At 40.9% G+C, this 283,195-nt stretch overlaps 4 protein-coding genes and 1 pseudogene across 5 annotated transcripts; 1 reads left to right on the top strand and 4 right to left on the bottom strand.

Annotated features, from left to right (window-relative positions):
- Nucleotides 1-40,188: 40,188 nt before the first annotated feature.
- Nucleotides 40,189-158,818, bottom strand: LOC127625846 (WD repeat-containing protein 18-like; annotated as a pseudogene).
- A 3,361-nt stretch (nucleotides 158,819-162,179) lies between these two features.
- si:ch211-1a19.3 (uncharacterized) lies at nucleotides 162,180-166,238 on the bottom strand. Its single transcript, XM_052101263.1, has 5 exons — nucleotides 165,612-166,238; nucleotides 164,452-164,548; nucleotides 163,108-163,261; nucleotides 162,758-162,900; nucleotides 162,180-162,622 (listed from the first exon to the last, which is right to left on the bottom strand). Coding segments are annotated over exons 1-5 (720 nt in total). The 5' UTR covers nucleotides 165,936-166,238; the 3' UTR covers nucleotides 162,180-162,620.
- An 8,913-nt stretch (nucleotides 166,239-175,151) lies between these two features.
- si:ch211-1a19.2 (uncharacterized protein LOC100142650 homolog) lies at nucleotides 175,152-177,980 on the top strand. Its single transcript, XM_052101268.1, has 3 exons — nucleotides 175,152-175,341; nucleotides 175,429-175,496; nucleotides 177,347-177,980. Exons 1-3 carry the CDS (start codon nucleotides 175,301-175,303, stop codon nucleotides 177,700-177,702), a joined length of 465 nt encoding a protein of 154 aa, XP_051957228.1. The 5' UTR covers nucleotides 175,152-175,300; the 3' UTR covers nucleotides 177,703-177,980.
- Nucleotides 177,981-221,715: 43,735 nt separating this feature from the next.
- Nucleotides 221,716-229,771, bottom strand: arrdc2 (arrestin domain containing 2). Of its 2 annotated transcripts, XM_052101250.1 has the most exons (9): nucleotides 229,750-229,771; nucleotides 229,231-229,491; nucleotides 224,460-224,529; nucleotides 224,209-224,356; nucleotides 224,013-224,115; nucleotides 223,671-223,927; nucleotides 223,387-223,549; nucleotides 223,126-223,280; nucleotides 221,716-223,011 (listed from the first exon to the last, which is right to left on the bottom strand). In XM_052101250.1, the coding sequence occupies exons 1-9, from the start codon at nucleotides 229,754-229,756 to the stop codon at nucleotides 222,958-222,960; spliced, it is 1,218 nt and encodes a 405-aa protein (XP_051957210.1). In that variant the 5' UTR covers nucleotides 229,757-229,771; the 3' UTR covers nucleotides 221,716-222,957. The 2 variants fall into 2 exon arrangements, with proteins under 2 accessions (XP_051957210.1, XP_051957209.1); XM_052101249.1 differs by lacking the exons at nucleotides 229,231-229,491; nucleotides 229,750-229,771 and adding an exon at nucleotides 225,077-225,591.
- Nucleotides 229,772-232,942: 3,171 nt separating this feature from the next.
- LOC127625845 (homer protein homolog 3-like) lies at nucleotides 232,943-279,725 on the bottom strand. The gene is made up of 9 exons (XM_052101258.1): nucleotides 279,329-279,725; nucleotides 253,168-253,324; nucleotides 249,514-249,645; nucleotides 247,027-247,134; nucleotides 241,182-241,318; nucleotides 237,937-238,093; nucleotides 236,846-236,956; nucleotides 235,289-235,369; nucleotides 232,943-234,940 (listed from the first exon to the last, which is right to left on the bottom strand). The coding sequence occupies exons 1-9, from the start codon at nucleotides 279,331-279,333 to the stop codon at nucleotides 234,755-234,757; spliced, it is 1,074 nt and encodes a 357-aa protein (XP_051957218.1). The 5' UTR covers nucleotides 279,334-279,725; the 3' UTR covers nucleotides 232,943-234,754.
- Nucleotides 279,726-283,195: the final 3,470 nt, after the last annotated feature.

The following is a 283,195-nucleotide window of genomic DNA, read 5'->3' as shown; positions in this document are numbered from 1 at the left end:
CTCAGTCCTACCACTTCCCCAAGCAAAATATTCAGTAAATCAAGGGCGAAGGAAAGAAGAGCTGAAGAGTTGATAGTTTGGGACGAGACGATGAAAAGGATTTGTTCCGGATGAATCCACTCAAATGATCCGGGTCCCAAGTGTATCACCAACAACCAGTCCAAGGGAAAAACCAGTCAGAATGTCTCAGAAACGGTCACAGAAAGCAATATGTATTCATCGACTTCTCTTCCACAGTGATTCAATTCAACTTCCTGGACGCTATGCGTTTTTCTCCGTGCTCCGTGCACATTCACTCTGCGCGCTATTGCTGTGCACTCACTCCTTGCATGAACTAACCTATCTCTTAAAGGGGCAGTAACAAGTTTTAAAGAAATGCAGCTAGTTATTGAAACAGGATATAAATGTCAAGGGTTACACACACACTAGTAGACTACTCTTGCCTGTTGTCTATTGGACTGCCTGTTGGATTTGTTTTGGAATACAATCCATTAAATTATATAATTTCACTCAAACATTACAGGATTCAGTGCCACATATAAAATAATCACGTTTGTGGGGGAAAAAATGGAGGGATGTAAATACTGCAATAAAAAGGAGGGAAAGAGATGTGGGAGAGAAATGTTGCAATTGCATTGATAATAGAAGGCAGTGACTTCAGGTGGGCTACTGTTTTGGACAAGAGTATCAGGGAATCGATATCAGCCAGTCATGCAGGAAAAGGGAATCTGATGAAGGTGGGCTGAAGCTTTAGCCAATCATTTACTTTTTTGAATGAAAATATAGAATTAGAGTAGTCTGGAATGGGAGGATAACATAGAAATAACATTATCAACTCTTAAATGCTTAGGAATTTCACCAAACACTCTTACATATTTGCACATATGTCTGTCACAAATGGATCTGCAAAATGCTCACAATAGTGTAACATTTTCAAAATATTTTCAAAACAATTAGAAATATTTCAAAAAGATCAGGACAAATCTAGAATAGGGTTAATTCATTTCACACTGAAATTTCATGAAACGCAACTGGCTGTCAAACACATATTGAGCTACAAATAATGCATAAGATACACATAAGCTACACATTTTCTTGTAAGCTGCACTTATTGAGTCTATATTGATGCACAACTAACATAGTTTTAGTAGTAAACCCAAATGACATTAGTCATATCAGATTGTTCATGTGTTGCACTTGCTATAGTTTACTTCCATGTTTCTTCTTCATTAAATAGCAATGTCAAATGTAAATCAAGTCACTCACTGCAACAACTGTGCCACCTTGAGTAACAAATGGCCTGCCAAATATGTATGTGTACACATACACACCTGCCACTTTATTAGGTACATCTGTACATCTACATATTCATGTGATTATCTAATCAGCCAATTGTGTGGCAGCAGTGTAATGTATAAAATAATGCAGATAGGGGTCAGGAGCTTCAGTTAATGTTCATCATCAGAATGGGGAAAAAATGTGATCTCAGTGATTTAGATTGTGGATTACACATACATATACATACACACAACAGTTAGTTCCGGTCATCAAATCTGATTGGATGAGATGTTCCATGAGCACTGATGGTCTGACAGGATCAGCTCTCTGACGCTTCACTGTGTGTGTATCACTCCGCTTGTGTTCGTGCCATTCTAAACTAAGGTGTAAGAGCAGTATATATATATATATATCTGTTAGGAGTGAAAATACATATGTTAGCCAGCAGGTGGTGGCAAAAGATAATTTTTTTGTGTAATATGAGCCAGTTGGTGACGTAAAGGGAATCCGTAAGTCATTGTTTACATAGAACAACGCTCCATGATCGCTCGTTTACCACTACATTACTTAAGCTAGGACATTGTTTTAAATGGCTTTAAATGAACATTCCCCGTCTGTCGCTCACTTCGATGTTGTGTCCAAGAAGCGACACTAGGTGTCTCTCTTGTGTGCCGAATATACCTCTGATCTATGAAAAAAGGCCAATGAGAAGTTGGCGGACAGAATTTACATGTCCCGCCCCCGGACATACAGGTATAAAGGTATATCTGTTTCATTCAGAAATTTTCTTCAGAGCTAATGTTCATGCATGCAGCGAGCTGTGAGTCACACACACCTGTTCCTCTTACCTCTGGTCGATCTGATGTTGGATCTATGGTGCACATCAGTGGCTTTTTCCTTCTCTGCACGGCAGTGCAATTTGCCCCTGGGCACTTCTACAGCGTAAACTTAAAGTTAAAAGAGTGATTTTCTCTAAAAGAGTATTTTCCTCTAAAAGAGCAATACACAGCGGCGTTGAACGTCCTTTTCAGGACGCGTCTTTATAAAGATGCCCTTCCGCCCCTGTGTAGTTCCTGGATGCGGTAGAGTGCTCTCCGCTTCAGACGACTACAGGCACTGTCTCGTGTGTCTGGGCTGCGATCACACCGAGGCAGCGTTTGATGATGGTTCATGTTCTCACTGCGAGAACATGACCATGGCAACGTTGCGGTCACGGCTTTCCTTCAACCGAAGGAACGCCGCCCCCCGCATCGCTCCTTCTTCCCACTGGATTGAGGACGATGTGGCTGGCTATGGAGGCGATCCGGGGATGGCAGCAGGCGCGGTTTCGCCAGGTATGTCTCCGTGAACCTCCCGCCACGCTTGTTGACTTCTGTCCGGGCTCGAGGCAACAGCGGCTCGCCTCACAGCCAGCCTGCCTATCCTCTTGAGCCCCCCGAGCTGAATGAGCTCACCGCTGCATCGGAGAGGGGTCCAGAATCTGACGTGGATGACTCGTATGGGCTGCTGCCTTCGGGCCAGCATGCCCAGGCTGAGGCTGATGCCCAGATGTCCGACATGCTTGCCCGGGCCTCCGCCAGCGTCCTACCCACAGCCATCGCGGCTGGATGATTGGTTCCTGGTGTCTGCGCGCCGGTCACAGCCACGCCCCCGCCGCTCCCTTTGTTCCCGGTGGTGCATGATGAGCTGACGACTACATTTAGAACACCCCTCTCTGCTCGTCCCCTCGCTCATCCACTCTCACTACCATCGACGGCGGAGCGGCCCACAGGTGGATAGGGCGGTTGTGATCCACCTATTCCCCGAGAACGCTACCACCTGGTGGGTTCGACCTGTGCTCCCCTCCAAGGCCTGTAGGACGACGTCATCATTGACCGCCAAAGCCTACAGTGCCACCGGACAGGCCGCTTCCGCCCTGCATGCCATGGCCCTCCTGCATGTCCACCAGGCTAAGGCACAAGGTTAGTCCTGACAGATTGACCGGGTGAATTGTTTTCACCTAGCGCCCTATCCCTCGGCTGAGGTAATACCGTGCACTTTTTCTCCCAGGAGAGCCCACTCACTCGGCTCCCTAGACCTGTGGGTCCACAATTCGGCGGAGGAATTCCTGCTGTCCCCCGTTCGCTGTGTCTGTAGCAACTTCTCCCTCCGAAGAGGTGGGATTTACCACCGCGCCACTTCCCATATGTGACCTAAAAGCCCATGTGGTGTATTTCGCCAATTTACCTCCCCCTCTCTGGGCGGGTGTGGTCTCCACAGGGTCTTTTCTCCCTGAAAGAATAGGAAACTGGGTAAGACCTGGGTTCCCTGATGGAGGGAATGAGACGTTGTGTCCTCCCGGCCATGTTGCTGAGCCGAGCCACAGTTGTGGCCAGACCATTTCCGGCTCCTCAGAAAAATCCTGAATGAAATAGATGCATTTCCCCGCCTTTATACTCGTATGTCCGGGGGCGGGACATGAAAATTCTGTCCGCCAACTTCTCATTGGCCTTTTTTCATAGATCAGAGGTATATTCAGCACTCAAGAGAGACCCCTAGTGTCGCTTCTTGGACACAACGTCCATCAGGGAACGGAGGTTACAAACGTAACCTAGATGATTTCAGGATTAAGGCTCATTGCAGCTGGGAGACACAACGGACTGTTTGATTATAGAACTCTTACCAAGTTTACAAGTGCTGTAATTACCTATGGCACGAGACCTGCGGCCGAATCACAGCAGTGCTGATGTAGGGACATATAGCACCCTTGCTCGTGTGATATTACTTAAATATATATTGGTATGAGAATTGACTTAGTAAATCCACAGGTTTGTAATAATAAGCTGAAATTTAATTAGTATTAATGTTATATAAAAATCATAAACATTAAATAATTAAACACTAACCATAAGTTAATACTATAACCATTAGTAAGAATAATATAATAAGTAAAAATAAATCAAAACAAATGACCACGAAAAGCTGTTAAAGATTATTATTTTTGCTTGCTGAAATAAACGTGTAAGTCCAGGGGGTGTAAGTTGTGTATTGTGTAAGTCCCCCATAATAATCAAAACAAGCAAGTACAACCCCCTGTGCAAAAAGGGTTATTTGTTCTGTAAATCTTTGAAAAAATAGAACTTTTTTTGACATAAAGGGTTCTTTGAAGCTGAGTAAAGAAACCTAGGGTCCCCAAAGTACCTTATTTTCTAAGAGACAAAATAAACAAAACAGTACTGAATGCACCTTTAATATTAAGCAATAAAAATGTTGAATGAATGGATCAAAGAAACACTGAAAAATTTAGTTGCTGGTTATTTAAATTTCTTAGCTATTGTGAATGAAAGGTCAGCATAGAGTAAAGAGAGGGTTTAAAGGGACCAAAAATAGGAGAGTCAGCAAATATGCTCAATTGTTTGAAGTTAGCACAATAGTAGCTACCTGCATTTTTACATTTATCTCGCCTCTTGTCAAGAAGGTGTGATGGTGTTAATCAAACAACACAAGCAAACAGACAAAAAGGACAGCATGTCCTAACTTTCCACATCTTAAAAATGCAGTGCACTATTTGCACAATACCTGATACAGCCACTAACATGGAAAAAGTCTGGAAAGTAATAATGCACAAACTCATAGCCAGTAGAACTTGTTTTTTTGTTGTCAATGAGGCCTCCCTGGAGTATATAATTGGGTTGGTCTGCGACATCACCCAGCTTGTACGAACACTGAGCTTCATTAGAAGCCCCTCTGTCACTGCTGTCAGCCAAACCTTCTTCTGTGTAGCTCAACCTCAGCCAATTTACTACAAACAGTATTGATCAGAGTGTATTATCAAATGATCTGAGCTTCCCTTCAGTTCTTGGGGGAACTCTGCTCATGGTTAATACAGACCAGAGATCCATGTCTCTAAAGGTGTGCTAATTACAGGTGAGCACCAAGGTGAGATTAACAGGGAGGTCATGCTGTGATTTAAAGGCCACTAGGACAACACCAATTACACTAAGGACATCCAGGGGAAAAAAATAAAGATAGCCAGCGCAAATATGAAGATGTTTGTCGTAGTTTATTTCACGTCTGCAACTAACAGATAACCCCCTGGCTGTGGAACACTCTTTAGTTCAGTGTAAATTTCACAAACAAGTGATACCCAGCAGAGAACACAAGCAGTCTCAAGAGGCTTTGGAGGGTGCAGTACCTACAAGAAATGAGTCTCATGAATGACCTGTAAGAAATTAATTTGCAGACGGTGACACAAACGTGCCACTGAACCTGTAAATATAAAGCCTACATTGCTGTATTTTCTCGTGCGTTCAAGTCCTCCTAGAAAGTATGTCCGTACAAGGTCGGAAATTGTAAATACGATGTGATGAGCATTCAAGTAATTTTAGTTTGAAAGCTATTTCAAATTTCTTCCATCTCTTTTACTAGTAAAGGTAGGATGGTTTTGTAGCATCAATGCAACAAAATGAACATTAAAGCCATGCATTAGGTATGTAATGAATGCATTATGTGTCTATTTTATCATTCTAGTGTGGCCACATATAATGATAGGAAGTGTAGTTTTGTTGCAAATTTTAGTCGCTGTATAAACCAGCTAAAAGAGTCTTATTTTCTGGCAAGAGCAGTACAAAATGCATACAAACTAAACTGTACAGTCAAAATCCATATGTAAAACTGAATAATAAGCAATAACAATTTCACAATAGATTGTATTTTTAAGATGGAGCAGAATAATTCTTACACTGTAAAAAAAGATTCTGTTGTTTTTAAATTTTACAGTTCAAAACTGCTCAGTCTGATTCACACAAACGTCTCGGGTTACATGTGTAACCCTTGTTCCCTGAAAAAGGCGGAACGAGATGTTGCACTGCTAAGCGCTATGGGGAACAGCTTTCGCTGTGAGCCGAGCTGAAATAATGTGTGGAACACGTCAATGAACATTGACCGGAATTTATAGCATCGGTTGATGTAATCATTAGATGCACCTGAGGCCAGGCTATAAATGGATACGTCACCAGGTGTCGTCAGATACTTCTTTTTGAAGAGCAGTCCTGGGACGTCCCAGTGCGGCAAAGCAGCGCAACATCTCGTTCCGCCTTTTTCAGGGAACAAGGGTTACACGTGTAACCCGAGATGTTCCCTTTACAAAAGGCTTCACTTTGATGTTGCGCTGCTAAGCGCTACGGGGAACGCAATACCCACGCTGCCGCACTTGGGGCTGTCCGGACCCCTACGGTTGTGCAGTGTACTCACAAAAACGCGAGAGGTCTCAGACATGAGCTTGAGATGTCGACTCAAGGGCATAAGAGCCCGGAGTAGCATAAACATCTAAACCATTCAATTTTGATGAATGTGTGTGGAGAGGACCAACCTGCCGCATCACAAACTTGTTCAGGCATGAGCTGAGATGTCGACTCAAGGGCATGAGAGCCCGGAGTGCAGAACATCCAAACTAAAAAAAGTCCAATGAATGTGTGCGGCGAGGACAACCTGCCGCATCACAAACTTGTTTAGGCATGGGCTGAGATGTTGACTCAAGGACATAAGAGTCCGGAGTAGCAAAGCATCTAGCCCATAAAGTTCGATGAATGTGTGCGAAGAGAACCCTATCACAACACAAACTTGCCATAAAACTGATGAATGTGAGCGGAGAGGACCAGCCTGCCGCATCACAAACTTGCTCAGGCATGAGCTGAGATGTCGACTCAAGGGCATAAGAGCCCGGAGTAGCAAAGCATCTAACCCATAAAGTTCGATGAATGTGTGCGAAGAGAACCCTATCGCAACACAAACTTGTCATAAAACTGATGAATGTGAGCGGAGAGGACCAGCCTGCCGCATCCCAAACTTGCTCAGGCATGAGCTGAGATGTCGACTCAAGGGCATAAGAGCCCGGCGTGGCAAAACATCCAAACTAAAAAAGTCCAACGAATGTGTGCGGAGGGGACAACCTGCCGCATCACAAACTTGTTTAGGCATGGGCTGAGATGTCGACTCAAGGGCATAAGAGCCCGGAGTAGCAAAGCATCTAGCCCACAAAGTTCGATGAATGTGTGTGAAGAGAACCCTATCGCAACACAAACTTGTCATAAAGACTGATGAATGTGAGCGGAGAGGACCAGCCTGCCGCATCACAAACTTGTCCAGACATGAGCTTGAGATGTCGACTCAAGGGCATAAGAGCCCGGAGTGGCAGAACATCCAAACTATAAAAATCTAATGAACGTGTGTGGAGAGGACAACCTGCCACATCACAAACTTGCTGCAGAGGGAGACCTCTAGCCAAGGTTTTAGAGGAGGAGTGCCCTCTGGTAGAGTGCGCCCTGAAACCTACTGGCGAAGCTTGACCGCGCGCCTCGTAGGCCCGGGCAATAATGAGGATGCCTCTTTGAGGGCACCCCGCCCACCAAGCCGTGGCAAACCGCAGTGGCCAAATACAGCCTGGCAGTGGCGAGGCAAGTGCCCGCTGACAGTTCTTTCTACAGAAAATCCAGAACTGAAGCAAACTGGCAGTTAGCTGGTTCTGTAATAAGAACTTTAGCAGAAGGAAACGCATGCAGGCGCATTTGCGTTTCTACGTTCAGCCCCTCCCGAGGGGGGGGGGACTGGGCGACTCGGGGAGAAGTAGAGGAGACATTACGCTATCAACAGAGGCGAAGAGGTCCTCTTCTGCCCTGTAAAATCTACCCAGATCAGTTCCAAGTGGAGGGAGCCCTAGCACTTGAAATGCTCTCGATGACCTCAAGGATGAGAAGGTCCTCCCTGTTCGGAATCGCCCAAGGCGAGCCGTCGAGGAGAGGAATTAACTCGAGAAACATATCCTGTTCGGCCAGCGCAGCTCATTATTAGGAGGCAAGACCCTTGCTGGTGAACATTGCCAAGACTCCCGGGAGCAGAGAAACCGGGGAGAGAAACACATACAGACGCATTCTGGGTCATGTATGTGTCTTAACGTCCAGACCCAAGGGGGCTGGGTGATTTCAGGGAGAAGTAGAGGAGACATTGCGCTATTCATAGAGGTGAAGAGGTCCTCTTCTGCCCTAAGATCTCACCCAAACTTGTTCCAAATGGAAAAAGCCCGGCATTTAAAAAGGTCTCGATAACCTCAGGAGAGAGCCCTGTGTCCCTCAGTTGGTACCCTTAGGGGCCAAACATGAAAGATTCCACAATTTGGGGCAGGGATGAAATATTTCCCTGTGCCTGAGATAGAAGATCCTTTCTGTTCGGAATCGCCCAAGGCGAGCCGTCGAGGGAAGAGATTAGCTCCGAGAACCAAGCCCTGTTTGGCCAGCGCGGTGCTATCAGTAAGAGGCAAAAACCCTTGCTGGCGAACTCTGGGCAACTACTACCTTAGGGTGGAGTTCTTAACCCTCTGGGGTCGGCAAACGCGCCGGCGCGTTTTGCTGGATATTTTCGTCATTACAGCAGAAACAACTTAAAATACTCCGTCATTTTTGGGTATACAGATAAGTGTAAGACATCATTAGAGACTATTAAGGGTCTACTTTTATTTGTGTACACTCACAATAACAACAAAATCGTGTGCTTTTGTAAAATAAAGAAAATTAAAAGGTTGAGCTTTCAGCAGTCTCTTGTCTCCACGAGCATATTTCAGAAACACGTCACAAAAATGAACTGAAACTCTGCTAATTATTTTCACTCAAATATGAAACATATGTCTAAAGAAAGCGTAAAATGTCTACTTTTAAATAAAACTATTCCAATTCAAAACAAATATTCTCCTGCAATGCAATCTGTTTGAAACAAAGCAATGTACAGTTTTTACCGGTCCATCTCATTATCTGTAATGTGATCCCACCCACCAGCAGAGCGCGCCATTCATACGCTTAATGTGCCGAGACGATCAATGCAAATGTACACGCCCCCTACTCTGAGGTAAACACTTTTCATTCATTTTTCTGCGCGTTTGCAATGACACGGCCAGAAAGCTCCAGGATATTATGGAAGATTTAACATTTTCCTCAGAAGAAGAGCAGGACTCGTAGAGCAGCAACGTTTGTATTTTGAAGAGAGACTTGATCCAGCTGAGGTTACAATTTCAGACGAGTAAGTCATTTAGTTTTCATTAGTTGACATGCTATATTATATATACATGTACATGTAAATTGTATGCTGTATGATATAAATATGATGTGTAATATGATATAAAAATAATATGAATTTTAGATTATATTTTATCTAGTGTTTAAAATGCCTCATTATCATCAACAAAGCTGCTTGCAAATATGTGTTCAGGTTAAATTAGTAAAATACACTTATAAATATAAATATTCCCATATTAGAAAATCAGAATGATTATAAATCAGCTTTGATCACAAATTGCATTTTACAATATATTTAAATAGAAAATTGTTCTTTTAAATTGTAAAAAGAGTTCAGAATAGCAATATTGTTATATAATGTAATAAATCCAGTCTTTGTGAGCAGAAGAGACTTCTGTTAAAGGTAGTGTAGGTCTAAAATTAAGTTTAGTTTTATGTAAAGAAAATATATAGTCAGATTACTTCTTTTAACTTAAAACTTGATTTTGATCATTAAGTCTCCTCACATTAATTCTCTCTCTGTCACATTCCTCATTGATAGGCCCAGAGGAGTGGTCTTTGTGTCACATCAATGTGAATCTCATCAATATTCATGATAGTCCACGCATATTGCCATTCAACACTAAAATTGTCACACAAAGGTTAAATTACTATATTGTTTTGTATGAATGAGTGATCAGGATGATTTTCACATCATTTTGTAGCAAAAACTCTAGGCTACAAGATCCAGTTCTCTAAGTATTTAAGAAATGTTTAGTATGTGTTATATGGCCTTATTTCAGTGACTTAAAATTTTTGTTTTTTCAAAAACCACGCATAAATTTTCTCAAAAATACAAACATGTAGACACATGTTGCTCACATATTATTGTAGCCCAGTTTGTGCTGAATACAGTGTTATCAGACTTTAGCCATTAATATGTTTTTAAGCAACTGAAAAAAGCACAAATGTCAAGGCATGTCAAAACTTCTCCAGGGCCCAAAATACCCTCAGACCCCAGAGGGTTAACTCCCCCGTTGGTATTTCCTGTCTGGACCGTAAATCTGCTCCCGTATACGGGCATCCAGGGATATAACTGACCTGAGTGACAGGAGCTTACCCTGGGCCCTAAGGAGAATCCGACGTGTCAGAAATACAGCTGACAAGAACGTGGGTCTCCTTGAAGATTTATGTAAGAGGCTACCGCTGTATTGTCCACCCGCACCAAGGCATGGCAGCCTCAGGAGGAGGTATTTCAGTGCCAGAAATACAGCCATCAACCCGAGACAGAGACTGTGACAACCGAGCTGATGACCCTCCTATCCCCTTAAGCTGGACGACCACTTAAGGCCGCTACCCCGCCCATCAGGGAGGCGTCTGTCGATTAGCAGTCTGCGACAACAAGACGCACCTAGAGTGGGACCCAAGGCAGAAAACCGGGGTCTGAACCACATAGGAAGGGAACGAAGCCTGAGGCGCGTAACCCTATTTAGCCCAGGGGTTTTGGCCCTTGGAAGAAATCCCCTGGCTTTTGGCCACAACAAAAACGGTCTCATGAGCAGAAGGTCCAGAGGGATCACCGTGGACGCGTTCAGCCCTGAGACCTGGAAATCGTTGGTACTGATAACAGTGCAACCTTGACCTAGCCTGACTTTGCTCAGGGTGATCTGAATGGACTCAATCCTAGCGGGAGACAGTTGTGCCCGCATTGAGATTGAACTCCATACGATGCCCCGATAGACAGTGTTCTGTGTGGGAGAGAGGACGCTTTTCTTGGCGTTGAGCCTCAACCCCAGAGAAACAGATGAGCTAAGATGATGTCCCTGTGCTGAACTGCCAGTTCCTGGAACTGCGCTAGGATCAGCCAGTCGTCTACGTAATTCAGAATGCAGATGCCCCGAGTCGCAAGGAGCCAGCGCTACATCATGCATTGTGAATGTGCGGGTAAAAAGGGCTAGGCTGAGTGAAAGAACCTGACCCTGGAAGACTTCGCCCGGAAGTGAACCTCAGGAACTTTCCATGTTGTGGCAGAACTTCTAAATGAAGTATAGAAGTGCGTCATAAGATCGATGGTGACCAGCCAAACGAGTTGTAGGGCTTGAGACACGACCGTCTTGACAGGCATCATCTTGGACTTGAACACCCACGGGTAAGTTCAAGCTTTAAGATCTAAGCCAGATGCCACCCCTCACCCTCCATGGGAAACGGGAAGTATTTAGTGTAATAACCTAACTCTCTCTCTGGAAGGGGAACACATACCATGGCCCCTTTAACCAGGAGATTGAGTTTTTTTTTTTGTTTTTACAAAAAAGAAATCCGGTTTACGGTAGTGAGAACACGCCGTTGAAACATGGAAAAGCGGCGAGAGAATTAAATCCTGACGCCCTTATAAGACCCACAGAAAAGAATATATCCGGCAGAAGTTTCCACGCTGCCAGGATCTCTGAGATGAGATGATTATATTTTAACACTTCCTGTTGAGGGGTTGTCGGGTGTTTCGCGTCCTGAATAAAATGCAGGAACAGCGAAAACACCCGATTTTGACGGAAGCCTCTGCAACCCGAAACACCAAGAGGTGGCGGGAATGGAGGGGCTTCGAGGGGGTACCGGGAGGGTGAAGTGAAGCACGCGCCCGTCCCGAGGGGAGCTACCCCTAATCTAGGCACAAGACCGTCAGGGTTTTCTCTTACTAGAATTTATAGTCCTGAGGTCTTGCTTCGGGGCTGGCGAGGGCGGCGAGACTGTCCCCAATCCCTGGGAGGAGGAGCACGACTCGCCACGCTTTGCTTTTGAGCCTCCCTTCAGTCAGGACCGAGGTGGGTCTGAGGCTTGCTTGTCAAGCGCAGAACCCACACTCAGGTCGTCCAGGAGGTCAGCCTGGTACGCCTGAAAAACAGCATAGTGTGCAGAGCAGCACCAGCCTGACCTGCTGCTTGATAAGCCCTTCCCACTAAAGTGGAGGTTGTCCTACAAGGCTTTGAGGGAGAGAGGGCTTCTAAGTGACGATGCCGAGCCCGGCAGAGATAGCCCTCAAGCCGTCTCTTCGACCGGCGGCATCACTGAATACCCCGTGCCTCAGCACCCACGATAGTCAAATATAATGACGTCGAGGGTATGTGAACACGGAAGAAAATATATATATATTTTATATATATATATATATATATATATATATATATATATATATATATATATATATGTTTTTTTTTAGGGTTCTCCATGAGAGAAAAAGCTCTTCATGGAGGTTATCAAAGAAAGGAAGGGACCCATGAGGCGTTCCCTTTCTTAGACTGGAAGATAAAATCTATCCCCTAATTTGGAGCATTTGGGGGTCTCTTTTCGCGTGGCCAGTCCAATCTGGCAACCGCGACGAGTAACAACATCGAGCAATTCCTCCGTATATTTTTTTATCGCGGACGGAAAGCTCGGAGGCGGGAAGAGAATTGCGATCCACCTCATGATCCGAAGAAGCGTCGGAACATGCTTCGAGATCATGTGAAGGACCAGCTGGGTTTGGGGAGAGAGTGAGAGAAAGGGATCAACCCGTCTCTTGCTCCTCAGCCAAATCCATGCACGAGCCCCACGAACGATCTTTTCGTGAGTGCTGACTCCCGGAAGCAAGCGAGGCGAGCACGACGCACTCTGCCTGTTAAAGCAAATCGCAGTGCTCGCACCCGCCCTGCTGCAACGCGAGAGCAGCGTGCTCTTACCCCCAAACAAACAGCAAAAACGTATCGGTTACCTAACGTAACCTCGGTTCTCTCTAGATGAATGAACGAGTATTGCGTAAGCTAGTTACGCTACAGGAAAGATTAATCTTTTCTGAGATATTGAAGCCAAAAAATTATCCTTAATTTTTGTATCCATTGTCAACACAGTGCGGCAGCTGCAGACCTTGAGCGGGCTATCTAGCGAGCTCATAGGTTGCTCTGCGGCAACTGCTGCAGCCTATAGACGAGCTTGGGCGAACTTGCATCCAATGAGAGGCATCCGCGCGCTCACTGCATCAAAGCCCGCCAAAATGGGCGTGACTAGAGTGCATATAAGCGTAGTTCGTAGGCTGGAACCCTGGTTTTCATTGACTGAAGCGAAAAGTCGCTAGTGGCGCGAGTACGGCCGGCTACGCAATACTCGTTCCCTCATCTAGAGAGAACCGAGGTTACGTTAGGTAACCGATACGTTCTCTTACGAGGGTTCTCTCGTTTTGCGTAAGCTAGCTTACGCTACGGGAACCCATTGTCAACGCCGTGCGCCAAGCATCCACTGTATGAGCCCCAGGGAATTAAGGGGGACCCGGGGAGCCCTTATGAGTGGGGAAATAATATTTGGCCGGCAAGAATGCGGGTCATTGATTGTGTAATACATAAGCACATAGTGGGAAGGGAACGACAGAGGGCGGTGCCGGTCTGTGTGGAATGTGACCCATCAGTGCAGCTCACCAGGGAGCTGTAGCTTATTAAACCGCTAGTAGTTTTGCCTGCAGAGCGGGCACTTCCATATTGTAAAATCTGACAAAGGTGGAGGGGAAGTCCATCCCGCTGCCACACATATGTCGTGAATGGAAATCCCGCTGGACCATGCCCACGAGGATGCCATGCCTCTAGTGGAGCGAGCCCTAATGCCCAACGGGCATGGCAGGTCTTTGACGCCGTATGCAGCAGCAATAGCGTCCACTATCCATCTAGATAGTGTCTGTTTCGAGGCGGCGAGACCTTTGGTGCGCCCTCGAACGAAACAAAAAGCTGCTCAGAGCGTCTGAAAGCGGCGGAGCGCGCAGTATACAATCTCAGTGCTCTGACCGGGCAAAGGAGATTGGCGTCGCGTTCAGCTATCAGGTGCTGGCAGCGCCGATAGGGAAATGACCTGTGCTCTGAAAGGAGTACCGATCACCTTGGGAACATAGCCGTGTCTAGGCTTTAAAATGACCTTGGAGTCACTTGGTCCAAACTCAAGACACGCAGCGCTGACAGACAGCGCGTGAAGGTCTCCCACACGTTTGACTGATGACAGGGCAGTCAGAAAAACGGTTTTGAGTGAAAGGTATTTCAAATCCACGGATTGAAGTGGTTCGAAAGGGGGCTTTCATAGTTTCGAGAACTATAGAAAGATCCCAGATAGGAACCGATGGGGGCGCGGGGTTCATCCTTCTAGCTCCCTGAGGAAGCCGGATGACCAGCTCATTTTTACCCCATGACTGGCCATGCAGGGGTTCAGCGAACGCCGCAACGGCCGCCACATACACTTTGAGCGTGGATGGGGATCTGCCCTTATCCAGCAGCTCTTGTAGGAATACGAGCAGCGACGACACCCCACATGTCCGCGGGTCCAGGTCTCTGTCGGTGCACCATTTTGAGAACACAGACCATTTTGACGAATAGAGTCTTCTCGTGGAAGGGGCTCTAGCGTGTATGATGGTGTTTATTACTCCTTCTGGCAGAGCGACGGGTAGTCGTTGATCACCCACGCATGCAGCGCCCAGCGCTCTGGGTGGGGATGCCATATTATGCCGCGAGCTTGAGAGAGGAGATCTGCTCTCACTGGGATGGGCCACGGCGCTGTTGGTGACAGCTGCGTAAGCTCCGGGAACCATGTCTGATTCTCCCAACGCGGGGCTATGAGGAGCACCTAGTGACGCGTTTCCCTGATCCTCTGTATTACCTGTGGCAATAGCGAGACGGGAGGGAAGGCGTAAAGCGGGCGTCTGGGCCAGTCCTGGGCCAGCGCGTCCTCGCTTTTCGAGAAAATTATTGGGCAGTGAGAGTTCTCTTTGGACGCAAAGAGGTCTATCTCTGCTCTGCCGAATAGGTGCCATAACGCCTGGACTGTTTGAGCGTGCAGGGACCATTCCCCTGGGGAATATTGTCTCTGGACAGTCTGTCCGGGCCGTCGCTCAGGTGGCCTGGCACGCGCGTCGCCCTCAGCGAGCGCAGGTGGCACTGGGACCAACTCAGTATGCGTTTCGTCAGATGGAAGAGGTTCCTGGATCTGACACCGCCCTGACGGTTTAGGTAGGATACCACAGATCTGTTGTCCGAACGGACCAGGACGTGGTGACCCTGAATGACCGGGAGAAGCGACGCAGCGTGCATCGACCGCTATCATTTCCAGACAATTTATGTGAAGGAGCTTTTCCTGAACTGACCATAGGCCGAAAACCGGAGAGCCCTCGCAGACCGCTCCCAACCCCTGTTGGACGCGTCTGTCGAGATGACTTTTCGGCGAGATACAGCTCCCATTGTCACTCCCCGCTGATACCATTCGGCCACTGTCCAGGGCTGCAGAGCTGATATACAGGTCTGAGTCACCTTGATGGGCTGGCGGCCTGTGGCCCAAGCCTGGCGAGACGCGTGGGTGTTTAGCCAATGCTGAAGCGGGCGCATGTGCAGTAAACCCAGCTGAAGTACTGCTGCGGCTGAGGCCATGTAACCTAGCACTCTCTTGAATTTCTTCAGAGGCGTGAGGCTGTTCATCTGAAAAGATGCGGCTAGTCGCTGAACATGGCGCGTGCGCTGTGTAGATAAGCGAGCCGTCATTGCCACGGAGTCGAGTTCTATTCCAAGGAAGGAAATTGTCTGACTGGGCTGTAGTGAGCTCTTGGTCCAATTGACTGCAAGACCCAAACTGTTCAGATGGCTGAGGAGAACTGCTCTGTGAGACAGAAGCTCCATATGTGACTGTGCCATAATCAGCCAGTCGTCAAATAGTTCAAAATTCGTAAACCCTGACTCCACAGGGGTGCGAGCGCCGCATCCATGCACTTCGTGAAAGTACGGGTGCTAAGGACAGGCCGAACGGGAGGACGGTGTATTGATAAACCTGGCCGTCAAGGCTGAATCTCAAGAATGGCCTGTGACGGGGATTTATCTGAATCTGAAAGTATGCATCTTTCAGATCGAGAGAAATAAACCAGTCCCTCTGGCGCACATGCGTGAGGAGTTTCCTGATTGTAAGCATTTTGAACGGTCTTTTGCAAACACCTTGTTCAAAACCCTGAGATCTAATATGGGTCTGAGGCCGCCGTCTTTCTTGGGAACAAGAAAATAACGGCTGTAAAGCCCCGACTCAGCTCAGAGAGGGTGGCACTTTCTCTATGGCCCTTTTTCACAGAAGGCTTGCTATTTCTGAACGAAGCATGCACGCTGCTTCCGTGTTCACAGTGGTTTCGAGCCAGCTCTGAAGCGAGGAGGGCGGCGATCGAACTGTAGCAAATATCCCTGTTGTATTGTGCTTAACACCCACTTGGATATCCCTGAAATAGCTTCCCACGCTTTGAAGCATAACGCTAGAGGGTGAATGGCCAATTCGCTCTGATTGCCGCACACAGAGCTGAACAAAATGTGTGAGCGCGTTTAGTGTGTTCATGCATGATTGCTCGCAGACAGCATGAACAGGCTGTTTTGTGAGTGACTTCCTGATTGGAATGAATGGGGAAAGAGTCACATCTGTTATGTGATGCGCAAGCATAGTCATGGGCACGGGACTTACACACAGAGGAATGTTTGCTGGCCGTGTAACAGAGCCGGCAGAGAATGGGCGCCACGACGTATTCGTGGGCGCATTTATTGACTCTAGTGCTCAAGCGGTTCGTAACCGCTTTATGTGAGCGTGCTCTGGTGGGGACACGAGACATGCAGTGCTTGTGTGCAGAAGTGAACACTGGATTGTGGGCACATTTTCTACACATAGGGCTGGTCGTGTGACAGAGCGGCCAGAGAATGGGCGCTGCGACGCATTTGTGGGCCTTCATTGACTCTGACGCTCGAGCGGTTCGTAACCGCTTTATGAGAGCGTGCTCTGATAGGGGCACGGGATGTGTTATGCTTGTGTGTTGGGGCGAACACTGGGTTGTGGGCACATTTTCTACACATAAGACATGTTTGCTCTTTACAAGATTTATTTGGGTCGCCGTGAAAATGGCGTTGAGAGAAGGGGACTGACAGGGGGCAAAGCTTTGACGGTGGTCCAGCCGCGGCGGGACTGAGCCGTCGTTTGTTCAACAAAGTTAGGAAGACTTCGGTTGCTCTGGTTTCAGCGTTACCTTAAATCGAGGCCCGCGGGGGGGCGGCGGTCTGCGGCGGCTGTCTGAGCGCGATCGAGGGCAGCCGCCCTGTCGACGCTGAGAAGTCTGAGATTGTTGAGCTGGGCGCTGTGAAGAGGCTCGTGCAGGAGGCTGATCACGTGAGCGGCCTGCAGAGGAGCTAGCGGACGAGGCAGAAAGAGATTCGTGGCTTGTGTGACTTTTGGACCTCTGAAAACCGGTCAATGATACCACTCACCGCTGAGCCGAAGAGACCGGAGGGAGAGAGCGTGCGTTGAGGAACGTAGAGCTCTGCTTCTCCCATGTCGGCTAGCGTTAACCACAGATGTCTCTCGGTCACAGTCAGCGCGCCATGCACTTCCCTATAGCTTGGGCTGCAGCTTTGGTAGCGTGGAGGGCGAGGTCCGTAGCACTCCGTATGTCTGCAACCGCCTCTGGATGCCTACTTTCCTCTCCCGCAGAAGGTCCGCTTGGAGGATCTGTAGGACGGCCATAGAGTGCAGAGCAGATGGAGCTTGGCCGGTGGCGGAATAGGCGCGGCCAACACAGGCGGAAGTTGTTCTGCAGGCCTTAGACGGGAGCACTGGTTTAGACCGCCATCTCGCGGATGGCGGGCAAAAGGTGTGCTGCTACCGCATCCTCGATCGGAGGGATGGAAGCGTAGCCCTTCTCAGTGGCGCCGTCCACCGAAGCAAGAGAGGTGGAGACGTGGGATCGGACCCTGGCCGAGAAAGGCGCGTTCCATGATTTGGAAAGCTCGGCGTGGAGTTCCGGCAGGAAGGGAGCGGCCCGGTAGCGGGTGCCGTGCGGCGGCTCTGTAGAAAGCAGCCGTCAAGTCTGTTGGGTGCCTGCTCAAGGGCGGTGACCACTCGAGCCCGAGGCGGTCGACGGCCTGTGTGAGGAGGTGTGTTAGTTCCCCTTCGACTCCGGCACGGGTCCTGCTGGATTCCTGGGCCGAGGAGGAGGCGTGTGAGCCTGACCACTCCTCGCTGTCCGAAGCCATGATGGAACAGCTCTTATCCTCCGCTTCTTCGTCCGAGATGGCAGCAGAGCAGCCGCCGGGCGGCAACTGCGCTGGCCCCGGTGGGCGGGAGGGTGAAGGCGATGCTCGAGGGATGGGCTCCGGCGAGGCAATCGCTTCTACCATTGTTTCCGGCAGCCTTTGAGAGCGGCGCTTTTTTCTGCGCGGCTGAACGGAAGGCGCGCGGCGGCTTCGGTCCTGAGCGCCGAGTCGAGCCCGCAGGGTCGACATCGGCAGCTCCTCGCAGAGATCGCATCCGCCGCGGCGAGGGCGAGCTCTGCATGCCCCAGTCCCAGGCAGAGAGCGCAGATGATGTGGCGGTCTCCGGTGCTGAGAGGAGCGCGAATGAGGCGCAAGTGGAGCGAGGCATCTTAAAAAGACGCTCGTACTCTTTTGTGAAGTTCTTAAGAACTAGCTTGCTTTTAAAAGGATACGTCGCCGGATGGCGAGCTCGCAGGACGGCTGAAGGTGGCGAAGACGGCCGGCTTCTTCGAGCGCTGTCCACGCTTGCTTGATGCCCCTCGAACGGCGACGCGGCTTCCAGTTCAGTGATGCGAAGAGCTTCGCTGAAGAGATGAAAATCAGGGTTCCAGCCTACGAACTACGCTTATATGCACTCTAGTCACGGCCATTTTGGCGGGCTTTGATGCAGTGAGCGCGCGGACGCCTCTCATTGGATGCAAGTTCGCCCAAGCTCGTCTATAGGCTGCAGCAGTTGCCGCAGAGCAACCTATGAGCTCGCGAGATAGCCCGATCAAGGTGTGCAGCTGCCGCACTGTGTTGACAATGGATACAAAAATTAAGGATAATTTTTTGGCTTCAATATCTCAGAAATGATGAATCTTTCCCGTAGCGTAAGCTAGCTTACGCAATACGAGAGAACCTCTCGTAAGAGAACTGATGTGTGCCGTCTTCAGCTATAGAGCGAGAAGAGAGGAACACGCACCGTTTGCTTTCAGTCATTCTCTCTTTTTTTTAAATATATATATAATATTTTCTAAAAAGAAGAGAAAAATAGAACAACATTCACTGCACACTGCCTAACTGATTCTATCTCCAAACAGAGGAAAGAAAGTTTTGACAGGGTGTGTGAAACACACAGAAACAGAATCGCTCTGAAAAAAGAGTTTCTGACGACACCTGGTGACGTATCCATTTATAGCCTGGCCTCAGGTGCATCTAATGATTACATCAACCGAGGCTATAAATTCCGGTCAATGTTCACTGACGTGTTCCACACATTATTTCAGCTCGGCTCACAGCGAAAGCTGTTCCCCGTAGCGCTTTGCAGCGCAACATCAAAGTGAAGCCTTTTGTAAAGGGAACACTTAACACCATCAGGGTAACATATTTTAATTTACAATTATGCAATAAACATTAACTAAACTGCATCAAATATAACACAGAACACATAACTGATATTAAAAAATAAGATGAAACTTAACTATTCCCAAAAAATATAATGAAATGTAATGGGTCACGCAGGGAATTCTTGGCGATTACTGGTTTTTACCTAAATTTTTACAATAATTTACTGTAAAAAGTACATATACTCTCTTGTTAAACATAATATACATTTTAACCATTAATTATACTGGAAAATCTTATTTTTATTTTTTTTTTTACCATAAAACTACATGTACTACTACATTGTTTTTTTTAAATATATTACAATTTGTAATGTATATTTTACGGTAACTACTTGTTAACCAGTTAATTTTATTTTTATTGTAGCATTTTTACAGTCTTTAACTTTTAAAATAACAGACATTTTTAACAGTGTACCCCTCTGTTTTTGTTCAGAGAATCGTGCCAATGTAATAAGGTGGTCAGTTTTTCAATGTCATGGTGCCATTTCAACATTCCTGAAATGTCCACAATTCTATATGAGAGTGAAAAGAAACAGGGCATAAAGGGTTTGGGGTAGTTTGGACACTCTTCAAGCTGGGTATCTGAAGCAAGGAGAAACGTAAAGCTTCAAAGCTTATGGAAAGAAGGGGATTTTCCTGAAAATGTCACTGTGTTTAAATAACCTGATCAGGTTATTTAAACACAGTGACATTTTTTGAGCTGTTTCCGGGGGGCGGCAGATGTAGATGATAGTTTTTTAATTATTTGACTGAGAGATGTTCTTTTTTTATCACTTACATAGTGGTGAGTTACATCACTGTGAAATAGAAGAGTTGATTTATCATTTATAATGTCTGAATGATATCAAATACAGTAAGGGATGTCACCTTTGTCATAGAACTGTAAGAAATAAACATCACTGAATCACCTACAGTATGCCAGGCGAAAGATTGGAGACTATTTATTATCTTTTCAGATGACAGTGAATGATGTTTCTCTCTCTCGCTCTCTCTCTCTCTCTGTTTCAAAACTTTCATTCATTGTGCATCTGTCAGATTGTTCCATCCTTTATTAACAATCTGACAGATTAAACCACCTCAAATATTAAAGAGTGAGAATTTCGGCAAGAAAGTCATGAATATTCTAAAATGTGTGTGCTGAGATATTAGGTATCATCAACCTTGCCCCAATCCTAACCCAACCCTTACCCTAATCCCTGCCCCTAAACCTACTCAATCCTCAACCTTAGCAGCAAAAGTGAATCTTGAGAGAATTTTGCAGAACAAAATGTAGTTACACAATAAGCATATTGTATTATATATATATATATATATATATTATTGTTAGTACATAGTAGTTAAAGACACCTAATATAAAATGGAACCCTAGATTTGACATTTTCTGAAAAAGATTAGTACTGTTTGCCCATGTTAAACATTAGCAAAAACGATGCTAGGGTGTTTTGTGTGTTTTTAGCGCATTGTATGACATGACATAGAACTTCTAAAGTCTTAACGATATTTTTTATCTAGAAAGTGTTAGCTAGAAAACAAAAATAAAATAAAGGGATTTTAGGGTGAGTAAAAGGCATCTAATATAGTTTAGACAACAGATGGTTTTTGCTTTCACCACATTATGAACAAATTTCAAAATCTTCCAAATTCTTCTCTCTTGTAAATTTTACTGTTTAGGTAAATTCAGAAAAGTTATCTTTACTGTAGTGATGCAGTCCCACATTTATAAAGCACTGTGCTTGTTCCCACAGGCCTTACAGTACATTTAAAAGCCACAGTGAGGCTCTATATTTCTTCTTCTTTGAGCTTATACATTTTATTCAAGAACCGAAACCTTTTACCCCTAAAAAGTACAACTCTTCTCTCTCAGTCTGCTGTTTTCAGCCAATCTCTTCAAAATTGAAGTTCAGTTCTCAGAAAATCTGGATTAGTGCCAGTGGAGCTCTAGGCAAGTCTCTGTAATGTGGACTTGTTGCCAAGTATTTTCTTTCTAATTCTCTGCCTCATTACAAATGAGCCTAACAAGACCCGAACCAGTAGACCAAAAAGGTCTAGACACCTGAACAGCTGTGACTGCAGCTAAAGAGTAAAGGGCGAACCCAAAATAATGAGCCACACGGGAAACATAGTTACCACAAATGTATGACCAAACCTCTGAAATATCAATGCTGTTCTTGCTGTTTGAAAAACACGCTATAGAAAGTGCTTTGCACAATCCACATCACAGATAATCAAAAAAGAAATGCTCAGCACAAAACATAAGAAAACCCATAAAAACAAATCAATGCGCCAAATACAAATGGTTTTAACAAAACAAAAGCTAAGTAATTAAACATTTTAAATAAACCTTTAAGCTCTGAGGGAGTTTTTAAAGATTTCCTGTTTCAGTGCCATCCAACAAAAAACAAAACAAAAAGGAGGGTCAAGTGTTTGGTATCATTATAAAGAAAACTTGAAATGATATAGATTACGATTTGGATAGTCTCTCAGCCTTAAGATTTTAAAAAAAAAAATATCTAAAAAATAAAATAAAAAAAAGCCTTTACTTTTTTCTTATTTTTCTGATTTTACATTTTATATCTCACACTATAAAAAATGTTCTCATCACAAAACAGTAAAGAACTGGCAGCAATGTAGCCAGCATGTTACTGTAAAATGAACAGTGTCTTGTTGTTGCTGAAATTAACTGCTAGATACTGTTTTTACAGCTACAGTATACAACTGTAATTTAGCAGCATATAGCTGTCAAATTACATTCTATCTACTGTTGTTGAAGTTAACAGCTAAGTTCCCAGAATGCACTGCAGCATGAAGAAATTACTTACATTTTTTTACTATTTACTGGTTTATTTTTATGTTGTTTTTCTTGAAGTCTAAGTTACTTGTAATATAATGTTCAGCTTTACTTTTTTACGTAAAAGTATGTTTGTTAATTGTCACCATTGTTGCGTTTTTTTATACAGAGAGTTGATTTCTGTGTGTGTCTTGTCAATATGTGTCTGTAAGTTCAATCTGTAAGTTCAAAAACATCAAAACACTCAACTTGCTGATATCATTTTGATGAAATAGCCTTTAATGTTTTTGCTTTTATGTTTTTGTGTAATGCATCACTATTGACACATATAGTGCCATTTGTAAGGTAGGATCAGTCATTCAGGCTGACCTTAGATTCTGTCTTCCAAGTAGCACAGTGCAACAACCTTAGATTCCTTTTACTTTGTGTTTAACTTGTGTTATAAATTGACTGGCTGGAAGAACATAATACAGAAGGTCCAAGGTGCCAGCTCAAGAGAACACTAATCACCATAATGGTGACTTCAAACAAAACACAACTATTGATAACAAAACAACAACACTAATTAAACTAAGACTTCTATTAAGTCTCAATAAATAATTTTGTACATGTTTTTTGTTTTTACTAGTTCTGTTGACCCAATGCATTGCCAAAGCATACTTACTTATTCAAGCAGAAAGGCTTATGGGTATTTCTCTTAGGGGTGTTATTTTACTGTGTACAGGTTGTTGTTTTCATAAAAAATACACTGTTCAATCCTGGCAACATTGTTCATTTAACATGTACATTGCTTCAAAGGTAGATTTTTTTTAATTTGACTTCTCATTAGACAGACAAGTGAAGGCTGATGTGAGATAATAAAGAGCAGAGGTGTTGGTCAGAAACATCATGAACACTAACCATGTGTCACAATCTAATATTTTCATGGGGGGTTTTAAAATATACATTTAAAAATCTCACTACAACTTTCACCAAGATGATATCATGATTATAAATGTTAATCTTCCCCTAATGCCTTGCATCAGCTTTTTTACCGTAAAACTAGTTAGTTAACAATGAGCCTGCTCTTGATCTCCCAGAATATTATTTTTTTTAATAGCAACTGCATTTAAGAATCAAGTAGATTGCTGTAAGAATTGGCCGTAAATTTACAGCAATTTTTTACAGTGCAGGGTGTAAATAAGGTAGCTCCAAAAAGCTGTTTTTGTTTTGTTCCCAGTCATGTCACTGTATGAGCACAATTTTGTGTTGATTCAACAAAGCAATCAAAAGTTATAACATTACAAAAAAAAATATCCTAATGTACAAAAGCCTCTCTAAACAAATAAAACAATAATTGTACATACAAACTAATTAAACATGCAAACACATTAATGACTAAAGGTTTGCACAGCATGCAGACATCATTTTAGTAATTAGATTTCACAGAATGAGTGCCATTTGAGTCATCATTGAGTCTGTGTCATGTTATTGGCACCATCTCCTGGTGGCCATAGGTAACAGTCACCAATCACATGTCTCTCTGCCCAAACATGGAGGACTTTTTGCACTGATCTGAACCTAAACCAATTGGTTTAGTGTCCCACGATGCTACATCCTTTCTGATGATGTCATCTGATCCAGGAAAGCTAACGTGTTTTCAGCCAGATTGCAAGATGGCCAGATGCTGTGTGCACTGTGCACACTGTGCTTTTTGTCAAGTTATTTTTATTTATATAGCGGCTTTCATAACACACATCAATTCAAAGCAGCTTTACAGAAATTTGTGCATTAACAGAAATTGTAACTGTAATATCTATAATGTCTTAGAGTCATCATTGTGAAATTTGATAAAATACGATAGTGAATTGTGTTTAAAAATAAGTAATTAAATAGTAATTGTATTTATAAACCCAGTGAGTAAGCCGAAGGCATGGAATATGATGTTGGTTAATGGTGAAAAATAGCCTTGGGAGAAACCAGGCTCACTGAAGGTCGAGTTCCCCTCTGGCTAACATCATGAATATAATGCCAGTGTTACTTAATTATGTGCAGTGCAAGTCATGGTTTAAAATCCTTAAACTAAGTAAGTGTTACGGGTCAGTGTTTAAAGAAAAATTTTGTTAGAACTGTAAGATTAATGACTAATGTCTCTGAAGTTCATCCTGGATTAACTGCAGAAATTCACATAGAAGAACCTTTGTTAGTTGGCTGATGAAGGGTTTTGTTGGCAATTAATTGATAGTCTATGTATTCCATTGTAAGAGTGTAGTCCATCAATAGACTGAGATGATGTAGGCAGAGATAAGAGAGGTGTATCACAGTTCAAACGATGAGGTCTATCCTAAATCCAAGGTTCAGACAATGGCATATGATGTATCCCATGTCTTATGGTTGGAGTTGGCATCAGTTCATCCTCTGAAGTCCATCGTAATAGACTGAAGTGAGGTTTGGCTGGCACCAGCTGCATTTAGTCTTCATCACTCAGAGACACGTAGCAGTGGTGTCCAACATGGATGGAGCTAGATCCACCTGGTTCTGGTGACCTCAGGATAGGAGTCCCGAGGTTGGACAGAAAAACAAATACATTAATATTAGCATTCAATTTATTGCAGAGTTATAGATCATGAGCAATGTTTCTGGTTCCGGCAGACTAAACTAAAGCAGCCCAATTGTGGGTTGAAGGATAAATTAGGTATATACCTGGCTAAATAGATGAGTCTTTATTATAGACTTAAACTGAAGGAGTGTGTCTGCATCTCGAACAGTGTTAGGGAGACTATTCCATAGTTCAGGAGCCAAATATGAAAAGGATCTACCTGCTTTTGTGGATTTTGATATTCTAGGAACAATTAACAGGCCAGAATTTTGCAATTATAATGAATGTGATCCAATGTAGCGTGGTAGAAGGTCACTGAAGTACTGCAGAGCTAGACCATTCAAAGCTTTGCACGTAGTTAACAGAAACTTTTAATTAATCAGAAATTGAACAGGTAGCCAATATAACGATGATATAATGGGGCAAATATGATCATACAGTATTTCTTGGTTCGTGTCAATTAATGTTAGTATACAAAATAATGATATACTGTATGCATCCGATTACTTTGTCTCTGGGCTCTGGTTTGAAAGATAATCGCCTCCTCTATGCAATGGTTTGAAATGAAATTTTTTGTTTATTTTCCGTGAAGTTATAAGCAAAAACATGGCAAATGAGCCACACCTGTTCACATGAAACATAAATGTCAAAGACATATATTTAGATATTATTCGCTATATTTTTGTCTGTGAGTAAAACAAATAGGCTGGTTGTATTCTACTTTTTGAGTGCTTTCCAACAACACATGGCTATTTGATGAGTTTTATGTTTTTACTGATTACAATAATATGTGAAGTAAAATGTTTCATAAATTATCAACAAGGAACACTTATAATTTTTCTGCCATTTTCAAAGCACTTGTTCAGTTTTGGTCATAATGCCAACATGCAAAGTAGAGCTTCTAAGTTTCCAAAACGATACCTATTTTATGAGCAAGACTGTAGTTATTAATATATTGCTAATTATTATTTTTCTTTTGGTCCGGCCGGCGGTGTTCCAAAATCTAAACAAACAAAAACTGGCTGGGTTTCCCGATAACATTGCAACTTAAGTTTTTACTATCATCTTAACTAAAGTTGCTTGTTATTTTATGATAAAGTTGAACTTAAGTGCTTCGTTACGTGAGATGTACAGTGCAAATTGGTGCTGATCACTTTGGCCAGTATGTCCAGTAGATTGTCTTCTCTACTTGAAAATAATATGGAAATACTAACAAATATGGAAGTTGTTTGTAACCTTGTCGAGGCGACGAAACTGATTAACTATTACAGAATTTAATTAAAGAAATAATGATGGCTTTAGCAAGATGGAGTTTCAGATGTATTGATGCTCAATCATAGAGATTAATGAAAGTGACATGTAACCCTGATAAAAGACAATTAGATGGGTAATAGGAATAAAATGAGTGTATTTTATTATTTGAAAGAGGTTTTTACAGAACTGGTTTCATTTAGGTATATTGTGTACTGCTCCTTTAAATACATGTACACTTTGAGCCAATCAGTATCGATTGCATCGGTAGCTTGTTGAATACATAGACGCAGAGAAGTTTCTGGAAAAGATAAATGTAGAGATAGAAGCAATAGTTTAGTTAAAAGAGTTTTTAAAAGTGTTCATTCTAATATTCAAGTTGTTTATTTATCATATCATCGTTGGACGTCCTTCCATCTCTTAATTGGTGGCTGAATGCAGATGATTGATTTTGAGAATTTGGAAATACATTTGTATTTAAAGTGATTTAAATATTTTAAACACTTTATGAACTTAAGCGGATATGTTATACAATATAATAAGTAATGTAACAAGTATACATTCCATGTAAGTAAGGTAAAATTTGTCCCCCTCTGATGTAAATGTCATGGATTATGAACATTTTAATCTGATTGAACTTGTTTTTTATAAACAGGTCAGGTCTTTTATTTATCCCTTCGTTTTGATTGAGCTTTGTTCTGAGTTGAATTAATTTATGGCGAGTCAAACCAATGAAGCATGCTGAAGATTTAACTGTCCCGGACAACGAATCTGATTTTCCATAACCAACAGAGTGGATCTCAAATTACAGTTGAGCGTATTCGATGACTGATCTTTATTACGTTTCCAAAAAGGAAAATGGAACAAAGGCTTTACGAGTGATGCAGGACAAAGGACAACAAAGGACATGTCTTACATTGTTTATTTTACAAACTGGTGGACATAAATATGAAGTGTTGTGTTGACATTCAACTGTCGGTTGATAGTCAGTTGCCAGTCCAGTCTGAGGCTAATAAAGTGCAGTGCTGATATATGTATCGTGAGCGATCACGAGTTCAAATGTCTGATTTGCTTGAGGGAAGAAGCTATCATGAAGTCAGCTGGTGCTGGTCCTGATGCTGCGACACCACCTGCCTAATGGTAGCATTGAGAGCAGCCCATGGCTCGGGTGGCTGGAGTCTCTGATGATCCTCAGAGCTTTTTTCACACACTGCCTGTTATAGATGTCCTGGAGGGAGGAAGCTCACCTCCGATGATGTTCCTGGCAGTTCGCACCACCCTTTGCAGACCTTTGCGGTTGAGGGCGGTGCTCTTGCCATACCAGGCCACGATGCAGCCAGTCAGGATGCTCTCTACAGTGCTGGTGTAGAAACTTGTGAGGATGTGGTGGTTCATTCTGCTGGTGAGCCTTCTTCAAAACAGCCGCAGTGTGGAAGGTCCATGTGATGTGTACACCAAGGAACTTAAATCTGCTGACTTTCTCCCCCGGTGCTCCATTGATGGTGATGGGGTTGTGTGTTCTGTATTTTCTACTGAAATCCACAACAAGATCCTTGGTCTTACTGACGTTGAGGGAGAGGTTGTGCTCCTGACACCAGCGTGTTAGAGTGTGCACCTCCACTCTATAGGCTGTTTCATCATTGTCAGTGATCAGACCTACCACTGTCAGCAAACTTGATGGCACTGGAGCTCATGTGTGTACAGGGAATACAGGAGTGGGCTGAGAACACAGCCCTGCGGGGCTCCAGTGTTGAGGGTCAGTGATGAGATGTTGCTGCCCATTCTAACATATGGGCAGCAACATATTCCAAGTCCTAAAATTAAAATTGAACTCCTAGTGGCACAAATATGATTTCATAATTTTCTACCACCACTCTACAACTACTTGTTTGCATTTTTCAGAACTGCGGTGAACTGACCTGCATTTAGATGTGGGGTTTCATGACATTTCAAAGGCCATTTAAAGTTTTAACACATTATTTATTCATTCCTTTATCTGCACATTGGTGTACCGATATGGCTGCTATCAAAACAGTCTTACTTAGAATTATGTTTAGACTCCCTCTTTGTATCTCCAATTGTAAAGTAAATCTGTGATACTCAATCATAATTTTACAGTGGGTGTCTCATTTCCTTTATCGCCATCCACCCCCACTCTATTTCCACTCAGTGTTCCCCTTTATATAACACTACAGCACTCTTATTTTTCATTTCTCTAATCCATTCTGTTAATCTTCCATTTGAAGAAAAGGCTTCTGTTCAGAAACAATGTTCAAATATATGGATTTTATTGTTTGGAAAGACAGGTACCCAGAATTTCAGACAGGCTCATGCATGAGTGCACATTCCCTGTAACAAAAAATAAATAAAATTAAGGGAAAGACAAGAAAAGAAAGACATCACAGTCTGATGAATGAAGTTTCATTGTTTAGAAATGGTTTCTAATCAGGTTTCACATGATGCATAATCCATGGCAGTGGTTCTCAACTAGTCAAAAATGGGTTGCTGGTCTGTTCTGATAGGGTCAACAGTGTAAAACAATGCTAAATGCAAATATTAAAACGCAACTAACCATATAACTGTGCATATGCATAGCAAACTTCAAGGCTTATCAACAAGGTCTATGAAGTTTTATACATTTCAGTGTTTGATTTTATGGATTTTTGTGTGTTTGTTTTTGGATAAATAACCTGTCTTGTCGAAGTTTAAAAGCATACCATTTTAACAGCAGCTGTCTTAGAGGCATCATGAGACCATTTTTTAAGCCTCGTGGGTAGAAGTTTGCTCCTAACACCAGTTATAATCCACTTTATTTTTTATTCAATGTTAAAAGGCTGAAATAAAACATGGACATCTGAACTTGAGTGATAAAATATTCCCCTAAAATCCCCCTTATAAAAGCCAGACTAAATCCAGAAAAGAGCAAAGTCTGCAGCAAACAGAAGCAGTGTTGAATTGAGGGGTATTTTGATCCAACTTTCATGTGGTGCTGTCAATTTTTCAGATCTTTATGTATAAAAAATATATTTTATAAGAGTTTTATCTCTAAAGGGATATCCCCCATAACTGATAAACACTTTTCTTATACTTACTTCCACTATTGAGGAGAACTCTGCTGGAGAATTTTCCAATATCTACATAATTAGACATTATTTTGTACAGAACAATCTATTACATTTAGATACTCACTGAGGTGCATTTGCAATGTTGTAGAAGGCTATTCATAAATTCATCTAAAAGTCGAGGTGCACATTACACATTAGACTTTGATTTGTGTGGATGACAGGGGCCAGGCTATGTGCCCAAGGATCATACGACCCCATTCAGGGACAAGGTAATGAACCTGCAAGCCCTGCCCCGGGAGGAGGCAGTCCCAGCCTTATCGTTGCTGTGTCCGGTACGTGCTTCGCCATGTTTGTAGAACTTCTCCCTCATTAGGCAGGACCTACCACTGCACCACTTCCATGTATGGTGTAACAGGCCCATTTGACGTATTTGCCACATATTCACCTCCTCAGCCTGGTCAGGATGTGGTCTCCGCGGGGTGTTTTCCCCCTTAAAGAATAGGACTGGAAAAGAACACCTTCCCCGATGTGTGGTCCCAGCCGCATCTAACACTCTATGAGGAGAAACATAGAGAGAGAAGAGGCCGCAGCTAGCGTGGCCTGCTCTCATGCTTGTCATGTCCCTTGTTTCCACCCCTCAAGGGAAAACCTTGGTGGGATGACGGGAACCTAGTAAAAACAATATGGCATCTTAGTGGGCCATTGGGGGAGGTTACGAGCAGTCTGATGCCCATGATCCTTTGGCACGCAACAGCTTGCTAGCACCAGCATCAGCAGATCACGTAACACGGTTCAGTGTAAGTGCCGTTATTTAATGGGAACCCTTGTGTCACTACAATTGACACAACGTCGAGTGAGTAACAGAAAGGGAACGTCTAGGTTACTAGTGTAACCCCCCGTTCCCTGATGGAGGGAATGAGACGTTGTGTCCCCCTTGCCACAACACTGTACCAAGCCACTGTAATGGCCAAACCTTATTCTCGGCTCCTCAGTGCATAATCTGACTGAACAGATGTATGATTCCCACTTTTTATGTAAGCTATTGGTTACAAATTGTTCATTGTGACATGATTTGATGCCGACCTATATTTATTTACAACATGAGCACCAAAAGTAACAAAAGACCTGATAATATTAATTTATTATCCCTTGGGAATTTAAATTTGAAGGGTAAGAGTCCTTTTTTTCTAGCTTCAGTGATTAATTTTCATCATGTTGCTTCACTTATTTTCCAGAGAACAGGGATATGTGGATTTGTGGACTACATCACATTTAGTGTTTCAAAGAAAGAGCACAAGACCACCGTACATGTGGCAGCAAATCTGCTACAACTCTTGACATTAAATAGGCAAAGTTTGTAAATAAGGACACAATCTGGCACTGAAATGAGCACTGTGCATGATTGGGAAACAGCTCTCAGTGATAATCACATGAGCCGTCTGTTTTCTCCTCACATAGTCTTCAGCCTTCATATGCTACCATGACAAATAAAGACTTGCACATTTCCCAGCAGCACATATGGGTCATCTCACTACACCATTAGCAATTTAACAGATATGCTTTCAATTATTCACATCCTTTTTGAGTGTCTAAAATTTGAGGGCTATTTTTGCATAGGACTTTCAAAAAACATTTTGATGTGATGATCAGCAAGCAGAATCCATTCACCAAAGTGAATTTAAGTATTCAGCAGTGTTGACATCAAATATTTCAAATGACAGCTGGATGGGGTATGGCAATCAACACCAATTTCAGTTCTTTAAGGTTTGTGTGCTATTGTAATCAAGACATGAGTTGATCACATACTGCTCTTTTATTTTTAGGCATGCTCCAATAATCACTGGCTCATGTAAAAAAGCCACACACACACAAAAACTGCAGAACAAAAGGCATGCTAAAGATAACTAGAAAACAAATACAATTATGAGGTTTGATTTATAGATGCCTGCAGGCCATGTTTTATTGACTGACTCGATTTGAAAGTTTTCTGGAGAAAATGTGAGTGATGCTTGCTGCCATGATGCTAGGGTGTTGTGGTTTGTTGCCAAGGCATTGCTATGTGGTTGCTGAGGTTTTCTGCACATTGCTATGTGGTTGCTGGGGCATTCCTTTCTGGCCTAGGTCAAAAAGCACACCTCTTTGCCCGCCTGTAGGGCTATTTTTTGTCTGTTCATCCACCAGCAGTGTTGGGTTGTAACAAATTTCATGTAATCTGGTAATCAGATCACTTTTTAAAACATGCATAATCAGATTACAGTTTCTTTTTATAAATTGCATGATTCATTTACAGGCAATAACTGGTGCGTAATTTACTGATTATGGTCCTAAATTTAAAAAAGCATCCCAGCCAGACAAAATAACAAAGCAATACAATCTTTGCCTTTCAAAAATTAAATATGGAACATTAAATATGGAATCAGTTATATAAATTAAGGAAGGTGCCCCAGCCATCTTCCACTCCCTAAGAATGATTCACCTGGCAACCATCTGGCCATGTCCCAACCTTTCAAGTGGCTATCCCTAGTGATGTATGTCTCGAGACCGGTCTTGGTCTCGAGACCACTTTTATGTGGTCTCGGTGTTGTCACGGCCTTGACGGTCTTTGGTCTTGGTCAGTCAGTAGCATGTCAGCGAATTCCTTGGTCATAAAATTTGCTTTCGTAGAACACAATGAGTTCTTCTGCACATCGTCAAATAAAAAGAACCATTCGGCGAAATGTAGATTCTGCAAATTCTGCTTGACAGAGACAGCCGGGACCACCTTGACGTTCACCAGACACCTGGAGCGTAAACACAGGGAAAGCTATCTACGCACTTTCAAACTCTTTGAGGTAAAACCTTTCCAACCTCCCATGACCAAACAGATCATGTATCTGCTGAATTATTGTTGTTTATCATGTGTTCTTCTCACACGTACGGTATAAGTTATTTAAGGACATATTTTTTGCAAGCCTCTCTAAGGACGTAACTAACGTTAACCTGATGAAGAGTGTAACTAATGTTACATGCTAAGTAATGAGAGTTTGTAACTGCACAACTGACAGATGACTTTGAGCGCACCACCAACTGTGTGTGTGTGTGTGTGTGTGTGTGTGTAACCATAGCGACAAAACAACCAACTTTCGGATCCTGCACTTAAGCCTATAATAAATTATGAATTACTTTATATGTAATTGCTAAAAACAAATGAAGATTTCTAGAAGAATATTTCAGCTCTGTAGGTCTATACAATGCAAGTGAATAGAGAACAGTCCTTTCAAGCTCCAAAAATCAAATAAAGGCAGCATAAAAGTTTTTTTTCCCTTCAGTCTTGACTTGGTCTCGGTCTTGGTCTCGACTTGGTCTCGGTCTCGACTTGGTCTTGTCTTGGTCTCAATACCCTCTGGTCTTGGTAGTGTCTTGGTCTCGGTTTAGGCGGTCTCGAATACAAGTCTAGCTATCCCCAAAATGAATGACTGCCCCATCACCCAAAATGCAAAGTCTAATGAAAATTGTGTGTTCAAAACGTCACACATAAATCTCTGAATCTTCAACCAAAACTGTTGTATCTTAACACATCCCCAAAAAACATGGGTTGTGTCCCCGTCTTCTGATTGGCATCATCAGCAGGTGGGTGTGTCTTTAAGACCAATCTATATAATCTAGGTTCCTGGAGGGCCACATTCCAGCAGTGTTTAGCTCCAACCCTAATTAAACACACCCGAAGCAGCTAATCAAGGTCTTCGGGAGTGCTTGAAGATTACAAGGAGGCATTTTGGAGCAGTGCTGGAACTAAACTCTGCAGGGATGTGGCCCTCCAGGAACTGAGATTGACACCCCTGATCTAGAGGGTGTCCAATATAATCTGTGCAAAATATTAAATTGCATCATATACTTGAATCTCTAGATGTAGACTTGATGTTTTTTAGAATCCTAGCCCACACTCCCTCCTCTAATACCAAGTTTAAATCTCTCTCCCATAATCTCTTGAGAGAAGTTGAAGCTCTCTCCCCAGACTCTGAATTAGCAGGGAGTAATATACTGATGCATCATGACCTTTTCCAAAAGCAGTAATCACCACTTCTAGAGTATCTTCCCCTTTTGATGGGGAGGAATCCTGAAATATTGGACCAAATTTTCAAACAATCTCAACACTCCACTCTCATATAGGTCACTGAGCATATTAACCTCCCTCACAATCCACTCTGACCAGCAGAAAGGGGACTTGTTAATACGTAAAAATGTCCAAATTGAACACTCTGAAGATTTTTGTCCATACAAATGCAAATATAAGATAACGGGGAGCAACTTAACTTCTCTGGTTAGTTTAATAGAAAGACTTTGCAATGGCAAAATAGGGGCAAGAAATTCCTGTTCAATACCAAACCAGGGAGGGGCTCTCACTCATGTGAATGCGACCAATGAGCCAAATGTCTGAGACCGAATGCATAATAATAAAACAAAATCTCGGTTAGGCCTACCCCACCTGGAGCAGGTTCTGTAGCATAAGATCTAAAAAAACTATCTGGATCTAAAAGATCTAAAAAAAAACTCCCTGGAGCAAGGCATCAATTACCTCATCAAGCTCCTCCAAGGTTATCTCAGAATCAAGAGACTTTTTAAACTCCGTCATCAGTTTAGGGATTTCTAATGGTACCACAATGTTTCTTATATCTTCATCGGTGGACGAAGATTAGGAACTATAAAGATCAAGATAGACATTTTTAAAAGCATTACTATTAATGGCTGAGTTAAATATTTCACCACCTGCAGATTTCACTGAGTGAATGATAGAAAAACAATCTCTGCTTTATATATCTAGGCAAAAGTTCCCCTGCTTTGTCCCCCTATTCAAAGTATAACTTCAGCTCAGCCTCAGCATTTTTTTTATATTCCCTTCTGTAACGCTGTTCAATGGAAAGGAGGCGGCGAGAACCGGCTTGATAACATAAATAATAGTTTTAATGATAAACTTAAAAGACACACACACACACACGACGAACATGTCCGTAAACTATCTCTCTCTCGTCGCACCACCGTCTGCCATCGGCCTTTATCCCTCTCGGAGGCTTAATTAGCCTGATAAGGGACCTGGTGTGTATAATCACAACCCGGCCCCGCCCTCCGCCCTGCCACACCTTCCACCTCCATGAGGTCTCTCGCTATGGATTTTTTGATGAATGAGGCATACTGTATGAGCGAACCCTAAGAACCAGCATAAGTGCTTCCCAAGCCATGCTCACAGAGGATACTGAGAACCAGTTGGTCTCCATATACACATTGATTTCTGCCTTTATAATTTCTTGGAATTAAGGATTTTGCAAAAAGGATACATTAAAGTGCCGACTATATATTTATTTTTCTCTGTATGTGGCAAAACCTCTAAACACACCAGGGTGTGATCTGCAACTAAGATGTTTCCAATTGAGCAATGAAATGAGGGACTTGGGAATCAAGAAAAAATCTATTCTAGAATAAATCTTATGAACTGATGAAAAAATTGTATAGTCCCAGATGGGTTTAAATGTCTCCAAATATCCGTAATCATTACACATCACGTGAAGCATCATTGTTGCTCTAGGGGGCTTACACACTTTTGCTTCACTATGATCAAGGACTGAGTTTTATTAAACCATTTTATTATTTATTTGACATTAGTTATCTATTTGGGTGCACCCATTTAGTTAACTGTCAATTTGGCTAATTTCAGGTTCATTATTTTTGTTTAAGTTACATTCTGTGAAATGAAAGCTTTTCTTTTTCTTGAGTTACCAGTTCCTGGGTAATTGCTGCTGGGTGTCTCTGGCTTGCTCACAAAAAGAGTTCCAACTAAATCCAAGCTGTTTAAGTAGGGGATGGATAGTTGGACTGCACCATGTTCTCCAATATCATGGGGGTGGCAGCTGTCTATTTTGGGTAGTGTTCTTTTCTTTCCTAGTTATGTTTTTGTTGTTATAATTATTTGATTGATTATCCTTAGTTTATATTGTCTTAACAGGTTTTGTAGTTATGGTGGTTTGTTTATATATTATGTGTTTGTCTACCCCCCTTTTGTGTCAGAATGGCCTGATCAGCCACTATATAAGTTTCCCCCATGTCTCAGTCAAGAGGTTCTGTTTTGTTAGTGAAGTCTGTTTTGTTAGAAACTTCCTATTTGTTTTGTGTGTGTGTGTAAATAAGTAGTTTTTTTGTTTAGTAAATAAAAGCCTATATTTTTGGAAATATATTTTCTGACTCCTCATGCCTGCCAGCTTGGTCCCTCACAGTTTCCAAGGGCAGTCCAACGAATGTTCAGTGAGCCAGCCTAATCCTCCCATTGTCCTCCAAATAGTACTCCAGCCAATAGGAGGCATAAACACAAGGAACATGCAGATTCATCACAACTGTCCCAAAGGTGTGTTAATCCACATAACAAACTCAAGCCGCTAGGTGGAACCAGCACAAAATGAAACAAAACAGGCAGCCAGTTTCCTCGGACGGTCGAGTGTATTCAACGAGACAAGCTAAATGTGAGAAACAAACCATGACTTCCTCAGTCCATCGATTTTATGAAAAACATCGCTTGTTGAGGGCATGTAAATATTTCATGGCTAACTTTAGGATCTATTCTCAATTTGGCTGGAAACATCAGTGCAGATCATCTGTCAAGAGTTTCTTAAAGGAGTGTTTTTCCACAAAACAAACTCCAGCCGCTAGGCAGGACAAACACAATGAGAAAAAAATGGCACCCAACTTCCTCAGACAGTCAAGTGTATGTTCAGCAAGTCAATCTACTCTGGGGCCTCATGAGAAACACCAAATGGCTAACTCACCCCATTGACTCTATGTAAGATCATGCTTGATGTGGGCATGTAAATATTTTGCAGCCATCCTTAGTATCTGTTCTCAGTTTGGCCGGGAACATCAGTGCAAAAGTGATCCTACATTGATGTAAGAGTTTCTTGCATTCCTTGAATCTATCACGTTTCTCTTTTGTCAAATTCGCAAAGTCTGGGAACAAGAAAATGCTGTGATTCTTCCAAGAAAGCTTTCCTTTGGTCCGCGCCTTGCATAAAAAGAGATCTTTATCGGATGATCTCAGAAATTTGCCAAATCAAAATTGATTTGAATTGGGGCCTGTCTCCCTTCGTGGATCTCGAAGCCGGGACTCTGTGAGCTTGCTCGATTTCCATCTTATGGCCTGTTATGTCGAGCAGACTCGGGAAGAGCCCGTCTAGGAATTCCACCATATCTCTGCCTTCTTCATGCTCAGGAATTCCAACAATTCTGGCATTATTTTGCCCACTGTGGTTCTCCAAATCCTCCAATTTTTCCAAAACTCTTTTCTAAATCTATCTTGTTCGCTAGCGGATTAGTAGATAATTCCCTCTCCGATAATTCCAGATAATCGATCCGTCTCTCGACGTCCCCGATTCTTGTAACCAACTCATCCAAACTGAGTCCCTGGTCTAATTTTCCAGGCTACTATAGCTAATGTGCATGTGTATTCTAGAGTTGAATGAAAGGTAATGTCTGTATCTAAAAGATGATCTGCTCTTTTAACTGTAAGGCGGTAATTCCTTTCTACTTCTGTTGACCACAGGGCACTCAGCTCCTTGGTTGAGCATTACAATTTCTCCCATTCATTTTAATAGAAATTGCCCATCTCTGCTAAATAATCTCTGCCACTTCTCACAATTTGAGGTATCATACACTTTCACTTTCCATAGCACAAATGTGTAGGGTGAGTTATGCACAGAAGTTTAATACTAAGGCTAATGGATTTGTTCCCTAACCTTAAATATGAGCATTAGTAAAAATGACGCTTGCCTTAAATGTGCAATCCTTCGCACACTAAATGTTCACATTCTTTTCAGGTCAGTAAAACAAAATAAGCTCTTAAGAAAAGTCGTCCCTCTTGATTACCATGCTTACACTGGTCCACGCAGCTGAGAGGAGAGGAATGACTCTGTCAAGGTGAGGGAATGAGTTTCCAGAGAATAATTTGAGTAAGGAATCATTTCTCCCTCTTGTGAGGAGGAACAGCTGAAGTTGAACAATCTTTAAAGGGGAAGTGCTCAGATGTAGTTGTGGTGTGCTTCCCTTTCCCTCATCTCTCCATCTCTCTCTCTCTCCAAAAGATGATGACACTTGTCTCATCTACATCACATGGTAAATCTATGTTTTTTTTATCTAAAGTATTCCAACAGCCCCTTCAGTAAGGCTCAAGTAATCCTTCATCAACACCAAACCATGTGTTCCTATTAACTCAAACTAAATATAATTTAGTATATTAAATTTCGAAAATCACTAATCTTATTAGTAAATAAAATATTATGGGTGAAAAACTTGCATAAAATATTCTGCTATGAGGGACATCCACTAGGGATGGTCAATTCCACTTATTTTCTTTTCGATCTGGTACCAATCAATGCCAATACAGATATCTTGTTTATATATATATATATGAGAGAGAGAGAGAGAGAGAGAGAGAGAGAGAGAGAGAGAGAGAGAGAATTTGTAGGATAAATGGGCCATTTATATGCAATTTTAAAAGGTCACAACCTATTTGTTTTATTTATAGGCCTAAATGTAAAATTATTTAGACTTAAGATTTTTATCATTTATTAACAATTACAGAACATTATCAGTGTAATAACTTTTAATTTAAATAACCTTGTAACAAAGATCACACAAACCAGTTATAATAAATGTTCCATTTAGATTTGTTGTTATTTGGTGTGAATTAACTCCAGATCAGAAGCAACGTTACTTTAGGATCACAAGTTTATTAATAATACAATTTAAACACAGTGTTTTCTTTCCTTACATAGGAACTGATCAAATCAAAAAGTACCCCTAGAACCTACTTGGGAACCTAGAGTAGTTGGGAATCACTGGTCTAAATTAGTGAACTAGAAAAAAAATCAAGCATTCCCTAAATTCGTACCAGCTTGCCAATGGAATGCTGATGACTTTTTCTTCACTATTTTCTTAATTTATTGATATATATATATATATATATATACACTCACCTAAAGGATTATTAGGAACACCATACTAATACTGTGTTTGACCCCCTTTCGCCTTCAGAACTGCCTTAATTCTACGTGGCATTGATTCAACAAGGTGCTGAAAGCATTCTTTAGAAATGTTGGCCCATATTGATAGGATAGCATCTTGCAGTTGATGGAGATTTGTGGGATGCACATCCAGGGCACGAAGCTCCCGTTCCACCACATCCCAAAGATGCTCTACTGGGTTGAGATCTGGTGACTGTGGGGGCCATTTTAGTACAGTGAACTCATTGTCATGTTCAAGAAACCAATTTGAAATGATTCGAGCTTTGTGACATGGTGCATTATCCTGCTGGAAGTAGCCATCAGAGGATGGGTACATGGTGGCCATAAAGGGATGGACATGGTCAGAAACAATGCTCAGGTAGGCCGTGGCATTTAAACGATGCCCAATTGGCACTAAGGGGCCTAAAGCGTGCCAAGAAAACATCCCCCACACCATTACACCACCACCACCAGCCTGCACAGTGGTAACAAGGCATGATGGATCCATGTTCTCATTCTGTTTACACCAAATTCTGACTCTACCATCTGAATGTCTCAACAGAAATCGAGACTCATCAGACCAGGCAACATTTTTCCAGTCTTCAACTGTCCAATTTTGGTGAGCTCTTACAAATTGTAGCCTCTTTTTCCTATTTGTAGTGGAGATGAGTGGTACCCGGTGGGGTCTTCTGCTGTTGTAGCCCATCCGCCTCAAGGTTGTGCGTGTTGTGGCTTCACAAATGCTTTGCTGCATACCTCGGTTGTAACGAGTGGTTATTTCATGCAAAGTTGCTCTTCTATCAGCTTGAATCAGTTGGCCCATTCTCCTCTGACCTCTAGCATCAACAAGGCATTTTCACCCACAGGACTGCCGCATACTGGATATTTTTCCCTTTTCACACCATTCTTTGTAAACCCTAGAAATGGTTGTGCGTGAAAATCCCAGTAACTGAACAGATTGTGAAATACTCAGGCCGGCCCGTCTGGAACCAACAACCATGCCACGCTGAAAATTGCTTAAATCACCTTTCTTTCCCATTCTGACATTCATTTTGGAGTTCAGGAGATTGTCTTGACCAGGACCACACCCCTAAATGCATTGAAGCAACTGCCATGTGATTGGTTGATTAGATAATTGCATTAATGAGAAATTGAACAGGTGTTCCTAATAATCCTTTAGGTGAGTGTATATATATATATATATAGGTTTTAAAGGCTAAAATGTTTTTGCTTTGAGATTCTGTGGAGGTTCCCTGAATTTGAATCCTGGGAGATGACTATAAGGGTAACAGGGAGGGCAGCTTTACTCTCCTTTAACAATTCAATTGAACTGAATTGCGAGTGGAATGGGTAATGGGGCCCCTTAGCTCCGCCACTGCTATTAAAGAGCTTGGACTTTTGTTCAAAGGTCACACAGATGAAAGATTCCGTTTTTTTATTCATTTTTTTATTGAATGTACAGGTCAAAAACAGCAAGTACTTCAAGTTCAGACTCATTTTATAGGCCTACATTAATACAAAAAGTATACATCACAACATAGAAATACCACTAAATACACCTCTGGATTTATGTTGAGTTTGTGATGAGATTGAAAAAATTGCCTTTAGGTCACAAAAACAAACCAGGAATGAACTTTTGAGGTTTTGGTGCTCTTTCAGTCAAGTTCAAAGATTTTCATTGCTTTATGCATTATTCTCTTCTGTCATTCTCATACTGACAGCTCTTCTTAGAGAGCCCCTCGGAAGCCGAGAGTTCTTCTAGTTGGGTTTGGTCAGAAGCTGAGTGGAGAACTCATACAGTCTTTAATGATCTTCTTCAATGTCCTCTTGTCTTCCTCCAACTCAGACACTCGCACCTTAGTGTTATCCCCATCACCAAAAACACTCTGAATAGAACAGAGGGAAAGAGAGTAATCTTAACAGTTGTTTTTTTCTTAAACTTTTGTCACATTATTTGACAGATATAGTAGAGAATGACAGGAAATTATTAGGTAGGGAGTGGGGCAATGGGGTTGGGGTTGGGGTTGGGACACACTACAGGGAGGACTTGAACCTGTTTTGGCTGCATGAACAATAAACCTTAATGTCACTAGAACACGAGTGCTGAACCCTATACTATGGCTGCAACGTGAGCTTGTTATAATACCAGTTATCTTGGAAACTTTTGGATTTAAGTCATTTATAGTACCAAGAAATAGGTAGCTAAATAAGGTTTGAACTACACTTTAAAGGCATAAATTATTTTTGGGACTCTAAGATGGTGTCAGAGATGGCAGCCATGGTGTGGAGAGCTCCATTTCTTTTGTTGTTTTTGTGTGTTGGTCCTGTGTTTAGCTATTTTTTTTCAAATCAGTTTTACCAGGGACGAACTGCTGAACATTCAGCAGCACCCACCAGACAATCTTTTCCCAATTTTTGACTATTTGGATGCTTTGCTGGACATTTTAGTCTGAGGCGCAGCTGTGTTGATTAAGAGATGCAGGCGAGGGAAATACGCTGGCAGCACGGCTTACGAACAGCGCTGCCTAGTCTTCATCTAGTGAATCTCCACTCTCTTCCTAACAAATGGATGAACTACATCTCCTCACCGTGACAAACAAGGACTATTCAACCTCTGCTGCCTTGAGCTTCACAGAAACCTGGCTGAGTGAAGCTATTCCTGACAGCACGTTACAACTGCTGGGCTTTCAGCTGTTCAGAGCAGATAGCATCGCAGATATAACAGGGAAAACGAGAGGCAGTGGAACATGCTTTTATATCAACGAAAGTTGGTGTACAGATGTAACAACATTAAAGAAGATGTGCTGTCCTAATTTGGCGCTTTATTAACTGTAACTTTCTTTCTTTCTTTATTAACTTTCTACTCGTCGTGTTTACAGTGCATCCGGAAAGTATTCACAGCGCTTCACTTTTTCCACATTTTGTTATGTTACAGCCTTATTCCAAAATGGATTAAATTCATTATTTTCCTAAAAATTCTACAAACAATACCTCATAATAACAACATGAAAGACGTTTGTTTGAAATCTTTGCAAATTTATTTAAAAAAATCACATCTACATGAGTATTCACCCTTTGCTCAATACTTTGTTGAAGCACCTTTGGCACCAATTACAGCCTCAAGTCTTTTTGTGTATGATGCTACAAGCTTGGCACACCTATTTTGGGGTAGTTTCTCCCATTCTTCTTTGCAGGACCTCTCAAGCTCCATCAGGTTGGATGGGGAGCGTCGGTGCACAGCCATTTTCAGATCTCTCCAGAGATGTTCAATCGGGTTCAAGTCTGGTCTCTTTCTGGGCCACTCAAGGACATTCACAGAGTTGTCCCATAGCCACTCCTTTGTAATTCGGTGTGCTTAGGGTCGTTGTCCTGTTGGAAGATGAACCTTCACCACAGTCTGAGGTCCAGAGTGCTCTGGAGCAGGTTTTCATCAAGGATGTCTCTGTACATTGCTGCATTCATCTTTCCCTCGATCCTGACTAGTCTCCCAGTTCCAGCCACTGAAAAACATCCCCACAGCATGATGCTGCCACCACCATGCTTCACTGTAGGGATGGTATTGGCCAGGTGATGAGCGGTGCCTGGTTTCCTCCAGACATGACACTTGCCATTCAGGCCAAAGAGTTCAATCTTTGTTTCATCAGACCAGAGAATTTTGTTTCTCATGGTCTGAGAGTCCTTCAGGTGCCTTTTACTGAGTAATGGCTTCCGACTGGCCACTCTACCATACAGGCCTTATTGGTGGAGTGCTGCAGAGATGGTTGTTCTTTTGGAAGGTTATCCTCTCTCCACAGAGAAACTCTGGAGCTCTGTCAGAGTGACCATCGGGTTCTTGGTCACTTCCCTGACAAAGGCCCTTCTCCCCTGATCGCTCAGTTTGGCCAGCTCTAGAAAGAGTCCTAGTGGTTCCAAACTTCCATTTACGGATGATGGAGGCCACTGTGCTCATTGGGACCTTCAATGCTGCAGACATTTTTCTGTACGCTTCATCAGATCTGTGCCTCGATAAAATCCTGTATAGACAATTCCTTGGACTTCATGGCTTGGTTTGTGTTCTGACATGCACTGTTAACTGTGGGACCTTATATAGACAGGTGTGTGTACCTTTCCAAATCATGTCCAATCAACTGAATTTGCCACAGTTGGACTCCAATCAACTTGTAGAAACATCTCAAGGATGATCAGTAAAAACAGGATGCACCTGAGCTCAATATTGTGTGTCATGGCAAAGGCTGTAAATACTTGTGTACATGTTATTTTTGTAATAAATTTGCAAAGATTTCAAACAAACGTCTTTCACATTGTCATTATGGGGTATTGTTTGTATAATTGTAGAATTTAATCCATTTTGGAATAAGGCTGTAACATAACAAAATGTGGCAAAAGAGAAGCGCTGTGAATACTTTCCGAATGCACTGTATATTCCTCCTCATGCATTCGTGAACGCAGCACTGCAACAGCTGGCTGATCAAATCACAGACACGGAACGCAAATACCCGGACTCAGTTATTATTATTCTTCGGGATTTCAACAATGCAAGCCCCACACGTGAACTGCCCAAATACAAGCAGCACATTACATGCCCAACCAGAGACAGAAATATACTGGATCATTGTTACACAACAATAAAGGATGCATATTGCTCTGTCCCAAGAGCAGCTTGGGGACTCTCTGATCACAGTCTGGTTCATCTTCTTCCAACCTACAGGCAGAAACTAAAAACAAGTTTTCAGCTAATGACCCTGCTTCAGTGTGGAGTTGCCTGAAACAGCTTACTAACTACAGGACTCCTGCCCCAAAACTGTAGTGGACCAACAACTGGTTGTTAACCTTCTCTTCACTTCACAGGAACACCTCCTCCCCCCTCCTGATACTCAACCTGCACTTAAGATTTGTGAAGAAGAGGTGAGCTGTGTCTTCCGAAAACAAAAGACAAGGAAAACACAGGGTCCAGACAGTGTTTCACCCGCTAGTCTAAAATCCTGTGCTAACCAGCTGGCCCCCATCTTCACACTGATCTTCAATAGATCACTGGAGCAGTGTGAAGTCCCTTGCTGCTTCAAATAGTCAATCATCATTTCTGTCTCAAAGAAACCCAAAATCACGGACTTAATTACTACAGACCCGTCGCTCTGTCATCTGTGGTCATGAATTAATTTGAGAGACTGGTGTTGGCCAACCTGAAGGACATAACTAGGCCATTTATAAATCATCTTCAATTTGCTTATCGAGCAAACAGGTCTGTGGATGATGCAGTCGACATAAGATTGCATCATATCCTGCAACATCTGGACAGACCAGGGACATATGCAAAATAATTTTTGTGGACTTCAAATCGGCTTTCAACACCATCATCCCAGCTGCTCTCCAGACTAAATTACACCAACTCTCTGTTCCCACATCTATTGGTCAGTGGATCACCAGATGTCTGACAGACAAGCAGCTGCTAGTGAGACAGGGGAAATTCACTTCCAGCACATGTACAATCAGCACTGGTGCCCCCCAGGGATGTGTGCTCTTCCCACTAATCTTCTTCCTGAATACAAATGACTGCACCGCCAAGGACCCCTCTGTCAAGCTCTTGAAGTTTGCAGATGACACTACTGTCATGAGCCTCATCCAAGATCATGATGACTCTGCATAAAGAAGGGAGGTTGAATGGCTGGCTCACTGGTGTAGTCAAAACAACCTGGAGCTGAACACGCTCAAAATGATGGAGATGATTGTGGAATTTAGGAAGAACACGCCAACATTGACTCCCCCTCACCATTCTAAACAGCACTGTGGCAACAGTGGAGTCATTCAGGTTCCTGGGCACTGCCATGTCACAGGACCTGAAGTGGGAGACCCACATTGACTCCATTGTGAAAGAGGCCCAGCTGAGGTTGTACTTTGCCAGTTGAGGAAGTTCAACCTGCCACAGGTGCTGCTGATAAAGTTCTACTCAGCAGTCATTGAGTCTGTCCTCTCCACTTCAGTAACTGTCTGGTTTGGTTCGGATATCAGAAGACTACAAAGGACAGTTCGGAATGTTGGGAGGATTATTAGTTGCCCCCTGCCCTCCCTTCAAGAACTGTACACTTCCAGAATGAGGAAAAAGGCTGGAAAAAAAATCACACTGGACCCCACTCACCCAGCCCACTACTTATTTGAGTACCAGTACTGTCAGGCACAGGAACAGTAGTTAAAACTGTCCCATTAAACAATAATTAATGTGCAATACACAGCTTAGTCTATTTTTATTTATCCAACATACCACACCTCTTCTGCCATTACATTCCCTTGCTTCCTTAATTCTACATGGCATTGATTCAACAAGGTGCTGAAAGCATTCTTTAGAAATGTTGGCCCATATTGATAGGATAGCATCTTGCAGTTGATGGAGATTTGTGGGATGCACATCCAGGGCACGAAGCTCCCGTTCCACCACATCCCAAAGATGCTCTATTGGGTTGAGATCTGGTGACTGTGGGGGCCCATTTTAGTACAGTGAACTCATTGTCATGTTCAAGAAACCAATTTGAAATGATTCAAGCTTTGTGACATGGTGCATTATCCTGCTGGAAGTAGCCATCAGAGGATGGGTACATGGTGGCCATAAAGGGATGGACATGATGAACAATGCTCAGGTAGGCCGTGGCATTTAAACGATGCCCAATTGGCACTAAGGGGCCTAAAGTGTGCCAAGAAAACATCCCCCACACCATTATACCACCACCATTTCTCTCTTGGCTCTCAACGAAGGCGGTCGCATTTTCTCACCCTCTCCCTACCCTTATCTTCCCTGCTTTGCTCCTCTCGTCATATCTAGTCTACTGTCTTGTACTTGAGACTCTCTCAGCACTGCTCTTCAAACTAAGTCATCATGGATTTGATCAACTCGTCTCTCAACGCAATTGACACCATCTTCTCGAGAAGCTTGGGTTCGGGGGAACCTGTCTGCCCTGACGGAACGTTCGCAGCTGGCGACACGATGGACGCGTGGGAGAGGTGGCGGGTCGTGTGTCTGGCGGCTCTTTCCGTGGAGGACGTTGAAGATATCTACCTATTCGGTACCATGATAACAGGTCTTCTGCTGATTGGATTAGGCATTGCCCTGGTTTATCGAGGAGTTAAGAAGACGGTGACAGCTGTCCAAAGCCTCACAAGGCTGCCCGTCATGATTGAAACAGTGGGCAGAGCTGTCTGCACTCAGACTGGGTCTATGAACCAAAATACGGATAACATCATGGAGAAGCTCACAGCTTTGCAAAGGCAAATGGATCGTCAGAGACCAAAATGGACCAGGAGAATAGCCGTGTAAATTAGAATGCGGCTACTCTCCTTAAGACCAAACAATCCCAATCTTATCTGTTTCGGCCACCCTCAACCAGCACTGGCCTTGGCCAAGGCCGCTGTTGGAACAACAACTCCCCCGGAAGAGCACTGCAGTGAGCCACTCTCGCGTTCCTTCCCGACTCCCCAGACACCTGGTGATTGTTGACTATGTCTGGGACCTGATCAAGGTTGTCTCCATGGCAACTTGCTGTGTATCGCTATGACAACCCTCGCGGACTGAGGCACCTAGATTAGATGCTGGCATAGCGACTCTCCAGGCCTACACACACATGAACTCTTACACATATATACAGATATGCAATCATCCGCCCGATACCCTATCCCTCGCCTTGCGCTTTGTACCCCCAGTCTGACAGGCGGGTCTGTGACCAGCGCCGAACATGGCTGCAGGTCCGGATGGCTGCTTGCCTGTGCTGGGCCACCTCCACCCCCAATCCCTCCCCTGTTGCAAGTCTTGTTCATGTTGTAGAGTGTACTGATTATGTGCTAATGTTGCTGAGGTGTTTTTTTCCCTGTTCCCACACTGTACTTCTTAAGGAGCATAGTCTGGGGGCTGCCTTTTTTTTCTCCTCTCCTCTCCTCATGTCATGCTGTATTTCTTCTAATTCCCTGGCTTCCTGTCCTGTCTACCCCCTTGTCATATGTATGTTTGTATGGACAGGTCGATGGCCAATTTCACTGGTTTACTATGTGACAATAAAGGACTACTACTACCACCAGCCTGCACAGTGGTAACAAGGCATGATGGATCCATGTTCTCATTCTGTTTACGCCAAATTCTTACTCTACCATCTGAATGTCTCAACAGAAATCGAGACTCATCAGACCAGGCAACATTTTTCCAGTCTTCAACTGTCCAATTTTGGTGAGCTCTTGCAAATTGTAGCCTCTTTTTCCGATTTGTAGTGGAGATGAGTGGTACGCGGTGGGGTCTTCTGCTGTTGTAGCCCATTCGCCTCAAGGTTGTGCATGTTGTGGCTTCACAAATGCTTTGCTGCATACCTCGGTTGTAACGAGTGGTTATTTCAGGCAAAGTTGCTCTTCTATCAGCTTGAATCAGTCGGCCCATTCTCCTCTGACCTCTAGCATCAACAAGGCATTTTCGGCCCACAGGACTGCCGCATACTGGATGTTTTTCCTTTTCACACCATTCTTTGTAAACCCTAGTAATGGTTGTGCGTGAAAATCCCAGTAACTGAGCAGATTGTGAAATACTCAGACCGGCCCGTCTGGCACCAACAAACATGCCACGCTCAAAATTGCTTAAATCACCTTTCTTTCCCATTCTGACATTCAGTTTGGAGTTCAGGAGATTGTCTTGACCAGGACCACACCCCTAAATGCATTGAAGCAACTGCCATGTGATTGGTTGATTAGATAATTGCATTAATGAGAAATTGAACAGGTGTTCCTAATAATCCATATATATATATATATATATATATATATATATATATATATATATATATATATATATTAGTCTTATAGTGTATTTCTATATATACTTTATTTTCCATTGCCTTTTTATTTTTATTCTATAGTTTCTTTTCTATCTCTGTCTTGTTGCTGTATTGTTTGTGGACTGGAAGCTTCTCTCACCAAGACAAATTCCTTGTATGTGTAAGATTACTTGGCAATAAAGCTGTTATCCAAATTTTGATCCATAGTGATTTTTTTGGATTTCTTGGTTCAAGTCAGATTAACTTGCTGTGCAAATTAAAGAAAAAAACAGGCTGATAACATCTTTCTTTCAGTAGGTAGCACTGTATGTTTTGTGTTGTAGATTCATAAGAACTGATTCAAGAGTATTTTGTTTCAGTAATTGGGCTACTCTGGTCATACTGTTTTAGTGTGGTAGATTCAAATGAACCGTCTCATAAAAGTAATTTGTTTCAGGAAACAAACTACTCATCGTACTGCATGTTTTACGCTGCTGAATGAGTAGTGGTGCTGTAGTGCCACTGAGTGGTAACAGGACAAAGTATTTTACCACAGTGTTGCATTTGCATAAGCAGAAGAATGCACGTTTGAGAACCATTAAAGAAATGGAAAGTCATGAAAATCATTCGATTCTGGTATTTATTTTTGTTTCCCAACCCTAGTTAAAAGAAAAAAGTCATGGGGCAAGGCATTTATGAGGGTTTCAAAGCAGAAAGGTGAACCTTGTATTTTTGTTAAAGTGCTTATGTTTACTAATGGATTCATCTGTACAAAATGTTACTTATGCTATTAAATTGTCCTTTTAGCTGTGGAACTATTGGCGCATGAACTTCTTGTAATATGTTACTAATATATTTCCTGTGGCTGAATATTTGAACATATTATGTGAATGTTATTGGGTTTGCAGAACTTTAAATAGTCATAACAGTAGTTGGAAATGTTGTCTTAATTTTGTCTGGACAATGTAAGTAACTGGTTTAATCATATTAGCTTCATATTAACACACATAATGACTTTTGGCTACTTTTAAAACAGTGTGTACTTAATGTTTATTCTGGAGCAATGCCATGCCCCATAGACTTCCATTGTAAGTGCATTACTGTAAAAAATATTTGCTTGTTCTTACAAACTGAGGGACAAGTCAAAATTATTTTCTGTGGTAATCAACAGTGTGTTACAAACGCTGTTGATAGCGCTTAACTTGAACTGTAGCATTCCTTTAATCTTAAAGAGCTAAATCGTCTGCATAATCCTGCTCAAATTCATGGAGCCAGAAGATGGACCGTGAAAATGAGGAGTTCAATTTATTTGGGGGAAAAAGCACCTGGTTGCCTCACCAATTTTCGCTGAGGTCATCGAATCCCACTTTAGAACATCCCTAATCTAGCAGACAAAATATTGACATTCCCTTTGTGCTGAATTCCCCCAAGCAGGCAAACGGTGGGTGACAGCGATGCACATTTTCCCCAGATTAAGATATGGGAAGAAGGGGGTAAAAACTCTCTTGCTCTCCAGTTATATATTTATTTACACATCTTCTGAATACACAGTGGGCTCTGAGCTTGCCAGCAGGATCCAGCTCCCTTCTGAGTGAGTGAAACTAATACACTTATTGGTCCTGTTAGAGCCAGACTCAGTCTAAAAGCACCAGGAGCTCAAATGAGGAAGAGGGAACAATCTCTATGGTGACCTGAATGTATGCAGGGGCGAATAACTCTAACAAGCCCCAAAACACCACTCAGTTTGTCCAGATGGACGTGATTGTGGGGACCATCTGGCCACACTGTACTCAGACATTTAAAAGAGGGTAAAATAATGTTTTTGGAAATGTCATGAGGTACAAAGCCTCTGAATTAGTCAACTAGCTACACCAGTACTACCCATCATAAGCCTGGTTTGTGAAATTATGAAAATTATGCTGTTATTAGATGATCTTTGCAGCAGGGTATATATTTTTTTTCTCTAAACAAATAGTGGCGGAATTCACGATTAATGAATTGCACCCAGGTGGTGAACAGCTTGGCTATGCAGGTCCGGCTGGGTATTGTTACAGATTTCCAGATTAAATTCCGATCCACAAGCTCTCAATTCGATTGGATTGGATTAGATTCCAAATGGATTCAATATCGAATCATATAGAGTATATTTCAGTTTCTCCGCCAGGTCCTTTTAATGCTTTTAATTATACAGGGGACCTTCTAACAAGGTACATTACGAAAATATTAATTTGACTAATCATATTTTATTATTTTATCATACTTTGTCACATTTTTACTTTTTAAAAATGAACAAATCCATGTATTCAATCAAAAAATAAGATATTATATTTTATATATTATTTTTTGTTATACATTTGTTTATTGTTTAATTATATAATTTGCACTTTTACAAGTATTTAAAGTGATTTGTTGAACATGTGCTAAAATCGGTATGGTCTCTTTAAAAAAAAAATCTGGGCCATGCATGATTATAATTAATTTATTTATTTATTTTTTTTTTGTAGTTTTTGATCAACAACTAGAGAACAGAAAGGATATCAAAAATACATTATTCAAGGCAAAATGGTTGACGTGGATCTCATCTTTGGACACGAAACAACTTTTACACTCAAAACACAGTGAAAGGATCTCACTGCTGAATACTCCAACACTATACTACACAAGATTTAAGAATCAATATTGAGATCATGGCCGTAGCCTGCTATGAGGTCACAGAGGTCTGGACCTCTGTAATTTTGTCATATTCAAAAATAAATTTTTATGCTATGTACAACTGAATCCAAAAAAGTAGCGGTTGATAACTCCTTTGAGTGTCTGCATGCATGTATAATTTTGTTTAGACAGTTGGATAGATGTCTGCAAATACTACAAGAGTGTGATGAAATGGCGATATCTGAAGCTGCGTAGCGCATTTGCCGAGCAGAGCAGAGTAAAAGCGGGACCGGTCTCACTAATCTGACAAACCTGCTCTGCGCATGCGGCGTGCTGTTCCGATGTTAACACAGTGCGTGTCGCGTGTGACCCATTTGAATTTGACACAGAATTCTCTGTTAAAAACCCATCTGATATGAGACATTTAAAGGCTCTGTGCTGAAGCTGAAACAAAACTAAACAGCCCTTTATATTAAACTACAGGGACGAGGTAAACAGGAAAACATTGTTCCATTCACAATGGTAATTACAGGCTTTTCATTCCACAAATCAGCACCCTTATAGAAATATACCTGACAGTTACTGTAGTAACATTAACTGTGTAGTAACTATGGTATTTTGCTAGAAATAGTGTATATATTTGTAAAAAAATGTTGCAAACATTTTACAAAATGCCTACAAAAATATGAAATATTGTATATTAGAGAAATAAAAGTTACTTTTATGGAGGTTGTTTATTCATTATTTCTACATGTGTTTAGGATATTGTTTTTTATTACAAATTCCATTGATTATTATTATTTTTTCTACAAATTAATTACATACAATAATTACATCTAACCATGGTGATCTGTTTTGTTTTTTGTACCGGTGAGTAACATGATCTTACCATAGTTAAACACTGGAAACTATGCCCGGACAATGGTAAATTGTCATAGAGGTAAATACAAAGCAGAATTTAACAACAAAAAAAAAAGCTTTAAAGCCTGGACACACATCAAGTATGAAGTTATGACTTTTTCTCCTTTATAAATATGTTTAGTTCTAATTAACTTTAATTGAAAAGGGCGAATTAAAAGTACTAAATAACTCTTTGTTCAAGTCATCTTGGACTTACAGTGACACCTAGAGTTGTGGATGCAGCATCATTCAAAATCAGAAGTTTTCAGTTACAGATGCCATTGTAGATATTCACTATTCACAATCAACCATGATTAATTTAATCCAGGAGTGAAAGTGTCCAATAACAAGACAGTTACTGAGATTAAGCGAGTAGTATTCAGATGATCATGTGATTTTAAAATGGCAGCCCCCAAGAGGGCGCCCCTGCCCCATGTAGAATAAAACAGCTTTTGTAAGGTTACTGATATCACAAGAGTCCTCATCTCATGTGAGTGGTCACGATTTTATACATATTTTTCAAAATGATAATTAATTCCTTCAGGAGTAAAACTTTTTTATAGGGGAAAAAATTACTTGGTGTACCTTTAAATAATTAAGAGTCTGGCAAAAGGAAAACAATTGATTGTTTTAGAAAATATTAATATGAAATTTTAACATAGTCCTAGATAAATTAGTTGTTAATTAAATTTTGCTGTTTTTCTGTAGTTACTATGAGTAAATTTTACTGCCCAACTTTATTTTAAAATTTGCATTTCTATGTGACAAAAACAAATTATTACTCGTTTCTGTCTTTTCTATATTTAATTTTGATGTATAGAATATGTTGCATTTGTAGGTGTAATTGTGGTAAAAGTCTTGATGCCTCACCTTGGACCTCACTAATTTTCAAACACTGGCTACGGCCCTGATTGAGATCATTCAAATGAAGATTGCGATGCATCTAAAAATCAATATTTTTACCAACACCTATCCACTAGCTAGACCAGTATAAATAAACATACACCAGCATGGAAATCAATGCTTATCTAAGCTGGATTTTGCAATAGGGTATATTTCTGATTCCCTAAGCAATGAACATTGACATTCAATAGACATTAAGCTCAGAATGTGAAATCCCAAAACATGGATGGATTGGAAACTACACTGATATACTCAATCTTTGTTGTGGATATTGTTTGACTTATGTGTAACTTTTCTTTGTTGAACTGTGGTAGTGCAGTCATGACAGCTGGTCTGAGCTTCCTCTTCAACTTCCTCTACAGTTTGGAACATTACCCGAAGCTCTTAGATCCTGGTTTAATTTCTGTCTGTCCTGCTTTTTATTACTGTTGAGCTCCAATAAAATAAACTCTTTGACTTTGTGTTAATCAGTTCAGCTTCAAGCCCATTTTCCACATCTCAGGGTTTGCTTTGGAGAGTCATCATAGTCTTGTGAGCGCAAAGTCTGATTGAATAAGAACGGCCCAGTAGAGCTGCTCTATCAGCAATATAAATCAGCAGAGACACTGACATTGTGTGCCTGGCTGATTTCCAGTAAGATGAAGCGAGTGAGATGGTCTATATAAAAGGTTGTAGTATCATTTTGACAAAATCAGATCACCACCCACATTAAAAATAGCTATTGTCATCTCCTTGAGATTTTACTGACATAAAATCTTTATCACACAGTAACATTTTTCTAAACAATAGAAAGCTATTTATTTTTTATTATTATCAAAGAACATTGCTCATCAAGCGATTTGACAGAGATTGTTATGAAATGTGTTGTTGAAGGTGGGGAATTTGTTTCAAAAGCAGGATTTAAAGGTAATGAATTTAGAGACAGAAAATATTGGAGAGTGTTTATCCATGCTCAGATGCAGAGATTTAATTATGTTAATTGGAAAGGTGGGCACGATTATTGGCCAATGCGGATAATCTCAAAATTTCAATTACAGTATCACCCGAATATTTGCCTGTTTTATATATTGTCTTCCACCAGTCCACACTACGTGAGATGAGTGCTCAATCTCAGCTCTCTACTCACTGATTATCAGAGGAATCAAAGCCAACAGGATACAAACCACCCCCGCCTTGACAGCCTTGCTAAAATTCAGCTCACAGTAATGATCCCGACAGCAGTGGCATGATTCCCTGCTTACCTTGTCTGTGACAGCACACATCAGAGAGTGGAGCTCATCTGCTTTCTCCAAATACGTCCCCTGCAGATCCTGAGAGGTGCATATAAAAAAAGACTAATCACGACACTTTAAACATCTGTATAATAATAATGTATTAAACTGCGACAATTATTGACTATGCCAATATGGTGTAGGTGTGTGCATTTCCATGATGCAAGTGTAATTAAGAGGCTGTGGCAACCATAAGGGGGTCAATTTTATGTTGGTCATTTTCAAGGGTTCAATGAGATCATTATGGTTAACAATGTAAATCCCAGTAAGGTCAATCTCTTTTTAACAGCCCTTCCCAGATCCTGCCATCTAACTCAACTGATTTACGGACCATCAGTCCCCGTCTGCAAGAATTTACTGTTCCTCCCTCGATGGCTACAGTAAGGTTGCTGATTTTACAGGAAGAGGAGCAAAGCCGTTGCTGCTGCCAAGCACAGAATTTTGATGTAGCTCATTAAAATACCCACATAAGATCACTCCCAAACAGGGCCATCTTTATAAACAAAATGTGGACTAGGATTGAATAATTTAGCTGTGATTCCTTTTTTAAATAGTTTTTACTTTTGTGTTATTTATGCTGTGTTCCATTCAAAGTTGGATGTGGGATAATCCAACTTGATATCTCCGATCTCCGATAATGAAAGCATTCCATTTCTAGATGCTCGGAAGATGACGTGTAAGGAAAAAAAACTGCAAAGCTCCTGTTAGCTTTGCAGGTGTTTCACTGTCACAAGAAATGTCTCCAAGCAACCCAATTGATAAACAATGCTGCAATGCGAGCATTTGTGCTACAGGTGTACAATAATCAAAAGATAATACAATTTATCATGTTTGGAACACCTGTCTCTGCAACGTTTGTTAAACTTTAATATTCAAAGTAGGAACTTTACTTATTGATCGATATTATTTAATAAAAGTCAATGTTTATCACTAACTTTGTACATCTCCCTGGGTCCAGACATGTTTATGTGACGTTCTCCTGAATCTCGGCAAAATCAGAGCTGAAGAATTCTGCACAATTTTCCAAGTTGGAAGTCGGACTTCAAGAGACATTCCATTGCACTTTTATTTTGTAGGAAGTTGTAAATCCTGATTTTCAGAGTCGAATAGAACGTAGCATTAGTCACACTGGAATTACTTTAACATTTTATTTGCAATTTGGCATCAAACCTGGCACAGTGTATCTTGATGCTCCATGTTTGAACTGAAGCCATGCATAAATTAGATTTGAGAGCTATGGCGAAAGGATTTAGTTGAAATTACAAAAATTTTGGTCTTGTTCAGTCTCACTAGGCTTTGAACATGTGAAAATTTTACAGGAGATGATGTATTCTGGTTTTAGTAAATAACATTTCCCAAATAACAACTAATATAATATTCAAAATGTAAGACACTACCATCTGCTCACTTTACAGCAACAATAAAAACATGCAGCTTTTAAATATTTGCCCTTTGAATTGAAGCAAGAGGTCAGTGTGGGATGTTTCGATCTTCCATTGGTCAAGCATCCACTCGTCATCCAGATTTGCAGTTCAGAGTTCACCAAGCTTGAACTTTGGTAAGAAGTGTCATAAAAAATGTCTTTGAATGAGATCGCCTTTCCGGTCTCCCATGTTCGGATGCGTATGTACGGGATTGAATTAAGTGCAAAGTTTTGTGTGACCGCCCCTTCTGTCCCCATTTATTTTTTGTTTTATGGAAAATTGCAGTGCAAATTTCATGCAAAATATCTTCTTTTGTGTTCCACAGAGGAAAATCATACAGGCTTTGAACTTGGGTGAAGTACTACATTAAATATTGATAATGCAATGAAAAGAAGTTCAAACAAACTTTGGTCTTGACTACCAAAGTGGGCCTGTCAACCAGTGCAGCTCACCTTTAGCCTTTAGCCGACCATACTAAGCTGCCTAATTCAGGGCTAAATAATAGCTTTCCTATCTTAATGCAAAGTTATATCCTATGAGCCATATCCCATCCATCCTCATGCTCTACTCAATTAGCTAAGTATGAAGAAGATCTGAGCTCCTTCGAGAAAGTAGCAGGTCAGATGGAAACTCTTCCTTTTCTCTGACCTCCATTTGGATTGAGTCAGCCAAGCTGTTAATAGACTTTTTCCCGTAGTCGTGATTATTAAGGAGGTCACGCAGTCTCTTTTGAGGCAAGTGCCGAGGTGCACCCCTCCCATCAGGGTTGTTCATTCCATTTCAACCGAATAACAGAAATAATTCTGAAAGAGAAATTAATTTTCTCAGAGCAGCTTTAAATTAAAGCTGCTCTGAGAAGCAATTCTATGTGATTGGTGTGGTACACCAATCACATAGAATTGTGTGATGTTGAGCACAGCCTTTGGGTCACATTTGGAATGTGTAATTTTGGTTTCCTGGTTTAAGCATTAATGCTCTTATCAAATCATTTGTTTTAGGTTCTCTCTCGCCAAGCAGAGGTAAAAAAAAAAAGCATGTTTTCCTGATAGGATGTGTGGTCCAAGGGGCTGGAAGATTAGCCACTCAGTAAATAAGCTACTGGGGAGGGGGGAGAAGGAAAGCAACAGATAAGCAGAAAGGAAAGGATTAAAAAATGCAAAGGTTGGACTCACTGAGCAGGTGGTGGGCAATGTTAAGACTGTATAAGCATTTCATTTACAGTAAATGTGTATAATTGATTTGGATGTGGGAGGAATTACATCCAGGCCACAAACAGCTGTTACTTAGCACCTCTGTAAACATTCATCATCTTCACACTCTGGTGGTGGAGGGGAGATATCAACAGTAGTAGACAAAAATATTGGCAACCTTGGTAAATATGAGCAAAGTATGCTGTGAAAAAAAAATTCTGCATTGTTTATCCTTTTGATCTTTCATTCCAGAAATTCACAAAAATCTAACCATTAATTGAAGTAAACAATTGAAAGAGGGGACGTAGGTGAAATATTTTTCTCAAAAACACTATTGTCACCCATAGAAATTCTTATGAGCAAAATATATCTGAAGTATATTCCCATTCATATTTTAAATTTTTTTAGTGCACCTGGGTGACTACTGACTAGGAACATGAAATTGTTCAGCTATAACTTCCTGTTTCACAGGGGTCTAAATATGAGGTAACACTCAGGCCAAATTCCTTTAATCATCAATCACAGTGGGTTAGGCTAAAGAATATAGTTCTGATGCATGGCAAAATGTTGTTGAGCTTCACAAAATGGGACGTGGCTAATAAAATAGCCAAAGCATTGACAAAACCCATTTCCACCATCAGGACAATAATTAAGAAGTTCCAATCAGCTGGAGATGTTAAGAATTGGCCTGTAAGAGGACGTGTGCCTATATTGTCTCAACACACAGTGAGGAGGGTGGTTCAAGTGGCCAAAGAATCTCCAAGGATCACAGCTGTATAATTGCAGAATTTAGTTGGGTCTTGGGGTCAGGACATTTTTTTTTTTTGATATCACCTACATCACCAAATTATTTGGGAGGGTTTCAAGAAAAAAAGCCTCTGCTCTCATCTATCAACAAACTCAAGCAAGTTTCCAGACACTACTGGAAATTCAAATGTGACCGGGCTCAATGGTCAAATGAAACAAAAAAAGAGCTTTTTGGCAGCAAATACCAGATATGGGTGTGGCATACACAGAGATGAAGTATCCAATGCCCATGGTTAAATGTGGAGCTGCATCTTGAATGTTCTGGCAGAGGTCCTGGACATCTTGTTTGGATACATGGCATCATGGACTATCAAATACAACAGATAAAAAAAATCAAAACCTGACTGCTTCCGAGAGGGATAAAGGCAGACTGCGGAAGGTGGTCGAACTATCTCTCTCTCGTCGTACCACCTTCCGCAGTCTGCCTTTATCCCTCTCGGAGGCTTAATTAGCCTAATAAGGGACCAGGTGTGTATAATCACGACCCGGCCCTGCCCTCCGCCCTGTCAAACTGACTGCCTCTGCCATAAAGCTTACAATGGGCCCTGATTGGATCTTACAGCACAATGATCCAAAACAAAAATCAAAATCAAAACAAAAATGGTTCGCTGACCACAAAATCAAGGTTCTGCCATGGACATCCCAGTCCCTTGACCTGAACCCCGTAGAAAGTTTGTGGGGTGAACTGAAGAGGAGAATCCACCAACATAGACCTCTGAATTTGAAGGAACTGTAGAGATTCTGTATGGACAAATGGTCTCAGATCCCTTGACATGTATTCTCCAACCTAGTTAAGCATATCAAGAGAAGACAGAACTGTTATCTTGGCAAAGGGAGGTTGCAAAAAGTATTGAATAAAAGTGTGTCAATAATTATGGCCAATATTTTTTGGCCACTACTGTACATGTGCAACCTGCATTAAATACCTTTGACCAAATCATATCACTGACATGCAGCTGTTACAATTAAGTCATAGAACAATTAAAAATGTAGATTTTCCCCCATTAATTTTAAACTTATGAGTGAAAAACATAACCTAAACAAAAAGATGACAACCCACATACTAGTCGTTGTACAGTTTACATGCACCTCAGTCAGAAGTTTACATGCACCTCAGCCAAAATCATAGAAAATATTTCCCATCTTAGGTCAGTTAGGATCACTATATTTTAAGGATGTGAAATGTCAAAATAATAGTATAGAGAATTATTTATTTCAGCTTATATTTATTTAATCACATTCCCAGTGGGTCAGATGTTTACATACACTTACATACTGTTAGTATTAGTTAGCATTGCCTTTAAATTGTTTAACTTGGGTCAAATATTTTGGGTAGGTTCCCACATGCTTTTCACAATAAGTTGCTGGAATTTTGCCCGATCCCTCAAGACAGAACTGGTGTAACTCTGTCAGGTTTGTAGGCCTCCTTGCTTGCACACGCTTTTTTATTTCTGCCCATACATTTTTTTATCGGAATGAGGTCAGGGCTTTGTAATGTCCACTCCAATACCTTGACTTTGTCACACTTGACCATTTTGCTACAACTTTGGAGGTATGCTTGGGGTCATTGTCCATTTGGCAGACCCATTTGCGACCAAGCTTTAACTTCCTGGCTGATGTCTTGAGATGTTGCTTCAATATATCCACATAATTTTCCTTCCTCATAATGCCATCTATTTTATGAAGTGTGCCTGTCCCTCCTCCAGCAAAACACCCCATCAATAAATTAAAAAAGATTTCCTCCTGCAGACCACAAAATGTACAGAATATATCGACATCACAATTAAATCTCTCTTCAAGAAAATAATTATTGAGGTAGTAATTATAAATAAGTTTGAAGGAAATTTCTTTGATTTTATTCGTGATTAAATATTTATTGGTAATTTCCAAATTTTGCACCATCTCACTCCAGCGTCAGACATGGTTGTGTAGTGTCTCGGGTGCGTTGCATCATAAACATAAAATGTTTAGGTCACTGTGTCAAGTTAAATATAGTTCAATACTCAATCTTTAAACACATCTTGGGATCCCTTAGATTGCATTTGCGCTCCTTCGAGTGTTTTGAACGCAAGAACGTAACGCATGTTTGTGTTGTTCTGCCTACTGAAGCGTTTGCTTCACTGTATACACTGCGTGTTGCTCATACAGCTGATATTTCTCTTACTGCCCTCTGGAGTAAACAGGTGGTACTACAATCTTGCCTTTCTCAGGACTCTTCCTTTTTATTGTCCGAGGGAAGTGCGATTACTTGCATACATTTTTTTTAACGCGTTATTTTTTGTAAAATTAATCGCACTGAATTAACGCGTTAAATCGTCAGCCCTAATATATATGTATATATATATATATATATATATATATATATATATATATATATATATATATATATATATATACCCCGGTACCGTTCTTCCTGGAAGTGCATGACGAGCTGATGTCATGGAGGGCACCTTTTACTGCCCGTAACCGAACCCTCCACTCGTCCGCTCTCAATACCCTGAATGGGTAGTCCACGGGTACACGGATGTCCCCCAGGTTGATAGACCATTTGCGATCAACCTGTGTCCTGAGAATGTCCCCACCTGGCGGGACCGCCCAGTACTCCCCTCCAGAGCCTGTAGGATGACGTCATCATTGACCTCCAAAGCCTACAGCTACACCGGGCAGGCCGCCTCCGCCCTGCATGCCATGGCTCTCCTGCAGGTCCATCAAGCCAAGGCACTTAAAGATCTGCACCTAGGTAGTCTGACCCCAAAGTGCTGCAGGAGCCACGAAGGTCACAGTGATGGCCACCCTCGTGGGCCAGGAGCGGCACCTCTGTCTGAACATGGTGGAGATGCACAACGTTGATAAATCACGATTTCTCAATCATCCCTTCTTGCCTTCAGATTTTCAACCCTTGGACAGAACTCTGCTTTCTGTGGACCAGAGTTCCCTTGCAGCAGGTGTCCAGACGTGTCATGGTGACCACAGACGCCTCTCGACAGGGCTGGGGCACCGTGTGCAACGGGCATGCTGCCGTTGGCCTCTGGACAGGATCCCGGTAGCATTGGCACATCAACTGCCTAGAGTTGTTGGCTGCGCAAGTATGTATTTCCCCCAGTGAGCCTTCTTGCACCGGTGCTGTGCAAGATCAGAGAGGACGAGGAACAGTTCATCCTGGTGGCCCCCTTTTTGGCTCTTGGATCTGATGCACCTCCCTGGAAAATTCCCTTGAGGAAGGACCTTCTTTCTGAGGAACGGGGCACCCTCTGGCACCCGCACCCAGACCTCTGGAACCTCCACATCTGGCTCCTGGATGGGATGTGGAAGATCTAGTGGATCTACCACCTGCAGTCATAGACACGATCAACCAAGCCAGAGCTCCCTCCACCAGGCAACTTTATGCCCTAAAGTGGCGCTTGTTCACAAATTGGTGTTCTTCCTGAGCCAAAGACCCACAGAGGTGTGCAGTTCGGTCAGTGCATTCATTCCTGCAGGAGAGGCTGGAGGGGAGGCTGTCCCCCTCAACCTTGAAGGTGTATGTAGCTGCTATCGCAGCCCACCATGATGCAGTAGAAGGCAAGTCCCTAGGAAAGCACGACTTGATTACCAGGTTCCTGAAAGGTGCCTGGAGAAAGAACCCTCCCAAGCCTAGCCTATTCCCCTCCTGGGATCTCTCAGTGGTCCTCTCGGGCCTTCAGAGACCCCCCTTTGAGCCGCTTGATTCAGTTGAGCTCAAGGCCCTCCCCTTGAAGACGGCCCTCCTGATCGTTTTAGCCTCCATCAAGAGGGTTGGGGACCTGCAAGTGTTCTCTTTCAGCGACACCTGCCTGGAGTTCGGTCCTGTACATTCTCAAGATATCCTGAGGCTGTGACAACTACGTGCCCAAGGTTCCTACGACCACCTTCAGGGACCTATGACCCTGCAAGCGCTGCCCCGGGAGAAGGCAGACCCAGCCCTTTCGTTGCTGTGCCCAGTACGTGCTTTGCATATCTACGCAGAGCTTTAGATGTTCTGAGCAGCTCTTTGTCTGCTTTGGCGGTTGGCAGAAAGGGAACGGCGTCTCCAAACAGAGGTTAGCTCACTGGGTCGTTGATGCTATTTCCTTAGCTTATCACACCCAGTCCTTGCCCGCCCCCTTGCGGTTTGAGCACACTCCACGAGAAGTACTGGCTCATGGCACCTTCTTAGCAGACATCTGCAGAGCAGCGGGCTGGGCAACACCCAATACCTTTGCCAGATTTTACAATCGCAGGGTTGAGTCATTCCCGTCCCGTGTTTTGTCAGGTCCGAGTCGGTAGAACTCGGTAATGCGACACAACCGACCAGGTATTCCACTTGCACACAGTGCCACTAAGCATCGCTCCCTGGATGTTCTCCTCCCTAGCCTTCTCTGTACTGGGGTTGGGCTCCACAGGCTTAGTTGAGCTCAAGGCCCTCCCCTTGAAGACAGCCCTCCTGATCGTTTTAGCCTCCATCAAGAGGGTTGGGGACCTGCAAGTGTTCTCTTTCAGCGACACCTGCCTGGAGTTCGGTCCTGTACATTCTCAAGATATCCTGAGGCTGTGACAACTACGTGCCCAAGGTTCCTACGACCACCTTCAGGGACCTATGACCTTGCAAGCGCTGCCCCGGAAGGAGGCAGACCCAGCCCTTTCATTGCTGTGCCCAGTACGTGCTTTGCATATCTACGCAGAGCTTTAGATGTTCTGAGCAGCTCTTTGTCTGCTTCGGCGGTCGGCAGAAAGGGAACGGCGTCTCCAAACAGAGGTTAGCTCACTGGGTCGTTGATGCTATTTCCTTAGCTTATCACACCCAGTCCTTGCCCGCCCCCTTGCGGTTCGAGCACACTCTACGAGAAGTACTGGCTCATGGCACCTTCTTAGCAGACATCTGCAGAGCAGCGGGCTGGGCAACACCCAATACCTTTGCCAGATTTTACAATCGCAGGGTTGAGTCATTCCCGTCCTGTGTTTTGTCAGGTCCGAGTCGGTAGAACTCGGTAATGCGACACAACCGACCAGGTATTCCGCTTGCACACAGCGCCACTAAGCATCGCTCCCTGGATGTTCTCCTCCCTAGCCTTCTCTGTACTGGGGTTGGGCTCCACAGGCTTAGTTCCCTTCTCAGTCAAACTCCCCGTGATGTATTTCCCGCGGTACGGTCCCCTGTCGGCAGATCCGCGTTTCCCTTGGGCAACCTTGCTGCCCAAGGTGCTGTAGAGTCCCCCCTCATTAGTCAGGACCTACCACCGCGCCATTTCCCAAATACGACTTCACAACCCTTGTGGTGTATTTTCCACGTTACCTCCCCATAGACTGGGCAGGATGTGGCCTCTGCAGGGTCTTTTCCCCCTGAAAGAATAGGACCGGTAAATACCGCCTTCCCCGATGCATTTCATAGTGTTAAGATAGTCCAAGCCGCTTCACGTCCTATGTGAGAGACATAGTGAGAGAAAAGGCGCGGCTGCCGGGCTTGCTCCCATGCTAGTCATGTTGCACCTTTTCCCCCTTCAGGGGTGCGGGGAACCTAAGGTCTGTGTGTGACATCTTTTTGGGGACGAGTGGGAGGGCTACGTGCAGCCGACACAGTTGCCTCTAGCACGCAGTAGCCTGCTTGCACCTGTCTCGACAGTTCACATAACACAGTCGGTGCGTGCCGTTTTTAGATGGGACTCCTTGTGTCACTTCATTCGACACAATGTCAGTGAGTGATAGAAGGGGAACGTCATGGTTACAGTTGCAACCTCCGTTCCCCGAGGGAAGGAATGAGACATAGTGTCCCTCCTGCCACAGCACTAGACCTACCACTGTAAACGGCCGTACCTTATTTTCAGCTCCTCAGTGCAAAATCCTGACTGGCACTCGCTGCCCCACTTCCCTTTATACCTGTATGTCCGGGGCGGGGCATGCAAATTCTGTCTGCCAACTTGACATTGGCCTTTTCTCAGGTTCAGAGGTACATATGGCGTCCCAGGAAGACCCCTTGTGTCACTTAATTTGACACAACGTCTCGTTCCTTCCCTCGAGGAACGGAGGTTACAATAGTAACCATGACGTTTCTAACGATCTTAAAAATCTTTTGATCTGAAGGCGTATACTTACATGTTTGACAATAGTTTTGTAGACAAAAATATAATTTTGCCACCATATTAATTTACAAAAATACAAAACTAAAATTGTATTATAATAAAAAGGTTTGACTTTGACCAAATAATAAAGAAATGCAACCAATCTAGGTGCCCACCATAGATGGGAACTCCATCAATACTGTTTAAACAGCATCCCAGGGTGATACCTCGAGAAGGTGGTTAAGAAAATGTCAAGAGTACATGTCTGAAAATTCTAGGCAAAGGGTGACTACTTTGAAGATGCTAAAATATAACAAAGTTTTGATTTATTTTGGATTTTGTTTAGACGCAACATAATTCCTATAGTTCCATTTATGTTATTCCATAGTTTTGATGACTTAAATATTATGTTAAAATGTGAAGAAAGACAATTATAATAAAGAACAAGTGTTTCAAAACGTTTGACCAATAGTGTATATATACACCGATCAGCCACAACATTAAAACCACCTGCCTAATATTGTGTACGTCCCCCTCGTGCCACCACAACAGCGCCAAACTCCATCTCAGAATAGCATTCTGAGATTATATTCTTCTCACCACAATTGTACAGAGCACTTATCAGAGTTACAGTAGACTTTATCAGTTCAAACCAGTCTGGGTATTCTCCTTTGACCTCTCTCATCAACAAGGCATTTCCATCTGCAGAAATGCCGCTCACTGGATGTTTTTTTTGTTTTTGGCACCATTCAGAGTAAATTCTAGAGACTGTTGTGAGATCAGCAGTTACAGAAATACAAAACCAGCCCATCTGGCACCAACAATCCTCCATGCGATTATCTAATCAGCCAATCGTGTGGCAGCAGTGCAATGCATAAACTCATGCAGATACAGGTCAGGAGCTTCAGTTAATTTTCACATCAACTATCAGGATGGGGAAAAATGATTTCAGTGATTTGGATGTGGCATGATTGTTGGTGCTAGACGGGCTTGTTTGAGTATTTCTGTAATTGCTGATCTCCTGGGATTTTCATGCACAACAGTCTCAAGAATTTACTCCGAATGGTGCCAAAAACAAAAATCATCCATTGAGGGGCAGTTCTGCAGATGGAAATGTCTTGTTGATGAGCGAGGTTAAAGAGAATGCCCAAACTGTTTCGAAATGACAAAGTCTACGGTAACTTAGGTGGCAGGTGGTTTTAATGTTGCGGCTGATTGGTGTGTGTGTGTGTATATATATATATATATATATATATATATATATATATATAGCCTGTTGAAAATATTCAATGTATATCTTAATAATTGTTTACTTGCTCAGAAATGACATAAAAATTATTTTAATTCATAATCTTTCATTCACCATGCAGCCATTGTAGTCAATTACATTCAACATGTTTAATGAAATAAAAATCTAGTTAAAGATAATGAAGGCATATTTTCCAAATTGTTCTATTAGATGAACTCAAATAATGGGATTTAATTTATTATAATATATTATTAATATAATTTATTATATTATTATAATAAATATAATTTATATGCACCAATATAACAATACAATAATAACATCATCTTGATGGTAATAGCAATAATTATTGCATATTTTACAAAAAAACATAATTGTGAATGAACAGGGTGTGCAAAAACATCACTCTGTTATATTTTGAAACACAGTTGGATATTATTTATTACTGTCCAGTGAAGTCTAATTTTATAATGTGATATATTTGACAGTTTATCATGTTCCTTATTACAAAATTTGGTGAAACGCTGCCGCATCGTGTCATGTTTTTAAGATTTGTATAATGACTATAAATGTTTGGAATTGGGCAAATTGTTGAAACTGCAGCACTCCAATTCAGTTCATAATACACACGAACTGCTCAGAGACTGATGAAAATACCGTATCATGAGCCCCAGGCATGATTGCAAAACAATTCACTCTCGGTTGGAATCAAAGCCTTTTGCGGTTTAGTTGTCACATATTACCTTAATCTTGTTTTTGACGTTATTTTGATTTATTGTGCAGTAGAGGTAGACTGATATATCGGTTTTACAGATAATCATTGCAGACAGTTGCTTTGTGTAACCATCAGTTATCATAAAAATCTATGCCAATAGTTTTTTTATTCCTAATTTCTTTATTCCTCATAAGCATCTTCTGGTGAAATTATAGGGCTATAAAAAGCTTCATCTGTTTAATATTTACATACAAAGCATTGTAACAAAGCCAAGTCTTTGTCATTTTTACAAGAAAAGTCCTCAGTGTATTTCAGGCTTGTTTATGGTTTAAGATCCTCCGTTATGCAGTAAATCTTAATTTTCAGTTTATTACTGGAATTTTGGTTGCACAATAAACAGATTTTGATTCATTTTGTATATGTGATTGATACATCAGCCTGTGAACCATCATAGAAGAGGAAGGCTAAACTCTTTGATAATTCTATATTTTGATTAAAAAAAAAACAATTCTGTAGATTTAGCAGTTATCTGCCTTTTCCACCAACTTAGTTATTGGTATTGGTAAAATCCACTATTGGTCGACCTCTATTGTGCAGCCTTGAAGGATAATGAACTTAGTGTAATGATACACTGTTAAAGCAACATACTGTAGAGGCCAAATTAAAATAAATCCCCCTTGAGTGCTTTGCCATCATGTCCTGGGCCCAACACAATTGGTTAACACTGCTATTGCAGATACAGTGCATCACCTGTGTGCTGGCTCCCAGTCTCAGACACACACCTTCAGTGCCTGTCCCATCTCCCTGCTTGGAGAGGTTCAGGTGGCGACTAAATCTTGGCAGTGGGATGGCTGGAAGGCTGTCAGGAAGGAACATATTGGCAGGTGCTGATATGATGGCAGCATAGGTAACAGGAACTGTTAAAAACAGAAGACTGGGGTTTCAAATGATCCTTAAATATTCTCATACATCTTATACATTTGTACCAACTGTAATACGTCAGACCTCTGAAAATCATAGACATTTTGTAAGAGTTTGTGAATACTGATGTACTGTGTGAAAATGTTATTTTTAAGGAATGACAATTCTGAATACAAAAAAAAACCCAAAGTTGATATTCACTGCAAATCTTTTTGCACATTTTGTTCAATTGAAAACATTCAGGGGCAGATTTACTAAGGATGAATTGCACCTGGTAAAAGCGTATTTATTTTGCACACACTGTTTGTGCTAGTTTAGTGCCCAATTCACTAAAGAAATGATGCAGATCAGGCACCGGTGCAAATGCACCTACAAAATCACTATATGGCAGAGGATGCTGCAGGCCATCATATTTGGCACACCCTGCCGGGACTGTACACACGCATCTGGATTTCAATTTATAACGCTCTCATCATTTAATCATTATTTGATGAATTATTGCTGATATGTTGGTTGAGAATCTTCACAAAAATATCTTTTAAAGAAAATGAATTTTACTGCTAGCTTTCATTTACGGTAATAGCACAATCTAAATTGCAGAGGGCAATTTTTGTGAATGAAGCAAAATATAAAATGAGACTAACTTACATAGAAAGAGGTGTGTTTGCGCAGAAAGGAATGAAAATGACTTCATTTAAATACTCAAGATGCTGCACAATTTCAGTACTGATTGCATATGCTAAAATTGAGTGAAAGTGGTTAGTGAATACGACGCAGGATTTGAGGCTGAAAACCACATGCAAAAGTTGCACAACTGTTTAGTGAATCTGCCTCTCAATGTGTCACAACCCATTTTAATCAGAAACGTATGAACCAATGATGTTTAATGTGCACATGCACAAATGGGTTTCAAGAGCTAAAGCTTGGAGGAAAATCTTAAGAGAATAACTGATTACCGTACATTTTACCTTCACACAATCTGCTGATACCATCTCAACATTCAAGTACCAGTTGAAAACACATCTGTTCCAAGAACACTTAACCAATACACACTAAATGAACTTACTACTGAACTTAACTTGCACTTTCTGTACAAACAAATCCTTCTCTCTCTCTCTGTTTCTTCTGCGCTAGTGCCTATAATACTTCAGCCTCCTTGAGAGCTTGGCAGTACAACACTGAGATATTGTTGAACTTTGTATGACAAATTGCTTGCTATGTTCCTAATTTTTAAGTTGCTGTAGGATTATCCACGAACAAAGCCATCAAATGAACACATTTTCACATTCCACAGATCAAAGAGATCCCCCACCGAGCCATTAGTGAGTCATAAAAACAAATCTATGGCGCCTAAATTGCTGAAGGAGATGTCTCTCCCATGCCTGATTAGAGAGCTCACCAATAAAGATCCTTCTTTGTTCCACAAACCTAAACCTACAGCATGATCTTCTGAACTTCCACACAGAGCTAAAGCAGGTTTTATTTGAAAGGATTCCTTGTGAGATCCTCATAAGATCCTCAGCCCAGTACTTGTGATTTAACCCTAAAAAATATACACCATACCTAGCCCTGCTAGATAATTCTGAAAATGTCTCTATGACCACACTTGATCACTTGTATAACTGACAAATTAATGATTATAGCCGATGTACCTTATATAATGTGTATAGTGATAGGTAATCACTTATAACTGACAAGTATATGATTATAATCTTTAATCTGGTACGATTCACCTCATTCTACTAAGAATGGTAACTATTCAACTGGATATTATACACCGACAATCAGGGTTCTCATAACATGTAATGTATTATCCATGTTGTAAAACCAATGAATTAACCAGTATGATTTGTAATCAGGGATTTTCATGTTTTGTTACTTACACGTGTAATGTTCATGAAAGAATGTCATATTTAGTATGTAAATAATTGCTTGTTTATGTAGACAAATGTTGATAGCAACGAATGTCATGTCTCTTGTACTGTTGTCAAGATATAAAAGTTAATGATTAAACATGCACTATTTTGCATGCACTGCTTCCAGATCCTCCGTGCCATGTAGAGTCCAAGGAAAATGCAACGTCAAATACACAACGCAAATACATCTCCAAGAATTTTGCTCAAAGTGCTGGTGTATTAGTTGAATACTTTGGTAATCTGATTGCAAATCAATTTAGACTCAAAGAAGGATAAATGGTTCTTAAAGCATTGTCAACAGACTCCATAAAGTTAATTTTCACTGTATTGATCTTTCTGTCACTTTACTCACCAACCTGTTTCATGTTTTATGTGTTAGATTAGTTTATGTTTAGAATAGCAATAAAGTTTGTCTGTATTCAAAGATAATTTGACTGTGGTATATTTTGATAAATAATCTCATCCCTGATTTCACTTCAAAGCTGTACTTAAATATGTTTAATGTTATTTTAAATAAGCCATGTTACTCCAATATTACTCCAATAAGTGAATGAATCATAATTCCCTTACTAAAGCCTATTCCATACAATAGAAATTGTGAGCGGATAAAACGAGATGTTGTTTAATGGTGGAGAATTCTATTCAGACAAATAATCTATTTTTTTTGTAATTTATCTCATTTATATTGGTTGTTGAATGTGACTAATTCCATTATAAATTTCCTTACATATAATAAAGAATAAGGACAGTTTTATTTCATTCTTAGCTCACGCATACATATAATGGTGGAGAATTGCGGCACTTTAATCCATACCATGTACATTTATACTACCAAATTCCCTACATCGCTTTGGATAAAAGCATTTGCTAAATGGCTAAATGTAAAATGAGGTATTTTACAAACCCTAAGCAATCTCAAATTTCTAAAAGTTTCCAGAGATGATGCCAGACCAGTGTACAATACTGAATGAAGCCAAGAGGACAGATTCTTGAACAGAATTTATGATTTTTCCCTCTTTAATCATTTACCAAATGGAAACTGAGACGATAAAATCACTCAAAAACATTATGACTCATGCACTCAGAAGTGCTAAAGAGCTTACAACGCAGGACATTTTTATTTGCCTATTACTGTCAGTCTTGAACATACTAACAGCAAATTACTGACACATCCATCTGAAAAACCTATCGCATGCAATCTGATCTAAACTGGCAGGTTTGTCAGACAAGCAGGAGAAGGTTTGTTTGTTTGTTTGTTTGTGCTGACACTGTCTGCACCACTCTCAGGAATAAAACATTGTTCCTGCAGTTCATCTGAGATTAATTAACAACATCCAGATCCAACTGAGCTTCTGGCAACTGCTGTCTACTGTCCACCTAAAATAAATACACACAAATCATCTGTTCGTTTCTACTGTACCACTGGGAACTGTGGCTGACTCATTTGATCTGCATTAGGTTATGAACAAAACATCAGCTAAGGCAGATCGAATGAGTCAACTGTATCAAAAAAAATTATTCAAAAGCCTTTTTATTATTTATTAATTATTATAGCAGTGGTTTCGTTTTTAACAATATAAAAAGCATTGTGGCCCTCAAATGATATAATGCTGATATGCACTGGTCCCAAAAAGGACACTCAAGTCACATGTCAAAAAAATATGAATTTAATTCTATGAAAAAATATCAAACTAAGAGGCATTTGTAAACAAATCGATTTCAAGAAGTGGAGGGGGTCCCTCGTCAGTAGCCTGAGGACTCAGTGACTCATGGACCAGTTTCAGAAGGGACACATGGAAGGAAGGAGAGATGCGATAAGTGACAGGCAATTCCAAACGGTATGTGACAGGATTAACTTGATGTAAGACCTTGAAGGGACCTACATACCTGGAGCTTAGCTTTTTTTCTGGGGAGTTTCAGGCATAGGTCCCAAGTAGAAAGCCACACCCTTTGACCTGGTTGATACTCTGGATGCGGGCGTCGGTCAGCTTGGATCTTTTGAGATCGGATGGCTCATTGAAGATGGACATGAGCACTGTTCCAGACTAGCTCACATCTTCTAATTTAATCGTCCACGGAAGGCACCTCAGAAGGCTCCCCAGACCAAGGGAATAGTGGAGGTTGATATCCCAGGACACATTGAAAAGGGGTTAGACCTGTAGAAGTGTGTGTGAGGGAGTTTTGGGCATATTCTGCCCATGGAAGGAAGATGCTCCACCTCTCCTGTTCATTACTACAGTACAACCGTAGATATCTACCGATCTCTTGATTGAGTCGCTCCACTGGTCCATTGGCCTGTGGATGGTATCCAGAGGTGAGACTGACGTTGATGTTGAGTAGTTGACAGAAGGCTCTCCATACTCTTGAAGTGAACTGTGATCCTCGATCAGTGACAATATCATTAGGTAATCCATAGATTCGAAACACTTGATTGAACGGTACTTGAGTAGTTTCCATGACTAGATTTATAGAAGCGATCAATAGTGACCATGATAGTGGTGGATCCTGGAGAGTTCGGCAGATCAGTGACAAAGTAAGTAGATAAATGGGACCAGGGTCATTGAGGTATGGTAGTGGTTCTAATAGTCCTGCAGGTAGTTGACAAGGTGTGCGTGATTGTGCACACATCAGACAGGAACTTACATAGTTCTTGACATCTGTGGATAGTGTGGACCACCAAAAAGAATTCCTGACAAGTGTTTGTACGGTTAATTCCAGGATGTCCAGAGGCGAGTGAGGTGTGAACCACTGAATTATTCCATTGCGTAGACTGGAAGGAACATACACTTTGCCAGTGGGACATTCGGAAGGGGAGGGTTCCTCTTGTTGACGGCATTGAATCTCCTCCATGATCTCCCACCGGATGGGTGCAATGATGGAGGAAGGTAGAATTCTCTCCGGAATAATATATGTCTCAACAGATTCATAGATACATGACAAAGCATCATCTTTATTATTCTTACTTCCTGGATGATATGTGACTGTGAGATCGAACCGAGTGAAGAAGAGTGCCCATCTAGCCTGGCGAGGATTCAATCTCTTGGCTTCCTTGATATATTCCAGATTTTTGTGACTGGTGATGACTTGGAATGAGTGAAGAGCACCTTCAAGCCTGTGTCTCCACTCCTCTAGAGCGGCTTTGATAGACAGTAACTCCTTATTACCGATGTCATAATTGCGCTCTGCTGATGTTAATTTCTGAGAGAAGAATTCACAGGGGTGTAGCTTGCCTGGGTTTCCATGACGTTGGGAAAGGACCGCACCAATGTATCTGAGGCATCAACTTCTACAATGAAGGGAAGTTGCGGGTCGGGATGCTTGAGAATGGGAACAGAGGTAAAACTGTACTGGAGTACAGTACTGCCTCTGTCCATGTCAACCTCTTGGGTTTTCCTTTAATAAGAGAGGTGATGGGTGCAGCAGTAGTACTGTAGATATGGATGAACCTACGATAGAAATTAGCGAAGCCTAGAAATCGTTGTAGTTCCTTTACTGTGGTGGGTGTGGGCCAGTCAATGACAGCTCTTACTTTGTTGAGATCCATCTCCACTCCTGAGTGGCTAATATTATATCCAAAGAATGTGGTGGAAAGGACATGAAATTCACACTTCTCTGCTTTGACAAAAAAGATTGTTCTGGAGTAGACGTGACAAGACATTTCTTAATTTGTAAACATGTTCCTCCATAGAGCGTGAATAAACTAGGATGTCATCTATGTGACTATCACATATTGATTCAAGAGGTCCTTGAAGACTCCATTGATGAAAGATTGGAAGACGGAAGGAGAGTTGGATAATCCGTATGGCATAACCAAGTATTCGTAGTGCCCCCTGGTGGTGAGAAAGGCTGTCTTCCATTCATCACCTTCTCGTATTCTGATGAGGTTGGAAGAGGACCTGAGGTCCAGTTTAGTGAAGAACTTGGCCTCTCGTAATTGTTCCAGGGAAGAAGGAATCAGTGGAAGTGGATGACGGTTTTTGACAGTAATTGAGTTTAGTCCACGATAGTCAATACGAGGTCATAAGCCACCATCTTTTTTGCCAACAAAGAAGAATCCGGAAGCAGCTGGAGAAGTAGAGGGTCTAATAAATCCAGAAGATAGAGCCTTGTCAATGTACTCCTCCATGGCCTTGGTCTCTGGGATTGACAATGGATAAACACAGCTCTTGGGTGGAGAAATGTTAGGAAGAAGGTCGATGACACGTCGCAGGATCGATGAGGTGGTAACTGTGTGGCCCTCACTTTACTAAAAACCTCCGCCAAGTCAGCATACACATTGGGGACATTGTTTAGCAGTGAAGGAGGTTCCTTGGCTAGGTGAGTTGTGCAGACCGTAAACTTAGGTGGTAGTTCTAGACAGTGGAGAAGACAATGAGGAGACCAATGAATTAAGTCTTTGTTCTTCCATGAAAACTTTGGTTCATGAACGGATAACCAGGGATATCCGAGAATCACTGGGTTTTGTGGTGAAGAAATGATGTACAGAGTGGTGATCTCAATGCGAAGCAGACCAGCTTGGAGTTTTATAGGAAGAGTTTGAGTAATATGACCTTTCCCGATGGGACCATCATCGACAGCGGTTACGGTGATGGGTGGTTCACACTTGGTTGTGGGACTGTTCAATTGATTCACTAAGTCTTGATGTATTACATTTGCAGCCGCTCCAGAGTCTATTAACGCCAAAAAATGATATTTTTGGTTAGCTATGGACAAAGTGATGGGTAGTGACAAGCCTTGACTGATAGTTAGAGGATTAAATATGTGACTCACTCGATAACGTTGTGAAGGTGGTAGTAGGTTGTGAAGGCTATATCTTTAACACCAAGTATATCTACTGACTCTGTTGATTTTCTCCTTGATTCTTTTAACTCAAAAGTTAAGTGTAGTTGATGATATTGCTCCTGTGAAAGTCAGGAAGAAGAGTGGCAGACAAAAAGCACCTTGGAGAAACTCAACAGCAGTGCAAAATATGAAAAGACAATGCAGAAAAGCAGAGCGCATGTGGCGGAAGACAAAACTTGTAGTCCATTATAACATCTACAAAGACAGCATCCATGCTTTTAATATGGAACTAGGCAAAGCTAGACAGACTTTCTTCTCGAATATTATAAACAGTAACTTAAACAACACACGCACTCTTTTTGTGACTGTAGAGAGACTGACAAACCCCTCAAGCCAGATTCCCAGTGAAATGCTCTCAGACAGCAAGTGCAGTGAGTTTGCTTCTTTCTTCTCTGAAAAAAATCAATAATATCAGAAAGGTGATCAGCACATCCTTGAGTTGTGCTGGGGTCAGACAAATCAAACCACAACCTGAGAAAGTAGATACTATGTCTGATTTCAAAGAAATTGATGGCAAAATTTTGGAAGAAACCGTACAGCACTTTAAAACATCAACCTGCGCCCTTGATGCACTTCCCACATCTTTTTTCAAAAGTGTGTTCAACTGTTTAGAAGCAGATCTCCTAGAAGTGATAAACTCTTCACTTCTCTCTGGGAGTTTTCCAAACTCCCTGAAAACTGCAGTTGTCAAGCCCCTTTTGAAAAAAAGCAATCTGGTTAAGACCATATTCAGCAACTACAGACCAATCTCAAATCTTCCTTTCATAGGCAAGATCATTGAAAAAGTTGTCTTCAATCAGCTGAACAAATTCTTGAACTCAAATGGATACTTTGACAATTTTCAATCTGGTTTCCGATCGCATCACAGCACAGAGACAGCGCTCATAAAGATAATAAACGATATTCGCTTAAATACTGATACAGGCAAATTATCAGTACTGGTACTACTCGACCTCAGTGCTGCATTTGACACTGTTGATCACAACATACTTCTTGACAGGCTGGAAAACTGGGTGGGGCTTTCTGGGATGGTCCTAAAATGGTTCAGGTCATACTTAGAAGGAGAGGTTATTATGTGAGTATAGGAGACCATAAGTCTGAGTGGACGTCCATGACATGCGGAGTCCCTCAAGGCTCAATTCTTGCGCCACTCCTGTTCAACCTGTATATGCTCCCAATGAGCCAAATAATGAGAAAGAACCAAATTGCTTACCACAGCTATGCAGACGACACACAGATCTACTTAGCCCTATCACCTAACGATTACAGCCCCATTGACTCCCTGTGCCAATGCATTGATGAAGTTAACAGTTGGATGTGCCAAAACTTTCTTCAGTTAAACAAAAGACAAAACTGAAGTCATTGTGTTTGGAAACAAAGATGACGTTCTCAAGGTGAATGCATACCTTGACACTAGGGGTCAAACAACTAAAAATCAAGTCAGGAATCTTGGGGTGTCTCTACAGTCAGACCTTAGTTTCAGTAGTCATGTCAAAGCAATAACTAAATCAGCATACTATCATCTGAAAAATATTGCAAGAATTAGATGCTTTGTTTCCAGTCAAGACCTAGAGAAACTTGTGCATGCTTTCATCACCAGCAGGGTGGATTATTGTAATGGACTCCTCACTGGCCTTCCCAAAAAGACCATAAGACAGTTGCAGCTCATATAGAACGCTGCTGCCAGGATTCTGAGCAGAACCAGAAAATATGAACATATCACACCAGTCCTCAGGTCTTTACACTGGCTCCCAGTTACATTTAGGATTGATTTTAAAGTATTATTACTGGTATATAAATCGCTCAATGGGCTAGGACATCAATATATTGCAGATATGCTCACTGAATATAAACCCAACAGATCACTCAGATCATTAGGATCACATTAGCTAGAAATACCAAGGGTTCACTCTAAGCAAGGGGAGTCTACTTTTAGCTATTATGCCAGCCGCAGCTGGAACCAGCTTCCAGAAGAGATCAGATGTGCTCCTACAGTAGTCACATTCAAATCCAGACTCAAAACACATCCATTTAGCTGTGCATTTACTGAATGAGCACTGTGCCACTGTGTGTCCGACTGTTTGTACTGTATTTTATTCTAAACTGTTTCAATTATTCTTATTTTTTTATTCTTATTTTAATCTCTTCTTTGTAAAGCACTTTGAATTACCATTGTGTATGAAATGTGCTATATAAATAAACTTGCCTTGCCTTGCCTGGAGTTTGGCAGACAAACTAGAATGGAAGATGTGCTTCAACACAATGTCGGAAGCAGACTTATTGCCTTGACGTAACTGAGTGAGCTGAGTAGCTGCATCCATGCCTCCCACAGGGTATTGTGAAAAACATCTCGAATTAATGTAGTGAAATGACTGTAAGAATGTTGAATACTTGCATCTTGATCCCAAACAGCCGTAGCCCACTCTAATGCCCTCCCTGTTAGTGAGGTCATGATAAATGAGCATTTCAGCATATCTTGGTACAAACACATCAGGTTGGTTTGAAAAGTAAATCGAACATGGTTGCAGGAAACCAGTACAGTTATCAGGAGAGCCGTCAAACATATTGGGAAGAGCAAATCTCACCGGATCATGGCGTGGTGCTGGAAGAGACAGAATATATTGAGTTAGCTGGTCATTGGTGGCTTGTAGTGTTAGTAGCTGGTGTTGAAAACCCTTGAGCACCTCATTCTGATATCCAATGCATGAAAGGAGTTGAGAAACATCCGCTGGATCCGAGTTGGGCGAAGTATTCTGCAAGGATGACGTCGGCTGAGCGGATTCCATTTGCGGATATTTATTGGAAGTTTGAACAAACAATTCAAACAGTATTCCATAAACGTAATCAGGTCACAGGCTTGGGTCAAAACACTAAAAAAATCGGTCCACAGGCAAACATATCCAAAACAGTAATCCAGAGAGGTAAACGTACGTAATGGTCATAACAATAGTCAAAAGGCAGCGAAACAAATGCTTGGTAAGGCAGATAACTGGCAATACTTTGCAAAGATAAACTACGAGCACATGGCTTATATACACAGTGAATGTTCAAACAGGAACTGATGTGGAAGGAACAGGAAGTGACAAAAGTTCAATATTCAGGTGAGGGCTCCCTCTGGTGGACGGGAGCCTGTTCAGATGTTACAGACTACTAGAAAGTGGAGTAGCCTCTCGCTGCATCCTGCGGTGGACATCCAACCCGGCCACATCCAAGTGTGACGTCGGAAGCCACGCCCATCCAAGTGTGACGTCGGAAGCCTCGCCCATGTCCAAATACGACAAACTATTATTAAAGTGATAAGAGCTGCTTTCAACAGGTAACATCTCATTCTCATACAACTCATTCGTATTATGTTGAACAGTGTTTATACTAAAACCGCAAGTTTGTTTTGTGCATTTTGTTTCGCAGCTACCTTCGTCTTCTAGTCTTCTCTTCTCGATGCTTCTTCCTGTTTTTAAATGTTAACGTTAATGAGAATGTGTCCAATTTGGGCATGGGCGTGGTGGCTTCTGACGTCACACTTGGATGTGGCCGGGTTGGATGTCCACCGCAGGATGCAGCGAGCTGTACTTCAGAAAGTGTCCAAATAATTTCAGTCTTTATTTATGAACACATATATATTGTTTTATAATTACACATTGAACAAACTTGCTTGAAAAGTGTGCTCGTGTTATATTTCTTTAAAATAAACACCACTTGTTTTTCCATTTTTTATATATGATGCAATTACATTCATATGCTTTAAAGAGTGCCCAAATACTTTTTGGGGCCACTGTATACAATATCTTGTAATGATAGGATGTACACAGAATTAGTCTTATTTATAGCACTTATTGTACACAATATGTATTAAAATTTACACAAAATAAATAATTGAAAACAGAAAATGTTTGTTACTGTCAGTAAATTTTGGAACTGACACTAGGCAAAATTATCACTTCTGTTAATCAGCCAAACAGGGACAATTCTTGGCGAATGCTGGTAATCTCAAAATGGAAAAATATTGCCTGGCCATAACACTTTCTAACACTTTTAACATTACACATGTTAAAACGTTTTTTTGGAATAGAAAGATTTCACAGAATCTGCATTAGTTTAGTCACACCACAAGTGAAAGCTGGCATGGACCAGCAGGAACCCAGAGTTTCCATTACGGCACTAAAATGCCAGTGATTTTCCATCAAAAACAGATGGAACCCAATAAACAAACAAAAACAATTAAGGTAAGTATTCATACTTCAAAGACGTAGCAGAGTATTGGTTTTCTACGACACAATTTTGTCCTGTCGCCCTGACATTCACCAAAGATTAATCATTGGATAATTTCACTGAGAATGTCAGAGAGGAGATATATCACACAGAATAGTCTGTTGGCAGATTAGATTAGATTTATAAACTGTTGGCGTTTGATATAAAAATTAAAAAATGAGTTCCATTGTTCACATGGGCAAAGTCATTCCAGCGCTGATGACATCAAATGTTAAAACAGATCACATGGGAAGCATCCTGCCAATGCTGGAATGGTTTGTTATGGGTATTCTGGTCCCCTTTTAAATGCTGCAGGACATCAGTAGATTGAATAATAATAAAATAATAAAAAAGACAATTAAAAAATAAGACACCTGTGTGCAGGTGTGATCCAATTGAAATAGCGCAACTCTGCTGTAAACTTGAAAACAGATATGGAGATGGATTTTGGATGGCTAAAAATAAAGGATAGGTTTGGCAAAATATTCAACCTGCTCTTTTTCATACAATGCAAGAGCATGGGGATATTACATTTACCTAAAAGCTGTCCATATAACTTGTGCACTTTTGAAGCCATATGATAGACTTGTGGGTGGAACAGATAGAAATGTATGTATTTATTTACTGAAAATCTACTCTGCCATTCATGTTCATGTACATTGAAATATGATGCTACAAGACTTGGAATACAGCGCACAAGTCATATGGACTACAGGTATAGTGCTTGTTTTGTCATTCCTGAAGCTCCAGAAATGTAATTTAATTAAAATTTTTGGTTGAACTATTCCTGTAAAAATATATACTGTATATGTCTGTGGCAGGGCGGAGGGCGGGGCCGGGTAGTGATCCTACACACCCGGTCCCGTATTAGGCTAATCAAGCCCCCCCCGAGAGGGATAAAGGTCGACTGCAGAGGATTGTGCGACAGAGAGAGATCGTTTATGGACATGTCCGTCATATGTGTGTGTTTGTCTTTCAAGTTTCTAAGTTTTATATCAAACCATTATTTATATCGTCAAGCTGGTTCTCGCCTCCTCCTTCGCATTGATCCCTTTACACTGGTGCCGAAAACCCGGGAAGGAGGAGGGATACGTCGTAGTAGAGTTCTCGCCACTACCGTCCACCCAAATGGAGCAGCCGCGGCCATCTGCCGGGGGACGAGGAGCCCAGCCGCCTGAAAGAGGACGATGGCCGCCGACCGTGAGGGGAGAAGGGGCTCCTAACCGACCGCCTGGAGCAGTCAGGGCCGCTGCCAGGGGTGGAGGACTTCCCTACCAGCTGCTGAAACGCAGTGGGGTTTGAGACCGCCGACTGCGAGCGGGGAGGGGCTCGCTGCCGACCGCCTGGAGCGGGAGAACCGCTGCCAGGGGCGGGGGAGACCCCTTCTGTTCCGAGAGAACGCGGCGGGGCGTTCCGTCTGCCAGGGGCTGGAGGTCTGCCTCTGATCCGCCAGGAGAGGTGTGGCTGTCGTCCGATAGAGGGTGGAGGAGTGCTGGCGAGTAAGAGATTTTTTTCATCTCTCTCCTCTCTCTCTCTCACTGCTGCTCTACGTTGGCCTTTTCCCTCTTTTAAATTTTACAGTGTTTTTTTTTTTGGGGGGGTACTACAATGTTACAGGAAGTACCCCCCCAGTTTAATTATTTCTGTTTCCCTCCCCTTGTCCCCTCCCTCGTCCAGGTAGACGGAGATGACATGCCAGCAGACGGGGCTTAGGGCACGCCCTCCCCCAGGGAAACGGGGGGGGGGGGGGTGGTGTACGTCATGCTGGGGGCTCCCCAGCCTGAGAGAACGAGGGAGGAATGTGGCAGGGCGGAGAGCGGGGCAGGGAAGTGATCCTACACACCCAGTCCCGTATTAGGCTAATCAAGCCTCCCAAGAGGGATAAAGGTCGACTGCAGAGGATCGTGCGGGAGAGAGAGATCGTTTACGGACATGTCCGTCATATGTGTGTGTTATTCTTTTGTTTAAGTTTTATATCAAACCATTATTTATATCGTCAAGCTGGTTCTCGCCTCCTCCTTCGCATTGATCCCTTTACAATGTCACAGGCCCATGACTTTGTAATTTGAAGTCTTTTGATTCAGAATCATTGATTTATTGAAGCCAATCAGCATAACACAAAGGGCACTCTTACAGTATAAGCTTCCGGGTAGCACCCCGCTTTACAAAAGAGAAAAAAAGATAATAATTAATAGCTTTTGCTGAGCATCGGCTCAATGAACAGTTTGTATATTAATCCCTGTTTTTGAATGATGCCAAAGCAGTTATGATAAAACAGGTAAGCAGTGATGCAGCAGCAGTTGCCTGGAGAACGCAGTTGTCTCTCAGCTGTGCGGATTTGGCGAGAGAAACATCCTGCTCTTGTCCAAATGCATAAAATTATGAGTCTTTTGATCAATTCAGCCTGGATCACAATTTCCCAGAAATGTTGCAGACTTTCATCTGAGACCTCTTTCAGGCTTACAATGCCATCTTCTTGATGGTAGAATTAATACATACGTGACTAATAAACATGCCCAGATGGTATCTGCAGACCTCTTTCACATTTCCTGCATCGAGAATGGATTTAAATATGGTTAAATATGTTAAATGAAGTTGAGAGTACTATACTCACATTGACTAATAAAGCATTATGAACTTAATCAAAGTATTTAACAAACACTTACATTTGACAATGAATCTTTCATACAATTTGTTATCCTTTTCAGCCAATTCTTTCAGAGGAATCAACTCATGAGATTTGCTCATTCACTCACAGATTTTACTCCACACATACTTTTCCAAAGAGCAAACCAATGATATATATATATATATATATATATATATATATATATATATATATATATATATATAAGCCGTACACTAACTTTAAGTAACTTTTATTCAATGATTTCATCCATTTCCATGACTTTTTCGGCCTGCAAAACTATTAGATTTTTTTTTTTAAAACAATCATGCCACTGTCGAAATCACTGAGATCACATTTTTCCCAATTCTGATGGTTGATAAGAAATGAAGCTCCTGACCCATATCTGCTTGACTTGATGCATTGCACTGTTGCCACACGATTGGCTGATAACATAATCGCATGAGTAAATAGGTTTTCCAATTAAACACATGTGTTCCAATTAAAGTGCTCTGTGAGTGTATATACTGTGAAGAAATGAGTCTGATGTAATGTGAGTTACTTGCCTAAATGTAATAAAATTAAGTAAACAAATGAAGTTAATCCCCGGTGTAAACATCTGCATATTAGAAGCATGGAATTGGAACATGGTGAAGTTCACAGATCTTCAAACAGAAATCAAACAAAGCATTTGATTTTTCAGACTTTGAGAAACACAAAAAATTATCTTACTCATCAGAAACGATGAATTTCTAATAAAGAAGTTTTAATAATTACTTTGCTTGAGACTTATTCATTTATACTTTTTTAGTCTGCCTACATGTTTGTGTTTCTTTAGATTGAGTAATTGGTGTGTCCTGCTAAACCTGAGGACACAATGATGACCTCCAAAAGCTTTTCTGAATGATGGTAAATTAATAAAAAAATATGATTATTTACAGGACACAAAATCATAGATACTGATAACAAGAAAAATACTCAAGCTTAACCACATATTGTGTGTGTGTGTGTGTGTGTGTGTGTGTGTGTGTGTGTGTGTGTGTGTGTGTGTGTGTGTGTGTGTGTGGCATGTCTGTATATATAAGAGTTATGATCTAAAAAACTCAGTCATGAGTTAAATTCTGCCTTGTTCTATTAACACTGCATTAATATTTTAAAATAACAACAATGCTTGAGATTAAATGCTTGAGGTGGGGCATCCCATACCTTATACTATATCTAAATAATGTTCAATGTCAATAAAGACTAAATAATATACATGCAGAATACCTTTCAAACTAAGCAGTGACACACACATAGGAGTGAGCCTGGCTGAGAGCAGCAACGATTATTTTAATTTTTTTGTGGAGTATGTAGGGGCATAACATGAATGTTAATGAAGGATTTAAGGCCTCATGTAGTAAAATTAAAGGCGCCTGCAGGTGTATTTACAGCACTCAAACATGAAAATAGTGAGGGAACCCCACATCATAAATTCCCTTGACATAATCACAATTTGCTCAGTGGAATTCTGCAGGACCTTTATATTTGACCCAGAACAGCCCTGAAGCTGAACCGTGATGAATGGCAACCAGGCATTAACACAACGAGCGCCATCACATCATGGGCGAACAGGAGACTCACGCCCATATAGGAAGCAATTTGCACATTATACACACCACTGAAGGTGGGATGGCAAAGTCTGCTGATGGCCTTGTAATATTGTGCTACATTATGTTAGCTGTCATTCAGTCGTGCATTTTGTTGTAGCTAAAGGCTGTTCCACTCTAATGCGGTCTGAAATGGCTTTTAAGAAAAACACCTGGAAGCAGGTTGGCGAAGCAAACCGTGAAAAGGCAAATCAGCATAAATGCCCATCACAGGAAAGAGAGACTCTTTGAAGGATGTCTTAAAAAAACAAGTGAGAGAAAATGAACAGTGCGTCAAAAGTGTGAATGTTTTTATAGCATTTTTAACACAAGTCAAACGTTGGCCATATTTAAACTGACTTAAATTTGAATCCTGGCTGAACAGTTCTTTCAAACTGTGCTTACAGTCTAGATTTGAAGAATCAAGATAAATGTCCCAATTTCTGTTTGGTTTTCTGTTGACAAGAGAGTTGAATAATGCATCCACATCAGGAGGCATCTTAACTAGAACAAGTGGATTTTTGTTTTGAGAGAGGGGAAAAGAGAGTGTGTAAGAGAGAGATAGAAAAAATGAAAGAGAAGCACAGATATGCTTATCTGTGTGATTTCAGATTAGGTCCAATGCAAAGGTTGTTTTTGTTTCGCTAATGCAATCTGAAAAGTGAATAACAATGATTAACTCAGAGAGATAGAGAGAGAGAGAGAGAGAGAGAGAGAGAGAGTTGCAGCCTTATATACATTTCATTCTTATTTTACTTCACCTAACTAGAAAGTATATATTGGATCCAGCTTTTTTCTCTGTCGAAATACATTACAGTACAAACCCAGGGGCTTGTTCTTTAGCTAGTTTTCTTAACGCAATAACTGCTGGAAATCACTTCAATTAAGAGCAAAGTATTTTCAATGCTGCCAAAATGCAATTTATTAGAGTCTTCAATGCCCTGCAAGCACGTACATTAAGAGGAAAACAAGCACTGAAACACACATAGGCTCTATTCCAAAACCAGGCAAGCTGCCTATATAACAGGAGTGGGGAACATCAGGCCTCAGGGCCATTTAAGGCCCGCAAGACCATTTTACCCAGCCCGTGAGGCCATTTGATAAATAATTTGATAAGCAAAAAATGGCCTTGATTCAATTAACCCGAGAAAACAATTCCTCCACGAGGCGAGTAGGGACTGGACTCCCCGACCACCTGGAGCGATGGGGCCGCTGCCAGGGGCAGAGGAGAGACCTGCCATCCCCCAGAAACGCGGAGGGGTCGATGGAAGACCACCGTCCACGAGGGGAGGAGGGAAGTGTCTCCCCGAGTTGCGGAGAACGCAGAGGGACGTTCTTTCTGCCAGGGGTCGTGAGTCTGACTCCGGTCTGCCTGGGGAGAAGCGGCTGTCATCCGCCTGAGAGGGTGGAGTAGTGATCGAGGATCATGCGACGGTGTATCGGAGAACCGGCGAGTAGGGTTTTTTTTTTCATCTCTCTCTCTCCTCTCAGGGAAAGGGGGGGGGGGGTGTACGTCAGGCCGGGGGCTCCCCAGCCTGAGAGAACGAGGGAGGAATGTGGCAGGGCGGAGGGCGGGGCTGGGTCGTGATCATATACACCCGGTCCTTATCAGGCTAATTAAGCCTTGGAGAGGGATAAAGGCTGATGGCACACAGTGGTGCGAAGAGAGAGAGATAGTTTACGGACATGTCCGTCATGTGTGTGTTTGTCTTTTAAGTTGGTCATTAAAACTATTATTTATATTATCAAGCTGGTTCTCGCCTCCTTTCCATTGATCCCTTTACACAGACCTTTTAGTATTTTGGGTGTGTAAGCACGTAACGGAATGCGCACATTCAGAAATTGCAAGCAATTGTTTGGCCCGCGAATAATTTCGTAAATACTCAAATGGCCCTTAATGGAAAAAAGGTTCCCCACCCCTGTTATATAGGAAGCATTAAGGCATCATAAGTATGCTTCCGATGCAAAGACAGTTTTATAAGGTTCTTAGATTCCTTCTTTTGGCAAAATTTTTAAGACAGCATCACATATATCCTTTGCAGAGAAGACAATTTCATAGTGAAAAAAAAATAATCCAAAATGGTGATCAAAGCAAAAGAAATGTTGATTATAAATACTAAATTATTCAGTATCAAATGGCGATAATAACAAATGTTTTACGGGCTAATCAGCCGAGGAGAGGGATAAGTGCAGCGGAATGTGGCAGTTCGAGAGAGAGCGACACGCAGCTGCCGTGTGTGCATTTGCGTTGTGTGTCTTTTTGTTTCATTAAATATTATTTTGACCGTTCAGCCGGTTCCCGCCTCCTCCTTTCCCATTTTAACCTTGTTACAGTATGCTTATTAGAGTATAGAATAATTAGCTTAGCAATATGCTAAAGCCAAACTAACTGATGTTGATCCAACAGTGCCTACCTATACTTTTCAGTCATCTTGGTTCCTAAAGTATTTTTTACTTGTCCATATGGATTTCATAAACTCCTTCATAAAAGAGGTCTGTGGAACGCTCTCACTTCGAGAGAGGGAAAACACAGGAAACAGGGTTGTTATCACTCCCCAGGTAACAGGTTTTTTTTGATACTTTCAACACACTTTCTGTACAGTAATTGTAAGTCTCTCTTTGGAATACTGGGTTCCCTTGTCATTCTCTCTCTCCTCTCTGGAGGTTCTGTCGCTGCTTTTATGCCGCTCTCCCCGTGCTCACTGGAATTAGAGACAGGTGTTAGACATGATTTAGCTCAGGTGCAAGTGCTCTTACCGCTTCCTCTCCCACGAACGGCGTAGGCGGTGTGTGGTCTGAGGATCCGATCCATGAGGCGCTGAAACGTGGCCGGGGACCCAAACAAACCGAAAGTGTCACGAATTGGTGTAATCCAAACGGCGTAGAGAAGGCTGTTTTCTCACGGGAAATTGGTGTCAAGGGGAACTGCCAATAACCCTTCTTTAAATTCAAGGTCAAGTAAAAGTGAGCCGTACCCAACCGATCGAGCAACTCATCAACACGGGGCATTGGGTATGCGTCAAATTTAGACACCGCGTTGACTTTTCTATAATCCACACAGAATCAAACAGACCCATCGCTCTTGTGAACAAGAACAACCGGGCTGGATCAATCACTGTGGGATTCCTCTATTATGCCCATATCGAGCATAGCATCCAATTCCCCCCGAATATTGAGAATATTTTGATAAACACTGCGATTTGAACTGTGATTTATGATGAAAATTTGTGAAATGTTTTTCACATGTTCAACTGCCAAAAGGCTACTGGGTTTTTCACATTTGAGTCCTTTAAAAAGAACCAATTTGAGACCTTTTTTTCAATTTCAAGAATGCTCAAGATGGCGCCGAGTATGGCTGCTGCGTCGCGGGCTATGTCAAAACACTGCAGTTTATTGTTTGTTTTGTTTACAGTTTTGTGTTTTTTTGTCTTGGATGTTGTCTGCCTTATTGTGTACGACAGACAAACGCTTTTGGACATTGGTTCGGCAATTACACACAACAAAACCGGACTTCAAATTCCTCAACGCCGACCCGCTGTTTACAAACACGCCAGCGGAGCCCTTTGTCTGGGCTGCCCGGCTGCAGAAACGCAGAAGGAAAAGGGGAAAAAGAGCCGCCGTTCTCATCTCATCGTCGCACAAATCGACCCCCGCTACCCAGTAAATGGAAATGCGCTACCTACTTGCAAATGTTCAGTCTCTGGACAACAAACTCTGCGAGCTGACAGTGTGGATCTCTTTCCAACGAGAGATGAGGGACTGCTGCGTTATATGCCTTACAGAAACCTGGCTGGCTGCGGAGATTCCAGACTCGGCCATTGAACCTGCGGGGTTCTCCGTGCACCGAGCGGACAGAGCGAAAGACCTCTCAAGTAAAAGCAGAGGTGGTGGTGTATGTTTTATGATCAACAAATCATGGTGTGATCAGAGGAACGTACATTTTATCATATTATAGCTCTCCTGATCTGGAATATCTCATGCCACTGTGTCGACCATTCTGGAAACCGAGTGAATCCACAGCGGTCATCATCACAGCTGTGTACATCCCCCCACAAGCCGACACAGACCGGGTACTCAGGGAACTGTATGGGAGTATAAGTGAGCAGGAAACCGCGCACCCTGAGGCTGCGTTCATTGTTGCCTGGGACTTCAACAAAGCCAATTTTAAAACAATAGCGCCACAATACCACCAACACATCAGCTTCAACACACAAGGAGACCGGGTCTTGGACCACTGCTATTCTCCTTTTCGGGATGGCTACAAATCCCTCCCCCGCCAACCATTTGGCAAATTGGACCACTCTTCCGTTCTGCTTCTGCCCGCTTACAGGCAGAAACTGAAACGGGAAGCACCCACCCTCAGAGCGATCCAGTGCTGGTCGGACCATTCAGACTCTGCGCTACAAGACTGTTTTGATCACACGGACTGGGAGATGTTCCGGTCCGCCTCTGATGACGACATCGAGGTTTATGCTGATAGCGTAACGTGTTTCATCAGTAAGTGCGTAGAGGACGTTGTGCCAACCAAAACAATACGGATATACCCCAACCAGAAACCATGGGTTAACGGCGAGGTTCGTGCGGCACTCAGTGCACGGACCTCCGCTTTTAATTCCGGGAACGCGGAAGAGCGTAAACAAGCCAGTTATGCAATCCGTAACCCTATCAGAGCAGCCAAACGCCAGTACAGGCACAAAATTGAAGGACAGTTCAACACCACAGACTCTAGAAGCATGTGGCAGGGAATTAACATCATCACGGACTATAAACGGAATAAAAACTCCGCCATGAACACCGCTGCCTCTCTCCCGGATGAGCTTAATTCATTTTATGCTTGTTTTGAATCTATATTTCATATAGATTTATTACACTGACGTTCCTTCATTTTCATTTTGTTGGATGTTGGTAATATTAGTTCCGCTTTCACTTGTTGCCACTGGGAGTGTAACAAGGGCGACATGCTCTCTCATGAGGTATAGAAATTAAAGGATCATGGAGGATGAGCGCATGTTTCTGGACTCAACAGATGGTGCTGTTAATGCTGTGTGCTCAGCAATCATTTAATTAAGATGTTTGAATTATAACCATCTTGTATTCTGCATTATTATTATGATACCTTTACCTGGCATGCTGCTATTGCAGATGATAATAAAAACCACTTCACGCAGGGCGCAACGGTTTAGTGTAAATAAAATGCTTAGTGCATGTAAGCAAACAGAACCAAACTCTGAGCACTTCTGTTAATCTCTGCATGAGATGGAGTTGTGGAGCACAGAACCACTCTAAAAACACTGTAATAAAGCTCTAATTTAATATAGACTGTAGAGAGGGGCGCAAATAAACTTTGAAGCAAGCAGGCTATTTATCTATTTAATTAAATTGCAGCCCTTTACGTTTTAATAATTGCACGAAGTCATATCGCAATTTCGAATTGTATTAATTGTGTAGCCCAAGAATCAATTTTATGTTTATTGCAAAATATAAACTAGTTTGAGAGTGTAAAAAGACCAACTCGATTACGTCATTCACAGTGTGTCATTGAAATGTGCAGTCGTTGATAGACTGTTTTGGCACAGTTTGTTTGCCACATTCTGTGATAGGTGGATTTCCCCACTAGGATCATGGGAAGTGTAGTTCTTGAGCAGGAATTACTCATTAAATATAAAAAAATTACGCAGACTGATGGCTTCAGCAGAAGCATTTAACATCGATTAACAACGTCTGAGCTCACAGTAGGTCTTTCTTTTAAGATATTGTTAATAGTCAATTCCCATATGGAAAACATTCATGTTTTTTTCCTTGATTTTTTCTTCCAGGACTAGACTGATGCACTCTAATAATTTAAGAATAGATTCAACTTTGTGATTCACACCACGAGTGCTTTGTGTATGATAGTGCATGTTTGTGCTACCTATGAAAGTGTTCCACATCGGTCACTTATGAGGTTCCATTTGAGTTAGGATGCTGCTTTAGAATGTAGCTTACTAGGTTTTGGAACAGAGACATACACCCTCCCAAAATAAAATCTACAGCATCCTAAAATTTATTTTGTATGCTGTGTACATGGGAGAATGTATTTATTCTTTGATGTTGGCATTCAGGGCTTGCTAATTATCTCCCACTCTATCATGGCAATTGATTCAAGGGAAACTGGCTCCACTCCTGGAATTACACTAATGCTGCAGGCTACTCCAACACATGCTCATAAATTGTGTGCACTGCCATACCAGGTCACATAACATGGCGGTTTGGAGTGAGAGAGTGCCGTGAGGAGGTGAGTAACATCCACGCTCTGCCAGCTCACTGCAGAATCTCTAGGCACGATGACACTCCTGAGGAAATTGAGTGGAATGGATATAAAATTTGTGACCATAATTCTGTCAAACAATACAAGAGAACTTCCCAAAGGCTTTGAGCCTTCTCTTTTGCTTTGGACCCAACCTGATTTGAGTGGTACTTTTCAAACTGCATTTCCAGTCAGTCCTACAGTATAATGCTGTTGCTCTGTACAGGTTACACACACTATATGGACAAAATAATTTGAACACCCACACACCACACCCATGTGGCTTGTTGAACATTTAATTTCAAAACAATGGGCATTAATAGGGAGTTGGTCCTCTGTTTGCTTCTATAACAGCTTACACTCTTCAGAGAAGGCTTTCTACTAGATCTTAGAACAAGACTGTATGGATTTGCTCCCATTCAGACACAAGAGCATCAGTGAGGTCAGGCACTGATGTTGCTATGGGGTCAGACTAGGGTTAGCATTCCAATTCATCCAAAAGGTGTTCAGGGGGTTAGGTCTTGGCTTGTGAAGGCCAGACAAATTCTTCCACACCAGACTCGGTAAAACATTTTTTTGGGACCTCTATTTGTGCACATGGTCATTGTCATGGCAAAAAATGTTTGTCTACATAATGAGTATGGCTGAAATAATCAAACCTGTTTATTTGAAAGGGGTGTCCACATATTTTGGCCATTTAGTGCAATGGAAACAACATACAGGTAAATCATAAAATGTATATCTCCGTTTATTTATTTTCAACTTTATCAGAATGGCAGGTCCTTACATAATTCTTAGTTAATGTGCACTAAAGTTGATGCAATAATCTGGTCTTTTACAGACTATATTGTTCAAAATACATTTAAGATATGGCCATAACACCCAGCCAAGAATTATGAACTTGATTCCATTAGGGAGTGTATAATAAGATCCGAAATGTACACACCATCAGATAATCCAGCCCAGTCAGTGGGCTAGAGAGCAGGAGACGGGATTTGTGACATCTCCATTTAGTTTTTGGCAGTGTTCTCTAAACCCTGTCTGCTTTCAGACAACTCTTGTCTTTAGGTCAACTGGGATTAAGGATTAGATGAGGGGTAGTTAATTGCAAATGCTTTGCAATTAACACAGGGGTCAACAAACCTGACCTCTTCCACATGAGACAACCATTTCTATAGTTCTTAAGGGTTGCAACAACTGATCGATAAAATCCATAGTAATCAATATTGACATTCATTGTCAACTATTTGTATTATTGGTTAGTTGGGTCTGTGGCATGGAAAATTTATCCCAGTAAGGTCACTGTACACTAATAAAAATAACTATTAGCTGTTTTAATCAGGAGCATCTGCTTACAGTAATCGTGTGAAATAATTTTTCATATTCTGTTTACGTTTCATGTTTTTTGTGTTTGTAAATTATGTGTTGGTGTTATGTTGTGCAGTGTGTTTGAGCTGCTGACATCAATTACGTTACATAAATTGCTTTGAACTATAAGTCGCAAGAGCTTTATAAATGACAAAAATAATTTGATGATGACTAAATGCAGCCGATGACAGGCAAACATCACTTCAGTCTATTATGATGAACTTCAGAGGATGAACTGATGCCAACTCCAACCATAAGACATGGGATACTTCATATGCCATTGTCTGAACTTTGGACTTAAGATGGACCGCAACGTACCTCACCAAAATTACCAGCCAGGTTGAACTGCAATGCACCTCACTTATCACGGCCTGCATCACCTCGGGCAATTGATGGACTACACTCTTGAAATGGAATACATAGACTATCAATTGCCAACAAAAGACTTCATCAGCCAATTAACAAGGACAATTGCATCTATGTGAACTTCTGCAGTTAATACAGGATGGACTTCAAAGACATTAGTCATCCATTTTACAGTTCATACAAAATCTATGTTTAAACACTGTCACTTAACACTTACTTAGTTTATAAATATTAAACCATGACTTGCACTATACATAAGTAATATTGGCATTATATTCATGATGCTAGCCAGAGGGTAACTGGCCCCCACAGTGAGTCTGGTTTCTCCCATTAACCAACATCTTATGGAGGTTTGTGTTCCTTGCCATAGTCACCTTCGACTTGCTCACTGGGTTTCTAAATACAATTATTATTTAATTACTTATTTTTAAACACAATTCACAATCGTATTTTATCTAATTACACCATGATGACTCATCGACCATAGAAAACACATTTTAAAAAAACGACCCAGTTAAAACTAGGCTGGACCTAAAGTTAACTGAAAAACTGCCCCCTCAAAATGTTTGCAAATGACACTTCAGTTCTGCTGGCTTTGGCTGTTGCATTTGTTTGGGTTACTCTCTTTTCACTCTATCATTTGACAACCCAGCTGCTGGCTTTAATGAAGACAGATAAAAGCAGTGGAGGGGGATCAGATGCGTCTGGGGATGAGTAGTGAAACTGAGTTTAATTGGCTCCATGATCAAGATTTTTGAAGAAAGAGCCTGTTTCCCCACATCCAGCTACTGTGAGTACACAAGACCCACTTCACTCTGAGACTCATCTCCTTTTGAAGTTTCAGTAACCATACCCACACCCTGTTCTGGTCCCTAACAGACCCAGTACAGCAGGCTTTTGCCACAAACCATTAAAAAGAGAGGCATAATGGGGACGAATAGTAGAAATATCTATTCTGGCAGTAGGCAACAAAAGCAGCCCTTGCATAAGCAATACAACAAAAGCTGATATACTGTATTGTGCTATTGAGAGAAATCCTAGTCTGAGCATTCCTGGAGTAAAAGAAAACACTAAAGCCACATCCAGACTAATACTTTTTGTATTAAAACTCTAAGTTTTTGCCTTCCGTAAACACTAAGATGGCATTTTGACAATGAAAACAGAGCTTTAAATAAATGCTCTCCCAATTTGATACATTTGAAAATGGCATCTTCAAGTTGTAGTGTGAACAGTAAAACTGAGATCTCTGAAAACAAGGAAGCATTTCGAAAATGAAAACGCTGTTTTCAAATGTATCTGGATTAATGTGGACATAGCCTGAAACTTTTGCTGCCTGTTCCGCACTGCTCATATTCTCTGGTCTAAAATACAAACACAAACAAGTAGAGTGATACAAACAATGAAATGCCCCAGTGATCTATTCAAAATATCGAAATAACTATTTAGATACTATTCATGTAGATAATAAATATTTAATGACTAAACCCTGAAACCGACATTTTTCAGTGCGTTCACAGCCGCTTCAATGAAAAAAAGTCAAGCAAACCAAACAAGAGAGATTTATACAGATCCTGCTCTACCGCGTTTGTCACAGTTTCAATCGCAATCCAATTTTGCTATCTTGAGGCAGCATGTAGTATTGAATCTGCAGACTTCATTGTGTTGCCGGTTGCGTGGAACCTCTCCCATTCATTATTGTTTTGCATGTGCATTTGTTATGCTTAATGTGTTTATGCTTAATGTTGTAAGAATGTTATTGTACTGGTACATTGTCCTTTGTAAATATGACAATAAATGCTTTGACTTTGACTTGAATGTTTCATTTGTGTTTAATTTCTGTAAAGTGTCCTTGAGCTCTGAAAAGATGCTATACAAAATAAAATTGTTGTTGCTGTTATTATTATTAATAGTTAAATATGTTTTGCAGTGTGTTTTATACTGTGAAGTTGTTGGCGATACCCTAGATCACCAAAAGATTGTTTCTGTTTCTCAGAAAAAGCTGTTATACACAATATTTTCAGAATCTGGTAGTTGAGCTGACACACAGCGCATAAATTAATAACTTTTAAAATTAGCGCTATCGATTTAACGCGTTAATAACGTGCGATTCATTTTATAAAAAATAACACGTTAAAAAAATTAACTCAATTAATCACAATGCCTGTTTGCACATGACGTCACTGCATTGCTCTGGCGCGATTTGCAGATGGAGGGCAGGAAGTGATTTTCTACATAGGATTATTAGCATACAAGCAATATCACAAGCTCAAAATGCCTATGTTTTGCATAGTTTACGGTTGCTCATTTCGAACAAACCGAGAAACCACAAGGAGGTTTTTATCGTGTACCAAATGTTGTTGTTCATAAGGGGAAAAATGCAAGAAATTGACTGAAAAACACTGGACAACCTGCGTCTGCAGTTTAGAGGAGCCGAGTCGGATAATGCTCATGTGTGCAGTGAGCACTTGTTTATGTAATGTTAGCTGTTTCCGTACTTTGCAAAGTTAAAGAAATAGTTTTTTCTTTTCTTTGTTTGTTTGAGTTTGTACCCCTGTAACTGAACAAAAATATGTAACGATAGCAAAGCGAATTACAAAGCCTTTACAGGTGAATGCAATTGCAATGAGCTGCAATGACTTCTCCGTCTTGTTTCGCGATTATCCATGTCTTTAGTGGTGTTTCGGCGGACCTTTGAGAGTGGTTAACTTAATAATGTAAACAACCGCAACGCTAACATCGAGAGGCGCCACGGTGTTTAATGTTTGCTGCTAGGTTAATCCACAGGAAAAAAAAGTTGTATGTCTCCATACTTTTGTATGCTTTAATTTGTGTTCTGGAGTAGAAGGATGTCTGGAGGACAAGGTAGTTGCTTATATCTACTGCCTCAATGGCAGGCAAGTATTCAGTTGAAAAATCGCTCCTTTTCAAAACATAAGGATCAAGTCCAACATATGTTGTGATTTTCTGTTTATTCCTTTCTCTCGTAATATCGTCTAAACTAGTAAAGTATGGACTTTCCTCCATCTCATCCATTGTGCTTTTCACTTCCTGCCCTCCATCTGAATTTTGAGCGTCATAAGAATCATGTGACTGCAAACAAGCTAAGTATTAAACTATATTTAACTTGACACAGTGACCTAAACATTTTATGTTTATGACGCAACACACCCGAGACGCTACACAAGCATGTCTGACGTAGGTGTACATTGACGGGTCCTTAAACAAGCCCTCATGATAAATCTCCAACTGATTGACAAATTCACTTGTGTAATGGATTGCTGTGAACTGTATGCCAATGATTGACTTATGATCAATAATATGGTAGTAAACAATACATTGTATTCTAAAGCTGCTTTTTGTATTGTCTTATCAATGATTAACTCTTCTGCCACAAGAATTCATTTTAATTATCTGAAAATGTTTTCACTTTATATATATATATATACATTTGTTTTAATATTTAAGCATAACTGTATAATTATTTCATCATTATATATATAGAATTATGGTTATATGAGGGGCTTTCTCAGCAAATATTTGTATATGCGTTTTATCGCGATTAATCAATTCGATTACAATGTTTAATCGATTGACAGCCCTAGTTAAAACCTTTATACCACTCAGCAGTGTGTAATTACAGCAGGTACAGTTGAAGACAGAAGTTTACATACACCTTAGCCAAATACATTTAATGTTTTTCACACAGTTTTTCACAATTCATGACATTTCATCGTAGAAAACATTCCCTGTCTTAGGTCAGTTAGGATAACTAATTTAATTTATTATAAGATTGTGAAATAATAGTAGAGAGAATTATTTAAGCTTTTATTTCTTTCATCACATTCCCAGTAGGTCAGAATGTACATATACTTCATGGGAATCATGAGTTCATGACAGTTGACAAGAGAAACACGGGGCAGACAACAGGGGATCGTAACACATGCACAAAGTAGATGTCCTAAACGACATGCCAAAAGTATAGTTTTCTAATATGAAATCTGTGGAGTGGTTAAAAAATTAGTTTTAATGACTTCAGCCTAAGCGTATGTAAACTTCTGACTTCAGCAGTACTTGATCAAAGGTCCTCAAAGTCAACAGGGTAATTTAGCCTGCATTAATCAGTGATACATGAACAAAACTCTGCTTCAACCCCACACCCTCACGTTCTCACTCTCTTCCTCCCTTTTTCTCAAAGTAGCAACACTAAATTGATTGGACAGATAATGAACTACAGGCTAAGGGTTATCACAATAATTAGGTGCTAATATCTTAAATTCAAGAGCCCTCAATGGCCTTTAGAAATGCTCTAGACCATTTAAACTGCTCAAAGGGATCTGACAGCTATTGTTATTTAGCCCTCATTGATCTGCAGGGCAAAAATGGCAAGGATGAAAACCAATTCATCAGCCAAATTTTTCATGTAGTAACACCGCTTGCCCTTTGCCTCTGCATTTGACAAATTACCGCAGAGTTTTTTAGCCATAGATTTTTTCCTCCTCAACCAACCGATATATCAAATAAAGGAAAAGTGTAGCACATTAAGTAATTGTATTTAAAGACAGCTCAATAGCGAAACTGGAAATAACACAATGTGTTCAGTACTTGTGACAGTACAATTTAATCTGGCAAAGTGAGATACATTTCTGTGTCTGAGACTGGATCTGAGTCTGCCGGAATGAAATTAATCGAAAAATTATTTCATTCTCCTGTTAGTAACCTAGGATGACCAAAGCTCAGCTGTATGTGAAAAGAGCTAATTAGTGATATCACCTCATGGGATAAAAATGAGAGAGAATTCAGTAGTCCATCAAAGTTGTCAAGGTCTGTATACAGGCTCATTCAAAGCTTGAAGGATTTTAGGAATACTGAAGGTATGTTATGGATACAGAATCAGGAATACAGATTAATTGAGTTAAATTTAGAAAGTTAAAGTTATACAAAAATTGCTTCTAGTTTACACACAGTGGTCCCAAAAAGGATTTGGACAATTAAACCACACTTAGAAATGTTTAAAACGGTCATGGCATGCATAATTTTATTATTTTAATATGCTCCTTGAGATTCTCTTATAATATTAGTAAAGTTTTTTTGCAAAAAAAAAAAAACACTGTAAAATCTTTAATATTTGTAAAACATGATAATTTTACACCTTTATTCTGACTCTCTGTGAGAAATGATCTGTTTTGTGCTGCTTCTACTTTAAGACTTGACAGTAAACATCCACTGTTATGATCTCTGCTCTTGACTGACATGCAAGTGCTGAGCAGTGCCGTCTCCCTGCTCACTGCTACAGGGCGGGCTACAGAAGTGATCAAAGGTAAAGTAGGCATTGATGCGTTGTTGTGGAGGTGGTCAAATGCAAATATCTACCACAGTCTACTAAATTGTTTAAGAAGTTTGGTTTCAACAAATGCTCTTTTTGCAGCGAGGAGGAAGTTTTGAGTTCTGAAACTTGCAGAATGTTTTTTTATAGTACAATGACCTTTAAAATATATCAAAAGACCAAGGAAAGTTTGATTCCTCATGCCATGCCTCCTTTAAATGTGACTGCATGATTCCTCATACCATGCCTCCTTTAAATGTGACTGCATTAGATAACATAATATCAAACCGTCTAAATTGGCGTCTACAAAAAATTACTTTTTCCCCAAGGTCATAATCAATGAAGTCAGTTATTCTCAGGGAAGATACCACAATTTGTGTCAGGCACGAAGTGGGGCACCTTTCATATATCAGTAAGTCCATAGATATTATATAGAGACTAGATGCCCTCTTGGCCACGTGCACTGAGAAATACGGCCGCCATCTTAAACCGGTCGTACTCCTAGTTTCGTTGCGCGGCAGCAGTTAAGATGCCAGAGCACTGTGGAGCATTTTCCTGTTCTAATCGGCGGACCATCGCAAATAGGGCCCGGGGGATTACTTTTCACAAGTAAGTTTTAACATTACCGTACTATTGGTTGTATTTTGTGAATAGAATATTACAAGATAATTGAGAAGGAGCAAGGATCTTTGATATTAATGTACTGAAATCGTAGCCAGCTAACGTTAGCTAGGTGTGTGTGTGAGAGAGTGAGAGTGTGTGTGTGTGTGAGAGAGAGAGAGAGTGTGTGTGTGTGTGAGAGAGTGAGAGTGTGTGTGTGAGAGAGAAAGAGCTACATGAATGACCTTTGCAGCAAAAAAACTCTGCGTGAAAATCAGTTCGGTATTCAGTGAGGTATGATTAATTAAATGTGCTGACAGTTCATTGCACCTGCCATACAGATTACACTGAGTGGAGCGGGTGACCGGTCTAAGATGGCGGTGCCGCAGCTCGTTCGCGCCAGTAGGCAGAAGCGGTCGATAGGGCGTCTATCTATATGATGTCTATGAGTAAGTCCACACAGGGGCCCTATGGGAGTAACCAAAGGTGTAGTTCATCACATTACCAATCAGAATCAGCTTTATTGCTAAGTGTGCTTACACATACAAGGAATTTGTATAGGTGACAGGAGCTTCCAGTGCAAAACAATACAAAACAGCAACAAGACTGAAACAAGTTAAAAGGGAAAGGAGGAGGTGAGAACCGGCTTGACAATATAAATAATCTTTTAATAAATCAAAAAGACACATAAACACATGCAGGGCAGCTGCCTGTAACTCATTCTCTGCCGAACTGAAGTCTCCGGTCACTTTTATCGCCTATGACTCAGCCCTGCCTTCCTCCCTGCCACACTTCTCCCACCTGCCAGTAGGTCATCCTCTTCGGACCTGGGAGGGTAGCAAGGGGGTTGGGGGACAACAACAACAAAAAAACGAGAGGGAAAGGCCAACACAGAGCGATGGCGGTAGAGAGATAGGAGAGAGAGAGAAAAACAAATGTACTTGCAAGTTGACCGATATGGCATAGCCTGGTCCTCGGCCACTCCTCCGCCCTCTAGTGGACAAAAGCCACACCTCCCCGGGGGGATCGGAGGCAGTCCTCAGCCCCTGGACGGAACGCCCCACCACATTTTGGTGGATGGTAGGGGTCTCCCCCGCCTCTGGCAGTGATTCTCCCGCTCCAGGCGGTCGGCTAGGAGCCCCTCCCTCAAGGTCGGAGGCCGTTCCTCCGCTCTCAGGTGGCCGGGCTCCTCCGTCCCCCACGAATGGCAACGGCTGCTCCATTAGGATGGAGGGTAGTGACTAGGACTCTACTACTGCGCATCCCTCCTCCTTCCCGAGTTTCGGCATAAAAAAGTGGTGGCATAAAAAGCATCCAAATACTTTTTTGGGCCACTGTAGGTAGTTCTTCTCACCAATAGCCACAGGACCATTATGTTGTTTGGTGTTCCTTGGCGTGTGAACTCCTATCAAATCCGAGCGCTGCTGACAGAATGCGTTCACAGACCAGAACCACAACAGAGCTTGCAGTGTTAAGATCACTGCAGAATCTCATCACTCGTGCTCTACTGCCGGTTAGTCACAGACAAAATGTGAGAGAACAGACACCTAAACTGGAAAAGACGCAGGTGTGTCCATGCAATGGCAGGTGTGTCAGTAAGCCTGGCTCAGTTCTGATGAATGCTAAGATGGCAGAGGTGTGACTCTACGTTGGAGTAGATTTAGCTTGCAGACAAGAGAAACAAGCAGAGGGAAAGAGAGAGAGTGTGCTTGATGCTCACCTTTGTGGTTGATGCAGCGTATACACTGCTTGCTTTGAATGTCCCACATCCTGACACTCTCATCATTGGAGCCAGACAGCAGAAGGGTGCCGTCCATAGAAACAGAAAGACACGTCACCAGATTTCTGTCCAAAGGGAGACAGATTGTTATAAATGAGGCATGCTGAGGTGCAGATTTAAACTGGCTGTAAGAGGAGAACCACATTACCACTAGGGATTTACATGAGTAGCCGAATACTCAAGTATTCATTCTGCAATAATTATTCGAATAGTAAAAATAGTATTTTTAATAAAGTTTTGCTTTGCTGGCCATATATACAGTGAGATGCATGTTAAATCCTGAACACACAAAATAAAACCGGCAGTTATAACAGAATGCAATGGGTGGCGCTGTTGAGTGTGGACACAAGTTGATCACATTTGATGAGCAAACCGTTCTGTCAGTACGTTTAGATGGATACCAAAAAAGCAAGTTATTGTGAGAAAGCTGGGTTCCTGTTTAATATGAGATACAATATAAACATGATAATTATTATATGTCAAGTGATTATATTCATCCTGTACGTTAACTGCATCAATCTACTTCATTAACGGTTTATTTTTCTTTACTTTGCATGAGCTTAAATGCTTTTATTCTATACTTTTTTTTTCAAGCATTGCTTCTATATATATATATATATATATATATATAAAACACACAGGACATAATATAAGCTAGTTTTAGATATAATTAGAAGCTTGTTTTTTTTTTTCCAATGGTGACACAACCTTCATGACAAAAAATATAATTTTACAACGTCGCTTTCTCATTAATTACATTCATTTAAATAATAGAATATTCGAATATTCATTTTTTATGAGCTTACATATTAGAATACCAACTTATTGATGAATGCCCATCCCTAGTTACCACTCGGTATTAATAAGTCATGCTTGAAGGTTATCTGCTCTTCATATCAACAAGTCCACCTTCATAATGTACTTATATGATGTATTCAAATATTAAAATAGTCAGAGCCATGGCCTAGTGTGGCCTAGAACACATATATATGCTCCAGACATACCTTGGCAAGAAAAAATATTTGAACCCTTTGGAATTACCTGCATTTATGTATACATTTTTCTTAAAATTTGGTTTGATCTTCATCTAAGTTCCAATAAGGAACAAACACAATCTGTTTTAACTAATTACACAAAAATGATTGTATATATTGAATACATCATTCAAACACTCACAGTGTAGGTTGTAAAAAGTATGTGAACCCTTAGGCTAATGATTTCAACAAAAGCTAATTAGAGTCAGGAGTTAGCAAACCTGGCATCCAATTAATGAAACAAGGTTGTGGGTTAGAGCTACTTTGACTCATAAAAGCACTCAAACATTTTGAGTTTGATATTCACAAGCATCTGCTGACGTGGACCATGCCTCGCAAAAAAGAGATCTCAGAAGACCTATGAATCAAGAATTACTGCTTAGCATATACAACGAACAATTCTTGTTATCTCGAAGAACTTAGATACATGTCCACATTTAGACATACTGTCTATAAATGGAGACGATTTAGTACTGTGGCTACTCTCCCTAGAAGTGGCTGTCAGGAAAGATGACTCAAAAGGCACACAGCAGAATGCTCAATGAGTTAAAAAAAAAAAAGAACCCTAGAGTGACAGCTAAAGACTTGAAGGAATCATTGGAACTGGTTAACATCTCTGTTCATGAGTCTACTATACAAAAAACATCAAACAGGCATGGTGTCCATGGCAAACCATGAAGGAAGCCGCTGCTTTCCAACAAAAACATTCCTGCATGCCTGAATTTATCCAAAGACCACATTGACACTCCACAATGCTACTGGTATAATGTTTTGTGGACTGATAAAACAAAGGTTGCATACTGCATACCAACATGAAAACATCCATTCTAACAGTTAAGTATGGTGGAGGGAGCATTATGATTTGGGGCTGCTTCTGGTCCTGGACTGCATGCCCTCATCGGTTGAAAAAATTAATTACCATGTTTATCAAGATATCCTACAGGATAATGTCAGGGTGGATGTGCGCCAGCTTCAGGTCAGTAAAATTTGATGATGCAGCAGCACAGAGGTCCTACACATCGAAGTAAATCCACTACAGAATGGCTTCAAAATAAGAAAATCCACCTTTTGGAATTTCCTAGAGAAAGTTTAGACCTTAACCCAATAGACATGCTGTGGAATGATCTGAAGAGAGCTTTTAACACCACACATCCTAAGGATATGGCTGAGCTATAGTTCTTTAAAAAAGAATGTTCCAAAATTCCTCCTGAATGGAGGAATGGTAGGTCTAATCCATAGGTTCCAGAAACGCTTGGTTGAGGTTATTGCTGCCAAAGGAGGATCAACCAGTTATTAAATCCAAGGGTTCACTTACTTTTTCAAAAGTACTGTGAGAGTTTAATGGGATATGTTCAATAAAGACACTTTCATACACTTTCCTTTCTATACATACTGAAAATATTGAAAATCTGTGATTTTCATTTAAACCTGGAAACAGATTATTATTATTTTTTTTTTTTCATTTAAATGTTCAAGATTCTGCATCTTTGCTGTCACTTATCAAATGCAAGCAAATGTGTGACATAAACTACATTTCCATCCAAGGATTTTTTTGTGAAAAAGTTTTAGTGCATCAAAATAAAGCTGTTGGAAATGCTAATTATCGCAAAACTTTCTCAAATGTCGACAATTTCAATTAAACTCTAGCGCATAAACTCTATGTCAATACATCAAATGTCGTGAAAAACTGGTTTGGAAATACTTTTTGTCAAGAAAATTGGCATTAATGCAAAAATGTGGTGTCACATGACATAATTTGCCCCAATTGTTAGCCTGCGTTAATCATGACGACAAGGTATACATTGTTGAAAGCCAATTTATTGTACATGATTATGGATTGATCTTAATGGCATATAGATCCGATACTGCAAACATGACACTTCCAGGAGTGCCAATCTAGCCCGTACTGTTTAAAAGAGACATATAAAGATTAACAGCTAGATAACAGCTAAAGTCTGGAAACAAGTTGTATATATTACTTTATTGCAAGGTATTTTCCTCGCTAAACTCAGTTTCGTCAGTAGGGGGCACCCTAAGCATGCTACAGAGAGCACTCCTGATCTCACCTGTATTTTTCATATTTCGTACAGGTAAGCTGATGGTAATTAATACTGTAGTAATGCACAACAATATTATGTTTCTGTAGAGCTTTAGTTGGTACCGGAGACATTAAGACATTTTTAATTTGACTGTGGTTAAAATTGTGGGATGACCGCTATGCGATCGCACATGAAATGGCGGGTGAGCTAAAGTGAGAGAAATAAATGCTTAGCAGCACATCTGTTAACAGGCCTATGTTCACCATGCTAACATGTTAATACCTCAGCTAGTGTCATTTCCTCAAACATTAATTTTTTAAATAGCATTTCATGGTGTATTGTTAGTTAGAGATTGTTTCAGACTAAGTGTTAAAATGTTTATGATTTTTTTTCTGTGAAGATAATATGGAAGAAACAGTACACAGCCCACAAAACATAATGTTTTAAATTAGAAATAAATAAACAATACTAGGAGAAAATCTTCAGTGTGCTTTTTTTTTTTTTTTTTTTTTTTTTGCAGCACTTACAGCCCAATTCTATTAAATGATTGTTTAGTTTACTTTTGAAAAAATGCTCAAATGTTCAAAATAGCCTGTTGAATATCAGGAATGTATCATATATGTAAACCCTGATATTATACTGCATCATTTTCTTTCTTTAATAGCTGTGCACACAGCATATACACATCGATTGATTATTATTAAGACCGAAAGTTTCCTCCGCTATTTGGTGCAGGTTGCCAGCTTGAACAGGGCCATGATGGGGTCGGAAACGGTGGCAACCTACAATAGGCGCAACATCTGGACCAATATTTCAGTCCTATCAGAAGGGCAACAGTTTTTGATTGCAATTCCTCCTCTTCTGATTGCTTTTATTTGTGAAATTAAAATGACTGTAAGCTGGCTAATTTCACTGAATTGTCTCAATTATCTCCCCATTATACCAAAACATCAGACGAAAAATAATTAGGGACATTTGGGAGGCGAATTAGCGATAAACACACATTTCTGTATGGAAACGGCTTAAGGGCAGATTTCTGTTGCGATAAACCAAAACTTATGCAACGAAGTGTTTCTACAGGCATGACGTCATCACGCACACCAATTTTAGCGATAAAAGGCCATTTGAATGGAAACAGGCAGAAGACGGCAAATTTTCACATTGTCGATAACAAAAAAGCATGAAAAGTAGATGGAAACTAGGCTATTGACCATGTTAATTCTCTAGTGTACAAAAGGTCAGATTTCCTTGCTTCCACTGAAAAACACAAGATACTGTAACATTCTAAAATAATGATAACATGGATCTTCAGGTTTTGAACGCACTTGTGGAGTCCATGTCAGCTTGAGTGCATGCTGTCATAAAAGCCAATATCAAAAACATTTGCAAATACATTCTGAAAATTCACTCAATGTCTAAAGCAGTTACAATTTTCAATTACATTGTGTTGACGTTTTGCATTACATTATAAAATAATGCAAAACAGAAGCATTTTCCCTAGTGTTCTCAGCCTTTTGGACCTCAATGTACATGGAAACATCAACCAATACGTAAAGAAGTCAGTGGCAAAATACAATGCTTGTTCTTACGGTACATAAATATGCACTAATTTAATTTACAATGTTTAGAACATGTGTGCACAACAAGTTTCTTAAAGATACAAACCACAATGCCAAATTGCACCTTTTCTACCACCAGCAGCATCAATTCTGCAATCCTCGCTGTGCGCACCCAGAAAGCTCATGGCACAGATGACTATGTTGGCAGCCTCCAGCACCACAGCAAATGGAGGCAGTGATTACACCGCCTGCCCGTAGAGGCTAACAGTCAGTGTTTCAATGTAGAGAATAGAGTGAAGGAATTTAATCCAAATGAGACCATTCCAAAGCAGAACTTAGAAGCTGTTGGGCTGAATCTTTCTCTCTTTCTTCCTTTTATCGACTGAACTTTGGGCTACAGTTCAAAGATGCAAAACTTTTCCTTGAGTAATGACCGAGAACAAGCACATGGGGCAAATCAAAGCATAGACAACCTCACCAGTGTCCTTTGAACACCTGATTGCCGTCATTGTCTGACTGGAAAGCTTTATCCCGGCTAGAGCTCTGCCATGGAGGAAAGAAGGAGTGAAAGTGCAAACGAAAGAAAGAGAAATATTACCAAAATGCAGATAAAACGTTAATCTAAGGACACTTAGTTGTTGCTATTTTAAATGAATAGATGGACAGAAGCATCTGTATATTTAATGAGAAGAAAAAAATCAGCACAAGTTTGAAACGTTGGCCAGAAATTAAAAGGTGTACAAATTATACACCTTTATATCGCAACCGCTCTGTCCACCTGGGGAACCTTCGTGTGCCCATGGGCCGCCCCACCGTCAAGGGTTGTGAGAGCTGACGAGTGAAGAGGTCTGTTCCGGGTAGTAAAAGATGCCCTCCACGACCTCGTCAACTTGTCATGCTCCTCCGGGAAGAATGGAAACGGGGGAACGTGGCTGGGAGCGGCGCCCTGACCCGAGTTGCCAATCGTCAAGCCGTGAAGGCTGTGGGGAGGACGGAGGGTTCCAGTACAAGCCCACGCTCACGGTGGCCCGGGCAAGCATGTCGGTCATCTGCGTGTCAGCCTCAGACTGGGAGGGCTGACCCGAAAGTGGCAGCCCAGACGAGTCCTCTGCGTCAGACGCCTGAACGCTCTCCAATGCAGCGGCGATGTCATCATCCAATTCCGGGGGCATGAGGAAGAATGCAGGCTGGCCGTGAGGCAAGCCACACTCACTTCAAGCCCGGGCGGAAGCGAGCGAGTGTGCCGGGGGCAGGTGGTTCATGGGGATTTACAATGCGAAAACAGAGTCCGCTGTCATCCCCAAATCGCCTACATCGCCAGCTGGGTCATCCTCAATCCTGTGGGAAGGAGCGTCATGGGGAGAGGCTAAAGAGGCATTCACTTTAAGAAATGAAAGCCGCGACCGCAACGCTGCCATGGTTATGTTCTCGCAGTGAGTACATGAACCATCAACAAACACTGCCTCAGTGTGATACACTGCCTCTCTCTTGGCTCTCAACGAAGGCGGTCGCATTTTCTCACCCTCTCCCTACCCTTATCTTCCCTGCTTTGCTCCTCTCGTCATATCTAGTCTACTGTCTTGTACTTGAGAGACTCTCTCAGCACTGCTCTTCAAACTAAGTCATGGATTTGATCAACTGGTCTCTCAACGCAATTGACACCATCTTCTCGACGAGAAGCTTGGGTTCGGGGGAACCTGTCTGCCCTGACGGAACGTTTGCAGCTGGCTACACGATGGACGCGTGGGAGAGGTGGCGGGTCGTGTGTCTGGCGGCTCTTTCCGTGGAGGACGTTGAAGATATCTACCTATTCGGTACCATGATAACAGGTCTTCTGCTGATTGGATTAGGCATTGCCCTGGTTTATCGAGGAGTTAAGAAGACGGTGACAGCTGTCCAAAGCCTCACAAGGCTGCCCGTCATGATTGAAACAGTGGGCAGAGCTGTCTGCACTCAGACTGGGTCTATGAACCAAAATACGGATAACATCATGGAGAAGCTCACAGCTTTGCAAAGGCAAATGGATCGTTTCAGAGACCAAAATGGACCAGGAGAATAGCCGTGTAAATTAGAATGCGGCTACTCTCCTTAAGACCAAACAATCCCAGTCTTATCTGTTTCAGCCACCCTCAACCAGCACTGGCCTTGGCCAAGGCAGCTGTTGGAACAACAACTCCCCGGAAGAGCACTGCAGTGAGCCACTCTGCGTTCCTTCCCGACTCCCCAGACACCTGGTGATTGTTGACTATGTCTGGGACCTGATCAAGGTTGTCTCCATGGCAACTTGCTGTGTATCGCTATGACAACCCCTGCGGACTGAGGCACCTAGATTAGATGCTGGCATAGCGACTCTCCAGGCCTACACACACATGAACTCTTACACATATATACAGATATGCAATCATCCGCCCGATACCCTATCCCTCGCCTAGCCGCTTTGTACCCCCAGTCTGACAGGCGGGTCTGTGACCAGCGCCGAACATGGCTGCAGGTCCGGATGGCTGCTTGCCTGTGCTGGGCCACCTCCACCCCCAATCCCTCCCCTGTTGCAAGTCTTGTTCATGTTGTAGAGTGTACTGATTATGTGCTAATGTTGCTGAGGTGTTTTTTTCCCTGTTCCCACACTGTACTTCTTAAGGAGCATAGTCTGGGGGCTGCCTTTTTTTTCTCCTCTCCTCTCCTCATGTCATGCTGTATTTCTTCTAATTCCCTGTCTTCCTGTCCTGTCTATCCCCTTGTCATATGTATGTTTGTATGGACAGGTCGATGGCCAATTTCACTGGTTTACTATGTGACAATAAAGGACTACTACTACTACTACTACTACTACCCAGGCACACGAGGCAGCGTTTATAACCTTCAGTCTTGGAGTGATATCGACTGCATCCAGGAACTACACAGATGCAGAAAGTCATCTTTAAAAATACGCGTCCTGTAAAGAACGATCAACACCTGCTGTGTATTGCTCTTTTGAGTGACAATGAAACAATTTTAGATAAATATACTCTTTTAGGAAAGAACACTCTTTAAGACAGAAGCGCTGTCGAAGCGCTCAGGGGCATGGACTGCACAGCGTGCAGAGAGGGAGAAAGCCGCTGGTAATGCGTCATAGATCCAACAGCAATGCTTTGCCAACAGAGGTGAGTGGAACAGTAGTAAACCTCAGCTTGCTGCTGCTCCGGAGAAAAAATCTGACTGACAGACGCCCGCCCGATTCCCTTTATACTCGTATGTCCGGGGGCGGGACATGCAAACTCTGTCTGCGAATTTCTCATTGGCCTTTTTTCAAGTTCAGAGGTACACGAGGCTCTCAAGACAGGCCCCTTGTGTTACTACATTCGACACAACGTTGCGTGAGTGACAGAAGGGGAACCACTGTTAACCCAGAAGACCATAAAGGCTCGTCTGAATTTTGCCAAAACACACCTTGATGATCCTCAATCCTTTTGGAGAATGTTCTGTGTACCGATGAGTCGAAAGTGGAAGAAACGTTCCACAAAAAGAACATCATACCTACGGTCAAGCATGGTGGTGGTAGTGTGATGTGTGGGGATGCTTTGCTGCTTCAGGGCCAGGGTAACTTGCAATAATTGAGGGAAACATGAATTCTGCACTCTACTAAAAAATCCTAAAGGAGAATGCCCGGTCATCAGTCTGTGAGTTCAAGCTCAAGCGCTACTGGATTATGCAGCAAGACAATGATCCAAAGCATAGGAGTAAGTCCACCTCTGAATGGCTAAAAAGAAGGAAAATTTAAGTTTTGTAGTGGCCTAGTCAAAGTCCTGACTTGAACCCGATTGAGATGCTGTGGCAGGACCTTAAACGGGCAGCTCCTGCTCGAAAACCCTCCAGTGTTTTAATTAAAGGCTGAACTAAAGCAGTTCTGCAAAGAAGAGTGAGCCAAAATTCCACCAGCGTTTTAACTTTTATGCTTCAATAAAAAAATACATTTTAAAAATGCATGTTTAATCAGGTTGCCTTTGTTTTATGTTATGTTTTATGTTATATCTCGTTTGAAGATCTAAAACCATTTAGTATAAAAAATACAAAGAAATTAAAGAAATCAGGAAGGTGGCAAATACTTTTTCAAAGCAATATATTAACATAAAAGGCTCTTGAATAATTTACCTTAAAATCTTGAAGCAATACTTAAGAAACACTCGAATGCTACACTGTTTTAATTCAATTTGTTAATATTTATATTAATAAATAATATATTAATATGAAACATATTCAGATTTAAACATTAATACAGGCAGACACTGCACGGATCCGGTAATGAATTATATATATTGAGGAAATATGTGAGGAAATTATTGTGAAAGTAAAATTCAAATAATAGTATGGAATATAAAATTGTACAGTGGCCCAAAGTGGACACTTACGGGCTCCGTATTTTCTTCTGTGCATGTCTTTTTTTCTTTCTACAGTATATCTCATCTTACTGCAGGCAGAAAGCTTTGCATTAGTCAGAGAGCCTTTTTTGTATCTAAATATGACAAATTCCACCTTCATTCATCACTGAAAAAACAAAGTGAAGGAAATTAGAGCAAACAGGAAACTCATTCAACCCTTGTTGTTGGCGGAACAGGTCAATAAAGCCATTGGACTGAAATGAGAAGGTTAATAGAATTGTAGAAGGTCATAATTGAATAATAAATAGAATTGAAGAAAGGTCATTAATAGCTGTACAGCATTGGATAAGGTCAAAATTGTATAATAAAAAGAATTAGGACAGTAATAGCACAGAATTGTATAAGGTCAGTATTGTGTAATAAATACAACTATAAAGGTCAGCTAGATTTTTAAGAAAATGTGAGTAGTTACCAATGCAAAACTCGCCTCCGAAATGCTAGGGTTGTCACCACCTTGTTATGTGTTGCTAAGGTGTTCTGGGTCATTGCTAGGTGGTAACATACTGGTCCAAGTCAAAAGAGTTCACCCAAAGCATCTGATATTCTGGTCACCAGATATGGAACAAGTAAATAGATGTCTGATCTTGTTTTGTTTTTTTTTTTAGCAAATTTGTTCACTTTAAATTCCAATCACATTTTATGAACCACTTCTCAAGCGCTCTGATTCGCATGCCAAACTCCCAAGAAAATATAAAGAAAGAAATATAAACTTTGATATTGAACGCAAAGAGCTCTGGCTTCACTTTAAACAATTGTGTAATGGCAAATAACACGAATATAATATGTAAAAATGTAGATGTCTTTTTTATTTTATAAAAAACTATAATATAAAATATGAGTTTCAAAAACAACAGTGTAAATGTAAAATTTACCAAAACTTAAGTTGACCAAAAACAGAGACATATTTTAAATATTTAGAAATATATTGATATTTGATTTATGATGATATAAGTATTTGATATAAGCCTTAAAAGGAAATATTATATCCCTATTTTATTATTTGATTTAAATATTTGAAGTTAAATAAGAAATAAATTACTTCTTAAGGTGCATGAAGCACACATGTACCTTAAAATATATAACAGTTTACTGTATAAGACAATTAATCATAAAAGCCCTAATAGAGATAATTAATCGTCTTAGTCCTGAAACAGACAATTCATTGTCATAATCGCAAAGTTTTGTTTGACAGTTAATAGTCAGCCAAATTTCATATTCATGACAGCCCTATCATCATCCGCTAGGCAAAAACGTGCAAGTCAGTTTGTTTAGAAACGCAATACCTCTCCTCAGCAAGCATCACGATTTAAGGATTCATTCAAGTCTGTAGCTGAATCACGAGTTATACGGCAGAGTTTAACAATTAGTGGGTTTGAAAAACCCTAATGCTATGTGTAAGCATTCATAATATTGATGCTTGCCTTCATATTTGATGTGAAATGTAATTACTGAATAATATAGAAACACATCAGGCAGTCCTGAGTTGAGGAATCTTGCTGTATTCCACCAATTTTGTTGGCAAGTGATTGTATCATGTTCAAAGGCAGGCGTCTAAACAAATCGGGGCTTGAAGATTGAGGACGATGTTTTGGATTAAACGTTAAGTTTTAAGTCCCTTAGCACTTCCAATATACAGTTTAAGTCAGAAGTTTACATACACCTTAGCCAAAAACATTTCAACTCAGTTTTGAAAAATTCCTTGTCTTAGGTCATTTAGGATCACTACTTTTTTTAAGAACGTGAAACGGCAGAATAATAGAAGAGAGAATTATTTATTTATTTCATCACATTCCCAGTGGGTCAGAAGAATACATATACTTTGTTAGTATTTGGTAGCATTGCCTTTAAATTGTTTAACTTAGGTCAAATGTTTTTAGGATCCTTCCACCAGCTTCTCACAATAAGTTGCTGGAATTTTGGCCCATTCCTCCAGACAGAACTGGTGTAACTGAGTCAGGTTTGAAGGCCTCTTTGCTCGCACAAGATTTTTCAGTTCTGCCCAGATCAGATTGAGGTCAGGGCTTTGTGATGGCAACTCCAATACCTTGACTTTTTTGTCCTTAAGCCATTTTGCCACAACTTTGAAAGTATGCTTGGGTTCGTGTCGATACTGAAGACCCATTTGCGATCGAGCTTTACCTTAATGGCTGATGTCTTAAGATTTTGCTTCAATAAATCCATATAATTTTCCTTCCTCATGATGCCATCTATTTTGTGAAGTGCACCAGTCCTTCCTGCAGCAAAGCACCGCCACAACATGATGCTGCCACCCCCATGTTTCACGGCTGGGATGGTGTTCTTCAGCTTGCACCCCTCACCCTTTTTCCTCCATAATGATGGTCATTATGGCCAAAAAGTTCAATTTTTGTTTCATCAGACCAAAGGACATTTTTCCAAAAAGTAAGCTCTTTGTCCCCACATGTAAAACTGTAGTTTGGCTTTTTTATGGCAGTTTTGGAGCATTGGCTTCTTCCTTGCTGAGCATAATTTCAAGTTATGTCAATATATGACTCGTATAACTGTGGATATAGATGCTTGTCTATCCATTTCCTCCAGCATCTTCACAAAGTTTTTTGCTGTTGTTCTACAGTTGTAGGATTTATGTGCACTTTTTGCACCAAACTGCGTTCATCTCTAGGAGACAGAATGAGTCTCCTTCCTGAGCGGTATGATGGCTGTCTAATCCCTAATCCCGTCTAATTGGGAAATGCCTCCCAAGGATAAACCAGACTTGTGGAGGTCTACTATTTTTTTTTTCTGAGTTCTTGGCTGATTTCGTTTGATTTTCCCATGATGTCAAGCAGAGAGGCATCAAATTTGAAAGTAGGCCTTAAAATATATCCACAGGTCCACCTCCAACTGACTCCGAAATCAGAGGGTAATTGGCTAATTTCCCAAAGTCTTGACCTTATTTTCTGGAGTTTTCCAAGCTGCTTAAAGACACAGTTAACTTAGTGAATGTAAACTTCTGACCCACTGGAATTGTGATTTGGTCAATTAAAAGTTAAACAATCTTTCTGAAAACAATTGTTGGAAAAATGACTCATGTCATGCACAAAGTAGATGCCCTAAACTACTTGCCAAAACTATAGTTTGCTAATATTGAATCTGTGGAGTGGTTAAAAACATTGTTTTAATGACTTCAACCTAAGTGTATGTAAACTTCTGACTTCAACGGTATCCCCAATTAGTCTTACTGTGAAATCAACTTTTATAATAGTACCGCAAAATGATTGGGGAGTGTAACAACCAGCCTTAGAATTTAAAGATTTGAGTCAATCATTGAGTAGCCTTTGAATATCTTAAAAGGTTTTAGAGACCTGTAAAAATAAATAAATTAGGAAAACATGCAGACTAATAAGGCTGAGTGAAATTCCAGATATGCGGAGTACAATGTGAAAATGAAAGGCTGAAAATCCTTAAAACGCCATTGCCAGCTCATTAATGCCCTGATTAATATTTCAGAATGATGATGAATGTATCAGGAGAAAATGAGTATGAGGAGTACATGGTTTCAAAAAAGAAATAATATTTTTTTTCTGCCTCAAACATTTCTGATTACGCAGATTTGTGTTTTTTTCAGAATGAGCTCTGGAATACTTTAATTATCATATAGCACTATAACGTTAAATCTTAAGTGCCGACCAGAAAAGTATAGGTTCCCCCTGCCAAGTTTCGGTTCTTCCACATATGTCTTCCTTTTTCCACTTGTTATGGAACCACTTGGAAATTTTTCCATTGGTATTTTTTTTTCTTGACCTTGGTTTATTCGCTAAGGCTTTTAAGGCACAATATACAGATCTACATTCTCAAATTTACTAAGGAAAATGTGAGTGTTGCTTGCTTGTGCAAATGTTGCCACCACAATGTTAGGGTGCTAGGCAATTGCTAGTGTTTGGGTGGTTGCCAAGCCATTGCTATGCTGTTGCATGGGTGCTAGGCCATTGCTAGGTGGTTTATCACTGGCCGAAGTCAAAAAAGCCCACCCCAAGTGTCCATAATATTATAGTCCCTAGATCAGGTCCCTTCTTCCATGTAAGTCTAGGTAATGTATATCATTTCAAAAAGTAATAGCATAGTACCCGCACACCTCACTTCAACAAGCTGCATGATTTGAGGTATCATTCATGCCTGCAGCACAAACGTTGTGGGACAAGTTACATGGCAAGTTTAATAATTAGGGTAAGGAGTTTGTTCATATTCCTAACCTAAGTGTGAGCAATAATGATGCTTGCTTTAGCCTTCTTCATATTTTCTCTGCCTCGAGCATTTCTGATTAGATTTGTGATTCTTTAATATGAGCTCAGGAATACTTTCAATTATAATATGGCTAGCACTATAAGATACTGTAAATCTCTGTATTAAGTGCTGAACTGACAGGTTGCTACTGCCAAGTCCAAGTACCATTTCAGAGAGTTTTTCATTCTACTGTCACCTTTGGCTTGTTCACTGAGGCTTTTTAACTGTAAAGCTTCTTTGAGACAGCATGTACTGACAAATAATTATTTCTTTGGCTATTACCGTTCTGAAGCCAGAGAATTCCAATTACTGCAGTGCTCCGTTTATTCTTATTGGGTTTCAATGGATCTCCTCCAAACACAGATGTTTCTTCTTGTAAGCTCTTCCAGGTTCTCACACCCTCTCAAAGCCAAAAGCACCTGCTGGGGAATAACCTACTTTCTATGATTCAGCATAGAATACACTGGCTTTTAGTGAAGCTGACAATGCCATTACATCTGGATGCGTTTCATTTGAGATTCCCTTTGAGATGAGGTGAATTAAGGTGGGAGTGCAAAGAAAAACATTTATTTCACGTCTATTATTTCATGCTTTGTAATACGGAGCGCTTGATGCCCTGAGCGGGACTGGACTGAAATGGACCGCTCCTACAAAAAAAAAAAAATACATATAAGAAAAATTATTCATTTATTAGCACTGCTGAGGAGACATATGAAGTATAATGCCAGTAGATCACAAAGATCAGCTCATAAATGTTTCCCAACAGAAACCGAAATTTACTATAAACAGTGGTCTGTGTGAAAAGATATGAAATTAAGATTTGATGAAAAGTAGAGGTACTTCCGTACCAAGTTGATACTAAAGTTACAAAAGTGTCAAAACCTTTCAATCACTTTCCAGTGATCACATGTGTATATGACCGTGTGCTCTGTGTAGAGCACGTGCACCTCGCAATAATGCTGTGATATTAGAGATATTACGTCGGAGCACAAGAGTAATGACTTCATGTAAAATAAAATTCAATAAAATTTAAATAATCAGAAATAAAATTGGAATTATGCAATCAACTGTTATAGCACCTCAGAAAACAGTGTCTAATAATTTTCCTCACATGCAACTTCAATCCTTCGCTGTCATAGGTCATGAAAAGCTAACAAAACTTATCAAAACATCAAAATCCACAACTTGTTTGTTAGATCCAATACCAACTAAGCTCTTAAAAGTGGTAGCTCCTGTAATTTCAGAACCTCTTCTTAATATTATTAACTCCTCGCTATCCTTAAGGTATGTCCCAAGAAAATTTAAAATGGCAGTTTTCAAACCGCTTATTAAGAAGCCACAACTTGATCCTGGAGAACTGGCTAATTATAGACCGATTTCAAATCTCCCATTTATGTCGAAAATACTAGAAAAGGTAGTATCCTCCCAAATATGTTCATTTATACAGAGAAATAGTATATACTAAGAATTTCAGTCAGGATTTATGCCTCATCACTGTTCAGAGACTGCACATATCAGAGTTACAAATGACTTGCTCTTATTATCCGATCGTTGCTGCATTTCACTTCTAGTGGTTTTAGATCTTAGTCCTGCATTCGACACGATAGATTACAACATTCTCTTGAATATGCTAGAGAATTATGTTGGCATTAGCATGGTTTAGGTCCTATTTAGCTTTCCTGTAAATGAGGAATTGTCAGACTAAACAAAAGTAAAGTATGGAGTGCCAAAGGGATCCGATTTAGGGCTTCTGCTTTTCTCCTAGCATATGCTTCCCCTGGGAGATATTATCAGGAATCGTGGAATAAGTTTCCACTGTTATGACGACGACACCTAACTTTATATTTCTTCAAAACCTGATGTGATTTCACAAATCTCCAAATTAGCAGAGTGTATCAATGAAATAAAATATTGGATGGACAGAAATTTCCTTCTACTAAATTCTGACAAAACAGAGGTACTAATTATTGGACCAAAAAAAACTCTTAAAAAATAAGCTGCTAAAATATAATTTGACTCTCGATTGATGTACTGTTACATCATCTTCAACAGCGAAGAATTTAGGTGTTATATTTTATACCAATCTGTCCTTTCAAAATCAAATTACCAATGTTTGTATAACAGCATTCTTCCACCTAAGAAATATTGCTAAATTACAGCACATGCTCTCTGTCGCTGATGCCGAAAAACTAATTCATGCATTCATGACCTCAAGACTAGATTATTGTAATGCATTACTTGGAGGATGTCCAGCAAGATCAATAAATAAACTTCAATTGGTTCAAAATGCAGCAGCCAGAGTGCTAACGAGAACCAAGAAATATGATCATATTAGCCCCATTTTATCATCGTTACATTGGCTACATGTTAATTTTCGTATTCATTTTAAAAATCTGTTAACTACATACAAAGCTTTGAATGTACTGCTCCGCAGTACTTAAGTGACCTTCTACCACAATATATTCCATCACATTTATTACGATCGCAAATTTCTGGCCTGTTAATAGTTCCTAGAATATCAAAATCCACAAAAGGAGGTAGATCCTTTTCATATTTGGCTCCTAAACTATGGAATAGTCTACCTAACACTGTTCAAGATGAGACACACTCCTTAAGTCTAGAATAAAGACTCATCTATTTAGCCAGGTATATACCTAATTTATCCTTCAACCCACAATTGGGCTGCTTTAGTTTAGTCTGCCGGAACCAGAAACAAGAAACATTGATCTATAACTGCAACAAATTGAATTGCATCTATACTTATATTATTTTATTTGTTTCCCTATCTCAACCTCGGGACTCCTATCCTGAGGTCACCAGAACCGGCTGGATCCATGCAGCTCCAATCCTGCTTTGTGTTGGACTCCACTACTACATGTCACTGTGTGATGATGACTAAATGCAGCCGGTGCCAGCCAAACATCACTTCAGTCTATTATGATGGACTTCAGAGGATGAACTGATGCCAACTCCAACCATAAGACATGGGATATTTCATATGCCATTGTCTGAACCTTGGACTTAGGATGGACCACACCGAACCTCACCGAAATTACCGGACAGGTTGAATTGCGATGTACCTCACTGATCTCTGCCTGCATCACCTCGGGCTATTGATGGACTACGCTCTTGAAATGGAATACATAGACTATCAATTGTCAACAAAAGCCATCATCGGCCAATTAACAAGGACAATTGCATCTATGTGAACTTCTGCAGTTAACATTGGTCATTAATCTTACAGTTCATACAGAATCTATGTTTAAACACTGTTCCTTAACACTTACTTAGTTTAGTCATTTTAACCATGACTTGCACTATACATAAGTAATATTGACATTATATTCATTATGTTAGCCAGAGGGGAACTAGCCCCCACAGTGAGTCTGGTTTCTCAAGGTTATTTTTCTCCCATTAACCAGCATCTTATGGAGTTTTGTGTTCCTTGCCACAGTCGCCTTCGGCTTGCTCACTGGGATTAGTAATACAATTATTATTGAATTACTTATTTTTATACACTATTAACAATTGTATTTTATCTAATTACACAATGATGACTCATCAACATTATAGACATTACAGTTTTATCTTCTGTTAATGCCTGATCTTCTGTAAAGCTGCTTTGAAACTATGTGTGTTGTGAAAGGCACTATACCAGGGGTGCCCAATACGTCGATCGCGATCTACCAGTCGCAAAGGCAATGCTGGTAGATCGCACAAAATTTAAATGTACTTTCGTTAAATTTTAATACAAATAAATATAATGTCTTTCCTTCTTTTAGTTTCTGTCTGACTTGCACTTGACAAGTAAATATTGACCAGGCGAGATTTTTGTTTATTCAGTTGCCACGACAACTAGGTTTGTGCATGCGCGCCTTCCAAGGGCTTCTGAGAACAGAGCGCGAAATTGCGATGCTAGCAGTGTTTGAGACCTGCTGCTAGCAGTGTTTGAGACCTGCTACCAGCAGCTACAGCCCGGATTATGCAAAACTGTCTGATTCCATTCAGTGCAAGTCATCAGAATAAAGTAAATGCCCTGTCTATTGAAATCTATTGTGCTGTAGGTGTTTTGGGTTTAGTTTTAAACTGACTGATATCAACATTGAACATTATGATATATTTTTTTTATTAAATAGAAGATGAATTCCATGTAGGGATACATGCAGTAGTCCCAACAAGAATTTTCTTTTTTTAAATGAAACTGTGTTTTTTTAAGTTGGTAGATCTTATTGAGTGGGTCATTTAAAAGTAGATCATCATGCAAGAAAGTGTGGGCACCCCTGCACTATAAATATAAAATTGACTTGACTATTGAAATTTTGGTAACTTGAAAATCCTACTTAAAACTATTAATATCTAATCGCTGCCAGTTAGTAGAGTTAAAGTGGCTGTAATATTCTCTCTCAAATGCAATGACGATGTAAGACATGGTGCATTATTGCTTATAAAAACCACCAAACGGCTGCTCTTTTATGTGCTACAAGCCAATTAAATATCTCATAAACAGCTTTACAACTGTGGCAAAACTCCATAAAAACAAATCTCATTGGGCAGCTTTCAGAATAAACTCCTATATCTGGAAGTTCCAACATAAACAAAATACTGCTGTGCTTACCATGCTGCAAAGAGACACCTGAAAATATTCCCATCACTCCCTCCACAGAACAGGAAATACTTGAAGGGGTCAAAGGTCACTGACATGATCCCAACATTGAAGAGGACAGACAAGATCATCTCCCCAGAGGAGATTTCCCAAACCTATGACATAAGGAGAGAGACACATAATTGGTTAAAGTGTCAATAATATTAAGGCCCCATTTCCACCAGGTGCGTTTCTTCAACACACGAGGAGGCCGGGTCTTGGACCACGGCTATTCTCCTTTCCGGGATCGCTACAAATCCCTCCTCCGCCAACCATTTGGCAAATCGGACCACTCTTCCGTTCTGCTTCTGCCCGCTTACAGGCAAAAACTGAAACGGGTAGCACCCACCCTCAGAACGATCCATTGCTGGTCGGACAATCAGACTCTGCGCTACAAGACTGTTTTGATCACGTGGACTGGGAGATGTTCCGGTCCGCCTCTGATGACGACATCGAGGTTTACGCTAATAGCGTAACGTGTTTCATCAGGAAGTGCGTAGAGGACGTTGTGCCAACCAAAACAATACGGATCTACCCCAACCAGAAACCATGGGTTAACAGCGATGTTCGCGCGGCACTTAGTGCTCGGACCTCCGCTTTTAATTCCGGGAATGCGGAGGAGCGTAAACAAGCCAGTTATGCCCTCCGTAACTCTATCAGTGCAGCCAAACGCCAGTACAGGCACAAAATTGAAGGACAGTTCAACACCACAGACTCTAGAAGTATGTGGCAGGGAATTAACATCATCACAGACTATAAACGGAATAAAAACTCCGCCATGAACACCGCTGCCTCTCTCCCGGATGAGCTTTATACATTTTATGCTTGTTTTGAGGACAATAACACCACCCTCGCGGAGAGAGTATTCGCGGCCGACGCTACAGAGGATGGTTTATTCTCCGTCTCTGTTGCGGATGTAACCCGTTCCTTCTGATGGGTGAACATCCGTAAAGCCGCGGGTCCAGACGGCATTCCGCGCCGCGTCATCAGAACGTGTGCGAACCAACTGGCTGGTGTTTTTACAGACATTTTCAACCTGTCCCTCTCCCTGCCACATGCTTTAAAACATCAACCATTGTGCCTGTACCGAAGCAAGCCAAAATCACTTGCTTAAATGACTGGCGTCCTGTTGCTCTGACCCCCATCATTAGCAAATGCTTTGAGAGGTTTATCAGAGATTACATCTGTTCTGTTCTGCCCACCTCTTTGGACCCATTGCAGTTTGCCTACCGCAACAACCGCTCCACTGATGATGCCATTGCATCTACAATACACACTGCTCTCTCCCACTTGGAAAAAAGGAACACATATGTGAGAATGCTGTTTGTAGACTACAGCTCAGCTTTCAACACCATAGTGCCCTCCAAGCTTGATGAGAAACTCCGCCAGGTGGTTAGAATGGGCAGCAACACCTCATCATCACTGACCCTCAACACTGGTGCCCTGCAGGTATTCTCAGCCAACTCCTGTATTCCCTTTACACACATGACTGTGTGGCAACACATAGCTCCAATGCCATCATTAAGTTTGCTGACGATACGACGGTGGTAGGTCTGATCACTGACAATGATGAAACAGCCTACAGAGAGGAGGTGCAAACTCTGACACACTGGTGTCAGGAGCACAACCTCTCCCTCAACGTCAGTAAGACCAAGGAGCTTGTGGTAGACTTCAGGAGGAATGACAAAGAACACAGCCCCATCACCATTAAAGGAGCAACGGTGGAGAGAGTCAGCATTTTCAAGTTCCTCGGTGTCCACATTACTGAGGAACTCACATGGTCCGTCCACACTGAGGCCGTTGTGAAGGCTCACCAGCACCTCTTCTTCCTGGGACGGCTGAGGAAGTTTGGAATGAACCACCACGTCCTTACACGGTTCTACACCAGCACTGTAGAGAGCATCCTGACTAGCTGCATCACCGCCTGGTATGGCAATAGCACCGCCCACAACTGCAAAGATCTGCAAAGGGTGGTGCGAACTGCCAGAAACATCATCGAAGGTGAGCTTCCCTCCCTCCAGGACATCTATAACAGGCGGTGTGTGAAAAAAGCTTGGAGGATCATCAGAGACTCCAGCCACCCGAATCATGGGCTGCTCTCACTGCTACATCAGGCAGGCGGTATCGCAGCATCAGGACCTGCACCAGCCGACTACATGATAGCTTCTTCCCCCAAGCAATCAGACTTTTTAACACTTGATCTCTCACGATCAACAATCAGCACTGCACTTTATTAATCTATAATCTATTATCTCACACTGGACTGTTAAATATATTCTCCCCAATTCAACTACTGTATATATATTTTTGATATACCCTTACCCTTATTTATTTTTTTTATTGTATGTGTATTCTATATTGTGTGTATTGTTTACTGTACATTGTATATTGTGTTGTGTAAATGTGTTTTTTATTGTAATTGGTACTGCTATGTTATTCGGAACTGCACACAAGACTTTCACCTACTGTTGCACTTGTGTACACAGTAGTGTGACAAAGTGGTTTGATTTGATTTGATTTTGAGGTGATCTGATCACATGTGGTCAGGGGATAGACACAAATGGTCATTTAAATGTGTCTCCTGTGACCAATTGTGTTCAGATTTGGAGGGTCTCTGTTTTATGATGACATACATCAATCACAATGTCACGAGAGGAGGAAGGGTGGGGCCTGGCTGGAAGGACATGCGCCTGGTCCCCCAATCATTCTGATGGGGCGCGCAAGGGATGAAGGTGGCCGGAGATGACAGTTCAAGAGAGAGAGAGAATTCTGTTTGTGGCCCTGTTTGTGTTTATGTTTGTGTGTTTTTGTTTTATAATTAAACATTATTTATATTGTCAAGCCAGTTCTCGCCTCCTACTTTCCCTGTAACCCCCTTACACTGGTGCCGAAACCCAGGAAGGAGGAAGGATGCCTGGCGCAGAGTCCTCGACATCATCCGCCGGGGGACAGAGTAGCCCGACCATGGGGAATGGCCGCCGTTTGCGAGGCGAGTGGGGACTGGACTCCACAACTGCCTGGAGCGATGGAGCCGCTGTCAGGTGCGGAGGAGTGCCCTGCCATCCCCCAGAAACACAGAGGGGTTGAGAGAAGACCGCCGTCCATGAGGGGAGGAGGGAAGCGACTCCCTGACCGCCTGGAGCGGTAGGGCCGCTGCCAGGAGCGGAATAGTTTCCCCACGGGTCGCCGGGAAAGCAGGGGGCTGTTCTGTCCACTGGGGGTCGGATGTCTGACTCCGGTCAGCCTGTGGAGGAGTGGCTGCTGTCTGCCTGAGAGGGTGGAGGAGTAATCGAGGACCACGTGACAGCGCATCAGAGAACCAGTGAGTGAGTTTATTTTCTCTCTCTGCTCTCTCTCTCTCTCTGAGTGCCTTTCCTATTATGCTTTTCAATTCTAAAAATGACTTTATTACCTGTGATCAATTTTATAATGGACAAAGTAAGGATTATAGCCGATGTACCTTTTAAAATATGTGTAGTGATTTGTAATCACTTATAACTGAAAATCGATGATTATAATATTTAATTGTGTATGATTCATCTCATTCTATGATTCATCTCATGGTAACTATAAGACTTAACTTGATAATACACCACTACAATCAGGTTTTTCATAATGTGTAATGTTCACCTTCTGTCACTCACTCGACGTTGTGTCGATGTAGTGACACTAGCGGTCTCTTTTGAGAGCCTCGGTTACCTCGTATCTTTGAGAAAAGGCCAATGAGGATTGGCGAACAGAATTTGCATGCCTATACCCCGGACATACGGGTATAAAAGGAGGGAAGCGTGCATATTTTTTCTTCGGAGCCGAGCTGAGTAAACCCACTGCTGTTCCACTTACATCTAGAGCATTTTCAGCGGCTTTTCTCTTCTTCTGTACGCCAGACAGCCCTTCTAAAAGAGTATATACATCTGAAAGAGTATATTTCTCTAAAATAATACACACATTGATGTTGAACGTCTTTTTAAAGACGCATCTATCTCAAGATGCCCTTCCGTCTTTGTGTTATTCCTGCCTGCGGTCGTTACCTTTCCGCTTCTGATGGCCATGGGTGCTACCTGGGCAGCGATCACACTGAGGCAGCGTTTCAGGCACCATTGCAACTTTGCATTTGTGGCTTTCCTTCTTCCGGGGGAAAGCCACTCTAGTCGCCCCCATGTCGGGCCTTCTATTCACGGGTATAGGGCCGGCGCAGCCGGCACTGGAGGCAATTTCGGGAGATAAGCGGGCGCAGTTTTTCGAATAAATCCACATTGACCACCTGTTCGCCAGCAAGCTCGGCTGCCCCGTCCGATTCCGAGATGAGACCGGCCCGCCTTACGGCCAGTCTGATGTATCTTTCAGAGCCCCCGAGCTGGATAAGAGTTTCGCTGCTGCAACGGAGAGTGTCTTGGCGGACTCCGACGCTGAGGACTTGACTGGGCTAGCACCTTCGGGTGTGCCGGCCCAGTCTGAGGCCAACACTGAGCTGTCCGCTATGCTTGCCCGGGCCGCAGCGAGTGTTCGGCTGGACTGGAAGAGCTGAAAAAGTCGTGGAGAGCACCTTTCACTAACTGAAACCGACTTCCTCGCTCGTCCGCTCTCACTACCCTTGACGGCAGGGCATTCCATGGGTACATGGAGCTCCCCATGTGGATAAGGCACCACCTGGCGGGATAAATGTCACTCCCCTCCAAGGCCTGTAGGTTGATGTCGTCTCTGGCGACCAAGGCCTACAGTGCCACTGGACAGCGTCCTTCTGCGCAAGCTGAGATGGAGACCTGGTTCTACAGCCCCTACTTCATCGTACCCAAGAAAGGTGGTGGGTTGCAGCCAATCTTGGACCTGCGAGTTCTGAACTGGGCCTTACACATACTCCTGTTCAGGATGCTGACACAGAAATGTATTCTGAAATGTGTCCGGCATCAAGATTGGTTCATGCCGGTAGACCTGAAGGACGCATAAATTCACGTCTCAATATTACCCCCATCACAGACCCTTTCTACAGTTCGATGGCCAGGCATATCAGTACAAGGTCCTCCCCTTCAGTCTATCCCTGTCTTCCTGAATGTCACAGAGCCACCTGTTGCCCCATTAAGGGAAGTGGGTGTCCGCACACTCCACTACCTCGACAACTATCTGATTCTAGCACACTCTCATGAGTTGCTGTGCACACACAGTGACCTTGTGCTCAGGGACCTCAGCTTTGGAGACGATTCGGCAGAGTACAGGTAGATCTGTTTGCCTCCTAAGAATCCATCCACTGCCCACTCTAGTACTCTCTGATGGAAGCCCCCCTTGGCACAGACACGCTGGCAAACAGCTGGCCCCGGGGACTGCGCAAGTACGCATTTCCCACAGTGAGCCTACTTACACAAGTCCTGTGCAAGGTCAGGGAGGACGATGAACAAGTCACTCTCGTGGTCCCATACTGGCCCACTCAGACTTGACTCTCGGATATCATGCTCCTCACGACAGCACCTCCCTGGCGGATTCCCCGGAGGAAGGACCTTCTTTCTCAGGGACAGGGCTCCCTCTGGCACTGTGTCCAGACCTCTGGAACCTCCAAGTCTGGTGGATGGGATGTGGAAGATCTAAGCGGTCTACCACCAGCCATCGTAGACATGATCACTCAAGCCAGAGTTTGATGCACTAAAGTGGCGCTTATTCGCAAATTGGTGTTCTTTCCAATCTGAAGACAGTGCAGTCTGGTCAGTGCTCTCATTCCTGCAGGAGATGAACCACCATTAAGGTTTATGTCCGCCCCCTTGTGGGTTTGAGCACACTCTACAAGTAGTGTATCATCCTCGTAGGCACTGGCCAATGGCACCTCTCTAGCAGACATCTGCAGAGCAGCTGGCTGGGTAACACCCAATACCTTCGGGAGATTTTACAATCTCCGGGTTGAGCTGGTCTTGTCCCGTGTTTTGTCAGGTCCGATCACGTAGAATTCAGTAATACGGAACAGCTGGCCAGTTCCCTTTGCCCCCCAGCCGCTGTTTGTAGAGCTCCTCCCCGTCTAGGCAAGACCTACCACTGCGTCATGTCCATATGTGTCTAGTAAGCCCATTTGACGTATTTGCCACATGTTAACCTCCCCTGCTGGGCAGGATGTGGTCTTCGCGGGGTGTTTTCCCCCTGAAAAAAATAGGATAGGAAAAGAACACCTTCCCCGATGTGTGTTACAGCATTAGATGGCCCCAGCCACTTCTAACACTCTATGGAGAGAAAACAGAGAGAGCGAAAATGCTCCCATACAAGTTATGTTGCTTCCCCCCTCAGGGATGTGGGGAACTACATGACGTCTTTTGGGGCATTGGGGAAGGTTACGTGCAGTCTGATACACCTGCTATTTTTGCTCGCAGCAGCTTGAATAATAAAAAAAGTAAAACTACTTTTTATTAAGGTTAATTCAGTAAAGAAATTCACTGCAAAAAAAAAAACTATTGTTATCAAGTGTTTTTGTCTTTGTTTTCCAATTAACATTTTCTAAAAATCCTTAAAACAAGATCAATTTACTTGAGAAGCAACATATAAGATATTTAGACTTGCTTTAAGAGTATGTATCTTAAATATAAGTGTATTTTGTATACAAGTGTATTTTTTTATGACTGAAGTATAGACAAAACATACATATATTCAAGATCTATTCTCAAAAAGCAAGTCTGAATATCTTATATGCTGCTTCTCAGGTGAAATCTTTTTTTTTTTTTTTTTTAAGGATTTTAAGTTATTTTAAAATGTTTTTATATTATATTAAACATTCTCAGATAAAAAAAAATTTCTTCTGCAGTATAGTTCCTAAAGTAAATGTACATTGTTTTAAATGAGTTTTACATATTTAAAGTAATGCAGTGTTAACGCCTCTGAGAAAATGCTGAAGTGGGCATTGGAGAGCCCAGAAGCTGGGCTTTGGAAAGCTCAAGTTGTCTGCAGTGAATCCACTGAGCCAACAGCACAAACCTTTAGTCCCATTTGAAAGGTCTAATTTGCAGAGCCAGTAGACATAGAACAACCATTATTCTCAAATTTACAGCCACTTTCAAAATTATTTTCTATAAAAAAAAAATAAGATTTATACATAGAAAGCAAGAACATATTGTGCATGTTCAGTTAGAATTTAACTGAAGAGCACCTTGGTCTTTCCATGCACAAGTACAGCGTAATTGATGCCTCATCATAAAAAAGACAAATTGTCCAGAAGTACATTTTGGATCTGAGCCAACAGCTGAACAGGATCAACGCCTATGACCTTGTCATAAAACGTCAAGAGCGAAAGGAAACTTGTCATTATCTGATTTCATCTTTTACTAGCTCAGTAAATCTAAGCAGAAAAATCAATCTATTCAGTCAAATCATTTTTAGGCTATAATAAATTACACATGCATATATGTAGATATGTAAATGCATGTATAACAGTGTTTTTCAAAAATCTAATCTCTATTTTCATTACAAATTATATTATCAGCATAACCGTTTGAGTGAAAAGTTTAATTTAACAATGAACATGAATTCCAGAGTTTTCCTTCAGCATTAATGACAGCATGCACTCGAGCTGAATTAAGCTAGTATAAACAAAACCAAGTGATTAAGTTATTCAGCATGATTTGAGAATTTTCCTATGATCAACTTGTGTGCTTCTATGAAAGTAAGAAAATCTGACATTTTGTATAAAAGTTAAGCTTCAGTTTATTTTCTGGTTTGAGATTTTGAATCAGACTCAGATTTTGAACTCCACTATATGTGTTTTTGTGTGTTTGCCTTTTTCCTTTTGTTATGTAGTTTGAAAGTCACCATCATGATTGAAAAAGTAAGTGTGCTAGGATGAACATCTCAAACATTGATAACGGCATTTCCACGTCTGTCGCTCACTTCGACATTGTATCGAAGAAACGACACTAGGGTTCTCTCTTGAGCACCGAATATACCTCTGAACTATGAAAAAAGGCCAATGAGAAGTTGGCAGACAGAATTTGCATGTCCCGCCCCCGGACATACGGGTATAAATTTCATTCAGAAATTTTCTTCGGAGCCGATGGTCGTGTATGCAGCGTCATTCTCTCTAAAAGAGCAATACACAGCGGCGTTGAACGTCCTTTTCAGGACACGTCTTTATAAAGATGCCCTTCTGCCCCTGTGTAGTTCCTGGATGCGGTAGAGTGTTTTCCGCTTCAGACGGCCACAGGCGCTGTCTCGTGTGTCTGGGCTGCGATCACACCGAGGCAGCGTTTGTGGATGGTTCATGTACTCACTGCGAGAACATGACCATGGCAACGTTGCGGTCGTGGCTTTCCTTCAACCGAAGGAACGGCACACCATCAGCACCCAGCGTCGCTCCTTCCCACAGGATTGAGGACGACGCAGCTGGCGATGGAGGCGATCCGGGGATGGCAGCGGGCGTGGTTTTGCCGGGTACGTCCCCTCGAAACCCCCGCCACCCGGCACGCTCGTTGACTTCTGTCCGGGCTCGAGGCAACAGCGGCTCGCCTCACAGCCAGCCTGCCTATCCTCTTGAGCCCCCCGAGCTGGATGAGCTCACCACTGCATCTGGAATGGAACCCTCCATCCTCCCCACAGCCGTCACGGCTGGATGATTGGTTCCTGGGGTCTGCGCGTCGCTCACAGCCACACCCCCCTCCCCGGTCCCTTTCTTCCCAGAGGGCATGATGAGCTGACGACTGGATGGAGAGCACCCCTCTCTGCTCGTCACAAAGCCCCTCGCTCATCCGCTCTCACTACCCTCGACGGCGGAGCGGCCCACGGGTACATGCCGATTCCACAGGTGGATAGGGCGGTTGCCAGACCTCGACAGCCCCATGGACGAGGACCCCCTGCCTCCAGCCAAGCCACGACTGTCCCCTGGCCGGCCGGTTCTGACGAGTCTAGAGGATGCCGACGCTGGACCTCCTCCTCAGTCACTAACCCGCCCCCTGCCAGGTGTGCAGAGTAAGGTAAGTACTTTGAGTCTTTTCTCAGCACCAGAGCCTCGGGACGCACTGTCGCTTCCCGATGCCATACTACCTGCTCCGCCCCACTGCGAAGCCCCGCCGGGTACGTCAAAAATAAATGTCCCTTTAGTGCCCCTGGCACGGAGCTTGGATGCGTGGCTTTCACTTCCCAAACCATCTCGCTGGCAGGCCAGGACCATCCGACTCGGTTACGTAATTCAATTTGCCAGGCCCCCGCCTCCCTTCATGGGTGTCCGTTTTTCCGCATTACACAGCCAAGTCCCTGCGCACGGAATTCACGATCCTTTTCCGATAGAGCCTGTCTCTCCAACCGAAATGAAGAAGGATCTCTACAGCCCTTACTTCATCATAGCCTAGAAAGGTGGCGGCTTACGACCTTGGACTTGCGAGTTTTCAACCGGGCCTTACACAAATTCCCGTTCAAAATGCTCACGCAAAAACATATTTTAACTTGCGTCCAGCATCTAGATTGGTTCGCAGTGGTAGACCTGAAGGACTTCCACGTTTCAATACTGCCACGACATCGACCCTTTCTACTGTTCGCATTCGACGGACAGGCGTATCAGTACAAGGTCCTCCCCTTCGGCATGTCCCTGTCCCCTCGTGTCTTTACGAAGGTCGCAGAGGCAGCCCTTGCCCTGCTCCGAGAAGCCAGCATTCGCATACTCAACTACCTCGACAACTGGCTCATATTGGTCCATCACTACTTTTAAAGATAATTCCATGTCTTGATAGCTGTGTAAGTTCGCAAAAGAAACCATATGCGTAAAAGCTTGCTTCTCAATAAGTAAGGCAAAGGTCATGTCAATCTCAATAAAATGAATGAACCATTTGATCAATCGGACTGTCCATTGCACTGGTCAAAGGTCAATTCCTCGCTGGATTCTGTTCTGGTTTCTGTCTGTCAAATCCATGCAGACTTCAGACAGCTTTAACCACAATCACTACAAACAGTCTACGGCATAGGGACACCTCTCCATCTCTTTTGTGCTGCGTTACCACCCAGAATCCATACATGCCACCAACAGACAGATTAATTTATCTGCGATGACTAACAGGCTGTAATCCACTGTCGCCAATGCTATTGAGCTCAGATGACTAATGAACAACAGCAGGAGGAATTAAACCTAACAATAACCAACATGATTGATGGCAAACTGACTGTGCCCACTTTGTCTAAGGGGGCAGCAGATAAACCATAGGGAGTGACCTGTGACAGGCTGGAGAGCAGCCCAAAAATGTGAGCACATGAAAAGAAGAGCAAAATATCTCAGAGCTATGTGTCCACCATGTCTTATATATAAAGGTGATGTGTGATTATTTTTCAGTTTCATTTTTTTTGTCCTATCCCATTTAAAAGTGGTAGTTCACCCAAAAAAATAACACTTGCTGGCTAATTCTAAATGTAGACTTTCTAAAAATTGTATTCACTAAAATATTCTAAAATGTTTTATTTACTAATGATGTCTGGCTTCACCAGTTTGAGATCACTAGAGATAATGTTAAAGAGGTGTGAACTTTCAAAAACTATGTCAGACACTGTAACATGCTCGGACCCCCTCCCTGCTCGTCGTGGTGATGAGGATTATAGTAGATTAGTGTCACTGACTGGCTGGATGTCTGAGTGGTGTCTGGAGAATAGTATAGGATTTATAGACAATTGCCCACAACATTAAAACCACCTGCCTAATATTGTGCCCCCCCGTCAAAACAGCACCAACCTGCATCTCAGAATAGCATTCTGAGATGCTATTATTCTCACCACAATTCGAACCAGTCTAGCCATTCTCTGTTGACCATTTCCATATGCAGAACTACTGCTCACTGGGTGTTTTTTGTTTTTGGCACCATTCTGTGTAAATTGTAGAGACTGTTGTGTGTGCAAATCCCAGGAGATCAGCAGTTACAGAAATACTCAAACCAGCCCATCTGGCACCAAGATACATCCATGCGATTATCTAATCAGCCAATTGTGTGGCAGCAGAGAAGTGCATAAAAACATGCAAATGTGGGTCAGGAGCTTCAGTTAATGTTCATATCATCCATTGGAATGGGAAGAAAATGTGATATGGACTGTGGCATAATTGCTGGTGCAGATGGGCTGGTTTGAGTATTTCTGTAACTGCTAATCTCCTGGGATTTTCATGCACAACAGTCTCTAGAATTTACTCCAAATGGTGCCAAAAACAGAGAGGTCAATAGAGAAGGGCCAGACTGGTTCGAACTGACGAAGTCTACGGTAAATCAGATAACCGCTCTGTACAACTGTATTCTGAGATGCTGGTTGGCGCTGTTTTGGTGACACGAGTGGGAGCTACAAAGTATTAGGCAGGTGGTTTTAATGTTTTTAAAGGTGGTTTTAATATATATAATGCAATAAACTGCGAGAGAAACGCCAGAGTTCATTATAATGAACATGCACTACATTCAAGGCAAGCAGATCTATAGCTTGCAGAGCTGAATGAAAGCAGTTCTAAGAACTCATATAAACCTATGTAAAATTCATAAACAGAGACTTTGTTCAAAAGTAAATGATAGCCAGAGCAGTTGTCATCAGGAATTAGACATTTTGACTGAAGGCATAACAACTTTGATTCTGAAACATACCAGCAAGCTACACCTCATCTCTTTGTCTCAGTGGAAATTTTCCAGGGGCTTCTTGGCCTGGTCTCCAAGACCAATATACAGCTGTGCAAGCTCTGCAGAAACTGCTAGTAATAGCTAAGCATGCAATGACACTTAAATGACAGCCAAGTATGTAGCTTGACCAGTTCAAGTGCAAATAAAACTATCCCAAAATCAAATAAAGGACTGCTGCATTTGAAACACTGCCAGAGTGATTTTGGCTGCTTTTCAATCTAATTTAAAAGTGAGCTTAAACCCTTTGGTTCAACTAACAGAAAGGTTTGTTCACAGGCCAGTAAAGTGGCAGATGAGGAAGCACAGAGACAGGACTGAATGCAGATTAAGACAAAGTTCAGGTCATAAGTCCTCTCAGCGCTTTGCCGCCTCTGCAGTCTTAAAGCAGTGCTCAGGGGCCTATAGTGCGAAAGCAGTCAGATAATCTCAGACAGACACTACTGTACAACATAGACTTTCATTTCAAGCACATTAATACATTTTTCATAAGAGTTAATGGTTAACACAGGTTGCAAATTTTCACAACAACAGTCAAAATAATGTTAAGTAGAATTGTAAGATTGTGTGCAGGGATTTATACTGTTTGTCACAACACAAAGCAATGAAAAACAGCTAAATAATCCCTTTATCAATAAGACTATAATTGATTTTTCATTAAAAAAAAACAATGCAAAATACTGTGTCATGACCTGCAGAAAATATTGTTTATTGTTATTAAACTTAATAGTAAATTTCTAGTTAACTTAATTTTATTTGTTAATTTTCTATAAATTAATTTGTAACCACAAATTATTTATTAGTAGATTACTCTATTAAGTCAATTAACTTAAATTTAATACAATTTGTTCACTTTACATCTGAAATACCATCTGAAATACTAATCTCAACATGAGTTTACTGTATCACTTTTAAGTGGTGTACACTTAAAATACTAAAATACTAAATACTGCAATCGGTTTCCACATTCTCTTTAAGTAAATTGAAAATAATTTTTCTAGTTCAAATAACGCACTTAACAAGTTTGAAATTCTCAACTGTTTATTTGCGTAATAAACAGCTGAAACTCTACAACACACTCAACTTTTAACACAATAAAAAAACAATCTGTTCGCAAGACTTAGACCTCTTGCAGCACTCTGCTGCATGACAACATAACATCTGGACCATAAACAAGGTATAGAGCATTTGCAGAACAGGCACTGTGCAAACTCCAAAAAAGTATTTATTTAATAAAAAAAAAAAAAAAGAAAAAGAGCCTTTACAGTTTGGAAAAACCTGCATGTGTCTTTGGAAAGATTCTTAAACTGAACTTCAATTACAGCAAAATATGCCAGAAACAAGTTCAGCTTAAAAGACAATTTTTAAGGGTTTAGAGACCCTTAAAAGACAGAAATGTCTTTTTGTCCCAAAGACAGAAATACCCGCTGAATTAAATCAAATGTTTTCCTCATTGTCTTTGGATGGTCTAAATTTAGAGCATAGATCAAAGCAAAGTGGAGACATACAGAATGTGGCAAATTTGGGACATCATCCATGACAATTCTACCCTCCATTGCATCCACGTTGAGGGCATGTGGACGTTTGGCAGGCTTGCCTTCAGGTAAAACTGAGCAGTCCAACATCTAATTTGCTGAAGCCTGCATCTACATCTGAATCCTATAAGAGAATGAAAAGTAGGAAGTGTGAATTTCTGTTCAGTGCTGGATATATTCTAGTGACCAGGGGCTGTTCATTAACCAAAACTTTAAACTTCATACATTTTTGTTAACCACAGCAGGTGTACAGTGCTCAATGCAAACATCAAGCACAAGGAAATGTAATCAAGCTTTAAATCATGAGAGAGATGACAAGATTTACAGAGTTACAAAACAGAACATATTGTTTCAGAAGACATTGATGAAATCACTCATAATAAGGGTGAATTATAATTTTTGGGTGAACTATTCCTTTAAACTTTGTTTTCTAGTTTACTGTATCATACCGCATGTCTTCAGAAGACTTGGAAAATCACAAGTTCAATGGAATACTTTATTGTACTTTTACATTGATCTGAATTATTAAAGGGCTAGTTCACCAAAAATGTATTCATCAATTCAAGCAATTCTAGGTGTAGATGACTTTCTTCTTTCAGCCAAACACAGTTATATAAAAAAAATATCCTGACTATTCCAAGCTTTATAATGGGAGTGAATGGAACCTTAGATTTTGAAGCCCAAAAAAAGCGCATCCATCCATCATCGAAGTAATCCATACGACTCCAGGGGGTTAATCAAGGCCTTCTGAAGTGATGCATTTTTTAAGAAACATATCCATAATATAACTTTATAAACTATTATCACTGGCATCCGGTAACACCGGCCGCACGCTCACAAGAGAGTCGAGTTCCGGCGTATGACGTAGGCGTAGCATAAGCTCTGGTGATAAGTGACAAACGCGAAAGCGCAGCGGATAGAGAAAGCCAGTGAACGGCCGTGACCAGAAGCCAGTTATTACAGTTCATAAAGTTATAAATATGGATATTTTTCTTACAAAAATGCATCACTTCGCTTTAGAAGGCCTTTATTAACCCCCTAGAGCTGTATGGATGATTTTTTAATGGATGGATGCGCTTTTTTGGGCTTCAAAATCGAAGGTACCATTCAATCCCATTTTTAAGCTTGGAAGAGATAGTGATTGTGTATGGCTGAAAGACCATATACACCTAGGATGGCTTGAGGGTGTATAAATTATGGGATGTTTTTAAAATAATAAATTTTTGGGTGAACAACCCTTTAAGAACACAGAATTGAATTTACAGTATATTTTATTGTATCAATTTAATTTAAAATCACCAATGTCACAAATCAGAAGTATAAACGGCGATAAAAATACTTACGAAACTCATCCTGAAAAATTACTCTGGGTCATCCCCAAGAGGATTGGAAGACCCTGAAGCACTGTAGTGCAAACATGTGTTACATCAGATGACTACGAAAAAGTAGATACAATCACAAAGAAATACCTTGAGTCAACATGATGATGCATAATTTCATCAAGTGTTCTTCCCTGATTTCCTCCTTTTCTCCAAAATTTTCAGTCAAACATACAGAATGCGTGTTCAACGCTGCATAGAACTCAGATCTCAGATTTTCCCCAGATATGCGATTGAATTTGCAAAGACCTGAGCAAAAATATGGCGAGGTTATTAACATTCAAATACACAATTCATAGAAAGAAACTCTGGGATTTGGAGGAGGAAAACAACCTAGCTTTCTGTGAAAAGTGCTGGCCACTTCTCCAAGATTTCACAGACATGTCACTGTCATGCACAGTAATGTGAAGAGTCATCGACATGGCAAACTAAAATTACAAAACAAATAAAAAAGGATATTATAAGCTGCCAAAGGATCTGTAAATGGCGCTCCCGCTGTGCCATAATAATAGTTTTGTAGGCTATATCTGTGCAAACTATTTAAAAATGGCGGAGTTATTCTGGATACTCCGTCTGGCGCGCGCAATGATGACGCAGTGAATAGTGACGATTCTCTCTGACCAATCAGCAGTCGGCATTGTTTTTACGTCACATTTTAGTATCACCTCAGCCCGCTCAGAACCTCGCCGGAGGTGGTACGAAAAAAAGTACCCGAAAGCAGGTACAGGTACAACTTTTACACAGTGGAAAACCAAACAAAGTCGAGTCGAGTTGAGCCGAGGCGAACTGGTACTGTGTAGTGGAAAAGCGCCATTAGTTAGTTATGGGAGCTATGTATTCGAAAATGTCAGCAACAATTAACATTTTCAAAAACTCAACATTTTGGTTAAATTTGGTTACAAATATTTCCGCCTCCAAACTACTATTACTATAGGTACCAAAAAATAGCAGGATCTATTAAAAATGTATAATTTAAACTCCAGATGGGAGGCAGTTACACCAACATTGCTTTTAAATTAAAAGAACACTGAAATAAAGAATCAAGCAAAAAATAATAATTTTCGGAACAGCTGCCACACACGAACAACGCATTGTTATTTTTTCTTGCTGAAACGCTCATAGTTACACTTGCGTAATATACTTAAATATATTTTAAATAAAGTGCAAATAAATACACTTTTAAAAAATAAACTGAATTTTCACTTCAAGTATATTTATCAAAAATATATTTTTACATAATATACTAAAGTACAATTATTTTAAAGTGTTTTAAAAGTTGTATTTTGAAAATTGGTAAAAGCATGACGCTAATATACTTTAAATATATTTAAAGTTAGTACAATTTTGGTAAGTATATTTACAATATACAACTGAAAAAAATTATATATTTAAAATACAATAAAGTATACTTTTTTTCACTAGGGTCACCTCAGTGTGCCTACAGTTTGTGTGTGTGTCATTTCACTGTTCTTTTGACTATGATGTGTTCTTTTTTCCGTCTCGTGTCAGCATGGATTGCTTGTGAACAGTCATAATGCGATTCAAGCTTTGCAAATAAACTGTTTTTGAAGGATGGGGCAGTTAAAAACACTTCGAATTAGGTCGGAGTCAGACAAGGGATGAGGATCCAAATGCGGGTTTATTGATTAAAGGAAACAAACAGGCATGAATAAACAAAACTACCACGATGGGCAAATGAAAACAAAATACGAAAACACAGGAACTGGAACACAGGCATGGAATAAACAAAACTACCACGATGGGCAAATGAAAACAAAACACAAGAACTGGAACACAGGCATGGGAGCGAGCACAAACTACGTACAACAGCATTCAACGACAGACAAGGACTAAACCAAAAACCAGGATATAAATACAAAAACATGGGAAAAAGGGGCCAATGAACTAACAGAACACAAACTAGGTGACAATGTGATTAACAGAACCCAAAGGCAAATTAACAAGGGCAGGTGAAAACAATGAACAGTGAACACGAGGGAAAACAAGACTATGGAGGTACAAGGGTGACAAAAGTGAAAACTAAGGAATAACAAAAGTGACAAAATTACAAACAAAGGGCATCAGTGAGACAAGACAGGGTAACCGTTACAGTAAGCTGTTTTATTCATGAATATTACAAATGTCATGGATGTTTGATAGTTTATGGTGCTAATTGTTAACAGTTGTGCTCGAGATGCACAGTTTAATATACTCAGATGCAATGTGTTGGATGTGTGTTATGTGTAAACCCTGCAATTTTGTTTTATAATGTCGAGGTTCATTCTCTTCCGATTGATTCTGCTGAATTTGAGGTGCTGCATGATGTTAGCATATCATAACAGTGGGCATTTAAGTGGAAGTTTTAAGGAGGTTCTTAGGCCAAAACCGAGCGTTTCAGTGACAGAGGGCCAAAAAGAGGGTGAAAATAATTATATTACTTAATTATAAATGTTTTGGTCCAAAAAAAAACTTTTATAACATTATCATTTGACCTCAGTGAAATAAAAGCACTTCATGACCCCTTTAAATCAGCAGTAAAATCTGACAATGGTATCACACATTTTACCTCTTTAGTTCAGATCACCCCAAAATAAATAAAAAATCAGGCGGTCCCTTTATTAACTGATATGACTGGAATCTTCATTCCAAGATTTTAAACACATTTTTAAAAGTACTATTAATTTCTTTAGGGCTAAAAGCTTTTAATGAGGAAAACATTTCTGAATAAATTTAAGGCACCAAGTTGCTTGGAAAGCCTACAGTTAGGCTAATGAAATATGATACTTGGTAGATTTGTTGTTAATAAATGTACTTTGTAATTTGTACATTACTGTAATTTGTTATTAATAAATGTTGGGATTAGTAATACACTGATTTTTGGCCCCCCACACACACATATTTTGCAGATGTCTGGAGGCATGTGGCAGAACAATCTTAGTGTCATCTTAGTGTCGATAATATCTAACTCAAACCAGCCATGACAATATCTACGGGGGTAGTCCATGACACGATCATCATTCAAAACAGCTAAGAGCAGGATGAGTCACAGCCATAGCGCAATTAAACAGGGCAACCAGGATTCCCACGGACACCACAAACAAATTATTTCACTGGCTGCTTCTGTGTGGGCTGATCAATTCTGATATAGATCAGCTCTGTGTCCCTGACAGCAGCCACTGCGTTCAAATGGCTTTCAGCAGCATGAGCCGAGGCTGATTATACGAGAGCCAAAAGCACATCTTGTCTGGGCATTCATCCCCACAACAAACTTGGAGCATTTCCGGAAACTCCAGCAATCTGCTACCATGTTGGTGTGGTGGCAGACTCATTATAAGGACAAGAGACTGTTGTATTAAAATAAATGGGAAAAGACATTACTCTCAATATGTTGGCTGTAGTCCCAACTTACAATTAAAAGAGCCAATCACCACGCCTGTTAGTTTACTTTAGAATGCACTAAAGCTATTCGAGCTATATTGCACTAATCTGCAATAGCTCGACCAGCCTTAAAAAGAACATTATGTGACTGGATCATAATCTCAAATTTTTTTTTTTTTATTTAAATCTAAAATAAAAATCTATTTTAAGAAAACCGAAGAATTTTAAGGACTTTTTTTTTAAAGAAAAAAGATTTTCCTCCTTTAAGTAAATAGGAGCTGTACTTATTTGACTGTATATACCTGTCTGGGGGTGTTACCAAGATGGCCACAGAGTGAACTGAAATTCCTTTTAGGGAATTTGGTAGCAGTAGTGTCCCAGTTCATTTTTAACTGCCGCGGCATGTAAAAGATGACTGAGGGGTGACTCACCCAGTAGTAAAGTTAATGCCCCTTTTTTGTAATTAAATTTTTTTATTGATTCAAAAATACACAACAGAGAAAAACACAACACATACACAAAAGTTAACGCCCCTTTAATATTTCTGCAGTCACTCACAGCTTGCTCTCTCCACCTCCTCTCATTTCTCCTCACTAAAGCTCTGCCATGACAGCGACTGGTCCTGCAAAAGCCCCATGGGGGCTTCTAGGTAATGAGAGAGTGCACTCAGTGTGACATTGAATGCCTGTGTGCCTTCAGTGCCCCTGGCACATCTCCAGCTTAAACAAAGTCCAAGCAGCCAGTGGTTCATGACATATCCTCAGCGCATGTAGCCCCAAGATCAGTCATGCCCATGGCTTCTTTATAATGGACTTGATTACGTGCCATAATCCTGTCAAAGCAATGCCAATAACAACTGGCATAAAGTCTCATCCTAGTGGTGTAATTTGTATGAGAATCCCACCTTTTATACAGTTAAGACATTGCAAGAAATGTACAGTAGATCAGTGCAAAGAGCTGAAGTGTTTCATACATGTAAACAATAAACATTAAATCTAAAACTCCTCAACTTCATCACAGTGTATCAATATAAAAGAATAGAAATTATTTATCACATTTATCACACAATATTCAACAATCACAAAAGCATCTAAGAAAGGACTCTAATAGAGTCCAAAAGGCAATCTCTGGGTAGCCTTGTACGGATACTGCTGCCACGTTTTAAATTTTCTGATGCTTGTGGATTTTCTCATCTTGGAGTTTGATCTAAACAGTATTTGGTTTTAAAGTAAACCTACAAGCTGTGGGAATGTGCTGCCATTCATGTAGGCATACTTATTAAAAAGGCAAGAAAATAGTCATGCACTTATTTACCTGACTTGGCTGATTATCATTTTGGTATTATCAGCATTAGCTGATACTAGTGTCCGCTTGTCTGATTAACACACAGGCCTCAGCAGGTCTTCGCTCTCCTTTGTGTCAGTTCAAAATATCATCCAAAAACATATTTAATTGGTTTTCAAACATTTTAATTGGAAACTTTCATATTAATTGGAAATTGTAATTATTTGGAAATTACAATATGAGGGAATTTTAACAAATACTGTGCAAAATAAACATTAAAGTTGCTATATGTAATTTCTTTACCACTAGCGGCAGCCAACGTAATTACAAAAATTATACGCTCCCTCCCCCATCTACCATCGGTCAGCAAAGAGCAACTTTGGGTGATCCTATTATGCAGTGTTGATATTGTACAACAAACAGAGCAATGTTTTGATAGCACCATAGAGCCACAGTGTTTATACTTTTAGGGGAAATCAACCTATGAATAGCTTACTTATATTTGGCTCTGCATTTAAAACTTGTAAAGGTGAAAGTTTTTAAAATAAAAAATAAAAAAGACACATCAATTTGAATAAGTAGTTCCCCATTTATTCTGATTGATCTTGATTTTTGCTTATGTGATTTTTTATGTGTTCTGATATAATGTGCATCTAAATAAAATGTAACATGCTTATAAAAAAACTGAATTTGGTCCAGAAATTACGAAGGATTAAACAACATTCAATGATAGCTAGGACTGGAGATTGGGACAGCTTTACACTCGGGATAAGGTTAGGATAGCTTACACTTTTCAGATGTGAACCACAAGACATGTCTAATAATGTATGAATCCCTGTACATAAAGCAAGTTGACTGATATCTTGAGCAGGTGGATACCGTCCATCACAGTGGACCCCAGCCCTGCCACAAGGATATAATTCTCTCCAACATTGATCTTTACATTCTTCTCAATCAAATCAAACTTGTTGCCTGGATGCACCCTGGAGAAGCAACCCTGAGCTCAGAACAATAGCACAGACACTGCTAGCTCATGGTTATTCAGCTTAGATCTCTGGGAGACACGTACTGACCCTAGGTCACATTCATTAGAGGGAAAATCAAATTTCACTGAAGTTCGGAAGTGGGGGAAATAGGAGCTTGCATTATAGTGAATTTAAAACAAAATGATCCTATTTAAGTGTTTGAGCTGAAAGACAGGACACTTGTAAATGCCTAATAAGGTCTTTAAAAAGTTGACATCATCAAAAAACATGCCCAAATGGGATGAAAACTTCCTCTGAATGACAATCCAAGGTCTCATTGATGCAAAGATTGTTTTAAGAGCCTCTTCCCACACAAAAACAAGGAAGTAGACACATGATCTCAAGTAAAGTACCCGCTCATGACCTGATTTCTTGATGCCATTATAAGAGTTTAGCGAGTTAAATAAGATTCAAACTGGATTACAAGTGAGACAGCTTTAGGTGCGTAAATCAGAAAAATATAAATGCATAAATATGTATGCATTTCAAGTGATTTCTCAGAAAGTAAATAGAAGTGAAGACATCATGATATTAAATTAGTTTTCTACACAAGTTAAAATAATTTAATACAAAACTGATGACAGCAGAGAGCATGGAAGTGTTAAAAGCTTAAAATAATTAGATTAAAACAAATTTGAGGAACAAAGGGTTCATGAACAACAAAAATGGAAAAGGTAACATACAAAAATATCAAAATATGTTTTAATAAAAATAAAATGTAAAAATGTATGACATATAAAAACACATGTGACAAACTACCAATAAAAATGCACATGCCCGACCTGATTTGAATGAAAAATACCTTTGTCCAAAAAACACATTTAAAACTTTCGGTAAATATATGCATTCATAATATAGTTAACCATTGACTTAATGTATGCCAGTGTAGTCTGATTATGGTCACTTGTTTCCTCAAGAGCTTTTACATTAATGATGATAGTGAAAATTTACTTCGGAGGGTAGAATTCACATAAATTATACTAATTTAAGAGGGTTTTTAACTAGGTGTTTGAAAACATCCATTTGTGTAACTGGACTTTGTAATTAGATACGGTAACAAAGAAAGCAAAATGGCGGATTAGATCCAAAATGTCAGGCTAGATCCAAAATGGAGGATTAGATCCAAAGTGGAGAACTAGGTCCAAAATGGAGGACTAGATCCAACATAGCGGAGCCAAAGATCCTTTGAATGTGGAAGGAAAGGAGAATGGAAAGATGGCTGGATCAGTTCCAGAGCAGTGGAGCTGATGCCACGTGACGTTGGAAATGAGCAGACACACAAAGGAACTGACGAAACAGGCGGGAGAATTTGAAACACCAGCCTGAGTCGGACATAAACCATGGCAAAACAAAACCGCTCACTCCGTGAATATCAGTGAGAGAGTGATAGAGAGCGAACAAATAGCATGAAATCCACTCATAACAGCGGGACTGAATTACTAAAATTACTAGTTCAGATCACTCAAAGGGCAGTGGTGGCTCAGCGGTTAAGGCTCTGGGTTACTGAACAGAAGGTCAGGGGTTCAAGCCCCAACACCACCAAGACACCACTGCTGGGCCCTTGAGCAAGGCCCTTGAACCTATCTGCTCCAGGGGCGCTGTATCATGGCTGACCCTGCACTCTGACCCCAGCTTAGCTGGGATATGTGAAAAATAAATAATTTCACCATGTATATGCAGAAATGTATGTATAAAGTGTGACAATTGATCAATTTATTTTATTTATTATTCAACAAAACAACATTTCACCCAAAAATTATGATCCCCCAAATCAAACAGCGATTTGAAACATACAAAATATACTCAAAACATCAGCATTTAGAATCAAATGTAAGATTTAGTTGTGCAAGATAAATCACAGTTTCTAAAATAAATCTGCCGAGATATCAAGCCTTACTTGGGAAATCCTGTGTGATTTCAGCAGGGTTGTCCGTTTGAATTCCTGTGGCATTTAGTGGTCAGGAGAAATGGTCTGGATTGGTCCTTTGACTTTCGCTCGTCAGTTCGTCGCTTCTTAGTCTAAAAAGGAGAGAGAACTCATTCAGTATGTGCACAAATACAGGTGTCTCTTTAACAGCCAGCCGCTTTCGACCAATGGCATTTGATACTGGGTCCATGGGCGGGACTTCACATCCAGCTGTGAAACTGTGAAGGACCATGGGAAACTGAACTCAATGTCTCTCCTTTGATTATAGAACAAAGGAACATGCGGTTTCCGCTGACATTTGGATTGGGCCTAGGCCCTACATGTGGAAAGAAAAACCCACCTTCACATTCTGGTCAAGGCCTTACATGTGGAAAGAAAAACCCACCTTCACAGTCTGGTCCAGGGATGCCATGGTGACATGAGCTTGTGGTCCCATCAGGCCACAGTGGATGTCGGTGATGGGGAGTGAGTGGTGGGTCAGGATGTGATGAGGTTCTGGTGTACGGGAGGAATCTGACTGAACAACACTGAAACAAAGCCGGGGGTCCAGCGGGTCAGAATAAACAATCTATTTTCAACAACTATAAAGCCCTTACTGTAAAGATGTGGTTCTCTTCTGGTATATCGCAACCCAAAAATGGGTCACAGGTTTGTTCTTGTAGGCCGGTGGACAACAGGAAAAACAATGCTAAATGCAAATAATAAAATACAACAAACCATATAATTTTGCCTAATTAGTATAGCAAAATAAATGGGCTTTTCTGATGGACATTTGGTGCCGTGTTGGAATTCCTTGGACTTGGTGTCCAATGTAAAATCTACCAGTTGTTATAAATGTCATGCTTTGCACCTTAATAATGTATTATGAATGCCACCAATGCATCACAAAATCTCTGCCTGATGAGTTAATTAAAAATAATAACTAGTAATAATGATAATTTCAGCAATTTATGCAGTCAATATTATGAAGTGTTACATGTGTGTGTGGCCAAAGAATTAGTTACAAAAAAAGACAGAAATTTAATCAAAGACAGACAGAGCATGGAGAGAGATCCAGATGGAAACAGAGATAGATAAACCGAGATGAGCCAGAACCGAGCCTCATTCTGTCAGCTCCACTGCATGACGCAGCACCTCTGGGTGAGCTCAGGGGCAGACCTGTCTAAAACAACATCTGTGATACACAGCCTCTCTCTCTCTCTCTCTCTCTCTCTCTCTCTCTCTCTCTCTCTCTCTCTCTCTCTCTCTCTCACACACACACACACACAAATGCAGCCTGTTCCTGATCTGTAATGATTATTATCTGTGAATGTATTAAGTTACATTCTTGGGTGAGCAACTACATTTCATTAACAGCTCATTAGACTAGAGGTGCCGCTGTTGGTGCAATCATGAATTCCTGAGTTACCGCAGAGGTCCAAGACACAGAGTGACCTCTAACAGATAAGAGAAAATGATATGTCATAACAGCCATAAAGCTACTGTACTCTCAAAGAGAGAATTATTATTTTGTTTCACATAATATTAATAACACAATCATTTGCTTTGTGGATAGACTGCCCAGTCTATCATCTATCGTATACTGCTTTCAAATCACAATTACACCAATTAATTAACATTAGGGATGCACATATCCGGTCTCAGTTTTTTCTATTCAAACAGTAACGTCTAGGTTACTGTCGTAACCCCTGTTCCCTGATGGAGGGAACAAGACATTGTGTCGGTGAAGTGACACTAGGGGTCTCTCTTGAGAGCCTCAGTTGCATCTGAGCTTTGAGAAAAGGCCAATGAGAATTGGCGTGCAGAATATGCATTTCCCTCCCCCGGACACAACGGGTATAAAAGGAGGGAATCGTGCATCTGTTTAGTCAGGTTTTGCACTGAGGAGCCGAGAACAAGGTTTGGCTGTTACAGTGGTTGATACGGTGTTGTGGCAAGAGGGACACAACGTCTCGTTCCCTCCATCAGGGAACGTTGGCTACATCAGTAAACTAGACGTTCCCCTTCTGTCACTTACTCAACGTTGTGCCGGTTAAGTGACACTAGGGATCCCTATCCAATAACGCCACAACACTGAACTGTGTTACGTGAACTGCTGATGCGGGTGCAAGCAAGCTGTTGCGTGCCAAATGAGCAGCCCGTGCCAGGCTGCACGTAACCTTCCCCAACACCCAAAGAAAAATGTCATACACTTTTTAGGTTTCTGGCATCCCTCTTCTCTTGAGGGGGGGAGACAAAGCGACGTGCCTAGCATGGGAGCTGGCCACTCCAGCCGCAGCCTTTTCTCTCTCTATGTTTACCATAGGGCTGTTAGAAGCGGCTGGGGCCATCTAACGCTATAACATGCATCGGGGAAGGTGTTAATTTCTGACTCCTATTCTTTCAGGGGGAAAAGCCCCTGCAGAGACCATATCCTGCCCAGGCTGGGGAGGTCAAATGTGGCAAATACATCACATGGGATTATGAGCCACACATGGAAGTGGCACGGAGGTAGGTCCTACCTGGTGAGGGAGGAGCTCTACAAACACAGCGACCGGGGGCAGGGGGATGCAACACAGGGGGTAATCGTGATGACCGATAACTGTGGAGCACCTATTCCAGTACAGAGTAATTAGTACCCGTAGTGGGTCCTGTCGGGAATTCCTCCACCGAATTCACGATTCAGAGGGCTATGAAGGAAAAACATCCAGGGATCGCAAGCTTATGTGGACTCACCTGGGGGTAAAAGTGCACAGGTTCGCTTTGGAAGAAGGAAAAGGGCGCTATTTGCAAGCAGTACGCCCGGTCAGCTGTCTTGTGTTACCGAGTTCTACATGCTCGGATCTGAAGAAACACGAGCCATGGCCTACTCAACCCTCGGAGGTTATTGATCTCACAAAGGTATTGAGTGCTGCCCAGCCCACTGCTCTGCCCATGTCTGCTAGAGAGGCGCCGTTGGCCGGTGCCCACGAGAAAGACTGTCCACCACAGCAAACAAAGAGCCGCTCAGAATCATCTAGAGCTCAGTGTGCAGTCCAAAATAGGTGCATAAGGGGGGGGCACCCTAGGCGAGTAGACTGGGGTCGGCTCGAGTTGGAACGGTGCCGAGGCATGATATGCTGGATCGCCTCCATCTGCTTCTTTACCGGCAGGAACTGCTAGGCGAAGTCTTCGACGGTGTCGCCGAATAGGCCAAGCTGGGCGTTGAGAAAGTATGCTTTGTCGGTGTCATGCATCTCAACCATGTTTAGCTATAGATGTCTTTCCTGGACCATGAGTGTGGACATCGCCTGTCTGAGTGCCCGCGCAGTGACCTTCGTGTCCCGGATGGCGAGGTCAGTTGCTGAGCGCAGCTCATGCAGCACGTCAGGATCAGGATTATCCAAGTGCAGATCTTTTAGCGCCTTGGCCTGGTGAACTTGTAGGAGAGCCAAGGCATGCAGGGCGGAGGCGGCCTCTCCAGTGGCACTGTAGGCTTTCGTCGTCAGGGATGATGTTGTTCTACAGGCCTTGGAGGGGAGTGTCGGACGATCCCGACAGGTGGCCGAGTTCTGTGGGCACAGGTGCATCGCAACCACTTTGCCCACCAGGGGGACCTCTGTGTACCTGTGGGCTGCCCCACCAGCAAGGTTAATGAGAGTGGACGAGCGAGGAGATCAGATTCGGACAGTAAAAGGTGCCCTCCACGACTTCGTTAGCTCATCGTGCACTTCTGGGAAGAAGGAGACTGGGGGAGCTTGGCTGTGAGCAGCGCCCTGACCCGAGGAACCAATCATCTAGCCGCAAGGGTTGAGTGGAGGATGGAGGGCTCCAGTCCAGCCCCAAGCTCACGGTGGCCCGGGCAAGCATGTCGGCCATCTGCGCATCGGCCTCAAACTGGGCGGGCCGACCCGTAGGTGGCAGCCCAGTCGAGTCCTCCACGTCAGATGGCGCGACGCTCTCCGATGCAGTGGCGATGTCATCATCCAGCCCGGGGGGTCCGAAGGAGACATCAGACTGGCTATGGGGCGAGCCGGTCTCATCTCGGACCCGGACAGAAGCAAACAATCGTGCTGGGGGGCGGATTGTTCGTGGGGTTTTACCCGGCAAAGCCGTGCCTGCTGAACTCCCCAAATCACCTCCATCACCATCCAGGTCGACTTCCATCCCGTGGGAGGAAGGCGCGATGCAGGCGGTGGCTGGAGTGGCATTTCCTTTCAGAAAGGAAAGCCGCGACCGCAACGTTGCCATGATCAAGTTCTCGCAGTGAGAACAAGAACAATCCACAAACACTGCCTCGGTGTGATCATGACCCGCCATCTTCTTACAAAGAAAAAATCTGACTAAACAGGTGCACGATTCTCTCCTTTTATACCCGTATGTCCAGGGGTGGGACATGCGAATTCTGATCGCCAATTCTCATTGGCCTTTTCTCAAAGCTCAGAGGCAACTGAGGCTCTCAAGAGAGACCCCTAGTGTCACTTCACCGACACAACGTCAAGTGAGAGGCGGAATGGGGACCCTATTTCTATACCAGATTTACAAAAGCACTTAAAAGTCAGACCTTAGTTTCAGTAGTCATGTCAAAGCAATAACTAAATCAGCATACTATCATCTGAAAAATATTGCAAGAATTAGATGCTTTGTTTCCAGTCAAGACCTAGAGAAACTTGTGCATGCTTTCATCACCAGCAGGGTGGATTATTGTAATGGACTCCTCACTGGCCTTCCCAAAAAGACCATAAGACTGTTGCAGCTCATACAGAACGCTGCTGCCAGGATTCTGAGCAGAACCAGAAAATATGAACATATCACACCAGTCCTCAGGTCTTTACACTGGCTCCCAGTTACATTTAGGATTGATTTTAAAGTATTATTACTGGTATATAAATCACTCAATGGGCTAGGACCTCAATATATTGCAGATATGCTCACTGAATATAAACCCAACAGATCACTCAGATCATTAGGATCACATCAGCTAGAAATACCAAGGGTTCACTCTAAGCAAGGAGAGTCTGCTTTCAGATATTATGCCAGCCGCAGCTGGAACCAGCTTCCAGAAGAGATCAGATGTGCTCCTACATTAGTCACATTCAAATCCAGACTCAAAACACATCTGTTTAGCTGTGCATTTACTGAATGAGCACTGTGCCACTGTGTGTCCGACTGTTTGTACTGTATTTTATTTTTTAACAGTTTCAATTATTCTTATTTTTTTATTCTTATTTTAATCTCTTCTATGTAAAGCACTTTGAATTACCATTGTGTATGAAATGTGCTATATAAATAAACTTGCCTTGCCTTGCCTTGCCTTGCCTTAAAAGGAATATTTCAGGTTCAATACAAGTTAAGCTCAGATGACAGCATTTGAAGAAGAATGTTGTTTACTACAAATATTTATTTTGACTTGTCCCTCCTTTTCTTTTAAAAAATGTCATAAACCCTAAAATAAAAATTGTAAACAACTTTTCAGCTCAAATAATAAACAATTATAATAGAATAATTCATGTAAGTGCTTTTTGTAAATTATAAGCTTCACATTTGTACTTTTAAACCATCCAAATATAGGCCCCCTTCACTTCCATTTTAAGTGTCTCACCCGGGAGGCTCCCAGGCGCTCCTAAGATGGACGACCCAGAGCCCAAGATGTTAGCTCCGGAGATGGTAAGACCACTCCATCCCCCGGTGGAGGGCCGGGAGGAGAATCTTTCTTTGAATACATTTCATTTGCCGCTCCCCTTAACCGGGGCAGCGGTACCCAAATTCTCAATAAAAGAGCTATTTCCTTTGTCACTGGGTCATCTGGCCCGCAAATGACGTTCTCATGGCACTCTGCCACCAGATCTCAACAGTCCTGGCACGCTGGACGCGGTCCCAGATTCGCCTTCAGCCCCACGACTGTTACCCGGCCGGCCGGTTCTGATGAGTCCAGAGGACGCCATTACAAGACCTCCTCCTCAGTCACTAACCTGCCCCCTGCCAGGTGTGTGGGCAAGGTAAGTGCTTCGAGTCTTTTCTCAGCACCAGCGCCTCGGGACGCGTCCTCACCTCCTGACGGCCTACTACCTGCTCCGCCCCGCTGCTCCGCCCCGCAGGGTACGTAAAAAATACTCGTCCCTTTGGTGCCCCTAGCATGGAGATTGGATGCGTGGCTCTCACTTCCATGCCAGGCGTTCCAGTACAAAGTCCTCCCCTTCGGCATATCTCTGTCCCCTCGCGTCTTCACGAAAGTCGCAGAGGCAGCTCTTGCCCCGCTCTGAGAAGCTGGCATCCGCATATTCAATTACCTCGACGACTGGCTCATACTGGCCTACTCCCGATAGTTACTATGCGCTCACAGAGACCAGGTGCTCAGGCACCTCAGCCGCTTGGGGCTTCAGGTCAAACGAGAAAAGTGCAAGCTCACCCCGGTTCAGAGCATCTCCTTTCTCGGCATGGAGTTAGCATGGATTCAGTCTCAATGTCCGCACGTCTCACCAACGAGCGTGCGCTGTCGGTGCTGAGATGCCTCGCCAAATTCAGGCCGGGCACAACGGTCCCTCTAAAACTCTCCCAGAGGCTTCTGGGGCATATAGCATCCTCCGCCGCAACCACGCCGCTTGGGTTGATGCATATGAGACCACTTCAGCACTGGCTTCAGACTCGAGTCACGAGACGAGCATGGCGCCGCGGCACGCACCGTGTGACAATCACCCCCGCCTGCCGAAAGACACTAAAACCCTGGACAGACCTCTGCTTTCTACGGGCAGGTGTGCCCCTGCAGCAAGTGTCCCGACGCGTCCTGGTCACTACCGACGCCTCCAGATTGGGTTGGGGCACCGTGTGCAAAGGGCACGCAGCTGCCCTTTGCACACGGTGCCCCAATATCAATTGCTTAGAGTTGTTGACCGTTTTCTTTGCCCTGCGGAAGTTTCTCCTGTTAATTCGAGACAAACATGTCCTAATCAGGTCAGACAGCACCACTGCGGTAGCGTACATAAATCGCCAAGGCGGCGTACACCCGCCACATGTCAAGACTCGCACGTCGTCTCCTCCTTTGGAGCCAGCAGCGACTCCAGTCTGGAAAACTCAATGTGATAGCGGACGCACTGTCACGACAACGCTTGCCCAGCGGAGAGTGGAGGCTTCACCCCCAGTCGGGCCAGCTGATTTGGGAACAATTCGGCAGAGCCCAGGTAGACCTTCTTGCCTCCCGAGAGACCTCCCATTGCCCGCTCTAGTACGCCCGAACCGAGGGTCCCCTTGGGGCAGACGCACTGGCACACAGCTGGCCCGTGGGGCTACGCAAGTATGCATTTCCCCCAGTGAGCCTTCTTGCACAGGTGCTGAGCAAGGTCAGGGAGGACGAGGAACAAGTCACACCTATTGGCCCAACCAGGCCTGGTTCTCGGACCTCGCAATCCTCAGGACAGCCCCTCCCTGGCAAATTCCCCTGAGGAAGGACCTTCTTTCTCAGGGGCAGGGCACGCTCTGGCATCCGCATCCAGACCTCTGGAAACTTCACGTCTGGTCCCTGGACGGGACGTGGAAGATCTAGCCGGTCTACCACCTACCATCATAGACATGATCAACCAAGCCAGAGCCCCTTCTACCAAGCAGCTCTACGCCCTGAAGTGGCGCTTGTTCGCAGATTGGTGTTCTTCCCGGGCTGAAGACCCACAGAGGTGCGCAGTTATGTCAGTGCTCTTATTCCTGCAAGAGAGGCTGGAGGGGAGGCTGTACCCTTCCACCCTAAAGGTGTATGTCGCTGCTATCGCGGCTAATCACAATGCAGTAGATGGCAAGTCCCTTGGTAAGCATGACTTAATCATCAGGTTCCTAAGAGGTGCCCGGAGGTTAAATCCCTCCCGGCCAAGCCTGTTCCCCTCCTGGGATCTCTCGGTAGTCCTCGCGGGCCTCCAGAGAACTCCCTTCGAGCCGCTAGAATTAGTTGGACTCTCTTAAGACTGCCCTGCTGATCGCGCTCGCTTCCATCAAGAGGGTCGGGGACCTGCAAGCGTTCTCTGTCAGCAATACTTGCCTGGAGTTCGGTCCGGCAGACACTCATGTGATCCTAAGACCGCGACCGGGCTACGTGCCCAAGGTTCCTACCACGCCCTTCAGAGACCATGTAGTGAACCTGCAAGCGCTGTCCCAGGAGGAGGCAGACCCAGCCCCTTCGTTGATGTGTCCGGTACGTGCTTTGCATACCTATCTGGACCGCACGCAGAGCTTTAGATGTTCTGAGCAGCTCTTTGTATGCTTTGGGTGACAGTGGAAAGGAAACGCTGTCTCCAAACAGAGCCTTTCCCACTGGGTAGTAGACGCCATTTCATTGGCCTATCACACCCAGGCTGTGCGCCCCCCCCCCCTTGCGGGTCCGAGCTCACTCAACAAAGAGTGTTGTGTCCTCATGGGCACTGGCCAGGGGTACCTCCCTAGCAGACATTTGTAGAGCAGTGGGTTGGGCAACACCTTTACGAGATATTACAGTCTCAGGGTTGAGTCAGTTTCATCCCGTGTTTTCTCAAGTCCAAGCCAGTAGAACTCGGTAACACGCTGATGGGCTGGCCGGGTGAATCGCTTGCATATAGCGCCTTTTCCCTCGGTTGAGGTAAAATTGTGCGTCTTTTTTCCCAGGAGATTCCACATCTCGAATCACTGGTCGATACCTCCCTAGCCTTCATGGGCCCGCAGTTCAGCGGAGGAACTTGCCGACCCAATCCACTGCGGATACTCAGTCTACCCTGTACTGGAATACAGTAGTTGCCAGAACCATTTCCGACTCCTCAGGAAAATCCTGAATGCACTCTAGTATTTCCTCGCCTTTATACCCGTATGTCTGGGGGTGGGGTATGCAAATACTGGCTGCAACTTCTCATTGGCCATTTTTCATAGAACAGAGGTATATTCGGTGCTCAAGAGAGACCCCTAGTGTCGCTTCTCTGACACAACATCTCGTTCCCTCCATCAGGGAACAGAGGTTACATCCGTAACCTAGACGTTTTTCACACTTCCTGACATTTTATCGTAGAAAATATTAGGTCAGTTAGGATCACTACTTTATTTTAAGAATGTGAAATGTCAGTATAATAGTTGAGATAATGATTTATTTCAGCTTGTAATTATTTCATCACATTCCCAGTGGGTCAGATGTTTGCACACACTTTGTTAGTATTTGTTAGCATTGCCTTTAAATTGTTTAACTTGTGTCAATCATTTTGGGTAGCCTTCCACAAGCTTCTCACCACAATTTGCTATAATTTTGGCCCATTTCTCTAGACAGAACTGGGGTAACCGAGTCAGGTTTGTAGGCCTCCTTGTTCACACACGCTTTTCAGTTCTGCCAACAAATGCTCTATCAAATTTTCACTCCAATACCTTGACTATATTGTCCTTAAGCCATTTTGCCACAACTTGGGGTCATTGTCCTTGGAAGTCCCATTTGCGACCCAAACTTTAACGTCCTGGCTGATGTCTTGAGATGTTGCTTCAATATATCCACTCAATTTTCCTTTCTCATGATGCCATCTATTTTGTAAAGTGCACCAGTCCCTCCTGCAGCAAATCACCTCTACAACATGATGCTGCCACCCCCATACTTCACGGTTCAGATGGTGTTCTTCGGCTTGCAAGCCTCACCCTTTTTCCTCGAAACATAATGATGGTCATTATGGCCAAACAGTTAAATTCTTGTTTCGTCAGACCAGAGACCATTTTTCCAAAAAAGACAATTTCTACAAAAAGTAAGATCTTTGTCCCCATGTGCACTTGCAAACTGTATTCTGGCTTTTTATGGTGGTTTTGGAGCAGTGGCTACTTCCTCGTTGAACAGTCTTTCAGGTTATGTCGATATAGGACTAATTTTACTCTGGATATAGATACTTGTCTGCCTGTATCCTCCAGCATTTTCACAAGGACCTTTGCTGTTGTTCTGGGATTGATTGGCACTTTTCGCACCAAAATACATAAATTTCTAGGAGAAATGATTTGTCTCCTTCCTGAGGCTGCATGGTCTCATGATGTTTATACTTGTGTACTATTGTTGTACAGATGAACTTGGTACCTTCAGGGGTTTGGAAATTGTTCCCAAGGATAAACCAGACTTGTGAAGGTCCACAAATTGGTTGAAAGAGGTCTTGGTTGATTTCTTTTGATTTTCCCTTGATGTCAAGCAAAGAGGAGGCACTGGGTTTAAAGGTAGGCCTTAAAAACATCCACAGGTACACCTCCAATTGATTCCAATTAGCCAAATCAGAAGCTAATTGGCTGACTGACGAAAGGCTTGACATTATTTTCTGGAATTTCCCAAGCTGATTAAAGGCACAGTTAACTAAAGTGAATGTAAACTTCTGACTAGAGATGTAAGGTTTCAAAATGGATGGTTATTATACCGTTTAAATATTCTCAATGAGGGTGTAGCATCTGGACCAATCAGACACACATTTATTCATAATTTAATGAATAAGCCAATAGATGTCTCAAGACTGTAGCTTGCAGAGGCCCACACAGTCTCCATCTATGTCTGATCACCCACTGATCGCTATCAGCAAAGGAATGCAGAAAGCGTGATTCACTCTTGTCCCCCATAGGAAATGGACACAAAGGCCAGAACAACAGACCTTTCTTCATTAAATAATAGACAAACAGTCCATAATTTCACATGTATATCCCCAAGACATTGTGTATAGGATAATCACTGTCTTGTAAAGTGTTTTTGTACTGTATACTGTTTTGTGCATGCTTTATGACAGAGCTACCAGATAATGTACAATTAGTTCTGCCATGTTTCCTATCAAATTAATCCTTGTGCGACACACTGCAAATTGGTATATATATAATTATGATAGCATACATTGTATGCTTGCTATATTAATCAGAGCATAAAGGGGCACACATTAACAACTTACCCCCCAATCATGCAAATGAGTCCCTTGACCCTCTGCTGCATGGTTGTGCTGACCATGAGGTTACAGGCTGGCAGGCCTCAACACCTCAAGCCATGTGCAACTACCTGGACCATACAGTCAATGAACACCAGAGTTCATCCTAATTTCTTCATTCAAGATGGAAGAAATTAGTTGCAACTTCTACACCATCGACCCAAGGAACCATCAAGATGTTCTCCTGCAACTGCATCCAGGCTCTTTCAACAGCCAAGGCAATTGCAAGTATCGTACCAGTAACTAACTGAACCTAGTTTTAGTATAAGATAAAAACCCCTTTGTAACAATGTTGCTTTTGAATAAAGAGCTCGATGGTTCTCTCAGATGGTCAAAAGGATTCTTTTCATAACTGTATTTTGCCTATTCTGTTTCAGTTTCATTTTATTTTCATTTTTCCCTTTCCCATGTATGAATGATTTTGTGTGTATGTTTTTGTTTAGATTAGTTATGTGTTCATATTTTAGTAAAAAAAAAACGTTTGTGTACATTCTTGCGAGTGTATTCTGGTCTGCTTGTAAATCAATGTAAATTTAATTATTCGATCTCAGCTCCATGTTAAGAAAGAGTTATTTTTGTGTGGCCACAAAAAATATCCTTTCTGAGAATTGATAGACAATCAATACTGAGTGTTTGCTGGATGAACAGATAAATTGATTGTAATGTTAATTCAGCTACCTCAAGTACATTCTGTTCACCGATCCAAATGTTCATAATTAATTATAACGAGTTATGACTAATTATTCATGTTTCCGTTTTAATAATATGTTGACTGTGGTATATTTTGATAAATAATCTCATCCCTGTTTCTAAAAGATTTCGCTTCAAAGCTATACCTTTTTGAGTAATATTATTGTCAATAAGCCATGAGAATAATATTACTCCAATAAGAGAATTAATCATACTTCTAAAGCTAATTCACTACAGTAGAATTTGTGAGCTGATATAAGACGTTGTATTACGATTTTAATGGTGGAGAATTTCAGACAAATAATCTAGTTATTTGTCATTTGTCTAATTTATAACAGTTGTCAAAACGTGACAGATTCCATTAGACATATACTTACATAGTAATGTAGAAATAGGACCATTTAATTTAATTCCTAGCTCACACATACTGTTTTCATTACAAAAAATGGTAACGCACACAATACTTTAACCCGTGCAGTGTATATTTATCATACCGAATTCACTACATTGTCAGGGTTCAGAAGGAAGAGGACTCAATTGCAGGGTTCAAAACAGTTTATTGGGAAGTTGATCATAACGGGCCGGACAAGACGAGGTCTACAGACAGTAACGGCCTCAGGAAACGTAGACTGGGTCCGTCGGACGGTAACTCCCAACCAAGAGCAGTCTGCAAAAGAGGCCAATGATGATGGTTAATGAGACGGGGGAAGCAACGGGCAGTGCAGGCAGGTGAGGCGCGGCGAGGGGGAAGGGAGATGACCGCTGGTAGCCCGGAGGCGGCGAGGGAATAGGTTCCGTCCAGCAGCCTGGAAGATGGTGAGACTGGAGAGGGGAAAAGGGGAAAAAAGGGGAAAGGCTAAACTGTTCGAAATGCAAGCCACAGGGGAGGAAAAAATGAAGCAAAAATCTATAAACTATACAAAGTTAATGTATAGCAAAATTAATAGGAAACATAAAAAATAAAAAATAATAAAATCAAATCAGGGTTGAGCAAGCTGGATAAAGACACAGCAAAAGAAAAGCAAAAATAGGAAAACCCTAGGAATCCAAAGCAAATCTAAATAGAAAAAAAAATAAAAACTTGACTAGATAACTAGATTACCAAAAAATAGCAAGAAAGAGCAAGATTAGCTCGACGTGAATAACACACGCAAAAACACGATCTGGCAAGAGACAAAAAACACAAGGGGAATATAAAGAGAGGCTAATGAGGAGTGACACGTGAGTGTAATGTTGAGCTAACAAGGTAACAAGAGGGAGGGGCGACAGCTGACAGTTGCGTGCATGGAAAACAACACGTGCAGACACACATGGTGAACGAACACAAACACCACGGCGGGCGGACAAACAAGACAGCGAAGCGCTACGGACGAACAACGACACAGACACAAACACAACAAGGCTGATCAAACCGGCATCCTGACATACATATATTGGTGTGAGATTCAGGGCACTTTAACAGATTACTGTATATTTGTGCATTGTGGAACGTGTTGACATTCATATGCATTGATTAAACTGTTTTCAGTAGTGTTGACCCAGATAACAAATCACTGGGTTGTTGCTATGGTGATGAAAGTCCTAAAGAGACTCTTCCGGTACAATCTACCGCGCATGCGCAAACTGCTGACGCAATATTGTAAACACAGTACAGCTAAGCTAATAGCATAACACAACACCGCCAAACTAACCAGTTAGTGAACTTTTATTGAAACCCCTAAATACGCTACAACGGTATCACATAAATATAAATACAGATTATTTTCAGAACTTTTCTAAAATCCAAATCAGTTTAATTAAGAGATATTTACACAGCATTATATAAACTTGGAGTGAGAAAATAAATCTTTAAATTGCACCTTCCTCATGTTACATTCGACTGTCACTCAATGTAAAGGTGACATGCAGGTGTACATGTCAAGAGTACATCAGAAGGGCAGCACGAACGTACCATAAGGACTTGTACGAGCCTGAACTTTTAATTCCATCGACAAAGCAGTTGAAGTCCGCTATCTAGGATACTTTAGTATGTTAAAGACCCATGAGCACCATAAATGTTGATGGTCTGTCGGCTCAAGCGGGAAACACGCCGTGAGCACCATCCGTGAAGTATACTGTACATGAGGGCTTAAATACATGACACGGGAGCATAAACCAATGATCAAACAGAACTAATAACAAAGTAATCAAACAATGAACCAATGAAAACAAGACACACGAAAATGGAGGGAAACATCAAATCACATGACAAGAACCAGGAACTCGTCTTTTCAAAATAAAAGACATGAAAACCAACAGAATAAACATGAACACACATCTAAACATGACACTGTCTTGTCTAATGGCTTAATAATGCAGCACTTCTGGTGTTACTGTCTCCTTACGATGAAATGCTTATGTTGCTGCCTTATTTCTTATGTCTACTAAATGAACATTTAGTGTTAATTTTCATGAAAAACAAGAGTTATTCAAATGTTTTACAAGTTATACACTGGATGTGAGCAATGCAGCAATCTTACAAAACAATGTTGTTGTTACTGATATGACGATATAGACTCATTTAAATGCTTCTGCTTTGTAATTGCATTCATGCACACAACTGACAATACATTTTTTACACAAAAGGAATAAACCTTAATAGGAGCTGTAATTGAAAGTTTTTACGATTAGTTAACTTCACCAGATGTAATAATCTTGTTTATTTTTTCAAATAATTCTCCAGCCAGTTGTAAAATTCTAGATTGCAGCTTCATTGTCAACTCAGAATGTAACCAAATATATGGAGAGGGCCAAAAGGTGGATGATAATTGTTTAAAACAATATAAAAAAAAAACTATACAATTTATAACATTGGTAATCATATCAGTTATCCATAAAAATAATTATCATTATTTCTAAATTGGTGCATCTCTAATAAATATACAAATGAAAACCTAAAAAAGCCAGATACCCAAATTTGAAAAAACTGAATGTCCAGTAAGTTACTCCATTCCTTTGCTTTAAACTGCTGTATCTTTAAAACCTAACTCTCTCTAGAGAGAATCTTTGGGTCGACATAAAAACTTTGAGCAGTTCTTTGGCAGAGAGTGTGGCCACTGCAATCAGTTTAAGCCCTCCTGCATCTGCCAGCAAGAGTATGTCCCTCTCACACTTTAGATTCCCCTCATTCTCCTCAGCACTTCATTCTTCATGCTGCGCTGCGCTTAGCATCGTTCTCTCAGCAGCAAGGTCACAGCCAGCAACAGTGAAAACTATTCAACTTACAGCAGAAACCTGAGTGCAGAACAGAGGCGACTTTTATAGCTAAACACGATTAAGCCGTTACAAACAAGGGCTCAGGGAATCAATAACAGCTGGACCTGTGCTGCTAAAAATAAACGTGAACGCACTCAACAAACAACAAATCATGGTCCTAATGAGAACCATGTCATTTGTCTGGAGTGGTTCACTGTGTCCTGTTAGAGAAAGGAAGGTGGGAAGTTAGGCTACTAAGGGTACTACTAAGACATGTGACAGTCAATGTACCCCTATTCTCACATAGCAAGGACTATAATGCTCCCCAAAACACAGACAGAGGCAGAGTTTCAAAATCTATAGCATATTTACAGCATATTTAGTAGGCTTGGGATCAAGGCCTTTTTCACACATCAATAATCAGAAGATTGATTATCGATATATTGGGATTTTTTCAGCTTGGTCTGTGTGTGTGATCGTGACCGCAACCGGCTACAATGAGTGCTATAACAACCTCTTGTGGTCTCCCAATTCTATTATGCCACACTATTAAGCAGAAGGCCAACTGAGTGAATTGGATAGCATGCAAATTATGCTTCTAATTTAAATGTTGGTACATTTTTATATATCGATGCCTCAAAAATATATAGATAAAATTTAGATCCAGCCGATCTAGCCCAACGACACCACAGTCACCGCTCGAATCGCTGCCTGTATGGCAGACATCTCAGCCTGGATGAAGGAACACCAGCTGCAGCTCAACCCAGCCATGACCGAACTCCTTGTCTTTCCAGCCAACCCTGCTGTTGAACACAACATCACCGTGCAGCTGGGTCCATCTACAGTTTCGCCTTCCAAAACGGTCAGAAATCAAGGGGTAACCATTGATGATGATCTAAATTTCAGAGACCACATTTCAAAGACTGCAAGATCATGTAGATTTACACTGTACAATATCAGGAAGATAAGACCTTTCCTCTCTGTACATGCCACACAACTGCTCGTTCAGTCCCTTGTCATAACTAGACTGGACTACTATAACGCTCTCATTGCAGGCTCTCTCTCCACTGGCTGCCGGTTCATGCACGTACTAAAGTCAAGGCCCTGATGCTGGCATACAAAACAGTCACTGGGTCTGCTGGACTACTGTAACGCTCTCATTGCAGGCCTTCCTGCATGTGCTATTAGACCTCTCCAAATGATCCAGAATGCAGCAGCATGTCTGGTCTTTAATGAACCTAAGAGAGCACATGTTACACCACTCTTTGTCTCTCTCCACTCTTTTAATTTATAAAGTCAATAATGGTAATTTACCCAGTTATCTTACTAGTTTGTTGACCTGAATCATTCAATTTACAATCTCCGCTCTAAATATCTGGCTCTAAATATCCCACATATAACAACTGAATTTGGTAAGACTGCTTTTAGTTATGCTGCTCCTTGGTGTTGGAATTTGCTCCAAAAAGTATTGAAGCTTTCTGTTTTTATCCCACTTGAACATTTTAAACAGTTACTTAAATGTTCCAAATTTGAACAATGCACATCTTTTCAATGACCCCTTTATGTCATTCTTAAATTGTTTTACATGTACTGTAAATCTGTTTTGTTTGTTGTGTTTGTTACTGTGATTCTGTGAAATTTGTGCAATTGTTGCCCCAGGGCTCCCTTGTAAAAGAGATTTGAAAATCTCAATGGGACATCACCTGGTAAAATAAAGGATAAATAAAAATAAATAAAAAATACAATTAATGTTGGTGTCAGATGTGCTGGTTTGAGTATATCTGTAATTGCTGATCTCATGGTCTCTAGAATTTACTCAGAATGATGCCAAAACATCCAGTTAGCGGCAGTTCTGTGGACGGAAAAGTCTTGTTGATGAGAGAACTCAAATGTGAATGGCCAGACTGATTCGAAAGTCTATGGTAATTCAGATAACCACTCTGTACAGTTGTGGTAAGAAGAATTTTTGGGGCATCAAAAGTGCATTCGAACACACATTTGACGCTCTAAAATGCTGTCTAGGTAGACAGCTCACTAGATTTTGAAACAAATCCACAGAAAGCAGTATACTCACAGCTCAGTGTGAGGATCAGAGAACATTGATTATAGTGATGGCTGAGAGGTTATTCTGCCAAGTGATACAGATACAGAACAATAGATGCGTGTCATCTCCCTTCAAAACTATGAGAGACAGATGCTGAATTATTCATTTCAGTTTGATGGCTGCACGGGGCTCTCCTGCCTCCTTTCATATATTGTAGTAAGTGGGCCTGGTTTACCTTAGCTAATGCCATCAAACAAACATAACGTGCATTCATTTAGGATTCCTGTGAGTGGTTCACTGCAAGGTGTAGCTAGTCTTCTTCTTCAACCTTCAGTTCAAAACAAGTAGCTATGTCAGTAAAACTCAGCAGGAAAGCTCAAACAGCAAGCCTGACATTATTCATAAACATACCACAGTGACTTGTGTATTAGGGCTGTGTGGAATAATTAATTAGGGTGACCATATTTTGATTACCATAAACCAGGACACTCGGCCCGGCAATGAGATACTTAAATGATACTTGAATTTTACTCAAAGATGCCTTGTTAATTTCAATACATTTAAAGTAGGCTATGCCTCTGTATGGATAGAAAATTGTTATTACAAAATACTATCTATCAAAGACACAAAAAAGACGGCCAGGACAGGACGTGAAAACAGGACATGTCCTGGTAAAACAGGACGTTTGGTCACCCTAAATTAATGCTTCTCAACAACTTCTCTGGTGATGTAATGTGGAATAATGAAGGCCTCTTTTAAACTTCTTTTTTTGGGTAGCTGCAGCTGCTTCCTGTTCTAAAGATAGTCTAAGGAATGTGTTTTTTTGTCTTTACTCTCACGTTTCCCACGTACCTCAAATGTATGTCACCCCCATATAAGGTACTGTACCAAGGAAAATAGCCTGAAAGTAGCCTGAAGTGGGAACTATGCCCGTGGAGCCCAACAAGGAGTACTCGACTCGTGGTGGGTCTGGTGGCGAATTCCTCTGCTGAATCTGTGGCCAGAGGGCAAGGGAGGAAGAGCATCCAGGAAGCGAGAGCTTGCTGGCTAACCTGGGAAAGAAGGCGCACTGGATTAGCTTGGGGAAGGGCGCAAGGTGCAAGCGGAACACCTGGTCGGTAGTTCCGAGTTCTACCGGCTCGGACCTGTCAAAACACGGGACGAGACCAACTCAACCCTGAGGTAGAACCTGTTCGGTGTTACCCAGCCCGCCGCTCTGCAGATGTCTGCTAAGGAGGTGCCAATGGCCAGTGCCCATGAGGATGCCACACTCGTAGAGTGTGCTCGAACCCTCAAGGGGGGGCAAAGCCTGGTGCAATAGGCTAGGGAAATAGCATCAATAACCCAATGAGCTAACCTCTGTTTGGAGACGGCGTCTAGCTTGGTTGATCGTGTCTACGACTGCAGGTGGTAGACCGTTTAAGTCTTCTGCGTCCTGTCCAGGGGCCAGACATGGAGATTCCTGAGGTCTGGGCACGGGTGCCAGAGGGTGCCCTGTCCCTGAGAAAGAAGGTCCTTCCTCAGGGGAATTTGCCAGGGAGGTGCTGTCGCAAGGATCATGAGATCTGAGAACTAGGTCTGAGTGGGCCAGTACGGAGCCACCAAGATGACCTTTTCCTCGTCTTCCCTAACCTTGTACAACACCAGTGCAAGAAGGCTTACTGGGGGAAATGCTTACTTGCGCAGCCCCAGGGGCCAGCTGTGTGCCAGTGCGTCTGTGCTGAGAGGGGCCTGCGTTAGGGAGTACCAAAGCAGACAGTGGGAGTTGTCTTGGGAGGTAAAGAGATCTATCTGTGCCCTGCCGAAGCTGTCCCAAAGCTGGACCACCTGGGGGTGGAGCCTCCACTCTCCGCTGAACGAGACCTGGCGTGACAGCGCGTCCGCCGTCGTGATGCGGTCGCCCTGGATGTGAGTGGTGAGCAGCGACCTGAGTCACAGCTGACTCCAAAGGAGGAGATGGCAGGCAAGTTGGGACTTGTTACGGGAGCCTGCGCCACCATGGCGATTTCTGTACGTTACCGTAGCGGTGCTGTCTGAATGGATCAAGCCATGTTTGCCCCGAATCAGCAGAAGAAACCTCCACAGGTCAGGGAGTACAGACAACAACTGGAAGCAGTTGATGTGCCAAGGCAGGTGGGGCCCCATCCAGAAGCCAGAGGCTGCGTGCCCATAGCACACGGAACCTCAACCCAGTTGAGAGGCGTCTGTGGTGACCATGACATGTCTGGACACCTGCTGTAGGGGTACACCTGTCCACAGAAAACAGAGGTCATATGCCCCAGGAGCCTCTGGAACTGTTTGAGAGGAACCGCTGTGCCTGGCTTGAAGCGAGTGAGGCACGTGAGTACTGACTGCACGTGCTCGGTTGTGAGACGCGCTGACATTGAGACTGAGTCTAACTCCAAACCGAGAAAAGAGATGCTCTGAACCTGAAAGATGGGAGTCTGGTCATGTCTTCAGTGTCAGATGCCTGAATGCTCTCCGATGCAGCGGGATGAGGCAAACTTACCGTGAAGTGAACCACCATCGTCCTGAGCGCAGACGGAAGCAAACGAGCGTGCAGGGGGAGGGTGATTCATTCACTCTTTTAGAGAAATCAACTCTTTTAGGAGAGAAGCGCTGTCGAAGCGCCCAGGGGCAGTGTCTGCATAGCGTGCAGAGAGGAGGAAGCCGCTGGAATACGGCATCAGATCCAAAAGAAAAAATCTGTCGCTTGCCCGCTCCCCTTTATACCCGTATGTCCGGGGCCAGGGCATGCAAATTCTATCTGCCAACTTGACATTGGCCTTTTCTCAAGTTCAGAGGTACGCGAGGCTCTCAGAAGAGACCCTTTGTGACACTACAATCAACACAACGTCAAGTGAGTGACAGAAGTGGAAAGCTGCGTATTGCCAATTTTCTTTACAATAAGAATTGCTGTTTCAATCTCTCCCCGTATAGATCGGGACATAAAATTCCCTCATACTTTGCGATCTGCATCACCTGAAGCTGTTTGGAAAGTTTAGAAAGTTCAGTGCATCTGAACTGTGAGCTGTGTAATTCTTCCATTCCTCAGTCAGGCGCAAACTGCAGTGCTGCTCTTGTGCATCATCATTATATGTGAAAACTAATAAATTTCACTGTATATATGCAAAAAAACTGTGTGTATAATGTGTGACCAAAATAAAGGATTCTTCTATTCTTCTAGAGTTTAATGTGATCTCATGTTACGTTAAATGAGATCAAACGACTAATCACAACGAACGTTGTCATCGACAATTTTTTATTTTCAACGTTGTCAATAATGTCGACTAATCGTTTCATCCCTATTGTGTATGTATCTGGAAGTTTGGGTATCTGTAATAATTGATAATGCTCTGGGAGCTGTGAGGTGAATGTCTTTCTTCATCAGCCTCAACTCTAAAGCTTCAAAGCATGTTACTTTGGATCAATAACAATAACAGCACAACACAAAAGAAACAGACTAACTGACTGAACCCAAGAGTAGCTTAGATGCTGAAATACCCCAACCTAACTGAGAGCAGTGAAAATAAAACGCCTGGGGGTACAGGAAAGAGCGCTGCAGTTTTCAGGCATTTGAAAGTCAGTTTTCACATGTTTTATATCTCAATTACTCTGGTTGAGGTGTTCTCAAAGACATCTTGAAACAAACTGGAGCTGTACGGTTGTTTAGCTGGATTAATTTCTGTATCTGCTGGCACACATTAATAAAACACCCATGGCGCCATCTACTGGCCTTGAAATGAAAACTGCCCTGTGACACTGAGGATGTTATCTGTTTAAATGAGCACATAACAAGAACATGTCATGGTCATATTTCTCCCAAAATCAAAAGAGAAAAAAGGTAAGAAAAGGTAAATTATTAGAGTTGTGTTTAGCAAACCTAGATAGATTCCATATAAGAGCCGTATTGTCTTTCCCTCCTACACAAAATGACGTCCTGATAGTAACGACGTAAAATGGCGTGATGACACCTATTGGGAAGTTATAAAGTTGACATTTAGTACAAACATCAAGACTGATAACAACAACAGTACAGTGAGAGTCATCCTCAATGCAAAATGAGAGATTATGTTTAATGATGAATATTTCATCTTTATAAGTAATAAAACTAACAGGGCAAAACTCATCCCTGCTGGAAAAACCAGCATAGACCAGCATGGAAATTATGCTGGTCTATGCTGGTTTTTCCAGCAGGGATTTGTGACCAAAAGAAAATCTCTTCATCTCCCACAGGTATATAGCTTCAGCAATGCCTGCCAGTACATAAAGACCATTAGGAGAGGCACACAGACAGGTAACAACCCCAGGACACACAATCTTCTGCTGTAGTTGGTCCTGAAAGGTAAACACAGAGCATTAACAAATAACTGAGAACCAGACTCAGCACACTACACAAGACTTTGTACAACTAATAACACTGTTTTTGTGATGAGGAAAATTGTTGTTAAGCAGTGATTGCCATGAACAAAAGAAAATATTCAATGTTTTTTGTATATATATATATATATATATATATAGATAGATAGATAGATAGATAGATAGATAGATAGATAGATAGATAGATAGATAGATAGATAGATAGACAGACAGAACCGGTCAAAATATTTGAAACATTTGACTGAAATGTTTCTCGTGACCTTAAAAATCTTTGATCTGAAGGCGTATACTTAAATGATTGGAATTTGTTTTGTAGGCAAAAATATAATTGTGCCACCATATTAATTGATTTAATTATAAAACTAAAATGTAATAAAAAATAAATAAATAAAAAGGTTTTAAAATTGATGACTTGGATCAAATAATAAAGAAAAGAAGCAAATAAGTGCCCAACATAGATGGGAACTCCTTCAATGCTGTTTAAAAAGCATCCCTGGGTGATACCTCAAGAAGTTTATTGACAAAATGTCAAGAGTACATTTCTGAAAATTGTAGGCAAAGCGTGACTACTTTGAATATGCTAAAATATAACACAGTTTTGATTTATTTTGGATTTTGTTTAGTCACAACATAATTCCCTTAGTTCCATTTATGTTATTCTATAGTTTTGATGACTTTACTATTATTCTAAAATGTGGAAAAATACATATAATAAAGATTGAGTAAGTGTTTAAAAACTTTTGACCGGTAGTATATATATATATATATATATATATATATATATATATATATATATATATATATATATATATAATATAATGCATTATATTTATATATATTTCTTTTTAAAAATGTATTTAAAAAGTAGCCACACTGTAGGACACTCCTGTCACTGCAAGACATTACAGCCATTTAACACACAGTGCTCCTTTTAAAGCTAATACATGTTCTACTGGTAATGAGAACATGTATTATTCTATTTCAGCTATTAATGATTCATTTATTAGATGTAATTTCTAAAACATTTTCAGTGAGTAAATGCATCAGGGTCCACCCACCTTTCTCTGGATCTCCCACACGTTTATGAAGTTCTTGCCGAGTCGAGGTCCTAAAATGTATTCCCCATTCAGGACTGTTAAAGCCCTAGAGGAGGTATTGCCCCCTCGATAGTAAAAAAGATTTGTCCCCGAATGAGGGTCGAAAACCGTGCAGTTCCAAAGTTGTCCAGCTGAGTCTGCGGTCAAAACCACCTCTATATGCGCCGACATGTTGGACACACAAAGCACATATGTATTGGATGGTGAATCGAGGCAGGTCTTCACATTTTGACAAAACAATTAAGTGTTTATTATATTCTTTCACTAACATGTATTTATTGAATAAGCATGTCATTTTAACACTTAAATTGTTTTTGTTTTTTTATTTTTTTGTTTGCTTGTTTGTTTATATGCCCCTTGACTTACTCTCCACCTTGTTACTGTATGTCATGATATTTCTGACCTACAATCAATCTACATTATGAAATTATGTCACACACTGGAGGTGACATCAGCAATTCAGCAAAATAATGTTATTTTATTTGTGTAACTCTTTTGTGTTCCATATGTTTTCCTTTATTTTGTGATGTTAGTCATATGTGGTCAAGCATAACATGTCCACTCTGTTATGGGAAGATATGGGGAAAATGCATCTAATTTCAATATTTCAATATATTTATGTTAAACTGAAAATGCATAACTATACGCTTACTCACTTTACTCACTCGCTAATTTTACTCAATGAATATCCACCTCGTTGTCTAGCCTGTTATTTTCCACCCTGACCATGCCCATTTAACTGGATGGACTTCAGATTTTTTTTTTTTTTTAAGTAATTTAGCTTGATCTCAATTATTTATAAAATCTTTAATATATCTTTAATTTTTTCATAAATGTAAGTGTCATTCTCAAAAGTTTCAAAGACAAAAGGCACCAAATTGTATCAATGACCTGTTTATCATTGTGTGTGTGTGTTTGTGTGTGTGTTTGTGTGTGTGTGCGTGTGTGTGTGTGTGTGTGTGTGTGTGTGTGTGTGTGAGAGAGAGAGAGAGAGAGAGAGAGAGAGTTCATTCCTGTGAACTTGCTACTTCATTCCTTTGAACTTGCTACACTGGTGTTGAAACCCAGGAAAACGAGGAAGAGGATACACTGCCATGGATTCGTCACCACTGCAGAGTCTCTTCAGGTCCCTGGCCAGCATCCACCAGGCCCTCTTGGACCTACGCACGGAGCAGAAGCAGCAGTGTTCCATGGTGCTCCTATGGGACCAGGAGGATAACATAAGAGCATTGCCTCGTACCCCAGGAGAAAGTGCCTGCACCCTTTCCCCGGCAGCAGAGAGCCCTCACGTGTTGCTCACAAAGATGGGCCCTCAAGATGATCCGCAGGCCTACCTCGAGCTCTTTGAGCACACGGCCAAAGCCCTGAGATGGCCGCAGGAGCAATGGATGATACATCTTCAGCCGCTGCTTACCAGGGAAGCCCAGATTGTGGTACAATAACTTCCGGTCACTGACCTCCTGGACTATGAGTTATTGAAGATGTCCATCCTGCAATGGGTCGGCCACAGCCCAGAAGAACATCGCCAGCACTTCTGCTCCTTGACATGAGTGAGGTCCCTTGTCTCAAAGGAAAGTCAACAATGTGTCAAAATTAGATGCGTATCCAATGCCTCGTATCGACGAACTGCTTGATTGGTTGGGCTGGCTCGCTATTATTCAAAACTGTATTTAACAAAGGGTTATTGGCAGATACCATTAACACCAATGTACCATGAAAAAATTGCTTTCTCCACACCGTTTGGTTTTAACCTATTTGTGACCCTTCCGATCAGGTTGTTTGGTGCACTGGCTACATTTCAGCATCTTATGGAGAGGGTCCTCAGACCACACACTGCATATGCCACTGCCTATTTGGATGACATCATTATTTACAGTAATGATTGGCAGCGGCACATGGTGCATCTGGGGGCCGTACTGATGTCGCTACGATGAGTGGGGCTCATGAAGAATCCAAAGAAGTGCGCAATTGGGCAGGTGGAGGTAAGGTATCTGGGGTTCAACTTGGGTTACAGGCAGGTGCGGCCCCAAATGGATAAACCGTGATGATTGTGATCTGTACGAGACCCAAGACCAAAAATGAGGCGAGACAGTTCCTGGGGCTGGCTATTATCGAAAGTTGGTGCCTAATTATTTGGATGTCACAGCCCGCTGACTGATCTCACAAGAAAGGGAGCTCCAGACCCGGTGCCAATATGCATTCACGCAGATAAAAGCCGCACTTTGTGGTGGGCCACTTCTGCATTTGCCTGACTTCTCTCTACCTTTTGTTTTGCAGATGGACGCATCAGACAGGGGCATGGGTGCTGTACTTTCCCAGGTGGTGGAGGGGGAGGAGCGCCCTGCGCTGTACATTAGTTGGAAGCTCTATGAAAGAGAGTTAGTACAACACCATAGAGAGTGCTTGGCCATCAAGAGGGTGGTCCTCACTCTCCGCTACTAGTTGTTGGGATGAGCATTCACCCTGTTCTAATCATGCCTCACTCCAGTGGCTCCACCGCATGAAGAATACCAATGCCGGGATCACCTGTTGAGGGGTCTGAATGTTTCCCCAGCCTGAGTCAGGCAGGGGGGGAATGTAGAGGTGAGGGCATGGTCGAGCGTTCGTCTGGATAGAGAGTAAGAGGTAAGGGTTCTCATCTGAGATAAATTGCTGGTAGTTGCTTGTTTCTGTGTTCACAATAGAAGATATGGGAAATAAAAGGCCTGGTCCTCAGAGAGTGTGAGAGAGAGAGCCCAGCTGACATGCTGTTTGTGTGTGTTGGCCGATGGCATTTTGATAATTTAAGTTTATGAATCTTTAAAGTTAATCATTGAAGCGAACGCATTATTTAGTAAATTATAGTGACATTCCTGAGTTTGAATCGCCATCTCACACTTCCTCATTTCTTTGAACTTGTTACAAACATTTTCTTCTGCACAGATACTTTATATCATCAAGTGTTTAAAGCAATTCTTTAACTGGCCTTATGTAAATTCTACTTAGAATCAGGCATAAAGTCACTGATAACACATTTTAATGTCACATTACTTGTTTTACATGTAATGTCCTTATAATTAAATGTACTTCTAAATTCCTCTCACAGTGGTGTGGTGGGTGTCTGAATGTTCACAAACAGTATAACATTGCTCGGCTGTTTATAACTCCTTTTTACCCCTGAACAAAGAACGAATAAGAACTTCTCTGGAAGTATATCAGGGCCTTAACTGTCTGCACCATTTCGCCGAGAGGATTATATTTCTTCTCCCAGTGTGCTCCGATGGACAGCGTATCCTTTGAACACTTCCATTATATATTTAATTCAGTTTCATTAATTAATTTCATTCACTCGTCCCGTGCTTTTAGTGAATGAAGGTTACATTCATAATCAAGACTTCAGCATGTTTTTTGTTTGTTTGTTTGTTTGGTTTTTTTTTGTAAAAAAAAAAAAACGTTTTTTACCAAGTTGACAGTCCTAATTCAATGGGAACTTAAAAGGTTCTCTATTGTCATGTCAAACCTAGAGACTCATCATTGTAACTTTATTCAAAAACAGCTTTCAAAGGGTCTTTTATTTCTAAAACAGACAGTGGTAAAACAGTATGATCAAATTTCTCTATAGCTCTTAACATCTTGTTGGCATCAATCAACAATAAATATCATTCCAAAATAATAAAGTTGGAAGATTAATAGAAATTATAAAATTTAACACCAATGAAATACAGCATATATTTGTTAAATTAGGTAAAGATTAAAATCGCCCATGCTTTCTAATATCAGTCAATACATCATTTTTAGACTTCAGCAAAAACTGCAATGAAAATATCTTAATTGACTACACTGAATATAAATTTTACATCAGTGCTCTTCAGTCGAAATGTAGATTGAAATGTGCTTTAAATCCAGGGTTGCAAGTGCACCTTAGTGGTGACCTCAGAACAGTGTTGCATCAAAACATGTACCCAAATACTCCATCATGCAGCCTTCCTCCTGTCTCTGAGAAACAAAAAACAGTAGTTTTAGCTCATAAGAACACAGTATACAGTTTCGTTATAAACACAGATGCGTTGTAGAGACTGTAGTAAATCAGAATGCTCTGAATGACTCAGTGAAAATACAAAAATAACTTACATTGTACGAAGAGCAGACTGAGGCAAAGGATTGAGACCAGTGCAACACTACTTGTAATGGTTCCTTGGGCTGAATTGTCATTGAGATTAAGATGGTATTCAACAGTCCCATGTTCATGTTGGTCCAGGTTTTTGCACTTTGTGCTATGATCAAATGATTATATCATAGTTTAATCTCATGAGCAACCATATTGTGCTGTATAAAAGATTTTTGTACATCACATAGCATAATCTTGAAAGTACTTTTTTTTCAGTTCTTTTCAAAGAGTTAAGTGTATGGCGAATGTTTGAATATAACAGCAACTTAAAGGAAGAAATGTAATTGAAATATGCAGATGAGATATGACTTACAGTTGTTTCTGTAAATATTGCTTGCTGGTCTCGCAGGCCTGTGTCTGCTTCTCTGCAACATTTTGGAGCTGTTTGGCAGCGATTTGTAAAGCCTCACATGACTCCAACTCCTGGGCCTTCAATGTCAAATTATGTTCCAGGGCTTCAATCTGGTCTGAAATGATAATGAAAAATACTCCTTCGTCATAACGGCTCATAATGTTTTATGTTCATTTTACAATAAGCATAACTCCATGCCCACAGTATCCCTCACAATGTTAGCACTCCTCTTAACAATATTCCAAACATTCTTTGAAAAAAGAAACAATCATAATTCCATTGGCTTATAAGGTAATGTCTAGGCACAGCGTCACTTATCAGTTTATTTCTTGAAGGGGCCTCGGTGATGTCAGAGCACTATTTTGGGTCTTAACTTGTAACTGGATACAAGGTGTTGTTCGATTGCTGCTTTGTCTTAGATTTGACACTGGTGTTAAAATATGGCCTTTGTGTGAAATTTTTTTCTAAACATCACACCTATCCTGTTTTTTAAAAAGGCTTTCCAAACTGCTTTTTTGAGCTGTTTAAAGGGTTTAACAGGATGATTTTTAATCTCTCTCACTCTTGTGTTTGCCACTATTTTCATACTGCATGCATTCAGGGGTCATTTCCTGCAGTTGTATAAGGAGTCAGGAAATCCCTTGCAAATCACAATATTCTGGCTTTGAAACTTGTTCAATTTAAACAGAGCTGTTTTTCAGTTATTCCAAACATACCAAAGGGAGCACTCACATTGAACTTGCTTAAGTGTTCCATAAATGCACATCAATGCATCATTTTAAAGGGCTAGTTCATTGAAAATGAAAATTCTGTCATCATTTTCTCACAATCATATTGTTGCTCAGTCACCATTCATTGCCATTGCATTTTTCCCAACCCATACAATGAAAGTGAATGGTAATGGTGGTTCTGCCTAACATCTCCTTTTGTGTTCCACTGAAGAAAGAAAGTCAATCGAGATTGGAATATCATTACGATAAGTAAATTACAACAACATTTTCATTTTGGGGTTGAACTAACCCTTTAGTATGAGAAGAAAAAGAAGAAGAATCTAACAAAAACGTTCAAAATGTTTGATAGGTATTATACAGTTTGTTAACTTGCTACATATTGTTATAAAAGCCAATGTGGAGAAATCCATGTTACAAACAAGAACTGCCTATTTGTTGTCTCCACCAAGTTTCTATGGTTACATGGGAAAATCTAAGAATATCGTCAGAGAGCGAGAGAGAGAGAGAGAGAGAGAAAGCACTCCTCTCATGGCTGATCTGACGAGAGGAAAAACTCTGACGTGAATTTTCCTACCTTTCTGCAGGAGGATTTCAGCAGTGAGGTTCCCCTTCATGCTTTTGTATTCTTCAATCTTGCTCTCCAATAAGGTTATGTTACTATTCAAAAAGGCCTGTGATGAAACAAAAAGTTAATTAAACAGAAGTTCATAACTGGGGTGAGGTTTGGCCATGGATGTTAACTCTAAGATATTAGGGAGTGGCTGTGAGATCTCACAAGTGTGTGAGTGAACACCACCACCTCCAAAGGTCAAAAATGGTAGAATATTACACATACTGTACACGACCACAAAATTCCCTCCAAAGTAAAATTGTAGTGCTCAAAGGCTGGTTTATTGCTTAGAGGACATAATGAAGTTCTGGGTTATGCCTCATGTAAGAATTCACTTTGTCTCAGATGTTTTTTTTGGGGGGGGGGGGTTCAATTAGAAACAAATTTGTAAATTGTTGACATGAAAAAAAATATTTTTGTTTAGCTCAGATCATTTTTCGTTGGATCAATTTAATGATAAATGCATGTGCTCAAAATGAAATCACTACATTTTGATTACAGACCTTGCTATCTTGACAAATCCAAGCACAGTTTGCAACATGCTTGAAATGTCTAGAGGAGACACGTGTGAGATTACTGAAGTCTTTTTATAAGAAGAAAAGCCTGAGAAGCATAAGACTTCGCCAAAAGACTCCATTTGCTCCCCATTTTATTCTATTGCTGTCTAGCAGAGAAACAATTATTTAAAAAAACATATTTGTGATTTCTATGAGAGGACTATTTTCAATGAGGGAACCTCTCTTTATACAATATAATGCCCTCAAGTAAAGGTAGCCTAAATGTTGTATAGGAAACATTAATAACTGCAGGAACAATGTGAATGTTATCATTACAGTTTTTCCAGGAAGAGAGGTGATTGATGTACTGCCCTCTCAGTGGGAGAGAGCTGCTCTTAATGTTAGGACTATTTGATTTGACATTTGCATAACTATTCAGATTTAGCTTGAGATTACCTGTTTGCTGCTTCCCGTTGGATTTTTACATTTATTTATGTAAAACAAAGTCATTTATGAAAATGAGTCAGTTGTACGGAAGCTTAAAAAGAGAAAAATTTGTGGGAGTTGTTTGTGTGCGTATCTGAGAGGTCTATAAGCCAAACATGGTGAACAAGAGGCAGCACTCACATTTTCCTGCTGGCTGGACTCAAGAGACACGTTGAGTAATCGCAACTGCTCCTTGTACTGGTCGATTTGATTTTGTAGGATAGACTGATTCCTCCATCCCTGTCTCACCAGGGTCTCCAGGGCTCTTCGGTCTTTGATCCACACAATCTTTGCCTCTTCGTGTGTTTCTGTGAGGGCTTGCATCTCTGTGCGACATTGGCTGGCTCCTTTCATCTCAGGCGAAGTGGCCCATACCACAATAATGATAAGGGAGATGATTGACCACAATGCCAGGCAGGCAATCACAATGTTTCGCGTAGTCTGGGACGATTTTGAGCTTGCCATCCCGATAGGAAAGTAATTGAAAGAAAAACAGACCTCTGTTAGATGCAACAATGTTCTCAGGTAGGAGAAGAGTCCGGGCGGAGTAGGTGGATGGGTGTGTGTGTGTCCAGCTGCTGTATGTTTGCTTGTGAGATAGTGAGGTGGTGACAGGAGACTCCCTGAAAGAGAAATGAAACTTTTAAAGCCTAGGCTTCCCCTCAAACATCACGAAAGGGGAGTGGCTTATCTCCTGCTGATGGGACCTGCTCTGCCTCCGTTTTGTTCCTCAGCACGCTAAACACACAGCTTGCTGCTATGTGATGCCTCAACTAGAGATTATACTCAGTATTATTGGGAAAACCAAAAACTTACCTCCCTCCTGTTTTCACTACAAGGGTCTGCTTCAGATTCCATTCCTCAGTCTTGGGGAGTGTCTTGGCAGAGGTCCTGGCTGTTGGAAAAGTTTGGTACCTCTGCTATGTCTTTTTTTTTTAATGAAGAGCCTCGGTGCAGAGGCAACTCAGTGTTTCCTGAACTTTTGCCAGGCACATGCCTCTCTCAGCTACCCACACACAAACTCACACAGAGACTCACAGTAGCTTTTAAAAGTTAAGGGAGTATTGACTCCAAAAATAGCAGCAGACCAACCTCTCAAAAAGAACATACATTTGGATTTTATTGCTCAGTTATTCGTCTCTATATACAGCAGATTATATCTGTTGTTCACGTTTCCTTTGTATAACTAAGTAGATGGACAGATATACAGTATAAACATAAATACACATATACAGCTTTCCTGTAAAGCCTTCACGTATAGTTCAGGCATCCTCTACTGGGTTAAGAGCAGCACTTCTGAGCAGTATACTGCTGGTTTGAGTTCAAGCAGAGCTTCGAAATTCTTCTTCTCAGTGCTTGCTTCAAGTTATGAGTCATCAGTGGGGGGATGATTACATAATGCTGAAGGGTGGTGGCTGTTTCCATGGGCAGCAGCCCCCAAGTACTGGATTCCTGTGTTTGAGTTCCGTTTTGCAAGATTCTGGTGCATTTTGTACCAATTGGCAAGATTACTAGCATCTCAGATGATCTTGCACAGTTCTGGTGGTGTTGTTCTACTTTTTATACATGTGGAAAACAAAATTAAAAACTTCTCAGGGAACGTTTATGGGTTCTCCTTCAATTATTCAGTTTTTCAAAAATATTTAAAAATGTTTGACATCAGCAAATTATTAATTTTTCTAATTAGCATAGTACTTTTTAATAAAGTACAATGAAATGAAAAATGAAAGAAGAAAATGTGAGTTGAGCTTACCAAAGCAGTTCCTTGGGTTTTCTATGTGGTATCCAGGGTGTTGCTGTGTGGTTGCTATGATGTTCTGGGTGGTGGCCCATGTAAAAAGAGCCTGTCACTACATCAGAGTCAGAAATGGGGGGCATTGGGAAAAGATGCCACCTAAAATGCCCCCAAAATATAAAATGTGTAAAAATGCCCATGTCATGTACACTTCTTATCTTTATACAGTATATCTGATATTGTTATTATTATTCTATTATTGTCCTAGTTATACATGTTATGGCATAAAATATGATCTGATGTAGATTTAAGTGTTAGTATAAGAGGTAATCAATTCTTAGTCTTTAGAATTTGTATGAATTGATTAAATTAGCATATCTGACATAAATGGATGGAGCACAGTTTATGTTTTAAATGGTTAGACAAAAATATGCCCTCATAAAGGTAAAATATGCCTTTGAAAATCAAATCCAGGGGCAAATATTGCTGCCTGTTTTATCGTCCACCTGGCTAAAATGTAGAGTACGTAAAGTGTCAGCACATATCTCCTCAGGAAGGACATTTGTTTTTACACTTTACTGAAGTAAAAAGTCATTATAAATATTTGCCCTCACAAACTACTCTCTAAAATCAAGATGGGATAAAGACACATCATATTTATGAATTTCTGGGCAGGATCATAATGAAAGATTCCAGAAACCCAGAGTTAGTTTACATTCCTAGACATTGTAATATACACATTCTCTCCTGTTCACAGTCATTTATCATGTTCTGTAAATAATTATAAACTGTATGTATGCGGTAATGAGAAATATGTAAAATAGTGTGCTTTATTTAATTTGACAGTAGAAATACAGAGAAGGCAAAAAGCAGTACAAGGACATTTTAGGTTGAATGTGTTTGTTTTGCTCCATGTTTGTTTTAAAACACTTACTTTTATCCAAATGTATAAATAGTATAATCACTGGTACCATAAAACAGCCCAGACAATGTATAGTTGCTGGAAAAAGCAGGATTTATTCATAAATTGATCGTAAAATTGGAAGTCTTTGAAATTTGAAGTTTTGTAAAGAAGAAGGGTGCAGAATTCTTCATAATCATTGTGCGGGTCTGATCCTCAAATACAGGACAATTTGGTGAAGGTTATTGCTGCGATTGGAGTGTCAACCTGACATCAGTTCCAAGGGTTCGCATTCTTTATACAAGGTTATTATAGTTTGGGGGTTTCTAGTTAAGTTTTAATTTGTATTTCATTTCCAATTTCAAATTATTATTTAGTTTCAGTTATTTAATCAATTTTGTTTGTTAGTTTTAGTTTAGTTTTAGCTTGTCAATAAATTGTAGTTTTCGTTTTAATTTTAGTCTATCAATATATTTAATTTTTATTTCTATTTCAGTTAACACATATGATTTGGCAGGGGACAACTTTGTGTAATGTTCTTTATATTAAACTATTCCCTATCCAGTCCAGATTACACATGGGTCTACAGTGTATAGCTAGGCTGGCATACCACATAACTGGATGTGGGCACACGCACACACGAAACTCAAGGGAAAGTAGATGTTTGCACTGTAACAGATGGATACATTACAAAAAAACGATGTCTGCAACATGCACAAGTCAAAGTATTAAAAACGAAAACTTTAAATATTTTATGATCATTTCAAGTTCTTTATTGTTTTAGTTTCAGTTTAGTTTTATGGAAACTTTTAGTTTTAGTTTCAGTTTCAGTTATCTACAATAACCTTGCTTTGTCCACCCTGCACTGTAAATGTGCATTCTGCATAACGCGGTGGCTCATTTTACCTTATCACGGCCCATTCGGACCGTTTCGCGGCTGACCCACTGGCCCACTCGGTTCTCCCGATGGCCAGTCCGCCCCTGATTGGCCCCAAAGTGTGTCGGCCCACCGGGAAAATGCCCGGTATGCCAGATTACCAGTCCAGTCCTGATGCTGACCACATAATTGTCGCTTCATCTGATTAAAATAAAGAAAAGGGAAAAAAAATTTTACTCAATTAACAATCTAAATAATATATTTAGATTGTATGGATGATTCATAAAAACTTGAGAACAATAATAAATCCTGAAATAAGAATTCAGGCCCTTTAAAAATAACTGTCTGCATAAATCAATCTACTTCTCATTTACTGGTCTGCCATAGATAACATCTAGGTTATGGAAACCTCCGTTCCGTTTACAAACCTCCGTACATACCGTAGGTATGTAACCTCCGTTCCCCGATGGAGGGAACAAGATGTTGTGTCGGACAAGCGACACTAGGGGTCTCTTTTGAGTGCCGATATATACCTCTGTTCTATGAAAAGTTGGCAGACAGTATTTGCATTTCCCGCCCCCGGACATACGGGCATTTAAGCGGGGCGAATACGGGAGTTCATTCAGGATTTTTCTGAGGAGCTGGAAATGGTCCGTCCACAACAGTGGCTCGGCTCAGCGACGTGGCGGGGAAGACACAACGTCTTGTTCCCTCCATCAGAGAACGGAGGTTACATACGTAAACTAGACGTTCCCCTTCTGTCGCTCTCTCCACGTTGTGTCGGAGAAGCGACACTAGGGGTCCCACTTCAATCATGCCATGCGCTGAGCCGTGTACGTGAACTGCTGATACAGGAGCGGGCAGGTATTCTTACGTGCAAAGGCGACCAGCTGTATCAGGCTGCACGTACCCTTCCCCAATGCCCCATTAAAGGCATCAGAATCCTTCTGGTTACCCTAGTGAGGGGAACAAGGTGATGCTTGCCAACCTGGGAATGGGCCAAGCCTGGCTGGGCATCTTTTCTCTCTATGTTTCTCGCATAGAGCAACTACGGCTGGGGCCCTTACATGCATTAAGGGAAGGGGGTCTTACCCCGTTTCCTATTCTTTCAGGGGGAGAAGACCCTGTGGAGACCACACCTACCCTGCAGGGGAGGCAAAGAGTGTCGAATACATCACATGGCCGATTAGGTCCTTTGTGGGAAGGTAGATCCAGCCTCGTGGAGGGGGGAAGCTACAGCACGGTGACCGAGGCAGCAGGGACTGCCTAAGGGAGACACGGGAGTCTGCTCAGGAGGGGACAGTACCGCGGATTTACACACAGGAGGAGTCCGAACAGGAGGCCTTAACCTGTGGAGAACCTATTCCAGTACAGGGTAGATTGAGTACCCATAGTGGCTTGGGTCGGTGAGTTCCTCCGCTGAACTGCAGACCCAAAAGGGCTAGGGAGGAATCAACCAGGGATTCGAAAGATGGGGTCTCCTGGGAACAAAGGCACACTATTTTACCTCGGCTGAGGGAAAGGGCGCTAGGCTCAAGCGATTCACCCGGCCAGATCATCAGCGTGTTACCGAGTTCTACGGGCTCAGACCTGAGAGAACACGGGATGATACTGACTCAATTGGTGGACTGTGGTTATTTATATAATATTAAATACCATGTGCCCCCTATGTTTTTCCTTGATATTGTTAAAGCATTATAAAGTGAATCTGGACTTTATAGTCGTCAAAAGATCATGTGTTGTGCATGCACTCTTTATATGTACAGCAAGGTATAACCATGCATTTAACAAATAAAAAATATTTGTCCTACATAAAGTGAGATTGTTTCCTATATATATATATATATATATATATATATATATATATATATATATATATATATGTATATTAGATTAAATCATGTTAAATAAATCGAAGATGTTATCTGCAATCGCTAATCTAGAGTCAGTTTTTTTTTTTTTTTACTTTTCACTTATCGTTAAGGTGTGGGCTTTGGCTTTGGGAAACTGATCAGTAGTTATGTGACACTTTATCCCAAAAGCAAGAGATATTTCCGCTATGAAATTCTCTATTCGAGAGCAAAAATCTTTAACAATGAAATGCTCAATTGTACAATAAATGCAAGAAAGCAGAATGCTCCGCCAGCAAATTAGGACACACGGATTGCAAGATCAGATTTATTGGTTTTGATGCAGGGATTTTTTTATGTGTGTTCACTAAGATTCAAGGAAAAATGCTTTGCCAATATACAGTATTATTAAGTTAACATATTCAACTGGTGGTGCTCTAACATTCGCAACCCTGTAGAACTGGGCCTGCATCTAGCTGGCAGCTGCACTGACATGATAGCAAAACAACAAGATACATTACTTATCTATAAATATATTATTGAATAGTAGTTTAATAGCCTACTAGCTCACTTTTGCTGCACTACCATACAGGGGCAGACTGGCCATCGGGAGAACTGGGAATTTTCCCGAAGTTCCATGAAACAGGGCCGAATGGGCCGCGATAAGCTGAAATGGGCCGCCACATTATGTAGAACAGGCCACAAAACGGCACCGCGATGTGCCGAATGGGGCAGCGATAGGCAGAAAAGGACAGTGACCCTACCCAAGCAACGCTCCTAGTCTGTTGGTGTGAACAAAGTGAAATCAAGTCTTATGATTAATATCCAGCATGCTAAATACAACTACTAAAGAGTTTTTACAACTATTTCCACAAGTTGTCCTTGGGGTTTGATGATATAAAAAAAGAAAATATACTGAAAGCAACATCCATTCCATGATGTAGCATTAGCCTACATCACTTTTAAAACATGACTAATTCAGCTGTCAGATTCATAATCAGACTACTTTTGTACATAATCTGTCGTAAAGTCTAGTCTGTGCACATACTGTATATTAAAATAATGTCTAAGAGCTTATGTTCATACAACACAAATAAACCTAGTAGAGGTAGTAAATGACATGTGGGCTGCACCCCCCTCCAGTGGTTTAATTTCTCATAAGAGATTCTTAGATCTATTGTTCTGTGACTGTTACTACAGACAATACACACTCCGAGAGAAAGTGTCATCATACAGACAGCCAAACTTCAACAGCTCGGCCAATTTAACCTTAGATCATAAAAATGGCTCTTCAAACAAGCTGCAACATAAAACTGTTTTCATTTCTGAATCTCGCACTGCACTGTAAGTGTTTTTAACTCACATTTTTTTCTCATCAAATGTTTTGCTGCTTTAATTAGACTTTGATGTCATTAAATATAGGCCTATGTATATATATAATGTATATGAATTTATCTGTTAAGATTTATAACACTGTATAAAAACCAATAGAGAATGAATGAACTGAGATGAAGTTATGACGTTTTTTAAAGAAACAAATTAAGTTGTGATTATTTAACTTGAAATTTCCTCAATATTTCTTCTTTGACTACATACTGTCCATGTTATTTCAGGTGTTTTATGGGAGACCTCAATGAACCTCTCTGTGCACCAGGGACAAAATGTCACACTGAGCTGCCCACTGAGGCCGGACAGTAGCGTGGGGGTTATGAGCTGGTACAAACAGGCCCCTGGGCAGGGACCACAGTTCATCCTGTCCTACAGTTTGAACAACACTTCACGTATGCACTATGGAAATGGACTGAACCAGAGCAGATATGCCGTTTTAACTAGGAATGGTTTAAAACCTCATCACCACTTGCAAATCATCGTGACTTCGGAAAATGACACTGGCATTTATTATTGTGCGTTTGCAGGCAAAAATCAGACCCAAGAATTTCTCGGCAGGTACTAAAAAACAAACCAAAAAATACTTATTCTGCAAGAGGGCTTTGTTACATATAGGATTTGGGGTCAATCGAAGTCATCATAATGACATTAATGTGTATAGTTTTCTATAGTACTCACTGTTGCTACATACAGAAATGCATGGATAAATGGATGGTTTGTTGTGAATAAATAAATAAATATTCTGTCTGCATTAGTATACAATACTATTTTCCATCAGTAACATTTCATTAAAGCTGTCTTTGTAATGTTCAAATATTTCTGCCTTGCATTGCACAACCTCAAAACTTTGGTCTAAATGGATCAGTTGGTTCCCAAGAGATCTGTGCAGAAGTGCTTTCAGTGTTGTGATAGAATGTGCATCTGTCTCTGCCACTAAACTAACGGCTCTTTCCTGTTTTTATGTCCCTTTTAACCGAATAACAGCCAAATAACAGATAATTTAACAGACAACAATACTGTACATCACATCAAAAAAAGAAATGATCGGTAAACAGAACACGGTTCTATTTGTTAACATTAGGGTATCATGAACTAACAATGAACAATACATTTTTCACAGCATTTATTAATCTTTGTTAATGTTAGGTAATAAAAATACCAGCATTGTTAGTTCATGTTAGTTCATAGTACATTAACTAACGTTAACATATATAACTTTTGTTTAAAAAAATGTAATACTATATGTTTAAATTAACATAAACTAAGATTTATAAATGATTTAAAAGTATTGTTCATTGTTAGATCATGTTAACTAATGTTGTTAACTAATACAACATCTAATTCTAAATATAGCTTATATGTATTTCCTTTCTAAATGTAATGCATTCAGTTCCTCTCCTAAGAAAAGTTCACTTCGAGCACCGCTACAAATTTAGAAACTATAATGTCAATCTATGTAGTCTGAGATGGAGATTCTTGTGTCAAGAGACAACAGCCAGGGCTAAATTATGGATATAGCCAATGGGGCCATTGCTCTGAGGCATTGAACAGTCAGGGGCCTTAACGTTACAGCTTATCATACAAAAAAAAATAATAATAAACAAAAAATTTTAAAACATCAAATAAACAACATTCTCATGTTATATCTGTTTTTGCACTTCAGAAAACATTGTCTGTGATTAAAAGATTGAGGTAAAGTAAAAGGAGTGATGCATTTCTGATGTGCTTGTATAATTTCAGTGGTTACAAGATATCTCGTCAATGGAAATATTTATATCATTTATCAGAAGTTAAAAAAAAACTAAAAAACAATGCACTTGGATCTCCAGGGTAGATCACAAGAAAGAAGAAGAAAGCCTAACAGTTCTTAAATATGTGGGCTGATCTATGAAATCTATGACATTTTTATTTGAAATATCTGCAGAAAACAACATACTGCCTACCCATCATATTTTATGTAAAGCCTGGTGTCATATGAAGGCCATTGCAGACAAAATAAAAATAATTAGTTGTGTTTCCTGAAACATTTTAAATTTTGCCTTTAAGAAGGATTCAACTGTGTAATAGTTGATTGCTTTTAAACAGGGTTGGGAGGGTCACTTTTGAACTGTATTCCACTACAGATTACAGAATACATGCTATAAAGGGTCAGTAATGTATTCTATTTGGATTACTTCTTCAGCACTGGTAGATTTTTTCACTTGTTTTGACTATAAAAACTCTGCTAATACAGTAAGACAAAATACACATGTTAAAAATACATTCTCTGAAAAACCTAAATATCTTATGCAGTGTTGTATCTAAAACAATATACATAAAATGTATCTTGTTTTAAAGATTTTTTTATATTTGTAGAGGAAAACAATACAAAAATCATTATTAAGAATACGATTTTTGCCCTAATATCAAAGAAATTATTATCCAACATGAATTCACTTGATAAAATAATATGATCGTGCCTGGTAACATGTGCATGTAAAATGTCTAGAAATAGCATTTTAGCTTAGCATAAAGATGACAATTTACTCAAGGTTTATTTCTATTTCTTCTGCTCCAAACTTACTTCAAATATAATTATCTGTCTGCTCGTATGAATGTAACGCATCATAAGAAAGTGTTTCACTGCTGTTCAAATGCACTTTGGATCACATCACTTATATGTATAAATGGACTAAATATTAAATGAAACAAAGGACATTAAAATGCAAAGTAACCTCTTCAGAAATCAAAATACTTTTTGAATGTAACTGTATTCTAATTACCAATGATATAAATTGTAACTGTAGTGGAATACAGTTACATAGATTTTGTATTTTAAATACGTAATCCCGTTACATGTATTCCGTTACTCCCCAACCCAGCTTTTAAATGCTTGTACAAAAGGAACATCTGCACATGGCACAGGAGCACATGGGACATTTGCCCCTTAACTGTCAACTTCTGCGTCAGCTTTATAAGAGTCAACTCTAAATGAAACCAAGCTCCATTGACTAGAGGGAAATCATATTGCAAAATAAAACAGAAACGACACATAAGGAAACTACATGAAACAGAAAAGGAATCAGTAAAATTAACAGAATGAAAATGGGTGTGCTGATTACCTCTCTGCTTCTGCTTGGGTAAGATTTCAAAGACAAAAGCTAATAAAAGTATTCATTAATGTTTTAATGTAGTGTATCGTGTAGCTCATTGCAGGTCTCTTGCAGCATTGTATTTGGTGAGAAGGACCAAATTAACCCCATGTTTAGCAGAGGACTTCGAATTATTGTGGAAGGTAAGAGGTGCTTTTAGTCATTATATGACCTTAAACATAAAATTAAAAGTTAATTTAAACTTACAAGTTTGAAAACATGGATTTATTCAAACATGAGAATTTGCTGTATAATTTTGAAAATTCAAATAGTAGGGTTCAGTGAGGGATCTAAGGGCCTGAGGGTCCCAGTGATCAGCTTGTTTGTGCCTAGCAGTTTTAAAGCTGCCTTTGGCAGTCTAGGGCTGCACGGTCTGAGGCTTTGGAGGCCCCTGACTGTTCAATGCCTCAGAGCAATGGCCCCATTGGCTATATCCAAAATTTAGCCTTGGCTGTTGTCTCTTGACACAAGAATCTCCATCTCAAACTACCTGGAGTGACTTTGTACTTTCTAAATTTGTAGCGGTGCTCAAAGTGAACTTTTCTTAGGAGAGGAACTGAATGCATTACATTTGGAAAGGAAATACATATAAGCTATATTTAGAAGCAAATTTCTGAAAATTCCGAAAATGTGATTAATCGTGTTATAGGCTAATCGTGTTGTATCCAAAAACATGAAGAATTTGCCAACGTTTACGAGTTGCGTGGCATCAAGTCTTTCCAAGATATTTAAGAACTTTGTTTGAGGCAGACAGTTGCTAAGAGATATTCCTGCATACTAGTATCCACCCACTTTTTCATAAGAGTTCTAAGACTAAGAGTTCTAATTCACCAACCAGCTCCGAGGTGAATCACATCATTACAAACTTTAATTTGAACAAAAATCTGAGAAAAAGACAAAGGTTCAAGACTGTGTACATGCCGTATTTCATGAGGGCATGATCTACAATCCCATGAAGAATTGCGAATGATATAATCGAATAAAAAAAAGATACAAAAAATAGTGTTGCCACCCGTCCCGTATTTATAGATAAAATTATGCATCCCGACGTGATTTGTCCAGTATTTAAACTGGTCAGATGGCGTCACGGTGAAATCGTTCCAGATCGCCAATTTAACATTTATATAAATAGGGAAATTTGCCTACGGTGGTAAGGGACCTTCTGAAAAGACCACACATTGCGCTAAAACGTGCTAATATTGTGGAGGGTGTAGTAAGGGACCGTCTGAAAAGTCCACAAATGGTGGGAAAACTGTAGCGTTTTTTTCTATATAAATGTTCAATAACATCAAACAATAAATACAATCATTAAGACAAGTACAGGTGAAGGAAAAAAATAAACAATAAAAAATAATAATAAAAACAAAATTATGTATAAACTATCCAAAATGTATACATAAATAAGATAAAGAAGACACGTAATAGAGACAAATAAAATAAATATATTTTTAACATATAAATTATGTATTTTTTTTATAAGTCATGGGTCAGAAAAGTTTTAATTTTACCATATAAGAAAGAATATACAATATTTATTAATAATGCATATTACCTCAAAGCATTTATTGCTAAAACTATGGAGGATGTGGTTAGGGGCTGTGATTTTGCAACAAATTAAAGTTTGTAATGTTGTGATTCACCTCGGAGCTGGTTGGTTTTGTTCTTAGAACTGTTTTATGATGGATTTTATGAATACCCTATGGAAAAAATGAATGGCTAAAATACTTCTGGAACCAAGACAGCTGAAAATGTGATTGGTGATTTTATATTTGAATGAATGCTTCTTGGCTAGTATGAGATCAAATATGCAAATTACAGTACTGTATTTGTCAGAGCATCATGCCTTACTGTCTTGTGGAGAGGGGAAGGGATAGAATAGAGTACCATAAGTTTATAAGAGCTGTCTGTACACAAGAATACATTTAGTATATAAATATAATACTTCTAGTTGCTCACATTTACTCATAACGCGACCTTGACAACTGTTTTTCAGTTCCACGTGTTATTGTTGATCATCCGGTGACTCCAAATGTGCACCTTCTTCTACCTGTCAGAGTTCAGAGGAAGCCCTCTGAGACAGTCACACTTGCATGTGTCATCACTGGATTACAGTCCAAAGCAGTAAAGATCACATGGATAGTAAACGGAGAAACAGGCTCCAAAAAACATGCCAGCACACCACAGGTGCACAGAGAGCCTGGAGGTACATTCACTGCTGTGGGACTGTTCTCAGTTCTGTCTCATAAATGGAGTCGTGAGAATATGTATGAGTGTAAGGTAACATACAGAGGAGCCTTTTACTATGATAAGGTACAGTCTTCTCTCTGCAGTCCTCCTGATATATTTTAATTTCTCCCTTGGCTAAAGCCTTTCTGATTCATTCTATTTTGTGTATGATACAGCCCTGTAAGTAAGATGAGTCATTGTGTTTTTCATATAGTGAGTGCTGTGTCTTCCATTTTTAAAGTATGTTATTTTGATTTTTGGCTGCACGTCCTCTTTTGCTGGTTGACTTTCTGCTTTTACATGTATTATACAAACAAGAGATAACAGCTTATTATTAAGTAAAACACAAGCTTAATCTTCTACCTTGAAAAACATGTGATAGTAACTGTTTACAAAATAAAAATGTATTTTACTACATGGGCTAAATCTTCCTAAATGTAAAACATGTCACAGAAGCAGAACCACAAAATTAAAATGTAATCTGTAGTAAAACTTATTATAATTTTTGTGTATTTATTTATTATTTTTAAATTTCACTGCAAAGTTGAAGTGCTGTTAAAACAAAAGTACCACAAGAGGGAGCTCGAGGTTTAATGTAAGACCTGTTTACAAATCTTCAGAAAAGGTCTTGAGGAGGGCAGTATGTACTGTAGAGACACACTTCCTTCTTTCAGAAACACTCTGTACTTGCTTCTCTCATTTCTTGTTTTTAACATCTTCAGGTAAAAAAGTACTTAAAACTAAATTTCCCTGCGGACTCCAATTACAATTATGTTTTAAAGGAATATTCCGGGATCAATACATGTTAAGACCAACCGACTGCATTTGTGGCATAATGTTGATTACCACAAAATTGTATTTCCACTTGTCCCTCCTTTTCTTTAAAAAAATTAAAATAAAAGAAGCAAAAATTTGGGTTCCAGTGAGGCACTTACAATGGAAGTGAATGGGGCCAATCTGTAAACGTTAAAATACATTTACATTTCAAAAGTATAGCCACAAGACATAAACAACATGTGTGTTAACACGATTTTACTGTAATAAAGTGGCTTACTAACCTTTCATGTGTAGTTATATCTAGTTTTAACGCTGTAAAACCTGTAATCCTGCGAAAATTACAATTTAAACAACTACACCTCAAATATTACCTGTATTGAATGTAAGTGCTTTTATAAAATTATAAGCTTCTTATTTCTGCCTTTAAACCCTAAAAAATTGCCCTATTCACTTCCATTGTAAGTGCCTCACTGTATCCTCAATTTTTGCCTTTTTAAAGAAAAGGAAGGATGAGTCGAAATAACTTTTTTGGTAATCAACTTTACGCCACAAATGCTGTCGATTGAGCTTAACTTGTATTGAACCCATAATATAGGCTGTATAACAATAAAACAGACTTGAGGTTTCGTATAAATATTATTTTAAATGGGCTTGTTATCAGTGTCCGATTCCATTTGTTTAAAATATTAAACAACATACAATATTATGTCTTTGTAAGGAATATGAGTCATAGTGAAGTCATTTGTCCCAGCCCTTAATGTCAAATAATAAAGGCATTTAAGACAGTTGGAAAATGTAACTCATTATGTTGTTGATATACTGTTATAAGGCATCACCTTTTCTCAGTACACAGAGGCTACATTTATTGAAACACTATGTCATAAATAAATAGCACAATGTTCCTAGGGGAACATTTAGTAGACATAAAACATTAGTGGGGTTTAAGAACTCCATAGGAATCAATGGTACTTGATCCTCATGCAAATTTCTCTGGACTCAAATCCTAGGAGGAGGTTCAATGGGGAGTGTGCCGACTGCTCTAATTATGCAGGCAGCTATAGACAGTTCTGCTGACTGCACACTTTTGGCCAGCTCGTCATACCTGAACACTCGTATCTTTGCGGCACCTCGTGTAAAGCATAAAAGTGCTACAGGGTCCATTAAGTTGCAGGTTAATTATTTATTGAGGATGTTCAGCATACAAGGTTTTAGATTGTAGACCTATGGCTCAAAGTAAATCTGCTGTGCCTTAGTAAAGAACAGAAATTAATTATTTGTTTTTTTGAATGTACAGTACTGTATAGTATCTGTCTTCATGTATATATATTACAGTAGCACTGCTGGTCTGGTCATCAGTCTATCCAGTTAACGGCTGTGTGAACGTTGTCTTGAGTGCAGTAAATGTATACCATTCCTATCATGTACATTTGACTGTAAGAGTCTGTAGACACAGAGAGCAGAAAAACATGTCTACTGACATGATATACTGTACAGTAAATCCAAAAGGTATTTGGACACTTAAGCCACACTTAAAAATGTATGAATGTCACCGCATTAGATAACAAAATATCAAACAAAGTTGCATTCATTTTCAAGAACTATAACACAAATACATTTTCAAGCCAAACATTTGATAAAAATAAGTTTCTTAGGTTTCAGATTATAAAACAAAACATATTGTTCAAAATAAAGACAAAAAGTAAATGGACACTTTCTGGTTGTCAAACTTTAGTGCAACATGCCTAATGTGATGAACTACACTTGTGGTTACTCTGTTGACAATGTCAATATTTGGGTACAATTAATGGCAAAAATGGCTCAGAAATTTATGAGAATATGTCTAGCGTTGTTTGTTTTTAGATGCCACTTTATTAGATATTTGGTTATCTAATTAAATTACATTTGTACATTGTTGAGTGTGCCCAAATTATATTGGGGGCCACTATATCAGTGACTAAATTGAAAATCCCAAATTTTTGAGACTGTTAAAGGTGCACTCTTTAACTTTTGTCTTTGTGTCATCTTTGTGGACTTACACTGACACTTAGTGGCTTGGATGCAGCATAATATAAAATCAATAGTTTTCTGTTTCAGATGCCATTGTAGAAAATTAGTATTCAGAGTCAGCCATGATTAGTTTAATCAGTGAGTGAAAGTGTCAAATAACAGGACGATTACTGAGATTAAGTGAGTAGTATTCTGCTGATCATGTGATTCTGATATGGCAGCCCCCATGTGCAGACCCATGTAGAATAAAATAGCTTTTATAATGTTACTGATATAATTGGAGTCTTTATTTTAATTTGAGTGGTCATGATTTCCTACATATATTGCAAAATTACAATGCACGTCTATAGGTGTTAAACTTTTTAATGAGGAAAAAATGACTTATTGCACCTTTAAAGTACACAATGTGCTCCTGTGTGTTTGTGCTTGTATGCCTTTTACCTTCCACTAGAGGAAAGACTTACTGTACAAACAACACAAACTAGTACAGAAAAACTTTTGCATGGTCTCAGGAACAATAGCCTCTGGTACATGTTTACTGACTAACTGACTAATCTTCAGAACATCAATTGCGTAGTGATTCAGAAATGTTGCCAGAGAAATGGAGAATCAAAATATGTAGCAGCGATCCTGCTAAACAGGTTCTTCTTTCTGTGCTAGAAGAGGGACAGGCCTTGACATGCCCCACAGGTGAGGCACGCTGACGTACAGATTAAACCGGGAAAGTACGGAGCTGTACTTTATGTTAAGTCTTTGTATCTCAATTGTTCTTTTAGACAGCATTCCGATAAAATGTAGAGCAAATGGAGACTTTGTTGTTGGGCTGATTTATTTCCTGAGATAAAGACCGAATATCACGTGTGTCTCCTCTCACGTGTGAGTTTCAGAAGAGATCTCAACAATGTATCGGACTGTGCTCAGATCTTCCAAATTAACAAAGTCTGTCATCTTTGTACAGCAAAATTTTGCTTTAATGACAGGCATCAATCCGTTTGGATATGTCTCTTGCTTCACACACCTAGATTGGTGGAGTTCAGTCAAATTGTGGGGTAGAGTGGCTGCTCTCCTCAAATCCATCCACAGGTTTTCTATTTGATTTAGGTCAGGGCTCTGACCTTGCCACTCAAGGACTTTGACCTTCCTAACCTTAAGCCATTGCATTGTTTTTAGTTTTGTTTTTTGATGATGTGTTTAGGGTCATTGTTGTGGTAAAAAAGGCGAACCTCCTGCCCATCTTCAGTTGTCGAGCAGAAGGCCACAGAGTTTCCTCAAGAATTTGGGTGTATGTGGCAGCATCCATTTTCCTTACAATTCTGACCAATTGCCCAGTTCCCGCTGAAGAAAAACACCCCCACAACATAATGTTGCCACCATAGGGGGCCTGGGTAGCTCTGTGAGTACCACCACTGGAGTCACGACTTCGAATCCAGGGTGTGATGAGTGACTTCAGCCAAGAAACCAAATTGGCCTGGTTGCTAGGGAGGATAGAGTCACATGGGGTAACTTCCTCGTGGTCACGAGGAGTGGTTCTAGCTCTCAATGGTGTGCGTGTGGTAAGTTGTGCATGGATCGCAGAGAGTGGCATGAGCCACCACGTGTGGAGTCTCCGCGGTGTCATGCTCAACGAGCCACATGATAAGATGCGCAGATTGACAGTCTCAGAAGCAGCGTCATCTGAGACTTGTCCTCCGTCACCCAGGTTGAGGTGAGTACCCGCACCACCACGAGGCCCTACTAAGTAGTGGGAATTGGGCATTCCAAATTGGGAGAAAAAGGGAATAAAAAAATAAATAAATGTTGCCACCACCATGCTTCACAGTAGGTTTGGAATGTCCTAGGTGGTGTGCTGTGTTTGTTTTTTCTCCAAATATAGCGCTTGGAGATTAGTACAAAAAGTTCACTTTGTCTCATCTGATAAAACATTTTGCCACATGGCATCAGAATCCTCCCAAGTTTTTTATCACAAAGTGCAAAAAAAACTTAGTGTTGCACTTTTTCTGATTCCATCTGTTTAAAATGGAAAACAACATACAATATTATGTCTGTGTAAGGAATATGAGTCATAGTGAAGTCAATTGGCCCAGCCCTTGATGTCAAATAATAAAGGCATTTAAGACAGTTGGAAAATTAAACTCATTATGTTCATTGATGTGCTGTTATAAGGCATCACCAATCTCAGTACACAGAGGCTACATTTAATGATATATTATGTCATAAATGAATAGCACAATGTATATGTGATAGACATAAACCATTAGTGGGGTTTAAGAACTCCATAGGAATCAATGGTACTGGTCCTCACGCAAATTCCTCTGGACTCAAATACTAGGAGGAGGTTCAATGGGGGAGGGTGCCGACTGCTGTAAGTATGCAAGCTCATTTTCAGAAGAGGCTTCTTTTTTGCCACCCTGCCATACAGGCCAGCTTTGTGTAAAGTTGGGAGATTATCGTCACATGCACAGACCGATCAATCTCAGCAATAATGGCTTGTAGATCCTTAAAAGATGCATTTGGCCTCTTGATAGCTTCTCTGTTCAATATCTTCCTGGCACTGTCATCCAGTTTGGAGAGGCATCCCGATCTATGCAAGGTTTTGGTTGTGCCATGCACATTCCCCTTTTCTCCCCAATTTGGAATGCCCAATTCCCGATGTGCTCTAAGTCCTCATGGTGGTGTAGTGGCTTGCCTCAATCCAGTGGCGGAGGACGAATCTCAGTTGCCTCCACGTCTGAGACTGTCAATCCATCTTATCATGTGGCTTGTTGAGCGTGTTACCGCGGAGACGTAGCGCGTGTGGAGGCTTCATGCTGTTTCACATTATTAATGTCCTGACAATACATTGTCATCAGTTGAATGCCACTTTGGTAACATTATTCCAAACTTTTATATATATATATATATATATATATATATATATAGTGGGTACGGAAAGTATTCAGACCCCCTTAAATGTTTCACTCTTTGTTATATTGCAACCATTTGCTAAAATCATTTAAGTTCATTTTTTTTCCTCATTATTGTACACACAGCACCCCATATTGACAGAAAAACACAGAATTGTTGACATTTTTGCACATTTATTAAGAAAGAAAAACTGAAATATCACATGGTCCTAAGTATTCAGACCCTTTGCTGTGACACTCATATATTTAACTCAGGTGCTGTCCATTTCTTCTGATCATCCTTGAGATGATTCTACACCTTCAATTGAGTCCAGCTGTGTTTGATTATACTGATTGGACTTGATTAGGAAAGCCACACACCTGTCTATATAAGACCTTACAGCTCACAGTGCATGTCAGAGCAAATGAGAATCATGAGGTCAAAGGAACTGCCTGAAGAGCTCAGAGACAGAATTGTGGCAAGGCACAGATCTGGCCAAGGTTACAAAAACAATTTCTGCTGCCCTTAAGGTTCATATGAGCACAGTGGCCTCCATAATCCTTAAATGGAAGATGTTTGGGACGACCAGAACCCTTCCTAGAGCTGGCCGTCCGGCCAAACTGAGCTATCGGGGGAGAAGAGCCTTGGTGAGAGAGGTAAAGAAGAACCCAAAGATCACTGTGGCTGAGCTCCAGAGATGCAGTCAGGAGATGGGAGAAAGTTGTAGTAAGTCAACCACCACTGCAGCCATCCATCAGTCAGGGCTTTATGGCAGAGTGGCCCGACGGAAGCCTCTCCTCAGTACAAGACACATGAAAGCCTGCATGGAGTTTGCTAAAAAAACACCTCCAAGATGGTGATAAATAAGATTCTCTGGTCTGATGAGACCAAGATAGAACTTTTTGGCCTTAATTCTAAGTGGTATGTGTGGAGAAAACCAGGCACTGCTCATCACCTCAACAGTGAAGCTTGGTGAAGCAGTCTCAACAGTGAAGCTTGGTGGTGGCAGCATCATGCTGTGGGGGTGTTTTTCAGCTGCAGGGACAGGACGACTGGTTGCAATTGAGGGAAAGATGAATGCGGCCAAGTACAGGGATATCCTGGATGAAAACCTTCTCCAGAGTGCTCTGGACCTCAGACTGGGCCGAAGGTTCACCTTCCAACAAGACAATGACCCTAAGCACACCGCTAAAATAATGAAGGTGTGGCTTTACAACAACTCCGTGACTGTTCTTGAATGGCCCAGCCAGAGCCCTGACTTAAACCCAATTGAGCATCTCTGGAGCGACCTGAAAATGGCTGTCCACCAACGTTTACCATCCAACCTGACAGAACTGGAGAGGATCTGCAAGGATGAATGGCAGAGGATACCCAAATCCAGATGTGAAAAACTTGTTGCATCTTTCCCAAAAAGACTCATGGCTGTATTAGATCAAAAGGGTGCTTCTACTAAATACTGAACAAAGGGTCTGAATACTTAGGACCATGTGATATTTCAGTTTTTCTTTTTTAATAAATGTGCAAAAATGTCAACAATTCTGTGTTTTTCTGTCAATATGGGGTGCTGTGTGTACAATAATGAGGGAAAAAAAATGAACATAAATTATTTTAGCAAATGGCTGCAATATAACAAAGAGTGAAAATTTTAAGGGGGTCTGAATACTTTCCGTACCCACTGTATATATATATACATATATAAATTAAATATAATAACATGTTTAAATAAAAACAAGACAAATAGCCTACAGTATACTGAAAAATAAATTTGCAGTGCACTTGAACAGAAGTCCATTGTTTGTTTGATTCCTGATATAAAGGTCTTGGTCAGCCATTTATTGTAATCTAGCTTCTCAATTTGCTTTCTAAATGCATGATTCATTTTATTTAGATTTTATTATATTATAACAGCTGCCTGATATTAATTTAATATAATTTCATGTAGTTTTCCTCAATAAAAGAAAAGCAAGACCATCTAAATCTGAGAACAGCAATCAATCTTCATTAGCTTGTCTCAGAAGACATATCAGCATTTGACTCTTGGAAGCTTCAGCTACCTCTCTCTGTCTCTCTAGGACTTAAGACAGAATGGTGAGTAATGCTGGTGGTTTTCCAGGATGATATTTACATGTCTGCACTGTGGAAGAGGAACCGGTCTAAACCAGTGCATACCGACTCGCAGGGCCTTTCGAGAAGTTTGCTCACTCACACTCTCTCACTGCCTCTGTCACTGATTCAGACATAGGACCGCATGAATTTCCTTGTGACATTCTGTCCCCTTTGGAAGGAGCTTTGGTTCAGATCCCTGGGAAGTGTAATAGGACACCCATTTAATCCCAGCTGACAGAGAGCCTGAAGTGTGTGGAGTCCAGGTGTCTTGTCACATTGCATAAGATATAACGTATCATGGGAATGTCACTGGTTTTGATTAGCATGCGCACACATCTCGTAAACATTTCTGAAGTTGCATGACTCAGTAAATGCAATCCAATCCAGTTCATGAAGGTGAGAAATAGTCCAGACGGTCCCTTTTGGTAGAGTATGTTGGTGTCACCAGCTAATACGTGCTGCTGACAACAGACAAGGTTAGCACTCTTAACACATTTAGTGAATATGCTGTGTATGACACAATGGTGATATTTGATTCACATCTGAATTGTTCTTTTGAATCGGTTCTTTAAAATTATTCAGTCAATATGCAAGAACGTTGTTTGGGAGTAAAACCGAGGTGGGCGAAATGTTTGGACTATAAACAATTTGACATAAACAGCAGCTTCACCACATACAGTAAATCTACCTTACAGTCAAATAAAGGATAAGAAGCAAATATGTGCTTAATGATAATGAAATAAGCTTGAAATCATTTACACATAGCTGCATTTTTCAAAGAGCTATTCCAAAATGTCTAAAGGTCCACAATTCTCTGGACAGAAAGCAAATTTACAAGGTCCTATACAAAAATGTGAGGCATCCTAAAAAATGTTATTCATTTTTTTTATTTTTATATGATATATTTAATATGAATACATTTACCCGACATTGCAGGCTACCACTTTTTTCAGTGTATTTCTCTCCTCTCATTAAGACGAAAACTTAAACATCATTGTGACACTCAATGCTTTTAGGTCCTTGTAGCTAGGTTGGGTCAGGGAGGTGGTCACAACCTCTGAACCTCTGACTTATTGAATAAGTCATCATAAGCACATCCAGGTGCAGAGGCCATTTTTCAGCCCAGTGTTTTTAAAGGTGCCATTCCCCCATCCTTCTTCTGCACTTCAAACAACTATACAAACTCTGGCCACTTGGATGACTGCTTTTTCACCAAGTTTGAAAGAAGCAGAGATGTCCAAGTGAAGGCTAAGAATGTATTTGGTTAATTCAAAGAAATTACTTCCCAAAGGCAAGGCAAACATTGACCACTTATTTTCCCATTACATGATTTTGGCAGCAATTAATTTGTTTTAAAACATGTCAAAATAAAACTAGACATCTTGCTTTCCTTTCTTGCCATGTTTTAAATAAATCCCTTTTAGTGCAATTTGGCTGGAAATGAACCCAAACAACACCCTGTCTTTTCAGATCCCATCTATACCTCACCATAAATAGTGTTTAGAAATAAGAACAAATCCAAATATATCAAAATCTGGACATCACACTCATGTTTCTTCACTTCAGTGTTTTGTTTTCAGGATAAACACCTAGATTCCTGGATTCCCCTAACACTTTACACAGCAGCTGTGCATTGCTTCCTGCTGGGATTCTCTTACAGTAGTTTTTCCCAATTGACGCAATGCACATGCAAAGAGCCCCTGCGGCTATAGGGATCATTCTAGCTCATATGACAGGCAGGTCTGAAATATTGTCCTTACTCACAGCAGATGCCCATACCCTGCTTACTGTTCCAGCTAGAAGTTACTGGAATTCATTATGTTCTTGTTGTTGTTTGTTGTTCATCGGTGCTATAAAAGTAGAACACTGGCGCCAAAAAAAAAGTATAACTTACAAACATGTACCATGTTTACCATAGTTACTGCCAAAATATCATAGTTATTAGAGTTTATGTTATGACATGAAAACTGTGGTAACTTAGTTTTAGCATCACTGTCATTCACTCAAAAACATATTTTAGCCTATATTTAAGATTTACGCATTTCAATATCATAACAAAATTCCATAAAATGTAATTGTGTAATTTTTACCAAAATAGTGTTGCAACAAAATGACAGAAAGTTTGTAAATGCTTCTTAAAGGGATAGTTCACCCAAAACTGCTCACATCCTTTACTTACCCTCATACCATCCCAGATATGTATGACTTTCTTTCTTCTTCAGAACACAAACAAATGTATTTTTTTAAATGAATAGCTCAGCTCTGTGGGTTCAGACAATGCAAGAAAATGGTGACCAAATTTTGAATCACCAAAAAGCACATAAATGCAGCAAAACAATAATCCATAATACTATAATCAATCTCTTTAATCAATCTCTTCTGAAGTGATCCAGTTGATTTTGCGTGAGAACAGACCAAAATTTAAACATCGACAGTCATCTTGGCAATCATGGTTTCAAGCTCAATTACTCTTCCTAGCAACCTCTAGAGTTCTACGCAGGTGTCAAGTGCTAGAAAGTGTTTATGAGCTTGACATCATGATCGTGCCTTCAGACTGAAATGGCAAGATGGACAATGAAAAAAAGTTACATTTTTGTCTGTTCTCACCCAAAATCGATTGGATCATCTCAGAAGACTTAGATTAAACCACTAGAGTTTTATGGATTATTGTTATGCTGCATTTGAGTGCTTTTTGGAGCTTCAAAGTTTTGGCCACAATTCACTTTTGTATGGACCTACAGAGCTGAGATATTCTTCTAAAAATCTTCGTTTTTGTTCTGCAGAAGAAAGAAAGTCATACACATCTGGGATGTGGGTGAGTAAATTATGAGATAATTTTCATTTTTAGGTGAACTATTGCTTTAAAGTGCTTCAAGATCCCACATTAATTTATTTTGTATTTTATTATTATTAGTAAAAATAATAACTGTACAAACTATGAATTAATTTGGCTAAAATTGAAAACTTTTATAAGGGAGAGTACATCCTGAAAGCATAAAAAACCCTCATTAACATTAAATGTCATAAACATTCATTAAGTATTTGCCAACATATTCACTTAAACACTGACAAAATAATATTTTCTATGTTTACCAAAGCATATCTCAGTTCAAAAGGACTTATACAACCCCAAAATTCAGTCTTTACATGTTTTTGTCACTGAATTTGCATGTCAACACATGCTCTGCATAATTTTTGTGTTACACAAGGCTATTTTTGGATCTTCCATGTAAAGATTTGACGGAGTAAATTGCAGTTGTATAATTACCGTACCCTGATGGTACTTGCAGTTTTAAAATACCTTAAGGCCAGAAACTAAAGTTATGAAACTCATGTTGACGGGAATAAAGAAAGAGGAACTTTAATTGAGCACCTGGCCCATCCATGGGTCAGGCCAAGTTGTCCTCTTCAAAGACTGTTCCCATGCAAAGGACAAACAAGGTGTGAGCTGAGCTGCCTTCACCATCTCCACCTTAACCCCCTCACCCTGGAGTACAGCCAAACAAAAAAGCGGAGCAAACCAGAGCAAGCCAGTACGACAGAGAGCGTAGTGTCCCACCCCTCCCAGGCATTAGCCGAGCCCCTTGAACGGTCTCAGACACCCTAACATGCTCATGTGCACATGCTTAGACTTTCTGCCTCTCTTTTGGATGTCATTCTTTCTCTTTTTTATCATATGTCATATTTGATACTGGATGACAATATTAACTCTGTCTCTTCACTGTAAGGACAGGGAGCATACTGTATGTATCTAGTTTAAGTGCTTTAATAATTTTTGAAAACATTTGTTTTATTAGAATTAATATTTCTGCCTAAACAATTTCACAAAGCTGAGTGTACACACATAGTCATGCCTTTTCAGCAATTTGTTGATATGTATCAGTGTTTTTCTCAAGGTAGGGTGGAGCTCTGTAAGGGTCATGATGTTACACATGCTTTCCATCAGTTTTAGTGCAGGAGTAACTGGGATGTTTTCCTTGAAAATAATATAAACTTTGGGGTAAAGACAGGCTTAAAAAAAGACATGCATTTTGTTTTGAACTATCCTTGATAATTATAAACACATTTTTGAGAACAACACAACTTGTATAAAGTCATTTTTGACATAGACACTGAAAGTTGCGCATGCTAGTTTTATTTTATTCGAGAATGCATAGGCATCCATGTAAATGAGATGTGACGTTGGTCATCCTGTTTACTTAAAATCAAGAACAAACGTGATATATATATGTGTTTTTCAAGCTTCTATTCTGGTGAGTGACTTTTCCCCCACCCCCTTCCTACACCACGGACAGACAGCCCATGCCAGGGCTAATATCTCTTAAAATAGTGCCATCCACAGCAATCAGTGATGATCAGATGTGGTGCCCTCGGTGTCTACCATTTAGCACGGTCAGTAGATTATTACTGAAGATAAGTCTATGGATCTGTGATATACTAATGCTCCAATGATATTCCTCACATTTCAGTATTGCTTGGCTTTATTCTCACTGCCTTCTCTATTCATGTAACTCCACTGTAAGACTAAGTTAATTAAGTCTCAGCCTAAAGCCTCACTGTGGGTTGATAGTTGCCCTGCTGAAAATACCAGCTTGTTCAGCATGCAATTCCATTGTGTGTCTTGGCTGGTTTATGCTGGAGCTGGTCTAGCTAGTGGTGGACCAGCATAGAATAGAATAGAATCCTTTATTTTGGTTACACATTATACACACAGTTTTTTTTTTTGCATATATACAGTGAAATGTATTAGTTTTTCACATATCCCAGCCAAGCTGGGATCAGAGTGCAGGGTCAGCCATGATACAGCACCCCTTTAGCAGATAGGGTTAAGGGCCTTGTTCAAGGGCCCAACAGTGGCATCATGGTGGTGCTGGTGCTTGAACCCCCGACATTCTGGTCAGTAACCATGAGCCTCAACCACTGAGCCACTACTGCATAGCCATGTTGTTTACCAGCAAAACTTACCAATTAATTATTGGTGGTTAAGCTAATCAAAAAGCCTTATTGGAAAACCAGCACACCAGAATCACCTTTATTCAACCAGGCTGATTTCACTTTGAATTCAGCAACAGAAGGTTAAATGTTCTGATGCTCAAATCGGTCCATGTTACAATCAATCTCCACTTTCACTTTTGCATTCTTTTTTTGTTTTGTTTTTGGAGATTGCCATTCTTTGAGCATGTCACCACCCATTGGGCAGGTAGATTAAAAAGGTCTTTAATATTAATCTGTTTCTCACCCACACCTATCATAACGCTTCTGAAGATATGGATTATCCACTGGAGATGTGTGGATTACTTTTATGATGCCTTTATGTACTTTTTGGACCTTTAAAATTCTGGCCACCATTCATATACATTGTATGGACCTAGGGAGCGAAGATATCCTTCTAAAAATCTCTGTTTGTATTCAGCAGAAGAAAGAAAGTTATACACATCTGGGATGGCATGAAGGTGAGTAAATTATGAGAGAATTTTAATTTTGGGGTGAGCTTTGCCTTTAAAGAAATTCTAAATCACTGCCCCAGTGCCTGAAGCAGCATTGGTTGTTGAATGTATGTACATGTGAGCTCTAGTTTCTGGGTGAAATGTCCACAGAGTGGTGCCATAATTGAGTTTTAAAACAAGTTGTTTTTAGTTGTAAATAATGTTATACAGTCAACAGAACTGCATATTTTATTAACCATACACCATAACCCAAACCCCAGCGCTAAATGTAATTGTAGACCGAAAATGCAGCCCCCGAATTGCGCTCATAATTGATTATGTGAACTCCTTTACTTCCTGGATTTGACAAGATCAGAAACTGTGAGGTTGCTCACACAATGTGCTATCCACAGGAAAAGATAAACACATCTGAATTGATGCAAAAATATCTGATGGGAAATGGTGATTGTCAGTCACAGAATTGGGTTGATGTCAGGTACCAGAATATTCGGTAGCAACATGTTGAGATCCCGTGTAATTATGTTTATCCAACAGTATCAATGCATTGCTGCTCATTTGCATAAATCTGAGCTCTGTTTGGCCATCTCTCATTGAAAAATCTCTGGTCACTTTTTTAATACAAATTGCTGTCAGTGTAAACGCTGCTTCCGACAACATACTCATGGACCGCCCAGATTGTTTACTGTCTAACTGATGCATATTGCACACAAAAATGTCAAGCACTGGCTGAAATGTTACAATCGAAATGGTTGGTTGTCACGCAACTCCATCAGATAGGAGGCACCAGTTTGCCTCTAAACAACATTATGTTTACATGGGCAGCTTAAATGTGTGTTTCAGACAAATACCTGATCACTAAATTTGAGATGGTCTTTTTCAGTGTTGCCAGCAAAGTTGCCCAGAATTTTTGAAACAGACAGGCTACACAAGACGCTTTGCCCCCATTTTGCATATAGATTTCCAGTCATTATAGACTTGAGCTGAGATGAAGGAATGACCAAAACAACATTTGGAATGTGGGTTTGGCCTGTAGTCACAAAGCAGGTGCCATATGAGCTGTTTTATAATAGAGCTGTTTGTCCATTCTTTGTCCAAGTTCAATAGCTAAGCCACTAAGCAAAGTTTGCTTATTAGCTATCTTGATGTTCAGTATAAAAAGAGCAAACACTGACCAGTTTACTGTTATCTCTAGTTTATTAGTTATCTGCCTTTTATGATTTTAATCAACACTTGCATTTTTGTGTTACTTTGATCTAAACAGTAGTTTGCATAATACAGTTTATTTGACTTTTTTTTAAAGGTGAAGTGTATAATTTCTGAACCACTATAAGCACTCAACATAATCACAGACTGTTATATGAACACTCTCCCCGTCTGCTATTGATCAAACAGATAGTTTAGCCCTAAACTGACTCTATTGGTTGAGCCTCTGTTGCTGTGTCAGGCTGAATTAAGTAGACAGTGCTGCAGCCCCGAGATCTTTGAATGGGGCAGAAACACCAAAAAGGGTGAGGTAATTCCAGATGGGCCGGAGTTACTTCAGAAGGGGGTTGGGCCAACTCCAAAAGGGGGCGACACTTCCACACATGGTTAGGGTAAGGGTTAGGAAAAGGGTTAGGTTAGGGCTCTGTATATCTTTTCTGGCAGTTTGGAGCTCCCACCCCTATTTTGAAGCTTGGCCTGCAGATATATCTTTCTCAAATGAATGGGATGCTCAAGCAAGCAGATTTGAGAGTTGACAGATAAAATGCCAATGGATTTAAATAAACATCAAGATTTTGGTTTAAAATGTGTGTGTGTGTATATATATATATATATATATATACACACACACATTTTAAACCAAAAAAAAAAAAAATATATATATATATATATATATATATATATATATATATATATATATATATATATATATATATATATATATATATATATATTAGTATGTCTAAATAAAAGTGTAGATCCTGTAACAGGTCACCATTTCCATTATATTTTAACCATTTTTAATTACATTTTGGCCTTCACTGGCTGATTTTATATGGTCTACCAATGTGAATAATTTTTAAACATATGAATATTCTGTCTATAAATGAGGTCATAACAAAAGATTGCATAGTAATTATAAAAGAATTAGCAAACTGGACACAGGGTGTGTCATATTCCCAAATGTATTTTCAACTACTCTGATAGAAAAATGTTTGTATGTTTTCTTGGAAATCAACCCACAAGTGGCTTACTTATAGTTGTCTCTGCATATTATGCTGGGATAGGAGAAACACAATTCTTTAACTCTTCTTTTGGTTGTTTGACAACATTCAGTTTCACCTGCAGGTTGCGTTGATATGGCAAAACTGTTTTGAGCTTGTTCCTAAGAAGCAGATATGATTTCATAATAGTGACCCTCAAGCCCAGCAGTCATGAAATCCTGCTTGATCCAAACTTCACATTTTGATATAAGGTTTGTTATTTGTAATTATGCTTTGTAAAGGTTGACCCATTTACAGGCACTCATTGCATCCACCTCTGTTGGAGATTATGGATGCCTTTTCATTCACCAAGTCAATCTTGTCTATGTTTCTATCTGTTTTTGCCTCTCTCATGTAATAAAAGCTTCTCTCAAACTTTCTCACCCTCCCCAAAAGTAATTTATAAATTGTGTTAAGCACAAACAGTTTTTTGGAGTTCACTGTTCTCAGCATTCTGCAACCAACCAGAGTCTCTTCCTCTATTTCCTCCTTAGTAACAGTTTTAGGGGGTTTGACCAATCATTTACAAACAGGAAAGGCTGACTGATAGAGAACACTTCCCCCGCACTTTTTTTTTCTTCTCTTCTCAGTCGTCTAAAAGAGTGAAGCAAACAAAAAAAGCCAAAAGAATAAACATAGATAAATATTGTTCCCACATCATGAAACAGCAACATCACATGACAGTTTCCACTGTGGGGAGGCAGGAATTTGTTAATTGATTAAACATACAGTCCAAAATTAAGACCATCACAGTGGAGAAAGATACAAACAACTTTTATTTGCTAAGATCATCAACTTTGTGAATCTGTGCATCATGCAGTCACGCTCTTTAATAAATGTTTTGTTTTTAGTTTTTAAGAAAAATAAATGAATTATTTTATTTTAACATAGATTAAATATGATTTGCTAGTTTAGAAAACAACATTGTGAACCAATGCATTATTTTTCCTATGCATCTTTCATAAAAATCTATTTTATTTGCACAGAAATTAAAATTTAATTATCATAATGCAAAAGTAAAAAAAACACAAAAAAAACATGTTCCACTGAGACAATGTTTTCCACCTGTCAGAAGGAACAGCTTGCTTTTTAAATGTTTGTGGTTTGGTTTAAAGACCCAGTGATATCACCCATATTTAATTTGAGAGTTTCAGTGTTTGCAAGAAAGGGAAATTCATGCCTTCGCCTGATTGGACAGTTTCTCTGCAGATGCATGCCTGGAGACAGAAGGACCAATCAAAGCAGAGCTGGGGAGGAGCTGCTGCTCCATATGTTAAACCAGTCTGGTTTTCTGAAAAACCACCCAACAACGCTTGTCCGGATGTCTAATGTTACACAGTTCTCTGTGCACAAGGCCAGCTGTGCCCTCTTGGCTTCTCCCCTTATTCTGTGTAAAAGGTTACCCATTTTTCCCATGAGTTCAGTCCTGCTTGGGTTATTTTGCTGGCCTTCTTCATAACTGTCAGCTGTGTGAATAATTTTATCCACAGTGGAGTGACCTCACAAGCCTCCACTGCTGTTACTCTGCCAAATGTTAAGTCACTGAACACAGCACAAAAACAAACAACAGCATGACTTTAATGCTTTTGGAATGCATGATTGATAAATGCAGATGCAACGAGTGAAGCTAAAATTCACTCAAAGTCTATCTGAGGCTGTGCTAACCTGCTGAAAATGGATATACTAAAGCCGGCACCACACTAGACGATTTTTCCAGCGATTTTCAGATGTTAGATTCATTAAATTATCGGCGGCCAGTAGGTGAGAGATGGAATGGGAATGACAACGAGGCTGTAAGGGATAGACTTACATCTCTTCAATGGCATGAACAGTATAAAGCTGTAAAAAGCTCCTAGATCACATCTGATTTTTCACAACTCATGGAGTTTTCGTCTACTGAATGTTCTTGGAAAAATGTCTTTGTCTGCGGAATAATCCAAAAACACTTTAAACTGCAGTAAAGCCCATTGAAAAGACTGTTTACTTCTGTCCCTCACAGCCTCGTTGTCAAAGATGGCACTGGGGTAAATAAGGTCTATTAGCTTCTGCCTATCTCATTAATCCCTTGACCTTTGGGACCTGCTGATTTAATGGTTCCAGCACCTGAAAGCACATCAAATTGTTTGGAAAAATCGCTCTGTCGCCGAGACGGGCTCTTGTGCTCTAGTCAAATGAACAATGAGTTTCTTCTTTTACTGAAAAACTGACAAGGCGTCAATGCTGATCTAAACATTTTCATCAGCGATCACACTCAGCCTCATATCATAACAAAAGCAGATTGTAATCCAGTTTGACTAAGTCACCAAGCATATTTCCTGGGGTTATTTTACACAAAAATGACTAATTGAGCTGATTTGCTGGTCTTTGCTAGTTTAGGGCACCAATATACTAAATGTTTTTGAGTTTGTTGCGGTGGTTCAAAATTGCTCGCCAGCGTGAACTTAAAGGAAAACTTTGTACCAGCTATTTTTTCCCTCATTTAAAAGGTTTTCCTTCTATATAAATTAATTGTAATTTTAAATCATATGTATAAATCATGACCACTCACATGAGATGAAGTCTCCAGTCATATCAGAAGCCTTGTAAAAGCTGTTCTACATAGAGAGGGTCCCCTCATGACGGCTGTCATGTTAGGATCATATGACCATCCGGATACTAACTTAATATCAGTAACCACCCTATTATTGGACACTTTCACTCAAGGATTAAAGTAATCTTAACTAACACCGAATAGTTCATTTTTACAATGGAATCTGTAAATAAAAAACTATTGTGTTTGAATGATGCTGCATCCACACCCCTAAGTGTCAAAGTAAGTTAAAGAGGACATATTCAAAATGATTGTAACCTACTCCACCTACTTTGAGGAAAACATGTTTTCCAGTTGATTTATTTACTCAGTTGAGATCAGTCAATACACTGAAGTGCCAATTCGGTGCATATTTAACTACATCTCTACAATCGTTTTCATAAAGACATTTTCCAATACAATACAATTACAGAGGGTAACCAGTGCACAGCTTTCAGAAGTAATCTACAAAAAAAAAGTTAAAAAACTTACACAAAATTCCAAAATGCCAATACCTAGTATACAGTATATTACTTTGAATCATAACTGAGTGGTTCAAACAGCTTCTTTTACTGATCTACTGATGATGGTTGATTCTATTCAAATGATGATTTCGTTATCAGTCACTGATAACAAAATGCATGTCATTGGTTAATGTTTAATGTAGTCTGTTGACAGCTTATATTTAAAAGCAGCGTGGGTGGCATCTGAATGTTCCCAAACAGTAAAATGTTGCTCGACTGTATTATACGTCTTTCTAGCTCTGAGCGAAGAAAAACTTCGCTGTGAGTGTATCGGAGCCTGAGCAGCTAAAAAACTGGCCCTAAACCCCTCTTAAACCATCCAAATAACCAGGCTGGGAGACCAGCTATAATCAGCATACCAGCTTTGGCTGTATTTTCAGTAGGGATACTGCCATATTTTATAACCCCCCCTTCCCTCCAAATGGTGCTGATGTTTGTGAGGTATAGGACAACAGAGCTTTTGTGCCACTAGGATTCTTGGCTTTCTGTTGTTTGGCACTGGTCAAGGACTTCTCTCCATCTGTTTCTCACACAATGGCTAGACCAGCCTATCAGGTCGGTCTGGTTGTTAAGTCCAACTGCCCAGAAATGCTGCCAAACTCTGAGATAAGTACAAAGATGAGGGCTCTGTTGGGTCATTTCTTGTTGTTTACTCCTCTCCTGTGCAGGTCACTATTCAGTGAGTTATTCAAATGGTAATGATGTAAAGATTTAATAATCTTTGTCACAGTCAGTTATTTAGACAAGACTGATGTAGAAACAACTTCCAAATCAACACTTTTTTGTTATTATTGCGTGTCTGTCTTTGTTTAGTCTATACTCGTTGACTGAAAGCTTGCAAGCATTTGAGAAGACACAAGCTTATCAGGGAGATCTGAAAAGAGGCCTATGTTATGTACTTCTCAGTGCATTGCCTTTAGGTTGGCCCCTGCAGTTTATCATCTGTACTTATCAGCACGTAGTTCTTATTTTTTTGTAAGCTGAGACCCTTTTGTAAGGTAGGGAGACCATCAAAACATTCCTTTAGCTGAAAAACAGAAAAAGTAATCACAATATCCTTCACAGGTGACAGAAAAACAATGCACATAAAAAATATGAGAAGCTGAATTGGGACAAGCGTGCTGGTGCTTTCCTGAATGTCACATTGGAAGGCAGCAGAGAATCAACAACAAGGCTGTGCTTATACATTCTTACTGGCCTTTCATACAAATTTCAGCTTGCTGCGAGCAGGGTCAGCTCTGGCTGGCTCTGTCAACACTCAACCCCAGGAAACAACACTTTAGCATCACATCCTTACTCTACATTCACTCTGTTAAAAGAAGAGGGCCATTGTTTACATCAAATATCTTAGACTTACCCTTGAGAGACTCCATTGAGAAAGAATTTTGAGAAATTTGTCAGAAATAACATTCAAACAGAATGTGAACTAAATATTTTAGCATGAAAACCAGCATTACAAGGAATAACACATAACTACACCAACAATGAAGCTGAGAAAACGGCTTCAAAGTTACTTGGTTTTAGTTACTGCAATTTTCACATTCCGTTTTCTTTTCATTTTGAGCATAGATTAATCAAACTTTTGGTCACAGGACTAGGGTCGGCAACTGTCCCTTGCAAAAATCCAAAGTTCAAATTTGCCACTCATTATTTTTACATGCAAATGAGCTTGTGATTTGCCGTAAATGTTTGCCAGAAATGTGCAGCTCTTCACTGGTAGTGGTGAACCTGCAACAAACCATTGGCAACATTGGATAATTGGCCACAAATTTGCCATCAACTTTTTCTTTTTGTAAGTGGTCCCAAATGGGACACCTATTGTCCCGTATTTTTGTGGCGAAATGCTTGAGGCTAACTCCCGTCCTGATTTGAAGTGCTCAAAATGCTCAAGCATTCCATATTTGCATGGCGAAAAATTGGCAACCCAAAACAGGAGGGATTATTTTGTTGAATAGTTACTGTGTTTTTCTTATACATGGCAGAATGTTTCACAACTGGTGGGTTGTGGCAGATCTGATAGGGTGGCGAACAGCAAGGAAAAAACAATGCTATAAATAACAATTATGTAACAATGCTATATAAAAAAAAATGCCACTTACCTGAATAGTTGAGATAGTACAATGAACAGCTTTTTAAACTTTAAAAGGAAGGAGATAAACACTTGCCATATCTTTTGTTATTATTGTCAAAGGCTGTGCATCTAATCAAATTCTACAGTATTATAGAGTTAAAAATAATATTAAATCGTTTTTAAAGACAAAATATTGCAACGTGATTGCAAATCGGTTTCTGAGAGTTGCAGTACCCTAGAATCTGCCAAATTATGCAGATATACCAAAAGCATCATCTCCATTTCAGACAGGGAGACCCAGGTTTGGATCCCACGTTGAAACCAGGAAGTAATCTTGTTTGCATAAACAGTGACGAGCACAACTCGGATGTTGCATTTTTCCCTCTGATATTTCATTTTTACTCCACTGATGGTTAGATTTAGATTTGGGGTTTGGGGGTTCAGTTTATAACATATACATTCCTCTTCACTGTATTACAGCCTGTACAGCTGAAAACAACTTGCTTCACAACTTGCTTTTGGCGCCCTCCATGGACATTATTACACTTGGAAAATGGAGCTCACATGTGGTCATACGCCCAACAACAGTTGCTGGTTTGGCCACTGGGGGCAGTGTTTCGCATTTCGGTTAGCATGGACCAGTTTTTGCTGAATGTAACGGGGGGGTACTTTTATTTTGGTGAGTGGTCTACTTTTTGCGCGTGCTGTGAGTGCAGCGGAGAGAGACGAAGAAGCGCGGGTTGTGATGTGTAAGAGAGTGCAGTGTCGCGATTGAGAAGCTCGTTCGATAAGTCGTTTCAATTGAAGATTATCGAGGCTTAGGTAGAGTAAAGAGCAACCGCAGACAGCACTAAGTGAAAGTGTGAACAGTGACCTACGTTTGATTTTGTAGAAGACAGTTTTGTTCCAGTGGTATGCGTTTACTGTGACGCGGTGACACATTGTGAAAACCACGGAAGCTGTGAGTACGTTTTAAGTGCAAACTCCGTTTGATTTTTGTCACTTGTTACACGTTTTTTTTTCAGTTTGATGCACTTCTCGTGTTTTGATAGATAAGTATCGTCGAGTTAGTGGCTAAACGAGACGGTTCACGTGTAATGAAGTTTCCCGCACGAGTCAGAGCACGTGAGAGTGAGCTCGCTGAAGCAGTTAGTACGCAGTATGCACTTAATGAAGAGATATAATCTTTTCGCTGATTCCAGAGTGAAGATTGTTGTTACCCTGCCATTCAAGTGGCATCTCAGTTTGATTCACCTTCAAGTTGATTTTATTTTTGAGACAGTTCATTTGTGAAACGGTTGATACCAAGTCGAGTGCAAACTTGAACTTGCACACTTCAATACGGGATCTTCAGTTGTTGCAACGCACCCCACGTCCAGACAACGCACTCGAATCCATCGTTCCGTGAACTGGTATTTTCCTGATTTTCCAGTGACTGAACTGATAAACTGTGAACTGTGAGTGAACATTTAAAAGTGTTTGTTCAAGGGTGAAATTTGATGGTATGTGTATGTTTGTTGGTTTCAAATGTGATTGTTTGAAGGTGATCTTTTGAGAAAGGTGATAATTTGTTGGTATACAAATTGACACATTGAAAATTATTTCATTTTGGAAGTTCCACAAGGGATTTGTTATATCACAAGAGAAGAGTTTTACAACTTCAGTGTTGAAAAGTTGGTGTGAATTTATTTTGTTTTATTTTATTCATTCTTTAGACAAAACGACATAACCAATCACAAGAAAAATAAATTGTTTTAATTGTTTTTGTGCTTATGTACATTCTCATTGAGAGCTGCTAGGGAGTGGGGTAGTCTCACTTACTTTATTAGATCTGGGGAGGGAGGAGCATAACACACTGTGTTTTATTATATGCAATTTTTCTTCAGGAAGCCACCGCGTGACATTACTATACCTGAAGCCTACCCTTGTCGATCTTTAGATTTTCCAAACAATAAAGTAAGAAACCACATACACACATTAGCGTGTAATGAGGCTAAAAAACGTTTGGGGAGCGGGGACCAAGATCCTTTCGTTGTCCAAACTTCCAGAGCAGCCATAATCCATATTCCCCTACATGACGGGCTAAAGGCCCCGTTACAAAAGTGGAAAAAGTGGCCCCGTTACTATCCTTAGCAAAGGTGGTAATTGAGAGCCAAACCTCTGCACAAACGACCCCAGCTGCCATTTATATCCCTCGAGACCGGAAGCTCCCTGGTTGCATGGCAAAACCTGGAGAGCTGAGTGTTGAAGAATGGGTAGCATCGATGAAGTCTGCATTTCAAGTCATGAGAGTGCCCACTGAGGATCGGGTAGAGCTGGTGAAACAACACCTAAAAGATGAGGCCAAAGCCACAGTGAAGTTCATGATGGATGGGAAAGAGGAGTTTGTTGATAACATCTTCACTATTCTCCTTGACACTTATGGGGATAAAGTGCCCATTGGTACCAGGCTGAAAGACTTCTATGACCGTGCTCAGCATGAAGGAGAAACAATACGCTCCTATGCATATGACCTTCGGGAAAGACTGAGTCGTGTTCAGCGCCGAGAGCCAGCTAGAGTAGCAGATGCTGAAAATGTCCTGAAGGAGCAACTGGTGTTAGGCCTAAAAGATGACTTCTTGCGTCGAGAGATGAAGCGCAGAATCAAGGCGGAGCAAGAATTGAGTTTCGTGGAGGTGATGCAAGCGGCAATTACCTGGTCAGAAGAGGAGGAAGCACAGCCTTCTAGTAATGCCAGGCCCAGTACTCGTGCCAGAGGAGTAGTGAATGCTGCTGCAGCACAGGATGTTCCCTCCACTCTGTCTTTAGAGAAATTGCATGAGGCGATTCAGAAAATAGCTGCTCGTCAAGAGGAACTATATCAAGCCGTCTACAGGACAGAGGGAAATAAACCACAGCAAAGCCGTCCAAAGAGTCAACCCTTAAGAGACAGTGAAGGACGTTATATTTGTTATTCATGTGGTGAACCCGGGCATACCAGTCCTTATTGTCCGCAAGGTGGCAAGTTAAGAAGGGGACCAGTTCCATCACAGCATACGGTGGAGTCAGTTGAGGCTCCTGAGACAGCCACTGGAGGTGCAGTGCAGAGAGGCCCAGGACCATCATTGATTAGATGCCACACAGCGGAATGGTTGGCCGACGAGACTGCTGAAAAATTGAAAGACAGTGCTTTTGGGGATTGCTTGGCTATCGAGGTGAAGATAGCAGGTGTAAAAACCAAGTTCCTCTTGGATACAGGGTCAGAGGTATCCACTATATCCGAGTCACACTTCTGACAGCACTTTGGGGAGCAGAAGTTGAAGTTATCCTCTGCGTGCTGGGTTAAGCTTACAGCGGCCAATGGATTGGACATTCCTGTCTTGGGATGCTTGCAGGCGGATGTAGAATGCCTGGGGAAAGTATTTCCTGGAAGGTGCATATTCGTTCTGACTGACACAAGCCCTGATGTGAAAGAAATGAAAGGGGTGTCTGGAATCATCGGGATGAATGTACTCAGTGAAGTTCAGTCTTTGTTTATCTCAGCTGAGGGGATGGAGAAGATGGATAAGTATAACAGGCGAGATGAGGCTCAGGTCCGGAGAGTGCTTGCTAAAGTAGAGAAAGAAGCTGGACATTTAGGACCTGATGGAAGGATTGGATATGTCAAGATTGCTGGAAAACAGGCTGTCACTATTCCTCCCCGCTGTGAGAAGGTGCTGGAAGGCCGCTGTGGAGTGTCGCCTAGGGTGAACAGTCAGGTGCTGGTTGCACCAGTCGCTGGAGTAAATTTGCCAAACGGACTTTTAGTGGCTCATGTTCTTGCTAAAACAGAGGATGGAAAGGTTCCTGTGCGTGTAGTGAACTTGAGCGGAAAAGCCGTTAGACTTGTTCCCAGATTCAGAGTTGCTTCTGTCTATAAGCCAAAGGAAGTAATCACAAAGGACGTGCTTGAATTTGAGGAAGATGATGGAGTGCTCCATGTCAAAGAGTTGGTGCAAGACAAAGTTCAAGTGGATACAAACTCACTCACGCGCTACCAGTTCCTGTTGAAGTGAATTATGAAGGACTCACACCAGGACAATGTGAAAGGCTCATCGAAGTTGCTATCAAAGCACAGAGATGTTTTCTCTAAGGATGACCAAGACTATGGCTACACCACGGCTGTGGTGCACAATATTCCGACAGGTGAAGCGCCACCAATAAAGCAGCGCCATCGTGAGAGTACCGCCACAGATATTTCAAGAGGTCAAAAGGCATGTCCAGGGTCTGGTGTCCCAGGGAGTCCTTAAAGAAAGCAGTAGCCCCTGGGCATCACCCGCAGTTATTGTCATGAAGAAGGATGGCAGTGTGCGCTTCTGCTGTGATTATCGAAAACTCAACGAAGTAACGTATAAGGATGCATACCCGCTCCCACGAGTGGATGAGTCCTTGGATGCGTTGGGCAACGCCAAGCTGTTCTCTACACTGGATTTGACTGCTGGGTATTTCCAGGTGGCTGTGAGTAAAACGGATCAGGAGAAGACAGCCGTTACCACTCCCTTTGGGCTGTTTGAGTGGACCAGGATGCCGCTCGGGCTGTGCAATGCTCCGCCACCTTTCAGCGCTTTATGGGTGTGGTGCTTGGTGACTTGGCCTTTGACGTTCTTCTTGTCTGTCTAGACGATGTCATTATCTTCTCCAGAGATTTTGAAAGCCACTGTGAGAGGTTAGAACTTGTCTTCAACCGGCTAAAACAATATGGTCTGAAGTTAAAGCCAAGCAAGTGCTTTCTTCTGAAGCCCGAGTAAAGTTTTTAGGACACCAGATCTCTGCAGAGGGCATAAAAGTGAATGATGAGAAAGTTAAAGCCCTGGATCTGTGGCCAGTTCCTAAAAATGTGAGAGAGGTCAGGCAAGTGCTTGGGTTTATGAGCTATTACCGAAGATTTGTCCCAAGGTTTGCTCAAATTGCCAAACCACTGCATGCACTGGTAACTGGAGGAAAGACAAGCAAGAATCCAGTAACGTTTACTTGGAGCCAAGAATGTCAGTCCGCATTGGATGAGTTGAAAGGATGTTTGACGTCACCACCCATTCTGGCTTATCCCGACTTCAGTGAACCCTTTATACTTACCACAGATGGAAGTCTTCATGGACTGGGAGCAGTCCTCAGCCAGAAAAGGGAAGGGATTGAGCGTATTGTGACATACACCAGCAGAGGATTGAGATGTTCGGAAAAGAATGACAAAAACTATAGTGCTTTCAAGTTGGAGCTGCTTGCATTAAAGTGGGCGATCACTGAAAAGTTTAAGGAGTACCTTATGTATTCAAAGTTTACAGTGATTACTGACCACAACCCACTGAGGTACCTCTGTTCAGCTAATCTTGGCGCAGTAGAGCAGCGCTGGGTAGCGCAATTGGCCGAGTACGACTTTGAAGTTTGTTACAAACCTGGTCGACACAACACGAATGCCGATGCCCTGTCAAGGATTCCCTCTCAGGAGGAACCAGAGAAGGATGATGATGGGAAGGACTTTATTCGGCTAGGAGCTGATGAAGTGAGAGCATGCTTATGGCCAGGAAAAAGAATCGACCAAGAGCAACCTGATGGTAAAGCTGTGGTGCAGGCATCAATAAGAGGAGAAATCAATGGGTATAGTTGGAGTGAGATAAGAAAGCAACAGAGGAATGATCCTGTGATCAGTCCCGTTTATAAAGCAGTATCCGAGAACAAGAGACCAAGTAGAATGGATCACAGTGATATGGAGCCGAAACTGAAGAAGCTTGCCAAAGAATTTGACCGTCTGAAGCTGCGTCAAGGAGTACTGTTCAGACGCATCTTGGATCCGAGGGATGGAGAGGAAATATGGCAGATGGTGGTTCCTGAGCCTCTACAGCGTGAAGTGTATGAGGGACAACATGAACACGGAGGTCATTTTGGAGAGAGAAGTACAGTAACTCGAATGAGGAGAAATTATTACTGGCCTACAATGTCGGCAGATGTTCCATGCTGGATCAAGCAGTGCAAGAGATGTACACTAGCCAAAGATGTTTTTCCCAGACTTCGAGCTCCTATGACCTGCAGTAATGTTTCAGCTCCATTAGAGGTCCTAACCATGGATTATACGCAGCTTGAACAATCTTCTGGAGGGTACAAAAACGTGCTTGTGCTCAAGGATATGTTCACCAGATTCACAGTTGCTGTTCCTACGAAGAATCAGACCGCAAACACAACAGCGAAAGTGTTGCTTAGGCACTGGTTTGGTTATTACGGCTGTCCAGCTCGTCTGCACTCGGACCAGGGGAGGTGTTTTGAAGCTAACGTGATCAAGGAGCTTTGCAAAGTCTATGGCATAGGAAAAAGCCGTACCACCCCATACCATCCACAGGGGAACTCTCAGTGTGAGAGATTCAACCGTACCATGCATGACTTGTTAAGAACCTTGCCACCAGAGAAAAAGAGAGATTGGAAGACTCACCTGCCAGAGCTGGTAATGGCTTACAACAGCAATGTGCATTCATCCACTGGTTATTCCCCATTCTACCTAATGTTCGGAAGAGATGCACGTTTACCAATGGATGTCCTTGGAGAAAAGGATCTAGAAGAAGATGAAGTTGATAACCTGGATGATTGGGTGAAAGGTCATCATGCGAGGCTGAAAACAGCAGTGGAGATTGCAAACGCAGCATCTCAAGAGGCTTCCAGAAAGAGAAAGAGGATCTATGACCGCAAGTCATTTGGAGCTCTTGTGAGGCCTGGAGATCGGGTGCTTCTGCGTAATCACAGGCACAGGGGCAGAAACAAAATTCAGGATAAATGGGAAGACACACCATACATAGTGTTGAAACAAAACTATGCAGATATACCTGTGTTTACAATCAAGCCAGAAAAGGGGGGTCCTGCAAAGGTTGTACACCGAGATCAGCTTAGGCACTGTTCGTTCCCCTCATCCACAACACCACGTACACACCAGCGTAGTGTGAGAGACAAAACAGAGACAGATACAGACATGTCAGATCTTGTATGCTTTCCTGAAATTCAACAACACTCTACTTACCATGCACACACAAGAGTGGGTCAAGGGGAGTCACAGGAAGTAGAGCAGAATGACAGTGATGAGAATCAGAATGTGATAGCTAAATCAGGGTTGAGGGTACAAGATGACTCAGATGATGCTGATATCTCAGAAGCTGAAAGAGAAAGTATTCCTGAGCTTAGACGTTCTCAGAGGCAGAACAAGGGTGTTTTACCTGTGATGTATAGAAGTGACTATATTGTAACATAAGCGTTCAGAGTCTACTATAATTTTGAGAAGCCTATGAAGCTATATGTCATGTTTTTCTAACATGTTGTTTTGTGTTTCAGAGATGAATCTGCCAGAGATGTCAATGAAGTGGCAGGGTTTAGAAGGGGGGAATGTAACGGGGGGTACTTTTATTTTGGTGAGTGGTCTACTTTTTGCGCGTGCTGTGAGTGCAGCGGAGAGAGACGAAGAAGCGCGGGTTGTGATGTGTGTGTGACTGACGCAGAAGAGAGTGCAGTGTCGCGATTGAGAAGCTCGTTCGATAAGTCGTTTCAATTGAAGATTATCGAGGCTTAGGTAGAGTAAAGAGCAACCGCAGACAGCACTAAGTGAAAGTGTGAGCAGTGACCTACGTTTGACTTTGTAGAAGACAGTTTTGTTCCAGTGGTATGCGTTTACTGTGACGCGGTGACACATTGTGAAAACCACGGAAGCTGTGAGTACGTTTTAAGTGCAAACTCCGTTTGATTTTTGTCACTTGTTACACGTTTTTTTTTCAGTTTGATGCACTTCTCGTGTTTTGATAGATAAGTATCGTCGAGTTAGTGGCTAAACGAGACGGTTCACGTGTAATTAAGTTTCCCGCACGAGTCAGAGCACGTGAGAGTGAGCTCGCTGAAGCAGTTAGTACGCAGTATGCACTTAATGAAGAGATATAATCTTTTCGCTGATTCCAGAGTGAAGATTGTTGTTACCCTGCCATTCAAGTGGCATCTCAGTTTGATTCACCTTCAAGTTGATTTTATTTTTGAGACAGTTCATTTGTGAAACGGTTGATACCAAGTCGAGTGCAAACTTGAACTTGCACACTTCAATACGGGATCTTCAGTTGTTGCAACGCACCCCACGTCCAGACAACGCACTCGAATCCATCGTTCCATGAACTGGTATTTTCCTGATTTTCCAGTGACTGAACTGATAAACTGTGAACTGTGAGTGAACATTTAAAAGTGTTTGTTCAAGGGTGAAATTTGATGGTATGTGTATGTTTGTTGGTTTCAAATGTGATTGTTTGAAGGTGATCTTTTGAGAAAGGTGATAATTTGTTGGTATACAAATTGACACATTGAAAATTATTTCATTTTGGAAGTTCCACAAGGGATTTGTTATATCACAAGAGAAGAGTTTTACAACTTCAGTGTTGAAAAGTTGGTGTGAATTTATTTTGTTTTATTTTATTCATTCTTTAGACAAAACGACATAACCAATCACAAGAAAAATAAATTGTTTTAATTGTTTTTGTGCTTATGTACATTCTCATTGAGAGCTGCTAGGGAGTGGGGTAGTCTCACTTACTTTATTAGATCTGGGGAGGGAGGAGCATAACACACTGTGTTTTATTATATGCAATTTTTCTTCAGGAAGCCACCGCGTGACATTACTATACCTGAAGCCTACCCTTGTCGATCTTTAGATTTTCCAAACAATAAAGTAAGAAACCACATACACACATTAGCGTGTAACGAGGCTAAAAAACGTTTGGGGAGCGGGGACCAAGATCCTTTCGTTGTCCAAACTTCCAGAGCAGCCATAATCCATATTCCCCTACATGACGGGCTAAAGGCCCCGTTACATGAAGTAAACCTTCTCTTTCCAATTTCACTGTGAGATCAGTCTGCAAGACATTTCTTTAGTGACCTTCAACTCTCCAACGTTCAAACCTGAATGTATCACTTAAGGGTTAAGTTTAGGGTTAGTAAAAATAAGAAAATATTGGTAGTAGGATTGTGGGTAATAATGTAAGTATGTGCCATTTAAAAAAAAACCTCAGATCTGAATATTTAGTAGTCTCCCAAAGTCTATGATGGTTACTTTCCTGGTACTTTGGGCCTGAGATAGGAAATAAAATATCTTAAAGTTTCTTTTTTAAGAAAGATATTAGCAAAATTACATTTTCCTTAAAATGGTTCAGTCAAATTAAAAATCTCAGCAAATAAAGGTCATGTGACACCTCACTCAAAGTAGACCTGAGAGAAATCACGTCCTCAGCTGTAGGAAGAGATGTTCTTTATTATGTGTCCATCCTGTTTGGCTACCCTGCCCATGCTTTGTGTAACTCTAGCATGTCCAGGGCTAGCAGTAAGGAGAGAAGGTGTTGTCTATTTGGTTAGCAGCATTCAGCAGCTAAAAGGCCTCTGTTAGCTGAACAAGCAGGCATGCTAATCTGACCTACATAGAGAGGCCTCTAAAATCTCGTTGTACAGCCAGAACATGGGTGATGGTTTGTTTGCAAAGCACTTTAAAAAGAGAGCTTGTGTGCTGAGGGAATGATTGGCTATGCGAATGACTTTGCTACATTGTCGTCACATGACCTTTGTTGCATGATTAATTCAGTGAGTGATGTTATAAGAAATACGTTTGATTTGTTATTTTTTTCTCCAATCTTGTATTCAAAAAAATAACTTTTGGCAAAAAAATCGTCAAAAAAGAGACAATAAAAATAGGCTGATCAAGCTTGTCTCCTAGTCCCAGCATGAGACCAGCAAAGACCACCAAACCATCATAGGCTGTTTTTAGCTGGGTGGTATATCCTTCGATTTGAGAGACAGATATTCTGTACATGTCATCCTGAGACCCTCATCCCTTCTCCGCAGAGACACAGTTTAATGGAGAGTTTATTGTAGAGCAATGAAGAGTTAGCATTAGTGCTTTGGTCATTCACTAAAGCTACTACATGAGTGGTGGTGGCGTAGTGGGCTAAAGCACTTAACTGTCAAGCAGAAGGTTGTCGGTTCAATCCCCGCAGCCACCACCATTGTGTCCTTGAGCTAGGCACTTAACTCCAGGTTGCTCTGGGGGCATTGTCCCTGTAATAAGGCTCTGTAAGTCGCTTTGGATAAAAGCGTCTGCCAAATGCATAAATGTAAATGCACTACAGAACAGTTAGTAGACCTACTTTACACAGAATAAATGACAAACATTTTAAAATGTGAAACCTGAATCAGTGTGTTTTGCTAATAAACTTACTGTCAGGAAACGTTGCCAGTGCCATGGGGGAGTGCCAGTTAATGGCCGTAAGGTACACTGACCTACATACTCTCTCTCTCTCCTTATTTTATTATTTTTTTCGATCTTTTGTTCCCTTTTTGTTTTTGGACTGTCATAAATTCAGTGCCAGCCACAAATATCTCTGTCTTCCGTTTTTTGTTCATTTTTAAGGAAGAAAAACCTTAACTGATCTCCCTGCCTGGTTTGCTGGTTTTATAGGAGTTTTGGGCACTTACTTTCTGGCCAGGCTGGGAAACCATATTGAACCAGTTAAGATAGGCAAACCAGCTTGCTGCTTTCTAGGAATATTCCTGGTTCAATACAAGTTAAGCTCAATCGACAGCATTTGTGGCATAACATTGATTACCACAAAAACATTTTTTTTTACTTCCTCCTCCTTTTCTTTAAAAAAAAAAAAAGCAAATATCTGGGTTACACTGAGGCAATGGAACAATGGAAGTAAATGGATGTAAATGGTGCCAAACCGTAAACATAAAAATACCCACAGCAGTATAGCTACAAGACATAAACGATATGCGTGTTAACACGATTTCAGTGTGATAAATCGCTTACTAATCGCTTGGCTATAACTATAGTGGAAAGTTATAGCCAATTTTACAACTTTTTGCCATGACGAGGTAATGTCAACAAACCCTAAAACCCTAAAACAACTGTAAAAAATTACAATTTAAACAACTTTTCAGCCCAAATAATACATAGATTTTAACAGAGGAATAATGTAAGTGCTTTTATAAAATTATAAGCTTCATGTTTCTGTCTTAAACCCTCCAAAAATTGGCCCCATTCACTTCCATTGCAAGTGCCTCACTCAGCTTAATGCTTCTTGTTTTTTTCAATCAACATTTTTGATACAAATGCTGTCGATTGAGTTTAACTTTTATTGTACCCGGAATATGACTTTATACTTTTGTTCTTCCTTCCTTATCAGATCCGCCATCTTTGCAATGTCCTCGATCTTATTGACAGTCGTGTCTGAATGTTTACGTCTGGTTGTTCCCACTTGGTGCCGGTTGTTTACTTGTACATAAAGTGTGACGTCGGAGAGGCTGGGAGTTCTCTCCTGAGAAAACTGTAAAAAACAAGTCTCATTACTCCCAAACATCCTTGCTTATCTGGCTGCAGTGTTGGCAGTTCCTCTTACTCAGTGAGAGTGCAGCCCTATGATTTAGTGTGCATCATATTCTTCCAATTATAACCCAAATTGTGCTCTTTTCTCACAGCGTCATTTGGGTGAAGTTTAGTGGACAATGATGACTGTGTGGAAAGTTTTGATAGGGAAGAGCTGTTCTATTAGAAACAAGTTCATACGCATGTGACTCAGTCAAAACTCAGTTCATCATTTTGGAAACAAGATTCTGTTTTTAACTGGATGTGTTTACAGTTCACAGATAAATTAGGCATAAAGATGCACCTCTGGATTTCCATCTGTGGACTTGGCAACTCCTCCTAATGGCCAAAAGTGGAACAGCATATCTATATGGCATGGTAAATGTCACAAGGGAATGTTTATTCAGACACACTTGCATCTTGCAAACACATGTATTGGTGCTTAATGTGTGGATAAGAAATTAACAAGGGATTGGTGCAAAATGTCACCAAATGTGATAAAAAATGCCTTATAAAATGTGATGGCAAAAAGTTTACTCCTTGTTCTCTAAAACTTGATAATATTTAATAATGTTCTACTTAAGCCTTTACTTTTCTATCTCACTACTGCTTTGGCACTGGCTAAGTGCTCAAACAACTCAAAACAGTGATTACATCCAAATCTACTATAGAGAGCTGTACAATATAAGGACTGCCCAATTATGTAAAAAGTTAGGAGCCCCTCCTCCCCTCGCAGTCATATTTAGAAATAATTGAGCTTCATTTTTATTTGCTTTTATGTAAGAGTTTCAAGAATTGGAGATAATTTATTTAAAATAAATTATTCAATTGAAGATTTTGACCAAAAAAATAATAAAAATCTCGGGTTACTTAAGTGTAACCCTTGTTCCCTGAAAAAAGTGGAACGAGATGCTGCACTGGAAAGCGCTTTGGGAACAACTTTATGTGTGACCAGCTGTGACTATGTGTGCAACACGTCAATGAACATTGACCGGAATTTATAGCCTCTGCCGGTGTAATCATTGGATGTACCTGCAGCAGGGCCATAAATAGATGCGCCACAGGCGCGTCGTCAGGTATTTTGTCTGAAGAGCAGTCTTGGGGCATCCCGGTGTGGCAATGAAGCTCAGCATCTCGTTCTGCTTTTTTCAGGGAACAAGGGTTACACTTAAGTAACCCGAGATGTTCCCTTTTCAAAAAGCTACACTTCTGATGCTGCACTGGAAAGCGCTTTGGGAATGAGAATACCCACGCCGCCGCACTGTGGCTGTCCGGACCCCATATGGTTGTGAAGTGTGCTCATAAAAGCGTGAGAGGTCTCAGACATAAGCTTGAGATGTCGACTCAAGGACATAAGAGCCCGGAGTGGCATGAACATCTAAACTATAAAATCTGATGAATGTGTGCGGAGAGGACCAGCCTGCCGCATCACAAACATGTTGCAGAGGGACACCTCTAGCCAAGGCTTTGGAGGAGGCGACCCCTCTGGTAGAGTGAGCCCTGATACCTACTGGCGAAGCTTGACCGTGCGCCTGTAGGCCAGGGCAATGGCGTCCCTCACCCACTGCGACATAGTCTGCTTGGTGGCGGCCGCCCCGCTGTTGCGGCCCCCATGGCAAACGAATAGTTGTCCTGACTTATGCCACTGGCTATTGCGGTGGAGGGCTGAAGGGCACGGACTGGACAAAGTCTGTGAAGTCTTTCCTGCTCCGGCGTTGCAAACTGCGGGGAGCAGAAGGCTTCGAGAGTGACCGGATGTAAGGTCGAGAAAGGTTCCTTAGGCAGGTAGTGAGGGTGAGGGTGCAAATTTGCTTTAGCCATTCCTGGGTCAAATTCTAAGCAGGCCAACTCAGCGAGAAGTAGAGGGGACATTGCGCTGTCTGTTGAGAGGCGAAGAGGTCCACTTCTGCTCTGTAAAATCTCACCCAGATTTGTTGTACTACCTTGGGGTGGAGTTTCCACTCCCCCGTCGGTATCTTCTGTCTGGACAGTAAATCTGCTCCCACATTCAGGCATCCATGGATATAAACTGCCCTGAGTGACAGTAACTTGCCCTGGGCCCAAAGGAGAATCCGACGTGCCAGAGAATTCAGCTGACGTGAACGTAGACCTCCTTGATGATTTATGTAGGAGATTGCTGCTGTGTTGTCCACCCGCACCAGGACATGGCAGCCTCTCAGATGCTGGAGGAAGTATTTCAGGGCCAGAAATACCGCCATCAACTCGAGGCAGTTGATGTACCAATCGAGCTGATGACCCTCCCATTCCCCTTGGGATGGACGACCACATAAGACCGCTCCCCAGCCTGTCAGGGAGGCGTCTGTCATTAGCAACCTGTGACGACGAGACGCACCTAGAGTGGGACCCAAGGTAAGAATCCGGGGTCTGAACCACATAGAAAGGGAACGAAGCATGCGGCGCATAACCCTTATTTGCCTTAGGGGACTGTCCCTTGGATGAAATCCCCTGGCTTTTAGCCACAACTGAAACAGTCTCATGTGCAGAAGGCTCAAAGGGATCACCGTGGACACAGACACCATGAGACCTAGCATACATTGACACTGACAAACAGTGCAACCTTGACCTAGCCTGAATTTGCTCAGGGTGTTCTGAATGGACATGATTTTAGCGGGAGACCATTGTGCCCGCATCGTGATCGAATTCCATATAACCCCCAGATAGGTGATTTCCTGAGTGGGAGAGAGAACGCTCTTTTTGATGTTGAGTCTCAGACCTAGAGAAACCAGATGAGCAATATACAAAGACAATATCCCTGTGCTGAACTGCCAGTTCTTGAGACTGTGCTAGTACCAGCCAGTCGTCTATGTAATTCAGAATGCAGATGCCACGGAGTCGCAAAGGAGCCAGTGCTGCATCCATGCATTTCGTGAATGTGCGGGGTGATAGGGCAAGGCTGAATGGAAGGACCCGATACTGGAACGCCTCGCCCCCAAAAGCGAACCTCAGGAACTTCCTGTGCTGTGGCAAAAAAAAAAAACAATTGTGATGTTGGATTTGAGACACGACCGTCTTGATAGTTAGCATCTTGAACTTGAACACCCTGACTGAGCGATTCAAGCCTTGAAGATCTAAGATTGGACGCAACCTCCCACCCTTCTTGGGAACACACTTCTTGGGAACCAATTACTCCCCTGATGTCTTGCTTTGGGGGCTGCTGAGGGTGACGAGCCTGTCCCTAGTCTTTACGAGGGGGAGCATGGCTTGCCACGCTTTGTTTCTGAGCCTCCCTTCTAGCAGGACCGTGGCAGGTCTGAGTGGCCGACGGCCCCGACCCTGAGTGCGGCGAGGAAAAAACTGTCCAAATGCTTCCTCGTGGCTTTTTGCCTCATGGAACCTGGAGATAACCATGGAGATATCTCTGATGCCCTTAAGCCATAGGTGTCTCTCTGTGCTAACTAAAGCAGACATAGACCGGCCAATGGCACGGGCTGTCTGCTTGGTTGCACGGAGAGATAGATCCATGGCTCGACGAAGCTCAGAGAAAGCTTCATCGTCGAGCGTGGTATCCGCACTCAGGTCCTTCAGCAGATCAGCCTGGTATGCATGTAACACTGCCATAGTGTGCAGAGCAGCACCAGCCTGACCTGCTGCTTGATAAGCCTTCCCCACTAGCGTGGAGGTAGTCCTGCACGGCTTAGTGGGGAGAGAAGGACTTTTTAGGGATGATGCCGAACCTGGCGAGAGATAACCCGCAAGTGTCTCTTCAACCGGCGGCATCATCAAATACCCCCGTGTCTCAGCACCCACGATAGTCGAATATATCAATGTCGAGGACACGTGGACACGGGATGAGAGAGCTCGACATGGAGGTCATCAAAGAAAGGAAAAGGACTGATGAGGCGTTCCCTTCCCTTGGCCACCAGACAGAAATCTTCCAACTTGTAGCGTTTGGGGGTCTCTTGTTCATGCGGCCAGTCTAATTGGAGCCTGGCCACCGCACGAGTAATCACATCGAGTAATTCCTCTGATAATTTACTATAATACACGGAATGCTCAGAGGTGGGTAACTCGTAGTCCGCAGACTCAAGAGATTCAAGGTCCCCCTCATGAACTGAAAAGGCGCCAGAGCGCACCTCAAGATCACGGGAAGGACCAACTGGGTCTGGAGAGAGAGCGAGCGAAAGGGACGGACCCGTCTATCGCTCCTCAGCCAGAGAGACCCACGAATGAAGTGTGGGCGCCAACTCAAACAAAGCAAAACTGATGCGTGTCCCTCTCAGCCATAGAGCGTAAACAAGGGAACATGCATCGTTTGCTCTGACTTTCAGTCATTCTCTCTTTTTTTTTGAAAGCAGAGAAAGAAGAGAAAGGGTTTTCTGCGCACTGCCTAACAAATTCTAATTCCTAACAGAGGAAAGAAAGTTCTGACAGGCTCGTGAAGCACACAAACACAGAGTGATCTGAAGACAAAAGATCTGACGACGCACCTGTGACGCATCTATTTATAGCCCTGCTGCAGGTGTATCCAATGATTACACCGGCAGATGCTATAAATTCCGATCAATGTTCATTGACATGTTGCACACATATTCACAGCTGGTCACACATAAAGTTGTTCCCAAAGCGCTTTCAAGCGCAGCATCAGAAGCTGTAGCTTTTTGAAAAGGGAACACCACACAGTTTTTTCGTATGATTAGAAATAACCCTCAAGGAGGTAATAATAATAATAATAATAATAATTCTCCTAAAAATCAATTCCAGGATGCAAATATTGCCTCTTAATAAAAAGTTAATTCCTGAGCCAGTACCACAAACATCTCTGACTCAATTGTCCTTATATTTCCTTCAAATTGTGAGGGAAAATCAAATATACTGGAATACTGCCGAGAATTATTGAAGGGAAACAGTGGTTGTTTCTTAGAAGACAGTGGGTTGCAAAAGTTTGACCACGGCCCTTAAGATAGAGAGAGAGGGGGAGAAACATTCTTGGAGAACGTCCTGTTCCTCTAGTCTAGTACTATTGTGCACTACAAACACATATTGCACGTCTAAAACCTTTTGTTTTTGAGGGATTTTTTATCTGGGAAAGAAATGTTCAAAACTTTCTTTTCATCTAAGGTAAATACAGTCCTTCTCAGCCTCTCTATACATTCTTCACAATATTTACCATAACTTCACAGCTCTGCCTGAGACCTGGACATGAGCCAAGAACAAATGAGTGCCAAGAACAAAAACACGCTGCCACGTGCAGTGCAGTTAGAGAGAGGAAGTAACATGCACATGCTTTCGACGCATTTAACAATGATGGCACTCATTTGCACTGGTTGTCCATATGCGTGCAGAAAAATATTGAATCTTCTCTAAATTCCTGGTGTGACCTCTGTCCCCTTTCTTGTTAGCCAAGACAGAACAGTACAATAACAAATTAATTGTACTTTTATCTCTATCCTGTAACTTTAAAGGCAAGTTCACTCAAAAAATTATATTTCTGTCACCATTTACTCACCCTCATGTCATTCCAAATGTGTATTACTTTCTTCCGTCAAAAATAAAAGAAGTTTAGCAGAAAGACCAAGCTGCACTCTACCATTCAATGAAAGTGGATGGGGATCAGGGGTTGCCAAGATCCATAAAGAACAAAACAACACCATAAAAGTAACATATAAGAAGTCCATATGACTTATACTGTATTCCAAGTCTTCTGAAGCATATCATAGGAACAGACTTAAGTTTAAGTCGTTATTCACTGAAAATCTTCACAACTGTCACCATTCACTTTCATTGTACCGATGTTCTGCAAAATAACTCCTTTTGTGGGGTCCAAGAAAGAACAAAGTTGTATACGTTTGGAACAACATGATGGTGATTAAATGTTTGCAGAATTTAAATCTTGGGAATAAATTTTACTTTAGAGGAATATTCTGGGTTCAATACAAGTTGAGCTTAATCAACAGCATTTTGGGCATAATATTGATTCCTGCAAAACTTTATTTTGACTTGACCCATCGTTTCTTTAAAAAAGCAAAAATCTGGGCCTGGATAGACTTCCACCCCTGGAGTCGCGAGTTCAAATCCAGGTTTTGCTGAGTGACTCCAGCCAGGTCCCCTTAGCAACCAATTTGGCCCTGTTGCTAGAGAGGGTATAGTCACATGGGGTAACCTCCTCGTAGTCGTGATTAGTGGTTCTTGCTCTCAATCGGGCACGTGGTAAGTTGCACGTGGATCGCGGAGAGTAGCATGAGCCTCCACATGCGGAGTCTCATGCACAACGAGCCACGTGATAAAATGTGCGGACTGACGGTCTCAGAAGTGGAGGCAACTGATCCTAAACCACCCAGATTGAGGTGAGTAACTGCACCACTAGGAGGACCTACTAAGTAGTGAGAATTGGGCATTCCAAATTGGGAGAAAAGGGGATAATCTGGGTTACAGTGAGACACCCGCAATTTTCCACACTCATTTTTAAAAGCTCAACATTCACACCTACTTTGGACAAATTGCAAAAAAATTGCATTTTTCCAAGAACCGCCCAAATAAAAATAAAAAACACTCCAAATATTCATAAATAATGTAGCATGTGTTAATAATATTATGATAAACAGAAAAAACGAACTTTGTAAAAAATTAATTCTTGTTTTGTTCATTCAGCCTTGCTTTGAAGGTCTAATTTTATTCCATTAAGTGGCAGAAAGCACTAGAATTTTTTCTCTCTATTACATTCCACCACAATTTACAGTTATGAAACGCATTTTAGCACTTTACATATGTGCTCGTCCATAGACATTCAGTCTAATTTTCAGTTAAAGCACCACTCTCTTTGTTTCATTGAAACATCAATGATTAGAAGCTCAATCTAGGAGTCATTCGAAGGCTGAGAACCTCCCCTTTGCAATTATAGAAAACATTTTATCATCAATAGTCGACAACATATTTTTCTGATGATTTGTTTTGCCTGTTTCTGGACATCTTGGATTATTCAGCCATGCAAGCTCATAAACAAGTAAACAATGGCAAATGTTTTAGAGACCTTCCTAGGGTAAAAGCAGATTTAAATATTTTTTTTGCTATTTGGGGCTTACAGCAGCAGTTTTTGGAGCATAAAAGAGACGTTTTTATTTGATGTTTTAAAAATATCATATCTCACTTTGTGATTCCTTTGAAAATATTTCAAACTGTGGTGTTAGGGCTGAGAGTAAGAGCTTTCATTTGTTATATGACTTGTCCATTTATGTGTTATGTGATGGACTTTTTTTTTATATAAATATTTCTACCCATTACCTCTGAGGGTGCTAATTTTAAACGTGAATGTGTTGAGGCTTTATTTTGCTATGTTAAGTAGCAAAAATGCAGAAGTTTCTAAGATTCTAAGCTTTCAAATGATACCTCATATGCCTAACTTATGTTTATGGAGACTTTAAGGTTTTAAGCTTAAACTTTTTCCGCAATATATCTCCCCCTTTAAGTTTAAGGGGTGAGTCTGAATGACTAGTAAAGATCTGACTTGCATTGATGAGTTGTTTCAATAAAATGTATTAGCTTTCATCTAAATGCCTCCTAATACCACATCAGTGGGAAAAATCTGACTTAATCTATTTGGCGGTGAGCTAAGGCTTTGATTCAGTATAATTTTCGGGAAATGGACAATGCTCAGTGCTGTCCAAGGAGAACAAAGCAAACATGCCGCTCAAAAGTGCAGTAAACAGCTTGACCTTCAGTCTCTCCCAGAACCTCAAAATTTTTTCAAGATATTGTGCAAACCAAAACAAGTGCGTTTCAAGTCTTTGTATATTGTCATAAACAAGGTCATGAAATTCCAGATTGCTGTTTTTTGGTCTGCAAATATGCTGTGATATTTTGGGAGATTCCTTGGCTGTAATGGTATAGCCTCTTGATCTCCCTCTAAAGTTTCCTTGCTTTCCATGAAGTCACTGCAGACTCGTGCCAAGGCAACAAGAGTCTCACACACCCAGATGCATAGCCTTTAACGTCTTGTCTCCAGTGAATGGAAGACAAGCTCTCTTATCACTGATTTACCTTTGCAATGTAATTAAATGACTCTTCTATAATTCTATTTTTTATTTAGTTCTCTTTAGATATATTTGCCTCTAAAATATATTTCAGAAATACAGTATATCACAGGTAACTATAGTATTATTGTGTTAGAAATCCACAAAGCAACAAAACTGTGTTATCGGAAAAGCATTCAAGATGAAACTCTCAGAAAGTCTTGTCAGTTCAACTGAAGTTGTGTATACCAAGTCTTCAAATAGATACTTTAATGAAATTATCTATATACACCGATCAGCCACAACATTAAAACCACATGCTATTCTTTTCACCACAACTGTACAGAGCTCAGATAGCCGCTCTGTAAAATTGTGGTGAGAAGAATAGCATCTCAGAATGATATTCTGAGATGCAGGTTGGCACTGTTTTGGTGGCACGAGGGGGCCTACACAATATTAGGCAGGTGGTTTTAATATTGTGGTTGATCGGTATATATATATATATATATATATATATATATATATATATATATACAGGGTTGGGAGGGTCACTTTTGAACTGTATTCCACTACAGATTACAGAATACATGCTATAAAGGGTCAGTAATGTATTCTATTTGGATTACTTCATCAGCACTGGTAGATTTTTTCACTTGTTTTGACTATAAAAACTCTGCTAATACAGTAAGACAAAATACACATGTTAAAAATACATTCTCTGAAAAACCTAAATATATTATGCAGTGTTGTTTCTGTATGATAAATAATTTTTAGATATTTTTACAAGAAAACAATACAAAAACTATGATCAAGATTATGATTTTTGCCCTAATATCAAAGGTCTTAAAAGAAAAAATAAATTATGATACAATGTGAATTTTCTTGATAAAATAATATGATCATGCCTGGTAACATGTGCATGTAAAATGGCTAGAAATAGCATTTTAGCTTATTTTTTTGCATAAGGTTTATTTCTATTTCTTCTGCTCCAAACTTTCTTCAAACTTACTTCTCTGTCTGCTCGTATGAATGTAACGCATCATAAGAAAGTGTTTCACCGCTGTTCAAATGCACTTTGGATCGCATCACTTATATGTATAAATGTTTTCCATCTGAAAGGACTAAATATTAAATGAAACAAAGGACAATAAAATGCAAAGTAATCTCTTCAGTAGGTTCTTATATTTTGTATTTTAAATACATAATCGCGTTACATGTATTCAGTTTATCTCCAACCCTGTATATATATATATATATATATATATACACTCACCTAAAGGATTATTAGGAACACCATACTAATACTGTGTTTGACCCCCTTTCGCCATCAGAACTGCCTTAATTCTAAGTGGCATTGATTCAACAAGGTGTTGAAAGCATTCTTTAGAAATGTTGGCCCATATTGATAGGATAGCATCTTGCAGTTGATGGAGATTTGTGGGATGCACATCCAGGGCACGTAGCTCCCGTTCCACCACATCCCAAAGATGCTCTATTGGGTTGAGATCTGGTGACTGTGGGGGCCATTTTAGTACAGTGAACTGTCATGTTCAAGAAACCAATTTGAAATGATTCGAGCTTTGTGACATGGTGCATTATCCTGCTGGAAGTAGCCATCAGAGGATGGGTACATGGTGGCCATAAAGGGATGGACATGGTCAGAAACAATGCTCAGGTAGGCCATGGCATTTAAACAATGCCCAACTGGTACTAAGGGGCCTACAGTGTGCCAAGAAAACATCCCCCACACCATTACACCACCACCACCAGCCTGCACAGTGGTAATAAGGCATGATGGATCCATGTTCTCATTCTGTTTACGCCAAATTCTGACTCTACCATCTGAATGTCTCAACAGAAATCGAGACTCATCAGACCAAGCAACATTTTTCCAGTCTTCAACTGTCCAATTTTGGTGAGCTCTTGCAAATTGTAGCCTCTTTTTCCTATTTGTAGTGGAGATGAGTGGTACCCGGTGGGGTCTTCTGCTGTTGTAGCCCATCCACCTCAAGGTTGTGCGTGTTGTGGCTTCACAAATGCTTTGCTGCATACCTCGGTTGTAACGAGTGGTTATTTCAGGCAAAGTTGCTCTTCTATCAGCTTGAATCAGTTGGCCCATTCTCCTCGGACCTCTAGCATCAACAAGGCATTTTCGCCCACAGGACTGCCGCATACTGGATGTTTTTCCCTTTTCACACCATTCTTTGTAAACCCTAGAAATGGTTGTGCGTGAAAATCCCAGTAACTGAGCAGATTGTGAAATACTCAGACCGGCCCGTCTGGCACCAACAACCATGCCACGCTCAAAATTGCTTAAATCACCTTTCTTTCCCATTCTGACATTCAGTTTGGAGTTCAGGAGATTGTCTTGACCAGGACCACACCCCTAAATGCATTGAAGCAACTGCCACGTGATTGGTTGATTAGATAATTGCATTAATGAGAAATTGAACAGGTGTTCCTAATAATCCTTTAGGTGAGTGTATATATATATATATATTTAATCATAACAATTCCTCACAACCTCCTTAACAGTTTTGGGTAAATTGTTCCACAATGGTTCATGTATAGAAACAATTGCCCTTCAGCAGGTTAAATTTTTCATATGTTCTTCCTGTCTCACCAGCCAAAACAGCAGTTTACCTAAGATCAAGATGAAGGGCAAGAACATACTTGTGCTCTAAATACCCTTCACTTAGTGTCATCAATCTAAAACATTTGAAACCCTGAAAACATTCTTTGACACTGCGTCACATCTTTTTAAATAATCCCAACCAGGTCTATAATCATAGGTGTGCGTCCTTTAATTGTGGGATGAGTGGGACATGTTTCTACCACTTTTTGCTTTTGAAAATTTTGTCCCCAACCACTTTTTAAAATAGCTTTTGTCAGGTAACATATTAGGTTCTTGAGCAGGAGTTTCCATTTAGTTTGTGTGTAATAATAAGTGGTGACCCAGCACTGGAGTTCCTAAATTAATTAGGCTAAATATTTATTGGAGTGCTTGTATTGGTCATCAAGAATGACTATTTATCAAAATCTGCAGATGACCTAATTAATATTCAATTAATATAGTATGCTAGTAAGTATAGTATAGCCTAAGTCTACCGTGCTGAGATGTTTTTGTAAAATTTCAGTAACACTTTATAATAACTTTAATGAGTCATTAACACAACTTATGTACAATGTAACAGACCAGCAGTTCATGTACAGTACATTAATACTAATACATATGAAAATGTGTCAGTCCAATTTTCTAACTTTCGTACTATTTAATTGCACATTAGACAATGATCTACTATACACTGTATAATGTAATAATGTTAATTATTGTATTAATTACTGTTAAATTAATGTATTACTCAGTTCTTAAAAAGTGATTCTAAACATTATAGAGTCATGATACATTTCCTAATATTGTTTTCATTAGATAGCAGACTTAATTTCCTCTCATGTCATGAGCTTTAAATGTTCTGAATTTAAACATGTGACAGGTTCTTTGCTCTCTTGTAAAGGAGGAAGCGAGAGCCGCGTGTATATTCCAACGTAAGACTTTAACATTACCACTTTCCTATGTAAGACAATAAACTGCTTTACAGCACAACACAAAACATATGAGCACACAGTCAGAGTCGTGCGCCTCTCTCCCCTTTCCACCGGTCTGGATCGCCACTCTACGCTCTCACTGCACACACAAAACAGCTGGTAACAGGTGCCAACCCTTACCGCGCTCTCTCTCGGCCTCGCTCTCCACAGATGTCGATCGGCCACGCCCCCATCACCACAGAACACATAAGTTTTCTTTTTGAATTATGTAATTGCTCAAGCATGGATTTATTTTAGATAACAACACAGGAGACAAAAGTACACTCAGTGCCTCAGTCTCCACTCATGTTATATATATATATATATATATATATATATATATATATATATATATATATATATAGGCTAGTAAAGCACAACTATCTATGATAACTGCTATGTTCTGACGTTCTCTTAGATGGAGATCAGTGTTTACTATGAAATACTATGAACCTCTGGATAATATAGATTAAGTAATCTATTTTAAACTAAACTTTGTTGTTCTGAAACCTAAAGCTAAGGAAAAGAATATGCTGCAGAATATAATTCCAAAACCATGTGATATAAAGCACCATACTCATGTTCATTGGTTTTCTTTATTTAAAAGTAATTAACAAAAATATATATTTGTCACAAATTTCAACAGGAAAAAGCCTTTAAAATACATTCATTCAAAATGAGTGCCATAAACAATCATTGTGTTTCAACCTGAAGTTACACTTTTTCATTATTTGGAAAAAAAGAGAGACTGTGGTTTTTCTGGATTGTTTGTAAGGACACTTCAGGGAGTTAAAACAGTAGGAAAGCTTAATATAACATAATCCCTGTCATTGTTTTTTGCTCTCCTCTAAAAAACGAAATAGGCACCTTGGAAACACATGACTCTTATTTTTTTCCCCCATTGTTTCTGGCATACCATTACATTGCAACGACTATGCTACTTAAATCTACTGGCAAACATGACATAATAGTCAACATTTTTGCACAAAGATATGTTATCTGTAATAACACGGATACATTCTGCCTTGCATTACATTCAGAAATGAAGACCTTTCAGGTCAGCGGCTCGACCTTTGATGAAAGCTTATAGATGAACGTCAACAACTGGAGCAGAGATGCTATCTACCACTCCAAAGACAAAATAATGTTCTACATTTGTAATTTTCCCACGTCATTTTCTAAAAGCTTTAGGTTTTCCCTTTTGCATAGAATTGCCCGTGCAAACACGAGCATTAAAGCACTGAGCCTGTACATCAGAATTGTATCTCTTTGGCTAAGACGTACACCAAATGAGATTTACATGATGATACGGTGTTGTAGGGGAGGATGGCTTTTCACTTTAGGTGGCAGACTTCAGACACTCATTTCACAGAAAACCTAGCAAAACATTAGTCTTACTAATGTAAGGCACTATGTATAGCATCTCTGAATGGCTTCTGAAAATAAAAGTCATCCTTATTCTATCATCACCCATAATCTCAAGTGATCTCATATTTCCCTGATTCTACATAAGTGTGACTTGAAAATCTTTTCAGGCACAGACAGACCAGAGTCTGATCGGTCTTTGGGACATAAACATGGGCGAAACCTTTGTTCGCCCGATATTGAATGTCCTCTTTGTTTACTGAAAGCGTTCTGCCTCGCCTGGTCCAGACATCTCCTCCTCTCTCTGGCCCTCTGCAGGAGTTACAGATGGCTTATTCGATGCGAACAGCTCAAACGAGGAACAAGTACCAATCTCAGTGTCAGAGAGGCGTCTGGGAGATTCAAATCCCGACTTTTAATTCAAACATCTTGTGATGTTCAGCTAGCAGAGAGTTCAACATGTCATACAGCGAGGACGTATGTTGATGGGTTGAGGGTTTGGGTCCACCTGAGGGGAGAAAACCAAACACAAATGAGAAAGATTGCAATTTGACAAACTTTCTGAAATGGTCTCATGTAAACAAATAAGCCTACATGGTCTTATATGCAAATGTCTGCTCACCTCGCTGTACACCGGAGGTGGGCGTAATCTGAACTCCTGCACATAGGCCATCAGGGAGCGCTGAAGAACTCCACTGAGGTCCTCCTCATGTTGGATTGCTGTGGAGTTCTGGATTGCTTCCTCATCTGTGACGACAGAGCTGTATTCTGGAGGAGCTGTATAAACAAAGAACTCAACTTGAGTGACAAACAGATATTTCTCTGTATGATGGAGCTTTGTGGCTAATAAGAGAGATTGAAGCTCAGGATTTGGGACACTCACGCTCCGGCTGCTCAGGGATGGCCATGCGAATCCACTCCATGTTCATGCTGTATTGGCTGCTGACACTGGATGTGCGACTGCCGAATGGATGGAGTGGGATGGTGCCCATTACCAGAGGAAGCTCCAGGGAAAGCTTGGAAGTCCCAGGAACATCTACACAGACCTAAGAAAAAAAAAGTGCTGTTCCATAAGGTCATGAACATCACATGGGAAAATTTTAGCTCACTTAAAATTTTTTGATTGAATGTGAGATTCCAATTAGTTTGCAATGCCAACAAACTCACCCTGAGCATGTATTCCACTTTGATTATACGACACTGCAGAATGGAGGGGCCGATAGGGGGGATTTTAATGGCTCGGCCATGCCAGGTCTCTCTACGGTGTGCACCAAGTATGTCCCCGCAGAGTGTGGCCACCACAGCTCGCTTCTGCTTCATGGTGCCCCTCGCAATGAAGGTCTGCGTCTGAGTGATGTAAGCTTTAGGCACCACGGATCGAGATGTGGAGTTATCAAATTCAGCAAAGACTGGAATCACTTCACCTATAAGACAAGAATGGCAAGTTAATGTTTCTGCAGCGAAAACCTTATCATGTCAAACATGAGTGTGTCAAAAGGATGTCTATACCTGTTGTGTAACCCTTGCGGTCGATCTTCGCAGTGATTGACACCTGCCCACAGTTGCGGTACCAGATGCGGGCCATCTTCTCTTTGGTTCCAGCTTGAGGTGCCTTTATAATAAATTATAAAGTTAGCCAAATTAGCCAACATAAATATAAGTTGAAAAAAAAAACTGTATATAAACAGATATTCTGTCATCTCACCAGTAAACTAGGAGTGTTGATGTCAATGGGCTCGATAACTGTGAACTCTTTCTTGATCTTCTTGACCGAGGCCCATGGCCGATGCAGCTTAACCTTCACCCAGTATCGAATGCTGCCGTGCTTGCCTTCAAAGGATGTCACCAGGGTTCTAACAGACAAAACATTCATATTAATCCTTATCTCCTTGGGAAACTTTCCAAAAAAAGCTCACTGATAACATTCATATGAGACTAATAAACAGCAAGACTCACTCCTCTGGCAGCTGAAAACTGAAAGGGTACTCATGCCTCCCGGCAGGAAGGACCGTCAGTTCACCATTATCTGCAAGGGAACATATAGAAAGAAACAGGGTTGAAGCAATAAATCAGAAAAAGAAAAAAAAACAGGGTCCTAAAGTTGAAATTCAACAGGTTATAGCAAAAAACACTCAAATCACCCTCTCAAACAATGACACCAAAAGTCATGAAATAGGCTATGTTGTGCCTGCTTAGAAAAACAACTCATTCAGAAACATTTGTCTGCAATGGCAGAAAGTTCCTTTGATTCAGCCTCTGTCACTCAAAAATGAGATAAAGAGTAAAAACCAATACGGATGAACTGCAAACACCTCTTGAATTATAGTTTATTCTGAAGCTATAAAATACAACTGACCAGAATAACTAAATTACGCATTACCCATATAGTTTTAGTTTCACTATGGTGTTAAAACTCGACCCAGACAGCTTGGCTCAGGTTAAAAAAACAAGTTGAGGATGTTTTTGCACTACTGCACACTTAAGCTGTTGCAGCCACTCAGCAGCAGCATTTTTGGTTATAATATATTGTACCGCAAAACTGTCAAGAAGCAAAAGCGGAGTCTCTGACTGACCTGCCTGCAGCAACACTTCTCTCCGGTTCAGATACTCCACTTCATCGCTGTAGTTCTGCGTGTAAGCGGTGCTTGAGCCGGCGCTGCGAGACTCGGTCCAGTGCACTTTGGCGAAACCTTCTGCATGCAGCTTCACTGACTCGACTTTACTCTCTCCCGTGAGCTCCAGCACAACCTTTCCTGATACAACATCTCCACTGCTGAACACCGGAGGAGAGTCCATCTCCGGAGAATCAAACACGATATCGAACTTTTTCAACTTGTCGAAAATCATATTTGGTCTTGCGAAAGTTTCCTAACTGCAACCCTTAAATCTATATCGCCTTCAGATGTAAAAAGTCAAACAAAGACACAATGTGCGTTAAAGTGCGGAGAGGTTTACCGTTCCTTGAGACTCAAAACAAAACTGAAGCTGTGCATAGTCCCTGGTCGGCCTTTAACTCATGTGGGCGGTCTCACTGAATTTATTATGTAAAGCCTATGGCAGAAATCGCTGCCTGCTTATAAACATATTGACAGGGTGTGGATAGAGCTTGGATGATTGATGGTTACAGGTTCTTAGACAAAAACAAGCTGACTGAGCATGCTCGAACCAGGGGAACCTCCCCGTGAAGTTCAGCAAAACAAAAACGAGTTCTCTCTGTCCTGTTGAGAGAAGGTTGTGAACGTGTGCGCTGGTTTGTCCGTAATATTTTTAAAAGATGCACATTTATAAACTTTGTTTCACATAATTTCCAAATAAATAATAATGACTTAAAGAAAAGCCATTTTTAGACAAAACAGATACACAGTACGAAGAGTATGTGTTACTGCCAACTGAGCATTCTGCCAAAAGCTGGATAAAAATCGCAAAAGTGCTAATCTCAGATATGCCTTTGAACAACAGAAAATAGCATAACAACTTGTTTCTTTGTTACCAGCGGGGAAAAGTTCAAGAATCGCCTCCTTGTGGAGGATTCGCCACATTAGTTTAAGTGATAGGCTACGCAATGTAGTCGAGAAGGACGACTGCATTAATATCAGTGTTTGGTACGTTACTGTAAAAAATACATATTTACTAACTACTAATTAAATATTCTACAGTGTAATTAGATTATTGTACTAATTACTCTGTCTTTAAAGTAATTGCATTACTTATTACTTTCTAAAACCCTTATCAACCTCGATCAAATGAAAAAACAAGGATAGACATGAATTCTTTTAATTGAAAATAAATTATTAATGAACTGGCCAAATAATTTAAGGGGGCAGCATTAAATTAGAAAACATATATTTTAACATTAGACGTTACATTTAGATTTTAAATTCACTATTGCTTTATACAGAATTGTTCTATAGTCTATACATTACTTAACGCAATTACATCAGAAGTAACTGTAATTAAATTATTGAAAAATTAAGAGTAATCCCTTACTTTACTTTTTTCAATGAAAAAGTAATTTAATTACAGTAATTAATTATTTACTAATACACCCAGCACTGATTAATATTAATGAGTTACAGTAAATCTTTAATTATGTACAACTGTTGGGGGCCTGGCTAGCTCAGTGAATATTGATGTTGAGTACCACCCCTGGAGTCGTGAGTTAGAATCCAGGGTGTGCTGAGTGAATCCAGCCAGGTCTTCTAAGCAACCAAATTGGCCCGGTTGCTAGGGAGGGTAGACTCACATGGGGTAACCTCTTTGTGGTCACGATTAGTGGTTCTCGCTCTCAATGGGGTGCGTGATAAGTTGTGTGTAGATCGTGGAATGTAGCATGAGCCTCCACATGCTGGGTGTCTCCGCGGTGTCATGCACAACGAGCCACGTGATAAGATGCACGGATTGACAGTCTCAGAAGCGGAGGCAACTTAAGGATAATGAAACATTATGTTCTTAGTATACTAGAGTAATGAGAGCTGAGAATGGGGCTTTGCCATCATGGGTACAAATTACATTTTATTATAAATTAAAATATATAAAAAAGTAATAATACATTTGAACATTTCTTATGTTTTCCCTAGTATTTATGTTCAATGTAATGCATCAGAGGTGAAGAGAAGCGTCAGTTGTTTTTTTGTATGTATAGTGTTCTAAAACCTTTGAATGGTGGTGTGTAATATAGAGGTATATAAAATTGATTATATCTCTGTAATCTTAAAAATAGCCAAATCTACTGGTTATATCCCTTCATTTTAATGAATAAGCATTTGCTGTCAGCCACGCTAAACTGTGCACCCGCATTGCGTGTGTGTGTAAGACTGTAGAACAGACATTCTCGAAGAATAATACCAAAACAAATGGCACAGCATTTATTTGTGCATTAAATTACACATACTGCTTGACTTATGTAGCCTACTTGTGGGAAGTATTGTGAGCAAAGAAAACGACCGCAACCTTTTCAAAATAGAGGACTATGTAAAATCAAAGATATTGTTTCAAATATTATGAAGGATGGTAGCTTGACTACTTGGATAAGTAAAAAGCAATACAAAAAAAACAACTATGAACGCAGTTTCATCATGCATAGGCCTACCTATGAAAGATGACAGAGCCAATGAGAGTAATTTATGGGCGGAGAGACATAAGTAGTCCCGCCCAATGTATTGCCTGCCCCATTCTCCAAGCTGCAGCCAGGCAGCCTTGAAGTTATCGCCGTGGCTTGTTCCCCCTCTAGTGGTGTTCTTTTAAAATTCCAATTTAGGGACCATGTCCTCTATGCCAAAACACAAGCTATTAATTTAAATAATGTACCCTAACTGATCTACCATGAATTGCAACTATATGGAAAACCTATGTAATGTGGATCTTTGCATAACTGCTCTCTAACTGTCATGTGAACCCTGGCATACACAAAAATGAGCCCAGCAAACATACAAGTGTCTGAAATGCAGGAATATTTATAATTATATTCTCTGGAAGACTCCATTTTTGTGAGCTATGTCAGATATCTTGATTGGGTGTGGTATTGGCTGTGAATGACTTCACATTGAGCTTTCATTCTGCCCTCTGAGTCATTCCTTTTTATCACAGATATGAAATGCATGCTTAGAGTCTGTTTACATCCTGATAACTTTTGACCACTTGAGAATTTGTTTTTGCATGCACTGCACCAAACCCCTCCAATTTACTTGTTAAAGGATGGACAGATATTGACTATCAATAATGCCTACTACACAATTTCTACACTACAGTGTAGAACAATTTTTATCACTTTATTATTTCAATAAAATATTCCTCACTACATTATATACAGGCTGCTTTAATACACTTTTTGGTGTAATTTTAGGTAGGTATGCTTGCAAATTTACTGTTAGTATTAATAATGGTGAATCTAATTCTTATTTATGCAATATGGACAATGAAATGTAAAATTATACTACAACGATCTTTGCATGACCATGTGGTGCTCAAATTTGTTATAATTTCACACTGGGGTCAGTTAAAAAATCTTTTATACAGAATAAATATTGATGCTCGGGTCAAGATAAAACTTGTGTTGATTCTCACCAAGGTGAATGTCATTCGTATACTACAGTTTGCAATTGTATACTATTATTAAATAAAATGCTATGTATTTTAAAGAAATAGTGTTGCATATTCTACTTTCCCCTGCATGTGCTTCACATATTCAAGTATCCATAGTTGGGTAAGTCACTCAAAAAACGTAATTCACTACAAATCACTAATTACTACTCTAAAATTGTAATCAGATCACTTACTTCACAGATTACTTAAATACATCTTTATAAAACACTTCAAATACGTTTTTCCACTCAGTGAATTCAAAGTATAGTAGCTATAAGCAATATGAGCGGCCAATCTACCGCAAAGCAAGGTTATTTATTTTTATTATTATTTTTAAATATAGCCTACTAAAAGCTGCGAGACTATTCACTAGGGGTGGGGGCCTCCAAGTAGCATTTCGCTTAGTTAGGGCCCCGTATACTCAGAAACAGACCTGATCAAATGTACTTAAGTCAGTAACTGCTCCAGTGCTCAGCATGTCAAATGTGATGAACGAAGGAGCCGCTTCCTGACTCGTCAACATGTGCACTACATGACTTTCTGCACGATGACACGAGAGGTGATGCGTTGTACAAAATAGTTTAATTTTAAACCGAAAAATTGTCTGGTGGACATAAGGAGAGCGAATAAACTCAAGTGAACCAACCTCGAATAAGGTGCTGTCTCTTTCTGAAATAAGTTATATTGGATGTGTAATCGTTGTAGACGGTGTTCACGCCAACACTGCGGTTCTCCAGCCAGTGGGCTGTGGCGACCCCTCTTCCGTGCACTCTCAGGGCTCGGACTTTGATCTCCTGGTTGAGTTCCAGGACCACCATCCCAGTGACCATCTCTCCACCGCTGTACACAACATCATCTGGTCCGTCCAGCTGAAGAGCAAAGAGTTTGATGCTTTGGAATGCCATTACTGTGAGAGCAAGCCAGAGGTTGAAATCATATCGATCGTCTGTTCATGCACCTGTAATGGTTCATTACGACAGGCTTAAATAATGCTGCAAATGAAGAGACAACGGTGCTATAGGCTACTCTATCCATAAATACAGTCACAATATAAAACTTCAGTGTTATTTATTTTTGAAAAAGTGATGGTAAAGCTTAAACAGTTAGAAGGTTACTATTAAATATTAGTGACAAAATAGCAAGGTCAAAAGCATGGAAAACTTACCTTCCATTTGTGAAACCAACAAGCCTCAACAACACCGTAGCACCACCGTAAAAAGTTAAATTTATTACTACGTTTGTTGCTTATGCGACCGCCCACATTTGATTCTGCACCAATAGGAACCAGGCACTTGCGAGAGGCCCGCCCCCTTTGTGTTTGTAGCTCCCCTCCACAAAAGTCATCACAACTATGAAATAACATAAATGGAACTAAGGGAATTATGTTGTGACTAAAGATGCTAAAATATAACACAGTTTTATTTTATTTTGGATTTTGTTTAAAGTAGTCACGCTTTAGAATTTGCAGACATGTAGGCTACTCTTGACATTTTCTCAACCAACTTCTTGAGGTATCACCCAGGGATGCTTTTTAAACAGTATTGAAGGAGTTCCCATCTATGTTGGGCACTTATTGGCTGCATTTCTATATTATTTGGTCCAAATCATCAATAAAAAAAAAAAGAAATGTATTATAAAATTTTAGTTTTGTAATTAAATGTATATGGTGGCACAATTATATTTTTGTCTACAAAACAAATTTCAAACATTTAAGTATACACCTTCAGATCAAAAGATTTTTAAGATCATGATAAACATTTCAGTCAAGTGTTTCAAATGTTTTGACTGGTGTGTATATACTCACCTAGAACTTTATTAGGAACAGTATGGTCCTAAAAATAGTTCCCAATATGGTCTTCTGCTGTCGTAGCCCATTCGCCTCAAGGTTCGATGTGTTTGCATTCTTAGATGCTATTCTGCACACTACAAATGTACAGAGTGGTTATCTGAGTAACTGTAGCCTTTCTGTCAGCTCAAACCTGTCTGGCCATTCTCATAGTAAACTCTAGAGACTATAGTGTCTGTTGTGCATGAAAATCCAAGGAGATCAGCAGTTATACCAGTCAAACCAGCCTGTCTGGCACCAACAATCATGCCACCAATTTTCCCTATTGTGATGGTTGATGTGAACATTAACTGAAGCTCCTGACCCATATTTGCATGATTTTATGCAGTGCATTGCTGCCACAGGATTGGCTGATTAGATAATCAAATTAATAAGTAGGTGTACAGGTGTTCCTAATAAAGTTCTAGGTGAGTGTATATACATTTTGTGTGTGTGTGGGGGGTGGTAATAATAATAATAATACATTTTATTTCTAATGCACTTTTCTAGAACCCAAACGCTACAAACAGATGACAATAAAACAAATAAAGTACAAAAGTACTGTAATACAGCACAAAACAATAAATCATTCTAAACAATACAACAGAACTAATCAATACAATGAAATATGAGTCATTGCAATCTATAAAAGCAATTTTAAAAAGACAGGTTTTTTTAAACTTCTTAAAACTGTCTAATGTGGGAGCATCTCTAACAGCAAGAGGAAGTGCATTCCATAATCTAGGTGCAGCAACTGAAAAAGCTCTCTCACCCATAGATTTGAGTCTACAAGAAGGCTGCTGAACAGTATGCATAATTGCATAATTGCAGGATTTTAACTTTTCAAACTTTTGGACCGCACTAAATTAAAATGAATATGGCCTTTACAGGATGATAATGGCCATGTTTTTTAATCACTAGCAAGTTCTATTAACTTCCTAATGCAATCAGGCATAATTTCTAACAAATCAGAGTATACAAATCCCCCTCCCAAAAAAAACACAAACTAAACAAAATCTATATTCCCTCTAAAATGTTGGAACTGGTGTTTGCATAAAAACCAAATTCAAGGTTGCAACTTTACATTCTGTTTGTTTTGAGTGTGAGAAAGAAAGGCTGATAAACGAGATATAACTTGTACAATTAGCCCAACAGATGGTTTGATAACAAACAAGCTCTGGTTAAATATGGTGCAGGTAGAGGTGCTGCCAAGTGTTTTCAATTATGCATAGACAGACCTAAATTGAAAGGCTTCTTTGGCAAACAGCAAAGCACCATCTTTAACTATGGACCCTTTGGCACTATCCCATGATATTTTGTACATTCACTGGTCTACATGCTTATAGGTATTATGTGAGGTCAGTGAGCTGCTATTTAACAGTCATAGTTATTGTAGACTGTAATTACCATGAGCCACAGATTGCCATTTAACCTTGAGGACACCCCTACACACATTTGATCTGTATGTAGGACATGTTCTGTTGCCATAACAAGCCTCAAAGCATTCTCCTCTGCTGATATGTAGTAATTACATCTAAATTGTTTACTTCAATGTGCATATGTTTTACATTCTGGATTTATTATATGACATGAAAGTAACAGGACAGAAAAAGCCAAAGCAATGCTTTGAATAAGTTAGATTTTTTGATATGTCAAAAAACTACAGTACACTGGCTTTTATGGGGTGGATTGTCCAGGGACGTTTTGGAATAGGGTTTGGGCATGAACATTTTGTAGATTGTCCTGAAGTCATGTTTGCTGTGTTGGGGCCTGATGTGGTGGTATTTAACCTACAAAGAGATAATTCAAGGTAAAGATCAGAGAAATCGAAACATCACAACAGCTTGAGTCAGGCCACCTCTTTTGGCGGTTACTGCTCCTGAGATTTTGTGCTGGGTACAAAACGGGCAGATGCACTGCCCATAGTCCTGATACTTGCTCCATCTACATGCAGTGGAAACTGTATGTAGTTTCTCTGAGAAGGTAAACACCTTTCATTTAGGAAAGATATATTTGTAATTGGCATTCTCTCTTGGTTTCACTGAAGTGCCTTCCTTGGAACACCGGTTAAACCTGAAGGATAATCATCTACTAGTACTCAAACTTAAAATAAATTATTACATGACTGATTATAAATTAAATATGTTTCTCTGAACACAATGAAGAACATAATGAATATTTCATATTCCTTTTCCCCTGCCCTGAGAAAGGCTGTTTTGGGGAGAATCTACCTTTAAATGTTCATTATTTTGATGACTGAGAAAACCCCCATTCCTCAGTGAAGCAAATGTCATAATAGTAGACATGTAAATACTCAAAACAGTTCCTCCTTGGATCGCATTTAATTAAAAACTGTAACAAAGCACTTGATTCATCTTTTATTATTCACTAGCTCTCCAGTCATGTGACTTATGCAAAAATATTAAAGATTTCAAAGCATCCTTGTGTTTTTAAAAGAATTCAGAAAGTATAGGTTTCCTTTGGTTTTATGTTTTGTAATTGAAAACAGGTAATCACAGGAGATGTGCACACATTAAGCAAATACTTTTATTGGGAATTCATAGAAAATCACAAACAACAGGCACACAATAGAAAAATAGCACACGTACAAATGTTTTTGATATTGTAGGGCAAATGAAAGCAACATCCAAGCAGGGTAAAATCAACATTTAAGATTAAACGTTTAGACCAAGTCATGGCAGACTCGTAGGAAAAACTATATTTTATAAAGGTTGGTATAAAGAAGCATTCTGAGGTAACAACAGTTTTCTATAAAGTCTAAAGTGTTGTTCCTAAAGGGTTGTTGCAGTTTAAAGTGCCTTTTTAAACTGATCTGAATGTGAAAATTGAATTCAAGTGCTCTTCCAAAAAGCTGATCCAGTTTGCAGAAATGCATCAGTACCAACTTGCATATTCAGACACAGACTGCAGCAGACCAGCTAAAATAATGAACTAAAAAATCAAGAAGGGAAGTTAAGGTTAACAATTCACTCTTGTTATTGTACATTACAAAGAGAAATACCATGTGCTTTGAGTTGTTACTTACAGACCCCTAAATCAAGCAAGCTTCGTGAGAAATGTAAAAACAAACTGTTAAGGGCCAGAGTGATTCAACAAGCCATTAAACCACTTAAAGTTATAGTTCACCTGAAAATGAAAATTCTCTCATCATTTACAGCCGCTAATGCCATCCCAGATGTGTATGCCTTTCTTTCTTCAGAAGAACACGATTTAAGATTTTTAGAAAAATATCTAAACTCTGTAGGTCCATACAATGCAAGTGAATGGTGATCAGACCTTTGTAGCTCCAAAAATCACATAAAAAAACTAAGTAATCCACATCATCAAAAGTGATATGATAGATGTGGGTGAGAAAGACCAATATTTTAAATCCTTTTTTACTATAAATTCTCCTCCCTGCCCAGTAAGTGGCAATATGCACAAATAATGTGAAATGCCAAAAACTAAAGAAGAGTGGAGATTTAAAGTTAAAAAAGGACTTAAATATTGATCTGTTTCTCATCCACACCTATCATATCGCTTCTGAAGATATGCATTTAACCACTGGTGTCATATGGATTACTTTTAAGTTGCCTTTGTATGTTTTTTGGGCCTTCAAAGCTCTGGTCACCATTCACTTGCATTGTATGGACCTAAAGAGCTGAAATATTTTTCTAAAAATCTTCATTTGTGTTCAGCTGAAAAAGAAAGTCATACACATCTGGGATGGCAAAAGTGTGAGTAAATGATGAGATCAATTTTGGGTGAACTATCCCTTTAATAAATGTCCCAACAGATACTCCTAACAAAGATATGCTGGTGTCCATAAACATTGAAATACTTGTGATAATTTGTATTCCTGAACTCTATTTATATATATATATATATATATATATATAGATATATATATATATATATCTTAACAATAATAATTGTAAATATATTGAACAGTTTATAATCTACAGACTATCCTGTTCAAAATGTTCTAATAACTAATTTCGAGAGCTAGTTCAAAATCACGGCCAAATCACAGATCTTTCACACATCAATAACTATATCAACTATATCGATATCTAGTGCCACTCATCAGCTCTGATAGCTGCTTAGAAAAAGCTCCATTTTTTTTTATGACAGGATTTATTTGTGACTTTAGTTGACAAACATCTGGTAAATTGAAGGTTGAAGATTATCCTACATTTAGTTTTTATCATGCTCTGGATTTTAATACAGCTTAGTACCATAATGAACTGCTGGCTTGTAAGGAGTGCTGTTGGGGAAGATTCCAGTAGAAAAAAAGTGTCTATCCCATGATGGCATCTTTGCGGTATGGTTTAGCGGGTGCTGGTCATTTCTCCAGCAGCTTGGCTAAGTTCTGTTTCAGGTCACTCAGGTCATAGATCTTAACATCTAAAGTTTCAATGGCCTTCTGCACTTCACTTTCCACCCTGTTCCGGGCAACCTGGGAGGAAGCTAAAGCCTTCTCTGCTGTTTGCACTTGATTCTCCAGCTCTACATTCTTCACCTCCAGGTCCTAATGCCAAAGCAAATAATCATTATTTTCTGTATGACAGGTAACTAAAAGTTGATCATATTTATACAGTGGGGTCCAAAATTCTGAGACCACAAGAGAAAACGCTTCAATTTGAGATTTTATAAATGTAATGAAATAAAATTCCATTACAAATCAACAAGGTGAATATCACAAATTAGCTTATTTGATTAGTGACCAAAAATCAGTACAGCATCTTCAATACCAAGCCATAATGTTCACAATCTTAAACCTTTATTTATAGGTTCAAATAAATTTAGAATCGCAGATGTTCAATGTGCTCTCAGATTTTGGACCACAATGTACCATGGTATTAGTAAATGAACTTACATGCATCCTTTTGCTGGCGTCTTCCCTTTCTTTCTCCAGCTCACTTAAATCTGATTTCTTGCCCTGCAGATTCTTTATTTCCTGTAATTATAATTTCAAATGTCATAGTGCATATTCTGTATTATAATATGCACATTAAACAATGGATTTTAGACATTGTATTTACTTATTTTAAAAGGCTTCAGGAAGTTGATTCACATGGGCTGCAGCAGTAACAATAATGAAAATGGAAGCGACCATCATGACTACATTTAAATAGACACCAGAAGCCATTTATTGTGAGAAAGCTGCTTAAGGCTCAAAATCGGCGAATGCATTTAGATGGTCTGTGTTACCGGCTTGCTCGGTCAGTCAGTAGCTTTCTCCATAGCAACACAATTTCCCCGCCATGCTTGTGTAAATAGCAAACCTGGCATCTGAGGAAGACTTTGCTATTTTATTCCGTGGTGCTTCAATTTAATTTCCAGATATCCCAGAGTTGTTGTTGTGTTTGTTTCCTTAACTTTCTGTTGCGACCCGTAGCAGAATTGCACAGCAACAGTGGTTTCCGTCTTACCTAAAACTCTGGGATCCCACCAATGTATGAGCGCAAATACGCAAACATGAGGTACCATCGATACATTGGTGTGTATAAATGGATATAGTTAATAGTGTATGTGCTTTTCCCACTGTACTCCCAGAAATTTGGAATTCTTTCCTCTGTGTTGACTTGTTATTGGGCTCCCTCCTGTGACGTTTGTTACGCGGTCTGTTCAAGCACATGCATATTCTTCAAAAATATGTACACATTTTTTTATGTTTACATGGCCACATAAACCTTGTTCTCCGGGAGAAACCTGTCCGTTAAATTGCTTTCTCTTATTAAGAGCATAAGTAAAACCGGTGTTCTCGTTTACAAGATGTTTCAGAACTCAGAAACCTTGGAATAAACAGTTACTTATGCTCTTAATAAGAGATAGCGATTTATCGGACAGGTTTCTCCCGGAGAACAAGGTTTATGTGGCCATGTAAACATGGTCATTGTGTCGTGTCGACTGTGATATGTACATCCAAGCTGTACGTCAGCACAAAATATTTGCCAACCATGGACCAATAAGCTGTGAGCTTGAGGCTAGAACTAACCAACAGTATTTTCAATGGAAAAACTGATTTCGAATGGGCTATTTTAGAATAGAAAAACCTACACATAATGATACAACTGAATATACATTTGTTTGAAAACAAAAGAAGAGAAATGCATGAAAAACACAAGGGTGTGTAAATGAGAGAATTTGTTGTTTTTGGGTGAACTATCCCTTTAAGAATAAAACAAAACTACAATAGCAATAATTTCATGATATTTAAAAAATAAAAGTTCAGATGGATATGGGAAAATAAAGTGGTTGGTGTATCTCTGCAGCATTTTAAATATCAAAACAGGGTGTCGGATATCAGGGGCTTGCACTGTTGAGGTAGATTTGATGCATCACCCCATGCAACACCATGTACAATGTGCAAAGGAGTTATTTGCAGTGTGATTGAGCACAATTATTACAATGTTATTGAGCTAAATGTTACCTCATCTTTAGCTTTTATAAGAGCCTCCATTTCTGCCATAGACTGTGTGAGATCCTCGCTGCCCCTCTCACTGGAGGCAGAAACCCCACTCTGAGCCTCCAGCTCTGCAACCTGAAACATGAAACCAACAGATTACATCTATTCCAAGTGCTCTCACCAATTACAGGAGAAATGATCAGCCTCTACTGTATAAAATATGACATAAATGGTAAATGGTGAATTTCCCTGAAAAGTCATTACCGGTAGTTTGCATCCCTGTCCATTTTTTTCTATATTTTGTTGAGGTTGGCATGTGGTTGAGCATTCAATGACTTGTGACAGTTCTTCCTTTAAGGAGATGATATGATTGACTTCAAAAACTGGGTCCACAGAACTGTCCTGCCCAAAAATCACTGTGTTCTCCAGTGGTGTTACATTCCACACGGTCATTTTCTCAGTGACTGAGCTTCTCATCTTCTTAGGTCACTGTAATTTACAGGCAACTCTACAATCATGCTAACCCCAGAGGGAAAATAATAAACCAGGCCATCACTGCACTGGAGCTTTTAGCACTGTCACAAGTTACATCCATTTGTTCTGTTTGTGTTGGAGAGAAACTTAGCGGTCTCATATTCCCCACGGTCATTTGTCTTTCCTACGATCTGGGCGATGAAGGCGCATTGTCTTTTCCTTTAAAAATCCTTCTATGCAGTCTCCTAAGACCTGAACTACATACGTCACCTGGCTGATGTTTGGTCTAAAAGCCCTTCAAAATGTTTTTTTGTTTGAAACATTTTACATAATCATACATAAATAATTCTGAGAGCTAAAAGGAAATATTCAGTTAGCTTGAGCAACTGCCAAAACAAATTGTTAACATATGTGAAAATTAAATATTGAATAAAAAAAACGCACCATTAATGAAGACTTAAATCTCCCAATCCAATTATAAAACTATAACAGAATCATTGGCTGTAAGTAGTATATCCATAATAGTATCCATACAGCCATACACAGACACCCTATGGGTATAAACGACCTATGAGAAAACTCAACAGACATTTTATTAGCCACACTCGAGAGCCTGCCGTGATAAACACAACGTTCCTCACCTGCTCTCGGAGTCGGTCGGTTTCTTCCTGATACTCGGCTAATTGTTTTTTCCATAGTTCAATGCTGCTGTTTGCTTCATGAAGAGCTGCAACCAATTTAGCGTTGCTGTCCCGTAGAGAAAACAGCTCGGCGTCAGAGTTGATCTCACATATTGATCTGTAGATAAACAAACATCTGGGTTTCAGTAACAATCGGATTATTTATGAGTCCGATATATTTTGGTCCAACATATACGGTTGGTATTTGAAATGCAATGTATCTTTTCTGTTACTTTAAAGCTTTAGTTCATCCAAAATTTAAAATTCTGTCATAATTTACTCACCCTTAAGTTGTTCCAAACCAGTTTCGTAAATTAGCTTTTCCATTAAGGGCCTATATTTGCCAACTGGATTTGATTTTAGAAGGCATGTTACCTTTACCTTTATGTGGCCTGTATCTAATTGGTTTGGCAAATACTTCAATTCAATTGATTCATCAATACAAATTCTAAAGGTTGAGAATGTATTACCTCTTACCCTAATAATTAAATCAACATCAATTCATATATACCATAATAAGTATAACTAGGACTATACATTAAGATACATTCTTAATTACATTAAGAATTTCCGATGTTACAAATAAAAAACCCCATTGAATTTCAGGTGCATTTTGCTGGCTTTATTTGGCCACAAGCACCCCTAAATGTTTGTTCCAAACCCGTATGATTTTTCTGTCTTTCCAGGAAATACATACGAGACATTAGGCTGAATGTTAAGGATTGACAGCCTCAGCCACAATTCACTTTCATTATATGGAAAAAGAGCAGCCTCACAATCCTTCACAATTACTCCTCTTGTGTTCCATGAATGAAAGTCATAAAGGTTTGGAACAACATGAGGGTAAGTGAATAACAGAATTTTCATTTTTTCAAGAGGTAAATCACAGACAGGTAGCATGCAAAATATTACAGACATGCCCTTTCAGAGTTGAGATTTAAAGGTGAAGTGTAATTTCTTCTATGTTACGATTCTTGCGTTTCTGCGTTGTTTTCTTCAGTGTAAACACTGTGGCTCTGTGATGTTTTCAACGTTACTCTGTTTGTTTGACATGTCAACCAATGGCGTGAGTTTGGGGAGAGACTACCTATTTGTCCGATCAATGTCAGATGGGTCAGGGCTTTTTATCAGCTAAACCTGCTGGTGTTTAAAGTTTTAATCGAGATTGTTATGTAGAGAGGGAAAAACAAACCATCATGGGAACCGATTCCTTTAATGCTAAACTCACATATTGATGTTTCCTCTTAAAATGATATCTTCCGAAATATGTACAGTAAGCTTTGTAGAATTTAGCATTCAAGCTCAACAATGAGTTGTATAAATGGATGCTATTTGACCTTAAGGCCACTGAATGGGCTTTGTGTGCCTCAGTATTTAATTTAAAGCAATCATCAGATGTTAAACACAACTATATATCCAATGCTTTATGCTTGAATATGTAGAATATTTTATACTAACTCACTTGCTCAATTACCCCAGAAAACTACTGAGGAGGAAGAGTATGTCAGGCGGATTGATTAGATCAACATGCATATGAGTAAGGCAGATTTAGTACGGTCATAGAACAGGGAAACAACACGTGCACCTACTGTGTCCCTTAAGAAAATTTGTGGCTAATTAAAATACATCTAGTAAATAGTATTTAATTTTTTTAATAGATGCTTTTTGTCCAACTATAAATGTCAACAAAGACAAAGATATGCATTGGCTATATTTGTTATCACGCTTATCAAAAAGTACCATGGCTGCACAAAGGTATCAGATGGTAACACCATGGTACTTTGATATATACTTTGATACACTGATCAGCCACAACATTAAAACCACTGACAGGTGAAGTGAATAACATTTATTATCTCGTTACAATGGCACCTGTCAAGGGGTGGGATATATTAGGCAGCAACTGAACAGTCAGTTCTTGAATTTCATGCATTGGAAGCAGGAAAAATGGGCAAGCATAAGGATCTGAGTGACTTTGACAAGGGCCAAATTGTGATGCTAAACAACTGGGTCAGTGCATCTCCAAAACGGCAGGTCTTGTAGTGTGTTCCCAGTGTGCAGTGGTTAGTATCTACCAAAAGCGGTCCAAGGAAGGACAACAAATGAACCAGAGACAGGGTCATGGACCCTGTCTCCAAGCGAAGGCTAGCCCGATGGTCTGATCCCACAGAAGAGCTACTGTAGCACAAACTGCTGAAAAATGTAATGCTGGCCATGATAGAAAGGTGTCAGAAAGTACAGTGCATCGCTATGCTGTGTATGGGGCTGCGTGGCCGCAGACCGGTCAGAGTACCCACGCTGACCACTGTCCACCACTGAAAGTGCCTACAATGGGCACGTGAGTGTCAAAACTGGACCATGGTGAAATGGAAGGTGGCCTGGTCTGATGGATCACATTTTCTTATAGATCATGTGGATGGCAGGGTGCGTGTGCATCGTTTAACTGGGGAAGCGATGGCAGCAGGATGTACCATGGGGAAAAAGGCAGACCGATGGAGGCAGTGTGATGCTCTGGGCAATGTTCTGCTGGGAACTTTGGATCCTAGCATTCATGTGGATGTTACTTTGACATGTACCACCTACCTAAAGATTGTTGCAGACCATGTGCACCCCTTCATGGCAACAGTATTCCCTGATGGCAGTGACCTCTTTCAGCAGGATAATGCGTCCTGCCACACTGCAAAAATTGCTCAGGAATGGTTTGAGGAACATAAAGAGTTCAAGGTGTTGACTTGGCCTCCAAAATCCCCAGATCTCGATTGTTTGAGCATCTATGGGATGTGCTGGACCAACAAGTTCGATCCATGTAGGCCCCACCTCGCAACTAACAGGACTTAAAGTATCCGCTGCCAACGTGTTGTTGCCAGATACCACAGGACACCTTCAGAGGTCTTGTGGAGTCCATGCCTCGACGGGTCAGAGCTGTTTTGGCAGCACGAGGGGGACCTACATGATATTAGGTAGGTGGTTTTAATGCTGTGGCTGATTGGTGTATACTGTATGATTAACATATTCATTGCCATAGTATAAACATGTTACACTCCAAAGAATACTATAACAAAATTGTGTACCATTTGTACGATTTTTGTTTTTTTGAAATTCTGTTAGATAATTCCATTATAAGAAAAGTGGGGGGATAATTAATTGTGTGTTCATAAATGCGAGATGTGGATTTGATGGGTTTTTGGGAGATCTGAATGTTTTACCCTTCAGAAAGCATCTTTCTCATCTGCTCTTTCTCCGTGGACAGTTCCATATCAGCACTCTTGCTGCGAAACAATTTATCCTCACCGGAGCCATTGACACCAAGCATCGGAGGAGAGTGGCGATCCACAGACAATGCCTGTATTAGACACAAGATGGGTTGCATTAAGGACAATAACTTGCAAAAAGCAAAAGCTTTGGGAAGGACAAAATCTTGGCTAGTATGTCAATATTTGCCAATATTAACATTTCATTCAAGTATCAGCATTATCCGGACTAGGCTAAAACTGGAAAAAGATATTATAACAGCTTAATTCAGATGATTTCAGACAAAAACAAGGAAACCATGTAAAATATTCTGTATCAATCCATAATATGTTATATATCACACAATAATCCCCGACAGGGTGATCAGAACCCTGACGCAAAGTAGAGGGGTCTTGTATCACCCTGAAGGGGTTTATTATGCGATAACCGGCTGGGAGGTACATTATCCGCTTATTACAAGGCTACTAACCAAATAAAAAAATAAATACATGGACATAAAATACTGAGTTGTGTTTAAATTATTTTATAAGCTTACTTGAAGAGATAATGCTCGCAGAACCCAGATTAGCAGTCTGATTCGTGAATGTGCGGTTGTTACAGAGCAATATCAGACCACTAGATGGTGGCATTGGTCAACCAGAAACGATTATTCCAGACAGAAGTGTAATAATTTGATATAAATGTACATATTATGCAAGATATACAGTTTTACAACTGTATTTACTAAAAGGTGCAACTTACAAATCGCCATGTTCATATAGCTTACAAGAGCAGCATGAATACTGCCCATATGAATGAATAAACTACGTAAAGCTTCTTTACGATTCTCACAACAGTGATGAACATTGCCTAAACTATAGTGAGTAAAATAAATATAAAAGAACCATGGTCTTATCACGACTGATATGGCATAATTTAATAAACGAGTCCAATAAAACCATTGGTGCCAGACAGTGGCTTTGAATGTATTTTAAACTTTTAACAGAGTAGAGTACAGTAATCTGGTCACACACAGACCACAAAACTGATGGGAGCAAATCCGTATCTCTGTTCTTAAATGCAGCCACTGGCCTTGCTGATTTGATGCTTCACAGTCCAAGGCAACATTTGAAATGTCAGACTAATCCAGTTAGCGCACATTTTCCCAAAAAATATTTTTAAACTACACACTTTTAAATGTATTTGTTTGAAGAAGAAAAACTTGAGCAGTCTTTTCTGCATGTGTGACTGAATACGTCATGAGGCAACATATGGCATTGTTCTCTGAATACAAATTTGAAAGAACATCAGTTGATTTCAACCTGCTGTTGTTTTTTTTACTTGACATAGCCAGAACAGTTTTTCAAAAAAAAAAAAAATAAAAATAGTGTTGCTCTTTAAACACAGAAAGTCCAGCCTTGGATTTTCAGGCTTGTACTGTGGTGTTTCTGTGGAAAAATACTACCTTGCACTCAGAAAAGCTTGTATAATTCATCACTTTCAAATTCGGTATTCCTCAAAGGAAGTTGTTCTATTTCCAATCCGACTACTCAGGCCGATGACTTGTTTGCCTCGTTTCTCTATAGCGGCTTGCTGCAAAAGTAGAGAGCTTGAGATGAGAGCCAGAGGAATCAAAGACAAAACCACTGCACAATCTTCAATAATTTATCTTGCATTTCTGCATTTTTAACGATGGAATTATTTAGTTTAATTTTTAATCTTACAGATTCCCAACACATTATCATGAATTGAGGCTTTTTGCTTCACAGACCACAAAAAACATTACTGCACTTTTACAAAACCCCATCTCTCAAATATCTTTAAGAGCCCATGCAATTGTTTAATGAGTGTAGTTTTCTTTCCTGTGTTGATATTATTTCCTATTGAAACAGGAAGTTGGGGTGGGACATATCAATGGGCTCATCCCTTTATTTAAAAATAGCCAATAGCTTTCAGTTTACATTAGAGCAGCACCAATCAGGAAATTTGAGGCTGATACGGATCAACGATATTTTAACATTGTGATCGTTCGAAATCACCAATATGTATTTTTAAAGTGCTCCATGCCACACTTTTACAAGTATTATTCTGCAGTACTACACTGTGATATTCCATTCAATTTACATCAATTGTGTTAATAGTTCACCTTTTACTTTTATATTCACCTTTATATTTTGTACTAATTGTCAAAAATTGGTCTCATTTTCTCATTTGATGTATTACAGAAATCAGTTTTCACTTTGCGATTCTTTTAAAAATCTTTCGAACTGTGTATATAGGGCAACAAATCTGTACAGTTGCATTCCTGAGAATGAGAGCTTTCATTTGATATAAGATTTGTCGATTTACATTGTATTTGAAAGATATTCATATTAATATTTCAACCACATCTAAAATGTACAACTTGTTTTCTTAACTTTACAACTGAAATGTTTTTGTAGTTAACACTACAGCCCCCCCCCACACTCTATTTAGTGACACATCAAACAGTTTTTTTATACTAAAATATCTTTGAGGACAAATAATTAGTTTCCAGGACATTTAGGTATTTTTTTTTTATTTTCCTGGACTTAAAAACTGCATTGCAAAATTCCAGACTGGGACAAAAATGGAACAGGTTTCATATCCAGGGTCTCCTGAGGGATTTGAGGACCAGTGTGTGAAGCATGGAATGAAACCGCAGCAGGGTGTGTGAGCTGCACTGGGGACACAGGTGTGTCAGTGCATGTGGAAGCAGATACATATGGTAATTTGATAGCTTACCAGAGACAGCTTACAGAGAAATATTCCCATCATTAGAGCAGAAGCCATGAAGAGAAAGAAGAAATAAGATTGTGAAAAATATCCAGATTTATTTATATATTTTTCCCACATATTTATATATGCATACATTAATTTAACATATAACTATAAGCAAAATGGCAAGAAAATATGTTATGTTAACCCTTTGAAATTAGCTGGTTTTCTGCATTAATTGGTCATAAAATTTGATCTCATCTTCAAAGTCACAAGTATAGACAAACAAAATGTTCTTAAGTTAACAACACACAAACAATTATAATCCTTCATGTCTTTATTGAAAAAGTTCCATTAAACATTCACGGTAATGTGGAAAAAGTGAACCTTTGGATTTAATAAACGTTTGATCCTCCTTTGGCAGCAATAACCTCAACCAAGCGTTTCCTGTAGCTGTGGATTAGACCTGCACAATGTTCAGAAGGAATTTTGGACCATTCTTCCTTACAAAACTGCTTCAGCTCAGCCATGTTCTTAGGATGTCTGGTGTGAAAGGCTCTCTTGAGGTCATTTCAAAGAGGGGGTTAAGGTCTGGGCTCTGACTGGACCACTCCAAAAGGTGGATTTTGTAGTGGATTAACTTCTATGTTTGTGCTCATTGGCCTGCTGCATCACTTAACTTCTACTGAGCTTCAGCTGGCGCAAAGCCACTGGGAATTAATTTTTCCATCAATGATAGCAAGATGTCCAGGCCCAGAAGAAGCAAAGCAGCCCCAAATCATGATGCTCCCTCCATGATGTTTTTATGCTGTGCCCCTATTATGCCATACATAGTGCTGTGTGTTCTTCCCAAACAATTCAAGCTTAGTTTCATCAGTCCACAAACCATTTTTCTAGTAGCGTTGAGATGATAACCAGTTCCAATGATACCTTCAAGTCTGTCACTATAGGGTTTTTTTTTTTCCATCATTGAGCATTCTGCTGTGTGCCATTTCAGTCATCTTGGCGGGACAGCCACTTTTAGGAAAAGTAGCCACAGTACTAAACAGTCTCCAATTATAGACAATATGTCTAACTGTGAACAGATGAATATCTAAACTCTTCGAGATGACTTTGTTTGACTCTTGAACGTAGGTCTTCTGAGATCTCTTTTTTTGTGAGGCATGGTCCACATCAGCAGATGCTTCTTATGAATAGTAAACTCAAAATGTTTGAGTGCTTTTTTATAAGTCAAAGTAGCTCTAACCCACACCTCCAATCTCGTTTCATTAATTGGATGTCGGGTGTGCCAACGCCCAATTGTGTTTGTTCATTTTTGTAACTAAGATGAAGATCAAACCAGATTTGAAGACAAATGTATACATAAATGCAGGTGATTCCAAAAGGTTCAGTCGCATACTTTCTCTTGGCACTGTAGGTTGAAAGTAGACATGATGGCACAGACATCAGTAAACTAAAGCATTATTTATGGTGCTTGCTTACTAGGGAAGCATCGTTATTACTAATTGTACATACCTAGTGTAAGGGATCTGAACAAACCCCTAACCCTTGGAATTACACTTTAGTATGTAAGGGGCCATTAACACACATGGCCCCCAACTCATCCCGTAAATTTGTGCTACACAAAGGAGGAGAGGTGTGCTATTATTTTTCTAAATGATAAGCCTTGCAGACAATAAAATCCCATAGACTTACTTTCAAAGAGGGACCTGAGATTACAAAGATTATTAAAAACAATATTTCACATACGAGACGTTTATGAATGTTTTATAGCCAAATAGTCATAAAGCAGAATAGCCTACTGTGTTTGTCCAGCAAGCTTTTAAAAGCAGATCCAACATAGTGATTCTGTGACCAAATAACACATCTCTCAGTTGACATTTATATCCACTTCCATTTATTCAAGGCAAGCACACTTGCTTTCAAGCAGGCCTCTCAAAAAGTATTTATTAATTAATAAAAGGCAGCATTCTTTAGCCTACATTGTTGCTGTTTTGAACTCTGAACACTCAAGTTTGATTAAATATGGATAACTCTTACTCAGAGGCCTGTATCACACAGCAAGAGAAAAGCACATATGTACACAAAGAGCTCATGTCTGCAGTACATAAGATAAGATACCTGTCATAGCACATAAACAAGGCAAGAATACAGTATATAACTGGATGCTTACGATCTAATAACAAATACGTATTATGATCAATATTCTAATTTAATGCGACTGTAGACTTTGATACAGTCTCAGAACACAGTAAAAGACAGTAGCAGCAATAAATAGAAGAGTTCCGAATTCCCCTGGTGACCCCACAGCGTTATATAACCGCATAGATCCTACAACCTACCAGTGTTTCTCTGTCACCTTCCGGCATGTGAGGATATGCTTTGAGAAACCAAACACACATTTGTTTTTATCACGGTGGATAATGGATACTTTCCATTAAATACCTTTGTTTGTGTTGTGAGCCAATTATATTTTCCATCCCCTAACCTTACCCCTAAACCTACCCCTCATAGAAATCTTTTGGCATTTGTACATTTACCTTGGAGACATTTAGTATGTTCAAAACAGCAACAATGATGGACATTTGGTCCCCACAATGCAGGCAGACCACACACCCCCAACCCACCCACCTGCACACACAATGAAACACTTCTCTTTTACAATTTTAAGTCTTATTTGCTTGAGCAATACCTGTTTTATTCTAATATAATTTTCATATATATTTTTTTCTCAACAATGCAATGAAATCCAGCTGAGCTAGTGCAATTATTATTTTTTTTTATTCAATGTACCCATTTGAGTTCTATTTCAGATTTTGTTACACTGTACCATGCCATGTGTGAATACTGCGGCATTGGGTTTCATATCACCAAAGACCAGATGATACTCAGCTCTATTGTTAGTGCAGTTAATAGTGATGGAATGGAATGTTCTGGCACATTAACTGTATTGAGCAGCTGATAAAGACATGAGTAATAACATCTCTAAATTATAATCATTACATTATTCTACCGTGCTGTTTTTAGTCACACTACTAAAAGGTTTGAGGTTGACTCAAGTCCTTCTCAAGCTGCTGTGTTTACCTGTGGAGCGGCAATGTTTAAACCAGGACTCAGCAACTCAAACTTCTCCTGTGATTTATCCCGGACAAGACGTGCTGCCTCTTTAAACTCCTTAAACTGCTCTGAGAACTGCACAGACAATTACAGAAACGCAATTAATGAAAACCTCTACATTGCGTTTACACAAAACATTTTAGTAGCAAATGAAGTACACACATCAGCTACAGATTCCAAAAGTAATTGCAGAAAAATGTTAAAGAATGTTCAGAGTTAAAGGTATACTTCACCTAAAAAAATATAATTTCCTCATCATTTACTCACATTTAAATTGTCTCCAACTCATATGACTTTCTTTCCTCTTCAGAACACAAACAAAGATATTTTTAATGTATGTATGACGTGTTTATATCTACACAATGCAAGTCCATTGGGTCCAAAACTTCCAAACTCCAATAAGGACATAAAGGCATCTTAAAGGTAATCCATACCACTCGACTGGTTTAATCCATGTCTTCTAAAGTGATCTAATCAGTTTTGGGTGAGAACAGACCAAAATGTAAAAAAATCTTTTTACTATAAATCTTGACAGTTTCCTTGGCACAATGATGATTTGAAGCTCAAATACACTTCTTCACATGTGAGCAAATTTTTTACAACTTCCTTTCGGGAGTTGAATTTTGGTCTGTTCACTTTGAGTTATATGGCCTTTATGACCTTTCTGAAGCTTGGAAGTTTTGAACCCCATGGACTTGCATTGTATGGATATAAACACATCATACATATATGAAATTATCTTTGTGTTCAGCTGAAGAAAGTCATACGAATTTGAGATGGCATTTGGTGAGTAAATAAAGACATAATTATTATTTTTGGGTGATCTATTCCTTTAAATAAAAACTCTAGAGCTTCCAAAATAAATGTAATTAATTCAAATCATTCCATTATTTTGTAAAAACAAATGAAAAGGTGTAAAAGCAAACCAAAAAATTGTTGTACTTTTACCCTGTGGACTTCCATTGTAAGTGTATAAATGTCATAACATTTTTCTTTGTTTTTACAAACTAATCAAATGGTAATCACCTAACCACATAGCTAGCATTGGACCCGTAATATTCCTACAGTGCATTCAGAAATTATTCAGACCCCATTTTGTTATGTTGCAGTGCATCCTTATGCTAAAACGCTTTAAATTATAAAAAAAATTTCACATCAATCTACACTCCATACCCCATAATGACAAAGCAAAAAAAAAAAAGATTTCTGATAACTTTGCAAATTTATTAAAAAGTAAAAACTGAAAAATCATATTGACATAAGTATTCAGACCCTTTGCTATGACACTTGAAATTTAGCTCAGGTGCATCCCATTTCTCTGGATCATCTTTGAGATGTATCTACACTTTGATTGGAGTCCACCGGTGGCAAATTCAATTGATTGGACATGATTTGGAAAGGCACACACCTGCCTAATAAGGTCTCAGCTGAAAATGCATATCAGAGCAAAAACCAAGCCATGAGGTCAAAGGAACAGGATAGGATTGTATCAAGGCACAGATCTGGGGGAAGGCTGCACAAAATGTTCGGCTGCATTGAAGGTTCTCAAGAGCAGGGAGAAGGGCCTTGGTAACAGAAGTGACTAAAATCCTGATGGTCAATGTGGTTGAACTCCTGAGATCATGTGTGGAGATGGGAGAAACTTGCAGAAGGACAACCATCGCTGACTGTGAGAAACAAGATTCTCTGGTCTGATGAAATGAAGATTGAACCGTTTGTTCTCAATTCCAAGCATCATATCTGGAGGAAACCAGGCACTGCTCATCACCTGCGCAATACCATATTAACAGTGAAGCATGGTGGTGGTAGCATCATGCTGTGGGGATGTTTTTCAGCAGCAAGGACTAGGGGATTGGTCAGGGTTGAAGGAAAGCTAAACACAGCAAAATACAGAGATATCCTTAATGAAAACCTGGTCAAGAGTACTCGGGACCTCAGACTGGGCCGAAGGTTCACCTTCCAACAGAACAACGACCCCAAGCACAAAACCAAAACAAAAACTTGAACCCAATCGAACATCTCTGGAGAGACCTAAAAATGGCTATCAACTGATGGTCCCCATCCAACCTGACAGAGCTTGAGAAGATCTGCAGTGAAGAATGGCAGAAAATCCACAAATCCAGGAGTGCAAAGCTTGTCGCATCGTACCCAAACAGAATTGAGGCTGTAATCGCTGCCAAAGGTGTTTCAACTAAGTACTGAGTTAAGGGTCTGAATAATTTTATTTTATTTTTTATACATTTGCAATGTTATGAAAATTCAGTTTTTTGGCTTTGTCATTATGGGGTATGGAGTGCAGATTGATGTGAAAAATAATAATAATAATAATTTAAAGCATTTTAACATAAGACTGTAACATAACAAAATGTGGGAAAAAAAATGAAAGGGTCTGAATACTTTATGAATGCACTGTAAATAAAACTTTTTATTGATTTTCAAACAATTAACATATACCTGTTGAAGCTGTTGTTCTGTGGCAAATCCTAAACCATAAACTGTGTTTGCCCTGCTGTCTGCCCACTGGCCAAATTTCTGCGACGTTTTTGTGAAGGTCATATTTGGAGTGATGGTGCTGTTTATAATTGCCTGCATTACAGAAAATAATAACAGGGTTTTTAAAATCAGATTTAAGACTTTCTAAAACCTAAACAAATAAAATAAATACTGTGGTGTGCAGTACAAACCAGAACAAACCCACACAATCTAAAAATAATCATGCATAACAGAATATTTTACTCTTACTAATATTTAACAGTCCCATTTAAATGTGCATGACTGCTTCCAGCTGCACATTTAAACAGATAAGGGAAATAAAATTCACACTCTTACATTCATCTATAAAATATGACTATATAAACACTTCAAAGTAAACATTGTCATAATTCATCAACCGTAAATAATCAGCGATCGCTTACTATTCTTGGTTCGGTTCAATTTCACAAGGCAACATTTCAAAACGGACCAAAACTGTCAATAAAAGACACATGCAAGGAATCTGTCCCCTTATTGGTCAGAATGTCTGTGTGCTGTACGGGGATTTAGCGCATTCATTAATCTAGCGATGTAAAAATGTCAACTGTTAAAAATGTTATTTATAGTGTTATTTATGTCACGCTAATGTGCTGAAAATACACTTTACTGAACTGCAAAATTTACGTCATGGTTATTTTTATCAGTCACTAGTTGCCATGGCATTAGTTCTGCAGTGAAAACTGTCTGATCTCAAAGTCACAGAGCTCACTCGCGCGCGCGCACACGCACACGCACACACGCACGCACACACACACACACACACACACACACACACACACACACACACACACACACACACACACAGCAGAGTGAAGCCAAGGAAAAACATTTTTTTATATACATGTCAAAATGTTGCTGATGCCGTCCTATCTGTTTTCAGCCACTATTCGAGAAAAGCGTTTGTACTAAAATTACTTCAGGAATTATAAAACAGCTACTATTTTGTATATGCAACGATATATATAGTAGCCAGAAGGCTATATTTTAGTGCGGACCTACAAATGTGTATTCTCCAAAAACCCATCTGGTATGTTCAAGGTTTTTATAGGTATATTTTTTGGCTCGTTAGCCTGTTGGACCAGACCGCAATCTCACCACAAGCGAACTGCTCCATGGTTCGTTTGTAATCGGTTTGAGACCACCTTTTAGCGCCCATCCGAGTGATATTGCCGTGTTCATATATGCCTTAACCAAACAATCAAAGGGAAAACACACACCAGGTTCCGAAACAAATTCAAGTTGTTTAGAAAATTGTTCCGGCTTCAGAATTCCGTGGACTCCATTCCAAATGGTAACAGGTTAGAATGGAATAATTCAAAAAAGGAAAATGACATTCTTCATAAAATGTGAGTACACTCTGCTAGGGGTGGGAGATATACCAGTAGAAATTTTACGAATTTGACGAAGAGCTTGTCGAAAAAGGTCCGTTATCTGGATAAATATTGGATGAATGTTTTCTTACAGGTGCTTGTTCTGCTGTCTGCAAACATTGAGAGAGATGTGAATGCATTATGTAAATTACCACAAGAACTATAAAATAATATATGGATTAATCATGCATTTATACAGTACAGTTGAAATCAGAAGCTTACACACACTTAGGTTGAAGTCATTAAAACTCATTTTTTAACCACTCCACAGATTTTATATTAGTAAACTATAGTTTTGGCAAGTTGTTTAGGACATCTACTTTGTGCATGACATGAGTAATTTATCCAACAATTGTTTACATTTATTCATTTAAATTTATTCATTTGGTAGACGCTTTTAACGAGGAAAACAATCGTCTTAAGGAGACAGTGGAATGAAAAGATTCACTAGCATCAGAATAGTAGCATTCAAAACAGATTAAAGTGCAACAAGAATGGTTTTTTTTAGTGACTGGTTAAGTGCTCAATGAAAAGATGTGTTTTTAGTCGTTTTTTGAAGACAGTGAGTGAGCTTCAAGGATTAAGTTGGGAAGGTCATTCCACCAACTTTGTATGATGAAGCCGAAAGGCTTCTAGTGGGCGCATAGCTCTGCAGAAAGACCCAGTGACTGTTCTGTAAGCCAGCATCAGAGCCTTAAATTTGATACATGCATCAACCGGCAGCTAGAGAAGAGGGACAAGGAGTGGTGGAACACGCGCTCTGTTTGGTTCACTAAAGACCAGACGTGCTGCTGCATTCTGGACCATTTGCAGGGGTCTAATTGCACAAGCAGGGAGGCCTGCAATGAGAGAGTTACAGTAATCCAGTCTGAACAAAATCCAGACTGAACAAGAAGTTGTGTGGCATGTTCAGATAGGAAGGGTCTTATCTTCCTGATATTGCAGAGAATAAATCTACATGATCTTGCGGTCTTTATAGATGTGGTCTGTGAAATTTAGTTTGTTATCAATGGTTACCCCTTGATTTCTGACCGTTTTGGAAGGCGTTACTGTAGTTGCACCGAAATGCACGGTGATGTTGTGTTCAACAGCAGGGTTGGCTGGAAAGACAAGTAGTTTGGTCTTGACTGGGTTAAGTTGCAAACAGATTGTTTCACTTTTAATTGACTATATCACAATTCCAGTGGGTCAGAAGATTACATACAGTTAACTGTGCCATTAAGCAGCTTGGAAAATTCCTTTAGGCATAATCTCAGAATAATATTCTGAGATGAGTTTCTTCTCACCACAATTGTACAGAGTGGTTTATCTGAGATACCATTGACTTTGTCAGTTCGAACCAGTCTGGTCATTCTCTGTTGACCTCTCTCATCAACAAGGCATTTCTATCAAAAGAACTGCCCCTCACTGGATGTTTTTTAGTTTTTGGCACCATTCAGAGTACATTCTAGAGATTATTGTGTGTGAAAACCCTAGGAGAGCAGCAGTTACAGAAATACTCAAACCAGCCAGACTGGCACCAACAATCATGCCACAGTCCAAATCACTGAGGCACTGTTTTGGCGGCATGAGGGGGACCTACACAATATGAGGCAAGTGGTTTTAATGTTGTGGCTGATCGGTGTATGAACAAATGACTTGTGTGTGTGCTTCATACACCTTAAGTCATTTGAAAGAATAACAGTTTGTATGACAATTAATCATAATAATCATGAAAAGCCTAAAACGGACAATTAATCATCATTATTTGACCATTAATCGTCAGCCAAATTTCATTATCGTGACAGCCCCTATCCACAATGTGCAATTACATTTACATTTATGCATTTGGCAGACGCTTTTATCCAAAGCGACTTACAGTGCACTTGTTACAGGGACAATCACCCCGGAGCAACCTGGAGTTAAGTGCCTTGCTCAAGGGCCCAACAGTGGCATCTTGGTGGTGCTGGGGCTTGAACCCCCAACCTTCTGGTCAGTAACCCTGAGCCTCAACCACTGAGCCACCACTGCCCCAGTATTAGGCAGTTAGGCAGAATTAAGTAAAAATGTTATTTTAAACTGGTTACCAACATTTAAAAATAAAGTTCTCAAAAGGTATTTTGTTTCTTAAACCGTTTTTTTAATCCCTGAAATTTGTATTTTTTATTTATACTATTTTGATTAAAAAAAACTGCAACAAACAATATGGATTGAGATTGTTTCTTACCTTGGTACCTCCCACACTGATGATGCGATACACACTCCTGCCGGCATCATAGAAGAAGGAAACAGTGACGGCGTGTTTGCTGCCCGGTATCCAATTTCGTTTAGTGGCCGGGTCAATTTGGAAGACGTGCGCCTTCAAGCTGAAAAGTGGCTGCTCCCTTTGAGGAAAAATATTCATAAATTCTGCATTATTTAACTATTAACAAGGAGGACATTAGATTCATTATTCTTGGCTGATATTCTAGAGCTTGTAATGAGAGCGAGAACATCCAACACAAGGTCAGAAAATGAGGGACATTACAGCCAGATCTGATAAAGAAGAGGCACAGCTGTCCTAAAAAGCTGAGAAAAGGCCTTGTCTGGAATGTCTGCCTCATTCTCTTCTAAACCAAATCAACATAAGATGATTATGGACACCTTATTAACCAAAGATATTTTTCTCTGACATGCGACAATAGTGCCTTAGTGCCTTAAGTTCAGGTCTGGTAACCAAAAGGTTGATATTTCGAGCCCTGCATGGGCCGATCCACAATCACTACTATATTTCGTTCCATGTTGTTACAAGCCCATATTCATTTCTTTCTTATGTAGAAGACAAAAGCATTTGTTTTAATGAATATCTTTCAAAACCATGTGAGCTGCTTCCGGAGGCAGCATTTTAAGACAATCCTCACTCTAAATCTCTGCATGCTGTTTTCTGCAAATGTATTAAGTGCTAGGAAGTATTAACAAGCTTCTCACAAAAATGAGCCAAGGAGACTGAGGATGTCAAGATTTATAGTGAATAAGGACTTAACCAAACCCAAACCTGACCATATTGCTTAAGACATGGATTAAACTAGGGATGTCAAAAGTACCTTTACTTTGGAACCAAGAAGTCGATACTAACAGAGCTCGACATTAAGCATTGTCAAGTACTTTTCCTTCTGACACGTAAAAATGTACTTGTCTGGAGAGAAAAAAGGACATGTAAATAATAGTTACATGCTCAAGTAACATGTCAAAGTTTCTGTTTTGTGTTTTTTTAAATTAAGAAAAATGCCAAATCGAATAGTACTGCATACCCATGTAATCAACTCAACTCTCTGAGACAGAAATGTAAACTGCTCTAGGTAGGGGAGGAGGCTGTTGTCATATTTTAGTTCTATTATTTTACATACGGTAGTCAAATAAAGAAAAAACCCAATCGGCATCATTTACGGCAGGGGTGCTTAACAATTCTAAGAAATGAGATCTACTTTTTCCATCATCTTATTGCAGCAAGATCTACCATGCAATATATGCATTTGTAACAAATACTAGTGGTGCACCAATCAGGAAACTTGAGGCAGATACTGATCAATGATTTTTAACACCAAGATCAGCCGATACCAATCCTGATTTTCTTTAAAGTGCCTTTGCAACACTTTTGCAAATTATATGCTGCAGTTATGTTTATGCCCCACAGAGTAAAATTGCATAACATTAATTGTAAATTGCTAACATTTATTTGTATTGAACACAGTTATGAACAGTTATGTTGTCACTATCAAAAGTCATTGTGACGTACTGGCAACATCAATTAAACGTGCACTCTAAAAATGTTTAACTCTTAAAGACATTGTAACTTAGCAATACATTTAGGAAATCATGAGCACTCACATTAAAAAGAAGACTCCAGTAATATCAGTAATCTTATAAAAGCTGTTTTATTCTACTTGGAGAGGTTCTGCTCATGGGGACTGCCATGTTAGAATCACATGACCAGCCGAATACTACTCGCATAAGCTCAGTAACCACCCTGTTATTTGACACTTTCTCTCTTTGATTAAAGGAATCATGGTTGTCTGTGAATGCAAAATTTCTACAATGGCATCTGAAACTGAAAACTATTGATTTTAAATGATGCTGCACCCAAGCTGCCAGATGTCAGTGTAAGTCCATGAAAGTCCATGATGACAAAAGTTACTGAGCGCACCTTTCAATGTCTTGAAATTGCATATAATATGTTTAAAAAAAAATTTTGTTACATGTTTATTTGTTTACTTGCATAATCTGTACTATTCACAAGTATTAACACTGATATGTAGAACAAATGATAAATCGGTACTGTCTCTTTAAGATAAGCGCATATAACGAGAGAGGACGTGCTTGATTTCTGTGCTAATAACTACTCTACTATACTAAAATCACTGGTGATTTAGATCTGAACATTAACCAGTCAAAAAGGAGCATCACATTCAATAGGGACACAAAATAAGTTAAGTCCATATTTGTTTTCCTCCAATTCATTGCATACAGTCCATTTATACTACCAGCTTCTTCAGAACATGCAGTCACTGTTTATAATCGCTAAGGGAATGGACTATTTAACAGGACACAGATGCTGCAATAACAGGAGAAGAATTTAATATGGAAATTTCCATATTAAATTGCACTTGATCGATTAGCACCTTGCATGTACAATTTAGCAAAACTCACTTGCGCTAAGACTTAGCCCATGCTTGCACGGAAATATCAAAACTTCATGGCATAGCACTGCACTTAGCTCATTAAAAAAGAGCCCTATGTCCATTTTGGAGCTTGAATGTTATGGACCCCACTTGCATTGTGTGGACAAAACACAAAAATCATTTAAAATATATTTATTTGTGTTCCACATAAGAAAGAACATCATGGAGTTTGAGACAGCATAAGGTTATGCACCATTCCCTTTTTACCACTGAAATTTCACGGTTCTCGATACCAATTTCGATACCAAAGAAAAAATATGCTAAAATGATTGTGTGCTTATTGAACACACTAGTTTAGTTATTTTTAATTATTTACTAATTATTTCAATAATTGTAGTTTAATAATTGTAGTTTCATTTAATTTCATCATCAAAACGGTGTCTAATCAATAAGTGAAAATAGAACTTTTCAACATGTCATTGCATTTTCAACTTGCAGTCAATAGCAGTCTTGCTTGTGATATTTTGATAAATTATTATTATTACAGTGAATATTACATTTTACTTTATAGTTGTAGTTAGGGTTGCAACGGTAGGAGATTTTCACGGTATGATAACCGTCTCAGAAAATATCACGGTTTCACGGTATAACACAAATCATATTATCAGTGAAAACAGAAGGGTCATTTTATTTATCTATTTATTTTTGAGCAAACACTTTATTATAATTGAAACCATTTATTTTATTGAAGTATGTGTAAAAAAAAGTCTCCCATTTGAAAATAAAATAAGAAAAATAAGAAAGTTAACAGAATTATAATATACAGAATTATAAACATGATAAAAAAATAGCATGTAACTATAACATGTTTTATAACTAAAGCATGTAAGTTTACATGTTAGCATAGCATGTTAAATTAACTTCTAAATGAAAAATAACATCAGCTGTGTGAGCTTTTAAAGTAATGTCCTATGATTATTAACAGTTAACATATAATGTAGGTGCATGACAGCACAGTCAAGACTGCTCCTGTCTGTCCCTTTATCTCAGTGCTTCTCAACTGGTTTTTCTTCAGGACAGATTTTACATTTGAAATCAAGTCTCGACCTGCCATAGATCAAACATAACCTGTATTTAATGTATCCTGGGTCGCATTTCCTTATATGTTGTATAGTTTTGTTCATGGTTTTCCAGTACAAGGACATGCATCAAGTGACATTATGTTTGTTGTTGATGTCAAAATCTACAGGAAGTTTTATCTCCCCCTTTTAAAAATTGAAGAGCATATTTACTTATATTGGCCCATTATTATCCCATTTGTTACCTAATATTAAATATTTATACACATATTACACAAGAAGGAAAGGCTCCTCATTACCATGTTAGGTCAGTGTGCTAGTCTTAAATAATAGTAATAATAATAATAAATTAATTTATGAAATTTAAATTTATTTTATTTAAAAATAAACTTTAACCATCACTGTTGATATAAAATGAGGTCTAATAGATTCTACCTTTAGATTATTTAATATGAAACTATAAAATTGTCAAAATATAAGTTACTTTTACTTTTTCTACACGCGCCAGAGAGAAGAGCAGATCATGATCGCGAGATCGTTACACTCGCGAAAGTGCAGATGAGTAGTCTTTAGCTGTTTGCGAGATTATAATTAAATCTGCCTCGGCAGTCCTAAATAGTAGATCACTTGGGCGGCCGCCGATATATCTTCAATGCAGAAGTTACCATGGCATTGTTATTTCCCTGCTGTCCGCAACCCAGTGCGAATATACCAGTTGAGAAACACTGCTTTAACTCACACACACAATCATGTCAGACCCCCTCGCCTCGATTCTCTCTGACATCTGCTGCATGTGTGTGGCGCAAGTTGACAAGTCTGACAGACAGTCAAGAAGGAAAGGAGATGCGCACGCACGCGCATGTGAGAATCTCCATCCGGTTGCATTTTTTCTCTCAATACCGTTGATAATCAAATGTACATGGTATGATAACAGTCAATTTTCAAACCGTGGTATACCGTGAAACCGGTATACCGCTGCAACCCTAGTTGTAGTGTATTTTTTATTCAATTTCAGGCATTTAGATTTGATTTTGAACGTGCTTTTACTATGACAAATGTTTTTTTGCCGGAAGCTACACTTTTCCTGATAAACAGTTCGCAATAGGACTGAAACGATTAGTTGACTTTATCGACAATGTCGTCAAAAAAAAATTGTTGACAAAAATGTTCTGTCGAATAGTCATTTGATCTAATTTAATGTAACAGGAGATCATATGAAACTCTAATGATGAGAGCAGCACTGCAGCTCGCAGCTGACTTGAGAGGAAGAATTACACAGCTCACAGTCCAGATGCACTCTAAACTTTCCAAACAGCTTCAGGTAATGTAGATCACAAAGTATGAGGGAATTATAATGCAAAAATACAAAATATGTAAATACTTCCTTTCCACAGTCAAGTGCGAACTGTGGTGCTGCTCTTGGGTGCAATCATTAGAGTTCAATGTGATCTCTTGTTACATTAAATGAGATTAAACTATTTGACAAAGAACATTTTTGTCTGCAATTTTTTCTTGTCAAAGTTGATGATAACGTCGACTAATCATTTCAACCCTTAACGTGCATGATTCTCAATGTCTGTGGAGGTTCTAGTGAATGAGAGGTCGGATTTATTTAAAGTACACAGCTCACCCACTGCAGCCTTTAGTGGTTTAATTAATCACATTAGGACATGTCATGATTTTAATTTGATTAATTGTCCATTTCAGTGTACAAGGAGTAACAAAGCATGCATTCAAAATAAGCCTGCGAGCATTTTAAAGCTGTCGTGAGTCAGTCAAACTGCGTGCTGGTACAGGATAGAGTCGGCTTATGGTAAAAACCAGTACTGCAGAACCACTGGTATTGTTGCATCTTTTTTTTTATCGACTTGGTACCAAAGTACCGGTACTTTTGACAACATTAATTCTCAGTATTCTGACATAGCATAAACTCTAATACATAGGTGCCCCAAGTCCTTTTGACCCTCTCCCTGCCAGCAAAGAAACCACTGCCAGAAAGCGAGTAATAGTGTAATGCTAATGGACAGTCAGCGAGTGAGTACATCTAATCATTTCTCATTAAATTTCACTCATCAGTCCAAGGAGCTCAGATTCATATCAGACTTTGCTCTGGCACATCACCCCTCTCTACACAATGCTGAAGGTCACATCTGTGTCATCACTTCAAAATGAACTCTGGGTCCATCATTCTTTTCTGCATTAAACCTCCAGAGGCCAAAGTGACATTTTGGTAATGCTTAATCACTCTGGCATTCTGGCAAGGTTATCTGGGACAGAACAACTCAGGACAGAGCACTGCAGGTGCACTATGGAGAAACTGTTGATAAAGCACTTCTTTTGCACAGTTGTGTTATATAAAAAGGTATTCTTTCCAACTTCTACAGTAACTTCACAGCACATCCAAGGTATTCATTCATTCACTAGACTGACACTTCTTGTTTGTTCCCAAATCCAATGTTAAAAGGATAGTTTGCACAAACATTAAACTTCTGCCATGATCCTCATGTTATTCCAAACTAGGGCTGTTGAAACAATCGAATATCTGTATATTTTGCTCATGATATTGTATCCATAGATACATACATTGTGAAATTTTCAGTGCAGTCAGAGACGCTTCTATGAGGCATAAAACGACTCGGTTACTAACGTAACCTCGGTTCCCTGAGAGGAGGGAACGAGTATTGCGTAAGTAGCTTACGCTATGGGAAAACGTATCGGTTACCTAACGTAACCTCTGTTCTCTCTAGATGAGGGAACGAGTATTGCGTAAGCTAGCTTATAGACGAGCTTGGGCGAACTTGCATCCAATGAGAGGCGTCCGCGCGCTCACTGCATCAAAGCCTGCCAAAATGGGCGTGACTAGAGTGCATATAAGCGTAGTTCGTAGGCTGGAACCCTGGTTTTCATTGACTGAAGCGAAAAGTCGCCGCGTGGCGCGAAAGCACGGCCGGCTACGCAATACTCGTTCCCTCATCTAGAGAGAACCGAGGTTACGTTAGGTAACCGACACGTTCTCTTACGAGAGGTTCCTCAGTATTGCGTAAGCTAGCTTACGCTCACGGAACCCATTGTCAACGCCGTCGCGCTCAAGCATCCACTGTATGAGCCCCAGGGAATTAAGGGGGACCGGGGAGCCCTTATGAGTGGGGAAATAATATTTGGCCGGCAAGAATGCGGGTCATTGATTGTGTAATACATAAGCACATAGTGGGAAGGGAGCGACAGAGGCGGTGCCGGTCTGTGTGGAATGTGACCCATCAGTGCAGCTCACCAGGGAGCTGTAGCGTATTAAACCGCTAGTAGTTTTGCCTGCAGAGCGGGCACTTCCATATTGTAAAATCTGACAAAGGTGGAGGGAAGTCCATCCCGCTGCCACACATATGTCGTGAATGGAAATCCCGCTGGACCATGCCCACGAGGATGCCATGCCTCTAGTGGAGTGAGCCCTAATGCCCAACGGGCATGGCAGGTCTTTGACGCGTATGTAGCAGCAATAGCGTCCACTATCCATCTAGATAGTGTCTGTTTCGAGCGGCAAGACCTTTGGTGCGCCCTCGAGCGAAACAAAAAGCTGCTCAGAGCGTCTGAAAGCGGCGAGCGCGCAGTATACAATCTCAGTGCTCTGACCGGGCAAAGGAGATTGGCGTCGCGTCGCTATCGGATGCTGGCAGCGCCGATAGGAAATGACCTGTGCTCTGAAAAGGAGTACCGATCACCTTGGGAACATAGCCGTGTCTAGGCTTTAAAATGACCTTGGAGTAACTTGGTCCAAACTCAAGACACGCAGCGCTGACAGACAGCGTGAAGGTCTCCCACACGTTTGACTGATGACAGGGCAGTCAGAAAAGCGGTTTTGAGTGAAAGGTATTTCAAATCCACGGATTGAAGTGGTTCGAAAGGGGGCTTTCATAGTTTCGAAAACTATAGAAAGATCCCAGATAGGAACCGATGGGAGCGCGGGGTTCATCCTTCTAGCTCCCTGAGGAAGCGGATGACCAGCTCGTTTTTACCCCATGACTGGCCGTGCAGGGGTTCAGCGAACGCTGCAACGGCCGCCACATACACTTTGAGCGTGGATGGGGATCTGCCCTTATCCAGCAGCTCTTGTAGGAATATGAGCAGCGACGACACCCCACGTGTCCGCGGGTCCAGGTCTCTGTCGGTGCACCAATTTTAGAAAACACAGACCATTTTGACGCATAGAGTCTTCTCGTGGAAGGGGCTCTAGCGTGTATGATGGTGTTTATTACTCCTGGCAGAGCGGCGGGTAGTCGTTGATCACCACGCATGCAGCCCAGCCTCTGGGTGGGGATGCCAGATTGTGCCGCGAGCTTGAGAGAGGAGATCTGCTCTCACTGGGATGGGCCACGCGGCTGTCAGTGACAGCTGCGTAAGCTCGGGAACCATGTCTGATTCTCCCAATGCGGGGCTATGAGGAGCACCGAGTGGCGCGTTCCCTGATCCTCTGCATTACCTGTGGCAATAGCGAGACGGGAGGGAAGGCGTAAGCGGGCATCTGGGCCAGTCCTGAGCCAGCACGTCCTCGCTTCGAGAAAAATATTGGGCAGTGAGAGTTCTCTTTGGGCGCAAAGAGGTCTATCTCTGCTCTGCGAATAGGTGCCATAACGTCTGGACTGTTTGGCGTGCAGGGACCATTCCCTGGGGAATATTGTCTCTGGACAGTCTGTCGGGCCGTCGTTCAGGTGGCCTGGCACGTCGCGTCGCCCTCAGCGGCGCAGGTGGCACTGCGACCAACTCAGTATGCGTTTAGATCAGATGGAAGAGGTTCCTGGATCTGACACCGCCCTGGCGGTTTAGGTAGGATACCACAGATCTGTTGTCCGAGCGGACCAGGGCGTGGTGACCCTGAATGACCGGGAGAAAGCGCGCGGCGTACTCGACCGCTATCATTTCCAGACAATTTATGTGAAGGAGCTTTTCCTGAACTGACCATAGGCGAAAACCGGAGAGCCCTCGCAGACCGCGCCCCAACCCGTGTTGGACGCGTCTGTCGAGATGACTTTCGGCGAGATACAGCTCCCATTGTCACTCCCGCTGATACCATTCGGCCACTGTCCAGGGCTGCAGAGCTGATATACAGGTCTGAGTCACCTTGATGGGCTGGCGGCCTGTGGCCCAAGCCGGCGAGGCAGCGGTGTTTAGCCAATGCTGAAGCGAGCATGTGCAGTAAACCCAGCTGAAGTACTGCTGCGGCTGAGGCCATGTAACCTAGCACTCTCTGGAATTTCTTCAGAGCGTGAGGCTGTTCATCTGAAAACATGCGGCTAGTCAGCTGAACAGCTGCAGCTGTGTAGATAAGCGAGCCGTCATTGCCACGGAGTCTAGTTCTATTCCAAGAAGGAAATTGTCTGACTGGGCTGTAGTGAGCTCTTGGTCCAATTGACTGCAAGACCCAAACTGTTCAGATGGCTGAGGAGAACTGCTCTGTGAGACAGAAGCTCCATATGTGACTGTGCCATAATCAGCCAGTCGTCCAAATAGTTCAAAATTCGCAAACCCTGACTCCACAGGGGTGCGAGCGCCACATCCATGCACTTCGTGAAAGTACGAGGTGCTAAGGACAGGCGAGCGGAAGGACGGTGTATTGATAAACCTGGCCGTCGGCTGAATCTCAAGAATGGCCTGTGACGGGATTTATCTGAATCTGAAATATGCATCTTTCAGATCGAGAGAAATAAACCAGTCCCTCTGAGCACATCGCTGAGGAGTTTCCTGATTGTAAGCATTTTGAGCGGTCTTTTTGCAAGCACCTAGTTCAAAACCCTGAGATCTAATATGGGTCTGAGGCCGCCGTCTTTCTTGGGAACAAGAAAATAATGTCTGTAAAGCCCGACTTCGCTCAGAGAGGGTGGCACTTTCTCTATGGCCCTTTTGCACAGAAGGCTTGCTATTTCTGAGCGAAGCATGCACGCTGCTTCAGCTCACAGTGGTTTCGAGCAGCTCTGAGGCGAGGAGGCGGCGATCGAACTGTATCAAATAGCCCTGTTGTATTGTGCTTAACACCCACTTGGATATCCCTGGAATAGCTTCCCAAGCTTTGAAGCGTAGCAGCTAGAGGGTGAATGGCCAATTCAGCTCTGATTGCCACACACAGAGCTGAACAAAATGTGTGAGCACGTTTAGTGTGTTCATGCATGATTGCTCGCAGAACAGCATGAACAGGCTGTTTTGTGAGTGACTTCCGATTGGAATGAATGGGGAAAGAGTCACATCTGTTACGTGATCGCTAAGCATAGTCATGGGCACGGGACTTACACACAGAGGAATGTTTGCTGGCCGTGTAACAGAGCGGGCAGAGAATGGAGCGCCATGCGTATTGATGGGCGCATTTATTGACTCTAGCGCTCGGCGGTTCAGTAACCGCTTTATGTGGCGTGCTCTGGTGGGGACACGAGACATGCAGTGCTTGTGTGCAGAAGTGAACACTGGATTGTGGGCACATTTTCTACACATAGGGCTGGTGGGTGTGACAGAGCGGCCAGAGAATGGTAGCGCATGACGCATTTGTGAGCGCCTTCATTGACTCTGGCGCTTCGGCGGTTCAGTAACCGCTTTATGAGGCGTGCTCTGATAGGGGCACGGGATGTGTTATGCTTGTGTGTAGGGCGAACACTGGGTTGTGGGCACATTTTCTACACATAAGACATGTTTGCTCTTTACAAGATTTATTTGAGTCGCCGTGAAACGGCGTTTGAGTCTGAGCAAGCGGGCAGTGTCACCGGCTTGTTGGCTGCTAAATTCACCACTGTAGTAGCCTGAGAGAAGGGGATTGACAGGGGCAAAGCTTTGACGGTGGTCGGCCGCGGCGGGACTGAGCCGTCGTTTGTTCAACAAAGTTAGGAAGACTTCGGTTGCTCTGGTTTCAGCGTTACCTTAAATCGAGGCCCGCGGAGCGGCGGTCTGCGGCGGCTGTCTGAGCCTGATCGAGCGGCCGCCCTGTCGGCGCTGAGAAGTCTGAGATTGTTGAGCTGGGCACTGTGAAGAGGCTCGTGCAGGAGGCTGATCACGTGGCGGCCTGCAGAGGAGCTAAGCGCGACGAGGCAGAAAGAGATTCGTGGCTTGTGTGGCTTTTTGGACCTCTGAAAACCGGTCAATGATACCACTCACCGCGGAGCCGAAGAGACAGGAGGGAGAGAGCGGTGCGTTGAGGAACGTAGAGCGCTCTGCTTCTCCCATGTCGGCTAGCGTTAACCACAGATGCCTCTCGGTCACAGTCAGCGGCCATGCACTTCCCTATAGCTTGGGCTGCAGCTTTGGTAGCTGGAGGGCGAGGTCCGTAGCACTCCGTATGTCTGCAACCGCCTCTGGATGCCTACTTTCCTCATCCCACTCCGCAGAAGGTCCGCTTGGAGGATCTGTAGGGCGACCATAGAGTGCAGAGCAGATGCAGCTTGGCCGGCGGCGGAATAGGCGCAGCCAACACAGGCGGAAGTTGTTCTGCAGGCCTTAGGCGGGAGCACTGGTTTAGACCGCCATCTCGCGGAGGGCGGGCAAAGGTGTGCTGCTACCGCATCCTCGACCGGAGGGATGGAAGAGTAGCCCTTCTCAGTGGCGCCGTCCACGAAGCAAGAGAGGTGGAGGCGTGGGATCGGACCCTGGCGAGAAAGCGCGTTCCATGATTTGGAAAGCTCGGCGTGGAGTTCGGCAGGAAGGAGCGGCCCGGTAGCGGGTGCTGCTGGCGGCGGCTCTGTAGAAAGCAGCCGTCAAGTCTGTTGGGTGCCTGCTCAAGGGCGGTGACCACTCGAGCCCGAGGCGGTCGGCGGCCTGTGTGAGGCGTGTTAGTTCCCCGTCGACTCGGCGCGGGTCCTGCTGGATTCCTGGGCCAAGGAGGAGCGTGTGAGCCTGACCACTCCTGGCTGTCCGACGCCATGATGGAACAGCCCTTATCCTCCGCTTCTTTGTCCGAGATGGCAGCAGAGCAGCCGCTCGGCAGCAACTGCGCGTCCGGGTGGGCGGGGAGGGTGAAGGCGATGCTTTCGAGGATGGGCTCGGCGAGGCAATCGCTTCTACCATTGTTTCCGGCAGCCTTTGAGGCGGCGCTTTTTCTCTTGCGGCTGAGCGGAAGACGGCGGCGGCTTCGGTCCTGGCGCTGAGTCGAGCCCGCAGGGGTCGACATCGGCAGCTCCTCGCAGAGATCACATCCGCCTGGCGAGGCGAGCTCTGCATGCCCCAGTCCCAGGCAGAGAGTGCAGATGATGTGGCGGTCTCCGGTGCTGAGAGGAGCGCAGCATGAGGCGCAAGTGGGCGAGGCATCTTAAAAAGACGCTCGTACTCTTTTGTGAAGTTCTTAAGAACTAGCTTGCTTTTAAAAGGATACGTCGCCGGATGGCGTAGCTTCGCAGGACGGCTGAAGGTGGCGAAGACGGCCGGCTTCTTCGGCGCTGTCCACGCTTGCTTGATGCCCCTCGAACGGCGACGCGGCTTCCAGTTCAGTGATGCGAAGAGCTCGCTGAAAAGATGAAAATCAGGGTTCCAGCCTACTGAACTACGCTTATATGCACTCCAGTCACGCCCATTTTGGTGGGCTTTGATGCAGTGAGCGCGGGCGCCTCTCATTGGATGCGAGTTCGCCCAAGCTCGTCTATAGGCTGCAGCAGTTGACGCAGAGCAACCTATGAGCTCGCTAGATAGCCCGCTCAAGGTCTGCAGCTACCGCACTGCGTTGACAATGGATACAAAAATTAAGGATAATTTTTTGGCTTCAATATCTCAGAAAAGATGAATCTTTCCCGTAGCGTAAGCTAGCTTACGCAATACGAGAGAACCTCTCGTAAGAGAACTCAGTTTCTCGAGAAATATTGAAGTATTTATGTAAAACGCATTGCAGCTGCACAGCATACAGCAATGAGCGAGGCAGCTCGGTCATTGGCTGTGCTGCGGCAACTTGCTCGAACCAATGAAGGGGCGACTCTGAACGCTCGCGCGCTCAGAGCCCGCCAAGATGGCCGTGGCTAGGGCTATATATTAGGCGCCCCGTCATGAGTGTTCTTTAGGTTCAATCGACTGAAGCGAACTGACCAAGCACAAGCACGGCAGCTTACGCAATACTCGTTCCCTCCTCTCAGGGAACCGAGGTTACGTTAGTAACCGAGTCGTTCCCCTCGAGAGGTCTCTCCTATTAGCGTAAGTAGCTTACGCTATGGGAACACCATGCAAAACGCCGTGCGTGCTGACTTCAGCTCTATAAAGCCAGAGGCGGATGCCTGAGCCTTAAAGCAAAGTGATTATCCAACAAGCCGCCAACGGCGAGCTATATAATGGGAAAATACAGAGCCTTTGCCCCAAGGAGGTCCATGGTGGGGCTCATTGTAAAAACACAAGCACATAACTTATGTACTGATTTTTCTATGTATTGAGATGCATAAAAAGTCCTCTAAGTCAGTCAGAGACGGACCTATAAGGGAGGAGATAATGCTCAGCATATACATACTCCAGTCCATTCTACAGTCAGGCTGATAGAATGTTGGAATGCAATGAGGGGACCTGTAGGTTATAAAACCTGATAAATGTCGAAGGCGAGGCCCAGCCTGCCGCCGCACAAATATCTTCAATGGGTATCCCATTCGACCACGCCCACGAGGAGGCCATGCTCAGTGAGCTCTGACGCCTAAGGGCATTGAAGGCCCTTGGCTTCATAAGCCAGCACTATAGCATCCACTATCCAGCACGATATTCTTTGCTTTGAAACTGCGAGACCTTTAGTGCGGCCGCCAAAGCATACGAATAATTGTTCCGTCTGTCTGAACGGGGCAGAACGTTCCAAATATACTCTGAGCGCCCTGACCGGGCAGAGTAAATTAGCGTCACTTTCGTCCGCTGGGGACGATAGCGCTGCCAGAGATATCACCTGTACTCTGAAGGGTGTGGACAGCACTTTAGGAATATACCCGTGCTTTGGCCTAAGGACAACTCTGCAGTCGTTAGGTCCAAATTCCAGGCAAGCAGCGCTTGATGACAGCGCGTGCAGGTCGCCCACTCTCTTGACTGAGGCGAGTGCCAGCAGCTCTTGCATAAAGGCGAGTACACTTGGTATCTCGCACGATTTGGGGTTCAAGCTCTTGGTATCACACCAGTCACTGAACACTTTCCACTTTTGGGCATATAAGCGTCTCGTAGAGGGCTCTCGCGCCTCCGTGATGGTTCTCAAAACTCCACTGGGGAGGTTCTCGGGAACCCGTTGAGGGGCCATGCATGGAGGGCCCACAGATCGGGGCGGGGATGAAGAAGCATCCCATTGGCCTGCCTGAGGAGGTCTAGCCTCAGCGGAATTGGCCATGGGGCAGATTGCATCATCTGCGTCAGTTCTGGAAACCACGTCTGGTTTTTCCAGAGAGGGGCTACCAGGAGCACTGCACATTTCACTTCCCTGATCCGACTGATGACCTGAGGTAGCATCGCGATCGGGGGAAAAGCATACAAGGGGCGGCTCGGCCAGACTTGGGCGAGAGCGTCCGTGCTCTTTGAGAAGAAAAGGGGCAGTGCGCATTTTCCCTGGAGGCGAAGAGGTCGACCTCCGCCTTGCCAAAGGTTTGCCATAACCACTGAACCGTCAGGGGTGGAGAGACCATTCTCCTGGGAGAACCTTGTCTCTGGACAGCATGTCCGCTCCCTGGTTCAGGACGCCTGGCACATGCGCTGCTCTCAGCAAGCGCCAAGTGGTGCTGTGACCATGAGATGAGCTCCCTGGCCATAGAGTGCAGGGAGCTCGACCTGAGTCCACCCTGGCGATTTATATACGATACTACCGTCATGTTGTCCGTTCGGACCAGGGCGTGTTCGCTTTTCAGGTACGGAAGCAGGGCTCTGAGAGCCAAGGCGACCGCTTTCATTTCAGACAGTTTATATGTAGGCGCTTTTCGGGTTTGACCAAAAGCCGGAGACAGGCCTGCCCTCGTAAAGGGCCCCCCCATCCTATTTTGGAGGCATCTGTCGTGATCATTTTTCTCCGTGTGTTCACGCCCAGACTCACGCCGGTTCGATAACAGTCGACGGCTTTCCAGGGCGTCAGGGCTTTTATACAGCCATGATTTGCTCTGATTAAAAAGTGGCCCGAGCGAGATATATAAAGGAGATATTCTGGCTGGGGGATAGCACGCTCTTTGCAAAATTGATTCTCAGACCCAGGCATTCTAGATGGCTGGTAATCCAAGATCTGTGCGTCGTTAACTGACTCTCTGATTGTGCTATGATTATCCAATCGTCGAGGTAATTCAGTATTCGCACTCCCCGCTGTCTCAGGGGGGAAAGTGCTGCGTCCATACATTTCGTGAATGTACGGGGGGCCAATGATAGGTCGAATGGTAGTACTGTGTACTGGTATGACTGTCCCTCGAAAGCGAATCTCAGAAAAGGCCTGTGATGAGGCGCTATCGGAATGTGAAAGTAAGCGTCTTTCAAATCCACTGATAGAAACCAATCCCCGGGGCGAACTTGCGTGAGGATATGTTTGGTCGTTAACATTCTGAAGGAGCAAATCATTAAAGCTTTGTTCAGATGTTTGAGATCTAGGATGGGGCGGAGGCCACCGTCCTTTTCGGACGAGAAAATAGCGGCTGTAAAACCTGCCTCAGCTCATAGAGAGGAACAGTTTCTATAGCACCCTTCTCTATTAGTTTGAGCACCTCGGTGCGTAGAACATGTGACACATCTCTCCTCACTTTTGTCTCGACCACCGCTGAAAAGCGGGGTGGTCTGCGAGCGAATTGAAGCGAGTAACCGTGTTTTATTATGTTCAAAACCCATTTCAGCATGTCGGGGATTTTTTCCCAGGCTTTTGCTCGCACAGATATGGGCTGAATGCTGGCTGGGGGCGTGTCGCAGTGACGTATGGGCCCCACCGGCAAATTGCCTTGTGCTAACACTGAGCTTACAGCTGTCAGAGGCGCGGGCGGCGCGCGCTGAGCAGCCTTGTTGAGTGCCGAGTGCAGGGGCGCGTGTGAGATTACAGGCACGCGCGCTATCTCCGAAATGCTCGCAGCATGAGCTGGACAAATGTTTGAAACTGTATGGACAGTGTTTTCGGGTGGGGGTGCATACATCGTAATAGGCAGGCGCGCCACTGTCATAAAGCTTCCCGCTCTTAGCGGGGAGTTTCTTGGCTCGCGCGTCGCATCCGTGATGCTTGCGGCATGAGACAGAGAAATGTTTGAAACTGTATCGACAGTGTTTACGGGTGGGGGTGCATACATTGTAATAGGCACGCGCGCCACTTTTATAAAGCTTCCGCTCTTAGCGGGAGTTTCTTAGCTCAGCGTCGCATCTATGATGCTTGCGGCATGAGACAGAGAACTGTTTGAAACTGTATGGGCAGTGCTTATGGGTGGGGGTGCATATACCGTAGTAGGCACGCAGCGGCACTTTCATAAAGCCTCCGGCTCATGGCGGGGGTTTTGGCTATGCATACAGTGTTTGTGTGTAGGGGTGCATGCAGGACAGCAGGCACGCGCGCTACCGTTATAGTATTTCCCCCTTTTACTGGGGAAGTGTTTATAACTGTGGGAACAGTGCTTGCGTGTAGTGGTGCATACATGACAATAGGCACACGATCTACATATATGGTGCGTCCAGCTGGAGCTGGGGAAGTATTCGGCACTGTTTGGACAGTATTGATACGTGGGAATGCGCACTTTAGTGTGGACACGTGACCCCTTAGTGACACAGGCAGAAAATGACTCTTTTTGTGATTTCTGTGTGTTGCCGTTAAAACGGCGTTTGATTGCAGGTGAGCGAGTTCTGTGACTGGCCCATTGACTGCTGTACAGACATTTCCAGCCACCTGTAAGGGGACTGGGTAATGTTTCACAAGTTTTAGAGAGAGTGGTCCGGCTTTTGCGAGACACGCACTCTCTCTTTTTCTTCCTATTGCTAGGAAGACTTACGAGGCTCCGGGTTCAGCACGATCTTGGGCCGAGGACCCCGTTGCTCAGGCGACTTCCTTCGGTTAGCGGAATGCGAGCGGCGTCGAGCGTCCGTTTCAGGTCTGCTCTTTGGCTGGGAGACGGGAGGCGCCGCCCTGGCTTGCTGCTGCTGCTGAGGCGGTCTCTGGCGGCTCTGAGACGAGCTGGAGCACTTGGGCAGGAAGGGACGCATAGCCTGCGAATCCTTCCGAGCTTCAGTGAAGCGTTCAGCAAACTCTTTTACCGCCGGTCCGAACAGGCCGCTTGGAGCGATAGGCGCGTCAAGAAATGGCGCCTTATCTGCGTCCTTCATCTCTGTTAGCGTCAGCCACAGATGGCGCTCAAGGACAGTCAGGTTAGCCATGGCCCGGCCGATGGATTGGGCGGTAGCCTTTGTGGCTCGCAGGGCTACGTCAGTGGCACTGCGCAGGTCCTTGAAAGCCTCAGGTTCAGGTCCCGACTCGTCCATGGTGCGGAGAAGTTTGGCCTGATAAACTTGTAGAACAGCCATGGAATGAAGCGCTGACGCAGCTTGGCCGGCGGCGGCGTATGCGCGGCCGGCGAGAGCTGAGGTAGATCGGCAGGGCTTCGAGGGATGAGAAGCTTTTGCTTTCCATCCAGCGGTGGAGGGTGGCTCCTCGAGGGGCGGGGTTCCCTCGTAGCCTCTTTCTCTCACGCCGTCCACCGAGGAGAGCGAGGAAGAGAAAGAAGGCTTCAGGCGAGCAGAGTGTGGGGCTTTCCACGACTTTGTGAGTTCGTTGTGAACTTCGGGGAAGAAAGGGGAGGGTCTCTGTCGAGGGGCCTGCCGGTGCCCCTGCAGGAACCACTCGTCCAGCCGGCTGCGGGCGGGTTCTTCCGGAGAAGACCAGTCAAGCCCGAGGTCTTCCACGGCTTTGGACAGGATGCGGATGATCTCAGAGTCCATGCTGGTGCCCGTGCTCATGCCCGCTAATGTCGACGTCACGGGGTCGAAGGCCGAGCCCGGCCAGTCGTCGGATGCAGCGTCAATAGAAAGGCTGTCATCCTTTTCACCGTCGTCCCCTGACGCGCCGAACGAGACGAGACCCACCGCTCTGTTGGAGGGAAATGCACTGGCGGCGGGGAGATCTTGGGTAGTGGTGAAGCACGCGGGGACTGGCCCGGCGTGACGTCACTAAATTCCGCGTGCTCTGGCAGCCTCTGTGAGCGGCGCTTTTTCTTGCGCGGCTCGAACGGAGGAGACGGCAGCCCGGTGGAAGCAGGCTCGTTTTTGGCTAAGGCGGCAAAGCGAGCGCGCAGCTCGGCGAGGCCCAGGGAGTCACATTCGGGGCATCCGCCCTGAATGAGAGCAGCTTCTGCGTGGTCAGGTCCCAGGCAGCGAGTGCAGATAACGTGACGGTCCCCGTCAGGAAGAGGGCCTCTGCACGAGGCGCAGGTTAAAGGCATTTGGAACAACGCCTCGAAAATTGCTCTTTTACTTAAATCAAAAGTGTCGCAGAGGCGAACACTTGTAAGTAAAAAGGATATCAGTGATCGCGCCGGATGGCGTAGCAGAAGGCTTCGGCGGCTGAAGGCGCCGGCGTCCTCTTAGCAGTCCTGCTGTAGGCTTGTCAACGGCGGGCGAAAAGACTCCAACAATCCGGAGGATCCAGCGAAGAGAAGGTCTTCGCTGAAGGAGATTAAATCTAAAGAACTCTCATGACGGGGCGCCTAATATATAGCCCTAGCCACGCCCATCTTGGCGGGCTCTGAGCCTGAAGCGGCCGCTGCCATTGGTCGCGCGTTCAGAGTCGCCCCGTCATTGGTTCGAGCAAGTTGCCGCAGCACAGCCAATGACCGAGCTGCCTCGCTCATTGCTGTATGCTGTGCAGCTGCAATGCGTTTTACATAAAGACTACAATATTTCTATCTGCACTCCCATATATGCGTAAATACTTCCCATATGCTACAAAAACTGTCTGTGATTAGCAGTGGTGTAGTGGCGAAGCAGTTTAGCACTGAGATCTTTTCACTGCGTGCTGATAGTAGAAGCTTTTTCTGTGTGATTTAAGTCCAAAGACTAGATCCAAATAAAACCATTTGTTGTATAATAAAGTCTCTTTTAATATCCTTTTTTGTTCACTAGTCAGTTATTTATCAAAAACAACAAACAAGAAAAAAAAAACTAAAACTACGGTCAAAGTCCCTGCCATAGGTCTTAAAGAGACAGAACCGTTTTAGCACCTGTTCTACATATAGTATCTAAGTAAATACTTTTAAATAGTACAAATTAGGTATGTAAACAAACACATGTATATATATTTAATAAAAAATATATGCAATTTCAATACATAATATTTATTGATGTAAAACATGGACTATATTTTTAAAAAAAAAACTAAAATGTCAACAAAATTATGAAAAAATAATGATAAAATATATATATTTTTTGAATTGACATGTTAGAAGGTCCCCTGTATAATGAATAACATAATTAGCTGAATGATAATTTCTTACTGTAAGCAAAATGGACATTATATCTATATCGAATCGTCACTTGTGTATCGCAATACATATCCTGAGGTGGCTGCCGATATCCAGCCCTATTCAAAATCCGTTTAACTTTCTCTTTTCATGAAATTCTTGTGGTCCATTGCACTTTTGTGTCTATTTCAGAGCTTAAGAGAGGACGATTATCAGTGATAATTGACATAAATTTTAGTTTTTCAGACATCAATACAAAGATAGTGTATGTCTTCAGAAGACTTGGAATATAACACAATGTATGGACTACTTACATATGCATTTATTATGCTTTTTTTCATTTTGTATCTGTACAGTCTGAGCCCCCATTCACTTTCTTAAATAGAAAAGAACTGCTAGGATATTCTTCAAAAACTTCACCTTTTGTGTTCCACTGAAGAGAAAAATATAGATTCTGAACAACATGGAGAGTAAATACTGTAACATTTATTATTATTATATTTGGGAGAACAATTCCTTTAAACAAGACCCAATAACGTCTTTGTATGCATCTAAGAGGACAGACCCGATTAAATCCTGCAAAAAATGAAACTAGGAGCTGCAGAATGTCTTTCCACACCACATAATAATAACAATGAATAGCTAACCGAAAAGTCTTTCTACTTCCTAAGGAAAAGTCACCTGTGGGGTAAGAGCACACTGTTCTAAAATTTCACATGATTGATGTGACTCTTTGAACCAAATACCAGGAAATCTCTGTTAGAAGCTAAATGCATTTACAGAGTGCCATTTGAGCACATCTGAATACAGCCAATCTCAATTAACTTTTCTCGCCTGCATGGAAAAGGAGGATCTGAATCCATGTCAACAAAGCCAGCCTGTTAAGCACCTTTAAACTGCCATGTTTGAACGAAAATGTTCAGATGTTATTATGAGATGTCTTTTTCCTCAGTATTTGTTAGAGGAAAAAAAAAAACGCAAAATGAGTAAAACAAGTTTGCAATGAAAAGCTGACCTTTTCATTTTACCTGAAAGTAATACTATTTCAGGTTCAATACAAGTTAAAGGGATAGTTAACTCAAATATGACTTTCTTCAGCAGAACACAAAGATTTTTAGAAAAATATCTCAGCTCTTTAAGTCCATACAAAGTCAACAAGGTCCAAAACATTGAAACTCAAAAAAGCAGCATAAATTAATCCATAAGACTCCATTGGTTAAATCCATGTAACATATGATAGGTGTTTGGTGAGAAACAGATCAATATGCAAGTCCTTTTTTTAATATAAATTCTCCTTCCTATGCCCAGTAGGTGGCGATATGCACGAATCATGCAAATAGCCCAAAAAACTAATTAACTCTTCGCAGAGAAGAGCGCTTAAGAGGGCTGTTTGAAAGTGGAGAGTTATAGCACAAAAAAAAGAAAAATACTTAAAAATGAATAAATTTTTTCCTCACCCACACCTATCATATCACTTCAAGATATGATCACTTCACATAGATTTAGCAATTGAAGTTGTATAGAAGGGCTGGCCGTTTTTTCGTTTAATTTAAACTTATATATCAACAGGATTTAAAATCAGCTGCACTTGTGTGCATGCTCCAATTTAACATAACAGGTTAACATGGAGACTTACATAAAAGCAGGTAATATTTCCAGTGCGATTGTATAGTGCGATTGTAGCTCAACTTTGTCCATCATGCATGCATGCTCTAGACCATAACATACCTCAGCGTTCTGCGCATGTTGATGAACGGTCTCCTTTCTTTTCTTTAAATAACTATAAAAAAAGTGTTAGTTACGTGACAGTTACGGGCGTATCATATCAAATCAGATGGATAGGCTATACTGTATATGGGAGAATCAAGGCTCCTTTTACCATGATGATTCAGATAGAACAATAAGTATTTCTTTGATCTGTTTCAAGTGTACTGCATCTTTAGCCAACATTTTAAATCCTTTCATATTGCCTCAACGTGTTCTGCTAGAGGGTGCCGCGTACCCAGGAGTCTATCGGCAGCGGTTTATGATTATACATACAAACTGTTTATATACAGCGAGTACTTTCAAGATAAACTTGATAATTTCTAGATATCTTTCTAGATAGACTTTAGGTAAAAATGAATACCTACATTTATACTATGTTGATCATTTCCAGTGTGGTGCAGTTTTTTGTGCATTTTTCTTGCACACCAATAATGAAAATAACTTTCATTTCTCTAACAGAGGTGCTTTGCATTCTAATAAAGAACAATGATTTGAATCATGTATGAGTTACTTTTATTTAAATACATTTAAAAGTTGACAAATCTAATCGTCCTTAAGTTTAAAAGAAAGAAAATTCTAGATTTAATTTTTCTTGCCATATGGCCCAGCCATATAGTATAGGTTAATTTTATGCTGCATTAATATGCTTTTGAGCTTCAAGGTTTTGGACCCTGCTGACTTGCATTGTAAGGACCTACAGAGTGGAGATATCTAAAAATCTTCATCTTCAATAAATTATGAGAATTATCATTTTTAGGTGAACTATACCTTTAAGCTCATATAAAATTATTTGTGGCCTTATTTTGACTACCACAAAAAATAAATAAACCCCTTTACTTTTCCCTCCTTTAAAAAAAAAAAAAAAGCAAAAATCTGGGTTACAGTGAGTGAGGCACTTATAATAGAAGTGAATGGGGACAATAGATAAACATTAAAATAGCCACTGTATACAACGTAAAGCTCCAAGATATAAACAATATGAATGTTAAAATGCTTTTAATGTGATAAAATCCCTTACTAACCATTTGTTTGTATATTTACACCAAATGTTGCATCTCCGTTGCCATGGCGATGTAACACTGTAAACACAACTTTAAAATCAACTTCACAGCTCAAACAGTGCACGAGTTTTGACAGAAGAATTAATGTAACCGCTTTTATAAAATAAAAATGAAAAATCGGCCCCATATGCTTCCATTGTAAGTGTCTCACTGTAACCTCTACAGGTGAAACTCGAAAAATTAGAATATCGTGCAAAAGTTCAATAATTTCAGTAATTCAACTTAAAAGGTGAAACTAATATATTATATGGACTCATTACAAGCAAAGTAAGATATTTCAAGCCTTTATTTGATATAATTTTGATGATTATGGCTCACAACTTATGAAAACCCCAAATTCAGAATCTCAGAAAATTAGAATATTACATGAAATCAATAAAAAAAAAAGGATTTTAAATACAGAAATGTCGGCCCTCTGAAAAGTATAATCATGCATATGTACTCAGTACTTGGTTTGGGCCCCTTTTGCATTAATTACTGCCTCAATGCGGCGTGGCATGGATGCTATCAGCCTGTGGCACTGCTGAGGTGTTATGGAAGACCAAGATGCTTCAATAGCGGCCTTCAGCTCTTCTGCATTGTTTGGTCTCATGTCTCTCATCTTTCTCTTGGCAATACCCCATAGATTCTCGATGGGGTTCAGGTCAGGCGAGTTTGCTGGCCAATCAAGCTCAGTAATACCATGGTCATTGAACCAGGTTTTGGTACTTTTGGCAGTGTGGGCAGGTGCCAAGTCCTGCTGGAAAATGAAGTCAGCATCTCCATAAAGCTTGTCTGCTGAAGGAAGCATGAAGTGCTCTAAAATGTCCCGGTAGACGGCTGCGTTGACTCTGGACTTAATAAAGCACAGTGGACCAACACCAGCCGATGACATGGCTCCCCAAACCAACACAGACTGTGGAAACTTCACACTGGACTTGAAGCATCTTGGATTGTGTGCCTCTCCATTCTTCCTCCAGACTCTGGGACCTTGGTTTCCAAATGAGATGCAAAATTTGCTCTCATCAGAAAAGAGGACTTTGGACCACTGAGCAACAGACCAGTTCTTTTTTTCTTTAGCCCAGGTAAGACGTTTGACATTTGAAGCCCATGTCCAGGACCCGTCTGTGTGTGATGGCTCTTGATGCAGTAACTCCAGCCTCAGTCCACTCCTTGTGAAGCTCCCCCACACATTTGAATGGCCTTTTCCTGACAATCCTCTCCAGGCTACGGTCATCCCTGCTGCTTGTGCACCTTTTTCTTCCACACTTTTCCATTCCACTTAACTTAATATCAATGTGCTTTGATACAGCACTTTGAGAACATCCAACTTCTTTTGCAATTACCTTTTGAGGCTTTCCCTCCTTGTGGAGAGTGTCAATGATGGTTTTCTGCACAACTGTCAGGTCAGCAGTCTTCCCCATGATTGTGAATTCAACTGAACCAGACTGAGAGACCATTTAAAGGCTCAGGAACCCTTTGCAGGTGTTTAGCTGATTAGAGTGTGACACTTTGAGCCTACAATACTGAACCTTTTCACAATATTCTAATTTTCTGAGATTCTGAATTTGGGGTTTTCATAAGCTGTAAGCCATAATCATCAAAATTATATCAAATAAAGGCTTGAAATATCTTACTTTGCTTGTAATGAGTCTATATAATATATTAGTTTCACCTTTTAGGTTGAATAACTGAAATTAATGAACTTTTGCACGATATTCTAATTTTTCGAGTTTCACCTGTATATTTGCTTTTTTAAAGAAAAGGAGTGACAAGTCAAAAAAAATTTTTGTGGTAATCAACATTATGCCAGAAATGCTGTCGATTGAGCTTAACTTTTATTGAGACCGGAATATTAATTTAAGATCATCGTAAATACGTTTAATTTACCATACAATACACTACACATATGTGATCTGGCTCCAGATTGTCATGGTCTTTTCAGTCATTCAAAAAGGTTGAATGAAGATATTCTGTTGAGGGTTCTGATGGTTCAAAAATTTAAATAATGGGCAAGCTTCAATGAAACAGAAGCTTTATCAGTAATCTTAAAATGATCATATTTGGGGCCTGGGTAGCTCAGCGAGTATTGAGTTCGAATCCAGGGTGTACTGAGTGACCTGGTTACTAGGGAGGGTAGAGTAACATGGGGTAACCTCCTCGTGGTCGCTATAATGTGGTTCGCTCTCGGTGGGGTGCGTGGATGCCACGGAGAATAGCGTGAAGCCTCCACACGCAGTGTGTCTCCGTGGTAACACGCTGAACAAGCCACATGTTAAGATGAATGGATTGACGGTCTCAGACGTGGAGGTAACTGAGATTCGACCTCCACAACCTGAACTGATACGAGTCACTATTCCCCCACAAGGAATTACGAGTGCATTGGGAATTCCAAATTGGGGAGAAAAAATAAAAAAGATAATATCAATTTAGTCATAAACTACCTATGCATTAATAAATGCTGAGAAAACTGTAAAAATTCATCATAAGGAAAATACTTAAATGAAAAGAAACACATTTTACAGACATATTGATTTCAATTTGAGAAAGCCTATCCTATAAAACAGAACTGAGAGTGTGGCTGTGTCTCAAAATCTAGTGAGCTAGATTTAGCATTTTTGGGCATACAGTTGAATTCAGAAGTTTACATACACTTAGGTTGAGAAAACACATTTTTTTAGCCACTCCACAGATTTAATATTAGCAAACTATAGTTTTGGCAAGTCGTTTAAGACATCCATTTTGTCCATGACATGTGTACAATTGTACAAACAGACATATTGTTTCACTTTTAATTTACTATATTACAATTCCAGTGGGTCAGAAGTTTACATACATTAAGTTAACTGTGCCTTTAAGCAGCTTGGAAAATTCCAGAAAATTATGTCAAGCTTTTAGACTATTAGCTTCTGATAGGTGGTGTACTGAATCGGAGGTGTCTTTTGCTTGACATCATGGGAAAAAGTTAAATAAATTTGCCATGGCCTCAGGGAGAAAAAAAAATTGTGGACCTATACAAGTCTTGTTCATCCTTTGGTGCAATTTCCAAACACTTGAAGGTACCACATTCATCTGTATAAACAATAGTACGCAAGTATAAACACCATTAAACCATGCAGCCATCATACCACTAAAGGAGATGCATTCTGTCTCCTAGAGTTTAACGTAGTTTGGTGTGAAAAGTGCAAATCATAACAGAATGACAGCAAAGGACCTTGTGAAGATGCTCAAGGAAACAGGTAGACAAGTATCTATATCCACAGTAAAAGAGTCCTACCTCGACATAACTTGAAAAGCTGTTCAGCAAGGAAGAAGCTACTGCTCCATAACTGCCATAAAAAAGTCAGACTACAGTTTGCAAGTGTACAAAGATCTTACTTTTTGGAGAAATGTCCTCTGGTCTAATGAAACAAAAAGTGAACTATTTTGGCCATAATGACTATCGTTATGTTGGAGGAAAAAGGGTGAGGCTTGCAAGCCGAAGAACACCATCCTAACCGTGAAGCATGGGGGTGGCAGCATCATGTTGTGGGGGTGCTTTGCTGCAGGAGGGACTGGTGCACTTCACAAAATAGATGGCATCACGAGGAAGGAAAGCTATGTGGATATATTGAAGCAATATCTCAAGACATCAGCCATCAAGTTAAAGCTCAGTCACAAATGGGTCTGACCCCAAGAATACCTCCAAATTTGTGGCAAGTTGGCTTAAGGACAACAAAGTCAAGGTATTGGAGGGGCCATCACCAAGCCCTAACCTCAATCCGATAGAACATTTGTGGGCAGAACTGAAAAAGCGTGTGCGAGAAAGGAGGCCTACAATCCTGACTCAGTCACACCTGTTCTGTCTGGAGGAATGGGCAAAAGTTCCAGCAACTGGTGAGAAGCTGGTGGAAGGCTCCCCAAAACGCTTGACCCAAGTTAAACAATTTAAAGGCAATGCTACCAAATACTAACAAAGTGTATGTAAACTTCTGACCCACTGGGAATGTGGTGAAAGAAATAAAAAATTATCTCTACTATTATTGTGATATTTCACATTCTTAAAATAAAGTAGTGATATTACAAATGTGTACTGGTCGGCGCTGCACTGTCTCTCACTGTGCTTATTGTCCTGTCCCGTACTTTTTGCACATGTTTGCACGTGCCTTTATGTAGGAATGTTATTTAGTCTGTGAAGTCTCTTGTGGTTCTGTGTTTGTCCTATGTTGTTTTAGGTAGCACCATGTTCCTGGAGGAACGTTGTCTCGTTTCACTGTGTATTGTACTAACAAAAATAGCTGTCTGGGTAGGCAGCTCACTAGGTTTTAAGATCACCATAGTTCAGATTCGCTCTTTGAAGAAAAAAAAAAAAAACAGATCCAAACTAGTTACACTTGCATTTACAACTAACATTGACTGATAAGTGTTAACTGCAAAACGAGGTTCGTTTCGAGAGCAATCGTCGTCGTTTTTCTGGACATTGGTAGTGCAAATGAGTGAACTCACCCCATTTTCACAGAAGTAAATCAGGGAATTTTACCACTTCAGCTTTCCCCAAAACTGATTTACGGAGGTTCGGTTTCAGTCCAATCTGTCCTTTTTGTATGTTGATAACCAGACAGCAATCCAACAGTTAAAACAGTTGTTGTGCTTTGTTTGCTCCGTTAAGGAGTGTTTTTATGAAAATGAGCTCTCCTTTGTCTAGTGTCCCTGTTGGCTCGCGGTTTTTCGCCTTCATAGTCCCATTAGGTTTTCTATAACGGTCTACTGTTCAATGGCATGAAATACGCTTGCAACTCCACTGTTACGTTTTGCAGAGTCCTCATGGTCAAATATCTCAAGTAATCTGAACACCCTGACTGAATCCAACACTGTTCTCTTGACCTACCCCACTCCAAGTATCCCTGGCTGCAGCTTGAAGAAGGGGGCGGGGTCAATACATTGGGCGTGGCTACATGTGTCACCCCGCCCATAATATTCTCTCATTGGCTCGTTCATCATGTATTGGTGGACATGATTTTCATTATAGTGCTGTGGCTCGTAAGTGATATGAAATTGTGTTATACCTCACCATTTGTTGCAAACAGATGTAGTAGGAGTCTGACTGAGCCGCCTGTTGTTGTTTTAGTCGTGTTGAAAGCAGAGGGCAAAATTACTAATCCTACAATGGCAAAGATGCAACTCTAATGCGGTGGTAGTCTGTGTTGAAATAATTAGGAAAGATAATTTTTATATCAGTGCTATGATTTGTAAGTGGCTTTTTTGTATCTCACGTGTCATTTCAAACAAATGTAGTAGGACTGAGTCGCATGGACTGGTGAACAAATTGTGTTGTGTCTGCTGTCATTCAAATCTGTAAATCAAAAAGTTGTTCAATTTCACAAAGCATTCATTATAACGCATGGTTAGAGATATGAATTATGAATTAAATTAATTATAATATATGTTATTTTTTTTTTTTATATCCCCATAGAGTGAAAATAAAAAAGTGGATAAGTGTTGTTGTAAAATAACATTTTAATTTATAATTTATGCTTTAGGCACGTCGTCTGTATAGGCTTGTTTAAGAAAATGTTTATGCCGGTTTCAGCCTTTATAAATCCAGAATTTTTCATCACTTTTAACGTAGGATAAAAACCATGGAATTTGATTGAATATCACATACATGTAAGCACTATCATCAAATTGTTTAGCTCAACTATGCAATATCTCTCAAACAATAATAACACACCAGCAACGACGACCACATCCCTCCTTTCATGCATGTCTGTGAAAGATGAACTAACCAATGAGACTATGTTATAGGCGGGGTAACACGTGTAGCTCCGCCCCACACATAGCACCGCCTCATTCTGCAGGCAGCAGCCAGGTTCTTCTCCCCCCCACTCCCTCATGCAAGTGGGATCTGCTGCCCTCTACTGGGCATTATTTGCAACAGCAGGGGTTTTCAATTTTATGTACTCATAACATCCATTAATTCATTCATTATTTAATTTATTCATTCATCATTCTTTGTTTCTTTCCAGATCTATTGTTCAAAAATGCATTTTAAATACAATTCACACCAAATAATTACTCTTCTATGTTGTGCATGTTGTTTTTATATTATTATTATTATTATTATTTATGTACTGTATGTTGATTCCAGACCATTACACCACATGATATATTAAAAATATAATTTGGTGTAATGGTCCGCAAATACCTTGTTCAAGAACTGTTCAAATCTAAATAAAAAGTCTCAATAAAAGCTGAAAAATTCTTGAAAAAATTAAATGTTGGCATGAGTGGAGCAGCTGCAGAATTGTAAAATATTTGTATTTATTTTAATCAAATCAAATAAAAAAATCAAATCACTTTATTGTCACACTACTATGTACACAAGTGCAGCAGTGGGTGAAAGTCTTGTGTGTAGTTCCGAGCAACATAGTCATGACAGTGACGAGACATATACAAATGTACAATAAAAATCTGATTTACACAACACAATATACATATTTAATGTACACATTATTACACAACACAATAATAATATACAATGTACAGTAAACAATACACACAATATAGAATACCCATACACAGAATATGGAATACACATACAATAAAAAAGTATATAAAATTTATAAAAAATATACAGTAGGTTGTATCGTAAAGAGAATATAATTTATGATAGTCCAGTGTAAGATTAATAAAGTGCAGTGCTGATATGTAGATCGTGAGAGATCAAGTGTTCAAAAGTCTGATTGCTTGGGGGAACAAGTTGCCAACAAGTTGCCATTAATCAACAGCATTGATAAAATAACACAGTTTAATCGTAATTTACTGTCAAATTACTTTTTCGTTGTTAAAAATCACTTTTTTGCTTTTGTGCAAATAAAAGGATAAAATTGAGAATAAAAAGTTCACTAGTAGGCTATCCAACACAAGGGCTCTCTTCAGTTCGGCTGAGCCCTGCCCTCAAGCATGACAAATCTCTCACAAACAAGACGCAATCTTTATTAACATAAATGACAGATATACTGAAATTGACAATTGTATTATAAATACTGCATAAATGCAATTAAATGTATTAAGTCTTGTTGTTTTCCAGTCTTGCTCACTAGGGGGTGTACAGCACCCTTAGCAACCCCCTTCCCGCATTGGTTTATAACCAACATGTAGGTAGCCATTTTGTTGTCAGGTGACAAAAAAAATAAATAGAGAAGACCCCTTTAGACAACAACAACTGTTTGTCTAACACACACACACACACACACACACACACACACACACACACACACACACACACACACTCACACTATTTTGTCATATATCATTAAATATAAACAAATGTTTTGTTCAGGTCCTTTGGTATAAACCTGACAAACCTTATTGATATTCTTGACCTAATAATGAATGATACATGTAAAAAATATTTTTCACCTTGAAAAAATTTGTTTGAAAACTTTTTGAAATTAATGATTGTACTTGTGTATTCAGGGTGCAAGCCTGCAAGGAAAGTATTTTAATACCTTTTACTTGATGGATACACCACAATAACATTTTTTTTAAAGTAATTAAACAAAACACAATTTTTTGAAAATGCTGTAAAAGTTTTTCAAAAATATGTTTTAAACTTTTATTATAATATATTAATATTGCATCTCTTTTCTTGCAGACAATGGTGGCTAATGTCAAGTTCCCTTTTCCTCATTAAAAAAGTTTTACTCCTTAAGAAATTAATTGTAATTTTTAAACAGATATAAAACCATGAGCACTCATATTAAAATAAAGACTCCAGTAATATCAGTAATCTTATAAAAGCTGTTTTATTCTAGATGGAGAGGGTTCGCACATGGGGGCTGCCATGATGAGATCACATTACCAGTCAAAGACTACTTGTTTAAAGCAGAGCCATATAGCCTATAGAAAGAGTTGCGACAACTCCATTGACTCCAATGGAACGTTTTTTTTTACAGCAATGGCGGCTCGTGGAGCCTCTCAATAGTTCCCGGAAGTAGCAGCAAACACCGTAGAGATGCATTAGAACAGACCGTTTGCGACGCACTTTTAAAAGGTGAGACGTTTAAAGAATAATATTATCTTATTCTGTATATTATCAGTACATCTAAATACAAATAAATTGTAAATTAAAACCTTATAGTTGAGTATTACTCATTAAATTAGGAGATAAGGGATGTTATCGGATAACTAACAGATTAGGCAAGGATTGGAGCTGGATAAAGTTAGTAACGAACACCCTATTAATTGTAAATTCTTTGCAAATACCTCACACATTTTTTTTGTTGTTGTAATTTTTATTTATATTTAGATTGCTCCAGCTGACTTGAGCCAACCATTTTTTTTTTCTCCTCTCCATGTCAGTGGGGAAGC

Source organism: Xyrauchen texanus, chromosome 32 (genome assembly GCF_025860055.1).
Source record: "Xyrauchen texanus isolate HMW12.3.18 chromosome 32, RBS_HiC_50CHRs, whole genome shotgun sequence".
NCBI classification, from domain to species: domain Eukaryota; kingdom Metazoa; phylum Chordata; class Actinopteri; order Cypriniformes; family Catostomidae; genus Xyrauchen; species Xyrauchen texanus.
The sequence above is the reverse complement of the archived record's forward strand: the minus strand, read 5'-3'. Positions and strand labels throughout refer to the sequence as shown.

Bases quoted from the DNA above. Each gene is read 5' to 3' on its own strand.
- si:ch211-1a19.3 (XM_052101263.1), bottom strand. From the start codon at position 165,935: ATGGCAAGCTCAAAATCGTCCCAGACTACGCGAAACATTGTGATTGCC. The intron at 164,549-165,611 runs GTGAGTGCTGCC...GTTTCATCACAG, and splicing joins AGTCCAGCCAGCAGGAAAAT to GCCTTTTTGAATAGTAACAT. The intron at 162,901-163,107 runs GTAAGTCATATC...ATTTGATCATAG, and splicing joins CAATATTTACAGAAACAACT to CACAAAGTGCAAAAACCTGG.
- si:ch211-1a19.2 (XM_052101268.1), top strand. From the start codon at position 175,301: ATGAAAATGGGTGTGCTGATTACCTCTCTGCTTCTGCTTGG. The intron at 175,342-175,428 runs GTAAGATTTCAA...GGTCTCTTGCAG, and splicing joins ACCTCTCTGCTTCTGCTTGG to CATTGTATTTGGTGAGAAGG. The intron at 175,497-177,346 runs GTAAGAGGTGCT...ACTGTTTTTCAG, and splicing joins ACTTCGAATTATTGTGGAAG to TTCCACGTGTTATTGTTGAT.
- arrdc2 (XM_052101249.1), bottom strand. From the start codon at position 225,350: ATGATTTTCGACAAGTTGAAAAAGTTCGATATCGTGTTTGATTCTCCG. The intron at 224,357-224,459 runs GTGAGTCTTGCT...TTTGTCTGTTAG, and splicing joins AGTTTTCAGCTGCCAGAGGA to AACCCTGGTGACATCCTTTG. The intron at 223,928-224,012 runs GTATAGACATCC...CTTGTCTTATAG, and splicing joins CCGCAAGGGTTACACAACAG to GTGAAGTGATTCCAGTCTTT.
- LOC127625845 (XM_052101258.1), bottom strand. The intron at 241,319-247,026 runs GTAAACACAGCA...TGTCTAATACAG, and splicing joins TAAACATTGCCGCTCCACAG to GCATTGTCTGTGGATCGCCA. The intron at 234,941-235,288 runs GTAAGTTCATTT...CTTTGGCATTAG, and splicing joins ACGCCAGCAAAAGGATGCAT to GACCTGGAGGTGAAGAATGT.